This window comes from Phaenicophaeus curvirostris, chromosome Z, assembly GCF_032191515.1.
Source record: "Phaenicophaeus curvirostris isolate KB17595 chromosome Z, BPBGC_Pcur_1.0, whole genome shotgun sequence".
In the NCBI taxonomy this organism is placed as follows: domain Eukaryota; kingdom Metazoa; phylum Chordata; class Aves; order Cuculiformes; family Cuculidae; genus Phaenicophaeus; species Phaenicophaeus curvirostris.
The window spans coordinates 35,914,548-36,202,905 of NC_091431.1; the positions used below are offsets into that span (position 1 = coordinate 35,914,548).

A 288,358-nucleotide genomic window follows, 5' to 3' on the forward strand; every position below is an offset into this window, starting at 1 on the left:
AATCAAACACAAAGACTAAGGAGGTGTAATAAGAGACTACTCGCCAAAAGAACTGAAAGCACTGTTCACCAAAAAGAGCTCATCTTACAATGCCCTCTCTAAATGCACAAACTCAGATGAGACTTTACTTCTGTTTTTCAACAACTTTAAATGCCTCAGGATATCATCACAAAAAGCCCTACTTCCAAACATGGTAATTACTGACCCAGCTTGGAAGTGTTGACACAAGAGAAAGAGACCAGGACACTGAGCAAGCCCTTGATGAAATTCAGTGGAATTTCTCTGTCCACCATGACTCAATACCCTGATTACATCTCCCTGGGATGTAGCCTGGAAGGATAGAACTGTTGCATGGATGAGTCTGAAAGCAATTTCAAGTAACTAATTAATTCAGAACATGCTCCAGTCTTCCCAGCATTCCTGCATTACTCACATGAAAGTCAGTCACTCACTGCCTGCTAATGTAATCTTCACTTTGTATTTCACTATTACATGATTTTTCCCTTCTGGGTAGGAATAAAAAAAAACAACCAAACAAAAAAAACCCCACACCTTTAACTGACAAGATATTAGGCACAATTGAGAAGTGGCAAAGAGATTCCCTGTTGGAATCATGAATCAGCTACATACGGCACTGCATGCTGTGATCAGGTGTTATTTTCTGCAACTACTTTGACTTACAAAGTTGACAAAAGTTGACAAAAATCTCAAAATGGTAGACATAAAATGATGACTTTTCAGACTGGAATGTAACTTATCCCTAGTAAAACTCCACTGACTTGCCATGTGGTTCCACTAAAAAAGGGGCAGTCCATCATTATCATTATTAAACTTTTGCCACTCTATTGGTGTTACATAAAAACCCCAAAATCCCAGTCCTGTACCAAAGAGTTTACAGTCTGAAACCAGCTGCAGTAATGCTAAACACTATGATACTATGACACTAGTGTTAATATATGGTCATCACCAGTAAATTTACAAGCTGGGAAGGAAAAGTAACTGAAGAGTACTACAACAGAAGATCTTCTGAAGATCTTTGCATAACCCCAGTTCCTTCTCTAGCCCATAGTATTAAAGTCTGGAATAAGCCAGAAGGATCTAGTGAGAAAATTCAACCAAATGTGTGATTTGGTGTCAGAAAAAGGCAGAAAAGTCAACACTTCTATCTACTGCAGCTAGGCAAATCCCCACATACAAAAGGTTACAGAATTGAAGCAATGAGAAAGGCAGAGAAAATTAAATTGAGCAATTAGAGAGGGAGGATGTTTAAGAAACACCAGACAACGAAGTTTGTGCACTTTGGCCTAGGAAGTCAGTGCAGAGAGAGTAACAGGATTCATTGAGTGGAATATAGCAATTCGGTTTGGCACATTAACAGATTAAAAACCTAGTTTTTGTCAGGAGCAAATATGCACATTTTAAAATAAGAATATAGAATTAATGACCTAGAAAAGTTTAATAGACAAAATGCCTAAAGAAATAAACATGTTATAAATTGATGTAATTACAGACTCATGTATCTTAGCTTTAAGCCAATAAATGATAATACCAAAAAAGGCCCAGTCCTACAGACTAACTACAATGCATATTCCTATGTAGAAGAGTTACAACAGTACTGCAAGAATGGGAGCAGAAGTCTGAAGGCAATGTCCTCAAGCTAGGAATGTAGATATTAACTCTCACATACTGCTGTTGGTATACTGTTTGAATATATATGATAAAACAACTAGGTATCCCCAAAGAACACTTGGCATTAGTTCTAGCTTTACTGTGCAGTCACAGAATATTAGAGAAAACTTATGACAAATTTTGCCTCCTGAAGTTTACTGAAAACAAGGCACTGCTGAAGTAATTTGTGAGTAAAATCAAGAAACACACTTTGATCAATAGCACCTTACAATGCTACTCAGGTTTTAACTATGCAATTAAGAATACTATTTTGCGAATTTTGGAACCAAATTTGATCAGTCTAGACATCCTCATATTCAGTGAAGCCAAGACTGCCAAGTCATTGCAAGATCAAGCCTCAATCCAATGCAGTTAACTAAAATAGCTACAGGACCTAAAAAAAATGTAATTTGTGCACTACAGCTGTGCACAAAAGCTGTGAAAGCCTTTTAGCTTTTATTTCACAGATGTGCAGCATGGCTCTAACTGATGGGCTTTTATGACTGACGACGCATCTGCATGAAGCTTCTCATGAATGCTGCAAGCTTCTGAACATCTTCTACAGTCACCGCATTATATAAAGAAGCACGGATTCCTCCCACAGATCTGCATTGAAAAGAAAAGGAGAGAAAAATAGATTTTTTTTGTATATTCTAAAAAATACATTAGTAACATTCACAGACATTCAGCTTACCACTACTCCAAACAGATAAAAACCATATTTTATGTGAATGAAAGGCAACATGTAATTCTTCACAGCATCTGCAATCTAGAGAAACTCGGTATTTATTAGTTATTTACAGCTCCAACACTGTACCCCTCTACTTGATGATCCGGTGGGTCTCTTCCAACCTCGTTATTCTGTGATTCTGTGTGACATCAAAAAGCTACGTTTTTTAATCCCACCTCACCACTGAACATGGGAAGAAACTCCTGCAACCAGGCAGACAAGCCATGTAATGGAAAGCTTTATACAATGACAGAATCTGACCTCAGGATTCATCTTTGCATTTCAAAAGAGTCAGATCTATCAAACTGGAGAAGATAGTAGAATTAAGGAGAATGCTCCCTGAGCCCCACCACACCTAAACAGCAGTTGAGCCAACAGCAGTCTGATTACAGCCTCAAGATTGCTATTGCCAAGTGATTCCAAATCAAGAACAACTTGTGAGTGAGAAAGGCTGGTAAGTCAATGGACAATGCCTGCTGCTATATCACAGGAAAGCAGTGTATTTAATACTTACCGATGGCCTTTCAGAGATATCATGTTAAGTTCCACAGCTTTCTCAAGAAACTTCTTTTCTAGTGCTTCATCACCCTTGACACTGCCAATACGGAAAGGGACATTCATTCTGCTTCGGTTTTTTTTCTCCACTGGACATCTAGAAAAGTTGCACAATTTAATTATTAACCCATTTTGTGCTAAATTTATATTTTCAGTTATATACAGTTTCAGAAACTGTCTAATTGCATCTGTTTAGCACCAAAGCCATTCCTCCATAATTCAAAAGATCATTACTTTCTGTGAAAGAAAGCATTTCCCACTGCATTTCCCACTCAGAGCCTGACAGACCAGCTTGGCAGAAACAGATTTCTGTTTGTCATAAAATGTTTTTTCAAGGCTTCATTTGTTTACCAAGGCTTATGAAAAACCCTCAGAACTTCAGTACAGTAGGATCACAATCGTGATCTTGACAATGCTAAAGACAATGTTCATTAAATAAATGGGTAGAGAATGTATTAAATATTACAATGAAACTATACCCCTGCCAATTAATGTTGTAGCCAGTTTAATTCAAAATCCAAATTTATTTAGACCTATTCTAACTTAGACATAAAAGTTAATTCAGTCCCAAAACTGTTGATTTTATACTGATGGTGAAAGAAAGTATTCTACAGTTTCATAATCACTTACTAGTTTTTGAGCTTGATGAGTATTAGAATTATTCCAAATTACAACATCAACTTTTAAATATACATATTTTTGGTCCTGTAAGCTCCAAAATACCTTCCAACAATACGTAAAAATCAGAGGGTTACACAAGCTTTGGAAAACCACCAAAAATAACTGAAGATAATAAACTGGTGATCACCAATGAAAGCAAGCTCATCATCCTAGCAGCTCAGGAGAAAGCCATCTCCATGTTCCAGAAAAAGAGCCAGCAGGGGAAAAAAACAGCTTCGTTGAGCAGGGAGATCTTGAGAGATATCAAAAAGAAGATAAATGCTTATGAGCTCTGGAAGAAGGGACAGGCGTCTTGGGTGGACTACAGGAGGGAAGTGAGATCATGCAGGGGAAAAAAATCAGGAGGGCTAAGGCCCAACTAGAAATCAGGTTGGTGAAGTCTGTGAAAGGTAATAAAAAATCTTTCTATAAATATATTAACAATAAAAGGAGGCCTAGGGAGAATATACAGTCCCCTATTGGATGCAGAAGGAACAACAGTGACAGGGGATGAGGAAAAGGCTGAGGTACTTAATGCCTTCTTTGCCTCAGTCTTTAATTGTAAAGAAACTTGTTCCCTCTGTGTACAAACCCAGGAGTTAAGAGGAGCAGAATCAGGCTCCCATGATCCAAGAGCAGGCAGTTAAGAGACTTACTTGCCCAGCTAGACACCCACAAGTCTATGGGGCCGGATGGGATCCACCCTAGGGTATTAGAGGAGCGGGCGGATATGCTGGCCAAACCCCTTTCCATCATCTTCCAACAGTCCTGGAAGACTGGGGAAGTTCCACTGGACTGGAGGCTGGGAGGATCCAGGAGGATACAGGGAACTACAGGCCTGTCAGTCTGACCTCAGTGCCAGGGAAAGTCATGGAACAGGTGATCTTGAGTGTTATCATGAAGCACATGCAAGAGAACCAGGTGATCAGGCCCAGTCAACATGGGTTCACAAAAGGCAGGACTTGCCAAACTAACCTGATCGCCTTCTATGACAAAGTGACTCGACCACTGGATGAGGGAAAGCCTGTGGATGTGGTCTTCCTGGACTTCAGTAAAGCCTTTGATGCAGTTTTCACAGCATTCTGCTTCAGAAACTGTCAGCCTCTGGACTGGACAGGCGCACACTCTCCTGAGTGGAAAACTGGTTGGATGGCCGGGCCCAGAGAGTGGTGATAAATGGAGTTAACTCCAGCTGGAGGCCAGTGACAAGTGGGGTTCCCCAGGGCTCAGTGCTGGGTCCAGCCCTGTTCAATGTCTTTATCAATGACCTGGATGAAAGCATTGAGGGCACCCTTAGCAAGTTTGCAGATGACACTAAGCTGGTTGGAAGTGTCGATCTGCTGGAGGGTAGGGAGGCTCTGCAAAGGGATCTGAACAGGCTGGACCGCTGGGCTGAGACCAACGGCATGAGGTTTAACAAGGCCAAACGCCGGGTCCTGCACTTGGGGCACAACAACCCTATGCAGTGCTACAGACTAGAAGTCTGTCTAGAAAGCTGCCTGGAGGAGAGGGACCTGGGGGTGTTGGTTGACAACCGACTGAACATGAGCCAGCAGTGTGCCCAGGTGGCCAAGAAGGCCAATGGCATCTTGGCTTGGATCAGAAATGGCGTGACCAGCAGGTCCAGGGAGGTTACTCTGCCCCGGTACTCAGCACTGGTGAGACCGCTCCTCGAATACTGTGTTCAGTCTGGGCCCCTCACCACAAGAAGGATTTTGAGGCTCTGGAGCGAGTCCAGAGAAAAGCAACGAAGCTGGTGAATTGGCTGGAGAACGGGCTTTACGAGGAGCGGCTGAGAGAGCTGGGGTTGTTTAGCCTGGAGAAGAGAAGGCTGAGAGGTGACCTCATTGCTCTCTGTAACTAACTAAAAGGAAGTTGTGGAGAGGAGGGTGCCGGCTTCTTCTCCCAAGTGACAGGGGACAGGACAAGAGCAAATGGCTTCAAGCTCCACCAGGGTAGGTTTAGGCTGAACATTAGGAAATTTTTTTTCACAGAAAGGGTCATTGGGCACTGGAACAGGCTGCACAAGGAGGTGGTTGAGTCACCTTCCCTGGAGGTGTTTAAGGGATGGGTGGACGAGGCGCTGAGGGGCATGGTGTAGTATTTGATAGGAATGGTGGGACTCGATGATCCGGTGGGTCTCTTCCAACCTGGTGATTCTATGATTCTATGACTGACATCAAGATTGAAGGCAGCCTGGGCTGCAGTGATCATGTGTTGGTGTAGTTCAAGGTCCTCAGAGATATGGGACAGGCGAGGAGTATAGTCATGACCCTAAATTTCAAGAAAACAAACTTCCAGCTCTTCAAGGAGTCAGTCAGTAGGACCCCCCTAGAAAGCTAGGAAATATTTAAGGATGCTTTCCATAAAGTGCAAGACCACTTAGTCCCCATACACAGGAAATCAGGCAGGGAAGGGAAGAGACCAGCATGGCTGAGTCATGACCTGCTGGTCAAACTAAAGAGCAGGAGGGCACTGCACAGGCAGTGCAAGCAGGCACAGGGAACCAGAGAAGAGCATAGGGACACTGCCTGGTTGCTTAGGGATGGGGTCAGGAAGGCCAAGGCACAGCTGAAGCTGAACTTGGCAAGAGAAGTGAAAAGTAACAAGAAGGGCTTCTACATGTACATCAATCAGAAAAGGAAGGTTAAAGAAAGCAGACCCCTACTGATGGATGAAAGTGGTTATATTCACTGACAACCACCCTCCTTGTACCACCCGGGTCAATGGACAACAAGAAGGGGACAGAAGGGTAAAGCCCCTCCCACCTCCCACTGTAGGGGAGAATGAGGTTCATGACCACCTGAGGAACTGAACATATCTAAGTCTATGGTACCTGATGAGATACATCCCAGAATCCTGAAGGAACTGGCTGATGTGGTTGCCAAGCCACTCTCTATGATATTTGAAAAGTTCCTGTTAACCGGAAGAACGGCAACATTGTGCCCATCTTTCAACAGCGTAGAAAAGATGACCCGGAAAACTACTGACCTGTCTGCCTCTCTTCTGTGCCTGGGAAGATCATGGAACAGATCCTCCTAGAAGCCATGCTAAAGCACACGAAGGACAGGGAAGTGATTAGAAACAGCTAGCATGGCTTCAAAGGGCAAGTCCTGCCTGACCAACCTAGTGGCTTTCTCTGATGGGGTAACCACAGTAGTACATATGGGAAAAACAATGAATGTGATCTATCTGGACTTCTGTAAAGCCTTTGACACGATCCCCCACAACGTTATTCTCTCTAAATTGGAAAGACATGGATTTGATAGGCTGACTGTTCAAAGGATAAGGAATTGGTTGGATGGTCTCATTCAGAGAGTACTGGTCAACTGCTCGATGTCCAGATGGAGATCCATGACAAGTGGTGTCCCTTAGGGGTCCATACCAGGACCAGTGCTGTTTAATACTTTCATTGATGATATCAACAGCAAGATGAAGTGCACCCTCAGCACATTTGCAGATGACACCAAACTGAGTGGTGCAGTTACCACACCGGAAGGACAACATGTCATCCAGAGAGACCTGAACAAGCTGAAGAAGTGGGCCTGTGTGAACCTCAGGAGATTCAACAAGGCCAAGTGCAAGGTCCTACACCTGGGTTGGGGCAATCTGTGGTTTCAATACAGGATGGGGAATGATGTGATTAAGACCAGCTCTGTGGAGAAGGACTTAGGGGTGCTGGTTAATGAGAAGCTCAACATGAGCCAGCAACGTGCACTTGCAGCCTGGAGGTCAACCCCATCCTGGGCTGCATCAAAAGAAGCATGGCCAAGAGGCTGAGGGAAGTGATTCTTCCCCTCAATTCCACTCTTGTGAGACACAATGCGGAGTATTGTGTCCAATTCTGGAATCCCAAGCATATGAAGAATATGGAGCTGTTGGAACAGGCCCAGGGGAGGGCTACAAAGATGATCAGAGGGCTAGAGCACCTCTGCTAGGAAGACAGGCTGAGAGAGTAGCGGTTGTTCAGCCTGGAGAAGAGAAGGCTCCAAGGAGACCTTTCAGCAGCCTTCCAGTACCTGAAGGGGGCCCACAGGAAAGCTGGGGAGGGACTTTTCACAAAGGAATGTAGTGAAAGGATGAGAGGGGATGGCTTTAAACTGAAGAGGGGAAGATTTAGATTAGACATTAGGAAGAAATACTTCGTGATGAGGGTGGTGAGGCACTGAAACAGGCTGCTAAGGGAAATTGTGGATGTTCCCTCCCTGGAAGTGTTGAAGGCCTGGTTGAATGGGACTTCAAGCAGCCTGGCCTAATCGGAGGTGTCCCTGCTCATGGCAGGGGGGTTGGAACTGGATGATCTTTAAGGTCCCTTCCAACCTAAACAAATCTAAGATTCTATGAAACCGTATATAAAAAAAAAAAATTACATTTTGACCACATCTTGGTCTGATCTTCCTCCTTCTGTTCCAGAAAGCGTTTAGAACTTATCACAATTAGCTAATACAAATGCTATGCTTGACAGAGATAAAGCATAGTCTTTGTCTACTGAAAGGGACGGTAGGAAAAATAAGATGCAGAAGTGGTCTTTTCAGCTTACTACAAGGCACTTTCTGTTTTGGCCTGTACTTCCCCAAACGGTTAGTAAGTATACCAATCACCTGCGTATCTGGTTCTTGTATACTCTTTTCCTAGGCTCCTCTTCTTCTAGGCTCCTGCACTTTATTATGTTTAGAACATATGTTACTAATATGCTTCATAACTGATCTATACAGGGTAACTTGAATTAACTTCCTCCTGGCATGAGAGTCATCTTTGGATAATTATCAAGCAAACGGTTTGCACATATAAGTCCTGTAAGACTGTATAGACTATATACTGAAAAAGTAAATTAAAAAATATGCTGCAATCAGAGTTTTAAGGGTTACTGAAGTTCAGCTCTGCAACAAATACTGAAACCAATGGGAAATGCTTAGCAACTTACACATAGAATCCATTAGAATTGTCTATAATATCATAAATCATTCGTGACTTGATTAAACTAAGCTTATCCATAGCTGCAGCTCCACCGTTATTCTTTATCCATTCCAGCACCAATCCCATGATATAAATACTGCAACAGGAAAGGAAATGTTTCAGTTAGGTTATTAAAAAAAAAAAACAAACCAAAAAACCAAAAAAAAAACCCCCAAAAAATAACAGTCCTGTTCAACAGTTCACAAAATGTTTCAGAAATATAATCTTATATTTGATTTTAGGGTACTCAAGATGAACAACTCAATCTGGACTATTTTACAAATTTCGAAAATTCTAGGCAGCTAATGATCTTTGGACACAGATGAAGTCTTCTGAAATTCAAATGCTACATAAATATGTTGGACCAAACTTAATCCTTTGCATCATAGAAGGACAAGTCCTGCATGTTTCTTGCAGCCCTACAGGGCTTCCAAGGACAACCCCATACATGCTGCACAGACTGACAGTTCATCAATCACACAACTGCCTGTCAAGTCCTAGAAAGAACCTGAGTTAGCGCAGAAGTTGGCAGTATCCACCCTGTCTGCTTTAGCAAAGATGCAGGGGTGAATCTCAAATGTACGCACATTAATAATGCTAGAAATCTAATCCCTTTTTCACGAATCTTAAAAACTATAATTCCCTTCCTGTATCTAAAAAGACCTTATTCCTAGTGAGGTCTGGCAAAACAAATAATTATGCATTTTACTTAATTATTCATTACCATTCAAGTGCTAAGTAGAGATCTGGAAGCTTGCTAGCATCATGTGGCATGGTACCAAGTATTTCAATGCTAGTTACCAAGTGCAACACAAAAAAATCCACCAGGCCTTTTGCCTTTGTGCTTTTGCTACAGAACTCTGCCTGTTCAAGTCTAGGTTATTCCCCACACTATAACACTTCACATAATAAACAGTTCACAATTTCTTATAGCATATTTCCATCATTTTGTTTTTATTAATCCTATCATTATAGTTTCCAAGGGAGTGCTCAGAGAGCATTAGCCTACTAGTTTCCCTAAAACAAGTCTAATGGGAGGTGTTGTAAATTTTGCTACTTTTAATTTCTCAGAGGATGCCAGCATCAAATCTTTGAACGCTGAAGAAAGACTGCAAAATAACTGAGGTTTCAGATTGCCTTTTATACAAAGCACCTTACAGCTTTTAGAGCACAACCTTGCCATGTTTATGACAGTGTAAAGGTTTTAAGTGAAATATGGCCCTTGCCAATTATACAGGGTCACATTCACCTCTTGCCCTCACTTTGGACAATTAATGTTTCAAGAAGACAGCCTTAGAGTCATTCACAAAATTGGCCAGCTAAAATCTTTTGTCCTTCTTTCATGTCAGTCAAAATAATGTTTCTGAAGCAATTTTAAAATGCAAGATAAACCTTTGGAGCTTGGAAATGAGATTTTTATAGCAAATTCACTGTTACTTATAGCAGCGCAGATTAGGGTCAAAAAGTCAAACTCTGTAGTGCCAAGGGGTTAAAATCATTAGCATCACCTTAATTTAATTTAACATCCTGCTGAAGTAGCTTTTGCAAATTCACTTAATATTTCCTGCCTGTTTGCCAGCAAACGATTAGAGACTACAAGGAAAAGAGCAGAGAAAGAACTAAGAAGCTTTGCCAGTTCCTTGCAAAAACCGGAACAGGCATTTAGAGCTGAGCCAAACAGATGTGCACCCTGTCAATATTCTGGTCTGTGTTACATACTGAATTCTGAAGTGTACTCCAATGTGGGTTTGTAGCGTGAAGTGAAACTTGGCAAGACAGTGACCAGAGAGAAGACTGCTAGTTCGACCTTATTTTCAGCTTCCTTAATCTCCCACTACCCTATTAACATTATTGACAAATACCAAGTTACAGCTAAAGCAGCACTTTCTTTTCAGAAGTTCTCCGTGGCTAAAATAAAACTGCAGAATTTGACCCATTTTGCTTTTCATACCAGAGAAGCAACACTGTTAAAGTGCTGAGACTAAGGAGAGCTCAGGTTTTCAAATGGAAATAGGCTTGTACTTGGAAAACATGAATAGTTGGATTTAAAATTTGGCACATGCAAGTACCCAGTAACCAAAACAATATGAGCGACTAGGCAGTTAGGAAAATAAACAGTCACAAAACAGAGGCTTTTATCAATCACTAGGAAAAAAAAAAAGACACATCTATCACCTCTTACAAAGCTACATCGAGAAAGAAGACAAAAAAGTCTGGAAACGCTGTAAGGTCAGTTCTTGTCTTTCAGACACCAGCCCTAAGACTACTGGTTGTACCCCACCTATAGGGAAGATGGGCTGACTGCAAGAGTACATCACTACAGCACAATGTACTTTAGAGAATGCACATTCCTCAGGAAAACAAGTTGTGTATGGTGAAGTCTGTAATAAACATAGTCACATGATTCACTGCTCTTTTGATAAATTAAGATAACTGCCTCTGTCATTGCAATAGTGCACTTTATACTGAAAATCAGCAGATTCAGAGATATAATTACATTCACTTAAAATTCTACTGAATTTAAGTAAGTAATTGCATTAAGGCAGGCTTTATACATGGGAATCACTGTGATTTATGCTAATACAGTGCATTTCATATCTGCTGGACATCATTAGGTAATTTAAGTTTGCAAAGTCTAGCATGTATGGAAATGGTAAAAGACTTGAGATTAAACAAGAATAATATAAGACAGCATTGTTAAATTATCTGAATCAAGAAGGAATCTTAGCTTTAAAAGTAGAAATCATTCTTTTCAAAGTAATTAAAAAAAACATTGGAGGAAAAAAAGGGTACCTGGTTTGAAGATTTTGTTTTTTCAAAATAATCATTTTATTGGATGTTGGTATGAAAATGCTCGAGATTAGGAATAGGTAGGTATTACTTGCTCAACATCTGAATACTCCAGTAGCAAAGCATCATTTCACTAGCTATCAGAAGCTAAGAGACGGTAATTTTCAAAAAAGCAAGCTGTAGTCTGTTTTGTTTCTTGCACACATGAAAACATCAGACATATGCCAATATTATGATGTTGATTGCTAGCAATCCTAATGAAGCTAGGCCAGCTTCATTTCTGGGTAACAAATTAAACACTGAGGCAGTAGATAAAGAAATATGGAAAACTGTACTAGAGAATAAAGGACAGCAATAACTGAAACACCTTTTAAAAGAAGCCCTTTCACAGGGGTAGGGATCTGGAGGTTCAAATGCTGAGAACAACCTCAAGAAGATATTAAATCAAATTTGTACTGAGTGGTCAAGAAGCAAGACTAAATGCTAAATTACCTACTTGCAATGGTGCAAGCATCACCACTGAATTGACTAAACTTATGTTCATGCAAATCAGAACTGGATCCTGAAACTTCTACAATGGAACCACAACATAAAATATTTACTTCTAAAAGTACTATGTCCGTGATGGCCAAGTTCTATTAGCAACATCACATGAGTGGACACTTCCCATGCTTTCATATGAATCCTGTGAATTACTCAAACATATCAGTGATTTGAAGGCAAATACTCAACTTCTGAAATTTTTCTCGATAAAAGCAGCAGATGGCAGTGCAGTAGCTTTCCAAGTAAGAGATACTGAACATGGCAGTAAGTTACCTATAGCATGGTGGAGTGTTATACAAAGAACCATTTGTTACTTGTGTTTTGTAATCCAGCACCACAGGGCATTCTTTCAGTGCAAATCCCAGCAAGTCCTCACGTACTATTACGACAGTAACTCCTGCACAGCCAACATTCTTCTGAGCACCAGCAAAAATCACACCAAACTAAGAGAAAGAAGAAAAGGACTTGCTTATATGCATTCACTAGTAGACCCTGTAACTGAGAAATAAAACATTGTTATACAAGAGGCATAAAACTTAGTTGAATAGCTTGGAGCATGTTTTCTAAAAGAGCAAGTTGCAGGTCAAACAAGAGTTAGCAGAAGTTCTGATTTCAAAGTGCACTTACAGCTACAGTTGTTATCCCATGCACGTCTATTATCAGAACTATGTATCTTCATTCATCTGAGGAAGTTCATCACAACAAATACACCAATGATTTGCTAAGTATTTATTTAGTTGCCACAAATAATTCTCAAGGCAGCCTCTCCCCATTTCACACTACTCCAAGCAAGCTTACCTTAAACTAATGCATAGATTGTAGTGTTTTCAACCAATCTGTATTTCAGAACAGGCATCATATAATCCACCAGTTCAAAGAGGCACATAAGCAAAGCCCAAGATGAATGCACTAGCAATTGCTCCTTCTTTATGCTACACTCAGATAGGAAAGGTCAAACATAACCAAATACTATGCTCTCCCTATGAAATATCTATGAAACAGACACAGTAATTGTGAGGCACAGGAAGTTTCAGCAGCTTAAAAATGGTTACAGATTATCCATGTAGGAGGCAGGATCAAAAACTCATAGTACTCTGCTCCAGCCATACACACTAGCTACAGACTAAGTAAGATTCGGAACATATCTTTTTCAGCTACAGCACCAGTTAAGAACAAATTAACAATTTTGACAACAGATAGACATTGAAATCTCAAATGCTAAATTTCAACATTTGATTCCACTACCAGATACACAGTTAACAAAATAAGATTTTCCTAATTTCACTGATCAGCATCTTCAGCCATCCTGACATTTCAAACTGCCTAAAATCTATGCATTCAAGTTTGAAAATGATTTGTGCAACCACTGTGTCCAATACTGTACCTTCGAAACATCCACAGGTCTAGACAGGAAGTTTGATGACATATCACAAACCAAGACTGCTCCTTTGACATCAGGTACAAAGTCAAACTCCACACCATGAACAGTCTCATTAGCACAGTAATAGACATAAGATGCATTTGGATTAAGATTCCAAGTGCTTGGGTCAGGAATGCCTGAGATAGAAAAAAAAAAAAAGGAAAACCAAAGGTCATTGGAGACGAGTCATTTCCCTGGTGTGCAATTTTACTTAGCATGGGACTTCAGTGCAAACCTGGAATGATTTTACAGTATGAAGTACTAATCATATAATTTTCTGCAAGGGAAATACACAGTGCATCCCCAACACTACGTGGTGAGCCATTATTGAGATGGCAAACACCCTTCTGTCTTTCATCCCATATTCCTCAAGGAATTTTCAGCAGGTTTGCAATCCCAGAATACAAACCACTGCACGAGAAGTCCAAAAAACCATTTCAGAGGAATTCAGGCACTGGATCCAAGAATCCTTCTGATGCCTTTAGAACCACTGAACCATCCAAATTCTCACAGGTAAAGCTCTGTAATGCTGTGTTTCTGTGCATCCCATGAAGTCTTGCCCAAGCTGAACACAATGTTACCCACCTACCTCCTCTTTAAACTTGGCAACTGACTTACAAAACTATGATCTCCTGTCAACAGGCATGCTCTGACAGCTCAGAACAGGTTTTGCCTAGAACAAGTGGTTGCTTTTCCTTTCTTCTCTCCTCCAAAACATGGGGGGAAAGAAGTGCTGCTACTGCCTCCACCATTATTTACTGCCTCTGCCCTGATCTATGGCTCCCCTAGACCAGGAGGTTATAGGTTCATTTCCTCGCTATGCCTCAGAGCATACAATTTATCTTCCAAGCTATAGTCCTAATGACCAGTTAATATACTAACTTGTATGGGGATATTCTTCATCTCTTCTGTCCCTACTCTCCTCAGTTCAAATGCTATAATTTGGACCAGAGGAAAGAAAAGTAAGCATGACTAGTAGGAACAGAAACCAGAACTCAGGTGTCCCTACACTTAAGAATTATTTATGTATATCTAGTGATCCAGTGACACTTAAAAAGTTCTTGAAACAGACTCCCTTGTAGAAATCCCTGATGCCTCAATCAAAGTTAATGTTCCTTCTGCATTGTGGTCATTCATATTATTTCATGAACAGTAACAGGCTTCAAGAGCAGGAGGTGAAAATGGCCATTTTATTTGAGAGCCAACTGCCTGTTATGACATGAGTGGCAAAGGTAAGTATTTGGGAACTCTTCAAAAAGAAGGTAACAGAATGCAGGTCTCCCAGCCCCTGGGCCAACAAGGTTAAGATTTCAGACATGCTTCTAAACTTCCGAGCAGACTCATTAAGTTTACCTGAAATTGAATTACCCTGTGATATCGCAGCAAATCACTTAAGAACTCGGTTCAACAACAAAAATAAATAAGTACATAAATAGAAATCAGACAGCCCAGACCATTTCCCTACCAATACATTTGCTTCTTGCCACTTTTTTTTCTGGGTATGCTCAGTCTAATTTCACAGTTCTCTCCTGGTGTAAACTTCTAAGCCATCTAACAGAACTCCCACTGACGAACACTGAGAGATGTGGCAGACAGTCTTTTAAGTGCTAGGCAGTCAACTAACCGGTTAAGCATTCACATGAGTAGATGTAATCATCAACTTACTCGTATAGGATCCTAGTTTTGGATGAACAATATTCACTTTGGCATACTTCTCTGCTTCTTTAGCTGCTTTTGCTGACCAAGCTCCGGTAACCACATAATCTGCATGTCTTCCCTCCTTTAAACCAATAAGATTAAGTGGGACTGCACTGAACTGACCAGACCCACCTCCTTGGAGGAAAATAACTTTGTAGTTTTCTGGTATATTTCTGCACAAAAGAAATAATAATTTAAGTTATTCTCAGAAGACACACGATGCATTCTACTGGCTGTTATACATTTAACAGCAACTCAGGAAGAACACTCTCAGTTTAGAAGACAAGTAGTTAGACCAAATCCCATTAACTTAGCTCAGCATGGGTCTTGAATAACAAGTTAAGCACTCAGAGTAATGCTGTACATTTAACCAATTAAAATTTCCTGAAAACAAACTTTTTTCTCCTCAGATAGCATTACACAATTTCAGCTTTTAGACTCTTCAATTTGCAACTGTATGGTAAGTTGTGCTTACAGAGCAAGTGCCACAATGAGTTGTTCAAACAGTTGCAAAAATTACTTCTTCCAATTTTTCATTAAAAACCCTCCGTCAATAATTCTAGCTGTAACTGAGAGTCAAGCCTTTATATGACGTGACTGTAATTAACTACAATAAGGACATTAGTTCTTATTCGTACACAATAAATATATTTTGAACATTTTTAAATGTGTCACACCAAAAACAGGAAAAGGGCTCCTGATCAGTGTTTCCAAAACACATTCATAGAGTTTATGGTAGTAAAACCAGATTTATAGGTAATGTACAGATCACCTCTTATGCCATTAGAGAAAGGATTTCTGTTCCTATTTATTTCTGCCCCTCGTGAATTCTATGAAGGTGACAAAAAAATAGAATTTCAGAAGAAAGTCAACTAGTCAGTGTGTGGTAGTCACATGAAAAGCATCTTAACCTAATAAAAGGCCTTAGTCACACTCAAATAAATCAGCATCAGACAAACAGAAGTCCAGTGTTCTCACCAAGATTATTATCCTATCAGGCATGGCATCTAAACAAAAATCCTCACACAATCAGCTGCTTTCAAGGAAAGGTCTCCACATCAGTCGTCATTAGTGCAACAAGCACAAACAAAAATAAGTAGGATGTAAATCACTTACACCAATTCACGCAAGAGATTTTCAGCTGTATTTAAAATTTTTGTGAAATCCGAGGTTCGATGGCTCATTTCTATGGTGGAAAGGAGAAATAAAGTGAAACAAAATGGTAATACATTAATGCAATTTAAAAATTGTGCTGAGCTTAAAATGTCTTACACCATAGGCCCCAAATGCCTGAAGGCTCCCATTCCCAGCTGCAACTCCCGTTTTTTTTGCTGAGCCTTCCTAAATACCCACACAAGACTTATACCTCCAGGTTTGTCCAGATCCAGGCAAATCCAGTCCATCCAGACTTGGTATCCACATGACCATACTACCTCCACAAATAACTACATCTCTGTGAAAAATACTCCCTAGAAAGGTGTAAGTTCTCTTCACTCTAAGAGTGTTCTCTGCTACTAATGCTGTAGCAAGTACAGAGTAATACAGAAGGCCTTGTTTTCTTTTAATTTTAGCGAGGCTTCTTCACGCAGTAATCCTAATTAAACGTTAAGGACACTTAATACTAATTCCTTTTATTATACCGCTATTCTCTCTTCCATCTGCAAAAGCGTACAACTTAAACATGAATCTCAATCCAGCAGAGACTGTGCGGCACAGTCTACTTTTAACAACCAACCAGTTTCACAGCACTAGTAAAACGGTGACCACCTTCTTGCATAAAAGTTCTCTGCAACTGGGGCTGAAAAGCCAGTTATTTATCCACATGGCACAGAAGACACCTCCTCTAAATGACTAGACAACGTTACATTCCCAGTGGGACGGATGCTGTATATCAAATACATCTGAAGGGTGTTGCCCGCAGTATGTAAGACACTACACGTAGTAGTATCAATATTCATATATACAGACATACACACAGAATGTGTGTATCTGTGTAGAGTAGGTGTATACCCTTTTTAATATTGCCTTTATACATATCTATGCGTATATATACATGCACACGCATCCCTGTCCAAAGACCCAAAAGTACTAATGCTTTACATATGATTAGTTATCTTTTTTGTCTCTAGACCTTTCAGCAAACACTATATACCATTTTATGGTCTCCTGATATATAGTAGAAAAGCAGCATGAAAAAGTATTCTTTGAACATACACGTTACCAGAATAAGGTATTAGACAAGAGGCTGAAATAACAAAATCAAAAACTCTTATTATAAAACAATCTAGTTAAACATCTAGATTGTGAAAAACCAAAGAATTTTCAAAGTCTTACCAAGAACACTTATACCAAGTCCTTTATAGTCCACCAATTCTTTCTGTGCTTCTAATAACACCTGATAAAAGAAAAAGTCCACAAATAAGGGAATTTTCCACTACTTGGAGCAACTGATGCATCACGTTTACGCCAGCTACCCTGTATTGTAGTAACATCGCACTTGTCGAGTGAGATTAAGAGAAGTATAGTCACCAATATAATATCATTGTACCCAGTAGCTCAAAGCTTTTCTTAAGACAGCATGAATAAGTCATATGCTTGCTGCCAAGACCAGATTTTAACTTATTATTTCAATAGTTACATTTCCCAGATTCTAGAATGATTTATAGGAGTAGGATCGAACTCCCAAACTTTTACAGAATACGTAATGTTTGCACGTGCACTCTTTCTAATCAAGCATCTTAAATCCTGACATCTGCAGCCTGGGTTCTTTCACTCGACTTGCACAAACAAGGCAACCAAGGAAAACAAATTTAAAACAAATCAGCCTGAAGCATTGGATACCTCAAACTGACTCAACAGGACAAGGCCTGGTTTTACAGAATGAAGTCCTGTACTTATTGAACATGAGCCTTTTCTATGTTATTGAAAGTTAAGAAAGAAATTAAGCAAAATTTGAGACGACTGAAAATTACAGGTCACTCCTAGGAGCTCTAGCAGAGTAATCTGTTGCTTCAGCCTTCCATTCTTCTTTCTTCTCCCACAGCTCTTGCATAACAACAAAGTGGAATTAGATTCTAACCCGGATCTGCAAATTCTGATTTCAGTTAATTCTTGTATGAGAGCAAGAAGATGGTCATTTCCTCCCAAAGGAAGGAGGAGGAGAGGGAACCCAGCAGGAAAGCCAGCCAAAGAAATACTGTATGCATGTGCTCCAGAATCTGCAAAGAAACCACAGCTGCAGGAACAAGAAACCTGCTTTGCTGACAGGGCATCTGCACGGCCTGTCAACTGCAACAGCCGTTCACAAAGAGGTCAACTAGAAGCAATTGTGCTGCTTCTGATGTTAGAGATCATGAAGTTTGAAAGACTGTGTTTCATATGCAAATGTATTCATGCTGGGGGGAGGGGAGTAGCGGGTATGACACAGATCTGAACACACAGATCCCTGGAAAGTGCTTGTTAAAGTGCTTGATAAAATCCAATCCTGGTAGTAAGTCTTTAGCTGACAGTGTGCACACAACAGTCATCTACAATAAGCCTTTTAACAGCTGTGAAGAGCTCTCTCTTCTTGCTTCAGTGAGCCAAAGTGCTTCATACCTAGCATCAGACCACAATCAAAGTGAAACAACCAAGTTGATATAGTGGTTCATTTAACAGTATCACATGTTCAGGAGAGGAAAACAGATTAATAGGAGAGCTCATCTACACCTCCTCAAGCCCTGCAGCCAGTTCTCAGCACTATGGGCTGGAGAGCCGGATCCTGCAGAAGTTCTGGAGGCTTCAAGACAGAACAAGTTTCTCTGCACGCAAGGTGCAAAGGGTACTTCCACGGGAAAGGGGAGGTGGGAAAGCTGCCGTGCAGTAAATCTGTTTACCTAAGAAAACTGAAATAACAGAGAAGATAATGGAGAAAACTAAAAAGGAAACTACCAAAAGAAAGAAAAAGAAAACGAAGTTTCCATAACGCACGAGCTGAAGGCCAGATGAGCGCGACCCGGCAGAACCAGTCCTCTCTCCATATATATCTGGACAATCCATGCCTGCTGATGCAACTTTCCAGAGGGCTGAGCCTACTCTGCTCCCACTGACACTGCTGACCTGAACCCCGGCCAGGGAACCAGCCCCGCGTTTATCCGCGGGCACGCACTCATCTCCGCCCGGGCTCCTTCTCCATCCCCAACCGTGACGTGAAGAACAACCACGCGGTCAGAACCGCGCGAAGGTGCCTTTCCAAAACAAACCGAACTGACGGGGCCATCTGACTGCATGGCCGGGGGAGCAGATGCGCAACGCCGCCGCTATGCGCGCGCTCGCTCGCCTTGAGGAGCTGTCACCCCCCGCCCCGGCGGCACAGCGCCCCCCGGCGGCCCCCAGCGGCGCATCGCCCTCCAGCCGCCCCCCGCAGCCACTCACGGAGCGCGGCAGCTTGGCCGGTCCGGCCCCGAAGTTGGCCACCTGCCGCCCGCCCTCCATGTCACCGGCAAAGGGCACCCCAGCTCCGCTCCCGCTGCGCGCCAGCCGCCCGCCGCCCATATAAGTCCCCCGCGCGTGTGCCGCCCATGGGCCGGAGGGGGCGGGGCCGGCGGCGGAGGCCGCGATTGGCGGGCAGGAGGCCAGCGGCGGCCCCGCCCCGGGAAACCCGCCCGGGGGGAGGCGGGCGGCGGGAACGACGTGGAAATCGGTTGTTTTCCTGGGATGGGCGGCAGCGGTGGGACTCGCTGTGAGGTCTGCTACATCCTAGGCTAATGTCATGGGATAGTTAGGCTTGGAAGGGACCTTAATGATCGTCTAATTCCAACCCCCTTGCGATTATATACCTAAACGTTAAACCGTTCTTTCGACAAATACCTTGCTGCCAGCTCACTGCAAACACAAAGTTAATTCAATTAAGCTGTTGTAACGGAAAGAAAGACTTCAGCTAATCCAATTTCTTTAACTGTTTCAGTGAGAGACGTAACTCTGTACAATCGGTTTTCAGAAGTTATTTTAAAGGCAGTAGCAGTAAACAGATTCGGACCAAACAAGCCATAGTACGTGACTGAAAACAGAAGGGCTTGAGTCCCTATGGAGTCCCATAACTCTCAGTATTCTTGGATAGATCCACATCCTTCTCCTCCAGGCAGCTCTCTAGCCACTCTTCCCCTAATCTGTAGCACTGCAGAGGGTTCTTGTGCCCCAGGCACAGGAGCTGGCGTTTGGCCTTGCTTTGGCCGTGATATGAACCATGATTCTCCCAGTCAGCTGGATAAAGTGCAGCTCCCGAATCCTGCAGCCTGCCCAGTGCTACCTCTAATGTTGGCCTTACTTTAGTCCCATGCGTGTTCACCAAATTCATCATCAACATTAATCGTCTGGATACCAAACCTGCATTTTTTTCAGAAACAAAAGTGTTTGATATCCATTACTTTGTCAATACTGAGATTTATATTAAAGGTCATTTTTAATTACAAATGATTTCACTGAAGAAATATTGATGACTCAGATTTGTTCCTTTTCTGGTCCAGCCAGATCAAATCTAGAACAATAAAAAGAATTTACAGGTTACAGCTTGGTCTGGTATTTAGTTAACGGAATTCATGTTATTTTGTTTAAAAAATTGCAAACAGACATATTGGGGTTAGATCATAGATAACCTTCATTTCAGGTTCATAAGGGCTATAGCTTCAGAAAAAGCTTTCAGAAGCTTTTCAGAAGCTTTTCAGAAACTCACTTTCAGGCACAGAACCCTCCTCAGCTCTAAAGAGATAATAGTGAATTTCACAGACCTCACAAGATGGATAAAATTTCTTCAAAACACCAAGGGTTTTTTTTTAAGTACGTCTCAGACCCCAACACCCAGAACAACTACATTACTTCTAAATATTAAAATTAGCTCTAATTAAATAGAAGACTAAATGCTCAGCAACACCACAGAGATGACTGCAATGTAACTGTTTTTACTGGAGTCTCAAATAGAACCAGGCTCCTCATAAGGACTTTTCCTAATATTAAACCGAGATGACCAACATCTGCCCAGAGAGACACCTTCAAACTCCAGTCTGTTAGGGAAAAGGTATTGTCGGTAGGAAAGGGCACTGGGAGCAGTCAGAAACAGTTTAGGTTGGTGGTTCAGGTGAGGAAGCCTGGCTATGACATTTTTTAGAAAATCAGTTTCACATTGTGCATTGATGGGTAATAAAGTTGGTAAGTATGCATATAAACAAGAAAGTTTCCTCAACACAGAGCAGTCAGCTTTTTTTACATGGAAAGGATTATTATGCTTTTGCGGTCAGAGTGAATGAAGAGGAATAATAAAGGTCATGTCAGAGTTTTGTTTCCATTGAACCGAGATTTTATTTTAATATTTTGCTACCAGCAACTGTAATTTTATTTCATAAAAACCCATAAATTCATTAAATCAACATTCATAGTCACCCTATAAAATACCCAATATAAAATAAAAGCTTTTGAAGCCATGGCCTCCAGAAATGCCTCTGATTTCCAGCTTTTTACAGAGAACCTGACCCTTCAAGTACCACAAATCCCAATAGGCAAAATGTGGATTTGTTTAATTTATATAAACCCAGAGAGAACTGCATTTAATACGATGCATAACAGGAAAGAGAAAACAAAAACCAGATGAAGTGTAATATTTAAATAAACTTCCTGAATGTTCAGTGAACTTTTATTAAGTTCATTGTGACTTGATGTTATGCTGAACAGAAAAACCTTCGACTACTACTGGAAAAAAATCAGCTCATTCAAGGAGACACAGTACACACGTGTTCTCTGTCTGGTACGATAACTGACCAACTGATGTCATTATTAAAAGACAAATAATGCTGACTGCGTAGCAAACTGGCAGCTGTTTCAAGAGGCAAACTATTGGTCCAGCAAACTATTGAGCAGCAAATTTTAGTAGGACTTAAATCCCACTGCAGGTAGTCCAGATAAGGGCTTGGAGTCATTTTGTTTTTCAGATATTTGGCTCCGATTATAGCAGTTACGACGTGTGAAAAGCAATTATTGAGAAGCCCAAATGAAAAGAGAAAAAGTGCTTGAGTTTTATAAGTAAATATTAACATGTTCTCTAACAAAGAGCTGGCCTATTGATTTCAGGCTTTTATGTCAAACAAGAACACAGACAAATGTGTAAAACATTAACTTATAGCAAGAGGTTCAAACAGGTTATACGCAAACTTAGGGTACAATCGTTTCATAATCATTTAAAATGTATGTATATATACACACAAAAATACTTTTTCAGACTTTATTAAACTACTTTAAATATACTTTTACGTACAAGATAATTTTTATTTATATACCCAAAATATTTTTTGGAAATATTTTCAACTATTAGTAAAAACCTTGACATTTCTGAAATATTCAGTGTAGTCTTAAAAAATACTTCTCCCTCAGGTAACTTACATCCATTGAATCTACTGACTTCAGGTCCAACATTCAACTATATATAAAGTATGCACTTACAGTAAGAGTGCTACACAACAGCACCAGTGAAGAGATTGAGAATCCTTCATATTTCTGATTTTAAAAAAATAAATAGATTTTTAAAAAGTTAAGTAATAATTACACTGAAAAAAATATTTTGGACATAATTCACACTTCAAAACCAAATACTAGCAGTATTTAGCATAAAAGGTATGCTCATAGGCATACAACACATAAACTGTTTTAAGTTCTTTAAGGTATTTTTAAGGACAAATAACAGATTTATAATTCCTAACCTCAGAAATCTGAACAATTTTGCATTTATAATTTTATCCACCACTTCACAGTGATAAGCTTAAGAGCTGTAGTTTAAAAAGTGAATACACAGCATTCTAGTGCTGGAGAAACTGATTGCATATAACTGTTCAATCAAACCAAAATCACAAGCAAAGAATCATGAATGAACTGTAAGACCTCAAATGTTTGAGAAATGTAAAAAATAACATGGACTAATATATTACCTGCTTTATTCCAAAGTGACAAAGTCTGTATAAATAGTGTACTTTCATTGTGCAATTACTTGTGCAGTATTGCAATAGTTAAGGTAATCTCATTCTCTTTGCTCAGTAGAAAATTTCCATTTGAGGATTCATGAGTTTCTTCATAATTGTCAGGCAATTGGAGTCAGCAATTTCTACAGGTTTTCTGTGTTCCAGAACTCTCATAACCAATAATGGAGTAAAAAGGTTGCAAAGGTAGTACCCAATCTCCTAGAGTTTGCTACTGCAATTTCAGAAAATTTCTTTCAAATCAGGACTGAGAAGCACATGGATATGAAAGTTAGAAGGAAGTTATTTGAAGGAAATAAAATTGACTTGTTCATTCAAAAGCAAAATTCACTCCCATTGTTGAACCAAATTACTTAAACTCTGAACTAGAACAGTTTAGGTGGTTTCATTCTTCCAAATACAAATTTTATGTTGTTTATAAAATTTGCTTAAATGTTTAACACATTCCTCAATCTCTACAACCCTTTCTAATAAGTTTAAATTGACAGAACTCCCATTTATATACAAACCAGTAGTTAGCGATAGAAGCATAATAATTATGTTAGGCTCTTCACTGATAGCCTTCTCACGGCACTCAGGCAAGGGTAAAAATGTAAAGATACTGTTTTATTTTTTAGGGCCACACTAAAGTGCATCGTGTCATTGTTCCTGCTGCAAAACAAAATTATTCTCTGTGCCATTATACAAATGAAAACTCATGTTACTCTGTGCTGTAGTCCAGAAGCTGCAGATCAGCTGCCTGTGTAAAACAACAGGAACAAGAAGCTGGGGGGGCCAATCCCATTTTTAAAATAACTATGTTCTTTTAGTTTTATGTTCTCACATTTCTCTAGGTCCTGAATGGAGCCCGAGTAGGGCTAGACAGCCTGTAGATGTCCCTTCCAATGTGTATTATTCTATGATCTGAAAATATAGCAAAAAGGAAGAATGGCCGTATTTAAGCATTTCTTTGAGAGATGTTTCTGGTTTCATTTTCTAATCTGAAAATTCCACTACTTTTGCAAATGTCAAACCTACACACTTCTAGGCATGAACTGATGTTTGCCATAAACCCATTATTTCCCCACTTCCATTGCAATACACTGGAAATAAACACTAGAAAAAAATTATACTAAAATTATTTATTTACTTTATTAACTCAAAAAGTTTACACTCTGTAATGAAATCTGTGATACACAATAAAACCCATACTCCAGGAATCCTTTTTATGCAGTACAAGCTGAAAGGTACCATTCTACCAGTACATCCTGTGTTTCCAAAAATAAAAATCTAGTGAGAAGGGATGCAAACATGAAACGGGCACATGAAGCAACATGCATGCAATGCTTTAAAACGCTACAAAGTCTACATTATTTTACAAAAAAATCAGAAACTCTACTAAGGCATCTAAAACTTATTTTTAATCTTGCAAGCATGGAGAACAGACTAAACATTTTAGAATCATTTCAAATGCTTGTAAGACTTTGGGTAATTTCTTGTATTTCTGAGTCAGTTCCTATAGTATCAGTTCCAGAGCCGTTTATTGCCTGCAGTATACGTTGGTCTCCTCTTGCTCCATCATTCAGAATTGCCATTTCATTTGCTTCAGGGGTGTAATTCTTTGAGGAACAATTTTTACTTTTTTCACTAGAAGCACTAGTGGATGTTCTGCTACCATTACTTTTAATATGTGCACTGGAATCAGAAAATGAATGCAGACTGCTAAACAACTGCCTTGCTGAGGGATGTCCTTTTGCCTGTTCATTATGTTTGACTCTCTTCTCAGAAAATGTTGGACTACTACTTCGAGGCTTATCCTCTTTATTTTGGTTAATTGTTTGAGCCTCATTTTCCTCCCATGAGCCTGGTCCATGCTGCTCCCCAGCAGTCTGAAGTTCCTTTATTTCTCTATGAGCAGAAAAGGTATTATTCGCAACCATCTGGGATTGAAACGTACCAGGAAAAGAAACTTGGATGTCCTCAGCTTTGTTCTGAAATAAGAGATTTCAATGCAGATACTGATGCAACTACAGAAAAAAAAAATCCTGTATATACTAAAAATACACTAAAAAAGTACTAGAATACTAAAAATACTAAAATCTGCATAGCAAAGTAAAGTCTTTATATAATATAGAAAAGATTCATAGATCACAGCAATCACACAACCTTTATTACTTTTCAAAGCAAGCAATTTTCAGAAGATTGTTAAGGTAATAATGACACAGAGTAGTCATCCTATGGTTTCATATCTAGCTTGAACATTGTACTACAGAAATGCACCAGTTATACTGAAGCAGTCAAAGCCCAATCATGTCTATCATTCTGAAATGCCTGCAATTTACACTTGCTCACAGTTAACAGTAGTGTGGTCCCAATACTCTATCTCACAATACGTAGCTGCTACAAGAATCCAAACTAACCAATACTAGGAGGCAAGTATGAGAGTAGTTTTAAGTGTTAGTTGAAGATTTTTGTAGTCAGCATTTTCCAGGTGTACTTAAATGACATTTTAAGCTCAGGCGTCTAAATGTAGTGAATTACAAAAACAAAGACTCAAACGAAGCGTCATAGTGCAGAAGACTGAAAACACTGTGGCAAGCCAAACTACAACACATGTTGAAGAACCTACAATAAGCATTGCTCTAGCACACCGAATAATTTTAGCGGATTCAAACCACAAAACTGTAAATGGCTTTTCACACCATTTAACCCCCTCATCCTTTTTAACATCTTGTTTTAGAAGCTCATATTGTTCTTGAGGAATTTGGAACACAATGTGGAAGACATTGGGTATAAGAAGTATATTGGACTGCAGAATGATTCTTAGCATGACAGTTTTACCCAATTTCAACAACAATTGCAGGCTGCCAGTATCTTCATTTTTAACTGCCGTAAAAACTGGTTGTTTGGTTGGGTTTTTTTTTCCCATTGAACCTTAGTCACCCTTGAAAAATCCGTGAGGTTTTCCATTTAATAACTTCAGAGTAGAAACTAAAACCTTGTGTTGATAATATTGCAGATTTGTAGCTGCCTGAAATTCATGGCACGGCCCATGTAGAAATCTAATATGATTGGATATGTACAGTGAAATTACTTAGAAGAAAATTTGTACTTTTCAATGGGCACCTTGTACTATCCTCTGCTATCAGACTAAGTTTATTTTAAATCATTATACACCATTATTAAATGGTTCTAAAAAACCTAGTCATTATATTTTCCATTTTTAATGGATGCATATCAGTGTTGGAACTTCATATTTCAGAATAAGAAACAACATTATTACTACCAATGCTTTCATAGTACAAAATACTATGGTTTCTGTTTCAAACGGTAATAACTTAAAAAGCTTACATTAACCATTTAATTATATGATCTGTATAAATACAGCTACAACAAAAGATTGCAATAACAACTTCATGGATCATTTGGTAATCATTACTTTCAGTCAAGAGGGGATAACAACTGAAAAATACATTAAATAGCATTAAGTACATTGCCACTAGCATTCCCTCTATTGACTTACTTTGCTATTCTGGGTATGCTCCTTTCTTTCTTCTTCAAACGAATTCCCCTTTAGCATGTTAGGAGGCTTACTGAGAGTAGAATTCATTGGTGGATGCCCCAAAAGACCAAAATCTGAGTGGTCTATCCCAGCTAATACAGCAAGTTGTCCAAGTCTGTAAAATAAATTTTAAGAGAAAATTACACTTCTTGCCCTTGTGAAAGACCTAAATGTTCAAAGCCATAAGAATAAACAGAATCTGTTTGAAACTTTGAAGACAGTTTTTCCATTATTTTAAGAGAAACAGAATAGTTTAATAAAGACAAAAACAAATAGCTAAAGGTATTTTCTTGTCTTTGCACAAATTAATCTGCAGGTTCAAAACTAACTGTCTTCACTCAGCATTATGAGGCTAAGGATTTAGTTCTCCCAGTTAGCATTGATCTCAGAGCAGGATGTTGGGAAGCAGACTCCCTGCCAGGCAGGGAATTAAAGATTAAAACAGAATGGCAGAAGAGCTGAATGGCAGGGGTTGGAAGGGACCTCTGGAGATCATCTAGTTCAATCCCACTGTTAAAGAAGGTTTACCTGGAGTAGATTGCACAGGATCACAAGAAGGCAATCCCACAACCTCTCTGGGCAGCCTGTTCCAGTGCTGTCACCCTCACAGTAAAGAACTTTCTCCTTATGTTAAGGTGGAACTCCCTGTTTCCAGTGTGTGCTCGCTGCCCTTTGCCCTGTCGCTGGGCACTGCTGAGAAGAGCCTGTCACCATCCTCTTGCCCACTAGATATTTATAAGCTTGTTGACAGAATCCCCTCTCAGTCTTCTCTTCTTCAGGCTTAAACAGACTCAGCTCACTCAGCCTCTCCTCATAAGAGATGCTCCAGTCCCCTAATCATCTTCGTGATCTTCCACTGGACTCTCTCCAGCAGTTCCTTGCCTTTCTTAAGCTGAGGAGCCCAGAACTGGACACAGTACTCCAGAAGGGGCCTCATTAGGGCAGAGTAGCTGGGGAGAATAACCTCTCTTGTTTTGCTAGCAGATCGTTCAAGCAGAAGACAGATGCACATCTCCCAATCTAGCATAACCTGTAACAGCCAAATCCAGCTACCTGCTTCTTGAAAGCCTTCCCTGGGGACAAATACCTGAATTCAGGTGGACAGTGCTGGATCATGTTTTTCTTTCCCCGATGAGAAAAGACTAAACAGTCAAGACATACTTATGCTCCTTCTAAGCAGAGTCCTAGAGAACTTGGGAGGAGAAGGCAGCATATTTCATTGGGAAGATAATTTTGGAAAGAGAACTCAGCAGAAGCAGTAAGACTTAAGTAAAGTGACAACCTACCCAGCATCTTTAAGGAAGTCTAAAAATGCATGAAACTTTTGGAAGGAATTCTCAATGCTGCCTAGAACACTTTCATCTTCCAAAATCATGTTGGTTACTGACTGTGCACGCAGAATCTCAGACAGGGAGATATTTAGATTCCTTAATCTTGCGTTTTCAGTTTCCAGCTGTGAGAGAGGGGAGGGGAAGGAGAGAAAGGTAAAAGTGATTTACATCATTGTCAGTTAAAAAAATCCTAAATACCCAACCCCACCTTTGCCTATACAACAGTATCTCAAAGAGAAACACCCAAGTAACTGACATAGAGCTTCCTGTACCATAAATATTCAGGGTACGGTTACATTGAGCTCTGTGCAGGTTTGTTCATTCATGGCTGCAATTCTATGCTGCCACAGTGAAATCGCTGCAGGCACTCAAAACTGCTGGCTCAGCACCATCTTCAGAACGTTCAGAATGTTGCTGGGCAAGTGCAAACAAAACATTAGCTTTCATATCACATTATTTTGCATGTTATTATATGACACAGTAATTGTTTTACTTGTAAAAAACCCTAATGAAGGCCAATGCTCTATTTATATTCACTCCTCTGTATCAGAGGGCATGCATACCACCGTATCTCCCCCCTGCACTGTGCACCACAAAATTGAAAGTTTAAGAAGATCTGATTTTTCTCCACATTGAACGTTAATGGAATTAATGACAAACTGAAAGCTTAATGGTAACTGTAGGATACACAGGGGGTTGTGTTTGATGGAAACATTAATTCAGACACACCTTTAAGATTACAGCTATGCAATCACTGCTATCACAGGCTTTCATTCTTTCATCTTTTGTGAGAGAAGGACAAAAAAGTATAGATCTGGCCAGGTAGTGCACTGTAGCTGTTAAACTGGCATCACAACGAACATTTTTGAAATTTACTGCTACTTAGTTTATCCCTTCTCCTCAGAAAAGCTGCTAAGTGCAAGGAGTCTAGCATGACAGAGAAAGATTTCTTGCCCTTGTACTTAGCCTAAAAAGCATTTAAGTATTCAAACAACAAATATCTGCAGCAGAGTCCACTGGTGCACTTCACTTCACAGGATGGGGATGGCTGCACCAGAGGACTACAATGAACCTTGTAGAGTGCAGAGTCCTCTGTGGGCACCACTCGTTGCTCAAGTTCCAAAGGGTACGACCACTTTCATTCCTCTCCAGATCACATCTAAGAACCAAGTCCATTCGTTCACACTATCTTACACTCAACTCTATTACATGAAATTCTGCTTATTGATGCAAAAGGTCAGCAACAACAGACGGAGGGGAAACAGGCCTCACAATTTAACTGTGAATGGTTGGTTGTTAGGTTCTGTCATAATTCAAAACTGTTTCTCAATAGCTGACAGCTGTGGCCAACATGCTATGCATACAACCATCCAACACTTTTATTGCCTGCAGAAACAAAACTTAGAAATCAAACGGACAGAATCAGGAAAATAAAACAACATTTGCAACAAGCAGCTTTTCAGTGCAAGTCATAATAAAGAAGGTGGGAAAACTCAAAGAACTACCCATTTGCTGCAAACTGCAAACAGATTTAATCATTTTCTCAAGAAAAACAAACATCAGGATACCCTGGATCATAAGTAATATGTAAATTCACCAAATGAATGAAGCACATTGAAACGGTAGCTTGACCTGGAGTTCAAGGCTCTGGAATAGTATCAGGAGAACAAACACACATTACTAAATGCAGATTTCATCATTGCCCTTAGGCTAGTAGATGATCCATGTGACTTTGAACTGAAACTCTAGAAGCTACCACTTTAGAGGTCATTGCTAATTACTCCTAATGAAGCAAGTAGATAGTTTGTTTGGTGCCTCCTTTAAAAAGTAAAGATGATTCACAGTTAAGTGTCATTACCTCCATTATTCGTTCCTCAGCCTTTACTCTGGCTCTTTGTTCTTCCTTAAATTTTTCAATACATTCTTCCAGCTCCAACTATTATAACATAGATAATTATCATGAAATTTATCTCAAAATGTCACATCAACAAGAAATATTATACAAAAACTCATAGGTCCAATTAACAAATACCACACAGCATTCCAAGCAATAACATATCTTCTGCAAAAACAGATCACAGGTATACCAGTACCTAACTCTTAACGTCAAAAATTAAGAAAGGCAAGTGCTACACAGCAATAGGTAACATGAGATTATAAAACAAGTCTCTTGGGCCTATGACATCAGCATCAGAAATGTACGTTCTTCTCTGTTTCCCCATCTTCCCCTTCACAAAATCAAACCTAATTTTTAACTAAATACAGCTAACTTTTTGTACACACTTTATCAATCAGTTCTACAGAGAAGCAAAGATCCAAATGGTACTGAAATTCTTTGTTTACTGTCAAAAGCTAATTCAAGAGCATACTACTGCACTTCATACAAGCAATCAACTGAGAAAACTGGTGTGCAATAAATGCATAGTAAAACTAATCTTTCTACAAATGCAAAATGGTCTTTACAGGTCTTGAAGGATGCAAGGGACTTCTACATCTGATTCTGAGACACTGGTTCTAAAATATTCTAGATAGCGCCCTTACAGTGCAAACCACTGAGGGTGAAGATGATGGGTTTGTTACTACTATCCGGTGAGGCCCACTCTTAAGATCCCTAGACTAGCCTCAACCAAGCTAACCCTGGTACTAGAAAGCTAGTCATATCTTTATTGTCTGAACACACAAGAAAGACTCTCAGATGCTAGGAGGAATAGGAAAAAACACACTTCTAAGACAGCATTTGGAAAAGGATTCAACAGCATCTAACTCCCATGATGTAACAAAATCACTTCCATGCATGGGATGTGGGGGGGAATCTCTAAGGAGATTCCTCATAAATTGGTAGTGCCAATTGTAGTCTACCTTAGAGGGCATGGAAACAATACAGTTAGAGACCCTTTTATAGATACAGAAGCACAGCACAGAAAAAAGCCACAATAATATTCTATAATCACAACTTGACATTTAAGCTGGAATCCTGTAACCTAGCTTTGAAGAGCAGTCACAAGTACTATATAGGCTTCAGAATTATTACGGTTCCATTTATAGTGTGCACATATGTACGTATATATATGTATTTTAAAGTTTCTATGGTGTAGGTTTTTTTGGCAAGCAACTACTTTAAAAATCTTAGTTCTGTAGTGTATTTGTTGTGAATGTATTTTGGACATAAAGGTGACAGGGGCTGACCTTTTTCTTCAAGTTGCTAGCTTGTATTTTCAAAGGGCAAAGACTTAGAAAATACTTAAAATATCAAGATTTTAAAGAGAAATTTGGAAGTTTTGTAGTTTTGTTTAAACTTGATTTATCACACTGAAGATGTACACAATATTTCATGGTTATGGACTGACATCACAAAAAAATGACAAAACCTACAGCTACATTTCCTCATAAGCAGTATAAGAAGCCTATATTTAAAGGCAGGTGCCTTGCATTTGTTACTATTAAATTCCAAGTGTATTTATGCTTTATTCTTTTATTTGCTTTTGAGAAATTAACTAGCTTACACAATCTTCTAGGCTGTCTGCGGAAAAAAATGATTAAAATGTACATCCAAGCTACAAACCTGAGCCCTCTAGTGCTGTAGTCCAGAAAGATAGCAAAGATAGCACTGACAGCCTTCAAGATTAAGTTGAATAGAAAATCTATCTGTAGTCCTCAATTATTGTATGCAATATCATAGATTTATATAATCATAGTATAGTTTGGGTTGGAAGGGACCTTAAAGATCATCTAGTTCCAACCCCCTTGCAATAGGCAGGGACGCATCCCACTAGATCAGGCTGCTCAAGGCCCCATCCAGCCTGGCCTTGAACGCCTTGAGGGATGGGGCAGCCGCAGCTTCCTTGTGCAACCTGTGCCAGCGCCTCACCTCTCTCATGATGAACAAATTCCTCCTTACGTCTCGTCTAATTCTGCCCCTCTCCAGTTTATACCCATTGCCCCTGGCCCTATCACCACAAGCCTTTGTAAACAGTCCCTCCCCAGCTTTCTCATACGCCCCCTTCAGGTATCGGAAGGTCACTATAACATCTCTTCAGAGCCTTCTCTTCTCCAGGCTGAACAACCCCAATGATAAGACAACTAAGCACTGGACAGAGGTGTAAAAGAGAAGTTTAAAAATAATAATATAAAAAAAGCTTTAGTAACTAATTAGCCATGTTCTTCTACATGGTTACATTACTGTCTTTATTTCTTAAAAAGTTATAGTGCCATGTCTGTTTCTATGTAATTCACATAGTAATAATGTGCAGAAAGAGCTACCCTGCTAAGTAAATCAAGGATGAAGTTCACCATTTATATCCTTAGTTAAAATATCAAAATCTGGGAGTTTCCAAAACTACATTCTTCGTCAGGCAATTCTGACATTTCTGATTCCCTCTAGTGGAGAGAAAGAATATTTATCAGTTCTTATTTTTCATTTAAGCAGAACTAAGCTTTTTGTTAGCCAAGGGATTTTTTAAAAAAACGAAAGCACAACTAATATTATTTTATCAAGTAGTACACCTAAAGCTCCTTTTTGAGCAGAAGAGTGCAGAAAATTCTTAAGGACTTGCATACTTTAGTTAAAGTCTGGTCATTTAGTGACATGAAGAGACGTTTGGAGAGCTTTTTTGGCACAGTGGCAGCTGAAGGAGTTCCCAACTCTTGCTGTTTATTCCCACTCTCCTATCCCATCATTGTTCTAGCACAGCTAGTTCTAACATTTACTGAAAGGCTGTGCCAAGATTTGCTACAGCCAAATATCCTGGATTACTTTTCAGCTAGATCAATTCCTCGAGTCAGCTCCCTACTCAGCAGTAAGAGCTGTCTAACAACTGTACCTAAGCCCAATTAACAGAGATAAATGTGTCCTCCACTCCTCATCTCCCAACACCAGCCATAGACTTCTGAAACTTACCCAATCACATCAGCCAATATGAGTCACTAAGATGGCTGAAAACTAACTTGGAAAAATACTGCATAATCACAGAATACTTGGGGTTGGAAGGGACCTCTTGGAGGTCACCTGATTGAAGCCCCTGCTCAAACAGGGCCACCTACAACAAGCTGCCCAGAACTGTATCTAGATGTTTGTTAAATATCTCTAAGGAAGGAGGCTCCAGAATCTCCTGGGGCAACCTGCGCCAGTGCTCAGTCACCCTCACAGTGAAAAGGTGTCTCCTGCAGTTCAGACGGAACCTTCTATGTTTCAGTTTGTGCCCACTGCCTCTTGTCCTGTCACAAGACATCAATGAAAAGAGATGGGCTCTGTCCTCTTTGCACCCTCCCTTCAGGTATTTATATACACTAATAAGATCACTCCCTAAGCCTTCTCTCCTTCAGGCTGAATAGTCCCAGCCCTCTTGGCCTTTCCTCATAGGAGAGATGCTCCAGTTCCTTAACCACTCTTGTGGCTCTTTCTTGGACCTCTGCCAGTGTGCCCATGTCTCTCATGAACTGGGGAGCCCTGAACTGGACACAGTACTCCAGGTGCTGACCCATCAGCAATGAATATAGCTTGTCGCCTCCCTAAGCCTGCTGGTAAAACTACCCCTAACGTAGCTCAGGACACCATCCACCTTCCTTGCGACAAAGGCACATTGTTAGCTTGTTCAGCACGGTGTCCACCAAGACCCCCAAGGCCTTTTTTGCAACACTGCTTACCAGATGGTCTGCCTTCAGCATATACTGGTGCATGGGATTGTTCTCCCCCAGATGCAGGACTTTGCACTTGTCCTTGTTGAACTACATGGGTTTGCTCCATATTGCCTTACAATCAGATAAACATGACAATAGACACAATAAAGAAAAAGACTGAAGCAAGAAGTGGGAAAGTACTAGTGCGAGTAGAGGAAATAGATCTCACAATTCAATGGTGGCAAGTTGTCCCCTCTGTTCTGACAAAATGTGAGAGTGTCCTTTGCATCAATGTAACAAAAAGGATGAGTGAGACACAGAAACAGTTCCCGGCTGCTTGAACAGTACTATGAGATATATAACCATGGCCTAAAAAAAATTTTTGTTTTAAAATTAAACAAAGCAAAACAAAATGAAGCAGCGACATCAGGACCTTTACAAGCATGGGAAATTCCACTTTTGGCATCAGGTCCTCAAATCTGTAGTTTTACCTCCCAGGAAGGTAAAATTAATCACAAATTACTCCCTTCTTACCGTTGCTCTGTATGTAATACTACAGGTAACACTGACCATACAGGTCAATATGACAATCTTTCCTCAAAGCACAAAACACTGCCTGCTTTTGTGGTGTGTCCTAAAAGTAATATTCTTCCCTCTCCAAACAGCAAGAAAAAAGATAGTGTTTCCTGAAAGCACCATACTTGCTGCACATTAGTTTTTGGCACAATACACACATGACACAGAATTCCATAATTCTAGACGCAATGCTCTTGATGAGACTATTGAAGCCACTGTACAGCACCATGCACAGGAACAGTAATAAAAATTCACCTACATAGAAGAAAGTTGCTATACAATATATCAAAACCTCAGAAATCTTCCTGAACAAAAGTTCTAGAGAGAAGAAGTGTAGACCTAAATAAAAAGTATATATCAGCTCAAAAAAAGCCAGGTAGTTCTTTATGCAATATTTGTACAATCCTCTTGCCCTTCAACAATAACTCTAAGCCACCTTAACTCTCCCATTACACCTAGAGCTGCAACAAGTGAAGTTTTGACTTAATTTTGCTTACACAAAGACACCTATGTGGTCTTAATATTTACACACATGAACAGTTCATTTACCCTGTGCGGTACTCTCACGACCACCACCAAAATCAGATTGACTAGAGGTCTTATTTTTAGCAATACTCATTTGGACACAGAGCAAATTGTCCAAACAAAATTCAAATTGCAACACTTCAGAAACAACTCAGCTATTCTGCCTGAGGGCCCAGTGCTAGATTACCTCAGCACTGTTACTGAGCCACCAAAACACACCCTTTGTTTTTCATGCCTTTTATAAGAACACTGGAAAATGTCTTGACAAGTAATCTCACCTCTGCTAGCATTTTGGAACTATCAAAAGTAGTAGAGGGAATAATAAAAAGCAAGTGAAAAAAGTTTGTTACCAAACTCAACTATAAAATGGAGCTTTAACACACTATCAGTTATTTTTAGAATTATTTTTATACAACAATCATTACAATATTTAAATTACATTTGTGAAGGAAATATTTGGAACAAAATACTACAGGCAATAACACTGATCATAAGATTTCTGAACCATGATTCAAGACAGGAACAGAAAAATTATGTAAATTGCAGCTGTGTGTATTAAGTAAATTTCTTCCTTATTATGGCCCTAATTCGACAGTATGCTTACAGTGTACACATCCTCTTTAGAAGTATTCAGAGACTGGAAATCCAGTGCGTATTTGACACACACCTTTTGAAACTGAAGCCTGTGTGACTTAATGGAGGATAATTATAAATTATTCAGAAGTCCTGCTCCATGACTGGTTATTAGCTTAACCATAGTTCTCCAAATGAAATGTGGTTTAATTGATTTGCCTTTATGAAGTTTAAAGCACAGAACAGGCTTCTTACCTGTAATTGTTTATTCCTTGTTACATTAATCTTATCTAATGATTTTGCCAAATCAGGACGATGGATAACATCATCTAAATTTTCTGTGTCTTCAGTTTCAGATGTAGAAGCACTTTCTACTGTCACTTTCATGGGAATATCTGTCTAATTACATCAGAAAAGAAAAACACACTCACTCACTGCATTACACTGTGCAATAAAAATCAAATATTAAATAGGACCAAAAGCTTAAATAAAATGTGATTGTTTCCTAGAGCCCCCTACAACGTATATGCACTGTCAAGCTATGCAATTTGCATAAAACAATATAAAACCCCACACATGTTCATATACTAGGTATATGTGGGAAGGATTTAGCAGCAGGGGGTAACATGTGAGGAGCAGCCAGGGCTGCCCAGTGCCAGACATGGCTGTTTCCAGCCAGCTTCAGCTTAGGCCCAGCAGCCAAGATGATGGAGCCTCAGGAGAAGCCCATTTAAAACAGAGCAAAAACCACAAGAAAGGCAGGAGGGAAAAAAAAAGAGAGAATGAGAAACAGCAGAGGGAACACCAGGCTCAGAGGAAGTGTTCCATGTTGGAGTCGATACCCACATTCAAGCCCAGAGAACACACAGTGCCAGAGCAGAAGGATGGGCCGAAGGAACTGTGGCCAGTGGACCACCTTTTCCCAAAGGACTGCTGCCCATGGGAAGTCTATGCCACACCAGGGTATAAACGTGCTGGCTCCAGCAACCATCAGACCCTTCTGTGAGCCAATTTAGTTCATTAGCACACACTAAAACAGTTTTACAGCTTTTCTCTGGTGGATGGGGTGGGGTGGGGGAGATGGAAATGAAATGTGGAAAAGAAGGAAGAAAGACAGCTTTTTTTTCCCCCCTGCTGGTACATTTACCACAGCAGTTCGCAGATGGGTGCAAACACAAGTATGTAGTCCAAAAGCAAAGGAGGAAAGAGAGACAGGGGGGAGCAGAACCTTTCAGAGAAAAAAATGCTGTAAATTCTCTTTATTGCCTCAGGAGGAATTGTGCCCATACTCAAACTCAGCTTGTTCCTAAACCTAAGAAACCAAAAGACAGGAATACAGAAATGCGAATAAACTAAATATCAAAAAAGTTTCAACCAAACGCTGAAGTAAACTACTATTTTGCACTTCTATGAGAGACAGCCTTCAAAAGTATGCTCCAGACTTAACCTTTAGGCAATAAGATTCTATAAGAATACTTTGATATTTTTTCAGGCATTCATCTACTAAATAAACCATCATATGAGAGAGGAGTACCTCAATCTTCACTGGTAATTCTTCAGTACTATCCACTGGCCTCCCTCTAAAGTATAAAAAAAGAAACAAACACTTTTGAGAAAATTAAGTTTATAATGTAACCACTGCTACTTCCATTTCCAAACACAGGATTCTAGGAGGGTTGAAGCAGTAAGAGTAAAAACAGCTGACACTGCACTGTATCCCTTTAACATTCCCTTTATGTCCTTATTACTAACAGAACAGGGGTTCTGTTAGTACCCCTACTTAATCATGAATTAGAGCATCACTACAGTATGTTAATTATTTCAATAGGAATCTTGCTTAGTTAATTATTATGAACTAAAATCAAGAGGAGAATATAGTGTTTAGCATTTTGAGAAACAAGTTTAATAAAAATAGTTACGATAAAAGTAATTGTTTGTTTGAAAGTTTATATAGCATCCATCTTAAAAAAAACCGCATTTATGGAATACACTAAAACAAAACCTGTTTCAAAAGGAAGCATGATAATAATAAAACACCTTACATATATAAGAACATTTTATTATTTTACATCAAAGGGGCTTAGATGATCACAATAATCCTGTTGGCATTAGGGGAAACAGCAGAAAGGAGATGTGGAAAAAATACCTAGGCATCTCAAACTGGATGCTAAATGAACTATACAACAAGCTTTGAAAACTAAACTGCATCTTCAGCTTTAAGTCTGATAAATCATTAATAAGAAAAGAACTAGCAAGCAAGACGGGTTTGGTTGTGGGGGGCTTTTTTGCTACACTTGGATATTCCTATCACCATCAAATTGTATCTTTTTGTGTATTTTAAAAACTTACTGGACTAGAATTTATGTAACATCCTCAAAATTTATAAAGCCAGAAAAAACTATGGATCCAATATGAAATTCTGTGTGTAACTTTACAATACCTGGTTTAAAAACACAAATGCTGCTCTCTGCTACATTCATCATGCACGATTTATTTTTCTTCATGCAAATTCCTTTATACACAAATTTGTAAACAAATTTCCTTTCATACACTATGAAAACCTCACCTGCATCTCTTTGCACGTTCTGCAGTCCGCCAAGGCAGGAAGCCTTTTGTGCCTGGTGGCAGTGGTTTTGGTGAGTAACTGTCTTTCACTGATGCCTGTTTTCTCCCAGGACTTACAGACTTTCCAGATGAAAATCCTGTATTGAACAGCAGGGAGAAAAGAGAATTCCTCATACCTAGTTATTTACATATAAATTAACAGCTTACTGTTCATAAGTAACATCTTGCATGTAATAAAAGGGACTGCATGAAATCTGTCTTTCAGTCTAATTTTGCTAAAGCGTTCAAAAGCTTTTGCTTCACTTCTCATAAAGACGGGTGAACAGTTTATCTTCTTGCAAGTATAAGCTGGTATACTTAACTGTTAGGTTGATCTAACTAAGCCACGATGTTATTCAAAAAAAGGAAAAAGTTTTCTAGATAAAGAGGTATATGCACATTAGTAATTTCAGATATCTAACTCTGTTGTCTCAAGTGGGAGCTTTGACAGTCCGCACAGACAAGGCTATCTATGTGCTTCAATTTGCCCTCTAGTGGCTTTAGCGTGAAGAACGTTGGTTTTGTAACTCAAAAGGAATACCAGCTCTACCTTCAATCGCAGATTGCTTCTACAGAACACCAGCAATATCTTCACTTAACAGGAAGAATAAAGAAAAGTTATGTTCGCTAATCCAGTCTCTTGTTGTTATTTAAATCATACACTAACACTTAACATAAATACATAATAAAAACCTAGTGTAAATGATCAATCTGCCCCAGGTTCTCTGAGTCATAAACAAGCCCAGAAAACTATTCACTTAGTATTCTATATAGTTAAACTAGTGAGAACTCAGGTTATTGTTTCTCTGAAATCAATAAAATAATTAATTTTGTAATGGCAAAAAAAAAAAGTATTACTGTGGTACTGGGATTCCAGATTTTGTTCTGTTTTCAACAAGTAAACAGGATATAGAATAGTTTTCCCCTCCTGATTCCCTACCTCTCTTAAAAAAAACAAACAAACAAAAAAAACCCCACCCCACACAGTATCACAAAAAAAAGCACCAAGAAACTCCCACAAAACCAGAAAACACTATAACTACACTTAAGTCAGACATTTTCTTCTTCTATCACCCTGATCGCAGCTTATTTGTATGAAGACTTCAATTTTACTTATGCTTACCTCTCTGCTTCCAGATAACTAGAGCAAAGATGAAAGACAGTGAAATGTATTACAGTGAAATTTTTAGGAACTTATTGAAAAATATAGTGTTTCACAGCTATCAGTACTCAATTACAAATATTTAAGATACCTGTGTTATTCCCAACATACTATTCATAATAGGTTTACATGAAGTAAAAAAGAAAAAACAAGGAACAACTTAGAACATTTCATACATAAGTAAAAAATGTTTCCTCAGGCAGAGGACAGTCTTGCTACAGAAAGGTTACAACATTAGAGCTAGACAACTTGCTACCACCAAGCTTTCTAGAAGTGAAAGCCCATAGAGAAGATGCACTTGGAATAAATACATGCCATGCTGCCATATATTTAAGTCAGCATATCCAACCATTTTTCCAGCCAAATATCTAGTAGCACTAAAAAGGCAAGTTTCTTAGAGACACTGCTGATGGTGGAAGACACTTCATTGAATTAAGAATAAATAAGATACTTTTAAGACAAGAATTCTGCAAAACACTGACATTCAGACACAGTATATTTTATAATCAAAGCTCTTACACATTTAAAAAGAATATTTTGTAGACAGAATTTACTACAGTCAGAGAAAATAAAAGACAGTATTACCAATACGAATAGTAGCTTTTCCTTTTTGACCACTTCCTAGGACAATAGTTCTTTTCTTTGGTCTAGTTTTCAAAGCATCTTTAGAAGATGGAGACATCAGCCACACATACTGGAGGTTTTTTTTAAAGAAAGACAAATTGGTTTAGTCACTATCACTTAAAGAGGAGTTCATTTAAGGTTAAAAGGGTTTTTATCAGCTATATGGAGAACACTGCTAGTTTCAGAAAGCTTAATAAAAACACGTAAAATTAATGAGAAACAAAAATCCCACAAAGCCCCAATTCAAACACAGATTCAATGAGAGGCTGAGTACTACGTTATCAGAAAACGTTCCCAGACCACCACTGTAATACCCCATCCAATACTTTCCTTTCTGCTGTGCAAAACAGTTCTCCTTTGTACAGTAAAAACAGGAAAGAAAAAAAAAAAAAAAAGAGGAACCAACCCTATAAAAAGGAAACTGGTTCTTGCTTTTCATTCTCAGGAAGCTGGCTTGCTAGGAATGACTGGCTCAGGCCAAAGTTCTCCAGAGTAATGAAAGCTTCCCTAAACATGACTTTGTATTACCAATAAAGCCCGTACTTTTTAAAAATACAGTTTAATTTTCACTGCCTGTAATGAGAATTCATCCTTACACAGCTGACACCTCCAAACTAAAATTAAGACATAGTGATAATCATGGGCAATTGCTGTGCTTCAAACTTCATTTCTTTACAGCAACAGTTCTATTTTTAAAGATTCCCCTTTCCTCAATAGAAGTTATATTCTTGCAGGCAGATATTCTTAAGTTACATTGTCACTTATTTTTCAGTGTGCATCAAGCTATAGTTAGCACTGAAGCAGCTGTTGAAGGGAATGCAGTCAATTTTAAGACAATGCTTATCTCAGACAGCCCTTAAACTCCACATCAGAGTACTAGGAAGAATATACTGAAGTTATTCACACCCAATGCACAGGGTAGGTTAAAATGCCACTGCTGTGCTCTAGGTAACCAAATTTAGTCCAAGTTTATCATTGACAAAAAAATGTGGGGTTTTTTCTTTTTTAAACTTTGGACTCAAATAATCCTTATGTAAGTTTTGCTGGGTCTCAGGAGCTAGATTCAGCTGTAGACAAGTGTAGACTTTAAACTACAAAAAAAAGAGAGAATAAAATTAAACTATCAACTTTAAAGAGCAGGAGTATCTTAATTTTGTTTTACTACACATCTAAAGGAGCAGCTGTACTAAGTAAGACCTAAAGTTTATCTAGCCCAGTAGCCTGCCTCTTGTATAGGTGCCTCCTTCTGTTCTACAACATCTAAGTGTGAATCACAGAATCACTTGGAGGAAAGAGACTTTTGAGATCGAGTCCAACCATACCTTTCCACTACTAAACCATATCCCTGAGCACTTCACCTACCTGCCTTTTAAACACCTTCAGGGATGGTGACTCAACCATCTCCTTGGGTAGCCTGTTGATTCCAGACTCTCTTAGTAAGGAAATTTTTCCTGATGTCTAATCTGAATCTCCCTTGGCACAACTTGAGGCTATTTCCTCTCATCCTATCGCTTGTTACTTGGTAGAACAGACCAACACCCACCTCACTAAAACCTCCTTTCAGGTAGTTGTAGAGAGTGACAAGGTCTCCCCTTTTCTCTAGGCTAAACAACCTCAGTTCCCTCAGCCGCTCCTTTCAAGGCTCTCTTCTCCAGCCCCTTCACCAGCTTCATTGCCCGTCTTTGGACATGCTCCAGCACCTCAATTCTTTCCTGTAGTAAGGGGCCCAAAACTCAACGCAGTATTCAACATGTGGCAGACATGAAGACAGCAAACATTAAGAGAGTTGAAAAATTACTAATTCCCAAGACCAAGATGAGACTATGAAACTAACTTGTTTCATAGACACCTCCAGTGGATTTTTCCCTTAAATTGTTCAGTCTCTCACAGAATCTACACAAACTTTCACCACCTACTACACCCAATAGTATCTGTAACTACAACCCACTATACTAGCTACACAGTGCTGCTACGGTAATACAACCTTCCTGTGTTTCAGCTGCCTATCACATTTAAAGACATCAGTTAGTAGTAGGCAGCTCTTCCTGCAAACCTGAAACACAACCCAAAAAGCAAGCACCTACACACTACTGAAAATCACAGAGAAACAACCAAGTTTTATGCAGAACAGAATGAAAGGGCTACTGTGACTTGTATCCAGTAAGTAAGTGGTGACAGTACATTACAGGCTATTTGTGGCAGCCAAGACATAATCTTCTGTAGTTATCGCTTATTATTATGAGGCTATTCAAAAGCCCACCAAACCTCTCTTTGTAAAACACCTTAACATATTTTCTGCATAAGCAAAACCATAGAGTTAACACAAGAGTTGCCATGATGAGATGGCACAGAATGTAGCTCTGCCACTTCTTAAACAAATTTGACAATTAGTATATTGAGTTTTAATGACAGTTAGCCTTTGGCAAGATAAAAATCTGAAATGAGAAGTAGATGAAACTGGAAGGAGTAGTAGGGATGATGACTCATGCAACTCCATTTATCTGTGGGTCAAATATGGCATTAACTAGGTCATTTGCTGCAAGAGTAAATTACAGATGAAAAATAATCCCTACTAAATCAAATAATTTCAAAGATACATATCCATGTTTTTCTCCACTACAAAAAATGGACCAGTCCATCCATTTAAAACCTCATAGGTTTGGAGGCAGTACACAGATGACAAAAGAAAGCAAGGTACATGCTAACTGAATGTATTCCGTTGACAAGCTTAAGCTAAGAATAATAAACATTTCTTCTTTAAATCAGTGAGCTTGGTCTATAATGGATACTCCATAAAAAAAAATATCACGGAAGATCTGAAAAAAACCCCACACTGATACTTTTTAACTATGCTAAAACTTGCTAAAAATAGAAAGAACCAATGTTAGTTACATCCATAATTTAGAATATGTCCTTAGGACTCTCACAAATACTCTTAAATTGTTTTTACTTGTAAGCTGTTTTTTTTTTAAATAGTACAGCTGAACTTTGACTAGTGACATAATAAGGCAACAGTCCTTGCAACAGAGCATAAAGCCCAACTGTTTGTCTTCATTAATTTGTCTTCATAATTTACTCTCCAATTTTCAGCTTCCTAAAAAAGCCAAGGAAAAACCCACACACAACACAACAAAACCCCACATGGCTTACTTTCACCACAGAGCACATCAAAACACTACCTCAAAGAAATTCAACCCAGGCTTTTGTAACTGGGCTCAAAAACCAACTCTAAATCCTAGATCAGGGGAGTAAATGTTTCAGTTTTAAAAGAATATTAACCGCAACATCGAATGTTAGCATTCATCTTGCTAAACAGGTGGATTATCCCTTTTTTGAGTGACTGCAGTTTTCCCATGATAAAAAAATGCTATTTACAACCTACTCATAGAGCTTATGAAATAATGTATCTAGGCTGTTCTAATTAATGGAAGAAGACCTGTCAGTCTGACCTCAGTGCTGGGGAAGGTCATGGAACAGGTGATCTTGAGTGCCATCACACAGCACATGCAGGAGAACTGGGTGATCAGGCCCAGTCAACACGGGTTCACAAAAGGCAGGACTTGCCAAACTAAACTGATCGCCTTCTATGACAAGGTGACCCGCTTACTGGATGAGGGAAAGGCTGTGGATGTGGTCTTCCTGGACTTCAGTAAAGCCTTTTACACAGTTTCTCACAGCATTCTGCTTTGGAAACTGTCAGCCTCTGGACTGGACAGGCGCACACTCTCCTGGGTGGAAAACTGGCCCAGAGAGTGGTGGTAAATGGAGTTAACTCCAGCTGGAGGCCAGTTACAAGTGGGGTTCCCCAGGGCTCAGTGCTGAGTCCAGCCCTGTTCAGTGTCTTTATCAATGACCTGGATGAAGGCATTGAGGGCAGCCTTAGCAAGTCTGCAGATGACGCTAAGCTGGGTGGAAGTGTCGATCTGCTGGAGGGTAGGGAGGCTCTGCAAAGGGATCTGAACAGCCTGGACCGCTGGGCAGAGTCCAATGGCATGAGGTTTAACAAGGCCAAATGCCAGGTCCTGCACTTGGGGCACAACAACCCCGTGCAGTGCTAGAAAGCTGCCTGGAAAAGAATGACCTAGGGGTGTTGGTTACAGCTGACTGAACATGAGCCAGCAGTGTGCCCAGGTGGCAAGAAGGCCAATGGCATCTTGGCTTGGATCAGAAATGGCATGGCCAGCTGGTCCAGGGAGGTTACTCCGTCCCTGTACTCAGCACTGGTGAGATTGCACCTCGAATACTGTGTTCAGTTCTAGGCCCCTCACCACAAGATGTTGAGGCTGAGATGTTGAGGCTCTAGAGTGTGTTCAGAGAAGAGCAACCAAGCTGGTGAAGGGGCTGGAGAACAGGCCTTACGAGGAGCGGCTGAGGGAACTGGGGTTGTTTAGCTTGGAGAAGAGGACGCTGAGGGGAGACCTTATTGCTCTCTACAATTACCTGAAAGGAGGTTGTAGAGAGGAGGGAGCTGGCCTCTTCTCCCAAGTGACAGGGGACAGGATAAGACAAAATGGCCTCAAACTCCGCCAGGAGAGGTTCAGACTGGATATCAGGAAAAAAACTTTCACGGAAAGGATCATTGGGCTGCCCAGGGAGGTTGTTGAGTCACTGTCCCTGGAGGAATTTAAAAGGCAAGTAGGTGAAGTGCTCAGGGATATGGTTTAGTAGTGGACAGTTATGGTTGGACTCTATGATCTATGAGGTCTATTCCAACCTAGTGATTCTATGATCTTGGGCAGATGTTATTTTCATGTGATCCCTGCAACACTTTGCAAGCATTGACCAAGTCTACAAAGGAGAAATGGTACTCCTTCATAACCAACCTCAACTTCTCCCAAAAAGCCTTTAAGAAACCGAAGTGGGGAAACTGAAGTGTATTAATCCTCAAGGAATTCTACACATATGCTTTCCAGTTTATTAGATACGCCCTACAGATCCACGGCTCCAACTTTTAAGCCTGTTCAAAACCAAAAGAGCAATCAATAAGTACTAGAACAAGAAATAGGATTGTCACAGCTCTGTACAAGCATGAACAAGAGTACGCTCATTTGTTTGCAGTCTCCTTTGGGAACCAAATCTGATTTCTGAGTTGTAAATAAAAGACTCAGTATTTAAATAGTGTATATAGTAATAAATGGAACAGATATTCAGCTTATGAACATTTCTGTAAACTCTACAGACAATTAGATAAAGATAGCAAGGAGTACTGTAACTAAACTCTGATTTCTTATATGTATAGTATCAGACAGGACAGTCTCAAGTAACTTAAAGAAAACAACATTATACATTATTGACAAAAAAATAAGTTTCAAAATAAATTAAGTTTAAAATTTTAAATTGTGATTTCCTTTGCTTTTTAATTAAATGTTATTACTGCCTTGATAACAAGAAAGTCAAGAGTAGTAGAAAGCTTTCCAGCAGTTAAGCAGCAATATTTACTCAGTTTTCTATGATAATGTCCAAGTATACACACATTTTTCTTTTCATTAAATGGATATCCTGATTTTATGATATGTTTCATCTTAAATTAAACAAAAAATCATACAAAATGTACAATACAATAACAGGTTGCTGCTGGTGTGTTTAGGTTTCCCCTTCACAGTGTTTGTTTTTTAAACTATTGAAGAGTCAGACTTCTGTTTATAACCAGAAAAGCTGTTATAGATTTATTCTAAACAAAACTGTCCTTTAAAAAAAAACCAAACAAACAAACAAAAAAAGGCAATGGCAGCTACAGAGAGAACCCTAAATTTGCTCCAAAATGCCTAAGAACATACCTCTGAATTAGAGCTACTTCCATTCATAAGAACCCTTCCGATAATGCTTTTCATCATAGCGTGATCTAGAATGAATTAAAATAGCTAATTAAGAATTTCCTGTATTAAACAAGTATTTATGCAAACAGACAGCTGAATAGGCATCACCCACCCTGCTCCCTTCCCCCTGTTTTTAAAGTATTTAGCAAAATACTGTTGTGGGTTGTTTTCCTTAAAAGCAGTTCATTTCCCCCCCCCCAGTTACTGAAAAAAAAAAAAAAGATCAAAAGATCACAAGGAGGACAAAGGTAGATAGAGATACATACCAACTAATGGGTTTTTTCTTATGTCAAGTACCACTAACGTTGTATTAGTTTGAAGTGCATCTAATAATGACCTTGCTCCTTCATTGGATATTCCACACTGCTGCAAATCAAGTGCTAAAATGTTTAAGGAGGTAAAAAAATAGTCAGTGGCACAATAGGCAGTCAATAACTAATACAATTAATCCACACTTGCTGAAAACATCCATTTTGTAGACCATGAAACATGAGAAAAGAGGACATGATGATAACAGCAATGTGTAAAGTCAAGAGTATTACTTTCAAAGAAGAAAACTAGAAATTTGTGTCAGTATTACAGATTAACATTAAGAAATAACTCTTAAACAACTGCAGAGGAATGAATATAAACATCACAGTTAAAGTCACTCTTATTGACAGCACTTAGTAGACATAATATTTCCAGACACCAATTAATTTAACTGCTCAAGGTAACATCATACATAAAACCACACAACTCCTGTCTAAGAAGTCCAAGTTAGTGCTTCTAGAAATTCATTGCTTGCACACATCAGTTAGTTACGTGGTCACCACGAAACAGTATTATTATGGCTTTGACATTTATTTCATGTTGTGCACGCATAGTGTCACAGAACAGTTGAGGTTGGAAAGGACTTCTGGAGGTCAACTTGCTGAATGTCGCTGCCCAAGCAGGCTCTCTTAAAGCCCACAGCCATGTCCAGACAGCTCTTAAAGACCTCCAAGGATGAAGACTTGACAACAACTTTGGGCAACCTCTGCCACTGTTCATCATCCTCACAGTTAAGAAAATGTTTCCTAAGGTTCAGGAGAAATCTTCAGTGTTTCAATCTGTGCCCTCTTCCTCTTGTCATGTTACCAGGCACTATGGGAACCAGGCTGGCTCCATCTTCTTTGCAGCCTTCAGGTATTTGTACTGCTTGATGAGACCCACCCTGAGCCTTCCCCAAGATAAACAGTTCCAGTTCCCTCAGCCTTTCCTGAAGTTCTCCAGTCCCTTTATCATATCAGAGGCCCTTTCTGGAACTCTCTGCAGTACCTCCAGGTCTCCTGTACAGGGGAGTCCAGGTGTGGCCTTGCCAGTGCCAAGCAGAGGGGAAGGATCACCTCCCTTCCTCCGTCTGTTTGCAAGTCTCTGCCTAATGCAGCCCAGGACACCATTAGCCTTCTTTGCCACAAAGACACTTTGCCAGCTAATGGTAAGATTGTTGCCCACCAGGACCCGCACTTCAAAATTGCTTTCCAACCACACAGCCCCCAGTGTGATCTGGTGCATATGGTTATTCCTGCCCAGGCGTAGAACTTTGCATTTCTTTTTGTTAAAATTCATGAGGTTCACATCAGCCCATTTCTCTAAGCCTGTTGAGGTCCCTCTGGATAGCAGCACCTTCCCAGGGATCCAAGTAAGACTGACTGGCCTGTAGTTCCCTGGGTCCTTCTTCCCAGTCTTCTTGAAGATAGGAGGGACACTTGCTACCCTCCAGTCCTCAGGCACCCCTCCCAGTCACCATGATCCTTCAAAGATTGCCAAGGGAAGCCTCAAAATTACATCAGTCAGCTCCCTCAGTACTCACTGATGCATCCCATCAGCGCCTGTGAACTTCTCCACATCCAGTTTGCTTAAGTATAGTCTACTCTCACCCGCATCCATCAATATGAATGTTATCTGTACACTTGGCTCAAACAGGTAAGTATTTGATTCCATGTACAGAATGCTATGACTTACATCACCACTGGTCATTTTGTACAGATACACTGTAGAACAAATTACTTCTCCAAAATACTAGTGGACAACACTACACTACACAATAGTATTCAGACAGTTCACAATTCCAAAGAGGAAGAGATTTTTTTTTTAAATAAGATTATACTTTTCTAGCTAAACAGTGAGTTACCCTTCTGGCCACATTTGCTATAACTGATGATTTTAAGTTTTCTGCCTCCCACTACTACTATCTTAAGAGTCAATATTTCACAATACCTTTAAGCCAAAGGTCCTCTCCTAGACAGTCTGCAAAGGCATTCGCTCCTCCATCTCCAACAAGCATATTGCAGTTGAAAGTAATCCGTCTCAAGCCAGCCATGTAGTCAAGGTCAGGTCTCCTGTAGCGGAGGCTTTCAGCCCAAGCTTCACCATGTCTTTTCATTGCCTGATGCTTTGCAAACAAAGAAGCTGTTAGGTAAGTGCAAAGGCAAAGCCATTATTGATGACAAGATCATAAGTTATTTTTGTTTGAAACTGACATTTAATAGCTTGAGTAATGATATAAGCAGTTATACCATTTCTGAGTTCAAGAAACACAAGTAATTTTTAAACATTACAGTTCAGTCATATTTCTTCTGATCATCCAATATGCAATGTAAATTAAATACATCTACAAAACATCTTGTTATCTTTTTTTGGCAAACAAGACACTTTGAATGCATCTCTAATAGGGAGCAGTCACTAGGACTTTGCTTTCATGCAAACCAATGTTAACATTAGAACATTGTACTAGTCACAATTTTATTGATCAGTTAATTAGGAGCTTCTAAATGGTAAACTCAAGTACTTTTAACCAATGCTTTAGAATACTTAAGACATTTTTTCAAAATCTGTGACAGTGAAAGAAGCCTTCTCCTAAACATGTCAGGCATTTACACACCTAATTCCCATTTACAGAAAAACATATTAATCCAAACTGTTATTTGTTTAACTGATGTTTACTAAGAAATACTGCGTTTAAATCCCACACCAGTAAACAAAGCTACTTTTGGCACACAAAGTCACACAATTTAGAAGGACTATTCACATACTTAACTTCAATATTCACATACGCGGCTCACAAAGTGCTTTGATGGATTTAAATCTTGAAAGCAGCAGAAAAAAAGTCAAATATTTTTGAGCTCTTGTTAGGATTGTTTATAAGAAAGCTGATTAAATTACCTTCAATACATTTGATATATGTTCTGCCCCTCGCCATGTGAGGTTGCACCCTGTGAAATTTACATATCTGATAGTAGCTGAATTCTTTACACTCTGACAGACTGCTGGAAAGAAAAGCATGCATGTTATTTACACACACCACAGCCAGACTATCAGAACACATTGTTTCACTGCCATATTAAGAAGCCGAACCAGCTTTAACAGGCAAAAGCCTCGACAAAGAAATACAAAGCATGTTTTAAATAAGGTTCTGTAAGCCCATATATTTCTAACACAAGAGTTCAGCAAACACTATCTGAACAAGCCTGATCATATTTTATTTCAATTTGTTGTTTTAAATAAAATATAAACATCATCATAGAATCATAGAATCACTAGGTTGGAAAAGACCCACTAGATCATCGAGTCTGTATGGCTATTTACTAGCATCAAGTGAGAAATCCAAGTCTTTATATGTAGTTAAGTCATGTACAATAAAGTGACGACTGCTATTTTAATCACAATACAAATTTTAAACAGGAATGGAAATACTGAAAAAATTAACTTACCTATCTAATAGACTAAAAAAGAGATAAGCATATTTACAAATTTTTGATTCTCAACTTACTTTCTAATCCTCCATCTCCAATTGGACAGTGGGCTAAAGAGAAACTCTCTAGAGATGAAGCTGTGGCCAAGCCCTTCAGAACAAAATAAATGTTTGTTAAGTGGCTTGAAAAGGAAAAAAAGAACCCAAACAAAACTTTGAACAAGTAATCAAAACTGTTCAGAACTCTCTATACTCCCCACAGGATGCTCTAGGAAGTCCAGAGAAAGGTCAAAACAAGCCGACCTTTCATTTCTTTGTCACAAGAAGAACCAATGCCTATGGGCAACAAGCGGCAACCTCCTTTACCAGAACCCCTTTAAAACTGAACCAGAGTCTTCCATTAACACATTTTTAAGACCCGTTTTTAACTCCTTGGTGTTTCAAAACATTCCTACTGTCATGTAAATGTACAGTAGCTTCAGTCACAAGTACAAGTTACACACCCCAAACACATGGCAGAAATGTTGCTAAGAGCCTGCTAATAACATTCTTCTTGCATCAGGACAAGGGAGGGTGTTGACAGGTTCAGCAAGACTAGGTTGTATTAGACTCCTCAACAGAATCATAGCACAAAGATATCTTAGTAGAGGAATATTCTCGTCTGTGAGAAATATTTATAAAATGTAGTTGCTACTTCTCTACATTCTAAGCATATTTTCCATTCATTTGTATACTAACATACTCTCACCTTTGTTAGAAGTACTAGATCTCTCTCCCTCAGAAGCAAACCCTGCAGTTCTAATTTCTTTAGTACATCTGATATACTAAGACAGCCTTTGATAGCTTTGCACAGTTGGCCAGTCAAGTCTTTTGATCCAATTGCTGGAATTCTTCTTCTAAAGTAATTTTTGTATTTTTCAACACCTAGTAAACAATAAAAATTAAGCATCAGTAAAATCCAGTCCCTATTGACTTAAAAGCCATCATAATCACACTTTGCTTTTTTACTGCTTTTCTTAAATAGAAATTTGTAATTCCTTAGGTAATACAATTCCTCCCTCCATGTATGCAATCACAGAAAACTTTTACGCAACAAATTGTGACATGCATACATCAATATGCATTATTTTGTAATTATTAATTGTATTTATAATTAATTATACTTTATAGCTGTGATCACAAACCTGATTCTCCAAGACCCTGTTGATGAAAACTTCTTATTCCAATAGAAGTCAGAGTCTTATTATGCTTGATAGCATTCAGAAGTGGCACCCAATCAGCAGCTTTGATGCGATCTACAATTATATCAAGAGCACCCTGAGTCACGTTAGCCTTCACAGTTTTCAGTGGGACAGAGCCTTCAAGAGCACAAAGATGTTCATAATGCGCGTAGAAATCCAGCATGCACTGTCTTCTTATTTTTACAGATTCAATCATTTCTTTTACGTGATGTCACTCTAAAATGAGGGGAAAAAAAACAGAGCTTTTCCAACGTAGAATTGATTTTGTAATATAGTCTCAATTCAACATGGATACCCAAAACACAAATACGTTCATGCATATTGTATAGCATTTGCACGTCTTCGATGTGACAGCTAAAACGTTGATGCCTTGTGATGCTTGCCACATGTGTAAATATAGCTGAATGAACAAGAGAGTGAAAGCCAACCAACACACCTGTATTTGTACTCTCCCACACAAATAAGTACACTCAAAACACAAAAGGCCCAACGTTCAAGCATTAACTGCTGTAAAGTTCTTGTTTTCCTCGTAAAACTTAATTTTGTAGTGTCAGGGTTTGCAAGCTCCTTAAAGCCTTGGACACTCCTTGATGCAACATCAAGGGATACAACAGACCATTCCATTCAGAATGAGTTGTAAGCTTCTCTGCTGCTTCAAGGTAATGTCTAAATACTCATACAGAATGAAATATGCATGTTTTCCTAAATATTTTTGGTATCTCATACCCTATATACTTATCCTAGGAAATTAAGAAAAGCACTTTTCAGGTATAAGTTTTTGTTACACATAAGTATCCACGTAGCAAAGCAGTACTAACACCCAATTACAATCTCTAAATATTGCTATGGCATAGCTATTAATAGTAAGTAATTCCATGGTCTCAATAGGAATATTCACCAGTATATTTAGAGGATCCATTTATTTATCTATTTATTTATTTACTGCTCAAAATAACAGGAAGTATCCCATAAGGGATATCAAATATTGTTCAGGTTGCAAACATTCTTTCACGTTGTTACAGCTTCAGTTGATCTTCTGAAATACTCTGTATGTCAACATGGGACAAGAATTACTGGACATGTGCAAATATGCGAGGATAGACATTGGTAAGAATTTAGAAAAAAAATCACGTTATTCATATTTGGATTACTGAAACTGTAATAAGAATAGGAATAGAAACTCTAAATAGTTCTACGCCCTTTTATTTCATCTATTCTGATTTACTAGCATTAGATAACAAACACACTGTGGCCACAGGAACAGAAATTACTAAATTAAAATTGAACACTATGATTGATGATCACTTTCTGAAGCTGCAAAGTGCCACTGACTTCAGGTGATGTATCAATGCACAACATATTACCCTTTTCTCTCCAGAGCTTAAGCAATATTCTTTCACAGTGGCTTTCACTGCATCACACAAATACCACACCTCCAACTAAAGTAACGAAAGCAGATCCTAGGCCTAGCACTTAGGTTTAACACACTTTACAGCTAGAAAGGAAAAGGGCCAAACTAATCAGACCCACAAAAACCTCCAGTTGAGAAACAGCTGTGTAAAGTAGAACTGTTCAGCATAGAAGTTAAATGCATCTGACACAACCTTAGAATACCCAGACTGGCTGTGTGAACATACACAGAGGACAATTTCTATCTCTTTCAATGCAGAAGGAAGGAGATATCAAATGATACTACCTGGTGACTAAACTATAAAAGAATAAAAAGAAACAGAGCACATAGCAAAACTGAGAAATCTAGTTCCATGCTAGGAGTTTTTTAGAAAGCTGTAAGTTTACAGTGATTCAAAATAAAAAAAAAAAAAACAAAACAAAACATCTGCTTGGCAAATTTATAGGGCAGCAATGGAATTCCATGCAAGTCCAAGACTGCTAATCACAGAAGAGCATCCTCACCAGAACAGCAAGACACATGCAGAAACCTTTTGTACGCGCCACTTGTACACTTTAAGTGTGGCCTGGTGGTCTGCTGGGGCCATACACAACGTCATTTGACCTGTTGGGCCACTGTATTTAATTGTATAACACAGGCAAATAAACAATTCTGGTTATAATGGTGGTAAAACAGGGTTTTTACATTTCACCCACTCTGTACTGCCACTAACTCAAGGAAGTACTTCAGTGCTCCACTTCCCCAACAACAGGCACCACTGAACTGGCATGAGCTGGGCACTGTTGACACTTGCCACCAGCCACCAGAGAACCTTGAATGACCTGAGCTGGAAGGGACCCACAAGGATCATCAAGTCCAACTTCTGTCCCCACACAGGACACTCCTAAACTTTACACCATGGGTCTGAGCGCACTGTCCAAATGCTTCCTGAACATTGTTACGCTTGGCAGCATGACTACTTCCCTGGGAAGCCTGTTCCAGGGCTCCACCACCCTCTAGGTGAAGAACCCTTTCCTGACCAACATAAAGCTCTCCTGGCACATTCCTGCCATTCTCTCAGGTCCTTTCACTTCCCACCAGAGATCACTGCCTGCTGCCCACCTTGTGAGGAAGCAGTAAAATGCTGAGGTGGCCCCCTGAGTCTCCTCCAGGCTGAACAGACCAACTGACTCCACTAGGCCACAAAGAAGTGTCCCGGGGGGAGGGAGCAGCCACACACAGTCACACAGAGTCACACACTCACGCACAGTCACTCACATACTCACTCACACACACAGAGAGACACACAGACACACAGTCACTCACACACTCAACACACACACACAGTCACACACACAGTTACAGTTACAGTCACACACACAGTCACTCACACACACAGTCACACAGTCACATACACACGCAGTTACACAGTTACACACAGTCACACACACAGTCACAGTCACACACTCAATCACACACACACTCTCATACACACACTCACAGTCACACACACACTCACTCTCACACGGTCACTCACTCACACCCCCCTCCCCCCCCGGTCCCATCTAACGGAGGAGGCTCCTTGCCCGCCACCCGCGCGCCTCCCCCGCCGCCGCGGTCACCCCGCACCCCTCACCGGCCGCTCACGCGCGCGGCCGCGGCTCCGGGCCCCCGCCCCCGGCCTCCTCCTGCCTTCCCACATTCAAAATGGACGCGCCAGCGGCAGGGCGGCCCCACTCCCCCGGCGGTCCCGCTGCGAGGCGGGGGGGCGAGGGGCGGAGCGTCCCCCCCACGGCGCGGCCTCCCTCCGCCCGTCCCTAAAGCGCGAAGGGAAAGGGGCCCCGCGTGGGGGTGAAGCACGTCCCCGCTCCCGCGCAGACGCCGCCAGATGTGCCGCTTCAGGCAGAACGGCACAAATGTCCGTAGGCTGATCCTAGAATCTGCGGATCGTCCGTGGGTAGGGGGGACGTCGGCTACTTAAGGAAGGGATGACCGCAAACGGATGAGCGATCTGATTATTTTAGAAGTTACGCTTTTAGCCTGCTAAGCCCAGAAGCTGAGCAAGCTCCAGGGACCTTGAGACAGGTGAAGGCCCCTGGGCCGCTGCGGGATGTCCCTGGCGACAGCTGAGGCGACTCGAGTGGCCGAAGTGCTATAATCAAGTGTGCTAGAACAAGAGCTATTTCAGCAAGTTTGAGGTCACCGTCGGTACAAGTAGTTTCGCCGTGACATTTTATGAATTGAACAAAAAGGACAAGGAGCACGGGGCCGAAATTGGTGAAATGGCCACAGCGGGTTTTCATTTCTTTTCTCTATGGGAAAATGTCTCTGAGTGCCACGCACTGAACACTCTAAAATAAACTTCAATATTCTTTAAAATCTTTACTTTTAAATTTGCTGCTTTCACTGCTTAGTTAAATCACTTCTCAGCAGGCAGGGAATTAATGAGTAGGAACTACTTCGCTGCTAGTGCACATGAAATTTCATCTTTGATTAGTGTATCTATACTCCTTTTTGTACTTCTTGTAGAAATGCCTTTACTCATCTTATTTTGCTGGTCATTCTTTCCATTCAGCCAGGATTTTGCTCTTGTATAGGGTAACATCTGCAAGCCACAGTTAATCTACACATCATAGGTGTGAGATGATAACCACATCTTCTAAAATTATTCAGGGGTGGAAGTCATAGGCACATCCCTATTTTAATTAGAAAATTAATCTAACATGCTTAATATGATATTTCAGAAGCAGTAATTTGGCTGTACCTTTAAAGCTATGAAAAGAAGGAAAGCATCTGCGAAGATCACAGGATGGACAGACCTGGTGTTTGCAGACATAGTATATTGGAGACTCTCCAGCCTTGCATTTTGTCAATTTCAATGTCCATTATGCTGTCCTCTGTAGAGACCAGGATTTCATGTTGAATTTTGAATTACAGCAGCACTATCACAGCCATGCAAATGAAACAAGAAGCTTATCTGTATGCAATTGATTGGTCATGTGCTGAGCACCAAGAATAAGCCTGAAATAAAAGCAAGATGAAGAGTGATTAGACTGTTAATATAACTTTTGTTATTTTGTGGCATGTCAGAACTATTATCTGTGTTCTTTATTGGATATAGCCTTGAAACAATCACACTAGTTCTCTAAAATGGCAGACTGCATAGATCACAATTACATTATAATTAAAGGAGAATTTGTCTTGCCAGTAAATGGACATCTCCAAAGCTGAAACTCATAATATTGTAGAGAACCCATGGCAAGTTGTTCCCTACTAGACTTTGTTTTCTTTGCAAAATAATGCTGAGTGCCCCTTTCCCCAGCATTTGATTCATTGGTTTTGCTTTGCATTCTATTTACTCCTCTAAAGTTTAAAATTCTTTTTTTTCTTAAATCAAATTTTCATACACATAACACAGATCTGCCAAAAGGCCTGGCTACTAAGGAAGTATAAAAAATGTTCTCTGTGTGCAAATCATAGTGTAAGCTATAAATTCAGGCTTTATGCAGCAGGCAGCTGTAATATGTGTAATGCCGAATGCATGGCTGATGTCTCATTCTGCATTCTAGTCTTTGTAGGGTAGTTTGTAGGCAGCTCTTTGCTTTGAAAATAACACATGTTCAGCTCTTTGATCACTTGCTAGAAAGTTTGATAAAATACTGTCATCCTAGAATTGTTCTAGATTTCAAAAAAAAAATAAAATAAAATGAGGAAGCTGTGACTACTTAAGCCTGAACCACAGTATTAGGTGAACAGGGTATGTGCTACTCTCTCTCTTATTTTGCAAATGATTAAAAAAAGCATATTGTCTTCCTCACCCTAACATTGAAAAGTATTCCATTGTCTTCTGTGGTGACAGGCTTCCAGATAGTTACACTAGTCTCAGATATTCAATGTAGAAAGAAGACAGAAAATAAATGTATTGGACAATCAACTGTTTGCCCCAGCTGAGACTTAACAATACTTACTCAGAACACTAGAAACTCAGAAACTTAACAATACTTACTCAGAACACTCAGAACACTAAGGGCTGATTTACACAAGTGACAGACAAGATAGAATACAATGCATTTTAATAGCCTTTCTTCATTTCTTGTTTCTATTAATTGCTCTATGTAGAAGCAACAATTAGAACTCTTTATTTCTTAATAACTATCTGTACAGTTAAAATAGTATTTAAATTTTTTAAGCATGTAATACGTATTACATGCTTGTAAAATTATATATTTTTTAGGGTATGTAGATCTTGGAATAAGCCATTTTGCTCTATTTCTTTTATTCATGTTAAGTCATTGTCTGCAGAGCACTTTTGACAGTATTCTGACATTTTGGAAGTTATTTACTTAAATTTGTCTCATTAAAGCCTTAAAAAATGAGACTTGTACTTTTTGACTGTAGTGTTTTATGTTTTCTCTTTAGCTAGATTTCTCATTTGTGTGTAAAACAGCCTATATTTTGTAATCATGACTATTTCTTGCTTTTCCAGTCAGAGGCAGTTGCCATTAGTATTTTACATCTTCAAAAATACGAAATGATTATGTGAGATACCACCTGTCTCTCCTTTAGAGAGCACTTCCAAACCAGACCTAATTCTGTCACTTTGGCAAATGCCATTTTCTTCACCAGTAATCATATTGCTGAATTTGTTAAACTAATTCTTGTTCTCACTGTTTTCTTCCTGTATCTTTCTAGGCCGTATGCTTTTTGGATTGTGTTTGTTTAATGTATACTAATTCTAAATTTTAATCTAATTTAACACTAGAAGCTTTTGTCAGTCTCACCGTAGCCAATGTTAGCTTTCTGAGAGGCATCAAGAAGAAGAAAAATAACAGGCTGTGCACTGTACCCTGTCAGTGAGCAGGCAGCAGATATTTTCTCTTTGCTTTATGAGGACGCCTAGCAGGCATCCTGCTTGGCTGGTGTTCTTCCACATTATCCCCTACTGCAAAGTATGTGTTAAAGGAACAGCTTAACATTTTGTCTTTTTTTTTTTCTTGGTTTTGTTTTGTTTGTTTGTTAAAAAATTTCTGTATTAGCCTTTTAAAGTCTGCTTCCAAGACTAAATAGCTAGCAATTTTGCTCTGTTATGCAGAATGCCAGCTGGCATTGAATGCTAAGTGGCAAAAGGACAAAACCAAAATTTCCAGAACTATTTGAAAAAAGCTTTAAGAGCTGCTGCTAAGGCAGTTCTTTATAGCTTTTGTCCAGAAGCCTGAGAGGATACTTTGTTGCTAGGTGGCAATGTTCCTCTAGCAAATATGTATTGGTAGAGCTGGTAAATCTTCTGCATAAGGCAAGGAGGAAATAATTATCTTATTGTGTCATCATTAGGCAGCTTTATCATATTTTTCTTGGAGGCTCATGATTATATAATGGCAAGCGCACAGTGTTATTTATAATTTGAATTATACTGTAACAGGACATGGCACTCTAACCCATATGAAACATGTAAAACAAACCACAAATTCTTAGTGTCTAACTTGGGGCACTCCAGAGGCATGTCAAGTTAAAAAAAAAAAAAGAGTCATTGTTTGTGAATTTTCACAGTAAGGCACACTAAGAGATCCAAAGAGGTATGAAGCTTTCTATAAAGAAAGAATTTCTTCTGATAACAAGCAATTGCAGAAAATCTCTTGAAACATGGAGTGGGCATTGAGGCTGAAGCAGTGTTACAGAAATACACTTTGGACAGCCTGAAAGCAAGGAGAAAGAGAAAGTTGGCTACAATGTAAGCATAAAATACTTACAGACTAAGAAAGGGAAAAGAAAAATGCTGAGAATGCAAGGGTAAATATTCTTTGGTTTAGAAATCTTGAGCTGGATATAGGCCAAATAGATTCAGTTCTTTTCCCTCTGCAATAGCCAGCCAGGCCATCCATTACATGGATTTGCACCCTTTTTTTAGTAGAGTGGGAGCTCCAAGTCCATGTGATGAAGTCTGAATGCAAAGCAGAAGCTGTTTAGTGGAAATGGGATTTTTATCTTTTTGCCTACCACTAGCCTTCTTTTGTGTTCTCAAAAGCTCAGTTTCTAGCCTGCAGTATAATTTTGTTATATTTTTCCCTCTCACTGTCAGATATGGGCAGAAAACCTTTTCTCTCTGTCTCTTCTTCTCATTCCTAGTCTCCTTTTTAATTTTTTTTCTTTTCTATTTTCAAAATTGCTTTTTACCTAAATCAACCATCTTGGTACAGAAGTCTTAAAAAATAAATCATTATTCCCCTCTAAGTTGAACTGACAACTATCTAAGATCAGTTAATCTTACATATTCTGAGAGTCTTATATTGTTATAACTTTAACAAGAAGCCACGATGAAAAAACACTTAAGAAAATTAAATGCCCCAAAGTTTGGAAATACTAAAAAATGAATGCGAAGGATATAAAAATTAAGTGTGAACAAAAATAGCAACATCATTTACTGTCTTTTTAAATATATGACATATTAAATAACACCTATTCCATATGTATATATAATATTGTATACAGGATAAAATGCATAAAATGTATAATGATATACAATTGTATCTATAAGAATATAGATAATTGTACGTATAAGAATATAAATTAAACATGTAAGACAATATATGTGAAATAACATCTTTTTTTCTGTTGAAACATAATTAACTAGGTAAAATTTATGATATAATGAATGTATAAGAAAATAACGCACTTCTAGCTAACTGTTATTGACCTTAGCTTCTCTCCCAGCCTGGAAACCATTAACTAGGCTTCATCGCACAGAGCCAGTCCTGCTGTTTTGATTCACTATAAAGACCTGCACAGACTGAGATGCCAGACCAGAGTACGTTATAGTAACAGCAGTAATTACTTTATACTAATTTTGAAATATACAGTAATTCTGAATGTCAGTGCTGAAAAAGAATGGAAAACATGGGTTTTCATTAGGGTAGTTTTCAGATATGCTTTCTATCTGCTGACGAAATGTGGTTTACAACAGACTCAATCACATAGAATTAAATGGTTGAAAGGAGGAATACTGTCTATCCTCATTCCAGCTTTGTAGTATTAATGCATGAGATAGTATTGCAAGGGGATCCTAATGCCTTAAGAACACAGAATTTTCCAGATAAAACATCTCCCAAGACGTATAGGTAGGAACTAAGACATCCAGGTAGCTAATGTACTTGACACTGTTTGGCACAGCCAGATATTCCCTCTGAATGCCTGTGCACCTTCACCCAAAGATCAGGCAGAAGCAGCTAGCAGCACAGGATGTAGCAGGATATGGTATTTCATTACCAGACCTGTACTAAGCTATACAGGGATTAAGCCAATTAAGTTGAATTAATGCATCAAATATTTACTGCGTAATTACAATAATAAATGTATTCTGTTCAGCTTTCCATCATTACTAGTTTAATCACTTCTGACATTTTACTCAAGAGGTAATGACTTCTTATTTTCCGCTAATGGCAAGTCTCTATGTGAAATTAAACAAAGCTTGCTCAGGCTCAGAATTTTTGCATATTTGCATAGTTCCTCTTTGAATATGACAGATTTTCTATCAGAGTAATCTACAAACTGTCTTATATTTCTAGATACAAGTTTCTTTCAAAAGGAGAGCTAAAGATCAACAAAGATATTTGGAACTGGATAAATGTACTCTTGGTTTTGATCTGAAGTTGTAACGTATATTTTATCAAATTGCAGAAGGCTTTTATTAAAAGTTTATAACAAAAAAATGAGTTCAGAACTTTTTTAGAAGATATTGCCTAATCGTCTGAAACTTCATGAAAACAGTTGGAAAGAGTATTTATTATTTTGTATTGAGGTAATAGTATCTACATATTTTACTAGATAATTCATGATTTCCCAAGGATGAATTAAAATTTCACCTTAGTAAGTTTTTGTGTAGTTTTGTGCATCTATAGTTGCACATAACTTTTAAAGTTTAGAGAAATGTATATTTATAGCTTTAGATCAGGATCTTTCGGGGCGATAACCCACTGTAAAACCTGTGTTATAATTTTTGCAACAGGATTACCTCACATAATCCCATGACACGAAAAGTTACGTTGGTTTAGTGAGCATTTTCTGTTATTTTTGTTTGGTTTTTTGTTCTTACATTTTCCTTGCAAATAGCTTTGTGTAAATAATTCAGCTAAATTGGAGGCCATTTTTTGAAAACGTTGGATGAAATTCAGTGAAAGGGAAGGAAGTTTTTCTTGTTTCAATCAAATTCTACTCTTTCTTAAAAGTACTGAAGTTGTCCTAAGCTAGACATTTCTATCAAACTGCTCTTTCAGGTGAAGCTTACCAATTTCCACAAGAAAGTAAATTCTCAATGTAAATTGCTCTTCTAAATTAAAGATGTTTGTGCTGTTTTTACTGGGCTTTTAAATTATACATTAAGATCTTAAGAAGCATGTATTTTATTTTGATTATTTTTAAAGGATATTCCTAAAGCAACTTTTGCACCTGTCATGTGAGAAAAATGCTTTGCTAGTACATTATACTTATAAATGGCTCCCCAAATGTGCATCCACTAGGCACCAAAAACATAGAAATTCACTCCACGTCGTGAATATCTAGCCAAGGCACTGAATCAGGCAATGAGTTTTCAAAAATGCAAATAAGAAATGGTTAACTTCCTAATACTTAGAAAAGCAAAAGAGAAAAGGAAAGGAAGCATGAAAATTTTGTAATGCCAAAGAGAAAAAAATCATAGAAATCATAGAATAACCAGGTTGGAAGAGAACCACCAGATCATCAAGTCCAACCATTCCTATCAAACACTAAACCATGGCCCTCAGCACCTCGTCCACCCATCCCTTAAACACCTCCAGGGAAGGTGACTCAACCACCTCCATGGGCAGCCTGTTCCAGTGCCCAAGGACCCTTTCTGTGAAAAAGTTTTTCCTAAGTCCAGCCTAAACCTCCCCTGGTGGAGCTTGAGGCCATTCCCTCTTGTCCTGTCCCCTGTCACTTGGGAGAAGAGGCCAGCACCCTCCTCTCTACAACCTCCTTTCAGGTAGTTGTAGAGAGCAATGAGGTCTCCCCTCAGCCTCCTCTTCTCCAGGCTAAACAACCCCAGCTCTCTCAGCCGTTCCTCATCAGGCCTGTTCTCCAGCCCCTTCACCAGCTTGGTTGCTCTTCTCTGGACTCGCTCCAGAGCCTCAACATCCTTCTTGTGGTGAGAGGCCCAGAACTGAACACAGTATTCAAGGAGTGGTCTCACCAGTGCCAAGTACAGAGGGAGGATAACCTCCCTGGACCTGCTGGTCACACCGTTTCTGATACAATCCAAGATGCCATTGGCCTTCTTGGCCACCTGGGCACACTGCTGGCTCATGTTCAGTCGGCTGTCAACCAACACACCCAGGTCCCTCTCCTCCAGGTAGCTTTCTAGACAGACTTCTCCTAGTCTGTAGCACTGCACAGGGTTGTTGTGCCCCAAGTGCAGGACCCAGCACTTGGCCTTGTTAAACCTCATGCCACTGGACTCTGCCCAGCAGTCCAGCCTGTTCACATCCCTTTGCAGAACCTCCCTACCCTCCAGCAGATCAACACTTCCAACCAGCTTAGTGTCATCTGCAAACTTGCTAAGGGTGTACTCAATGCCTTCATCCAGGTCATTGATAAAGACACTGAACAGGGCTGGACCCAGCACTGAGCCCTGGGAAACCCCACTTGTCACTGGCCTCAAGCTGGAGTTAACTCCATTTAGCACCACTCTCTGGGCCTGACCATCCAACCAGTTTTCCACCCAGGAGAGTGTGCGCCTGTCCAGTCCAGAGGCTGACAGTTTCCAAAGCAGAATGCTGTGAGAAACTGTGTCAAAGGCTTTACTGAAGTCCAGGAAGACCACATCCACAGCCTTTCCCTCATCCAGCAGCCGAGTCACTTTGTCATAGAAAGGGATCAGGTAAGTTTGGCAAGTCCTGCCTTTTGTGAACCCGTGTTGACTGGGCCTGATCCCCCGGTTCTCTTGCATGTGCTTCATGGTAGCACTCAAGATCACCTGCTCCATGACTTTCCCTGGCACTGAGGTCAGACTGACAGGCCTGTAGTTTCCTGGGTCCTCCCTGCGACCCTTCTTGTAGATGGGCACAACATCAGCCAGCCTCCAGTCCAGTGGGACTTCCCCAGTCAGCCAGGACTGTTGGAAGATGATGGAAAGGGGTTTGGCCAGCACATCCGCCAGCTCCTTCAATACCCTTGGATGAATCCCATCCGGCCCCATAGACTTGTGGGTGTCTAGCTGGGCTAGCAAGTCTCTGACCACCTCCTCTTGGATCACAGGAGCCTCATTTTGCTCCTCTAGCTCCTGGGTTTGTGCGCAGATGGAACAAGTTTCTTTACAATTAAAGACTGAGGCAAAGAAGGCATTAAGCACCTCAGCCTTTTCCTCATCCCCTGTCACTGTTGTTCCTTCTGTGTCCAATAGGGACTGTATGGTCTCCCTAGTCCTCCTTTTATTATTTATATATTTGTAGAAAGACTTTTTGTTATCTTTCACAGACTTTGCCAATCTGATTTCTAGTTGAGCCTTAGCCCTTCTGATTTTTTCTCTACACAATCTCACTTCCCTCCTGTAGTCCACCCAAGAGGCCTGTCCCCTCTTCCAGAGCCCATAAACATTTCTCCTCTTCTTGATATCACTCAAGATCTCTCTGTTCAACCAAGCTGGTTTTTTTTCCCGTGCCAGCTTTTTTTCCGGAACATGGGGATGGCTTTCTCCTGAGCTGCTAGGATTTCCTTTTTGAAGAGCGACCAGCCCTCATGGGCTCCCTTGCCCTTAAGTACTGCCTCCCATGAGACTTTGCCAACCAGCCTGCTGAAGAGTCCAAAGTCTGCCCTCTGGAAATTTAATGCTATCGTCCTGCTAACCACCCTCTTCACTTCACCTAGAACAGAAATCCCTATCACCTCATGATCACTTTGTCCTAGGCATCCACCTACTGCCACATCCCCCACAAGGCCTTCTCTGTTCACAAACAGCAGGTCCAGGAGGGCACCCTCCCTTGTTGGTTCATTCACCAGCTGTGCAAGGAAGTTGTCTTCCACACACTCCAGGAACCTCCTAGACTGCTTCCTTTCTGCTCTATTGTACTTCCAGCAGATATCAGGAAGATTGAAGTCTCCCACAAGAATGAGAGGCACTGATCTAGAGATTAACCCCTGCTGTTTATAGAAGAGCTCATCAGCTGCTTCTCCTTGGCTGGGTGGTCTGTAACAGACTCCCATCACAAAATCTACCTTCTGGTGGGCTCCTCTGATTTTAACCCACAGGCACTCAACCTCCTCATCGCCACAATCCATCTCAACAGTGTCCAAGCCCTCCCTTACAAAGAGGGCTACCCTGCCTCCTCTCTTACCCTTCCTATCCCGCCTGAAGAGTTTGTACCCCACCAAAGCTGCACTCCAACTATATGAGTCATCCCACCACGTTTCCGTGATGGCAATGACATCATAGGCTCCTTGCCCTATGACAGCTTTCAGCTTTTCCTTCTTACTCCCCATGCTGTGTGCATTGGTGTAAATGCACTTCAGCTGCGCTGCTGAGCCTTCAGTCCTCTTAGAGGGAACAGAGGTTCTTCCCAATTGCCTGGTAACTGGAGTAGCTAGTGCCAGGGTGCCCGTATCTCCCTTAGCACCCCCAGGTGTGTTCTCCCCCACTTTCTGTGTGGTGAGCTACTGGTGGTCCTCACCAGCACACCCTCTCCAAATCACCAGTGCCCCACGTCCAGGCTCATTCCTGTCTAGCCTGGGCTCAACCCCCTCCCCCTTCACATCTAGTTTAATGCTCTATTTATGAGCTTAGCTAGGTTTCTAGCAAGGGCTTTAGCCCCGCTAGGAGACACACATGTCCCATCCTTAGCAAGAAAGCCTGGGGGTGCGTGAGCCACCCCATGATCAAAGAAGCCAAAGCCCCTTTCCTCACACCAGGCTCGGAGCCAGGCATTAATTGAATTCTTCTTCCTGGCTTCCAGCTCCTCTCTATTTAGCATTGGGATGCAGCAGAATGCTATTTGTGCCCCAGAGCCCTCCATCATTTTCCCAATGGCCCTGAAGTCTTTCTTGATGGCTTTGGTCTTTCTGTTTACTAGACCATCGTTACCAGTTTGGACTACTATCAGAGGATAGTAGTCTGTCTCATGGACCAGGGAAGGAAGTTTTCTAGTTATCTCCTTCACTGATGCCCCTGGTAAGCAGCAGACCTCTCTGTGGAGAGGGTCCGGTCTGCAAATTGGTCCCTCCGTTCCTTTTAGGAGGGAGTCCCCTACAACAATCACCCTCCTCTTCTTCTTAATGCACGATTTTTTTATCTTTTTCTGAGGATGGTGCAGCCTAGGGAAAGATTCTAGGCTGTGGGAGCCATCATCCTCATCCTCAGGGTTGGATTCCACCTGCAGCACCTGGTACTTGTTCACCAGGGGGATCTGGGGCTTTGCTGTCTGGGTGAGGGGAGCAGGTTTCCTTCGTCTGGCAGGAACTTGCTGCCATTCCCCATCTCTTGTTCCCCCAACCTTGCAGTTTGCAGGTGGATGGTGTTTGGACGTACCAGCTCCAGCAGGCTGCTGAGTTAGTGAGAGGGCACTACTCCACTACACATTCCAAGGAACCTTTTATGTTTTGCAAAGCCAGTTTTCTTTCCTAATATAAAAGCAGTTTAACTTTTATGATGTGTCAGACATACAAGCAATGAAGAAGTGAACTTGCATCATTTTACCCAAAATATAATAAATTACAGACCATATTGTAATGACAGGGAGAGTATTACTTCCAAATATAATACTCAGAGAATGCTCAAATCTTCAGAACACAAAATTAATTTCGCTTCTTGAGAGAAATTGTTGGTTAACAAATCATAGCAAGGCTATCTAATTTAGAACTAGATTAATTTTTTCTGCACATTAAGCTCCAGCCAGAACTAGATATGGTTGGATAAGTAATGGAAGGATAATACTTTAAGATAGAATTTAAAGAACAATGCAGCACAAATAAAGCAAAACCTAACCCTATCTGAGACAGTCTACTTGAACTTCTAATATCTCCACCTGAGATTTCAGTGCTGTCAGGGATCAAATATTTTATTGCTAATAAATGAAATGAAAGTTCACTTCAGAAATTAATCAGAATCAATAAATGGTCGTCCCTCACACTGACAACACAATTGTGTAGGTACAAAAGCCTGGTGCTTTTCTGTGGTTTACTCCCTTTGTACTCTCCCGTCATCCACAGCTATTTTATTAGGCCCGTTGGGGAGGACATTCACACCTTGCCCTTTTGCTCTCCATTACTGACCTGTAGCACAGTACTTAGTGTAATCCATTTTCTGAAGTTGCTCATGTTGTCTGCCTCTGGGCAGCAAGTTCCACAAATTCAACACCTGCTATGTAAGAACTTTCATTTTATACACAAAATTTCCAGGTTTTTTTTCAAAAAATGTCGCTTAGTTCTGCAAATGTGGGATTTAGTACGCAACAGTTCTGCATGCAGTTGGGCAAACAACCTCATGGTTTTGTAAAATGCAATCATACCTTCCACCACGCCTATCTTCTTCAAACTGAAGTCCTCATCCTTCTAATTTGTTCTTGCAAAGAAGCTGTTCCATTGCATGGCTGTTCTAGTTGTCTTTCTCTGAGCTTTCTCTAACTCACTATATCCTTGAGATGCAGAAAAAAGAACTGGACATGGTGCACACAACCCACGGGCTTACCTAGGTTTCAACCGCAAGAAGATGCCTCTAATCTGTTTTCAGCACTTTTTGGTGATTACCAGCATCCTGTTGTACTTTCAGCTGCAAATGCGCTCTGGGCCAGTGATTTCAAAGAGATACCTGTGATGACTTTCAGAACTCCCTCCTGAGTTGTAAGTTTGAATTAAGCACTATAAAATCATTTAACTGTTTTCGTGTATCTCTCATTCTGAGCAGAATCATGTTTTAAGGACTGAATTTGATTATACTTCTGCAGTCAAACAGAATAAAAGTCCATGAGTACAAATTTTAAAGCAGAACACAGAATAGGAAATACCTCCTTTGTGGCAATCTGCATCCTTGGCCTACACTTCATGGAGAGTCATTTGTGTGAGTTCAGTGGTACTGGATTTGCAGAAGGTAAAAGACAAAATGATAACAGAAGAGATTTTACTGTAATATAGAATGAGTTTTTTTAATATAAAAAATATTTCTATTTGCCATGGATCTCTGACATTATGCTGGCTGCTGCCTCAGAGGCCAGACAGTACTACTCAGTGTATCAATCTAACGTGTAACTATTTAAAAGTGCCTGAAACAACACAGCCTTGGATTCTCTTGGCTAGATGAAGCAGTTTAGATGAAATAGAAAATGACAGAAGAATTTTAATATTGTTAATTTTTAAGAGCTTCAGAGGAATTAAGTTTTTCAGAAGCCAAAGCTGGTATTATTAGTAGTAGTACTACTATACATATATTCAATACAATCCAAACTGAAAAGCTGAACACGAAATAGATAAGGAGGCTTCATCTGTTGCAATAAGAAAAAAAAGTCTGCAATTCTGCTTGAACTTTCTCAAAATGACATATAGGAAACTGGAAGACTGAGACTTTAGCAATTAACTGCAGTGTATCTATGGTTGATGGCATTTAGAAAACACTAAGAGAAACATCCCATTTTCCCAAAACAGTAATATTTTTCAGAATTGTAGCCAAGGACAAACACATTTTCACAACAGTGGCATATAAAGGCAGAATAACATTTGCTTGATTCAGAAAAAAAAAAGTAGTCTGGTAGCCAGCCAATCTTAGGTTTATTGTTTGAAAAATGTTAAAGGACAAAATCTGGCATCGCAGTCAGTGCATGTGTAAGAAGGATGGGGCTGTAACAAAGGAGTGGGAGTACAGAAACATGGGTCTAGGAGTAAAGAAGTATAGGAGTAGGAGTATAGAATATGCTGTCCTAGTTTTGAGATGGTATTTGTTTGATGGTACCTAAGAATTGCCTATAAATATTTTTGATCAACAAGTAAATAATTTTTTTCCTGTTTTCACTGCTAATAATGTCTCAATTTGGAAGTAGATTGTTCTTTTCTCTCAGATTTTTCCACTGTTTTCCTCAACACCAATTCATGCCCTATTCTCCTGCTTGCAGCTCCAACGCTGTGTTTCACTTTTCTCTAGAGAAGTCATAAATAAATCATTGTACCGGCAGAAAAAATAATCTAACGCAAATGGTGTTTGAGTTCTCCAACATGCGTTATAAATTCACTATATAAACGTGTGCATTGACTGTTTTTTATGTTACTTTATTAACCGATCACTTTGTTTACACTATCGAGCACCAGCTTGTAGTCTGCAAGTTCAGATCCCCTACCCACAAGGAACACTGTAGATACAAACCATGCTGACACTATTTCTGATGCAGTTTGATCATATAGTGACACAGGAGGTTTTAGCCATTATTTAATTATTTAGTTGTTATATATAGTGCCTGCTTATTTTACATCATCACCAGAGGAGACTTAAGTTTTACTGTGGCATGTGCCCTAATGCACTACGCTGTATGCACTGGGTTGACCAAGGCTGGCTGCCAGATACCCACCCAGCTGCTCTTTCCTCCGCAATAGGACAACGGGAGACAAAATCAGAAGGAAAAGCTCATAGGTTGAGGTAAAGACAAGGCAATTGCTTACCAGTTACCATCATGGGTAAAACAGACCCAGTACAGCTAAGATTAATTTGCTGCCAATTAAAAAAAGCATGATAGTGAGAAACAAAGAAAAAAGCTAAAAAAACTTTCCTACCTGCCCGTCCTTCTCCCTGGGCTCAACTTCACTCCTTTATTCCCAGCTCTTCTACATCCTCCAACCTCAAGCAGCACAGAGGAATGAAGGTTCACGGTCAGTCCAGAACAACTCATCTCTGCCACTCCTTCCTCCACACAATGTCCCTCTGCTGTGGCAGAGGGTCCCTCCTACAGGACACAGTCCTTCATTACCTGTTCTAGTGTAGATCCTTCCACGTGGTACAGTCCTTCAGGGAAAGACTGCATCAGTGCGAGTCCCCCACATGCTGCAGCTCCTGCCAGAAGCTTGCTCCTCTGCGGGCTCTCCACAGGCTGCTGCATCCCTCGGAGCACAACCATGTGCTCTGGTGCAGGGTCCTCCACAGACTGCAGGTGAATCTCTGCTCCACTTCCATTACTGACAAACAGTGATGTTAGCTGCGCCCAGATGTGCCCTGCAGGGTCTCAGTTGGAGCCAGCTGGAACCAGTCATTTCTGGCACTGGGCCACACTGGGCAGCCCTTGCATCTCTTCACAGGAGCCCCACAGGTCCCTGCGGCCAGCACCTGGGCACTGAACCCTGTACACCATGACACAGCCCCTGCCTCAAGAAATGACGTGGCACAACACACATACAATTTGTGCCTGATGGATTTGGTGGCTTCTAAACTGAAGAGACATGGATTTGATGGACCTCTCGGTGGATACTGAATTGGCTGGATGGTCACGCTCCAAGAGTTGTTGTCAATGGCTCAGTGTCCAAGTGAAAGCTGGTGAGGTCAGTATTGGGACTGGTGTTGGTTAACATCCTTGTTGGAGACATGGACAGTGGATTGATGCACCCTTAGCAAGAGTCTGCCAGTGACATCAAGCTGTGTAGTGCAGTCAACACACTGGAGGGAAGGAATGCCATCCAGATAGACTTTGACAGACTTGAGAGATGGGCCTGTGCACACCTCATGAAGTCCAACAAGGCCAAGTACAAGGTCCTGCTCCTGGGTCAAGGCAATCAATCACAAATAGAGGAAAAAGGATCAAGAGCAGTCTCAAAGAGCAGAGCATGGGGTGCTGGTGGATGAGAAGCTGAATATGAGCCAGCAATGTGTGCCTTTAGCCCAGAAAGCCAACCATATCCTGGCCAGCATCAAAAGGAGCGTGACCACCAGGCCAAGGGGGTTGATTCTGTTCCTCTGCTCTGCTCTTGTGAGACCTCACCTGGAGTACTGCGTTCAGTTCTGGAGTCCTCAGCACAGAAATGACATGCATCTGTTGGAGAGGGTCCAGTGAAGGACCACGAAGATGACTGGAGGGTCACAAAGATGATCAGACGCCTGGAGCACCTCCCATATGAGGACAGCCCATGAGAGTTGGCCTTGTTTAGCCTAGAGAACGGAGGGGTCCAGGGAGAATTCATAGCAGCCTTCCAGTACTTCAAGGTGCCTATGGGAAAGCTGGGGAGGGGATCTTTGTCAGGGACTGCAGAGACAGGACAAGGGGTAATGGTTTTAAGCTGAAAGATGGGAGATTTAGATTAGATTTTAGGAAGAAATTTTTTACTGTGAGGGTGCTGAGGCACTGGAGCAGGTTGCCCAGAGAAGTCAGGGATGCTGCATCCCTGGAGGTGTTCAGAGCCAGGCCAGATGAGACTGAGCAGCCTGGTCTAGTGGAAGGTGTCCCTCCCCATGGCAGGGGGAGTTGGAACTGGATGATCTTTAAGGTCCCTTCCAACTCAAACTATAATAATTCTAATTATCAGGATAATATAAAGCACACAATGCTTCTGAATCTTTAATGGTTTTATTCTGAAAACAAAGCACAATTTTTTTTTAATGGCAATATATTCTTAAAGATAACTGTTATTACCTGAATAAAAATTAGCTTAACAATATTCAAGAAGCATTTGGACAATGCACTCAGACACATAGTGTAAATTTTTGGGTTGCCGTATTCAGGGACAGGAGATGGACTTGATGATCCTTGTGGGTCTCTTCCAACTCAGGTCATTCTGTGATTCTGTGAATAACAGAGACAAATAGAAGCAGGAACAGTGTTCCTGGAGACAATATACAGCAAGTGGTAATAATAATGTAATTCTCTCTGAAAGGAACAGGCTAATTGAGAAAACAGCTACTGAGCATTGTATTTCCAGCCAGGTGAGAAGAGCAAAGCAAACTCAGAAATACAATGAATGACCAATATATAAAGTAAATAGCAGTAACAGCCTGATTTTTTATATAAAATGCTCTTGACAACAAGGCACATACAGTTGCCATCACAGTTAGTTCTAAAAAATTGTACTGCTAATGACTCAGTGAGTGCATATCCAGAACAGTACAAGGTAAGGATATCCTGCACCAAGTACTAAATAGGAACCAGGATGTTTTTCAAGTGATGGTTTCATTTTTAAAAAAAAGCAGACAACACAAAGCAAAGATGGGAAACTGCATGTAGAGACAGCATGCAACCCTGAGAAGAGTGAGAGAGCAGGAATGCAGGAATGAATCAAAGCACCTGAAAAGTGGTTTGAGTGAGATGGCTCTTGTCCCAAATATGTAGCTAGCATGGCCTCTTGCACTGTGACAGCAGGACTTCCTTGAGACGACTACTTCCTACAGTCATTGATCCAGGATCAACTGCTCTAATCTGAGTGTTTTAGAAACTGTTGGGGAAACCCAAGAAAAGGCATGCCTGTTTCAAACCGCATTTGCTCAATACTTGTCTTTCAAATCTGTCTTTCATCCTGTTTCACTCTTCTTTTAGTGTTAAGTTTTCTTTCTAATCTTAGGCTTTAGTAATTGAGTTAATTGAGAAACTAGCATTTAATTTTGTGGGAAATCAAGAGCTTTAACCTGCAGGATGATGCTTATTTATCAGACTGGTGACAGTAACTCTTCAACTTTTTTTCCCCAAGGTCTGTTGATAAGAAATATTCCTCTTCTTTTCATGCAAATTGATCAAAGTTATTATTTGTTTTGGTGCTGCAACTGTGATTTACCATTTAAAAAATTGCCTTCTTCCACCACCAAAAAGGTAATGTAAGCAATATTGAAATCAGAGTGTTCACTGTGTTCACACATTTTCCTGAACAGCAGAAAGCTGGGGATTTGGTTAATATTTGTCCAATATTGGAGAGCTACATCTATTGACCCAAATAACTACCTTTCAAACAAGAAAATGTATTAGAAGAAAACAAATACAAATTAAAAGATATGAGAAAGTACCTTAAAAATGGATCTAAAAGAAGATTCTGGACAAGAACCTGGAGCAGAGTTCTGAGAAATCCCCATGTCCCCTGTGTGGTGAATAAGCAGCCAATGAACAAATACATTTAGGCTGGAATCTCAAGGGAATGGCCCCTGGCCATTCAAGCAGCCAGATACTGTAATTTGCTTCCAGCAGTGGAGGCAAAAATTATTTGTTACACATTGGAGCATCAAGTATTTATCAAAGGGGTTACCCTGAATCGCCAACAGCAACAGGAGCCTACACTGTGATCCAGTGAGTCATGATCCCAGGAAATAACCCAAATCTACATTCCTATCTTCATGTCCTTATATTCAGAATTAGCATAAGGAAAGAAAGGTATTTTCAGATGAAGATTTACTGTCTGCTTTTTAAACCATCCAACTAGCATTTTCTATAATTAGACTCCTCTTTTTCACAGTACAGCTAGATTTAAGACCGATGGTCGGGTATTTTATTTAAATTCTTCAATATCTACACATGGAAGGAGTTGTTTGGAAGACAAGCAAAGCTCTTTTGCTTTGGCTTTTGTCATTGGAGCTGTACTTCTTTAGCAAAACACTTAAAAAATCATTTCACTTTTATGCATGCATGTAGATCTATTTGAGCCAAGTGGAGTCCCCAGCTAAGTGCTTTGCAATTTTCACATTGTAGCTGATCCTTCATATTTTTATGAAGAGATAAAAAAAATAGAATAAGTGAGATTAAGCTTGTTGCTGTATCATATGTAATAAAATACTTTTTAAATACTCACATTTGCATATTAATATTTTAAAACAAGTTTGCAGTGCTATTCATTGCCACTTAAGGAACAGACAGTCGGGATTGCTGAACAGACATATTGATTAGTCCTTGTTCTTAGTGGGAGAAAAAAACACATTTGGTTATGGCCTGGATTAAAGTAGTTTATAAGAGGCTCCATTTTTGGGGGGTACAGAACATGTTCTGAAAATGTCTTAAATTCTGAAATCCTAAACTGTTAATGCTATTACATGTAACAGGAAAGACATTATTGGTTGAGCAACCTGTTTTCCCAAGTATCAAAATATTTTTTTTCCATTTCAAAGGTAAAACCTCTGTGAGTCTCTTTGAGACTTTAATCAGAAGGTAATTCATCACACTTGAATGCTTTTGTAATTTTGCTGAATTTTATATCCAAATACCACACTGACTAGTCAAAGACGTAAAAATTTTTTTGGTGGCATGTGGCCACAAAAGTCTGTGTGTAAAAGTAAGCTCATTGTTATGACCTTTATTGTAACTCTTGAATAATGAATTCAAATAAGCCTCTATATGGGCTTCTCATATGTACTTCTCTTTACAACTACTATCAATTAAGGCTGGAATCCCAACGTAGTAGACACTAAATACAATCACAGAAAAAAGGAAGTACACTCCTAAACTGTTCATTGCTGTCTATCCACATACATTATAAAGCAGATCTGGTACTAACACATGAAATGATGTAATATTAACAAAGCAGCCGAATGGGGTAATGAAGACAAAAATGGAATGTAACAGAGATTAAACAGACTGTACTAACTAGGGTCTACAGTTCATAACACAGAATTCTAGTAACAAACAGCACTCTCAACTCACAGATGTAACTGGCTGTTCTCAGCATGGTCAGCTGTTTAAGTGGTACATCAGATGTAAGCCCCAAGGAAAGACTTGATAAACTTTTTGTGGAGACTGCAGAGCTGTTTTTTTTTCCATTCATAAAAGGAAGAGAGAAAGGGAGAGCAATCATAAAGGTAAAAGAAAATGATTAAATATGTATGTTAGCAGCAGAAAAATGGAATTAAAACTGCAATTAAATTGTATTTTACATGATATAGGGGAACCAAAAAATTGTGACAGATCTGAGGTTAAAAATAAATGTCTTCATGAATTTTGGAGAGCTAGCTCTCCAATATTAAAGACCACAAACTGGGAGCAAAATCAACCACTTTGGTTTAGATGGCTTGTTTTTTCATTTAGTAGCACAAATGACTTGAAGGAGCAACATGATGGCTTTGAAAGGAGTGCAAGGAGATACTGCATTGGAGGCCTTGCAGAAGATATTGTACTTGACCAGCCAGTGATCTTGAACAGGCTGTGTCTGCTCTACTGCAAATTTTACTTGAGAAGCCCGTATGTTATCAATATCATCTCTAAGTTGTAATATATATTTGGGAAAGGTAAACTATACGTGGATCAAGAGGTGGAATATATAGATGCCAACTGGGAGATGACTGGGCCCTACAGCTACAATGGGCAGTCATTGCACAGCCAGCATGGCCTTCAGGCTGTGCTGTGCTGGGCCACGCTGCACGACTCCCTCGGCCACAGAACAGACCCAGCCCATGCATAGCACTGGAGCAACCTGCAGGCAGCTGCGGCTTGGCACCATGATTACACCCTGTGTGTGGCTCTTGCCCTCACCTAACAGCATACAAGTTGTCATAGGAACATCCTTTACGGACAGAGTTGTTTTCTTGTAAAGAAATTATACATAACCTTGAATGGCTGAAAGGGAGATTTTCTCCCCCCTGACAGGATTTGCTCTGTGCAGTATGCCATGTAAAAATCCATCGGGGCTTTCTCGGATGCTGAATAAACACAGAATGCCCATCACTTGAAAGAATGTAAGATGTTACTCACTATCTATACTCCTCTACTTTGTTGTTTTGAAGCAGTTCTCTTAAGTCATTTGATGTTGTGCCTTTCTTACTGAGATCCAGAAAGATCCCTGCACCAGCTCACTATCACCTCACCTCTCACTCCAGTGCAGAACAGATTGTATTTGGTGTTACGTACCGTTTGCTGAACTGTTTCTTGGAAGTCAGAATGGTACAAAAACAGGAAGGTGATTTCATCATAAGAATTTTGAACTCCACAGAGAAGCTTAAGCATAATTCCCAATATGTATAATATACTAGAGAATTTTACCTCACTTCTTTTGTGTACCCACTACCACCTCAAGGTCACCTATGAAGAGTACAGCAGAAACTTTATGAAGATGGCTATAGTAACAATGCTTGAGATAACCAGCATGTCAGTATTTGGCAGCTGTTAAAATCATGAAAGCACAGAAGCCCAAATAAAGCTCAGCCTATGCGATAAGTTAACCTGGTTTTGTGATGGAAAAATTACGTCTTATTTAATAAAGAACATTCTAATAACCAGATGAACGTGCTTTCTTCATGACTGCTGATGATGATTCTGAACTCAGAAATAATGTTGTAAACAAATCTGGCCAGTATGAGATGACAAACTTAGATGTAGTGAAATGTATTATATTTGTAATGTGAATAAGTATATGGATCAGACATCTAATTCTTACGAGTATTCTCGGTTACTTACCATGACAATAACATAAAGGATATCACAAAGTAGATATGTGAATGGTCATTTTATTAAAAATTGCAGTATGTAGAAGTTCCCCAGTCACTTGTCTGAAAACAAATATAATGCTTTTTCCTAGAAAGTGCCAATGAATGCTTGTTCATTTGTTCAGGTGTCTACTACTCTTTCAGTAAAAACCACAAAACTGTGAGTTTAAGTCTTGCAAATTAACAATTTTGAATATTTTATATTAAAATATTGAACATCATTCTTCTTATTCAATGACTAATCAGTCTTCATTCAAGAAAGTTTGATCCAGAAAACAATGTTTATGGTCATTCATGTATCAGGACAGACAGGTAAGTAATCCTCTGTTATTTGTCTCTATAGCTGTTTCTAATACCCTTTAACACATGCACAGACTGCCAATCATTTGTCTCTTTACATCCTTATTTGTTTTGTTTTGATTTAATTACATTAAATTGTTTATGTGGTTAAAGTTGGTTTTCAGGCAAGGGAGACAAAGTGTGACATTTTACAAAAGATTCAGTTGGGTCTGACCAAGCAGCTGATATTAAGTGAAAAAATGAGAAATAAAGTTTTGGCTTCAGGATTTTCCTTTGAAATATACAACAGATTCTTTTTTCTGAATGCTGCTGCCCTACTAAGCATTGTATACTGCTTGCTTATCATATTGGATGGCATGTTTTGTTTATGAAGTGAAAAAGAAAACTAAATGGCACTGTTAACATAAAAAAAACCCTTATTTTGATCTGGATTTATATTTCATAAATAATTTCTAATGGTAATGCTGATGTTTCTAATTAACCCCCTCTCCCTTCCCCTTCCCCCCACCTCGCAGCTAATCTTGTGATTTCACTGTACCTTAGAACAGAGTTTTCTCAGAATCTGGTGTTGCTGGAAGAAAAGGAATAATGACATGACGTTATATTCCTTGCATCTGCAAAGATGCAAAGTCTGTGGGAAGGGATAGCCTCTTTCATTAGAACATCTGATATGTGCAGTTGGAAAAAAGGTAAGTTTGGGGCTTAATTTGAGCACATTGAAGATTATACGGCTTTTTTAAAGACAACGTAATACAGGGCTTAACATATGCCAAATAAAGTTGTCAGTAGTTGTTCAGTAAAGCAAATACATACCATGATCTTCTTTACAACAGTTTAAAGAGAAAAAAAAAAGTTGATAGGCAACTTCACTACTGCTTGCATTACTTCCTGTTTTTACCCGTACTTTACACACTGAAGAGCTCAATTAATAAAAAGATAAACAGTCAAGAAATTAGTAAAAGCAAATTGAATAGAAAAAGTCAGTGTCTAAAGGGAAGAGTGCTATGCAGTACTACATTGTGTGTCCCCTCCCCTTTAAAGGTTCTGAATTTAAATTCCACTTGCATGTTATTTTGGTTAGATGATACATTTCCATTTTGATGCTCTACCATCCATTGTTTGGTTACTTCTAACAAAAAAAACAAAAAAACCAAACATGCCAAAACCTAGTCATGATGCATAAAATCATGAATTGGTATTGGTATCACTGGTATGCAAACCAGAACACATTTAGGATAATTTTAAGTCACACTTTGGCCCTTTTTCCATGTGCCAGATCATTTGAGGTCATGAAAACTGAATTTGACTCAAGAACTTCAGGAAGTAAAGGTAAGGGGGTAGCAGTTTATAATCATCTGAAACAGGATAATATTGACACCACCATTTCTGTGCAAAGAAATTAAGTATGATGTTTCTTTTGAATTAATTCTTACATATGTCTCTATCTTTTTGCAAGCAAGCTGCAAAACTGCAACACAAATGGTTGTTGAACCGCTGAACTAAACCTTAAAAGGCAAACATAAAGGCCACTGGTCTGATGCATTTAGATTTCCAGGCTCCTAAGGAATATTTTTCCCACAAAAAAGATTGCTTCTCAGTACATTGTGCAAGACATTACATCAGGAGCCAGATTATCTGTTTTTCAGCATATCCACAAGGCTTCTCTTTCACCAATATTAGCCATTTATTTATATTCTAGTTTAAAAACGAGCCCCCAGTAAATAGTTGTAGAGTTTAGTAGCCACCAACCAGCCAAGAAAAGAAAGCAAGGCTTTGTATGTTGGAAAAGATGTAGATGGATTATGTAACATTTTTTTGCATTTGGTAAGCAAACACGTGTTCAAACACACCTGCCTCAGTTCTCTTCTAGAGCTTTGGGAGGAATAAACCTTATCTTACCTTGAACTGAACCTAAAAGTTCATTCTGGTTGTCTTTATATCCACATTACACGTAGAAACAACAGTTGTCTCTGAGATAAACTCTTCAGCTTCCTTCTCATACCTGTGCACACATAGTTGTTGTGATTTATACCTATGAGCCATGAATTTGAAGGATCTGTTACATGAAAAGTGGCATGACAACATTCTAGTCTACCTTTTAGAAAGTGCAATTGCATTACAACCAAATAAACTGCATTTCACACTCCAGCAGTAAATCACTGGCTGACTTGTCTTTATGTCAACATTATGTTGGACTTCTAGACTGAGTTTCCAGCTATTCTGAAACACAAGGGACTCCTGCCTCCGCCCATAAAGTATCTTTTGACTGCTCAGACTGTGTACTCAGCAGTTACTTTGCTAATAAACTGACAAAACAACAGGGGGAGGAGGGAGGGACACACACCAAAAAGTCTTTGCCAAATTTGAGAAATATAACTAATAAAACAACAATTTAAATAATGGCAGAAGATTAAGAAGTCCCAGGAAAATGTCTTACCTGGAACCCTGTCTCAGGCTAACAGCTAATAAGGATTCAAATAAAAAATGCATAATTCTGCCAATGCCAGTTAATGCCCAAGCACAAGCTAATTCTGAAAATGTTTATGTAGATAATCAACTCTACAGAAACGCAACTCACATTGTTAAGAGTTTTTTCATAGACACACATGGTATCCCTGACATATGACAAAGCTTCGGAGTCTCTCTCTGATTTCAGTTGAGTGTGCATCTAAATAAAAACATGCAGGGGAATGAAGGGATGAGAAAGAGAGTACCTGCTTAGCAGTGTCCAGTGAAAGACGTACGCTCCCATGCACACAATTCAGCCGTGCCTTTTCCCTTCTTATCTGTATGTCTTTTGGGGTCTTCCATGCATCTGTGAAAAAAGAGATAAGTGCTGCACACACAGAGAAAAATACTGGCTTGCCTGAAGACGAAGTATCTATAGGTGTTTATTACTTAAATCTCTGTGGCTTTTTTTCTCTGATTTTCCACCTTGCAATACCAAAAATATATACCCATGTTACTTTCTTGTTGTTTGTTTAGCCACCTGGCATAGCTAAGTGTTGATTTTGGAGGAATAAACTCTACCTTGTTCTCAGTTGAACCCAGTAGCTCAGTCTATTTTATTTGATTTCTACCCAAAGCATCTGTAAAGAGAACAGCATTACTGATTTATTAAGTAATCAGTCTCCTTAAGGCATGCATGTGCACATATATGTTGTCAGGTTATTGTTGTAAACCAGAGCTTATCACAAACTTCAGAATTTATAATTATTAAAATGTTAATTCTTAGAATAATTATCTATTGCAAAACCAAAACTTCATAAGAAGATGCATCTTTTTCCTTTAGCATCTAGGAGTCTCTTCATGGACATGTAAATGGAATAAAATTAATAGTATGCATGCACAAACATTAAATTCTGTCTTTGCATAGAGAACTTGGAAAAATGTTAAATGCCAAAATATACGTGCTCATTCACATTATGCTATAAATGACAAAAATATAAGAACAGTAAATACCTGGAAAACAAATTAAATATTCTAGTTCTCTCCACTGTTAATAATAAGTTACCAGAAACTGAAAAATGATACTTCATTATTAATTTTTCTTTTACCTGACTGGTATTTTACCATCAGAACAAAATTAAAGTTTTCTGGTGACTTGTATGCAGTGGAACAGCAGAGGGAGCTCAACACTGTTTTCCTGATAAATATTACAGGATCATGACTAGTTTCCTAGCATAAGCAGGTATTAATGGCAAAACTTCCCCCCTCCGCATAAATACAAGAGGTTTGAATATGCACTGTAATTCAAAATATAGCTACAATTGTTCTTAATATTCAACCTAAATTTTAACCACTGATTCTTCTGAAAATTTCCCAGTCTCTTCAATGTTGTAGATCCATTAACCATTCTTTGAGGTAAAAAATTAACTTCTTGCAATCCCTTTAAATACATAACCACCAAAACAAAAACAAAATTTCAAAGTATTTTTGTTTAGGTTCTGTGTAAGGTAATGCAAAACAAGATTTCAAAATATAACTCTATTTGGAAGCAGACTAGTAGAAATAGAGTCCCCTTACATCCTGCATCATTATTATATTAATGCCACAGTAATACACATGCTTTCTGCAAATATGTATTTAAACTGTCTTAGCACTCTATTTGATTCTCTATGTATGTCCAAAGCAGCATAGCATTTTTAAGTGTTGAAAGGTCTCTTTCTCTTTTTCCCTACTGATTAATTTCCATAATCCCCCAAATATTATTATGGATTCACCAATCTTCATTAAACAAATAGAGCACTATCTAAATTCAATGTCAAGTGCAGGGTAATTTCACTAATATGTAGCAATCATTATGCTACTACCATTAGCTCTGCTTTTCTGGCATGTGAATTTTTTCCATTTCTGCCCATAATCAGATTCACAAATCACCCCATACTGGCTAGTGCAACATACTATCTGGCTATCCTGTAAAATGAGGTTTACAGTTATAACTAAAGTTATATAATTAAAGTTATAACTATATTTACAAACTGAGGCTTACAACACATTCCACAGTTTTAGTTCAGTATGTAACCGAGTGCCTCAATTCCCGCATACATATCAAATGGAAGCCAGTTATTTGCTACCTTCTAACTCGGTTTTCTCCACTATTTCAAATACATTTGCAGGAATGCTATTTTCCTCAAGTATCTGTGATGGCTTTACACAAGACTTACAGAGAACCATTTTTTGTCAGTACTACAAGCTTTTCTAATGGATTCTCACATACCTATAGAACAATACCCCCATTGTTACTGCACTTCCACTTAAAGGAAGACACCGATTAGTTGTTATCTTAAGATCCTTCTCTTCAATCACTTTGAAAACCATAAAGTCTGGAAACATTATCTTGATAGACTTTGGTTATTATTTCATAAAACTACATATATCAATAAAAATTACTTAATTGCTTATCCAAAAAGGCAATTGACTAGGTCATATTTTTAATCCTTATGTCGCTTATCACTTAGACTTTTCCCTCTGTTTTACATTAAGAGATTCGGTAATAACGTGCAAAAGATATTGATGCTCCTATTAATACAAGATATAAACCACATCAAAGTACAGGATTCATTACTGAAGCTTCCAGATTCTTGCAGTGAATTTGTGTTTGAATTGCGTATTGAAAAGATGACTTTAAGAAGTACATGAAAAGGAGTATTTATTTTCTGTTCATATTCACTAGAAAAATATCACAGATGTGTGATTTTGCATACTCTCACTATATGTGTAAATTCTGTGGAAAGAAGTATGTGTAGTTTTCTAGCTGTGAATTGTCAGTTTGCATTAGCATGCTAATTTTTACACTGAATTTTCTCCATTTATATTTGTTTGTTTCTATGTTACTATTTAAGACCACCAGGTGAAAAAAAAATTGAAAAAAAAAAAAATATATATATATATGTGAGAGAACTCTCCTGAAAACTTTCGATAATGCCAGACTCCCTTTGATTGTGGAATGATACCCAAAACTGTAATGATAGTGTGTGGTATCTACTGGAATGGTAACAAGAATATACAATTTTTAGTTACTTTGCTATAGAATTATTCAGGCAGAACAAAATACAAGTATTTTTACTTCCGGCCTTGCTGTAGTGGTGATCACTTTATATGCACAGTTACATAAAGTATCTTCCGCGCTATTAAGTACTCAATCCCAGCTGGACCTCTTTGCTTGCACTGAAAACCAAAATTACTTTTGAAACCCCCAAATCTTACTGCACACCCATCTTTTGAGTAGGCATTGCTCAAGTAATGCAACTGAGGGAACAACATAATGCAAGATGAAAATTTTTCACTTCACATACTGAATTTTGTGTAAGATTGTGAAAAATATTGTGGTGTGCTTTGGTTTTAGATTCATCTTCCATTATAAAATTACAGCCAAGGAGATAATTATCCATAGTTTTTCCAGTGACATACTTTGGACTGAAAAAAACCCAAACCTCTGTGGATACACTGTTTGTATGATGGAAAGAATTATGAATACTACTTTCCAATAAAACATTAGAACTACTTTTATCTGTGCATTGTGTAAGTCTTCTCTCCCTGTCTTGTGACACAGAAGGAAATAAAGTGGGAACAGTGGCCTATCAGACTATTCTAATGGTTAGGCTGTTTCTAAGGGTGTATGATGAAATATTTACTTTATTTTACTGGAGGGTTTGCCCCTTTACAGTGAGTATCTTAAAAATCTTAAAGGGAGCTCAGTCTGATACTACTGTGAGTGATGATGAAAAACAATGTAACTCCACTGGAGATGATGGAGAAGCATATACCCAAAAGCAGACTGTAGGTGAAGAGTAAGAGTCAGAATAGGAAAAGAATGCTTGAGGTCTAGATAGATAATCCAAGCATCTAACGTCATTAACATTTACAACCCAGAAAAGCATGAGATGCCCTCTTGACTGCAAATTAACTAGTCGTTATACCAAGTCTCTAGAGGTTATTAAGTATACATGATGAAATTGCTAAGAATAACTTATTTCATTGTTGCACAAAGAGAGAAACCCCATAAAGAATAAAAGCTGCCTTGAAAACAAAATAAAAGCGCTAATTCAAGAAGCTGAAAGAAAAGTGTGCTTGAATGTGAAGAATGCAAGAATTAAGCATAAAAGGTATCTTGACTGAAACAGCAGTAATTCCTGTGCTTCCAAAATATAGATTATTAATTTAGGCTACAGATAAGGCGTATCCCACAGACTGGAGCCTGGGAGGAAAACTTTACCACAGACTGCTGAAACTTTAGGGAGATTTTCATCTATGTGGTTAACAAATAATCAAAATACAAATACAATAGCCTGGATATATAACAGACATCCATTTCATGATACAAACAGGAAGCAAAGAGTAGGACAGAAGTCATCACAGAGCCAGCAGGTGCTGATATTGAACATTTAAAAGTCTGTTTTTACTGATCTGCTGTACTAACTCACGCTCTACCAAAGCAATGGTGTAAGTTGTGTCACACGGCTCTGTCAAGTGGGGTTGTTTTCTGGGCTGGAATTTACGACTCCAATCCCCAGACCTCTGAGGACCATACAGGAACAGCCGGCTCCTGCAGCTGATGGAGTGGATCACTGCCGCCACAAAGGTGGCCTGGACAACCCTGGCCATTCCCTTGGAGTAGGCTCCAAGTGTCACCTCAGCCTTTGGGAAGCCAGTGCAGGTTTTTAAACAAACAGCAAAATAATTCAGGGAGAAAAAAAGAAAAAAAAAACCCCAACAAACGCAACAAAACCAAAATTCAAAAAACCCAGGAAAGGGTTTTTGCTGGGATGCCAGCATTAAGAGCAGGAAAGGAAAATGGGAAACAACACTGATGCTTTTAACAGTGTCCTGAATTGTGCTGTAATTTCTTCACTGTGAGGGCGGTGAGGCGCTGGCACAGGTTGCCCAGGGAAGCTGTGGCTGCCCAATCCCTGGAGGCATTCAAAGCCAGACTGGATGGACCTTGGGCAGCCTGATCCGCTGGGAGGTGTCCCTGCCCATGGCAGGGGTGTGGTACTGGATGATTTTTAAGGTCCCTTCCAAACCAAACCATTCCATGATTCTATGACTCCGTGATAATGTGTACAGGGCACACGGCAGTGACGCTACAGGCATGGCATGTCTCTACAGAACGTCCCTCCACTGACGCTGAGAGAAAAAAATGGTAGGATCAAGAGAACATTCAAAGAAGAAAAGGATATAAAATAATCCTTGCACTTCTTCAGAAATAAATCATCATTAAGGACCTTGATATGAAAACATGTAAAAGGAAACAAATTTTTAAAATTTCACATAAAGCAAATGAACATATAGGCTTTTTTAATCCTTCCGTAGTCATTAGTTTACACCTTAGGACGTTGGCAAACAGCTTTTGCATTGAAATAAATAATATTGGGAAACTTTCAGAAGATGGTTTGTCGTAGTAACACATAGTGGAACAAACTGATTATATCAGTTGAAGAAAATTGCAGATACTGGGTGTTATTAATTTAACAGTAAGAGAACCAGCAGACAGAATTTGTTTGTTGTTTAAAAAAACCACAATCAAACCCCTGATTGGGATGGCATACCGGAATGATAATTTGCTCTATTCGGGCATACTGATGGCCTCTAAATTAACTGCAAGCACTCACACACAAGACTGAGATGTACTTGTGTATAGCACTGTGAAGACATCTTCCTAATGCACAATGGCAATCAAAAAGCACTTGCAAGGTACTCCCTTGCTTAAGACAGGGTGCTGACTAATTAAGAAAATCCTGTGATGCTATACATGACCTGCTGTTCTACTGCCACATCAGTACTGGCTCAGGCACTGTTTGGAACCTGTCAAAGCATCACAGAAAACATATCCTAAGCAAAAGAGACAGAGGAGAGTGACAATAAATATCTTTGGGCATATGGAAAGAAGAAATTAAAAACTGGGATAGATTAGTTCAAGGAATGATAGAAAGATGATAAAATTAGAGCAGTGGTTTCCCAATCTTTGCTGGCTTCCAAGGAAGAACACCAAAGATGCAGGGTGCTTAACGTCATACCTTGCTCCCTCTCTGAGTCTCGCTTCCAACTTCTAATTTCCTGTGGCAGTAAGCAATATTAAAACATCCCACAGGCAACAGGTTGCTATGAACCATGCACTGGTGACTACTTGGACAGAGGAATATGAGATTATTCATGCTACAGAGGAGGCTTATTGGGAAGTATCTGTCTAGGATTAGATAACAGTATGGCTAGTGCCTATGGATAATAATTATCTGTATGGGCAATAATGGTTTCTGTCATTTACTGGTAGTTATTAGGATAAAATATTCATATGGATGTTTAGTGTTTCAAAACAAAAACAAACCATTATGGAGATGAGGGCTGGAAAGTTATTATCATGTAATTGTCCATAATGGGGGTTCTTCTGAATTCCACTATGTCACAAAGCAAATGGGTAAAAGAGTGTGTAATGGCTATCTGCTGATACTAGATTCAGGACTAGCCGGCTCATGCATTAAAAATCTGAAGATATTTATTCAGTGGAGATTTAAAATCCAATGATGTCAATGGGAGCAGTACATACAGATTAAATTTACGGTCCCTGGAGTGTCTTTTCTTGTTGAAAATACAAAATTAAATGACAGTTCTGCATTTGAGGTGCACACTGTGTTCGTGTCTTCTACACTGAGTATATGAAAGAATTGGTTACGAAAGTTGAGTCAGATTTCATCTAGCGGGGAATGTTACAATGCTGTCTGAGGTATGCAGTTTTCAATAGACCACTGTGCCCTCAATTTGCAGGAGGACTTCAATCCAGTTTGCCCAAAGGTCATAAATTCATTGACCCATTCATCCCTTTTCATTAGATGTGATATGAGAAGTTGGTTGCTGCAGACTTGAACTCCATGTACCGGTGTTCTAGGCACAGAACAGTTGTACATCCATCGAACGTCTCTTGTGACCTGTACCGCATGTTCATCTTCACCCTTCTGGGCCTTTCTGGGCTCTTAGAAGAAAACTCTGGTAACTCTGGTACGCTGAGAATTAATTTCATGAAGAGGGTTTTCTTCCCCTCCCTTTCACTCATTCGCATTTTTACGTAAACCATCCCTTTAATTCAGTCCTTAGAAAACTTCATTGGATTTCATGTTAACGCATTAACCTGGGACAGAAGATGGATAGATAGATCAATACACAGATCCACCTACACACAAGTTTTAGAATAGAGGTCGGAACGAAATGGTTTTATTCTGTTAATAACAAGGGTTACATAATTTTGTCTAAAACTCAGGTATTGGTTTCTTGGAGTAAAGAAAAGTAATTATAAAAAAGATTCCAATTTCTAGTGACATTATTCATAAAAGTTGTCTGTAGATCTGTGTGGAAACCGTGCATTTTTTAAAGCAATGAAAAAAAATTTCCTGCTCTAAAACTTGAGAGACGGTATTATTCTTTCGATCATTTCATTCTCGTATTTCAGTTCCTCCCTAGCCTTACACCTAGCGCCGGAGGCTATTGTCAGACTGTCAGCACACACAAAGAGCTGTAAGAGCGAGGGGGTGAATTTCAGGACAGGTGCCCAGCGGTGCCGGGAGGGACCCTGCACCCGAGGCCAGGGGCGACGCCCCCCTCTCCGTGCTTCACCGGCGGGGACGTGTTTCCCAGCGGATCTCGCAGCGTTCCCAGACACGAAGCGCTTAGCATGGAGGCGGCCAGGTGCGGGGCCTCCGCTAGGAGCCCGCGAACCGCGGCGGAGGGCAGCGCGGGGACAGCGTTCCCGGCGCGGCCCGGCGAGGGTCGCGGCGCTCGGGCCCCGGCAGCGAGGCGTGTCCGGGCCGCGCCGCCGGAGCCGCCCCGGGGGCGCGGGGGCGCCGCTCCCCTCCCCGCGGCCGCCGCGTCTGCCCCTCGGCCCCGCCGGCCCCGCGCGCGCACGGCCGAAGACAAAGGGCGCGCGGCGTCGGGCGGGCTCCGCCCCGCACTTCCCGCGGCCGTTTAGCGCGGCCGCGCGCGGTCCCCGTGGGCGGGGGACGGGGTGGGGCGGCTCCCGGGCCGTTTGCCCCCGGCGCGCGGCGGCGCGGAGCTGGGGGGGGGGGGGGCGGGGGGCGGGCGGCGGCGGCAGCGCCGCGCCGCCATTTTTGCGCCTCACCACGCCCGCGGAGCCGAGCCATTGAAAAGCCGGGCGCTCCCGCTCCCTGCCCGCTCTGCGCCGCGGCGCCGCCGCCTTCTCTCTCCCTCTCGCTCTCCCTCTTTCTGTCCCCCTCTTTGTCCCCCGAAGGGGCGGCAGAGCTCCGGCAGCGGCGCCGGGAGACGGCTCTTTCCGCCGGGAGCGGGCGGCGGCCGAGCCCGCGGGCGATGCGGGGCGGCGCGGGGGCCGGCGCACGCTAGCGCCGGCGCGGGGCTGGGAGCGGTCGGGCTCGGGCGGCCGCGGATGCTCCCGCGCCGCTCGGCGCGCGACTGAGGCGGCGGGAGGGGGGCGGCGGCGGGGAGCGGGACCCGCGCGCCCGGCGGGGCGGGGGCTGAGCCGGAGCCGGCCGGGAAGAATGACTCTGGAGTCCATCATGGCGTGCTGCCTCAGCGAGGAGGCCAAGGAAGCGCGGCGCATCAACGACGAGATCGAGCGGCAGCTGCGCCGGGACAAGCGGGACGCGCGCCGGGAGCTCAAGCTGCTGCTGCTGGGTGAGTGCGGGACCCCGCGGGGAAGGGGCAGCGGGGCGAGGCGGCGCTCGGCCAGCCGCGGGACGGCGGCGGGCTGGCGGTTTTCCTGTGTTTTTCCTTCAGTAAGGTAAGCCGGGATAAGGGGCTTATGCTCGGATCGCCTTCGGGAGGAAAAGGGAACCGCGAAGCCGCAGATGCCGCTCCTCAGTTTCGCGTGTGTGTCGAGTGTGCGGGATAACTGGATCTCTGACACCTTTGGAATCCACCCGCTGGTCAGGAAATAAAACCTATTGTACCGTTCAGTTAAAACGGAGGTGGTTTTGGAGCCGCGATTATGCCGAGGCAGCGTTTATCTAATATAAATTCGGCTTGTGTTAAAATATGCCTTCTGAATAGAAGCGCGTCTGCTCCTGTCCGGTGCGCTCCTTGATGCCGGGTACCTCCCGCGGTAACAGGGTTTCTGCCGGGGACTTGCAGGCCGTGAAATATGTCTGCGCCGCTGTCTGTGGTGTGCGGAGGAGAGGGGATCTTACAAATGAATGTGGGATGTTTTGTGCTGAAGGTTTTTGTCTTGGGTCGTGTATATGAAAGGAGGGACTTCGGCTAGGAGGGTAATGATTAGGTAAGGAATGTTGAGAGGAAAAGCCATAGTACGTTTTAGTGCTTCCATAAGAATATGCCATTTCCTGCGAGTTGTATTCTGGGTATGGAGAAAGGTGCTGGGATCCTCAAGTGGTGTTGGAAAAGAGTAGTGCATACAGATGCAGTGATAACATTATATCTCGTCTTGGCCTTATTTTCGTTGATGGAAGTGCATGTTGTGACTATTTCAAGATTCACAAAGAAGATAAAATAGGGGGATAGATAGCTTGCCTTTGCTTAATTTTGTGGATGTTTTATTACTTAATGAAATGTATCTGCTTCGGCAGAGGCAGTTGACATGTTTGACTTCTTAGTCGGGTCCAAATATTTTTTGTATTTCTCTGATTTATCTAGCAATAGCACTCGATAGTTCTCCCAGATTTTCAAAAGTCTACGAAATTTACTCATTGAGACCAGTACACATTTCTTGGAGAATGAATTCAGAGATCCGACACTGCAGTCGGTGATGCACAGATTGTACTGCTTTGCAAGGTTCTCCCACTGGTAAGGTGAAGAGCAGGGGATAGTGGAGTGGGGACCAATTGTGGCATTACTTTGGATCAAATGGGGTATGGTAACTTGAGGTGGAGAACATGGGGAGATGCTGACCTGTAGAACTTATTTGGGGGAAAACCTTGGGTGCCTCTATGAAAGGTATATGCATTCAGCAGCAGCATCACTGCAAACCAAGAGTTTGGACATGCTTGTGAGGGCATAAGTATGATGTACCAGAGATCAAGAGGAGTGAATGTGCATAGTTGGGTAGAGAAACCAGTGCAGTGATTGTTACTGTGCACAATAACAATTGCCACTGGTCTTTTGCTTTGCAGCCTATGTCCTGTGTTTCTGTGTAGCTGTTTGGATTAACGCTTAAATTTTCTCATCTTGTAAATTGCAATGTAGTGGTGAACCACTGTTGAAGTTGTGGGATTAGGTGGTGAGTCAGGTTTCAAGTTTCAATTTGTTTATAAACAAATTTTGAGGGGAAAAAAGGTTTTATTAATGGGTTTACTTTAGGTATCTGACAACACTTTTCTTCCTTAGTCACTCTTGCTGCTTCCCCAGCTTATTGTTGCTCATTTATTAAATTTGTGTAGGTCATTCACATGAGACAATAAAAACCATTTTAGAGTAGAAAAGTAAGTAGTCATTAAAAACAGTGAGACTGCTAGCATGATAGCCATCTGATATTGCTTAAAATAATTTATTTTTAAAAAAAGAAAGAATAGGTCTTTACTGTCCCATTACGTGTCTTTCTCTTTCAAAACTTAAATTACTAGTGTTAAAAAAATAAAATTTGTTTTTGTGTAAATATGGGCAAACACTGTTTCGGTTTGGTGTTGGGTTTTTTCCCTTTTTTCCCAAGTGCCAACTTTTCAGTCCCACTTACTTGTGGGACTTAAAAGCTAAAGTGGACTAAAGGCTTTTGAATATGGAACTGAGGCACATCCTTCAGCTCATAAAGAGAATACTAACACAATTTAAGTTAAGCAGCTCTTAAGTGTTCTCCAGGTCTGTTGCAAATGCAAAGTGAAAGGTATTATTAACTCAAAGGGTCTTAAAGCACAAATAAGTGCATATCTATGCCAGATAGTTTTCTTATAGTTGTTTAAAAATTAGATGTGCATGCATATGCGATTATGTAGCAAATCTAAAAAAATTTTTTGTAAGAATTTTTTCATTAACCTGTGGAAAATGCTGTGCTCCGGTGCAAGGTGAGTTAACTTTCTCCTGTATTAACATGCACACGTGCAGTGTCTGATGCACCCATTTTGAGTATTAATTAATCTCTTTGTTTCTTCCTGGGATCAAAGAGTTTAAAATGGAAAAAGTTTTATGGGAAACTTTTACTACATGCTAAGATTATTTTTAAGTATTGATTTAAAAATAAACACTCTATGATTAAACATCGACGTGCCACGTTTAGGTACTCTTTTGGACATCATTGCTTTAATTTATGAAACGTGGTAGAACGATACAAAGTGTTTTTTTACAATTGTAATTCTGAAATGCCAGAATTTGGAAATGTGTACCAAAGCATATTACAGGCACCATAGACATAGTAGTAGTTTGGCTAGGACAACTTGACTATTAAGATATTTTGGAACAAATTCAGTCTTCCTCTGAATTTGGTTTTAATCTCATGTATTTTCCACATTCTTCCGGGTTTCATTACTGCTGAACACTTTGTAAAACTCTGCTCTGTAGAGCCTGCAGTTGCTAATATCCATCCATTGTTTTCTGTTAGTTGTAAAAAACACTTGAAATATTTTTATAAGACAACTTAAAAATACTAAAAAAGAGGCAGTTTAATGTTTTATATTCATATATGCCAAACAAAATATACTGCATGCTTGTGTTTTTTGTTAAGTAGTAGGATGTGCTCAATTTCTTATGTATTTCATTTTACCTGTCATCCGTGGAGTTTTTGCGTGGTTTTGGAAAGCGGCATTTGGCCCTGTGTGATAGATTGTAGCCATAAACCTTCAATCCTGGATGTCCTCTGCCCATGCACTCTAATCGTACTTAGTTTTCTCAGTGGGAAATGCCTTGAGTATCTTAAGAAAGTAGTCTAGCTTTCGTGCTACGTTGTTGACCTGTGCCTGCATATCTATAAAACCTGGCCAGATTAAATACTGGAGGTGTATGACAGTGTTTGCTGTTTTGTGGTGTGTTTATTGGTGTTGTCATGTGCAAAACACGTTTTAAAGAGGTAGGTATTTCTTACAGTTGAGATGATGGATGTGTCACCGAAGAGAGGTGCTCAGTGTAAGTGTCCTTTTACTGTCTTGTATGTTACTGAAGGAAACAAGTGGAAGATAAGACATTTGAATTAGCATGAATGGCAACCAGTCTTATGTAGAAAGATGGTTTTGAACATGGGGTAAATATCCAGCAAGCATGTAGCCTACATATGTGCTTTTATTTTCTTATATCTGTTAGCTGCATTGGAGATTTACATGCAGAACTTGGTGAATTAGCCAAGACTTAGACTTTTTGTAGATAAATTGAAGAGGAAGTGGATCCATTCACCCAGCAATGAAGCACATTGGTTTTATATAACTTTTTCTTCAACTAGAGAAACAAGCAAGCTTCTTTATTTTCTTGTGACTTGTATTTATATCAGTCTGTCCTACTCCCACTGAAGGATTTAAAACAATTTTAAGTAGCTACTACAGCACATATTTACAATTGTAAAATGAACAAATAGTTAATGTACACCTTGATGTGTATTGTAACTAGGTTGGTAAATATCTCTTATGTAGCAGAAGCTGTTTCTAGGGAAATATCATTTCTTTCAGAGTGCAAAACATCTTTCTATATTCTTCTCCAGACGTACTCTCCATATATAAAATTAATGTGTTTTGGAGGAAAGCACAAACAATCATATAGATATATTCTTCATGTTATCATACTTATATATTTAGAATATGTTTAACTACGTATTTATTTTTATTGCATCACAAAGGGATCTTTTGATTGCAGCCATTGTACAGAGTTTGTTGCTCTTTTGGTTTTACTACATTAGAAGTCATCTGCACCCACTGAAGTTAATAGGAATTAGGCGAGGGCTTGAATAGTGAAAGAATTCTGACTAATTTAATTTCATATATTGTAAGAGCCAAGTGACCTCAAATTTGGTGAACAATATTGGCTTAGTGCAGGAGAGAAATGTGTATGCTGAACAGAAGAATCTGTTGGGAATGAGCATTTGAGTGTATGTTTCAAATTATTTTTTTGTTTTGTAATGGCAATTTCACAGGGGAAAGCATTTCTTTTGAAAGAATATGACAATCTGTGCAAAATTATTCCAGGGGCTTGTGAACTAACATTATAAGATAGATGTGTGATTAATAGTAATTAGCTCTCTTGCAGTAATAAAATAGCTTAAATGCTGAGCGGTTTTTTTGTGCCCTACTGCATGGTATAAAACACAGGAAAAATCTGTTCATGCACGCAAAAGCTACTATGTGTGAACAGCTGTTTTTAATAAAATGATGGAAGTTTTTCAGTGTTCACTCTTTATTTACTTAAATTATTGAACATTTGACTGGCAAGAATGAGGAGCCGGGGGAGTACAAAACCAAGGAAGGGTTACAATGTAGGAAGTATTAAGAAGCCAAATATGTGACGTTCTTAGCGTCAAAGAAGGAAGAGTGCAGCAGGCTTTAAGTATTGCTAACTGTGCACAGAAGTTAGGCGTGTTAACACTGGAGGGCACAACTCTCAGATGCCGTGGTTTTTGAAGTTAAAAGCTTTGAAAGTTACTGGGAGAGTTCCAGGAACAGCACAAACATTTTTTTCAAGCTAGATTAAAGATACGTTAAATGTTCTGAAATCACGTTGTTGCCCCAAAAAGTAATAATGATACAGACACCAAACTGAAGGGTGGTTGTCTATAGATTTCTGTCCTCTGTGGCTTTTCGAAGGACAAATGGCATAGACTAGTCTAACTGCTTAATTTGTACGCTATGTTAGTGTCTAACGGTACTGTAGAGTTTTATCACAGAACCTCTGTGCAGGTGCAGTTGCCACCAGATAAGTGCTGTTGATTTCATTCTGTATTTGAGGAGGTGGTGTCACTACTCCAGAAATGGAAATAAAATCCATGAAACAAGATTCCTCCTTTGTTAATACATACAGGCAGCATCACCAGCAAACTACTGGTGTGCACAATACAGTTTAGGTGAGCTCCACCATGGTGGTTCAGTTTGTCTGTGAAGAGGAGGCCATGTGCAATATGTACATAGCTTAAATAAAGCAACTACACATCAGAAAGTTTCTGAAAGTGGAAACCCGTAGTGATTCAGTAAATTGAGAATATAAAAACTGAATCACAGTTGTCTTTGTATGGCTGAGCTGTGTATCAACATGTTCATCTTGGAGCTGTGTTTATAAGTTAGGTTGACCTGCCCTGTGTGTGGAAGAAGCATGTGTTAGGAATGGGACTAGACATTTCTGTTGAACTCCTGGGTCTGGTTTTATCTCAGAGCAAACAGATGGCTTAAATGTCTACCCAAGGTCTTGTCCTCATTTATTATCTGTGCGTTTTGTTTTGTATCTGGGAGAATGCTGAGGGGGTACTTGTTAAAATGCTTTGGGACTCAGCCCCAGCTGTTGAAAAACTGTTGAAGGAGGATTTTATTTTCCCTGACGGAAGTTGTGAAAAGAACAGTCAGCATTTGAAATATATTATGTTCACACCCCCCCCTTTCCTCTGAGGAAATCAGTGTAGTTTAGACCTTAACTATTTTGGAATTAACCGAAAATATGGCTCTAGTCAGAGTAAGTATAACTAAAGGTGGATCAGGGCACTGCTGGGTTTTAGGTTGTTTTTTTTCTGTATAGAGTTAGCCACTTTCAAGTTAAATCCAAGGTAACAGCTTAAGTTTACTGTTTTGTAGTAATTCTAGGTCTAAACAGGTGTGATGGAAACCTAGCCTGTTACAAGTTCTTTCAGTAAACAGGAATCTAGAGCTTAGGAATTACTGGTTTAGTTATGATATAGCTATGAAATGAACTAATCCTGATTGTAGCTTTATAAATTGAGGTATTATGTAACGAACACGTCTCTGATGGCTGTTGAAATTCTCTTAGGTAAAACTATCTTAGATATCACAGTATTTGCTGTTATGGCACATACTATGCATTACTGCCTGATAGGGTTAGTATGTCTGTCAGTTTGTCACTGTACCTGAGCTATGTGCTTACTGGCTGCTAATGTGCTGCTTCTTGGTCCTGGGTGAGTCCACTGCTCTACCAGCTGCAAACTCAAAAGAAATGAGATAATCTTTAGCAAGAATTGTTTTACTGCATAAGAACATTTATGTGAATTAAGGAAAGTTGTTTTTCTCTGCTTGTCTTGTAACGAGGGACATATAAGCATCACAGGAGACTTTTTAACCCTGAGATCTTCAATGTTAATGTTAATTGTCTTGCACATATTAGAGAATGTTGGAAAAGAATGCTGAATGTTATTTCAGCCCGTGTTTTGGGTGAATAGTCAGCCAGAGCCAGAAAGTCAAATGAAAGGTTTCTCAACAGCAACTGCTAACTTATAAGGCCAGAAAGACTTCAAACACATAGAAGTTGGGAAAGATGCCATCATTCCTTGTGCTTTTAGGAAGTGATTGGGTTTGGGGAACTGAGGATCAAGTATGGAACGTTTATTGTACTCTGATACTGGATTTACTAAGCACTCTATGTGCAACTTCATCTCATAGACCAGAGCAGTAAAAGGAATGGGAATAAAAAGCGAGAACTAAAGTCATCATTCATGTGCCTTTAACAGGTTCTTATATAGCTATCCAGGGTACTTCGATGGATAATTTCGCATTTGCCCTTTTGGACTGTGTTGCCTAGATGGCATTGAAATCAACATTTATGTTGATAGTGAAAACCTTTAAAAAGTTGTTTGGAAAAGGAGCAATTAAAAATAAAAACAAACTGAAAAATACTCGTTTGTTGGAAGCATAATTTGCTTTAGTACAGTTGATGTTCTAGGAGAGAAAACAATGATTCTTACAATACTACTTACTTTTTTTTTTCCTTGTTTGTTTGGAAAAAGGAAATAATGGTAGCCTAGAAACTGAGACACTGTATGCGCAGTCATGCTCGGGGCGGGGGAAGCCCCAATAATAAAACAGATGGGTTTACACATTTTTAAATAGCTCTGGTTAAATTCTCTTTTGTTTCTTTTCATTTCATGTTTGTTTGCTGATGGAACCTGCAACTTAAAAGAATTTTCAAAAAGAGTGGCAATGCCAATTTACTCTCCTGTCCTGAGGCTACCAGTTTGTTAGGAGTGGTTATGATATATGCACTCCATTATCATTAACAGTCTTGAGATTGGTAGCTTATCTCAGAGTGCAGGCCACTGATCAGCTGTCTGACTCTTGAAAACTGCTGAGGTGGCCCATTATTGAAAGATTTAGAGATCAGAGTCCCTTTATCTTATGATCGTTCCCCATATCCATTAACTTTCCTTTTAACTGATATTTTGGGGGTTGGGGGGTTCATCTGGGGAGTTGTAAGTGTTGGATGTCATGCCAAAAGAATTTAACGCAAGTCCCCCATGAGAAACATTTCTGATGTGTGAAACTTTTTAAGCCCCAAAGATGAAGAAACATCTTTGATAACACTGAAACTCAAGCCAAAGCTTAGACTGTGACTTAGCCTTAAGGTCATGGAACAGAACCTTTTGGAAGATATGTTGAAACATATGGAAGGCAGGAGATGATGAGAAACAGACAGCAGGCCCTCATCAAGGAAGAGTTGTGCCTAACTAATCTAATGGTCTTCTACAATGGAGTAGCTGCATCAGTGGACAAAGGAAGATCTGTGGCTGTCATCTATCTAGGCTTTTGTAAGACTTGATGTGGTCCTCCACAACATTCTTTCAGTTAAATTGGAGAGAGGTGGGTTTGATAGGTGGACCAGAAATTGGCTTGATAGCTGCATCCATGGACTAATGATCAATGGCTCAATGTTCAAGTGGAAATGAGTAATAGGTAGGGCCCTTCAGAGGACTGTAATATTTACTAACTTCATTATGACACAGACAATAGGAGTTGCACCGTCAGGAAGTTTCCAGATGTCACCAAGCTGAGTGGTGCAGTTGGTATGCTTGAGGGAAGGGATGCCATCCAGGGGGACCTTGATGAGCTTGAGAAGTGAGCCAGTGTGAACCCTGCGAAGTTCAGCAAGGTCTGGGTGCATCGCCCCTGGGTTGGGGCAATTCCCAACAACATTACAGACTGGAGGATGAATGGATTGAGAGCAGCCCTGTGGAGAAGGATTTGTAGGTCCTGGTAGGTGGAAAATAGTTCACGAGCCAGCAGTGTGCACTTGCAGCTCAGAAAGCCAACCATACCCTGGGCTGCGTCAAAAGAAATAGTGAGAATTGAACCCTAATATGTATATACTTGTACAAGTACAGGAATAAAATTTCCCTTCTGATAGCTGGGATACCACTGTTGAGGTGTGTTCAAGGAATGCAGTAGCTTTCTGAGCCATGACATTATATGTTTGTGTTCAGATGACTACCTACCCTAACTTAAATATTATTTTCAGAGTTGATTCAGTCATTGTTTGACAAGCTTACTTACATTTAATATTATTTAGATGCACAGTCTTTGCCTGTTTCTGGTCTGCAGGTTATAATTACTTCTCAGCATCACATCCTCCTCTTAATTTGTGAGCTGTTGTCACCTAGAAGTACTGTGAGTAATACTTTTATGGTTTTATGCTGTCTTATGGGTGAAGATAAATTTTAAGTATTACCACAATCTTAATATCACTGCCATCCTGTTTAGAGGGCAGCTGTCTATGGAGGACTTCTGCCTGTGTAATTTAATACTTACTGTTTAAACAACTGTTACTTAATGGGTGCTGTGTTGGTCTGTTGTGTGACACCAAACCAGTTGCTTACCAGATAACCTGGTTCCTGAAAACTACCTATTTCCACAGCAAGCCATCTGAAATATTGCAGTTGCATTGCTTTGGTATACACTCTATCCCTTGTCTCGCCCCACATCCCCCTCCCCCCTTTTTTTTATTTTTTGGAGTGCATTTCAACACTTACAAGGCAGGATAATGTCCTACCCAGTCCTTCTACCCCTTTGATAGGGAGTGTCTAGACCTGCTGAGTGACAATGTTCTAATTTTGTTAAATCCTTTGTAACATGTATCTTCAGTGGGTGCTACAGTGGAAACTCTGATTGTCATTGCAAATGTGATTTGTGTTTATACCAAGAGAGCTCAGAAATATTTACAGAATGTGTATGGTTTTTTGATGTTAATAACTGCTGTAGTAGAACACCTAGTATTTCAGCGAGAGACCAAGTGGAGCACTGGAGTTCTTAATTTGACTCTTTGTATTATTAATTTGTGACATTTCCCAAAATTTTGGCTGGCTTGTTCCAATTTTCTTTTCACCTCCCCTCCTATCCAGGCTGCTTTGGTAATTTTTTTGTTTCTCCTTGTTTTGTAGAATTGAGGTTCTCTAGGCTACTTCATAAAATGTTCTGAAATGAATCCTGGTTTTTCTTGCTTTAAGTCTAAATCTGGTTGTTTACAATTGTAATTCTGTCGTCTTTTGCTAAAGAAGCTCTTGTGAAACATGACACACCCACAGTATTCCTCTGCTACTGGTGTTGGACTTTTTTGTTTACACATTACAAATGGTACTGAGTTGTAATCACATGCTCCCACAGCTACTTTTGACTGTAGTGCTGTTGCCTTCTTCTCTTAAGTTCTGTGTGGTGGTTTTCTAGTTTAGAAATTACAATCTGTAAACTTACAGAAATAAACGTAATTTGCCTGAGGCCTTTAGCATCATACATGGCACTGGGAGATTATAACTCCTTCCCTTCTCATTATAGTCTCTAAGGTGCTCCATTTGATTGTCTGTCACATTAGCTGTGACTTAGTTGTCTGCTGTGGTGGCAGCTTTTCTATTTTTCTCAATTATAGTTTAAACAAAAAATATTAAGGAACTCTGGCTGCAAGCCAATTCTGAATTATAAAGAAACCTAATCACTGCATTTTCAGTTCTGTAAATCTGTACTTGAGTCATACCTACCTCTTCAAATCTACATCTGTACATTTGGAATTCTTTGGGTTTACCACTAAAGAATCGCTATCACTATGTGTCTAGGATGTTTGTACAAACAGTCTAATTCTCTATTTAATTAGATTAGCTGTTTAATCTTATTTTGATTTTTCTGCTAAATAAACGTACTTCCCTGCTCTTCACTTTCAATAATGCAACAATACTCTGACGTCTCTGGTCAGCCTGCCTGTCTGAATGTTTTTCCTCCTTTTATAACAAAGAAAACTGTCTGTAATTCTGTGGCTGCTTCTTCACAGAAATCTAGTGAAAAGTCCCCAGAAGGAAACTGTCATGAGTTCTTTACCTGTCTAGGTTGTTCTGTTTTGTTCTAGCATGGAACAGAAATGTTCAGACTGGGTGTCAGGGTAATAAATGTGGGGTGTTCAGTTATTTATAATTTAGAAGATTAAATGTAATTTGTCTCATGGAGTGTACTTTAGACAAATGTACAATGTTACTGTCGTTACAAGTGCAGTCGAGCTATACCCCTTCATCTATACACAGGAACTTGTTTGTATCCAAATAGAGTGCACTCCAGTGGAATAGCTGCCGATGCTGTCTATGCCTCAGGGTACCTGCAGGTTTTCCCTGTGTACTGTATGCACAGTGGTCATGGCTCATACACCTTTTGAACTCTCTATGGCTGCATGCCAGTGCAGTAAGGTTTAATGCTTGGTGAATGCTGGCAGCAGCTGCTTAGCACTTCTGTAAAACAGCTTCAGGTTGCACCCTGAGAAACGGTGCTTTTAGAGCCCTGCTGTAAGGAGTTCTGCATCTTCTGCAGAGGTACCGGGTCAATCCTTAGAAGCTTTCTGTTCCTCATGATCAATAAGGAAGTGGAGATTACAAGACTGAACTGCAACTGGAAGAATCAGGAATGCTTACAGGGTACATTCTCCCATTTATCATCATCTAAGTTTCAGGCTTTCATGGACAAGCCTAATCTTACCAAGGTGAAGATCTGGGGCACATGGGACTACTACTTACTTGTGGGCTGCATTGTCTTATGTAATTGTGGAGACCAGCAGGTCTTGGCATAATTTTCACTAACACAGCTGAAGCATGGTCAGGGCTTGACTTTGTGCAAACACAAATGCAGCCTGAGCTCTACTATGCCCTGGAAAAAGTTTCTTTATTAAGTAGAGCACTTAGACCTCTTCTCATTCTGCATGGTCTGCAATAAGTTTAAGATTAGGCTTCCCAGTACAACAGAGAGAGGCATGGTGCTTGTGGAGAGAGTACAGCAGAAGTTACCTAAGATTGTGAAAGGACTTGAATATGTCTTCTATGAGGAAAGGCTGAGAGAGCTGGGACTCTTCGGCCTGAAGGAGAGAAGGCTCAGGGAGTGATCTTATTAGTGTATATAAATACCTGAAGGGGGGTGCAAATAGGACAGAGCCCATCTCTTTTAATTGGTGCCCTGTGACAGGACAAGAGGCAGTGGACACAAGCTGAAACACAGAAGATTCCCTCTGAACAGCAGGAAATACTTTTTCACTGTGCCCTGAGCACTGGCACAGGTTGCCTCAAGAAGTTGTGGAGTCTCTTTCCTTGGAGAAATCAAAAAAAAATATCTAGACATGGTCATGGTCTCCATAATCCTCAGTATGTGATTATGTGAGGTGCAGTGATTGTGCTGCAGCGTCATCTCGCAGATGCGCATCTGCTATGTCTCCGGTTTGCCCAAGCCTTTAATAAGTGTGTGGGGAATCTGTGGGATTCACACTGCACTGTGCTGCCACTCACTTATCAGTTCCTTGTATGGGTGTACAAAGAATTGTTTTGTAGACACTCCAGGCCACTGTGACCAGATACCTGAGCAGAAATCAGTGAAAACCTTAATACAGTCCAGAGTGCTTCCAGCAGCAATATGGCAGCATGCTTCTTGAGATTAGCTGCCTTTGCTGTCTTAAGTCTAGTGGGGAAGACAGCAGGGTAGCTTGTTGCCCTGGGGTGTGGGCTTTGTAGGGTAGTATAGGGCTGTCTTTTAGCTGATGCTCAAGCATCTACAGGATTGAGGTAGGTTGTAGCTTTAAGCAGCTGGTTGTAGGCTAAGGGCCTTCCAGGCCTGATTCAGTATCAGTACCCCCTGAGATGTCAGCATCCTTATGCCAAGTAGGGCAGTTGTAGTTTCAGGGGGTTGGCAAATGGTTATAAACTGAGTAGACACAGCAGTATTGAAACTCCAACCTGAGTATGCACTCTGGCATTGCACTAACACTGTGTGATGTAGGTGTATGGTGCTTGCAGGGCATGTAATCCCAGACTAGAAACAAAACATCGTCGGAAGTGACACCTGTGTTTGGTCAGAAACTCAGTTGTTTTTCCCAGTGCTCAAATGCCCCATCTAGTGCCAGCAAATTCCTTCTGCAAAACACAAATTATTTATAGATTGGAAAAAATATTCTGCTCCCTCTTCTTAGTGCTTGTCACAAACAAGTGTGCTGCAAAATCAGATTATTTGCAAAGATGAGGGTTAATCCTCACTGTGTACGCTGTGAAACAAAGATGTAAAAGACCAATGGCTCTCTTCAAAGGTACTGCGCACCAGGGTAAAATACGTAAAAATAACTTTTTAAAACAGCCAGTTTGTCTAATTGAGGCTCGTCTGAGGTCAGGTGAAAAGGGTGGGAGCAAAGAAGTAGTGCACAGACTGCTGGTCTGTAGCCTTGTCATGCTCAAGCAAAGTGCTGGAGTGGCAGAGAAGCTGAATCCTGCCTTGAATCCTGGGAGTAGACCAAAGCTGGCAGGACTTCAGTGTGGAGTAAGCAGATGCCTGCTAGAGGGCTTGGTGGCTTCTAAAGAACCTGTGGGGAGATGCACAGGCTCAGGTGCAGATAGACACACACTTCCAAAGCAACAGGAAGTCCTAGTCCCACTGCTTTATTGCTGTTGTTGGGAACGCCCTTCTTGGCTACTGTTTCAGCATAAGCCTGTAGCTGACTGGTGTGGATCACTGCATTTCCAGTGTCCTGTTTTAGTGTACCCTAAACCATCTGCTGCTTTGGTGTCCACTGATGACCATGGTACTTGGGAGAGTGAAACATGACGCTGTGATGCACAGTGTAGCTCCGGCCGTTGTTTGCTGTGCTACAAGAAGAATGAAGGTATTGCTGTGGTCTTATGGTAAAACATCTTATGCACTTAATTTTCAGATAGATGGGGAGCTTGTCAAGGTGCAGTGGAATGGAAACCCTGGCCCATCGGTAGTTCTCTATTGTAATGTAAAACTGCAGCTCAGTGCTCCCATGGTAACTGTGCAGTGAAATCCTTGAAGAGGGCTGGACCCGAGAAGTGAGAGCTGGTTGTTTTCTAAGAATAGACTTCCACTTTTTCGTATTTTCATAATCCTTTGTGGGTTTTTTCTTTTATTCCTTTATGTTTTTTTGTTTTGTTTTGTTTTTAATGTAGTCTTCTGAGCCCTCAACTTGTAGAATTTTTTTGCATCTTGACCTGAAAAAGGAAAGGATGGCAAGTTGTTTCCTAAAGATAATTCCAGTAACGGCTGTTAGTTGAGTCAACTGTTCGGGGCTATACTGTTTTCTTTCCTTTTTTTTTTTTTTTTTTGGGTGAAAACCAGTAACTGAAAGGAAGGCAAAAGGCATTTGAATGCTTTTTATCTTTTTATTACCTTTTGGACTGTCCTTTCTTAGTAGCCTGCTTTAAATCTATTAAGGCCTTTGCTTTCTACAAAGATTTATCTTTCGACCTTCCCCTGGAGAAATAAGGTACATTTGAGAAAAAAAACCCAAACAAACCAACAACAAACAAAACAGTTAAACCAGAACACCCCCTCTACCCCAGAAAAAGAACTGAAAACAAAACAAAATGAGCTGTCTTTCATGCTACAGAGTAGAACTGGAGAAAGCCTTTGAGCTTTGATGTGCAGTCTTCCTACAGCCAAATATAGTGAGCTTTTTAGTTTTCCACTGTATCTTGCTTTGTGATTAAGTACCTTGGAATATCTTCATTTCCTTCATTGAGAAGACTGTAATGAGAAAGTTTAGAAGTGTGCTTTTATGTTCAGGTTTGCAGTTATAAAGGAAGTTTTTACTTTCCTGCCAGTCTCCTTTCTGATTCAGTTGCCTTACAAATGGGTCTGATTTCAGAGGGGGAAAATTATTCTCTCCCTGAGTCTTTTTGGAGCAGAAGACCTTCTTGACCAATTGAAAATGCAAATTCTTAAGCTTATTGCTTTGACAATAATCTTGTTCTGCATTTCAGGCAGCTCTTTATGTCCATCAGCAAGCAGACAGATTTTGTGATAATGCAGATTATTGCAATTTTATGTTGTGACATAAATGTCACCCAGGAGTCTTTCCTTTTTCTTTACCTAATGGCATCTCTGTAACAATAAGTATCATGAACTGCCTTCTCTTCCAGGTAATCTCACTATAATTATAGTTCTATGAGTTACATTTCAGAGGAATCCTGGAAATAACTGATCCAGGAGTAAAGTCTGGTGTCAGTGAATCCACACTCGCCATAATTTCTAAAACAAAACGGTGATTTAGACTGATCTAGGTTTGGTTTTGTTTTTCATCTGTGTTTTAGTGCTTGTGATCCTGCAAATTAGTGGGAAATGACTGCATCTTGCCAACTTTGCTGTTTTTTTCTGTGATTAACTTATAACAATAAGCATTACAGCTTGGATTGTGCTGCATGATTCTGTTTCTAAATGATAAAGAGTTCACCTTCAGCTGAGGTTGGATCATTATTTTACCTTTGTGCAGCAGCTTTTCTGTCTGGAAAAGAGTCACGCTGAAGCTAAGTTTTCAAGTAGGGGAAGGAGAGACAAGAGCTGTTACTCCTGTATGTGATGCTGTTCCCCCCTCTAGTGCATCACCCTGTTTATAGACTGAGATGGGAAAGACTGAGGCACTAAAGAGGCAGGTTTTGGTTTACACTGGACTGGAAATGCTTGTCTAGGAGTAGTAAGGTTTTCATGTATTATCTAATAATATCTGAACAATGCTTCATGTTTAAATATCAAGGGAACATCATCTTGTTATAATTCCATAAAAGATTAACTATTTATAGAAGTTCCTTTGCAGTCTTTTCTATCATGTACTGGTATTTTTGGTGACACCAGTAATTTTTTTGTTCTGAAAAGCCTTACTCTGATATATATTTGAATGTGCTGTTACATTTAGTCTAAACTATGCAGTCATAGTATTTGGAAGTAATTTTGACTTAGATTTTTGAATGTGTATACGAAAAATCCTGCCATTCTGTCCCCTAAATGTCTCTTTAAAGGCACTGAAATTCAGTAACTTATCTGTAGTACATCTAGTTTCTTTAGTTATTGGCTTTTCACACTGCAGCTCTCAGCTGTGTATTGTCCACCCACCTCATGCCACATTGTGTAGATGAAGGGTCTGTTCAGAGAGATTTCAGGATTCCTGAGATAACTGAGTCCTCCTCCAGTGAGCGTTTCAGTGCCAAACTTATTTGCCCATTGACCTGACTTAGAAGCCCAGGCAGAACAGAGTGAGTGAGTAAGCACATGTGTAAATAGGCAGAACTGGCAGGATTTGGAGCAGAGACTACATTTTGAATGAGGTTAAGAGTGTGATCACTTGTGTTCCCCTTATCTGATGATGCTTTCTGCTTTTCAGTGCATGGGTGGGAGATAATGGCAGAATTGGCTGACAATGGGTTATCTTTCTTGAGAGATTGAAGTTGAGAGTTTAAACTGAGCTGGCCAAAGAACAGAAATCAAAGTTTTTCCATGTCCTGCCTTACTTTCAAAACAGGAAGCTGTTTTAAGTAGAAGGGACTATTTCCTCCTTTATATTTTGAAGCTGAGAAAAGATCCATGTATCTTATGCTAGGCTTGCTTTAGTAGGTTAACTTGTCAGATGGACTCCTCTGGGAGGTAAGGAGGTGTTTGGTTTATAGACTGCACTGGCACTGATGTACTGTGGTAACCGTTCCTTGGTTTTGCCAACAGCAGGGTGCTTTTGAGTAGGTCAGAAGCAAAATCCTAAACAACTAGGGACCTTAATATCAGAGACTGAGGGACTGCAGCTTTTGCTCAGTAGAAATATAGGGCAACAGAGCATAGATGTAAAATGTTTGCAGTTGTGGAGTTGGGCCTAAATTCAAAGTCGATTTTTTTGTCTGTTTTTGATGTGAGAGGAACATGTCTCAACCATCCGTGAAAGCTGTGCTGAGGACAATTAGTGAAATTCTTACAAAGAGTAGTGGAGTGCACATTGACAGCCTGAGTCAAAGCTGTAGGTCAGAGCCCTAGTTTCCAGGTAGGTTCTCATCACATATGTGACAGGTGAGCTATTGTAATAGCTTGTGCATTGGCCTGGTGTTCTGACTGTTTCTGTATTGCTAAGCTTGACAGGTAAGGAACTTTGGAAGCTTAATTATGGTGCCGAAAGGATACATCGAAGATAGTAATTAGCAAAGTGGCTATCTCAAAAAGTAAATATCCAGGAATTCCTTACATTATCTTTGGTTCTGTTTAAACAAGGATAAATAAGTAGGAGATGCACAAAAATAATGGCAGATACTTGTTGCTCCTGTTGTGTATAGCAGTGCCATTGAGGATTCAGTTAATTTTTCATGGTTTTTGTTGTTTGTTTTTTATCCTGATTTAATAAATATTGAATAGCCTCTTAAGTCCTATAAAAGCTTTTACTGTAGAAAAGGGCAGCAACCTACCTAAAATCAATGCATGTACTTTAAGAAGGCGTGTCAAATTATTACTAACTTTTATGAAATAAACCTGCTATGATTAGAGTGCCTTAATTAGAGCAAAGTTTTACTGCAGAGAAGCCTAGGATGTTCAGGATTTGATTCTTGTTCATGCAGTGCTCTTTTTGGATAACAGCACGAGAGTATTTGTAATAAGAGGGAATAGTCACATAGCACTGCACATTTTCAGATTGCTGCACACTCACTAACAAATAGGTCATTCTGTCACTTCTGTGAGGAAGTAGTTAATAATAATTTTCTCTGTGATTATAGTTGGGGAATGGAGGCAGAGGCTGTATCAAAGTTAGGGAATAGTGTGAACAGGAAAGTAGGCTGAGAACCTGATGTTAGTGTTCTAGGGTATTTTTTGCTTTAAACAAGGTCTAGGCTGGTCCTGGATACTAAATGTCTGGTTGTGGCTAGAATGCATTAGGTATGGTCCTTAACTTCTGGTTTTGCTGGTTTCATTCTACAACCAGCTTCTTACTTGCAGACACTTCTATGTTAATGAAGGAGAGTACAGTGAGCAACGTAGATGAGAGTTGATTTTGAAAGTGTTCTCCTGAACCTAGTTTAAAGACTAATTTATATGTAACTAGAGGGATGCTCTGGTGAGTGGTTTAAGGTGGGAATTTTGCCATGCCTACAGGTTAGTTGTTCAGTCTGCAGAAAAGAAGGCTGAGGGAAGATCTTATCACTCAATACAACTATCTGAAAGGAGGTTGTAGTGAGATGGGTTTCTCCCAAGTAACAAGTGACAGGACGAGAGGCAACAGCCTGAAGTTACACCAGGAAAGATTTCATCATGTAAAAGGGTTATCAAGCATTGGAAGGTCTGCCCAGGGAAGCTGGTTGGGTGACCATCCCTGGAGAAATCTGAAAGATGTGTAGCTGTGGTACTTAGGGATATGATTTAGTGGTGGACTTGGCAGTGCTAGTTTAACAGTTGGAGTGATGACCTTAAAGGTCTTTTCCCACCTAAGTGATTCTGTGACGATTTTTTTCAGAGCCACTAGCCACAGCTAAATTAAGAAAATGGCTGATGTTTTCAGGCATCTCCGGATTTGGCCCTGATGGGTGGCTGCTGCTTTGCGCAAGAGTGTTGGAAATGGCATTTCACTTCAAATCTTCCCTCCTTCTTAGTTTTGAGTGATAATGGAATATGAATCTTTTTGAAATAGCTTGATTTAGGTTTAGAAGTAGCCTCTAATTAAGTCTGATTTTCATGATGGGTATGAGCTACTTACTCTATTTCTGCACGTCAGTGCAGTAGTAGTTTAAAGTCAGTAGTCCATTATGTGAAAAAAAATTTGAATATGTTGCCCACTGTCTAGTAGTTTTTATTTTAAATTGTCTGAACTATTAATGATATTTCACTTATCCTTTGCTTTGCTTTCCATTTTGAACCCTGCAGGAAGTTCGTATTTCAACATAGTTAATTTATTAGGGAAGTGTTTATTCTTTGGTTGGGCATTGTCAAAACTCTTACTTGTCTTTGTTGACGTCTAAATCAACAGTCTTTTTTTGTTTGATTTAACTTTTTCTTTCAGTTAGTGGTTACAGCTACTGTCAATTCACATCGATGTTCTTCAACAGAAGTATCAGGAAAACCAGGAGATAATGATAATAAATGTTTCTAGAAGTAAGGAATTGAGCTGGGAAAATGCAGTCAACCTTTCAGGCTGTCCTTTTGCCAGGAAGAGATGAAAGACAGATCTTCCTTCTGCCTCTTTTTGCATGTGCAGGTTTATTCATACAGCCTTTAAAACAACTGATGATGTGTGTAGCTGCACAATAGTTGTTAGAATGAGAGATTTGATGCTGGCTTTCTCATTTGTCCCTTCTGTGTCTACCAAAATGACTGTGATTTCATCTTTTTTAATGCTTACAGCAAAGCCAGATGCCTCTTACTTCATGTACAATTATCCCCGGCAGAAGATTAAAGCTGCTCCGGGTGCTGCAGCAGGCTGGATGGATGCTGCCACCCAGACAGAGCCACAGTGGGTGCGTGCAGCTACCCAGACCCTGGGCTGCAGGCAGAGCCCCTCTCCCACACCAGCTCGTGCCTCTGTTACTGGCTTCACTTGTGAAAGTTGCGCTCGAGTGGCGGAACTCCTTCACATGGTGGAGGAGTTAAGGGAGGAGGTAAAGAGGCTGAGGACCATCAGGGAGTGTGAGAGGGAGACAGACCAGTGGAGTAGTGCCCTCTCACTAACTCAGGAGCCTGCTGGAGCTGGTGTGTCCAAACACCATCCACCTGCAGACTGCAAGGTTGGGGTTACAAGAGACGGGGAATGGCAGCAAGTTCCTGCCAGATGAAGGAAACCTGCTCCCCTCACCCAGACACCAAAACCCCAGATCCCCCTGGCGAACAAGTACCAGGTGCTGCAGGTGGAATCCAACCCTGAGGATGAGGATGATGGTTCCCACAGCCTAGAATCCTTCCCTAGGCTGCACCATCCTCAGAAAAAGATAAAAAAATCGTGCATTAAGAAGAAGAGGAGGGTGATTGTTGTAGGGGACTCCCTCCTAAAAGGAACGGAGGGACCCCTTTGCAGACCGGACCCTCTCCACAGAGAGGTCTGCTGCTTACCGGGGGCATCAGTGAAGGAGGTAGCTAGAAACCTTCCTTCCCTGGTCCATGAGACAGACTACTATCCTCTGATAGTAGTCCAAACTGGTAATGATAATCTAGTAAACAAGAAGACCAAAACCATCAAGAATGACTTCAGGGCCATTGGGAAAATGATGGAGGGCTCTGGGGCACAAGTAGTATTCTGCTCCATCCCAAGGCTAAATAGAGAGGAGCTGGAAGCCAGGAAGAAGAGTTCAATTAATACCTGGCTCTGAGCCTGGTGTGAGGAGAGGGGCTTTGGCTTCTTTGATCATGGGGTGGCTCACGCACCCCCAGACTTTGTTGCTAAGGATGGGACACGTGTCTCCTAGCGGGGCTAAAGACCTTGCTAGAAACCTAGCTAAGCTCATAAATCGAGCTTTAAACTAGATGTGAAGAGGGTGGGGGTTGAGCTCAGGCTAGACAGGAGTGAGCCTGGATGTGGGGCAATGGTGATTGGGAGAAGGTGTGCTGGTGAGGACCACCAGTAGCTCACCACACAGAAAGTGGGGGAGAACACACCTGGGGGTGCTAAGGGAGATGCAGGCACTCTGGTGCTAGCTACTCCAGTTACCAGGCAATTGGGAACGAACTCTGTTCCCTCTAAGAGGACTGAAGGCTCAGCAGCGCAGCTGAAGTGCATTTACACCAATGCATGCAGCATGGGGAATAAGAAGGAAGAGCTGGAAGCTGTTGTAGGGCAAGGAGCCTATGATGTCATTGCCATCACGGAAATGTGTTGGGACGACTCATATAACTGGAGTGCAGCTATGGTGGGTTACAAACTCTTCAGGCGGGATAGGAAGGGTAAGAGAGGAGGCAGGGTAGCCCTCTTTGTAAGGGAGGGCTTGGACACCGTTGAGATGGATTGTGGTGATGAGGAGATTGAGTGCCTGTGGGTTAAAATCAGAGGAGCCCACTAGAAGGTAGATTTTGTGATGGGAGTCTGTTACAGACCACCCAGCCAAGGAGAAGCAGCTGATGAGCTCTTCTGTAAACAGCTGGGGTTAATCTCTAGATCAATGCCTCTCATTCTTGTGGGAGACTTCAATCTTCCTGATATCTGCTGGAAGTACAATAGAGCAGAAAGGAAGCAGTCTAGGAGGTTCCTGGAGTGCATGGAAGACAACTTCCTTGCACAGCTGGTGAATGAACCAACAAGGGAGGGTGCCCTCCTGGACCTGCTGTTTGTGAACAGAGAAGGCCTTGTGGGGGATGTGGCAGTAGGTGGATGCCTAGGACTAAGTGATCATGAGATGATAGGGTTTTCTGTTCTAGGTGAAGAGGGTGGTTAGCAGGACGATAGCATTAAATTTCCAGAGGGCAGACTTTGGACTCTTCAGCAGGCTGGTTGGCAAAGTCTCATGGGAGGCAGTACTTAAGGGCAAGGGAGCCCATGAGGGCTGGTCGCTCTTCAAAAAGGAAATCCTAGCAGCTCAGGAGAAAGCCATCCCCATGTTCTGGAAAAAAAGCTGGCACAGGAAAAAAAACCAGCTTGGTTGAACAGAGAGATCTTGAGTGATATCAAGAAGAAGAGAAACGTTTATGGGCTCTGGAAGAGGGGACAGGCCTCTTGGGTGGACTACAGGAGGGAAGTGAGATTGTGTAGGGAAAAAATCAGAAGGGCTAAGGCTCAACTAGAAATCAGATTGGCAAAGTCTGTGAAAGATAACAAAAAGTCTTTCTACAAATATATAAATAATAAAAGGAGGACTAGGGAGACCATACAGTCCCTATTGGACACAGAAGGAACAACAGTGACAGGGGATGAGGAAAAGGCTGAGGTGCTTAATGCCTTCTTTGCCTCAGTCTTTAATTGTAAAGAAACTTGTTCCGTCTGCGCACAAACCCAGGAGCTAGAGGAGCAAAATGAGGCTCCTGTGATCCAAGAGGAGGTGGTCAGAGACTTGCTAGCCCAGCTAGACACCCACAAGTCTATGGGGCCGGATGGGATTCATCCAAGGGTATTGAAGGAGCTGGCGGATGTGCTGGCCAAACCCCTTTCCATCATCTTCCAACAGTCCTGGCTGACTGGGGAAGTCCCACTGGACTGGAGGCTGGCTGATGTTGTGCCCATCTACAAGAAGGGTCGCAGGGAGGACCCAGGAAACTACAGGCCTGTCAGTCTGACCTCAGTGCCAGGGAAAGTCATGGAACAGGTGATCTTGAGTGCCATCATGAAGCACATGCAAGAGAACTGGTTGATCAGGCCCAGTCAACACAGGTTCACAAAAGGCAGGTATTGCCAAACTAACCTGATCGCCTTCTATGACAAAGTGACTTGGCTACTGGATGAGGGAAAGGCTGTGGATGTGGTCTTCCTGGACTTCAGTAAAGCCTTTGACACAGTTTCTCACAGCATTCTGCTTCAGAAACTGTCAGCCTCTGGCCTGGACAAGCGCACACTCTCCTGGGTGGAAAACTGGTTGGATGGCTGGGCCCAGAGAGTGGTGGTAAACGGTGTGAAATCCAGCTGGAGGCCAGTGACAAGTGGGGTTCCCCAGGGCTCAGTGCTGGGTCCAGCCCTGTTCAATGTCTTTATCAATGACCTGGATGAAGGCATTGAGGGCACCCTTAGCAAGTTTGCAGGTGACACTAAGCTGGTTGGAAGTGTTGATCTGCTGGAGGATAGGGAGGTTCTGCAAAGGGATCTGAACAGGCTGGACCGCTGGGCTGAGACCAATGGCATGAGGTTTAACAAGGCCAAGTGCCAGGTCCTGCACTTGGGGCACAACAACCCTTTGCAGTGCTACAGACTAGGAGAAGTCTGTCTAGAAACCTGCCTGGAGGATTAGGAACTGGGTATGTTGATTGACAACCGACTGAATATGAGCCAGCAGTGTGCCCAGGTGGCCAAGAAGGCCAATGGCATCTTGGCTTGTATCAGAAACGGTGTGACCAGCAGGTCCAGGGAGGTTATTCTCCCTCTGTACTCAACAGTGGTGAGACCGTTCCTCGAATACTGTTTTCAGTTCTGGGCCCCTCACCATAAGAAGGATGTTGAGGTTCTGGAGCGAGTCCAGAGAAGAGCAATGAAGCTGGTGAAGGGGCTGGAGAACAGGCCTTATAAGGAGCGGCTGAGAGAGCTGGGGTTGTTTAGCCTGGAGTAGAAGAGGCTGAGGGGAGACCTCATTGCTCTCTATAACTGCCTGAAAGGAGGTTGTAGAGAGGAGGGTGCTGGCCTCTTCTCCCAAGTGACATGGGACAGGACAAGAGGGAATGGCCTCAAGCTCACCCAGGGAAGATTTAGGCTGGACATTTGGAAAAAATTCTTTACGGAAAGGGTCATTGGGCACTGGAACAGGCTGTCCAGGGAGGTGGTTGAGTCACCTTCCCTGGAGGTGTTTAAGGGATGGGTGGACGAGGTGCTGAGGGCCATGGTTTAGTGTTTGATAGGAATGGTTGGACTCAGTGATCCAGTGGGCCTCCTCCAACCTGGTTATTGTATGATTCTATGATTTTATCTTTTACACATTCATTGAAGGTTTTTGGCCACCAATGAAAGCAGAAAAGAAAATTTTAATTTAAGAAAGTCATTGGAAGCTTTTGGTCCAGGTGGTTGATAAAGTACACTTAAACTGTTGCAGTGATACTTCTTGGGAATTCTCCTACACTAACTAGGAGGAAAAAAAAGTCTTATTCCATCAGTTGAGTTTTTAAGGGAACAAACCATTGCACTGCGATGTTACAGGGGTTGAAAAATTGCCCTTATTGTATCTTAAGCGTTATAGACAGTAAAAAGCTTCTGACCTTATCTCTAGGATGTAGTTCATCATCATGGATCTTGTATTGTTCTTGGTAAGAAGAAAAATAGTTGGTAAGGTAATAGTTGAGTAAGGTAAATAGTTAAGTAAGATAAAGACAAGGGCGCTAACCTTGAGAGAGCTCTTGAGATGTGGTTGGACTTGGAGCTAGATAGACTGCTAACTGAATTCACAGTACTTTGAAAAACATAAAACATTAACTTCACTGTTCAACTTCACAGACAAAGAATCAAACTTTGTCTCTCATGGCCTCATGGAAAAGTAATAGAACTCATAAATTTGATTAGAAAGATGATGAGTTTAAGTAAACAAATCTTAGCATAGTTTATGATGCATTAGCCTGTAAGATTGCTGGTAAAATACATGAAAAGACACATCTGTTCATGTGGTGTTGTTAGCAATCCTTCCTTGCAAAAGCCGAGATGACATTTTTGTTTAATTACAGTCTGTTTTGTGGCTGTACAGTTTCAAATCAAATCATGTGTGTAGTATTGCTGTGGGATGCACGTGAACCAACTGTGCTGCACTAGTGGTTGCCATAAAGGGATTAGGTCTGCTCTGGGAGGTCTTGTTGGTGATTTTAGTAGCTGTCAGTAACAAACTGCTGTTGCAGTATCTAAATAGGCAGGGCTATAGGTGTGATTTGACATGAAAATGAGTGTGTTACAATGTGTCAATGTGTTATGTACTTAGTTTCATTGATACTGATGTTCTGATGAGGTTCCAGCTGAGGTGGTTCAGCCATTTGCTCTTCTGGAGATTGCTGGCTGGGTAGGTTTTAAAATGCTTTATATGTGGTTATTTGTTATGGGAAATGGTGCAGTAAATAAAGATGGAAAACTTAAGCAAACTTACTTAAGTAAGTTTTGTTTGCCAAAACTTACTTACCAAGACAAAAGAGGTGCCAGAAGTGGAACACATTACATGGGTCTGAGTCCAGTTCCTTTTTGAGTGAATGAGTCCTTGTGGTTCACAAATCAAAGTAAGTAATTTATGGCTAATTAGTTGCAGGTGCTTTATCATAGCTCCAAGCTGCCTAACCACTGGCTACAGGAAAGCTCCAGGACATCTCCTTCCCTAAATATCTGATAAAGATGGTATTTCACAGTGTGAGATACATTACTGTTTAGTAGTGCAAAAACTTAGGAAACCACTGTCCATTTCTTTTAAGCTGTAGAGATTCAGTAGTGGTCAATGTTTGTATTTGCCTTTTATGCTTATTCAGAATATGAGCACATTTCAGCAGTAATGAGATTCAGTGTAGGGTTATGTCTGCAAAAAGCCTTTGGGTGACCTATGAAAAAACCTCATATTTTCTCATTGGTAATTTTCTCATTGTAATCATTCTGGCTGGAATAGCCAGAAGTGAATATAGCTTTGAACCACTCAGTGCGTGCTGAATATTATTTTTTTCCTTTTCAAAAGTGCAGGTACTTCAACATGTTAGGGCATATTAATCTGAACTCTTGCAGAGGCAGCCCAGGAATAACTGGTGGCCAGTTAATTGCAGTGCAAGTGGGTGCAGCCCACAAATGTCCCTACAGGGCCTGCTCACGTTTTCAGAATAGAAGTAGTGGATACACGTATTGTAGTCACTGTGCCCGTAACTAGTAAAGCCAGTGCTTTCAGAGAGTGCCAGGCTTACTGCATGCATGTCAGCAGGGCAGTTGCATTGTGATTGTAGAGAAAGCCTAATGGTTTTTTTAAAGTCTCAGATGTAGGGGGCACCTGGGGTATACAGACCTGGTAAATTACAGCCTCTGGGAAGTTTGGCTTTTACTGTTTGGGTCCTTCCCTGCAGGAGGGAAATGTAGCTGGCAGCTCTGTACCACCAGTTAGTAGATGGCCCTCCATCCTAAGCTGAACTTATGCTCATCTATAGAAATAAGGATGGTTGTTGCATTTCTGTCTTGCTAATTCAGGAAACTTGTTAATTCCCTGTGCAAGGGAAGTGAAGAATCCAAGATGCTTACCTTGGTCTTTGGACTGCAGTATTTAGGGCTTCAGAAATGCAGACCTTTCTCAAATTTCATGTACTTTCCAGAGTTCATAAAATACTATATTGCCTGCAGTTATCTATTGTGTGAAGGTGTGTAATTGGGAGTTTAGAGCACAAATCACCGCATCTGCATTATTTTGTCCCATTATTCTCACAGCCTCTGTGTTTTACTGCAGGCAGCTGATGCACCTTCTAGTGGAGGGTGTGTAGTTAAAAGAGAGTACGTATGGTTGTGGAGCACTGGTAAGCAGAGTTTTAAATAAAGCCAAATGGCACTCTCTGGAGATGTAGTGTGAATAGAGTAGCTTGGCTGCCCAGAGACTATCCTTGATAGAGATTTCTGTTTTTAAAAAAATCGTAAAGATACAAAGCAGCAATACATAGGTAACATTTTATTGGCTGTGATTTGAAATGGATTGCTCATGTAGAAAAAGCTTTTTTTATTTCGTTTTTTTTAGAAAGATCTCATTAAAATCTGGCATGCAACTTACATAGACTTATATAGTGTACTTGGCCGGTTGACACAGTTTCTCACAGCATTCTGCTTGAGAAACTGTCAGCCTCTGGCCTGGACAGGTGCACACTCCCCTGGGTGGAAAACTAGTTGGATGTCCAGGCCCAGAGAGCGGTGGTAAATGGTGTGAAATCCAGCTGGAGGCCAGTGACAAGTGGGGTTCCCCAGGGCTCAGTGCTGGGTCCAGCCCTGTTCAATGTCTTTTCATCCAAGTCATTGAGAGGCATTGAGGGCACCCTTCACAAGTTTGCAGGTGACACTAAGCTGGTTGGAAGTGTCGATCTGCTGGAGGGTAGGGAGGCTCTGCAAAGGGATCTGAACAGGCTGGACCGCTGGGCTGAGACCAATGGCATGAGGTTTAACAAGGCCAAGTGCCGGGTCCTGCACTTGGGGCACAACAACCCTATGCAGTGCTACAGACTAGGAGAAGTCTGTCTAGAAAGCTGCCTGGAGGAGAGGGACCTGGGTGTGTTGGTTGACAGCCGACTGAACATGAGCCAGTAGTGTGCCCAGGTGGCCAAGAAGGCCAATGGCGTCTTGGCTGGTATCAGAAACGGCGTGACCAGCAGGTCCAGGGAGGTTATTCTCCCTCTGTATTCAACACTGGTGAGACCGTTCCTCGAATACTGTTTTCAGTTCTGGGCTCCTCACCACAAGAAGAATGTTGAGGTTCTGGAGTGTGTCCAGAGAAGAGCAACAAAGCTGGTGAAGGGGCTGGAGAACAGGCCTTATGAGGAACGGCTGAGAGAGCTGGGGTTGTTTAGCCTGGAGATGAGGAGACTGAGGGGAGACCTTATTGCTCTCTACAACTGTCTAAAAGGAGGTTGTGGAGAGGAGGGTGCTGGCCTCTTCTCCCAAATGACAGGGGACAGGACAAGAGGGAATGGCCTCAAGCTCACCCAGGGAAGGTTTAGGCTGGACATTAGGAAAAAAATTCTTCACAGAAAGGGTCATTGGGCACTGGAACAAGCTGCCCAGGGTGGTGGTTGATTCACCTTCCCTGGAGGTGTTTAAGGGATGGGTGGACGAGGACGCTGAGGGCCATGGTTTAGTGATTGATGGGAATGGTTGGACTCGATGATCCAATGGGTCTCTTCCAGCCTGGTGATCCTATGATTCTATGAAGTAAAGATACATGATACCTGACAGAAGCACTTGTCTTTGAAAACTTGTGCAGAAGCCTGTAAAACGTGTTCTTCATCTTTAGAAAACAAGTGAAACTGAAGTACAGAGTGCTGTGAAGATGTCACAAGAATATTTGATAATCACATTTTAAGGCTTATCTCAGGTGACATTCAAAAAGGACAGATGTTTATTTGAATAGAAACATTAATTGTCAATTTTTTTATTTTGGGAATAATGTGGGGCATCTGGGATCCACTTGTCTGTTGTCTTCTGCCACAGTGAGGATGAAGTCCTTAATGGAATGGTTTGGTCAACTGAGTTGTTCTGCCCAAGTTGACAAACCTACTGTTGTTTACTAGGTAACATTTTTCTGAACAGTTACAAATTTACCAAATGCTTCAGCTCTCTTTTATGGGACTGTTCCCATGTGCCAGGCATTAGAGGAACAGTCTGGCCATAAATATCAGAATGTAAATTGTGTTAAAAGACAAAATCAGCTGCAGCTTTTTCATGGCAAATGTTTTTGAAGAGGTAACTGCTAACTAGTGTGAGGTGTTGATTATACTGGCTGTGCACACATGATTCAGCAGCTTCTGTATACTTGCCTGGAAGGGTGCAGTGGTTAATTTTTACTAACACACAAAGGCTTCCGGCAGTGTTTGGATCTGTAAGACAGTAGTGTTGGAGCAGCTGGACTTAATCTTCCTTTTTTCCTATGACAAATGAGACAGCTGGGGTCAGTAAAATATCCCAAAAACTGGCAGCTGACAAGAGGAAAAGGGAGGATAGTGCAGAACTACCTGGCTATAGCAGCATCTTCTGCTTCCCGGTCACTCTTGAACACAAAGGTGTAGCAAAGCATGGCATAGGGTTGGCCACCACTGCTGCTGAGTGGCGTCCTAATCCATTTGCAGTCACTTCTTGTTCACCCGTGTGAAGGCAGCTGAATGGCTCCATATTGTTTATGCTTGAAGGCTTGGGGTAGAGTTTAAAATGCTCCAGAAATCAATTCTCTGTCATGAGCTTCATAGAGAATTGTCTTGCCTGCTTCTTTTCTGTAGAAGAGGAGATCCTTCCTCACACTCCCTTGCCAAGGGCCAAGCCATGCCCATGCCAGGGGAGCTGACTGGCAGCTCACACTGAGATGTCACAGGTGGACATGTTTTCTTCTACATGCAGCTTTCCTCTCCTAGCTTGCGCAGTGCAGAGACCTGCAGGGAAAGGCTGGACAGCTGCTGGTGGGTTCATGAGAAGTCCTGTCCAATAGCCACAGCAACACCCCTGTCTTCTGCTGCAGAATGATATTGAAAGCCACATGGAGGGGTCTGTTGGTAAGAAATTGTGAAGTTAATGGATGAAACGATGTTTATCTCCATAAGTTTCCTTGTACCGGGACATGTTAGTGTTTTCAATGTTTGTGCTTTCCATAAAAGGAACTTCTGTTTTACAAGATTTAAGACCTTTAGCACAGTAGTGTTGTGCTGAGTTTTTATACACCTGAATGGTCTGGGATATATTTTAATCATTGTAAGCTATTATCTGTAATTTCTTTCTTTATTTCTTCCTTAATTCCTCCTGGAGCAACCATGAGAACAAAGAAAACATTTTTAGTAAATTCTGTTGCATTTTCCAGGGGTTTTTTTGGTACATTTTTGGACAGTCCAATCCTGCATAAAAGGGAGTTGGAGACTACAGTGTATTGAAAGAAGTGTTTTAATTTTTAAGTTGAAGGTGGTTGAAATTTCAGATCAGACGTTTCCTCCAAGATATTCATGCACAGGGGCCTCCTTACAGTTGCAGGCCTAGTGTACCTCTAAATAAACCAGGCTTTTTTCCTTTGTTTCTGTGTTTTCACTGCAAGGGTATAAAAAGAGCAACACAAATCTTTCACTCTCATGCCACTGCGGTTGTTGGAATCAAGTCTTTGTGAGCTTTGGACAGTTAACTGTGATTTGTACTGACAGTTGGATGTGCACTTGGCTTTTTGATTGGTTTTGGGTTTTGTTTGTTTGTTTTTTCTTAACTGAAATTCTGTATAAATTTTTTGCATTATCATGTTGACTTGTGTGGATAACATTTTAATAGCGTAAAACATAAACTAAACTTCTGGACTGGAACACTTTCATTTGACTGCTCTGCAAAGGAATGACTTGTAAAATACTGTTTATTTCCTGGAATTAAATGTTTCCTCTAGAAAAAAAAAGGCTAACAAACTAGTTTTCCCCACTACCAACTTGCCGCTGTGTGAGCTGCAATTGTGTTAGGGTTCTTCTCCCTGGCAGTTGAATTTGTATATATTGTACAGAATAAAGAATAGGAATAGATTCTCAACATAAGCATGCTCTTGGCTGTCTTGCTCCATAGCGCTGAAAATGGCTAGAAATATATCCAGTGTGAACTCAATGGAACTGTATGCAAGTATTGCTTGTGAAAATCAGAATTATGTGAATGCCTGCACAACAAAAACCCAGGACCAAACAAAACTTAATTACACAGGGTCTTAAGTGAATTTAGAAATTTCTCCCAGATCTGGAGGTAAACCAGAATTAATAGTGCCAATAATTTATATGTTGATGAACAGCATGTGGACTTTCACTAAACAGAAAGCCACGTGTCATTTCAAGAGAGATCAGAACTACGAAGAGGCTTTAGGAGGGAAAGGAAGTACCTTAGAAAAAGGTTAATGGCTGGAGTTGATGTTTGAGTATAACAGTGTCTGTTACTCAAAAGGCATCTATTCATGCATCTCAGTATTTCTTCTAATACTGTAAAACTGCCGAGCAAACCTTATCTGTAATTTTAGTTGTCCTCATTGATGTTGTCATTTGTTTTTCATTAGATATTATCTTAAGGTTTTTATTACCTTTACAAATAAAGGTAATTAAAGCTTAAAGCTGCGCTGTGTGCTGCAGCAGGCAGGGTGGATGCTGCCACCCAGACGGAGCCACAGTGGGTGCATGCAGCTACCCAGACCCTGGGCTGCAGGCAGTGCCCCCCTCCCACACCGGCTCGTGCCTCTGGTACTGGCTTCACTTGTGAAAGCTGCACTCGAGTGGGGGAACTCCTTCATATGGTGAAGGAGCTAAGAGAGGAGGTGAAGAGGCTGAGGACCATCAGGGAGTGTGAGAGGGAGATTGACCAGTGGAGCAGGGCCCTCTCACTGACTCAGCAGCCTGCTCGAGCTAGTGTGTCTGAACATCATCCACCTGCAAACTGCACGGTTGGGGGAACAAGAGATGGGGAATGGCAGCAAGTTCCTGCCAGATGAAGGAAACCTGCTCCCCTCACCCAGACAGCAAAGCCCCAGATCCCCCTGGCGAACAAGTACCAGGTGCTGCAGGTGGAATCCAGCCCTGAGGATGAGGATGGTGGCTCCCACAGCCTAGAATCCTTCCCTAGGCTGCACCATTCTCAGAAAAAGATAAAAACATCCTCCATCAAGAAGAAGAGGAGGGTGATTGTTGTAGGGGACTCCCTCCTAAAAGGAACAGAGGGACCCCTTTGCAGACCGGACCCTCTCCACAGAGAGGTCTGCTGCTTACTGGGGGTATCAGTGAAGGAGGTAGCTAGAAAACTTCCTTCCCTGGTCCACGAGACAGACTACTATCCTCTGATAGTATTCCAAACTGGTAATGACGACCTAACAAACAAAAAGGCCAAAGCCATCAAGAATGGCTTCAGGGCAGTTGGGAGAATGATGGAGGGCTCTGGGGCACAAGTAGTATTCTGCTCCTTCCCAATGCAAAATAGAGAGGAGCTGGAAGCCAGGATGAAGAATTCGATTAATACCTGGCTCCGAGCCTGGTGCGAGGAGAGGGGCTTTGGCTTTTTTAAACATGGGGTGGCTCACGCACCCCCAGGCTTTCTCGCTAAGGGCGGGACACATGGATCTCCTAGGGGGGCTAAAGCCCTTGCTAGAAACCTAGCCAAGCTCATAAATCGAGCTTTAAACTAGATGTGAAGGGGGAGGGTGTTGAGCCCAGGCTAGACATGAACGAGCCTGGATGTGGGGAATTGGTGATTGGGAGAGGGTGCGCGGGTGAGGACCACCAGTACCTCACCACACAAAAAGTGGGGGAGAACACACCTCGGGGTGTTAAGGGAGATGCAGGCACTCTGGTGTTAACTACTCCAGTTACTAGGCAGTTGGGAACGAACCCTGTTCCCTCTAGGAGGGCTGAAGGCTCGGCAGCTCAGCTGAAGTGCATTTACACCAATGCATGCAGCATGGGGAATAAGAAGGAAGAGCTGGAAGCTGTTGTAGGGCAAGGGGCCTATGATGTCGTTGCCATCATGGAAACGTGGTGGGACGACTCATATAACTGGAGTACGGATATGGTGGGGTATAAACTTTTCAGGCGGGACAGGAAGGGTAGGAGAGGAGGCGGGGTAGCTCTCTTTGTAAGGGAGGACTTGGACTCCATTGAGATGGATTGTGGCCATCAGGAGGTTGAGTGCCTGTGGGTCAAAATCAGAGGAGCCCACTAGAAGGTAGATTTTGTGATGGGAGTCTGTTACAGACCACCCAGCCAAGGAGAAGCAGCTGATGAGCTCTTCTATAAACAGCTGCGGTCAATCTCTAGATCAATGCCTCTCGTTCTTGTGGGAGACTTCAATCTTCCTGATATCTGCTGGGTGTACAACACAGCAGAAAGGAAGCAGTCTAGGAGGTTCCTGGAGTGCATGGGAGACAACTTCCTCGCACAGCTGGTGAATGAACCAACAAGGGAGGGTGCCCTCCTGGACCTGCTGTTTGTGAACAGAGAAGGCCTTGTAGGGGATGTGGCGGTAGGTGGACGCCTAGGACTAAGCGACCATGAGATGATAAAATTTTCTGTTCTAGGTGAAGTGAAGAGGGTGGTTAGCAGGACGGTAGCATTAAATTTCCAGAGGGCAGACTTTGGACTCTTCAGAAGGCTGGTTGGTGAAGTCTCATGGGAGGCAGTACTTAAGGGCAAGGGAGCCCAGGAGGGCTGGGAGCTCTTCAAAAGGGTCGTCCTAGCAGCTCAGGAGAAAGCCATCCCCGTGGTCCGGAAAAAAAAGCCGGCAGGGGAGAAAACCAGCTTGGTTGAACAGAGAGATCTTGAGGGATATCAAGAAGAAGAGAAATGTTTATGGGCTCTGGAAGAAGGGACAGGCCTCTTGGGTGGACTACAGGAGGGAAGTGAGATTGTGTAGAGAAAAAATCAGAAGGGCTAAGGCTCAGCTAGAAATAGGATTGGCCAAGTCAGTGAAAGATAACAAAAAATCTTTCTACAAATATATAAATAATAAAAGGCGGACTAGGGAGACCATACAGTCCCTATTGGACACAGAAGGAACAACAGTAACAGGGGATGAGGAAAAGGCTGAGGTACTTAATGCCTTCTTTGCCTCAGTCTTTACTTGTAAGGAGGGTTGTTCCATCTGTGTACTAACCCAGGAGCCAGAGGAGCATAATGAGGCTCCCGTGATCCAAGAGGAGGTGGTCAGAGCCTTGCTAGCCCAGCTAGACACCCACAAGTCTATGGGGCCGGACGGGATTCACCCTAGGGTACTGAAGGAGCTGGCAGATGTGCTGGCCAAACCCCTTTCCATCATCTTCCAACAGTCCTGGAAGACTGGGGAAGTCCCACTGGACTGGAGGCTGGCTGATGTTGTGCCCATCTACAAGAAGGGTCGCAGGGAGGATCCAGGGAACTACAGGCCTGTCAGTCTGACCTCAGTGCCAGGGAAAGTCATGGAACAGGTGATCTTGAGTGCTAGCATGAAGCACATGCAAGAGAACTGGTTGATCAGGCCCAGTCAACACAGGTTTACAAAAGGCAGGTCTTGCCAGACTAACCTGATCGCCTTCTATGACAAAGTGACTCGGCTGCTGGATGAGGGAAGGGCTGTGGATGTGGTCTTGCTGGACTTCAGTAAAGCCTTTGACACAGTTTCTCACAGCATTCTGCTTGAGAAACTGTCAGCCTCTGGATTGTACAGGTGCACACTCTCCTGGGTGGAAAACTGGTTGGATGGCTGGGCCCAGAGAGTGGTGGTAAATGGTGTGAAATCCAGCTGGAGGCCAGTGACAAGTGGGGATCCCCAGGGCTCAGTGCTGGGTCCAGCCCTGTTCAATGTCTTCATCAATGACCTGGATGAAGGCATTGAGGGCACCCTTAGCAAGTTTGCAGGTGACGCTAAGCTGGTTGGAAGTGTTGATCTGCTGGAGGGTAGGGAGGCTCTGCAAAGGGATCTGAACAGCCTGGACCGCTGGGCTGTGACCAGTGGCATGAGGTTTAACAAGGCCAAATGCCAGGTCCTGCACTTGGGGCACAACAACCCTATGCAGTGCTACAGACTAGGAGAAGTCTGTCTAGAAAGTTGCCTGGAGGAGAGGGACCTGGGGGTGTTGGTTGACAACCGACTGAATATGAGCTAGCAGTGTGCCCAGGTGGCCAAGAAGGCCAATGGCATCTTGGCTTGTATCGGAAACGGTGTGACCAGCAGGTCCAGGGAGGTTGTTCTCCCTCTGTACTCGGCACTGGTGAGACCGCTCCTCGAATACTGTGTTCAGTTCTGGGCCCCTCACCACAAGAAGGATGTTGAGGCTCTGGAGCGAGTCCAGAGAAGAGCAATGAAGCTGGTGAAGGGGCTGGAGAACAGGCCTTATGAGGAATGGCTGAGAGAGCTGGGGTTGTTTAGCCTGGTGAAGAGGAGGCTGAGGGGAGACCTCATTGCTCTCTACAACTACCTGAAAGGAGGTTGTAGAGAGGAGGGTGCTGGCCTCTTCTCCCAAGTGACATGGGACAGGACAAGAGGGAATGGCCTCAAGCTCCGCCAGGGGAGGTTTACGCTAGACGTTAGGAAAAAATTCTTTACAGAAAGGGTCATTGGGCAGTGGAATAGGCTGCCCAGGGAGGTGGTTGAGTCACCTTCCCTGGAGGTGTTTATGGCACGAGTGGATGAGGTGCTGAGGGATATGGTTTAGTGTTTGATGGGAACGGTTGGACTCGATGATCCGGTGGGTCTCTTCCAACCTGGTTATTCTGTGATTCTGTGGTTCTGTGATTCTGTGAAATAGAAAGCAGTTATTTATTAATCTAGCTATTCTTGGTAGCTATTTTGGGTATGTATGTAAAGTAAATAACATCAAAAAATACTAAAAAACTTTCAGAGGAGGTAATAATCTGGTGTATACTAAGTAATGCAGTCAGGTCTAAACAAATATGAACCTTAGCCTAGAACAAGGGAATTACAAAGAGCAGAAGCAATTTCTCTGGAAGACAACACAGATGTTCTGGTACTTTTGGGTTTGACTTGTCCGAGATGTGTGTGTAAACTGTTTTCCTTGGACCTTCTGTAGTAGCTCTGCTGAGGTGAGTGGCATCAGAGCTGGACTGAAGCTGGCCCTCCCTGAAGGTGCAGTAGTGGTGGTTGCTGTCCACGCGGCAGTATGGTGCTCCCACTGTGCTGCCTCCCAATGTCTTTCCTGGAGAAGTAGGATATTAAAATGTTAACGCTCTTCAGCCATAGGAAAGTGATGCTCTAAGTGGTGTGGCATGCTAGTACACTGTGCAAAATGATGTGACTTGATGCACTGACCAGTAAAATCCGTCTTGTGTATCCTCGATATCTCCTCATATTGTGTTCTTAGTGACCAGGTAGTAGCTTTCATCCTTCACTTCTCCAAGCTTGAAATTGCGCAACTTTGCAGTTATTTTCATGAGCAAATGCTGCATCTAAAAAGAATGTTGTATTTCTGTAATAGTGTACTTAGTATGAAAATACTTACATGTTGTGGTGTGTAAGACTAGCAAGGATGTCCTCATAGAACTTTGCTATTCAGTCTACTTTCTGGTTTTTTTCTTAATAAAAACCAGAGTTGTGATTTTTTTTTGTGTGTGTGGAGAATCTAATTACATTTTTTTTAATTATGAAATAGTTCTATGGTAATATTAACCTTGACCTGATTTCTTAAACTCTGAGAATGCCCATAGTGTAGTGGCATCTGTACAGTCTTCTTCATTCTGGGTGTATGCGTGCATATATGTGAATGTATGCACAAAGGTATATTTACATTACAAGGAATGGAATTAAAACATTAATTTGTTCAGTCTTTTACTAATAATATTCAAGTCTTGCTAGGTTTAAAGTGATTGTAATTAGATGTGGTCTTTCCTGAGATATGATAATATAATGGTTGTGTTGCTCCTCTCCAGCTAATGAGCTGGCTGGCCTTTGTTCCCTCTGCTTCCAGGGGAAGAAGTTGCGCAGAGCAGCTAGCTTCATTTTGGAGGAGCTGCCTGATTACTGTACTTGTAATGGCTGAAAAGATGTAAATTGCAAGAGGATGGCAAAAAAATAAACAGTGACTCCAGGCAAAGTAGCAGTGAAAAAGCACTCTGAAGTTAATAACGATCTGCCATAAGCAGCAGGAAACGTGCCACAGTGTCTGGAACTGTGCTCCCCTCTGGGTGGATTTAAAATGCTCTCAGTCTTGGAGCCAGCCTGTGTTTTGTTGTGTTCACCGCCCCTCCCCCCCCCGCCCCTCCCGTGCCCGTGTGTATGTGCCCAGAAACATATAAAGATGTGACACTGTAAATGTTGGAAGAAGGGGAGCACAGATTCCACACTCGAACCTCTTGGATTATGCAAAGGATGAAAATAAAAATGGAGTAATGTGTTTTTATTGTATTGCTGCTGTGCCAGAGCTCCTTATCACAGGCTGCCAGCTATGCTGAGCTCAGTGTGTCCTGGGAGAGAAGGGATGAAGAAACGCTGCTTATTGCAAGGGACAGGTCTGTTGAGGACAGAGTGCCTCTCTTGCTTTGAGAAGCTTCCACATTGAAGGCTGATTAGAAAGTGATGTCTGTGTTGGCCATGCCCTCCCACCGCCCAGCCTTTGCTTCTCTGGCAGCAGTTCTGTCTGCTGAAACTCCATGCCCTGTTCCGTTTTCTCATAGGAGGTTTATTCTTTGGTTTTTATAAAATGCTGAAACCACCCCTCTTCCTTCTTTGTCATTGTAGATTTTTATAACGTATTGATAATACCTCATTATTCACCATCAAATCACCCTAATGCTTTTGATAATGTTATTTTGGAATAAGTCTTAAGTCAATCACATGGTGATTTCTTTCTCTGCCCTGCTTCTTTAAGGAAACCTTATTTGAGGTTGTAAACACTTTTTTAGACATGGTCTCATTTTTTTCCCTGAACTTTATTTTAAAACTTCTTAGTTGGCTTAATGATTCTCTTACTTTTTTTATAACTATCTTCCTTAATGAAGTTGAGAGCTAAGTTAAGACTTATCCTACAATGCAGGAAACTAAGGTCTCATACCAAAATTCAGCTACTGAAGACCTGCAGGAGCTGGCCTCTCAGGATTTTCAGTCCAATTTACACTTACAGGTGAAGGACCATGGGGGAATATCATAAAGTTAAGAGGTTTAACCCAAATTCCAGTTCTTGTCCAAGAGTTAAGTCAGTTGTCACAGGAAAGCAGGTGGTGGTGAGCATTTTACTGTGATTTTGTAGTAATGAAGAACTTTCAAACCTCATTCAATTTAGCTTACAGGTAAATGTGTATGGTACTGATCTCCTCAAAGAAGGTATATATTAAAATAAGAAGATAAGAGAAAACAAAAGGTTGGATGAAGAGAATATTGGTTTATCTATGTGAATTTCTATATGGGGTTTGTCACTGATGAAAATCAGGCACCTTTGGGAACACTGACAAACATTTGTGCCATGGAGTCTACTAAAGAAAGTCTGCTTCCCAGCACTGTATTCTGCCCTCAGATGTGTGTATAAAAACCAATTTGATATTAATCACACACACATTTTTAAAGACAGATTTGGCCTTTCCTGTGTGCAGGGAAGGTAATAACTTAAAGTACTGTCTTTTGCTAATGCTGGTATTTGCTTCTGGTTTTGTTCACACTTCTTTTCTATGGAAGAACAGCATGCAATGCACTGAGTTTCCACATATTGCTGTCATGTAGAGTTGTGAATAGCATAAAGGAAGTATTTCTTAGGGTGAAACTTCATTTGTGACGCTTTCTCTGCACAGATGAGCTCTTTAGGCAGAATTTCTTGAAGTTGCTCCAAACCATAGAAAACAGATAGTTAAGCACATCGTGTGGAGTTCTTGCTCTTCAGTGGGCCCCTAGTTTTTGATAGAATCACTAGGTTGGAAAGGACCCACTGGATCATCGAGTCCAACCATTCCTATCAATCACTAAACCATGCCCCTCAGCGCCTCGTCCACCCATCCCTTAAACACCTCCAGGGAAGGGGACTCAACTACCTCCCTGGGCAGCCTGTTCCAGTGCCCAATGACCCTTTCTGCGAAATTTTTTTTCCCGATGTCAAGCCTGAACCTCCCCTGGCAGAGCTTGAGGCCATTCCCTCTCATTCTGTCCCCTGTCACTGGGGAGAAGAGGCCAGCACCCTCCTCTCCACAACCTCCTTTTAGGTAGTTGTAGAGAGCAATAAGGTCTCCCCTCAGTCTCCTCTTCTCCAGGCTAAACAACCCCAGCTCTCTCAACCTCTCCTCATAAGACTTGTTCTCCGGCCCCTTCACCAGCTTCGTTGCTTTTCTCTGGATTCGCTCCAGAGCCTCAACATCCTTCTTGTGGTGAGGGGCCCAGAACGGAACACAGTATTCAAGGTGCAGTCTCACCAGCGTTGAGTACAGAGGGAGAATAACCTCCCTGGACCTGTTAGTCACACTGTCTCTGATACAAGCCAAGACGCCACTGGCCTTCTTGGCCACCTGGGCACACTGCTGGCTCATGTTCAGTCGACTGTCAACCAGCACCCCCAGGTCCTTCTCCTCCAGGCGTCTTTCTAGACAGACTTCTCCTAGTCTTAGGGTTGTTGCGCCCCAAGTGCAGGACCCAGCACTGGGCCTTGTTAAACTTCATGCCATTGGTCACAGCCCAGCAGTCCAGCCTGTTCAGATCCCTTTGCAGAGCCTCCCTACCCTCCAGCAGATCAACACTTCCAACCAGCTTAGTGTTGCCCGCAAACTTGCTAAGGGTGCCCTGAATGCCTTCATCCACGTCATTGATAAAGACATTGAACAGGGCTGGACCCAGCACTGAGTCCTGAGGAACCCCACTTGTCACTGGCCTCCAGTCCATTTACCACCACTCTCTGGGCCCAGCCATCCAACCAGTTTTCCACCCAGGAGAGTGTGCACCTGTCCAGGCCAGAGGCTGACAGTTTCTGAAGCAGAATGCTGTGAGAAACTGTGTCAAAGGCTTTAGTGAAGTCCAGGAAGACCACATCCACAGCCTTTCCCTCATCCAGCAGCCGAGTCACTTTGTCATAGAAGGCGATCAGGTTAGTTTGGCAAGACCTGCCTTTTGTGAACCTATGTTGACTGGGCCTGATCAACCAGTTCTCTTGCATGTGCTTCATGGTAGCACTCAAGATCACCTGTTCCATGACTTTCCCTGGCACTGAGGTCAGACTGACAGGCCTGTAGTTTCCTGGATCCTCCCTGCGACCCTTCTTGTAGATGGGCACAACATCAGCCAGCCTCCAGTCCAGTGGGACTTCCCCAGTCAGCCAGGACCGCTGGAAGATCATAGAATCAGTAGGTTGGAAAGGACCCACTGGGTCATCATTTTGCAACACATCTGCCAGCTCCTTCATATACACTTGAGTGGATCTCATCGGGCCCCATAGATTTGTGTGTGTCAAGCTGGGCGAGCAAGGCTCTGACCACCTCCTCTTGGATCATGGGAGCCTCATTCTGCTCCTCTTAACTTGTGGGTGTGTACACAACGGGAACAACTTTCCTTACCACTAAAGACTGCGGCAAAGAAGGCATTAAGTACGTAAGCCTTTTCCTCATCCCCTGTCACTGTTGTTACTTCTGCATCCAGTATCACAGAATCACAGAATAACCAGGTTGGAAGAGACCCACTGGATCATCGAGTCCAACCGTTCCCATCAAACACTAAACCATATCCCTCAGCACCTCATCCACCCGTGCCTTAAACACCTCCAGGGAAGGTGACTCAACCACCTCCCTGGGCAGCCTGTTCCAGTGCCCAATGACCCCTTCTGTAAAGAATTTTTTCCTAACGTCTAGCGTAAACCTCCCCTGGCGGAGCTTGAGGCCATTCCCTCTTGTCCTGTCCCATGTCACTTGGGAGAAGAGGCCAGCACCCTCCTCTCTACAACGTCCTTTCAGGTAGTTGTAGAGAGCAATGAGGTCTCCCCTCAGCCTCCTCTTCACCAGGCTAAACAACCCCAGCTCTCTCAGCCGCTCCTCATAAGGCCTGTTCTCCGGCCCTTTCACCAGCTTTGTTGCTCTTCTCTGGACTCTCTCCAGAGCCTCAACATCCTTCTTATGGTGAGGGGCCCAGAACTGAACACAGTATTCGAGGAGCGGTCTCACCAGTGCCGAGTACAGAGGGAGGATAACCTCCCTGGACCTGCTGGTCACACCGTTTCTGATACAAGCCAAGATGCCATTGGCCTTCTTGGCCACCTGGGCACACTGCTGGCTCATATTCAGTCGGTTGTCAACCAACACGCCCAGGTCCCTCTCCTCCAGGCAGCTTTCTAGGCAGACTTCTCCTAGTCTGTAGCACTGCTTAGGATTGTTGTGCCCCAAGTGCAGGACCCGGCATTTGGCCTTGTTAAACCTCATGCCATTGGACTCTGCCCAGCGGTCCAGCCTGTTCAGATTCAGTAGGGACTGAATATTCTCCCTAGTCCTCCTTTTATTGTTAATGTATTTATAGAAAGGTTTTTCTATTATCTTTCACAGACTTAGCAAATCTGATTTCTAGTTGGACCTTAGCCATCCTGATTTTTTTCTCTGCATGATCTCGCTTCCTTCCTGTAGTCCACTGAAGACGGCTGTCCCTTCTTCAAAGGTCGTAGACATTGCTCTTTTTTGGTGTGTCTCTAGATCTCCCTACTCAATCAAACTGTTTATTTTCCCCCACCAGCTCCTTTTCCGGAACATGTCTCCTATAAGATTTTGCCAGCCAGCCTTCTGAACAGTCCAAAGTCTGCCCTCTGGAAGTTTAATGCGACTGTCCTGCTAACCCCCCTCTTCATCTCACCTAGCAGTGAAAACCCTATCATCTCGTGGTGGCTTTGTCCCAGGTATCCTCCAACCATCACATCCCCCACAAGGCCTTCTCTGTTCACTAACAGCAGGTCCAGGAGGGCACCTTCCCTAGTTGGTTCGCTCACTGGTTGTGTGAGGAAGTTGTCTTCCATGCACTCCAGGAATCTGCGAGACTGCTTCCTTTCTGTTGTATTGTACTTCCAGCAGATACCTGGAAGATTGAAGTCTCCCGCGAGGCCACGAGGTAGAGATCTTGAGACTACCCCCGGCTGTTTATAGAAGAGCTCATCAGCTGCTTCTTCTTGGCTGGGTGGTCTATAACAGACTCCCATCACAATATCTGCCTTCTTGTGGGCTCCTGATTTTAACCCACAGGCACTCAGTCCCATCATCACCATAATCGAGCTTGAGGATATCAAGGCGCTCTCTAACATAGAGGGCTACTCCGCCTCCTCTCCTACCCATCTTGTCCTGCCTGAAGAGTTGATACCCCACCGTAGCTGCACTCTGGTTATACGAGTCATCCCACCACGTTTCCATGATGGCAACGACATCGTAGTCTCCTTGCCCTACAACAGCTTCCAACTCCTCCTGCTTATTGCCTATGTTGCATGCATTGCTGTAAATGCACTTTCAGAGGGATCCTTTCACGAGGAGGGAGGAAAGGTCACACAGGGTGGGACCCTGTCCTCCTCTAAACAGAGTTCGGTAAAGTCTTGGAGTTAACTTTTCCTCTGTGAAGGCAGCCAGTTTATCTCTTCTCTTGCTCCCTTGCCTCTGTATTGTACCCAAACCATAAGAAGATTGCTCTAGGATTGTGGAATTTATCTGATTTCAGCTTGAAAGGATTGCGCTTTTATTGGGTAAGGGTGTGGAGGAGGAGGGGTGAGTTTGATTTGGTGTTTGGGTTTTAGGATTTTTGTTTGTTTGTTTGTTTTTCCAGAACTAAAGGTAAAGGAAGGAAGATGCTGACTTACAGTAACGGGTTGTGCCTGGCTGCGTGATAGTAGTACACTGTGGTTTTGATTATATCGCACAAAGCAATATTAGATTAACTAGGTTTCTGGTGAGGGAGTTTGAGAGGTTCTGTTTCAGTGAAACCTTGATTTAATATTCATTTAAGAAGCTGCAGAACATCAACTGAATTTTAACTTTTTATTCTATCTTCCTAATTATCAGTGATTTGGTGTGTTATTTAGGCTTTATTATAGTAGTCACTTGGACTGTTTTAATTGTGTTACTACTACAGTGAGGATGAGTATTAGTTTTATGTCTCAGTTTAGTGGCTGTACTAGAGTAATAAGCAAGTTTATCTGCTGAAACACAAACAGATTAAATTTGCTTTAGAAAACATTCAAACTCTTCATAATGGGAGGTTTTCTTTCCCTTTTATAAGGAAGTGAGAGAATTCAGCTCCTGTACTCTGCTGTTGAGAAGTTAATTAGTACAATATCATATTTATAGATATCATAATTGAAAAGAGGGAAATATCATTCTTACATAAAGATGATTGTTACAATTTTTATAGTCTAGCTAAGGAAAAGATGCAACAGATTTAGTAATATTTTGTCATGGATAACATTTGCATAGTTTTTCACAAACATTTAAGGCATTCAGTACTATTCTTGAAGGAGTTAACTCTAGATGTAGATGTCCTGAACTATATTCATAAAATTCTGCCTGTTCAGTCTTTGGAAGGAATCTTTACTTATCTTACCAGGCTCTCTTTTGCTGTTGCACGAGTCATTAATGAAATTATATTTTGTTTTCTTTCATAGAATATTGATAATCATCTTAAATAAATGTTTATAAATTACTAAAATGACACGGGAGGCAATTTAGTGAATGGCAAAATGATTATATGCTTCCTTTTTTGAAACAAAGTGAAATACGCAGATGTGGATTGTGAACAGAATAATTATGATGATTATGTAATGGTTTAAATTAAAGAGACTCTGTCAGTGGAACAAACACTTGACAATAGAATAGTATATATAAGTCGCCCAGGTTTTTTGTCAGTGCTTCTTAAATTAAACCTCTGCTTCCTTAAATCTCAAAGTCTATCACTGGAGTTCTCTCCTAACTTAGCCTTTTGGGGTTATTCCATTTAGTTTTTAACATGAATACAAAATGGTGTGCTGTTGATGTAGGAACAGACATCAGGCGACCTTAGATCCCTTTTTGGCTTGTTTTATAGCCTTGCTTGAAACTTGAGATGTGTTCCTGTTCCATAGGGTTTTTTTATTAGTCCAAGTGATATACCATTTAAAATTTTTGCTAAGTGACTTTTTTGAGGTATAATCTATTAATATTAAGGATTTTGATAATCACAGAAGGAAGATACTACAGTACCACTGTTGATTTTATGGAAAATATAAGTATGCATACTATATTCATTATTAGACCTCATAATATTTCCTCATAGGAATTCTACTCATGTCTCTATTTGAGTTGCCATTTAAATTCTTTGGTGTTATACTTCAGTTTTTATGATGAAGATGAGAACAGTCAATTCTAAGAACTAATTTATAAATGCATTGAATGGTTGGAAGTACAGATTGGTATTTAAATATCTTTCAAGAAGTATGATAGAGATACAGTGTGTAGTAGAGAATATTTTTTTAAGCCATGGATAAAGAAATGAATAGAATACTCGGAGTCGTTTTTTAGAAAGGAGTGCTAGGTATTAGCTGTACCAGTTTGAAGCTGATAGACAGCTCTCCAGTTGTAGCCGCTATGACAGAGGTGATGGTCAAGGCTGTAGAAGTAAGGATTCATTCATAAGGCATTGAGATGAGGAGTCTGTCTGCATAGGTGCTGGACTACGTCAGATGGATGGTTGTTTGTATAGGAGCCTGCTTGCTTCACGAACCTGCCCTTCTTTTGATGGGGAAAAGATACTCTAGTTCCACTCCAGAACTTGCCTGAAAGTGTTACAGGATGATCTTGGGAAGCTTCGTCTTCACCTCAGAGTTCCTCTGCAGTCTTTACCTGCCCGACAACTGTTCTGAGTGGTTGGACAGACTGATTCCTTTGCTTCAGCGCCTGGGATAATCTCATGCATTCTGTAATATGCTTCAGATATTTTGATACCTAAGTGCCAGGCTGTGCTCAGTCTGCGCTAGATGTTGATTTTACTCTACCCATGAATCTTCACTCTCCCTATACATCTGGGCTTCTTTCTGCCACAAAGTCCCAAGATAAAAGCCAGTCTTCTGCAACCTTACACATTTTTGGTTTAATGATTCTTAGTAAATGTGTGTAGATAGTGACTAACAAGGCAGTGGATTTAGATGACATTTTTTTCCTTATGTATTAAGAACATAATTTTCTGTCTATTGTAAATATCAAATCTACAATATTAAAACGTGGTCTTTTTCTCTCTTTCCTTTTTATAGATCAGACTTAACAATAAACACAAACTCAGGCGTAGTTTAGCAGCATTTCTTTTCTTATCAGTATGGATTCTGCTTAGAGGACGGCATCTTTGTTGTTTTACTTTAAGAACAGCCTTGTATTTGGTCATTCAAGGTATTGTGCTTCAGACATATTTAAGTTACAATGCAGAGAAATGTAGAAACAAGCGTAGGTATGTTTTACACACCCTTATGAAAGAAAAGCTTGTCAGCCTAGGCTTCTATTCTTGAATTATTTTAAAATTACTCTCCTGCATCTTCCTTGTCAGCTGCCCTGTGAGTTTTGAAACCAGTAGCTACATTGTTACTTAAAGTTAGCCATGTTTTAAGTTTTTTCATGAAGTTTCACAGAGTCTTGTTTCAATGCTTAGTAGTTTCTTTTTTGCAGGATGTGTACCAGGTGTAATAGTAATTATATATAAAGGGGGGTGTGTGTGTGCGCGTGCAAGCATATATGTAAGGAGTAACTGCTGTATTTAAGCAACCTGACTTCCTTCCTGGTTCTGCTTTTGGAGGTACAACTGATGGTGGGACTTTAAGATCTCTGGCTGTAAAATTCTTGATGTAGTAATACTTGTTGTTATTCCCATTGAAAGAAAAAAATCTGGGGAAATCTTCAAAGATTTGCTGGGTTGTAAGATGCTAAGATCTTTCTTAGAAGTTCTGAAGTTCTTAGAAGTTCTCTATGTCATGCTTGAATGAGAGTTCATGATTATGATACATTACTGCTTTTAGAAGGCAGTTAATTCTTTTCATTCACTTGGTTTTGTTTCTTTATATTAAAATAATTTTTTCAGAAGTCGAATGACCAGCCATACTGTGCTCTTGAATCAGGAAGTTCTTGTTTGGTTGGTTTTTTTTTTCCAGTCATGCCATTGATCTTGTGCTACAGTAATGCTATTATGGTGGTGGTTGGTGGTGTTGTTTTGGAGATTCAGGTATGTTGTGTTATCTTCAACTGTCTCCTGACAGGCAAGGAGTTATTACTCATCTGGCTTCAGAGAACTGATTCAAGTCTTGATTAATTTACATATGCGGTGGCAGCCAACAGAAAAATGATCTCACTATCCCCACCAAGTTGGGATAACACCTTGGTCCATTCTGCTGATTTGCTTTTCCATTTCACCTTTGCTCTCTCCTTGTATCAGCTGGAGGAATTCCTGGGATGCTGGCAGTAGAAGCAATGGTTAGAAACCATTAGGCGTTCATATCCTCTCAGGACATGTAGATGTTTTTATCCACTTTCAAGTTTTGTGTTTCTCACATGCTGAAACAGACCCACTCAGGAGGTTGTGCTGTCTGTTACCCGGTGATGATTGTGTATTATGGCAGTAGGTAGGATTTGAGGCATGTGTCGACAAGCTTTGTTTCTTAACTCTCTTGTTATAGATGGCGCTGTAGAAAGCTAGGTGGTGCTGTGTCAGTGAAGGTCTTTATCTTCTTAAAATGCCAGTCATGGGATTTTAAAAGAAAAAAATGTATAAAAATATGAGATTTAGATTTGACTCAGTGCTATAATTGTGAGAGTTTAAAATCCCAGTCCCCACCAGGGATAATCCTGTAACGACTGCAGCTTTGCTTAGCTAACCCTGGGAATTCATTATGCCCATTTTCCCCTGTATCTCTGTTAGTAATTAACATTGCTTGTTTCCTTTCCAATTATTTTAGTTTAGGGAGAGGTATCTAAGCAAATCCGTAGTGACATGCTTGTAAATGGTGTTCTGTCACTGTTAAGTAGTTTTCACTTAAAAGGGGGTTTCTGTTAAAAGAAAGATGTGATGCCGCTGTTTAAAAATAAAAAAAGCCATACTTGAAATCATCTTTGTATGCTTTTCTTGTCAGCAACAATATGAAAACACTTAATTTCTACCCTTGATCGTAACAAGCTTAAGAGGAGCCATCAACCTGAAGCTTTTGTGAGTTCCTGTATATTGTGCTGAAAATTAACTTCTTCACTTCTTTGTAGTTTTGGGGCAATACTTTGAATTTTATTATTATCTGTCAGTTATATTCTTTCATCCCCTTTTCATGCACTCTGTGCTGGAAATTATTCATTGTTTAAGTTTTCACGAGGACATTTGACACACATTGCTGCTGCACTTGTGACACTAGGAGGACAAGAAACATTCTCATTGGTGCTGCTGGCTTTAACCAGAAAATGAGTCTGTGAGCAGGCACAGAAAAGTGGTTTTAAGCATTGATCTGGGTGGAACAGACTTGAAGAAACTTTGAGATGGCCTTCAAAAAGAGAGAGAGATAGATAGCATTTTCATGTATATAGGGGTAGTTGTATATGTATTTGCAATACATATTTTTCATACACATACAAATTATGAAGGAATATGTAAAAATACATACAGTGTGTTAGTGTGCATCTGTGTCTTTAGATCTCCAAGAATGATTTGTTATTGGTCTTTGGCTGGCAAAGTCTTAGGCAGTGACACCAAAATACAAAACTAAAAGCTGAATAAGATACAGACTTAAACTTTAGATTTTTCTTTGGATTTTAATTTTGTTTCCTGACATGTTGTGGTTTTTGTGCTCACTTTCAAGGTGTAAATAATGTAAAATACTGTCTTCTCTAATGTGCTTAGAGAAGGATCTTCTCAAAGATTGCGTTAGCAACGTGTTTTCTTGTATATGATTATCATGTGTAATATTAATTGCTACCTATTTCCCAATAAAGAATTAAAAGAACTGGAAGCTTCTGTTTTAAAACAAAATGGATAATATTAGCACACTCTCCATGTTCCTATGCTAAATTGCATTTCATGATTCAGAATGAATCTAGGTTCCCGTATAGGGGAAGTCCCACTGGACTGGAGGCTGGCTGATGTTGTGCCCATCTACAAGAAGGGTCGCAGGGAGGACCCAGGAAACTACAGGCCTGTCAGTCTGACCTCAGTGCCAGGGAAAGTCATGGAACAGGTGATCTTGAGTGCCATCATGAAGCACATGCAAGAGAACTGGTTGATCAGGCCCAGTCAACACAGGTTCACAAAAGGCAGGTCTTGCCAGACTAACCTGATCGCCTTCTATGACAAAGTGACTCGGCTGCTGGATGAGGGAAAGGCTGTGGATGTGGTCTTCCTGGACTTCACTAAAGCCTTTGACACAGTTTCTCACAGCATTCTGCTTCAGAAACTGTCAGCCTCTGGCCTGGACAGGCGCACACTCTCCTGGGTGGAAAACTGGTTGGATGGCTGGGCCCAGAGAGTGGTGGTAAACGGTGTGAACTCCAGCTGGAGGCCAGTGACAAGTGGGGTTCCTCAGGACTCAGTGCTGGGTCCAGCCCTGTTCAATGTCTTTATCAATGACGTGGATGAAGGCATTGAGGGCACCCTTAGCAAGTTTGCGGGCAACACTAGGCTGGTTGGAAGTGTTGATCTGCTGGAGGGTAGGGAGGTTCTGCAAAGGGATCTGAACAGGCTGGACTGATGGGCTGTGACCAATGGCATGAGGTTTAACAAGGCCAAAGGCCAGGTCCTGCACTTGGGGCACAACAACCCTGTGCAGTTGGATACAGACTAGGAGAAGTCTGTCTAGAAAGCTGCCTGGAGGAGAAAGACCTGGGGATGTTGGTTGACAGTCGACTGAACATGAGCCAGCAGTGTGCCCAGGTGGCCAAGAAGGCCAATGGCATCTTGGCTTGTATCAGAACTGGCGTGACCAGCAGGTCCAGGGAGGTTATTCTCCCTCTGTACTCAACACTGGTGAGACCGTTCCTCGAATACTGTTTTCAGTTCTGGGCCCCTCACCACAAGAAGGATGTTGAGGTTCTGGAGTGAGTCCAGAGAAGAGCAATGAAGCTGGTGAAGGGGCTGGAGAACAGGCCTTATGAGGAGCAGCTGAGAGAGCTTGGGGTTGTTTAGCCTGGAGAAGAGGAGACTGAGGGGAGACCTCATTGCTCTCTACAACTACCTGAAAGGAGGTTGTAGAGAGGAGGGTGCTGGCCTCTTCTCCCAAGTGACATGGGACAGGACAAGAGGGAATGGCCTCAAGCTCACCCAGGGAAGATTTAGGCTGGGCATTAGGAAAAACTTTTTCACAGAAGGGGTCATTGGGCACTGGAACAGGCTGCCCAGGGAGGTGGTTGAGTCACCTTCCCTGGAGGTGTTTAAGGGATGGGTGGACGAGGTGCTGAGGGCCATGGTTTAGTGTTTGATAGGAATGGTTGGACTCGATGATCCGGTGGGTCTCTTCCAACCTTGTTATTGTATGATTCTATGATCAGGACCAAAATTGGAAGTCATTTTTTATTCCACTGCTTCAGAAGTGTTTGAAGTGTTTAAAGAAAATTATTTTCTTACGTGCTATTAAAGCAGAATCTTTAGTAAATATTAATTTTGTGAAAAAGGCATCTCAAATTATTGTATGACCTGTAGGTTCGTGTTGAAGAGATCTTTGTACTAAATGTATAACATCTTCAGAGAAGCTGGACAGCATTACAGAATTAATAAAAATGTGCAGTATGTTAGTTTTCACTTTATATAAGGACATGACTGTTTCATAGGTTTCAGAAGAAGAGAAACTGCGGTGGTCTTAAGGGCAGCGTAATTTATTACTGTGCAATAGCTCTGTTTTGTTTAGGTTTGTTATTTTATAAGGCCTTAAAGAAGATAATATCCCCTAGGGGTAAATTACAGAAGTGTAAAGATCTCGCATCTGATTGATCTGGAAGACAGGCAGATGTCATCAGGATGGCCTGTACTATGTTACCCTTTCAACAAAAAACAGTGCCTGGCCAGCAGGAATTGGTTAGATTGTGTGGCAGATTCTACATGGCTAGGGTGTGCCCTGCAGAGGTAGCCTGTGCATCTGGTGGCACGCTCCTGACCACAACACAGACTAAGGATCCCTGTTGAGGCTGAGGAGTTGGTCTCGGTTTTCAGCTTCTGAGCATTCTCTTCTTTATTACAGTAATAACCACTTTCTCCTCAGAAAAAGTAAAATTGGTTGGTATGTTACTGTGCTTGATTTTCTGGGATTGTGTGTTTAAGGAAGACTTGTCTTGGAATATGTGTATGGGAAATGGGAGGAAAGGTTTCAATATGATGCTCATGGTAAAGGCAAAGGTTTCGGAGGCTTTCAAAGTTTTGTAGTGTGTTCTCAGAAACACTTAAGGGTTGCTCTTTGAACCTTTCAGTGCACTGCTGTGAAACACATTTCTGACAGGACACCTAAGATGTTATGCGAGGGGCGTAAAGGCTGCCTTTGTCCTGCAAGATAGGTATTATGGTATAAGGTGTCAAAGCTTTACAGAGAGGATGGAAGTAAAAACCCAGGCTGAAAAGCACAGCACTGAGCCATGTGCTCACATGCGTGTCTTTTGTTTTCAGCAGGGCTGAGTAGCTGGGTGAACACAGGTTTTATATGGCTGTGCAACTGCTTGTTCTGTATATCAACTCCTCCTTTTAAGCAAACACAGGAATAAGGTAGACAAGTTCGGCTTATCACTGAGGATGAGCTCACTGAATTGGAATAAAGGAAAAATGTGTGATAAGTCCTGTATGAAATTTCCAACAAACAGATCTTCACTTTAAATTGACAGATAGTCAGAAAAGTTTATTCACAAACTGCTTGTGGTACAAAGTAGAAAGATACAAAGAAATTTAAAGGAAGGAATGAAAGACTGCCTATTAATGAGTATGAGCCATGTTTTAAATAACACTGATATTACATTTTTAAGGTTAAAATTTGCAGGGCTGTAATAGTTACAGTACTTGCAACAAAAAGCTACTACTAGTAACAAAAAACAAACCCCAAAGAACCAACCGAACAAGACACCCTCTCACCCCACCCCCCCGCAAAACCATCAACCAAACAAAAATACGAATATATCTAGTGGTTGTACGTGGCCTGCTATAACATCCTGAAAGATGGCCAAGGAAGATTATTTTTTTTTCTTACTTCCTGAGTTTTCATGATATAATGGCTTGTAGTAGTTATGTGAAATTAGACGTTTCAGACAATTTTATCTTCAAGAGCAGAATATTTTTTTTTTTAAATATGCTGTCATACGTCTGTGGTTTGGAGTTTTGTTCATTCAGTTTAGTTGCTAAACCAAAACGCAAGTTTTAATTCGGTAGTACTTCAGTTGCTGCTGATGCTGCTATTCAACGCTGAACTAGTCCTTGTAGTTACCTTGCCAGCACTACTTGATGCTGTTCAGCCCTGCACTAAGTAAGGTGTCCACATTTTGCAACAAGTCATGTTTGTATCCAGTTGCTAAAGCATATCCTTCTTATTTGTCTTGCAGGCACAGGAGAGAGTGGCAAAAGCACGTTTATCAAGCAGATGAGAATCATTCATGGATCAGGTTACTCTGATGAAGACAAAAGGGGCTTTACAAAACTGGTGTACCAGAATATTTTTACAGCAATGCAGGCCATGATCAGAGCCATGGATACCCTCAAAATCCCATACAAGTATGAACATAATAAGGTGAGATTTTTTGTTTATTTCTGTAGCAGAAGCTTTTTACTTCTTTTTGTTTTAGAAATATACTGAGTATATAAAAAAAAACTGTCACACAGTCATGCCTTTAGTTCTCTGCCATTTTGCTGCTTTGACAACACAAAAGTGCCACTTCCAACAAGAGAGCTGCTCTTAACAAGACTGCCTGGAGGGTTTGTCACAGGGCATAGGTTTAATGGCAAGCTGCTGTTCGTAACTTCAGTTACCCCTGGTCTTTTCCTCCCAGGCTATTCTCTGGCTGTGCACAGTAAAGGCATTCTTCCAGTCTGTAGCAGAACATGACCTTTTAAGGTTTGCCATTAACTACTACCTGTGGGGAAAAAATTATTAGAAAAAGAGGTGAGGGTATCTCTTTGTGTGTGAATGTATTGTGAAATAAAATTTTCGATACAAGGCCTGATTACTGATACTCAAAAGGGCAAAATACATTTGAAAAGATTGGAAGATTAATCTCTGAGTAGCTTGACTTCTTTGCAATTTTTTTTTAGTATTTAAGTTTTAAAAGAAAGATAAGCAAAAATAATTCAAGCACTCCATGAAGGAGAGTGAATTACTTAGTGTTTACTTTAATACATGGTAAGGCAAAGGCTAACATGGCTCTATCTCCCACTTCTTGTCACAGGAGCAGTATGACTTTGATAACATTTCCTGAGAACTTGTCCTGATTTTTAACATTGAGCCTCTACCAGGAATGTTATCAGACAAAGAGTTTAAAATCTATCACAAGTGGAGGGCTTTCCTTTCTTGCCATCTTGTGAAAGATTATTTAATGGTAGTGTAGTAATCCTGGATAAATACAATTATTTACTAATCCTGGATGAAAAGAATACTCTGAATTACTCAAAAGTTCTTTTATTCTAATATTTCTTAAATATAAGAAGCTATTGAAGAGCAGGGACATTTGCAATAAAAATGTAAGTTTCTGTTAATTGAGGGAGGCAGGGCAAAATAAACTTAAGACGAGAATTTTTTGTCTGCATATATGAAGTTCCATTATTAAAAGTCAACTGCTGTATTCTAAGACATCTAATTTAGAAATAGGAAAGAGAAAGCTTATTTACCAGGTTAAAGAAGCATTGTTTCTTCAGGGTTATTGCAGATGGTAATCACTTTGTTGGTCACATAGTATTGCAATAGCAAGAGTCTTGCAGAAGCCGGTGTTTGTGCAGTTGGGAAGTCAAGAGGATCCTGTCTGTCAAAATCCATATTGTTTTCCTCCTTTAATTGTGGGTGGGGGATTTTGTCCACTAGAAAAGTTTGAAAAACTTGTCCTGATTGGTAAAAGAGACTATTGAACTTCCTAATCTGACTGCATGCCCTCATCCTTCACGAATCAAAATCAAATGTGCAATTAGTATTGAAGAGAGCTGCATTTGCATGTGTATCTCAGCCTTTTGGCTGATTTTGCTGTTTGCAAAGCATAGAGCATACTGCCTAGAAAAGTTAGTTAGTTGTGAAGCGCAATGATTTTTTCTTCAAACATGATATTGATTGTCATCTTGGCTTAGTATCTGAAAGTTAGGAATTTTTTTTCCTTATGTTATAGTATGGAGTATATGCTGTCTAGTTATTGCTTAAGATTATAGGATTTATATAATGTTGTTATATAGTTGGAGTGAGTTGGTTAGGTTGGTTTGGTATAGCTGTGTATGCGTGGCCTAAGCTTGTTCACTTTCTGTATGTAAAACTAACTTCCCTGAAAGTGGGAGTGTATCTTTGGGCTCACCTCCTTCATAAGCATTCTTATTGATTTCTAAGAGGGCTACACACAGAGTGAAGCAGAACTTACCAACTGACAGGGGCTGAAAGCAATTCCTGTATACATTCATTTGGAAATACAGGGAAAACCAAACCTGCTACAGCATTGTGCCAGAGCAGAGAAGACTGCAGTCTTCTATGCTTATGCTTTGTATGCAGCTGCTTCACTTTAAGGTAGTCAACGTCAATTCATTGGTTGATCTCTATTTTTTAAAAGACTGTTGAAAACTAACTCATTAGCCTAGCAGCCTAGAAAACACAGGAAGGGCACTTCCTATTAATTTCAATCTCCTATCAGGTAGTGTTATCTCTGGAGTGAATATCTCAAAGTTTGTGTAACAGCTTATTTTTCCTAATAGCTAATCTAAATCTTCCTTGTTCCAATTTAAAACCATTTCCCCTCAATCGTCACTACTTGCCCTTGTAAAAAGTTCCTCCCCAGCTTTCTGGTAGGCCCCCTTTTCTTGTAGGTACTGTAAAGCTTCTGTAAGGTCTTCCTGGAGCCTTCAGTTCTCCAGACTAAACAACCCCAGTGCTCTCAGGCTGAGAGAGTTACCAAGTGCTCTTGTGTCAAAAAGTAAAGTAAGCAGTTGCGATCTTTTTTTGTTATACTATGTCATAATAGCATTTAGGTTGTATTATTTTAAATATAATCAGTGTAGCAGGGGGCAAGTTTTAGGTTTAGCAGGTTAGTTCTTGTGGAGTAGCATTGGCTTCATAGTCACCAGTGTAACTGGAGAGGCAGAAACTGAAATGTATGATCCTAATATTGTAGTAATCTAGGCTGTTTTGAAAGATTTATCACCTGAGTATTGAAAGTCAATTGAGAAATGTGACTGTTAGTGTCCAGAATGTAGCATCTCAGAACTCATGGCAGGGCATTATAACATGAAAGACATTTCTTTTTCATGTTAAACTTTGGAATATGAGCTCTGCTGAGGTTTAAGATAATGAGTGAAGGTGATATCTCCTCTTAGGAATTTCTCTGTCTTAGGAAATGGTTTATGGACCGGTTTTTAGTTTCCTTTGGAGTAAATGTTATTGTGCTTCTGTTACATAATTTTTAACTAGAAGTTGTGAAGTTTTTTATGGCTCCTGAATTTTATGTGATAAAATAAGAAGTATTTTATGTGATAAAGGAAAAGCTTAGTTGTTGGGTTTTTTTTTTAAATAGAAATGTTTATAAGCAATTCTCAAGATTGCTAAATTTTGTGGGTGTACTACACAAACTTATATTCAATCACAGATGTTCAAACACGCATTTTTAAAAAATTAAGTACGAGTTTGTTTTCTACAATTTGTTGTTTAGAAAGCTGACCTGTGTAGCCTTTCGTCTGTCCTTCTTTTCAAATACTGAAATAAGAAGGACATTTAAATTAAGTCTTCTAAATTCCCATATTCCAGATATTTGTCACAATGACTTTGAAGCCTTTTCTTCAGATAATGTAGTATCCACTTGTCTTTTTCCATCCTTTTAATTGTTGTGGGTTTTTTTTAACATGTGTTACTATACTAAATACCATCTTCCACTGTTACCCTGTGCTATTGCCTTTTAGTGTAACCTGAAAAGACAAGTTGCCTCTCTGCCCTAGCAGACTGTATCAGGAAGGTGTCGCTCCATGGTGATGCAACAGGCAGGAAATCTTACGAGCGATTCCATGCCTAAGTCTTCATGTAAGACTCCTTAAATATTCATAAAAAGGTAACTAATGTGAGTAGCAGAACAGACTATGAAGTTTTTAAAGAGGCAGAAAAATAAAAAGCAAGTTTTGTTGTAGACCTAGGCATTTGCTGTTAAGTTTCTGAAAGTATTTTCTGCTGAAGTTGTTTCTGTTTATGCCTGTTGCCTTTTGTGAATGTTTTGTAGTAAAAATAAGCAGGTAGTAGGAGATGTTTTTGAAGTTCAAAATCTTACTAGCATTAATTATCTTCAAGTCTCTATTAACCTTGTTAGCTCAGTTCTAAGTCGGACAAATCCACTGGAGCAAGCAAACGGAACTACAGACAAATGTGACAGCAGGAGTTGGTATGGAGTAATTTTTTTACTCCATTTATTGCATAAATTTTTCTCTTTGGTAAACGTTGAAGATGTTAAGTCTCCTAGATCTGTTTTTGATACTGAACTACTGAACTAAGTTGGACAAAAGGGCCTGCTGCACATACTTAACCTGATACATAAGGAGTGTGAAGGACAATCTGGAGCAGTAGTGTACAAACACTGGGAGGGTTATTGACTATCAGATGATACAGAACATGGGATTTTTTGCCTTTTGCAAGGTATGCATTTTGGAGTTTTGGTGCTTTGTTTGTTTGCTTTTGGTTTTGGGTTTTTTTGTTGTTTTTTTTTTTCCTTAAAGCAAGTATGTTCTTGGGATGGTGATATGGTTTTGGCTTATTGGTTTGGAACAGGGATAATCAAGTGGCTATTCATGCAGATGGAGAAACCTGAACGAACAGTGTTGTGAGTCTGCACAAACACTATTCTACAGTATCTTAAACCTGGAGCAGTAGGCTTAAAGCAGGTTAGAATCAAAAGATATATGCTAATGGTGTCAGTATTTAATGTATCAGGGTGCTCAGTTTGTAAAGTACCCTGAGATGATGTTCTGTAGCCACACAAAACCAAAGAAGTTATGCAATAAGTAGGAGCCTTGCAGAAGATTTTGGTGTTTCTAGTACTGGGAAGTGCCAGAAGCATTATTTTGGCAAGAAATAAATTGATGCAGAACTGGCCAACATGAAAGAGAATGTAGCTAGATTTAAAGTTTCATGGTCCTTTAACAACATGTATTCAGATACAGGAAGTGAATATAGCTTTTTTTTTCCTGGAGCAGTAACGTGAGGCAAATTCCATCTCCCTGCAAGCTGTCTTTCCTCCCATGATGACATTGATCTGGAAGCTTTAGGGACTTAAGAAAAGCCGGGAACAAGTTCACAGAATCACTAAGTTGGCAAAGACCCCAGGATCATCATTCCTATAAACTGTTGAACTGTGCCCCACAGGACTACATCCACCTGTCTTTTAAACACCACCAGGGAAGGTAACTCAACCACCTCCTTGGGCAGCCTGTTCCAGTGCCCAAGCACTGAGTCCTGAGGGACACCATTTGTTACTGGCTAGTAAAAACAAAAAAAAAGCCCCCAAACAGAAACTCTCTACATGTAGTAATTTACATTGTGTCCTCTTTCTACCAGTTCACTTCACTTATTGGCTTGTTCTCTGTTCATAGCAGAGCTCTCTTACGTTTGTCCGTGTTGCTAGAATGGATTTTTAAGTTGCTCGTTTCCTCTGTTACATTCTGCTTAACTGTTTTCATACTGTTTCATACTTGAAAAAGAAATGAGGGCTTTAGATATTTTTCCAAGTGTGGGGGGAGAAAAAGGATTGTATATCAGAAATAAGATAGACAAGCAGGGTTAACTATTCCCATGAAGAGCTGAGAATATCTTTATTTAAAATAAACATTAAGGCATGCTCTTCCTTTCCCCAGGAGAATAATAGGGAATTTCAGTGATATGAAATGAAGAAACTGTCTTAGCCTGCAGTTCAACATAGATTTGAAAACTAAATGTTAGGTACTGTTTCTGAAGAGCAGTAAGATTTCTTCCTTCCTCCTTTTACATTTCATTTTAAGTGAAGCTCTTTATTTTTTTAAATACGACATTTTAAGTGATTAACTGCCTTTTGCTAAGAGGAAGTGATAAGTCATATACGAAAACACAAGACATCACACCCCACCGGAGTGTTTTATATTTACAGTTCCATTGTCTTACTGTTCCTGCTAGTGTGGAGAACAAATGGTTGATAATAATGCTGACAGATTCATGTAGATTTTTGTGATCAGTTATGCACTGGATAAAGGAACATAAATATAGGAAAATAGGCTTCTAGCATTTTTTTTGTTTTCTTTCTTCCCGACTATTTTACCTTAGGAGTATTTGATGCTTAGCTACTTCACTTGCAGAGCATATTGTGTGTGTGAATGGAAGAAATTATGTGAGCGCTTTCTCTGACAAAGAAAATGTGAAATATTCAGGGCGACTTTTGTATGTAATACTAGTTTGGTGTTTAATTTAAGGTAATGAGATTCTATACTCGTATTTCATTCATTTCTGCAGAAGAAATGCTTAAGTCATCCAGCATTTGTTTCTGAAGACATTTCAGATTGAAATAGTTTTATTGAGTTTTCTTCTGAAACTGTCTGGAAATATTTGCTTCCTGCAGTAAACTTTTCTGGGGAACTTGGATCCAGTTATTTTGCAGTTGCATTATAAAGAATGATTAAAAATTGTTGAAATCTCATGTTTTCCTTACTCATTTCTGGTAACACAGACGTTGCTTGAAATTGGGTTTACTGCAATGGATTAAGAAATCTTCACCTAAAATGCACCATATTTTCCTGCAGGTTTTGTTAGTCTCTTGTTCAGTTAGCACTTCTGACTTGGTAGAATGTACAATGTCTGAGGTGCAAGAAGGCTTTGTGTTATAATAAAATTCACCTGCAAAAGATTAAAAAACCAAACAAACAAACACAACAAAATTATGTTATGGGATGTGTTATTATGTTATCGATGTGTTGCCTGGTAGAGGTATTCACACAGAATCACACAGAATCACACAGAATAACCAGGTTGGAAGAGACCCACCGGATCACCGAGTCCAACCGTTCCTACCAAACACTAAACCATATCCCTCAGCACCTCGTCCACCCGTGCCTTAAACGCCTCCAGGGAAGGTGACTCAACCACCTCCCTGGGCAGCCTGTTCCAGTGCCCAATGACCCTTTCTGTAAAGAATTTTTTCCTAACGTCTAGCCTAAACCTCCCCTGGCGGAGCTTGAAGCCATTCCCTCTTGTCCTGTCCCCTGTCACTTGGGAGAAGAGGCCAGCACCCTCCTCTCTACAACCTCCTTTCAGGTAGTTGTAGAGAGCAATGAGGTCACCCCTCAGCCCTCTCTTCTCCAGGCTAAACAACCCCAGCTCTCTCAGCCGCTCCTCATAAGGCCTGTATTCACAGCATTCCTTTGGTTCTCTGCTTTTTCTGAAAGACTGCTTTGCTCTTTTTTTCTCTCTGATTAAAGTAAGCATAAAGTCTGCACATGAAGAGGTGATTGCGTATCCACGCTTTATCAACCCAGTCTCATTTCAGACTATGGGCCCATGTGGCTACAGTTTTAGATGTTGTATTCACTTCAATTAATTGCATGTAGGTGAGGCACAAGACAAAATTCCAATGTTTTGTTTCTGGAGGAGGATGTTGGCAGAGGGATATCTAAGCATGATATTACTTGTGTTATGTTTTAATTTTTTTTTTCCTAATAGCTTTTATAACAATCAAAACCAAGGCTGTGGCTGCATGCTTCAACTTTGGCAAGGAAGTGCACAGACCTTGCCTGTACATTGTTTAGTGTTATGGTGGATCTAAAATACTGGGTAGGTAGGAGGATCGTTTATCATGAGCAAGTCACTTCTGTGAACAGTCTCAAGCATGACGGGGGTGGTAAAACTCTGGAACATGTTGCCAGGAGAGGAGGTAGATACCCTATCCTTGGAAACATACAAGGTCAGGCTGGATGAAGTTCTGAGCAACTTGATCTAGTTGGAGATGTCTGTGCTCACTGTAGAGGAGTTGGACTAGGTGACCTTCATGGTCCATTCTAAGAGAGCTTAATACTGAGTTGGAGGGGTAGTAACTACCAAGAGCTGCTTTTAATCCTTGCTGACAGTTCTCTAACATCTCTTTCCATTTCCTTAGTCTCTATCTTATATAAGAGTTGTGGGCACTTGGCTAGAGCAAGTGATACTGTGGAAAAGCTGTAACAATTAAGGTTTTTTGTTCTTGTGAAGTAAGCTTGTTTTCTGTTTTATGGCTATACAAGAGCTCATGATGTGTGAAGACATTCTTTGCATCTGGTCTCCAGTCTTTATCTGGCTATTTTTTCAACTGTAAATTAAATACTACCAATTGTACAAACTAGATGAAAAGGTATGTCTCTGTATGCCTATCACTAGAGCATATAGAAGCCTTGGGCACACTGGCCTCTCTCCTGAACTTGAGCACAGTCATATACTGGGTGGTGGAATAGTGAGGATTTGCCACCGAGGAATAATCATTGACATAGTCATTATCTAAGCTTCATAAATCCTATTATGATGTTCAGGGTTAATTTCACCACTTCATGGCTATTTTGATGTTTGATTCTGTTTATCTAGGGAATAGAAAAACACAGGGATAGGATTTAATGTTGAGTCATTACCTAGTATCTGTAATCTACAGAGCTTTAACTCATGTTGTAGAAAAGCATCGTCCTGACTTAGAAAAACAAGTCTGCAGTTGGACTTTCCACAATCTACCATTTGTAGAAACATTCTATGTCACTTTGTGTTTGTGAAGAGCTTTAGGACATAATGGAAATTAGATTTTTATGTATGCCTTGTATTAATGCCTATTTAGTCAATTTTGATTATTTTTGAGGTAGCCCAGTAATTTCTTCTTTGCTACTGATTTGACTCAGCAGTGTGCTTGGAACTTGAGAAACATGGTAGCACCTACTACTTGGGGCTCCTTCAAGGATCATTTCAAGCAGAAATCTCCAGAGTATGAAACAGACATTCAAAAGTTTTCAGACCCACAAAATTCAGAGTATTTTCTCAGACTAGTGACATGTAGTTGTGCAGAAACAGGACTTGTGCCCAGTTTAAGAATATTGGGAGTTCTTCTGACACAATGGACTTTATGCCATTTACTAAAATATTGCTTCTGAACCGAGTGTAGATGCAAAGGTAGTATCAGTTACCAGTCGACTTTTTCAGTTACAGAAAAAAAATATGTAGTTTGGATTGAAAGAGAGGGCATTTGTTCCTTTTTTTTTTTGACTGTTCATGTATGTTTTTTAAGGGTACAAGTCAAGGTGATATTCTATTAAGAAGAACATTTCTGTGTCTTAGGCCAAAACAGCATGTATACAAATATCACTTGAGTTGAAGCTAGACTAATTAATTGCACCAGCCTCTGAAAGCTAAACTCAGTTCTAATAGGCACCCATCACCGATTTCTGGGACAAAATATTTTTGAGAAACTTTTAATGCACATTTTCATGATTTCTTTGACCCTGTGCAGTTTATAAAGCTACATTCATTCAGGCTTTGGACATCTTTTCCAGTCAAAATTTACTCTTATAAACCTAGATCTTCTGTGTTTTTGAGGTTCTATATTAGTGACTGAAAGAAGCTGTAGCTCCATAGTTTCCTGATTCCAGTGGGGCGTGTATGTTCTCTTGCTGTATGTTTTTGCCTATCTGTCCCTTTTTGGATGCTCATCATTTTCTGTGGTCTTCCTGTAGAGCTTCCTGTGCACTGCTGTCTGATGATACTGTATGAATCAGCAGTGTCTGTGGTGTTTTGCCCATCTGACAAATACGACAATTGCAACAACTGTATTTTTAATTTTTCTTCACTGAAGTCAGTGAACATTTACTGTTTTAATTCTTATTTGGATGCATTTCTGTGATCTAGTAGGTGTTCTTGGATTTATCATCTGCTGGCTAGAATATGCAGTAGAAAACTACCTTTTATGAACATATCACAAGTAGGTATTATAACCATCTGGGTGTACTGAGATAGATGCCATCTATAGAAACCTTGCTGACATAAATTGCAATCAAATTCTGGCATTTTAATGCAGTTTTTCATTGTGCCCTGCATTACTGGTCCAAACTACATGAGAGTTAGATTTTAAAAATTCTTTCTTCTTGGGAATAGAATGAAAAATAGATTCCTCATATGAAGCTACCACAATGAGAGGAAATCTAAATAAATATGCATTGGAAGAGGAGAGTTGGTAGAAACATTTTTGAAGGCAGTGATATAATTGGTATTTAGTTGTCGTATTGTCTGAGTTGTCAAGAACCTGCTTTTAAAGTAAGGGTTGATCCCTGAAGGTAGTTTTATTTAGGCTCAGAATGGTAACTTTAAGTCATTATTCTTTCAATATGACTTATTTTTTTCTCAATAGGTGTTGTTCATTTTTTTCTTTATTCTAGGTGTAGCGGTTAGATCTCTTTATTTGTGCTGTCTTTTTTTTCTTTCACCTTGAGTATTCTTCCTGTCAAGTCTTGTGCAATTGTGTTCTGCTGAGGAGTGCAAGAGGAGGATAATAAACGAACTGTCATATGGCTGTGTTTTTCACGTTTCCTATATTCATGTCAAACTTCTAAACTTTTTGAAATTTGGTGAATTTCTCTGGTGAGTGTCAGTCTTCTCTAGCAATATGGATCATGGAATTATGATAGGATCATTATTTGACATAGCTTTATATGGCTGCACAAAATGTGGTTTAGATAGCTGTGGAGTTTAGGCTTCCTGGTTTAGTTACATTTTCTTGCATCCACTTCACAGAGATAGGGTTATACCCACTGTGGAGTTCCAGGGAATTTTACTACACTGTTTCTTAAAAATAATTATTCCAAGCAGTACAGAACAGAAAACAATGCTGTAATTTTGTGTCTCTAGTTGGTGACATTGCACAAAATACAAAACATATCTTCCAAAAGAAAGAAGGAAGAAGGAACATTAACTATCTCTTCCTTACAATGAGCAACACTGTAGTACATGCTGTTAGTATGAAATAGTTTTGCCTTAGAAGCTGGCATTCATGGATACTTTGAAAGGCAGAATAAAAATGTGCTTAACAAGAACCGCACCACACCCAAAATTCAGACATCCCCTAATTATGCCTCACTGCATCAGCAGATGAATGTTATAAAAGTAATAAGGATAAATCTTCACTATTATGTTAAGGATGCTAGTTAGCACTGTTAGTTTATAAATAAAATGAGTAACTAAGCAAAGAATTTTCCTCTGCAGTTCATAGAATTTTTTTCCTCAGCATAGCCAATTATAGAATAAGGGAAAGGCTCCCGCCCTTTAGGATGTTACTTCTGTTTCCAGGCAGTCTTGCCATTCTAAGCATTATTAGTCTGTATTGTGTTTCATCTTCCAGTGTCCCTCTGTGCGGAGACCCGTGCTGTTAAGAGACCAGTGGGTAGGTCTGCATTGTTATTAACTAGACTTTTATCTGGGGAACAGTGCAGGAAAAGTCCTCAAAGCTGTTATTGGGAGACTGTTCAAAGGTAGAACTTCTCTTGCCTACTTTCCAGCGTGCTGGACTGTGGCTCCATCCAGTGCCCCAGTCTCTGCACCCTTTGCCGCACGTACAGTAGCCCTCTTATCATAAACTGTCCTGGGATGACCCCACAGCTGATTTACAGCACAGAGTCATGAATGGAGGGAGATCAGTGGTAGCAAGCCCAGCATGTGCCACTGTGGGTCACCATGAGCTACACAGTCCTTGATCTAGGTTCTCCTGCTTGTGTGGATGAGCTGCAGTAGGCTATAGGGATCCTGTCTTCAATCCCTCTAATTTACACTGGCTCATGTGGCCAACTGTAAGTCAGTTTTACCAGAAGTGTTGAATGTGCCTACTGAATCTGGGTAATTTGATCTAAATATCCTATAGGAATGTGTTAATTTGTTTTACTTGCTTAATTTACTTGTTTTTAATAGCTAGCATAGCTGGTAATAATTAAATTGGAGCAGCACATCTAAGAAACTTAATGTGGACTTTAGATAGGACAACACAGCATTTAAATTAACATTAATGTAATTTACTTTAAAGGTAGAAATTTTTAAGCAAATTAGTTTGAATATGCTGATTGTATCTCTCTTTTTTTTTTTGACATCTGTATGAAGCAAACGTTTTTCCTCCCTTTATAACATCATTCTGCAAAAGTGTTAATCATATTAGTTTGGGGTTGCTTCAAAACCTGTAGGATTGCAGAAGTGAATACTGGAATCATGTTTGCAGCTCACTGCTTTGTGCCACTGTGCAGGCTTGGAGAAATACTTGCTCTGCATGCATGGCAACTGGTTTAGATAATCAGCCATGTGGACTTGGGTTATGTTACACATGCCCAAACTCAGGATCTCTATGCACGCCTCCAGGCCAGTGCAGTATTCATGCTGTTAGTGTACAGAGATGTGATTAGGCCACTGTGGGCTTTGATGAAAAAGGGAAATCGGAGCAGTATCCGCCAGATCCATTAGCAGCTGATAAAAGTTAGGTCAGGCCAATAGATGTTCTAGCTTAACTTGGAACAGTGCCTGACACTAAAAGCTCCAACAGCCCAGAAGTTTGAAAGATGATACATCACCACCTTATGCTTAACTTTTTGGGGTTTAGTTGTTTGTTTTTTCCCTGTCTTTTCCTTTCCCCCTACTCCACGCTTTATTAATTGTCAAGTGTGTATTTCTGTATTGCTTGATTAGCTCTCTGGGTTTGACCTCAGACCTTACATGCAGCAATAAAACATTCTAGAAGATGTCAGTATGTCAGTACCAGATACTTGGGAGCTAATTTTTAATGTACATTTATTCAGTGGCTTCTCAGATATCCACTGATTAAAACAAGTAACAAGTGATTTCCCTAAGTGAAATCAGAAAGTGGCTTACCTTAAGCAAAAGTAAGCAGCTGAAGTTTTGCTACCAGGTCTCATTTTGATGAGACATGTTTTTTTTTTTGTTGAAGGCTTCTTTTCTTTTTAATTTAGAGGTTGATGTTACTTATTTATCAACAAAGCCAGACTAGAAAAATCCTATTTTTTTCCTGATAAAAAGTTACATATATTTTCATCTCTGTACTGAGATTGAAGGTATAAGCTGTTGCAAGTTCAGAAGTTTTCTCTGCTCACTAGTCTCTGAAGAGGAACTTCATACGTTATCAGGGGTTTCATTGGTTGAGGTTTTTTTTACAGTGGCAAGGTTACTTTGAAGAAGTGAAATTGCATATTGTGGATATGAAACAGCAGTGATTTAACTGCAGTTCAACTTGTAAGGCAATTTATAAAGAAGTGTGCTTCAAAAATAGTTTTGTTGTAGTATTGACTGTATAAAAAGCAGAAGATTTGCTAGCTTTAACAAATACAGTTTTTCTGTGAATAATTGAAAGACAAGCTGCTCTAAATTTACTTTAAGCTGATGCAATGAATCTGATGATCTTTAATCTGATGTTTCTTCTAGCATCACTTCTAAATATTTAAAATGAAAATCTCCAGTCTGCTAAAATGTCTGATGACATTTTAAAGCCTTTTTTTTAATATAGGTTGCCAACTGTATGGCAGTAGCAGTTTCTAGACACAGGGAAAGGCTTTTAATGTCAATGTTTTTATTCCTTCGTCTGGATTCAACAAGAGAACACACCAGCTAATTCCTCTTTCAGTGACTCTTTCACCCCCTTTTTTTTGTTTGTTTCTTTCTCTTTTAGGATTAGCAGCTCTGTCTTCAGTGAAGTTGTTACAAATGAGTCCTACTTTTGGAAACTGCAGAATTGTGCACAGTTCAGCTTGTAATAAATAAAAGCTAATGCTTTCCATCATCATCCTGTTTTTTCTCTGCCTTACCACCGCTTCTTCTCTTACTTAATGCACTTTTTTGTTTTTAACCTTCCACTATCACTGTTTCAATTATAAAAACCAGAAGGTTAGGGTTTTGCAGTTTAATAGAAGTCAGACAACAATTAGGAAGGCAAAGCTTATTTGCCTCATCTTCCAGCTATTCTAATTGAATGCTGTTAACAGAAGTGGATTTGTGTCTGATAAATGGACAGTGAAAATGCAATGTGACTTCTGGGACGATATCCCTTTTTAATTGCACCGCCAAGCTCACTTCAGGAAGAATCTGACTCAGCTAACCAGTGTTTTCCTCCACGCCCTCTGTCTTGACAGTGTTATATGCAAGGATGTATTGATAGAGCATGTGACTTCCATACAACTAGTACACTCACACAAGCATTTGTAGTCCATAGGTCAGCTAAGTTGGTTATGCTGACAGTGGGGTGCACAAAGCAAGCAGACTAGGCTGCTTGTGACAGGAAAAAACTCTGCTCAAAAACCACCCATTTTTTCTGCCTTTAATCTGCAGCTATGTACTTGTCATTTATGGGCCTCTTTAACCAATATGCAGCTGCAATCCCAGACCAGCAGCCTGTGTTTCAGCTGCCATGTGATTTCTGTTTAGTGAACAGGAATGGGCAGTTTACTCCACAGCTTGCTCTCATGAAAACCCCTTTTCCTCTGATTTTATACAGATAGTCTGCTGTAGGAGTTACTCGTGGCAATTAAGTAGTATTTAGTCACTTATCCAGGAGCTACAGTACCTGAATTTCAAGTTAGACAGATTGCAAAAGGCTTTCATACTCCTTTTCCTGAACAAAGCAAGGAAAATGAAAGATTTAGTTGAAACTGTAACCAAAGATTTGAGTGTTCTTCCCATTTATTTTGCCAGCATCTTGAGATCAGTCATCCTTCCAAGCATGCTTTACGAGTCTAGTGGAAGTCGTCATGAAAAACATGTTTTTAAAAAAACACATTAAACAAGTATTTAAAGAAATCTTTAAAATTTGCAGTATTGAATTACATCTGGTCCATAATTATTTTTGTGTTTCTTCATGAAGTGTATTTTTATGACTCATGAGTAATTATGTGAGTCCAGTGGCTCTCTTCTTAATCATGTTGATGAGCAAGCACTTCCTCAAACTGATACCAGATTATTCATGTAAGAATTCATCAGCATAAATGAGGGCTGCATAATTTGGCTCAGTATATTTGAAATGCTTAAAAGGTCACTAGCTGATTGTCTTCTGCTCCCAAAGTATGGGACTTGTTAAAGCCCTCTTTACAGGACTAGTGCATCTTTTTTAAGCTTAGTGTCACTGCCTGAGTCTCAGTCCATGATATGCAGAATACTGTCAGTAGTAAAATCTTTGTTCAAAAAACTTGTAGATTTTTTTATTTCTATAATCCACTTTTGTTATATAGAGGCGAATTAAAATTAAGCTTCAGACTGCTTCAGTAAGTCTTTTGGTGAGCTGCATGAAAACAGTTTTTGTAATACACAATTTGCCCAGTTTCTGAGGCTTTTCTTTGTGAAGCTCATGAGGAAGAATTGTTAAATAAGGGGAAAAGAAATATCCAGAGAAAGGTTGCGGGTAATAAGCAGCTGAAATTGTTAGTTTTAGTCTTTGACAGTGGAATATTTTGTGACATTGGTTTGACTTGGCATACTTAAAGCTTTATTTCCTTAATCGTATAAATCCATGGCATAATCCTTATATTTGTGCTACCGTACTCCCTCTTTTCCCTTGTTTCTGCTGTGCTCTTAGAGAGGGGAAAAAATTAGCATCTCAAATCATGTTGCCTGAGCCGGTAAATTTTAGTCTTCTTCCAAGGATGTAACTGCTGAATTATTGTTTGCCTTTCAATTAAGGAGTAAAACAAAGTTGATTTTTACAAATATGGTGGGGTATTTTTGCTTAAAATCGGAATAGACAGGAATGTTTTATGGGGATTCTTCTCTAGAAATACATTGCATCAGGAACAATATTGTTGCTTCAGGAACAATACTCATATCCTTGAGTTTAGATTTGGATACTTGATGGCAAGCAAACTAGGAATAATGTTACTTAATGCATAGTTGTTTAACTGATGAGTCACTGTCTACTTAATTGCCTTGGGATTTTAAGGTTTTATTCATTACTTTTCCATCTCCTAACTATGAAATTAGAACTTATTGTTGACCTTGATTGAAATAAATATTATAATGATGCGTAAATTATATAATTTCAGAACATTGATATTTCTTTTGTTGTTTCTGGTTTTGCTTCTGAGGATCAAAAATAGTGGTGTATCTGTGCACCCAGTAGCTGAAGTAAGCAGGCAGGATTTGCTGGTTACATGGCCTAGTCATGCAGTTCCTGGTAGTTGATATAACTTCCATGTTACAGTTGTTCCCTTATCAGGTCATTTTGACTATTGTCTTTGAGACTCTTCAGCACCTATTCCAATTAGCAGAGAGACTCAATTTAATGTGTCAGAATTATACTGAATAATAATTACAACAGGAAAAAAAAAAACCAAGCACAAAACCAAACACTTACCTAACTTATCTACAGTAGGCAGTACTTTTTAAAGTCTTGCAACAGCACTGAACAGCTGATGGAGAAGGAAGGGTGGTGTTCTTTTAATTACTTGTGTCTCCTAAAGGCGCTGAACTGCAGTTTCTGGGACTGACCTTTATATTAAGAGGTGATGACCTCCTCAGTCCTGCTCAGTGTAGGAAGACAAGAAAGACCGCTTATTTCTAAAAGCCGCTGTCTGTTTGCATCTGTTTATGGCTTTTTCAAGCTGTGTTTTAGATTTTCCTCCTCCTTAAGAACCCAGGTCCAGAACAACAATTCTGCATTTCATAACTTCCTTGAATCATTACCAGTAGAATAAAATCAGTGTAGTATTTTAATTGTATAACTGTTACTGAAAAAATAATGATTGTGCTGATAGTAAATTTGTTAATTCCTTCTGTTGGTGTTTGACAGAGCTAGGAACAGCAGCACAAGCGACTCAGCTTTCTGGCCATTAACTCAGGAAGACAGTGCTGTTTTAATATGTATGTGAGTCATGAGTGGTACCTCTGTACAAACAAAAGGAGGAGGCAAGCAAAGTAATAGTACTTAACTTATAGTTCAAGCTATTAATAAAATAGGTGTGAATACTGAAGTAAAACAAGCAGCTTAAGGCAGTTACAGAAGTGGCTGTTCTTTGTTATGAACCAAGCAGGTGTTCTCTGTAGTACCTGGGCACTGTTATGCAAGCTGTGAGATAAAATCAGGATGGGGTCGGGGATGGTGAGGGGAAGACCTTTTCAGTGTTCCTCTAGCAAATTGCTTTTACAACAGAATAAATCAGTGCAACTGTCTCTGCCTAATATGTTGCTAGTGTTAATGAAGAGCTTCTCTTCTTGACCGCTTCCCATTCACTGTAAATGCAGCAAGCAGAAGATGCTTCGTCAAGAATGCTTCATCAGTTACCTCCTTAGTTCACAAGTTCCATCTGCCTTTCTATAAACTCTACTTGCTCAGTGTTTTAAATTCAAATAAGTCTTTAGGTGCTAGGCTCTCCTTATTTCAGTGAGAAGCAAGAAACCGTATATAGGTCAGAAGCAGGATGTTTTGAATATTGCCTCTGATATTTGTGATGTGAGAGGCAGTAATGTGGAGGCTGCAGTGAGCTGTATGATGATTAGGTGTGACACAGGACTGAAGGGATTCATTGCAGTGGTCGGTAATGTTTTACTTCTTCGCTTGACAACATTATAGTAAATCATTGCAATCAGTTATGCAGAGGTAAGAAAACTCTCCATACAAGCAGTCATTAGGCTATAATAATATCACTGTTCTCATGACTGGAATGGATTATAATGGTCACCTATTAGGGTAAGGCCTGCCTCAGTGAGTCTGGAAAACTATACTGTTTTTTGATTATCCTGGTTTGCTAACACAGATTAGTACTAGTCTTGAAGTCTTATAATGTTTGGCTTTGTTAGTATAGACTAACATGCACGTTCATTTTCGAAAAAGGATGTGATACTGCAGTGTTTGCAGTTCACAGAATCACTAGGTTGGAAAACACCCACAGGATCATCATGTCCAACCATTCCTATCAATCACTAAACCATGCCCCTTAGCACCTCATCCACCCGTCCCATAAACACCTCCAGGGAAGATGACTCAACCACCTCCCTGGGCAGCCTGTTCCGGTGCCCAATGACCCTTTCCATGAAAATCTTTTTCTTATGTCAAGCCTGAACCTCCCCTGGTGGAGCTTGAGGCCATTCCCTCTTGTCCTGTCCCTTGTCACTTGGGAGAAGAGGCCAGCACCCTACTCTCCACAACTTCCTTATAGGTAGTTGTAGAGAGCAATGAGGTCTCCCCTCAGCTTTCTCTTCTCCAGGCTAAACAACCTCAGCTGCTCCTTGTAAGACTTGTTCTCCAGCCGCTTCACCAGCTTTGTTGCTCTTCTCTGGACTTGCTCCAGAGCCTCAACATCCTTCTTGTGATGAGGGGCTCAGAACTGAAAACAGTATTCAAGGAGCGGTCTCACCAGTGCCGAGTATAGAGGGAGAATAACCTCCCTGGACCTGCTGGTCATGCCATTTCTGATCCAAGCCAAGATGCCATTGGCCTTCTTGGCCACCTGGGCACACTGCTGGCTCATGTTCAGTCGGCTGTCAACCAAAATCCCCAGTTCCTTCTCCTCCAGGCGTCTTTCTAGACAGACTTCTCCTAGTCTGTAGCACTGCACGGGGTTGTTGTACCCCAAGTGCAGGACCCGGCATTTGGTCTTGTTAAACCTCATACCATTGGTCACAGCCCAGCGGTCCAGGCTGTTCAGATCCCTTTGCAGAGCCTCCCAACCCTCCAGCAGATCCACGCTTCCAACCAGCTTAGTGTCACCCGCAAACTTGCTCAGGGTGCCCTGAATGCCTTCATCCACGTCATTGATAAAGACATTGAACAGGGCTGGACCCAGCACTGAGTCCTGGGGAACCCCACTTGTTACTGGCCTCCAGCTGGAGTTAACTCCATTTAGCACCACTCTCTGGGCCTGGCCATCCAACCAGTTTTCCACCCAGGAGAATGTGCGCCTGTCCAATCCAGAGGCTGACAGTTTCTGAAGCAGAATGCTGTGAGAAACTGTGTAAAAGGCTTTGCTGAAGTCCAGGAAGACCACATCCACAGCCTTTCCCTCATCCAGTAGTCGAGTCACTTTGTCATAGAAGGCGATCAGGTTAGTTTGGCAAGTCCTGCCTTTTGTGAACCTATGTTGACTGGGCCTGATCACCTGGTTCTCTTGCATGTGCTTCATGATGGCACTCAAGATCACCTGTTCCATGACTTTCCCTGGCACTGAGGTCAGACTGACAGGCCTGTAGTTTCCTGGGTCCTCCCTGCGACCCTTCTTGTAGATGGGCACAACATCAGCCAGCCTCCAGTCCAGTGGAACTTCCCCAGTCTTCCAGGACTGTTGGAAGATGATGGAAAGGGGTTTGGCCAGCACATCCACCCACTCCTTCAATACTCTTGGGTGGATCCCATCTGGCGCCATAGACTTGTGGGTGTCTAGTTGGGCTAGCAAGGCTCTGACCACCTCCTCATGGATCACGGGAGCTTTGTTCTGCTCCTCTAACTCCTGGGTGTGTACACAGAGGGAACAAATTGCCTTACTAGTAAAGACTGAGGCAAAGAAGGCATGAAGTACGTCAGCCTTTTCCTCATCCTTCGTCACAATTGTTCCATTTGCATCCAGTAGGGACTGAATATTCCCCTGATCCTACTTCTTTCATAAAAAGTTCTTTCATGAAAAGTTACATGCTATTTTAAAAAGTTGTTTTAAAAATATGTGTGAATGATTGATGGTGTATCTTCAGGCAAACATTTTTATGGGAATATTTTTTTCCATACTGCTTTATGTATTTGTGGTTAAAGTAATTTTGGGGCAGACTAGATAACACCATGCCAGTCCTAAATTGTCTTTGCTAAAATAATCTTATGGTAACATGTTTCTAAATGTGTCACTATTGTAATAAAAAAGTCAACATCTTAGATGATATCAGTTAAAAGCGTAGAGAAGGCTTTCAGCACCATATGCTATATGAGAAAGACTATAATGAAAGTAAAGTTGGGCACAAATATCCAGTTGATGTAAAAAAAACCTGTATGTTGGGCTACGCAGGAAAACTATATACCAGTGTCTTCATATCTTAGAGCATGCGTGATTTGTATCTGATAGTGCTTAGGGAATTTGAGTAAATGTTAAGAAACAAGAAAAAAAGACTCATTAGTTCATATAAATTAAGGCCTAAAATTCAGGAGAAAATTTCAAATTTTGCTAACTTTCACACATTTCAGCAGCTGTGTGCACTCACTTTTTTCAGACTATCATGAAAATAAGCCTAGTGTGTTATTGTATCTTTTGAAATGCTAACTAAAGAGACAAAAAATAGTGATGGTTATAATTAGAAGTATTATAGAAATTTCTGGGTTTGTACTATACAATACCATATAGCGAGAAGCTGTCTCGCATGTCCCATTCCTGTGTTGTCTCATCCCCATTCACTACCCCATAGTGGAGTAGAAATACGTACAGTAAATAAATAGGGCTAATCTTGTCCTCACACTGATCTGCAGCCAAATAGCAGACTCTATATACTTAGCAAAGCAAAAATGAAGTTTATCTGCAATTCTCCATAATGTAAATATAGAAGGAGTGGAGGTGAGAAAGCAAGGGAAAAAATGGGGATTTATTTATTTGTTTCTTACAAATGGCCTTCAGTTTTTATTCAAACATATTGCAAACTGACCCAAACTGTGTATACAGATCAAAAAGATAGTACAGCTTGACAACGCTTATAAAATTTCCATTTGATTTTATAGTATCATAGAATAACCAGGTTGGAAGAGACCCACTGGATCATCGAGTCCAATTATCATTGGTCTTGTGTTGTTTAATCATATGGAAGTATGCACACTGGTTGGTATGCACAGGAGGCAGTCTGGGGAAGAACTAGAAAATTGCAGCCTTGCACTGTTTGGTGCAGTCTTTTTTTTTAAATCAAAACCAACACAGCCAGTGCGCTGTCCCACTCAGAAGTGTCCTCCCTGGAGCAAGGGGCCCTCTTGGCATCTATTAGTCTTCTGACATTTGAAGCTTCTGTGGATGATGATCTGCTGCTCTGAGAGGCAAGGAAGATCCTTGTTCCTATGCTTTAGCTTTACCGTGATACAAGACGTGAATAAGTGCTTAGTTGATTTAAAACACAGATGTATTGAACTACATTTTGTTAATTTCCAGTGTATTCAGAACTACTCCCATATAACTTATATTTAGTAGTTATATGAAATGTATTTGAAAAATCTGTGAAACTTCACATTTACCATCAGCCTGCCTAAATAGGATCTTACTGAATGTATAAGCTAATAAATCTTAATATGCCTCCTGAGGCAAAAAGACATAGTTCCAAATATGGAGGCTTTTTCTGGTTATATGTATGCTCAAATGTTAGGTTAAGTTGAACTATAGATGGGTTAAAATATGTGTGAAATTATAATGTTTTTTTAAAAAAAATGTTTTTTAAAAAAAAAGTCTTTAAAAGGTACTTGAGAAGTATAGGGGTTTTTTTTGTTTTATTAGGTTTTGTATGCAAAAGTCTGAATCAACCTGGGTAGTGTTAGAATCCTCTTGTTTCTAAGGTTCAAATATACAAAGAGTTGGAAAACAGCAATAATGAACATAGACATAGATAAGTTTCTTGTGCTTCCGAATTTGCTCTTTCATTTTCAGTGATAAAGACTTAAGATTTTATGATATCACTTTTGGAACCTGGAATGTTTGTGGGTAGTATGGGGACTACGCAAACTGTTAAGCAAGTTTGCGCAGCACCTTGCAAGAACATTGAAGGCAACAGGAGTAGAGAGAGAGAATGCAAGAGGAAATGCTTGCAGCAATGGAACATACATGAAACAATAAAGAATAATAGAGAGGAAAAGTAAAGGTTGCAAAAGTATGGTTATTGCAATTTGTGTTACAGCAGCATCTGACCCAGTATATAATGCTACTTAGTTTGTTCTGCTCACTGATTTGAGTAAGACTTTTGTATTAAAAATGGGGGGGTTTTTTGTAAGTAGATTTAAAAGCGGATCGCAATAACTTCATCAGTGTTTATGTAGAGTTTGTCAGTTGTAGAATTCAATTACTAATAGCGTTCTGAAAAGGATAATAAAAAACCAAAGGAAATATTATCAGATAAGGAATGCAGTTCTCAACTTTCCTTCAGTTTTGTTCGTTTGTTTCAGCATTCACTGTCTCCTAGTTCTTCTTCACGACTTTTAATGATCTGCTTTCCACCAAGGTGTTACTATTGTTTGTTTCTTTTTTTGTTGACAGCAGACTTCATGTGTCTCCAGAGACTTTAAAACAAGAACAGTTAGCCTATACATAGTGTAGGCATCAGGACATTTCTGTTATTTTTCTCATACTGTCAGAAGATATCTTCCCACAGCAAGGAAAGATCCTAATAGAAAATAAAATTAAAAAATTAAAGAAAATAATTCTGTACCTGCCTCCAGAATTAGTTCTGGCTTGTTCTAACATATTCTTCTGTGTCTTTTCATCTGCCAAATTACAAAAAGTTGGGTAGGACTTGCTTTAGTTTCTTTTTTTTCTTCTGCTCTTCCACGCAGGATTTCATTTCAATGAGGAATTTATACCTGGTTTTATTGTTCCGTTGATGCTTCTGAAAACTAAATCTCAGGAAAAAAACCAAAACCCACAGCATTTCAGACAATTTAATTTAGGATTGTAAAACTGTTGCAGTTTTTTAATGTTGTATTCAGAAATTGCTTAGATCATACCTAATATCCTAAATAAGCTTATCTCTGTGCTACTGCACATACCTGTGTAGGTTTAATGTCTTGTCATCATTAGGATTAACAAGTGACTGGAATTGTAAAAACTCTTCATAGTTTATTTGTCCAATCTGGAGATTTGCCCAAATGCTTACTGTCCAGGAAGACTAATTTATTTATTATTGACATTTAGCAACTGTGATAAGCACTAAGATCATAGAGGCATAGCACTCTTTTCTAGTTTCTGAAGTTGTGATACAGTGCAATAAAGGCTAAGGAGTGATATTCTGTTATACATGCTCTGTTTTTTTCACTTACTGAAATTAACTAAAATTAAGTTAAATTTAAGATACTTACAAGTGCAAAACCCTGCAGTGTTCATCATGAGTCTGAAAACAGGGAAGTAATTAAATCACAAATAATGAAGATAATTTGAAATAAAACATTGTTTTAAATGGTCACTGCTTGCAGAAGCAAAAAAAAAATATTGTCTCTTCTGGGGAATATAAATTCAGTAGGAAAGAAACAACAGGAACTTCCAGTTTCAAGAACAGGTCATGTTCAGCCAAGAAATGTAATGTAGGAAACCAAATGTAGCAGTATTTGTGCCAGTGAATCGTGTTGCCTTTATCTGAATTTTATGTATATGCACACACACCCGTTTTTGCTGAGCTTTAGTTAAGCTTTGAGTAATTAAAGAAAAACCTGTAAATAGAGAAACTGCATGCTAGTTTTGTTGTTACATTCTCATTAAACAGGACTATTGGCCAGGGTATTACACGAGGAACCTTTTTCCCCTTCTCTCTGAAGAAGTTAACATCTCTAGCACAGTTTAGAGTTTGCAGCTTTTTTCCCTGCAAGAGAGCTAATTTCGTAACAGCACCTGTAGCAGTACTTATGAATGGTGAAATTGTGCTGAACATATTTTTATAGTTGTGCTCTATTCATTCTTGAGTACTACTAGTTAGTTCCGTTTCTGAAGATTTGCAGTGGATGAACAATACTTCTGCAGCTTCGTATGTTTGGGAAAATGAGTCTGTTGGCTGTTTTGATACCTGTTTGGTGAAGACGTTGAGATAAATAAGCCTTTTTTTCCCAGATTGTATTGTCTGTTTTGGCATGATTTTTTGTAGGATGAGATTGCTTTGATGTAATTTGACTGTGTTACAGATCACTAACAACTTTAATTTTGCTCAGATCATTTGCCTAATCTCAGAATCTTGGTGGGATGAAGATAGCTTTGTGTTTGTTGCATTTACTTGGGGTACTGGCACCATTGTATCATATTTCAATATCACTATTTTTGGAACATATTAGAATCATAGAATCGTAGAATCACTAGGTTGGAAAGGACCCACTGGATCATCACGTCCAGCCATTCCTATCAGTCATTAAACTATGCCCCTCAGCACCTCATCCATCTGTCTTTTAAACATCTCCAGGGAAGGTAACACAACCACCTCCCTGGGCAGCCTGTTCTGGTGCCCAGTGACCCTTTCCATGAACTTTTTCTGTTGTCAAGCCTGAACCTCCCCTGGTGGAGCTTGAGACCATTCCCCCTTGTCCTGTCCCCTGTCACTTGGGAGAAGAAGCCAGCTCCGTGCTCTCCACAACCTCCTTTCAGGTAGTTGTAGAGAGCAATAAGATCACCCCTCAGCCCTCTCTTCTCCAGGCTAAACAATCCCAGCTCTCTCAGCCGCTCCTCATAAGACTTGTTCTCCAGCCCCTTCACCAGCTTCATTGCTCTTCTCTGGACACACTCCAGAGTCTCAACATATATTTATTTTTAAATATGTTTTTAACAAATAGGAGAACACATCTGAATTGCAAAGTTCTCTTGTTGTTCAGGAAAAATCATAGGTATTTTCTCCATTAGGTAATTTATATATACTGGAAAGAAATCAGATTTTTTAAAAAATCCATGTATTTTGCATGCTGTGAAGACCCTGTACCCTAACTGACAGAGAAATATCTAACAACCCTCATGGATTATGAGCCCATTTTGAGACTGTCACCTGGTAATTCTCAGCCCCATTTACCCTCCTGACCCAAAAGTCCCTTTGATTGCCTTTCTTACTGAAGGTCTCTAGTGCTTCATGGTTATACTTTGCTTTGTTTGCTTTTCCTCTCATTTTGTTTTTGGTTCACATGTGACTGCACTTTGTCCATCAGAGGTTTTCCATCGGGTGTGGTTGAAATTAAGAAGGTCCTCTGTGGGGCTGTTCAGGTAATGTCATGTCAGATGTAGGACCCCTACCTCACCAGGAACTCTATGGAAATCATAATTTATACGGAAACTCCGTTTCAGGAAAAGAAGTCCTCTCTTCCCAATCCTAACTAAGGCATTATGGCTGAAAGTTCTTTGGGTGTGCATTCCTGAATGGATTGTCCTAAGGGGAGGAACTGGGGGAAATTAAATGGATTAATTTTTCTTAGTGAGTAGAAGCAAGAAAGCAATCCATGGGAATCCTAAGAAACCGTAGTTACTACTCTTCCCATTTTTTCACAAGCTTTGTATTCTGGTTGCATTAGCTAGCTGAGTACAGTTTTTTATAAAGGAGAACAAGAGACAACTTATTAAGTTATCTCAATCTTACAGAGATTTTGCATGACTTCTCATTTGTGTTGATGAAGCTAGTGAACAGTGTATTTCAGTCTTAATTACAATTAAGATCACCGTCCTTGTCTGGTTCTTTCTTTAATTCTGTTCCCCACCTTTCCTGATTGTTTTGGGGGTTTTTTATTTGATTCTTTATGCCCCTCATCCAACAGATTTATTTTGCGTTATTTGCCAGTACATTTGGAGGGGCAATGAGGAGGAAATATTTGTAAATCACAGATTAATGTAGAACAAATTCAAATGGAAATGCATGTCATCATATATAATGCTAGCCTGAACTGTCTCCTTTTTATGCTCTATATTTTCAAGCAGCTCCTTTGAAGACATCTCTTTAGCTTCCCCACACCCTTGCTTTCTCTTCCCTTAAAACATAAAATCTATCAAACTTGTCCTCCCAAGTGTTACCAGTCCAGGCTTGATATGCATGCAAGAACATCCAAACTCAGAAGATGAAATAAAACTTGTTCTCTGAAAAATTATTTTTCTTTTCTCATAATCTCGCTTATTATCTAGCTTGGAACCAGAAAATAGTTCATTGGGAGCACTTTTCTTACTAGGTTGCAGAGAAGTAAGGGAACAGTTTAGCTCCTTGAATGGGACTTCTTAATGGAGCTTCTCCATAGTGTTGTGTATAGACTAGGAGAGCAAAACTCGTTTCCTTTGTTTCTCATTTTAATTGCGTCTTTTATGTAAGAATTCTTCAAAGTGAGTAGATGAGCTCTGCTAGAGCACAAAACTACTGATAGAATAAACTGAGAAGTATGCAGAGAGTTATGTAAGGAAGTCCAAAAAGACTATTTCACTGAGTAAAACACTGGCTGGAAGGCCAGGCACGAAGGGTTGTGGTGAAGGGAGTTAAATCAAACAAGTGGCCAGTCACAAGTGGTGTTCACCAGGGCTCAGTACTGGGACCAGTTCTGTTTAATATCTTTATCAATGATGTGGATAAGGGAATAGAGTGGACCCTCAGTAAGTTTGCAGATGATACTAAGTTGGGTGAGAGTGTTGGTCTGCTAGTGAGTAGGGAGGCTCTACAGAAGGACCTGGCCAGGCTGGATCAGTGAGCCAAGGTCAAATGCATGAGTGTCAACAAGGCCAAGCGCCAGTTCCTCCACTTGGATCACAACAACCCCACGTGCTGTAGGCTTGGAGAGGAGCACCTGGAGAGCTACGTGGCAGAGAAGGACCTCAGGGTGTTGATTGATAGTCAGCAGTATGATCCTAGCAGTATGCCCAGATGACCAAAACCAACAGCAGCCTGGTCTGCATCAGGAATAGTGTGACCAGAAGGAACAGGGAAGCGACCCTTCCCCTGTACTTGGCGCTGGTGAGGCTGCACCTCAAATGCTTGTGTTTAGTTTGGGTCCCCTCACTGCAGGAAGAACATAGAGATGCTGCAGTGTGTCCAGAGAAGGGCAATAATGCTGGTGAAGGGGCTGGGGTTGTTTAGTCTGCAGTGGGAGAGACTGAAGGGGAGAGCCTATCACTGTGTCTACAACTACCTAAAACGAGGTTGTAGTGAGGTGGGTGTTGTTCTCTTCTCCCTGGTAACTAGTGACAGGACAGGGGGAAATGGCCTCAAGATGCCATGGGGAGATTTATGTTGGGTATTGGGAGAAATTTCTTTACTGAAAGGATTGTCAAGTATTAGAACAGGCTGCCCGGGGAGGTGGTTGAGTCACCATCCCTGGAGGTGTTTAAAAGTAGATGTCATACTTGGGGATGTGGCCTAGTGGCAGAATTAGCAGGGCTGGATTGATGGTTGGACTTGATGATCTTAAAGGTCTTTTCCAGCTGAAACCATTCTATTCTATGATTCTGTGTTGTTACAGAGTAAATCTGGGACATAAGCACGCTATGTCTGTATATGTTGACCATACTGTGTTTAGTACAGTTACAAGGACCAGATGTAAATATAGCCTGCAGCTTATTGGAACTGGAAAAGTTGAACACTATTTCGAAACAAAGTAAATTCATTCTAATTACATGTCAGTGTTATTTTGCAGGGCTGCAATACAGCAGTAAGGATTTAAAAATGTATTTTTCTATGCCCTATTTTAGTTTCGTTGTCAGAATATATGTCATATTAACAGTGTTTCCTATGTAACAGATGCGGTAATGCATAAAAACAGTATAGCGCTATTTCTTCCAGCCAAACTAGGCAACAGTGACTTAAGTTTTATGTAATTGGTAATATGATGAAAGAAATCACTGTTGAAAGCAAATGATCACTTTCTAGGAAGGTAGTTCCAGAGTTAATTTTACTTCTGTTTTGTAGTTTTATTAAGGGGCTAGTACACTGCGTCTTGAAAATATTTTGTGATTTATTTGGAACTCACAAAATGAGCTATCTTGGAAGGAAAGAAGCAGTGTCAGAAGAATGAAACTAGGTTGGAGAGGATCCTCAACTCATCCAGCAGTTTCTGCATTTTTGAGATGGTTTTCAACTGTGTTTTAGTAATATATGTATATATGGTCATATCTAAATACTGCTGAATGATTACAGGAAGCTACAAATAACTTAATCTCCCTCTTTATTGTATAATGCACTGTAAAGCATTTATGGCATATAGGGGCAGGATCTGTTTCAATTGCAGAATTTTTTAAGAGATCCTACTAACTGCTATGAACACCTTCATTTCCTTCTAGAAATAATAACTGGAGGAGAGATTTAGAATTCCTTAGGCTCTTACTGGTTTAAAAAAAGTTAAAAGTTTGTCTTAAATAAGTATATTTTGCTTCTAACCAAACCCGTTCTATTGAACTATAATTTGCACTGTTATGTTCTAATACAATAAACAATAAATCTCCATTTAAAATTTTCTGTTTTAAAAAAATTGATACTCAGATTTTAGGAGGCGAGTAAATATGTAGCTGTTCTTTGTTTAGTGAAGTAACAATATTGGCGTAACAGTGGATCTCACTTAAAAAACTGCAGGCAGAATAACTTGAGATTGATTTATACAGCAGGTCTTTAGTCCCAATCAGCTTTAGAAAGGGGTTTTATATTGTGCGTAAAAAAAGGTTATGTGGTATATCTCTTCATTCAGATATTGCAGCTTAGATGTTGGAAAGCAGAATGCCAATGGAATTTGGCTGAGGATTGTGCATTTAGAATACATATCAGTCAGTCCTACTTTTAAAAAATATTTTACAACACAAGCAGTCTAATTGCATTTCTAGAATAAATCTGTGGGATTTTCGTAGACATTTGAAGGCAGGATTTCTAGCAGATATTTAATGAATGAAGCATGTAGACACCACACAAGCTTGTTGGTCTTTGGCTCATTAATGATCTGTACAGTCATTTTTGCATCTTTCTTTTTGCTTATCATTGGGCAAGCAAGGATTACCGCTGTAGAGGTGACTGGGAGGACTCACAGTGCACCAAATATTCCTGGTTGCTTGTTCTTTCCATGATTTCCCACCGTGAAACGGAGTTTGGAGTGTGTTTTGCTGTTGGCCTCCTCTGCTTGCAAACGACCTACCTGTGGTCTCCTGTCTGGTTGATTCTCCTTGGGGAGACTCTTAACTCAGGACTATATATAGTCCTGTGAGTGATAAATCTAAATTACCTAGTTTAGCTACAGACTCATGAACATTTATTGTAATGTGCTTCTCTAGAGAAATAAATCTAGCACCTTGAAAATTGCAATAGTCCATCTTATTCTTAAGAGGCCAAAAACCACCCAGAAGGCTTTTCCAATCTCATTCCAAGGCTGAGTAATTGAGAAAATTATAACTTCACAGATGACATGTGTTGGTGGGGACTGTTAACATCTCAAATGCCACACAGTCAGGGTTCACACTAGGGCAGAGCTCACAGATGAGCTTGGGGGTGGGAGGTCTGGGTACAAGCTAAGTACCCATTCTAATACAGCTTTTTTTTATTTCCCCTCCTTTTTCTTTTTTTTTTTTTTACCTTTCCCTAATGTTAAAGAGCAGACCTACTTTCCAAAGTGAACTAGGCTGATCTTGGTGAAGGACCATGTTACTTAATGAATATGTCTACATTTAAGTTAATTCCGGTTAATCCTGCTGCGTGTTTATGTGTTTACATATGGAGAAGCCATTGGGTTTGGTAGTTTAAGGTGGAAGAAAAGCATAGTAACCACTTAGTTCATTCTTAAAAATAGGTTTATTAAATATTATGACCTAGTGCTTTATTTCTCGCTGTTCACAAAAGCATGCACAGAAATAGAAAAAAAACCATAATAATAAGGTGTTCCATGAGCAATAGCCTAAATTCGTATAAAAATTAATCAGCGAGTATAACTGGATCAAGCATAACACTTAACTGGTACTATGGCTGTGTTATAAAACAGGCTGTATAATGTTTTGGAGAGAAACTAAAAGCAAATATTTCAAACCCAGTTCCTCAAGAACTGTGTAAGTGCATGCAGCTTTGGAGTCCAGCAAAGCTTGTGAGTCAGTAAAAGCCCTCATACTACCAAAGAGTGAGCTCAATTTAAATTTGTTTCTTATGCCCAGAAAAGAAAGCATCTATTCCCATATAAGTTTGGGGTGGTTTTTTTTAATTTTATTTTCTCATTTTGGTATTACAAACCTATGTTCAGGACCATAAAAGCTAGCTAGCTTCCAAGCTTTCTGAACGAACCCAGAACAGATTAACATCTTGAAAGGAAACAAAGGCTTAAATGTCTGGCTCTTAAACTGTCTTCCAACAGAAAGTGAAAGAGTCTTAATTTTGCAGTGCATTAACAAGTGTAGATTTTATTTGTTGTTGGTTTTGGTTTGTGGGTTGTTTTTTTTTATTTTACAAAATGGGACAGATTTATCAACCTATTCACAAGGCCTTCAGCAAACAAAACAGTTAAAAAATTAAGAGTTAATCAGAGCTATTCATATAGAGTTGTTAATGTATATCATGATACATTTTAAGTGTAATAGAAATAAAGAATTAATGACTAGTAGAAAGTTGTCTTGAGAAAAAAATAAGAGGAGCATGTTGTGTGTGAAAGAAAAACAATACTGGTAAGGATTCAGTGGTGAAAGTTGTATGAATGAGAAGTTCACGGGAGTTTTCTACAGCTTTCAGTTTTGGTGATATGTCTGTTTAGTAGTTATGATTCCAGAAGGTTTCTGACTAGCTCCGAAGTAGCCAGAATGTTGTCTTCCTCCAGCAGCCTACCACTACATTAGCAGAATTACATATGTTTTCTTGGTTATTTTTCATGGCTAAGTTTTCTTTTCAACAGCTGAGCAGTATTAATGATAGCTTAGGCATTAATTTACACAGTAGTTGAGATAGGAGCGATGTGATATGTTTTGAATAAGTGATCATTTTTCAGATTTTAATTAAGGACATGATTTACGTAATCAGAATAGTGAAATAATCTGTTCTGCTTACAAGATGGAGAATGCCCTTTAACCCATTTCGCATGATACCAAAGAAGAAAGCTTATCTCAGAGGTTTTTGCTTGGCTCTTCTTTCCCCTTTATATACTTTTTTTTTTTCCCAGTCATCCTCTTCAGACTGTAAAAATGCATGTTTCTGATAAATCAATAAATACAGTTCACTTACAGGTCCTGCTTCAAGTCACTGTAGCTTCTCTCTTCCTTTTGGCCTGTTGGATATACTCTAGTGCAGATACTGAGATGTGTGATGTACTGTGTGTCTTAGGTCATCTTGCACATCGTTTCCTCTTGTTGTTTTCTAGCATAGCTACATGTTTTTGTGTGAGCTAGGAGTTTTTCCAGCTACACCATTTTAAAGTAGTGAAGCACATAAGCTGCGTCTGGCATTTATTCAGTGTTATATCTTTCTCTTTTGCTTTTCCTTATGTCTGTTCTCTTCCTCTATGTTCAGCACTTCAAAAACTCTTGCTTTTAACTCTGTAGTCACTGGTGCAGTACTGACTTTTCTGATGATGTTACCAAAAAGGCTAGCAAACCTTAGCCAGATAAATGATGTTCAGAGCAAGTGATGTCCATGACATAGGACTTCTGAAAATGAAAGTATTTGTAGAAACATAGAATTACAGTCTGTTTTTACATTTGGAGAGCAGTCCACGATGTTACGGTTTAAACAGGGGTAAGAACTGTTTTGTTTACATTTTGTAATGTAATTAATACAATGACTCATTAGAATTGGTGTATAGCTGAATTACCTTTTAGTAAGATATATTCGTATAGTAATTTTACTTTAAAATATTTCTGAAATTACATTTAGGTCATACTGACTTGATTCTTTCTCATTTAGTCGTGTTTCTGTGTGTGGAGTCAGCATGTGACTGTGTAGCCAAATAGATGATGCCTGTCTTGAAGGTCAGCTGAACGTAATACTTGTCATCAAAGGCAAACAGCCTTGTGTTTTTTATTTAGAATTAAGTAAATCTGTTTGTTAGCATAAAAAGTAAAACTTTGACAATGATATTGCACACATCAAATCTTTAAGTAACTTTTAAGATAAGAACTGTAGTGGTGAATTTGGTTTTGGTTTAGGATTGGCTTCAGACTTCTTAGAAAGGCAATCCAAAGACAATGAAAGCAGGAATGGTAAAAGGAAGGTTGATTCTCATTCATCAATTATCTTTTCATTTGTCAGCCTGCTCACTGGTTTCTCTACTGTGGTTACTAACCTCACCAGATTCTTCAGTTTCAGCTTTTCTTTTGCAGCTTGACTCAGTGCTTCAGGGATTATCAAATATAGTCGACAGTCAAATTCAGTCACCAGTGTTCTACAAAAGCAAGTCAGAACTTAATTATGAAAGCATAGACACGCCCAGCTTCTTATGTTGTCTAGAAATCATTAAGCATCTCCACCATCATTATGCAGGTTATGAAGAGCAGCTGTCTCTTGCTTTGTTTGATGCCATTTTTGTATGGTAAGCTGCCGCTATGACACTCAGATGAGTAATTTGGTTTCTCCCAGAGTACTTGTTCTCCTTGTTGCTTGTTCCAACATTTTTGTTTACTCCTGTTGGAAGAAAAGACCAGCATTAATCTGGCCAAGGCCCTGTGATGAAAAGGGCTATTTATGCCATCTATCTTCAATTTTTTTCAGGGGTATGAACCTCTAGCAGTCTTTAGGGTTCTGCAGTCACATTTCTGTGTTGATGTGGGTGCTCTTAGTACCTCATCTGAACATTTAGTACTGAAACTGGACTTAACTGTAATGTGGTGCTGAGAGGGTTGTTCAGGAGAACAGTCAGTATGGTGGTGCCGTTACCATAAAAAATAATAATAAAAACTCTGTAGCCATATAGCTAGAGCTGTGTTTCTCAGTTATTTTTATTAAATAGTAAGTTTTTTACCTCACCCACTGAATCTCTGGATAAAAGCGTGGAGACTGATATAGCTGCTTCAATTTGAATACAGTTTTAAAACACTCTTTCAGAAATGTTTTTAATTCTTCCCTTAACTTCTGGGTATACAGCCTTCCTTTTATAATTGTAAACCTAGGAGATGGCACCTCCATAGAATACAGTCTTTGAACTTGTCTTTTCCTTTTCCATCTTTTCCTTCTTGTTGCCATCCCTTTTTGGGTTTTTCTGTTGGTGACACATGCAACAGGGAAATGCTCGCAGTAGCTGTACTTTGTACTAACAAAAATAGATTTGTTGTAAATTAAGCCCACTGAATTCACAGTTATCCTCGCAGAAGAATTACAGGTCACTTTTAACTTAAAAAACCTACAATCAAGCAACAGAGCCTTTGAACCACTTATCATCTATCATCAAATATATACAGTGGATAGATTTCCAGCCTGGTCTGAGATCAGGAGGACAAGACAGGGAGAACAATTCAACTTTCAGGTCGTAGTAAGACCCTGGTGGAGTTTACCCAATTTACTCTGGTTTGTGTCCAGAGTAGAGTGGCAAAGCTGGTGAAGGGGCTGGAGAATAAGTCTTATGAGGACCGGGTGAGGGAACTGGGGTTGTTTAGCCTTGAGAAGAGGAGGCTGAGGGGAGACCTTATTGCTCTCTACAACTACCTGAAAGGAGGTTGTAGAGAGGAGGGAGCTGGCCTGTTCTCCCAAGTGACAGGTGACAGGACAAGAGGGAATGGCCTCAAGCTCTGCTGGGGGGCGTTCAGGCTTGAATCAGAAAAAAAAAAATTCATGGAAAGGGTCATTGGGCTGTCCATAGGGGTGATTGAGTCACCATCCCTGGAGGTACTTAAAAGACGGGTGGATGAGGTGCTGAGAGTCATGATTTCGTGGTTGATAGGAATGGTTGGACATGATGATCCTGTGGGTCTTTTCCGACCTAGTGATTCTGTGAAGGTATAGCGACTTCTGAAGTCTTCATTCCATACAGACTGCAGGATTTATTATCCTTTAGATTTCAGTAGAGAGAAGATGAGACTGATAAATACTTCAAAAGTTAGGGAGTACTTTTTTGTTGTTTATTCCCTGTGTTTGTAGATCCTGTCACTTGCAGAGATGGAGAAAGTTGGGTATATTTCAAGGTTGATGCTTAAAATTACAGCAGTGGAGTTACAGTGACTTATGGTGCATAGGATGATGTATCAAGACTTAGCTGCAGAGTTGTGCACAGGCACAGCCTTCTGTTCTTATTCAAACTGTTCTGATCTTTATGTGGTTTTTTTCCAACATTATACTTTAGTCATGTGCTGATTCTCGGGAGGAAACACTGAAAACATGTCTGGCTTTTCACTGCTTAAATTGAAAAGAGGGTGACCTACAAAGAGCAAAAGACTTGCTGACCTCAAACTGGTATCTTACTTTTTTCCTGGTAGAGTGGAATGATTTTGCTGCTCCGTGATTAGCAGTTTGTGAAAGGTAAATTTGATTGCTGATCCAAATTTGCCATTAGATGAATATGTCTTCTGGTGGTGAATTACTGAGGCCTCTGGATGTACTGGTAGCTTTCTCTGTCAGATTCCCTAACTAAGGAAGATTTTTCTGGATTGTGAAAGCTGGATTCTGAATAATAGTGACTTAAGATAAGACTATTTGCAGTTTGTGGTGAAAGAAAAAAAGGACCGATTACTTCACAGAAAAATCTCACAGTAGAATTTGATATCCTATTTTCTAAGTTTTATTTTTTTAAAAAAAGAGCTGTATTCTAAAATTTAAAGCAGTTAATGCAGTATTTTAACAGTTACAGCATCTAGTATGCTATAGAGGGAAATTACTGAAAGAAAGATGATGCCAAGGAAATGTCACTAAAATCTACAGGAAATCATGGATTCTGGGATTCATTTGTCCTGTAGCACAAATAAGAGAAAGTTTAGTATTCTTTTTGAGCTGTACTGTGAATTTTATAGCTTTCCATTAAGTGATTTTTATTATTTTATTATACAAGTAAAAGTAATTCACCAATGTGACACCAGTGCAGTGAATTACTCAGCTACTGTAAATCTGTTATAATCCACAGCCACTGGATTTTTGGTTCAAATGAATTTTGACTGCATGACAAAGATTGCAACTGAGAGTACTTCTCTAGAATAGGAAGTGCTCCAACATATTTTTTTTGATGTCTGAACCAATATATGATTCTGTTTTAATCATAATATTCAGACTCTATTATAAGGGACATTCCATGCTACATCCTATAACCACATGATTGGCATGCATTGTTAAAGGACCTCTCTGTCTGCTCAGTGTTGACTTTTTTTAACTAAATCTGTCATTTAAATCATTTAAATAATTTTTATGTTAGTTATAGCATCAAACTAATGTCGTGAAGAACAGTGCACCAACATACAAGGGAGGTGGCGGAGTCATGTCCTTAACACATCTTCTGATAACATGTGTGAGTAGAATTTGTGATCATGCTGATGAAGGAAGAGTGTCTTGTCCAATGTAAGTCTCCTACTGTTTTATATGCTTTGTATGACTACAGAAGTTGTTTAAGGACAGCAGCGGTCACATACCTGAATGAGCAGACTGCCAGATGGTGACTGTGTCATGGGCTTTCAGGTCACTAACCGTTGTAGTCCATTCAAGTAACTGGGGAGCTGTGGTGCTTTTGCAGTAGAGTTGGTGATCAGCACTTCCAAAAAGAGTAACAAATACTCTGGTACTACTTGTGAATTCGGCAGATAAGGCCTATTTATAAGTGTTTTTTTCTGAGTAGCAGAATGTAGCACAACCAACCTGTCTTTCTTACTCTGACAGCTTCCCAAAATTAACGTGTTAAATTTGTCTTGAAGTTTTTCTCGGAAACTACCTTGGGCATTACTGAAATAAAGTATTAAGGAAGTAGATTTGGAAATCTGTGGCTAAGTAGAAACTGTTGATTGCAAGAGACTTGATATGATACATCATTATACAGCTGTTGACTTTTTTTCCTAGTTTGTCATCTCCTTGCTGTGTCCTGGAATATATTGCACAGTGGGATTAGGTGACTGAGTATGGAAACATTGCTGTACTACTAAGAAGGGTACCCAGTTTTTCTCAATAGACTGTACTGTCACTTTCCTGCTTGTCTTACTCAGTTCCTTGAAGCTTCTTCCATAAACATGTTAATCAAAATTAATCTTTAACACCCCCTCGGTTTTGCTTTCTTTCACATAGACCTAGCTCGTAATGAAAATGTGAGCTTCTATAAACCATTTAGATTACTAAAAAGATACTACAAGCAAACAAACAAACCTCTCAAAAACTAGTTCCCCTCATTTGATGACTAGTTGTACGTTTATAAGGACCATGTCTTATTTTGGCTAATGTCTTTGGAGGGTGCTCTGTTTTGTGCTTTGGCAGATAAATAAGCCTTCACAAATAATTGTTTAAAAAGCCTACTGTGATATCTCCCTGTAACTACTGCATAGCTACTAAGCAAAATTAATCATTTATAAATATGTATCAATTAGGTTGTCAGACTATGAATCAATTTTACACACACCAGGTAGCAAAGGAATAGGCTTTTAAAGCTCTTATTTGATGAAACTTGATTCTATGGTTTCTTATAGGAAAGATGTTGTGTTTTGTTGCTTTTTCATCCTCCTTCTTAATGATAGAAGTTGGCAGTGTGTTTCACGAGATTTGTATTTTGCCTGAAGCCTCAGAAGAGGAGTCAGCAGTGCTTTGCCGTACTTCTTTAAATATGCTCTTCTTGGCATCTGATTCAAACCAGCAGAAATATGGCATATTTCCAGGAATGAGAAGATTGTACCTTATTTATAAAGAATCACTTTTTTAGGTCACTCATGGCATAAAGCTTTTTTTAATTCTCCTTCAAGGCATGTTTCAAATAGTTACTTATCAGCGTGCTATAATGTCTGTGGTTTCTCTAGAGAAAATGATGTTGGGTTGCTATCTTTAACATCTGGGGACTAAATTAATTCTTTTGTGACCCTATCCTAAACAACAGCTTTTCATCTGATATTATGTTTTGCCCCCTAACTCATTATTCTAGACATGACAGGATTAACAAAGGCACCCAAAAAAAGTAGGTGATAGGGTATCAAGTAGCTTTGCGTGCCTAGGGTAAAGTCTGAAGTTTTTTTTCAGAGTTCACTTCCGAGAAATGAGGTAATTGTTTAGAAAGACAATTTTTTTGGTTGGACAACACACAAATGCAACCACTTAAGTTAGTTGCATTTTTTGCAGAGAAAAATTCCTGCTGGAAACATTATTTTGAAAGGAACCCTCCCAGTCCTCTGATATTTATAGAAATACTGGTTTGAAAAAAATGTCTTTGCTGTTGTGTGTTAGTCAGCAGAGGGCACTCTACTCCCTTAAAAATTATAGAAAATGTGGCTTAAAAGTACAGAAGTGAAATGCTTTTTTTTGCAGTGCCTTTTTTTTTTAAAAAAAAAGGTTTCAAATTATAATTTTGAAAATGGATCTGATATAATTCTGTACAGTTTTTTTTTTTCATGTACTACTTCCTGTTGCATGAGGTATAAAATTACATAGGGTAACATTTTCATGTGTCCATCCTGTGTTCACAAGAGGTTCTTCTCTAGATCATAAATGCACTGGAACTGCTGCAGTTCCTCTGTGTAGGCAAATGGATGGCTGATTTCTAACCTGCCTGAGTCAACTGGCTGTAACCTCTACTGTGTGGCAGGGTTTACAGTCTTTTCAGTTCTAGCTATTTCAATCTCTGACGCCAAGCAGAGCTGTTTTTACTCTGATCCTTAAAACATCTGTAGTGCAAGACTTGCTAAGACTCAGCAGGAGTTCTGTGCATTTTTAAGTGCCTTAAGTGAGAATTCACATACTGAAACATGGTACTTTGTGTTTTTTTTTAAATGCACTTATCCTAGTATTGCTCAGGTAGTGCATTCTTGTGGGTTTGTGAAATACAGCCAGTTATTCTGCTTGTAGAGAGGAGGGTGCTGGCCTCTTCTCCCAAGTGACAGGGGACAGGACAAGAGGGAATGGCCTCAAGCTCCGCCAGGGGAGGTTTAGGCTGGACATTAGGAAAAAATTTTTCACAGAAAGGGTCATTGGGCACTGGAACAGGCTGCCCAGGGAGGTGGTTGATTCACCTTCCCTGGAGGTGTTTAAGGCACGGGTGGACGAGGTGCTGAGGGGCATGGTTTAGTATTTGATAGGAATGGTTGGACTCGATGATCCAGTGGGTCTCTTCCAACCTGGTTATTCTATGATTCTATGAAATGGAATGAACATGTCTGCGTGTCCATGTATGCATAACATTCTTTTACATAAATTCACTGTACTGAGGTACAAAAATATTATCATATAAGAATTTGCTATTTGCAGTGCTTCTCTTGAGCACCATTCTTCAAAAACAGCCATTAGGGCATAGACCCTGCTATAAAGGTCTTAATGCATGTTAAGTAAGAGAAGAACTAGTTAAAAAATTATGATATTTCCAGATCCTTTTTTTACAAAAACCTGTTTGCCTGCAGGTAAAGCGAGTGGAAGATGCTTTTCAGGAAAGACTGTGAGAGGGAATGTTTGGGTTGTTACCGTGTGGTCCGATACCCTGAATAATGTTCTCTAATGACAAGGTTGTCAAATACCTGCTCTTGAACCCTGTGCTTGACGAGGAGCTGTGGTGAAATGGCAGATGCATCCCAGATTGTGGGGTTGGCATTGTTGCTCACTCACTGCTGTTAAAAACAGTTTTGAGTTTGTCCCAGTTTATACCAGCTGAACAGAGAGTTGTTTCAAGTTTGTCAGATGCAAGTACACCCTCTCCTGCCTCTGTATTTACTGCATCTGAGTTCAGTGCAGCAGTTACAGTGCCATTGACCTCGAGTTCCAAATGGAGTAAAGTTAAGAAGTAATCCAGTAGTTCACATTTTTGCTGTGTGGATGTGAACTGGTTTAGCTAGCTCAAGAAACAATGGTGTATTTTTCTTACGTGTGTGTACAATAATTGAGTGATTACTGTGCAACATTCATTTGAAGCTCTTGATTTAAAAGTGGTTCTCAAGGAAGGAAAAAGGAAATTAAAAAAGCTTGGGATGTGAGTATTTTTCTGAAAGCATGGGTTTATATCATGATTGAAAGTGGTTTTAGAAGCATTTATTGATAATACTGATGTTACATAGGTAGAGCAGTCATTGGAATAGTTCATTTTAGCTACAAAAACTGTAGTGAGGGGAGATCTTGTTGCAAGTTCTTGTTTAGGCTGATTCAAACCTGAAATGTTTTTGTTACTTTCTGTCATTGCAGATTTTAGTTATGTTTGAAAATAAATTTTATCTCTAGAAAAGTTTTACCCACTTGGCTTCTCAATTATTAATTGTGAGGACTTAATGAGGATGTAAATTGTTGCTAGCAACTCGATCCAAGAGAAAGCTTTTGGATTCAGGTTTCTATTCAGAGTAACAGTGTTAACTCAAATACTACAATCCATTTTGATGTATTTCAGTGCTTCAGTAGGTATCTTCCACTACTGCCTTGCAAATGTTAAGGATTTATCTGAATTAAGTTGTGAATCCCAGAATTACAACACCCACTGCAAAGCTTTGAAAACTTGACTTTGTTAGAAAACATTTGGAAAACTAGTCAAAAATGATGTTTTGGGACTATTTCATTTTTAAACCTAGTAGAAAGGTAGTTTTGCAGTCTGCTGCCCTGGATCTCTCTTTACTTATATGGCCGTTATTTTACTTGCTGCTCTGTTTCCTTCAAAGCAAAACTAGGCAAAACCTGGAAAACAAACTGGACTTGCTCAATTAACGTAACTCAGTCCTAAGCAGTTAAGCATACACAAAAATTCTCCAAAGAAGTGGAAGCTATTGTTCACAAGTAGAATATGCTTAATGTAAAATTTAAAAAAGGTATTATAGCAGAAATGAATGCATCCAAGCAGGATGTTTAGTCAGATTGTCTTGAGCAATTTCAGGACAGAATTTCTAGCCTTCCGAAAAGATAAACAATTATTTCAAGATGAATTGCTGTAACAATTGGAAACGATGTGGTAAATGGCTGATCTGTAAGGAGATTGCTGGATAAAAGTGTTATCCAGAGCGTAAAGCGGTTTCTGGGATCCTCAACAGCAAAATTGACAGATTTTTACAGCAGGTGTCACAAAAGTATTTGCTAGCTACACATTTTCAGGACCAGTGTGTAAAAATATTGGCTAAATTGTTACATTTGCTACAGCAGGAAGTGTAAAAGTGTCTAATTTATAACCCATTGCAAATATGACATGCCACATCTCAAGGCAATGAATATTAAGTATGATATTTTTTTGCAATATGTCTCTGCAGCCCTCTGCTCAGGCTTTGGACACATAATGTGTCTTTCGGCTGTTTTATCCTTCCATTTTCTATGGGGTCATGAGAAGACCACAGGCAAATCTTCTAACTTCCAAGATTTTGCTTCATGGGCATTCTTGATCTATACATAGGCTACAGAAAAGAGAAAACTGCATTACTTTTTTGTGCCTTTTTGGTTGGTGAAACCTGGCTAACGTTTCATTCTGAAGACTGATGCTGCCTTACAGAAAAAAAAGATGACTTATTTACTAATGGGAAAGATGAGATGGATATTTGACATCAGGTGGTTCTTTTCCTGAGTTTATTCAGCTAATGGATATTGTTCTCATGGATACCAGCTCTAGTAATTCAGTAAAATACTACTTTGAGTAAATTAGCAAAACCCAGATACACTTGAATGTACAAAAATAGCTAAAGAAAGCAAGTACTTTGTAGTAGCTCATAAGGGAAGCTTCCTGGGTCTTGCAACAAAACAATCTTTTATTTTTCCTTCAGACCCTTTTAAGGACAAATTGTACATTAGGAGACCAGGCCTGAATCATTTGCCTGTAGAAAACCATGCTACATCTGTGAAGCCTGTTATTTAAAGGAAAACTTTCTTCATATAGCAGAGGCATTTCACTACGTTGAAGTGATATTTTAGATCTTTTACATTTTTAAAAATTTTTTTTACATAGGGATGTGTAAAGTACATGTGAAAGTGTGTCTGTTTGTGGGCACCTGGGAAATATGGTATGATGTGCCATTTAGTGCACAGGTGACTTGTGATGTAGACACATCAGGTTTTATACTTACAGAAGGGTTGTTACCGTTTGTGGGTAACAGTTACTTTGTCCTACAGGACTTAATCTTAGTCCCACATGTAATCATGATGTGGCGGTCAATGCTGTTAATTGAGCACTAATATGATTATGCTTTAACTGTTGGAAGTTATTGGCCTCTGTGTTGTGACAATTTTATGTTGCTGTATGTAGAGGTACTTATGACCTTTGTGAAGTGTTTTGAAATCTTTAAGTTAAAATACTATGTTACATAATAGAAAAATCTAGAAGTCAAGATTTGTTTTTTAGAGATCCAAATTTAGGAAAAAAATTATCTTATTAAATCTGGAGTTATCAGTTCTTTTAACAGAGTTTTCTTCCAAGTTACTTTGTTTGGCATTACTATGAACAAAATCAGGATGAACATCCAAAATCTAGCTTTCTTCATAGAGGAAGTAATGTCCGACTCTTTTAAGAGTTGAATTTACCTAAGATCCCTGCAAGACTGATTCATTTCTTTTTATCTGCCTCTTCGTTCTTTTTCTCAGAGAGTGAATGGCTTCATTTCTCTTCTCTCTATGTTTCTCTATTTTCTTCTTTGTTTTGGAAGTCTGGTTTGTTTTGGAGAGGTTGATTGATAGAAGTGTCTCCTGGAGAAGTTGCTTTAGTTGATGGAAGTACTGCAGTAGTTATGGGGTTTTGTGAGGGAAGGGGTACAGAGTGGTAAGTGGCAATTCAGGCCATTACGTGGAATTATTACATGTTCTATCAAAGTAACAGTAATGTTAATGTTTATGTACTTATGTTGATTTTATTTGTTAGGCAAAAGCTTAACAGTGATAGCCAGATAGATTTTGTATATGCAAATAGGTCAGCTGGACAGTAAACAGAAAAATGATCACACCCTATGATTTGCCATAGTAGAACTAGTCTGTTTGCTGGGCTCATTACATCTACTTACTTCTAAACAGTATCTGCACTGTGCTGCTGTAATTACACTTTCCCATAGCTTTCCTTTCCCTAAGTAAAAAATGTGAATGCTCTATTTCATAGGAGGGCATCTCATGTTTCATGAAGTGAAGCTGTATTTTTATATACTTAATTTTCTAACTTGGCTGACCTTCTAACAGTTATTCGCACTAGGTGAATTAGGTGTCAGAGAGGAAGGTAACTTCTTACTCTTCTGTTTGACATCAGAAAAAAATTTATCTTTTTGCTATCAAAACTTCTTGTTTGTAAAGAGAAGGTTGGGAACTTCAGGATGAAGTAGTAGGAAAACTGTAACAACATATGTTTATGAAGATCTGGAGTCTGTATTTAAATTACACCTAACTTCCCGTTGTCTTTGGCATAACTCAAGTGTCTCTAACGTTTGCAAGAGAACCTGTTAGGATGACAAGAAGTTGTTTCAGCCTGTTTCTTTTCCTGTGTTCTTAAAAGAGGGGTTCTTTGTTTCAGGAAGGGACTGTTATCATAACATGGCCTTTAAAATGTGAGTTTCAGAAGACATTTTTATGATCTATATAGACATTTTTATACAATCCTCAGTAAAAGCTTGTTTGAGTATTCTGAATGTTCTCTTGGAACTATAACACATAGATTAGAATTAATAAAGACTTGAAATCTCTGTGAAGGGTTATTACTTTTAAAAAAAGAAGCAGTGCTGATATCAAGTCCTGTATGTCAGTAGGATGCAAGCTGTCATGACCTATAATTTTGCCCAGGCAAACTCGAAGGAAGCAGAAGCAGTGTTCACTGAGACACGTTCACTGTCTCATTAAAAAGTTTAATCAAATTTTTGATGGATGTAACTTACTGGGTTATATCATGGTTTATTTTATAAGTTCTGTCACGTAGTGTAAAGTTGTGTTAATTGTATGGCAGACCATAATACGAGGTCTTGGACAACTTTGTAGGAATTAGTCTAGATATGTAACTGAACAAATAATTAGCTTTTAATATTTTGTCTTCTACCAATATGGAATACTTGAGCACCTTTTAAAGAATGTTTAGGGAACTGAGAAATACTTCTATTATGATGGATTTCAAATGAAAGATGTTGAATAGTAAATTAATCTTTTGGCTCTTAGTGTTTTTGATATAAGTTGCCTGTAATTTCAGAGCTCAAGTACAAAAAAAATTAATCCCTGAATATAATCTTTTATTAGATTGTCACAACTTGTGGTAAAATATTCAGGGCATAATTCTTTCAGAAGTACACAAAGGGAATAGAATACAGAACCGAGCTTGATAATATATACAACAGTTTAAAAAAAAATTCAGTTTTACAAGAACCTTGGCTTGTGTTTAGTTAAGTACCATTTCTTGTTGTTTGCTTTGTTATTTGATATTAGTCTTCATGATTTGTCCTGACGTTTTGGGGGTGCATGAGTATGATCAAGAAAAAAATGCCACTAGTTAAAACTTCGGAGATTTTGATTCCCATATCAGAGAATATATGTCCTCCTTAGCTGTAAGATATGCATTTTTCACACTGAACTTGGAGTTTTTTATTTCCTCTTGAGTAAATGACAGTTGCAGGTTAAGTAAAGGCAGTAGCATCATTCTCCTGGACTATCTAAAATGGGAGTGGGGAATGTGTATGTGTAAGGAGGATAAATTTATTAAAAAATACAAGAACTCCCCTTTCAATATACCTTCACCTAAATTAAAATGGAAAGATGTTTCTGTCCTCACCTCAGATGCTGACTGGAAGTGAGAACTGAGTCCCCCAGTTTTTTAGCTTGACCAAATTTTCATCTGTTTTCTCCTCTGCGTATGTGTGTATGTTTGTCTGTGTATGTATCTCCACACAGATATATATACACTCATGTATTTCTTACTGAAATGTATGCATAATACTTGCAGGGGAAAAAAATTGAAAACATTCTGCTCTACTTATTTGGTAGTTCTGACTCTACAGATACTGATGAAATTTTAAACATTTAGCAACTCACACTTTTAGATGCTACTTTTTAAGAATATCCATAATTTATAGTACAACTTGAAACTAGAGACTATTTCTGATAAGTCTTGCTTTTCTTTTCTGGAAGCAAATTCTGTTGCATTTGTGGTAACATTAAGAACTTTTTTATCAATCTCTGAAAAGCCAATTCCTTTCCCTCATTTCCATTCTTTCAGTTACCATCAGAGTCTAAATCTGTCAGTTTGGTTAACTAGTCATCATTTAAAAAGCAAGTTTTATGTACTGTTGATTGTAGCTGAAGAATTAAAAATAAAAGCTTTCTTTAAAATAAGCTTAATTAAATGAAAATATTACTTCATAAGTTTCATATAAATAATACTGGATTGGAGTAAGCATAGTGTGATATAATGACCTATATGTATGTTTATTAATTCACTTTCCGTCATAACATATTTAGCACTATTTATTTGAACACACTGCATCATCACTCATTTATAAATTACTTAGTGCTCTTACTTATTCTCACTAATTCAGCATTTACTTTTAGGTCTTCTCCAGTAAATAAAGATTATAGTTTCCTTCTTACATCATTACTAAGTTCATTCACGTGAATACAAGTCTTGGTAAAATACTAATTTTTTAATATTTTGGGGTGTTACTGTCTTTACTGTCTTTGCTTTCCCATTGTCCTGGGTTCAGTTGTTAATGAGGGATTCACTTGGAAATGTGAATGGTAGGTGTTCTGTTTTACTGTGTCTTTTAGCCTGAAGGGTAAAAAAAATGCTGATTCATGTTGAGATCTATATACTTTCCATAAAAAAAGGAAAGTTTTTTTATGTTGTTCCTCCTTTCTGGAACTCCCTATAATGAGTGTCTCCTTTTTACGTCTTCATGACTTTCTTTGTTGTACTTGATTTTTCAAATTGTATATACATAGTGATATAACCAATGTGAAAAGCTGTTCCTGTTAATCATCTTCACTGTATATAAGCTATCTGCAAAAATAGAAAATTAAGTAAATTTTACTGTTTTGTTTGTTTTTAATTAGGCTCATGCACAGTTGGTTCGAGAAGTCGACGTGGAGAAGGTGTCAACTTTTGAGAACCCATATGTAGATGCAATAAGAAGCTTATGGAATGACCCTGGAATTCAGGAGTGTTACGACAGACGACGGGAGTACCAGTTATCAGATTCAACTAAATAGTAAGTGTGGCTACATTGTGGCTACAAATAATTATATATAAAATTCTATTTGTAACAGAACTATTCTTACTTTTTTACTTTCTTATACTATGTGTCTATGTATATGTTTGTATGCATATGCAGCACAAACATACCTGCATGTAAACTTACTAAATTGAATTCAAAGGGTAGTTAAAGGACTGGAGTAGATGTAGTTTATGGTTGTATTTGTGTCTGTTTCACAGAATGACAATCTGTCATCATTTGAAGTCTTAAAGTAAGGGTCTAATTAGGGATAGTTAACAACCGATGTTTTTCTTCTCTTCTGTTATCCCTGTCCAAGCCCTTACTCTCCGCTGTCATGCTCATAAATGCCAGCTGGACAAAAATACTTTAACGCACAACAGTCATGAGCACTGGAGAGTAAAAGTAATATAGACCTCCAAACAATTAATAAAAATTAATAAAAATTGTAATGCCCCAGAACTCCTGTTTTCCCGCATAGATTGCTTTTGCAGTCTTGGTAGTGAGGTAAATAGCACTTAGCAAGTGTTCTTGTGTTTTGAGCTGCATCTCTTTAATAGAAACAAAGCCTAAAATCTAAAGAACCTGGTTGCCAGGAAAACAACAGAGAAAGGCTTAAGGTAAACCCTGTTTGTTATTGATCAACAATAATAAAAATCCCAATGTGACATAACTATGTCTGAAATGTTATGCTTTTGGATTCTTGGGGCAGGAATCTGATAAAATAGCACTGTGAAATTTAATATTGGACTCTTAGGACTGCCTGAAGATTGACTCCATGAAATTCAGTTACTTGTGACTAATGTAGCATATAGCCCAGTTAAAATTTCTCATCTGTTTTCAAAGAAATGGATGATGGTAAAGCATGCTGACCTTTTGATGTTGACCAATATAAAAAAATTTAATTATTAAAGCTTTACAAAACCCTTTAGGGTCTCCAAATGAATTTTTGTATTAGCTATGAAGATTATTCTGATGTCATTCCAGTCTTCATTTGTCAGGCATACATGAATGGAAGCCTCTCATTGAGGAAAGCACAGAACAGAAGGGCACCATGAAACTCCTGTTAAGCTCATTGGAACTGGACTATAGACATGAGAGGTCTGGGATGACATTAATCTGCACAGTATTCTGAGGACTCTTACCTAGCACAACACTTCGTGATTTAGTCAAGACAAACTTATTAGTATCTTCCTGCTGCAATTTAGTCAGCTGAAGCACTACAGGTGCATGACATAGGTCTCCTCATTTCTCCTCCAATGCTACAACCACACCATGGTCTTCAGCTGTGTTTGCCCCATGCATATAGTTCCTGTTGTCCCGTGCAGTTTGCTGTCTTGTAGAGCTGGTTGCCTTGCCAACCTATCAGTTCTATCATTTCTGTATTTGTATTTTGGTGCAGAGGGGTGCAAAGCACAGTGGTATCCCTCTTGTGTTGTTTGAATTCTCACTGTCCACAAAGGTGTCATATGGTGTTTTGGTTTTTAATGGTAAGAAAACAAATCAAATAGTATGTAAAGTGAAAAACACTTAGAGTGTATAAACTGTGAAAAGAAAATTTCAGAGATGGCTTTCTGATGATAAACTTGTGTATTGTTTGTATACAAAGCAAGTGTATGCAGAAGGGGCTGCAGAGTTTGTCTCATACTTTGAATTTCTCATATTTGTAGGTCCTGACTGTTTCCACAGCAGTGGAAACAACCAGTGATACTGGTTTTAAAGATTAGATAAATGTATGTATTTCACGTGCTTGCCTTAAAGGATAAAAATAGAATTGCTTGCTCTCCGAAGTAGAAAATAATAATCTGATGCTACTTAAGATCAAATTGTGCTGAATACCATAGTTTTGACCTAGTTCTAATGAAATTGTCACCGTGGATCTTTTGAGTAGAATTAAAAATAGTAGGGAACAGTTCATTAAGTAGCTATAGAAGCTAATTGCCAGTACACTGCCTTGCATGAGGTAGGTGTACTAGTTCCTTGGTTATTTTCAAGCAATGTAACATGAGTTTTTGCAGATTTGATGATTTTATTATAGTTCATACTATGGATTTCTGGAAAATCTGGTGTAAATTAGAATTGTGGATCACTGTATATGAGTCTTCAAAAGAAACTCTTGTCCATTTATGCTTGCAAGTAGAGATTTTCCAGGTAAGTACAGTGAAAGCAATTAGCAGAAACAAAAAAAAAAAAAACCCATTGTTTACAAAATCCAGTGATTATGTTTAGCAATAAAATGCCCAAAGAGAATTTGCTACCTTTAAATCCCTGTCACAAAGCAAGAAAATAAAATTATTAAAAGTTACTACTGAGATTCACAAGGCAGTAAGACAGAAATAAGCATCTAGTGCCCATTGACTTGGTGAGTCTTAGTAATTTCTTCTGAGTTGCTGTATAAATTAAAATGATTTGCTGTCCACCACTGCTTTATTTTTTGCCTGTCAGTGTTACTACACATTGTATTCCTAATGGTCTTCCTCCATACTTTCAGTTTCTTATATTGTTTCTGGATTCTGTTTCTAGTTTCTAATATATGTCCCGTATGTTTCTGCACTTCCACTTTCTGTCATCTTTTAACCTGCTTTGCCATTGTTATGTTTTTATATCCACTGCTGGTAAGCCTGGAAGAATACACCAGACTTGTGTTTACCAGAAGGAGTGATGATAGAATCTCAGAAAATTTTCTGCGTTGTAGTAGTTAATTTGAACCTTTTAGAGGCTCAGCAAATAAATTCCGTTCTCTTCCCTTGTTATTGGATGCTCCAAAGTTTGGTTGTTCGTGTTGTTCTTAAAAGAAATCTCTAGACATCTCTGTGGTAAAGTCAGGAGCATATCAAGTAAATAGAGATTATTCATTTCCCAAATATGTTACAGGGTGACTTAGCCACTTGCTTGCCACTAAACCACTTCCCTTCAAGATACTGTTCACGCTGTGAGACAGATGTAAACCAAGCCACACTGTGGATTGCCCTAAGAATGTGTGAGATGAGATCATTCACTATGTAGTGTATAGGCTGTCAAGACCTTAACCCAAATGTAAATAGTTTAATAGTCAACAGCCTGATGTGTATCACAGCTTTTCAAAGCTTAAAGAAAGGAGAGGTGAGTAAGAGGGAAGGTTGCTGTAACGTTCCACATTTACATGACAACCTACAGAATTTGAGTTGCAACTAGAATTTGTGGAGATTAATTGCTATTTTCACCACAATATGACACTATGAACTTTCCCTTCATGATGAAAAGGTAGGAAGTGTTTAGAATTGGAAAGTGTCCATGAGACTTTCTGAAACACTTAGTCTTTCTCTAGGCATGTGTAGTGAGAGTATTATGTCATTGCATGCTTTCAACCAGGACTTTATAGTTACTTCACAAACACTGAGGATATCTGTTTTATTTCCCTTCCATGGCTCTGGTTTCTAACACTTCAGATAATTAGGTATAATTTTCCCTCAAGTTCCTAGGTAGGATGTGCTTAGGGGCATATAAGGAGAAAGATCTACATACGAATCTTACGATTAACAGCACTTACTCTTGTTTGCTGGTATTGCCTCTAGCAATTAGAGCATTCATTCTTTTATTTCATAAAGCTGTAGGGAATTCTTAGAGCATCATAGGTGTGCGTGAAGGATTAATATTGTCCTAAATTGAGACTTGCTGTGTGGCTATGCTATATATGAGACTATATATGCTATATATGAGACTTGCTATGTGATAACTGTGTAGCAGTCACTTGTTGGGGGTGAGAACATAATATACTTGTAATTTATAAGATACATAAGCACATTATTACTTAATAAACTTTTTAATACTGTTCATGGATTCTTTGTTGCCTTCATTTGTAAAAATGTACTCAAAGGTTCTAAAACTATATTTTCTGCAATTTATGTAACACAGGCTTCCTTCTTTGAGGTTTACAGTAAGATAAAAACAGCAAGTAAAAATGAGAGTCTGAAGATTAAGCACTAGCAGCAGAACCATGCTAACTCTATATTATGCCTCAGATATAGTCCCCAAATATAAAAGGAAGTTCTGAAAAAAATGACATGAAATCTGCATAGCAAAGCACTGCATCCTATTGAAAAATGGGAGATTATTCAACAGAACTAGGGAAATTCAGGAAGGAATGTGGGATTATATAAAACAGTATACAGTATGTATTTCTTTCAGGATCTTTTTTTTTCTTGCAGTACTGAAAAAGTTTTTAATATATGTATAATTTTAAATTTCCTAATAAGAAAATTTTGCACAAACATTTTTTATTTGATTACCTATTTTTTTAGCCTTTGCTAAGGTTAGGTTTTAGCCATGTAGGAAATTGAGGGAGACAGCTAGGTAGGATAACGACAAAAAGAACAGTGCAGACTCCCTTCCTCCCTTCCTCCCTTCCTCCCTTCCTCCCTTCCTCCCTTCCTCCCTTCCTCCCTTCCTCCCTTCCTCCCTTCCTCCCTTCCTCCCTTCCTCCCTTCCTCCCTTCCTCCCTTCCTCCCTTCCTCCCTTCCTCCCTTCCTCCCTTCCTCCCTTCCTCCCTTCCTCCCTTCCTCCCTTCCTCCCTTCCTCCCTTCCTCCCTTCCTCCCTTCCTCCCTTCCTCCCTTCCTCCCTTCCTCCCTTCCTCCCTTCCTCCCTTCCTCCCTTCCTCCCTTCCTCCCTTCCTCCCTTCCTCCCTTCCTCCCTTCCTCCCTTCCTCCCTTCCTCCCTTCCTCCCTTCCTCCCTTCCTCCCTTCCTCCCTTCCTCCCTTCCTCCCCTCCCTTTAGATTAAGATTTGTTAGTTCTGGAAGCTGGTATGCCTCAACTTTTCACCAGTAGTGCGCAGACCTCTACAGAAATTGTGAAAACATGGCCAGTACATGTTTGCACTTAGCTTTCTTCACAGCTTGTGTTTGTGCACTGAAAATTTATTCCATTTACTGTGCTTTTGCTTGCTAGCAAAGAGAACACTTATGCCATTTATTTTGGCAGTTCTGTGATGTAGGAAGAATCTTGCTGCAGCAGCTTTAATGTTTTGCATATGTGGAGTTGAAAGACGAGTAAGTTATATTTGTTTTCAAAAAAGCAGAAAAAGATTTCTTCCTTTCAATGCTTGTTTTTCAGTGCATGGTCAGAATAGTGGTAGATTGGGCTTGTATCATCACCCAGTTCATAGTTTTGCAAAACAAACTACCCCCCCTCCCAAAACCACACCAAACCCCACCAGCAGTATGGAGGGTGGCACTATCCAATTCCACCCAATATCTGCGCTCCAGAGGACAGAGAAAAAATTCTTACTAGTTTGCCTAATTAGACTTTGTCATGGATTTCGGATGAGGTTTTATTTTCACTTTTACTGCTGTTGCATGTGTATGAGAGAACATTTTGTAGATGGTCATACCCATGAACTATCCTAACTTTGAGGAAAATACAGCTTTTTTTTGTTCTTGTTTTAAACGTGGGCTTTAAGATTGAAAAAGATGTAAATGCTGATGGTTACTATCGTACCTCAATCTGTGTTACATGTGGTTGAACACAGTGAAAGTATTTGCATATAAAATGTTGCTGGTAAGCCTTGCATTTACATCTGTGGTTACACTGAAATCACCCAATGAACATTCAACAACCAGCTTTGTAGATTTTTCTTGAGGTTTTTCTCTTCCGTCTTCCCATGTTTTCCATATATAGATTAAAAAGCAGCCGTGTTGTTTGCTGGCTGGGTGATAACAAGTCATCTTTACTGCCAGTAATTACCTCTGTCTCAACACATGTGATTTTGTTTTAGGAATTTCTCTTGGAGTGTTTCGGGTGTGGTAAGTGCATTTCAGAGGCACGCTGCTCCCCAGGGATTTTCACTGTGCTCTTGAGGTCTCATGGGCAGACTCCTGTGTATGGGGTTTATTAGTGTGCTAGTGAATATTAATTGAGCGTCTTGCTACATAAGTTTTGCCTGCTGAGTTTGGGAAGATTATTAAGCAGTACTGATAAATAGAGCAGTCTCATTTTTTAACCTCAGAAAGGGAAACAAGTATTCTGGATGTATGAAGGCTGTAGCTTTTCTACCTTTAGGCTGCCCATGCCTGAATACCTTCTGTTCATTAATTAGGTTGTACACTAAACTTAGTTTAAAGTTACAGAAATTAATCTTAAGGAATTATTCCTGAAAAAATTCTTACCTTATCACCTAATTACTTGCAACAAAAATCCAGCCTCAAAGGTGCTGGAAAATTGTAGCTCATGGCTGGAGATTGGTGTTTGAAGTATGTGCTACGTGTTTCTTCATGTTGAAGGTGCTTCAAGACCTCATTCACTGAAAGTAGATTCAAATAAGTTTTGATAGTTTGTCTTCATTAGGTAACATAGCTCTGACAAATTAGTTAAGGCTGAAATTTAAGCTAACTGTTCATGGTCATGGAGGTTATATTTAACTTCCTGAAGAAGGTAATTGGTTACAATAAATTGGAGTATTATGTTGAGGTCTGGAATCCTCAGAAAAAGCGTGGAACTGTTGGAACGGGCTACAAAGATCAGAGGAATGGAGCACTTGTGCTGCAAGGACAGGCTGAGAGAGTAGGGCTTATTCAGCCTGGAGAAGAGAAGGCTCTGGGGAGATCTTACAGAAGCCTTCCAGTACCCTAAGGGGAGCCTACAGCAAAGCTGGGGAGCGGCCCTTTATCAAGGAGGGTAGTGATGGGACAAGGGGGAAAGAAAGGTTTTAAGTTTTAAGAACGGAAGTTTGCAATGGAGGGACCCATTTGCAGACCGCACCCTCTCCACAGAGAGGTCTGCTGATTACTGGGGGCATCAGTGAAGGAGGTAGCTAGAAAACTTCCTTCCCTGGTCCACGAGACAGACTACTATCCTCTGATAGTAGTCCAAACTGGTAACAATGATCTAGTAAACAGAAAGACCAAAACCATCAAGAATGACTTCAGGGCCATTGGGAAAATGATGGAGGGCTCTGGGGCACAAATAGTATTCTGCTCCATCCCAAGGCTAAATAGAGAGGAGCGGGAAGTCAGGAAGAAGAATTCAATTAATGTCTGGCTCCGAGCCTGGTGTGAGGAGAGGGGCTTTGGCTTCTTTGATCATGGGATGGTTCACGCACCCCCAGGCTTTCTTGCTAAGGATGGGACACGTGTGTCTCCTAGGGGGACTAAAGCCCTTGCTAGAAACCTAGCTAAGCTCATAAATCGAGCTTTAAACTAGATGTGAAGGGGGAGGGGGTTGAGCCCAGGCTAGACAGGAGCAAGCCTGGACGTGGGGCACTGGTGATTTGGAGAGGGTGTGCTGGTGAGGACCACCAGTAGCTCACCACACAGAAAGTGGGGGAGAACACACCTCGGGGTGCTAAGGGAGATACGGGCACTCTGGTGCTAGCTACTCCAGTTACCAGGCAGTTGGGAATGAACTCTGTTCCCTCTAAGAGGCCTGAAGGCTCAGCAGCTCAGCTGAAGTGCATTTACACTAATGCATGCAGCATGGGGAATAAGAAGGAAGAGCTGGAAGCTGTTGTAGGGCAAGGAGCCTGTGATGTCGTTGCCATCATGGAAACGTGGTGGGACAACTCATATAACTGGAGCGCAGCTATGGTGGGTTACAAACTCTTCAGGTGGGATAGGAAGGGCAGGAGAGTAGGCAGGGTAGCCCTGTTTGTAAGGGAGGACTTGGACACTGTTGAGATGGATTGTGGGGATGAGGAGATGGAGTGCCTGTGGGTTAAAATCAGAGGAGCCCACCAGAAGGTAGATTTTGTGATGGGGGTCTGTTACAGACCACCCAGCCAAGGAGAAGCAGCTGATGAGCTCTTCTATAAACAGCTGGGGTTAATCTCTAGATCAATGCCCCTCATTCTTGTGGGAAACTTCAATCTTCCTGATATCTGCTGGGTGTACAATAGGGCAGAAAGGAAGCAGTCTAGGAGGTTCCTGGAGTGTGTGGAAGACAACTTCCTTGCACAGCTGGTGAATGAACCAACAAGGGAGGGTGCCCTCCTGGACCTGCTGTTTGTGAACAGAGAAGGCCTTGTGGGGGATGTGGCAGTAGGTGGATGCCTAGGACTAAGTGATCATGAGATGATAGGGTTTTCTGTTCTAGGTGAAGTGAAGAGGGTGGTTAGCAGGACGGTAGCATTAAATTTCCGAAGGGCAGACTTTGAACTCTTCAGAAGGCTGGTTGGCAAAGTCTCATGGGAGACTATACTTAAGGGCAAGGGAGCCCATGAGGGCTGGGAGCTCTTCAAAAAGGAAATCCTAGCAGCTCAGGAGAAAGCCATCCCCATGTTCTGGAAAAAAAGCCGGCAGGGGAGAAAACCAGCTTGGTTAAACAGAGAGATCTTGAGTGATATCAAGATGAAGAGAAACGTTTATGGGCTCTGGAAGAGGGGACAGGCCTCTTGGGTAGACTACAGGAGGGAAGTGAGATTGTGTAGAGAAAAAATCAGAAGGGCTAAGGCTCAACTAGAAATCAGATTGGCAAAGTCTATGAAAGATAACAAAAAATCCTTCTATAAATAATAAAAGGCGGACTAGGGAGACCATACAGTCCCTATTGGACGCAGAAGGAACAACAGTGACAGGGGATGAGGAAAAGGCTGAGGTACTTAATGCCTTCTTTGCCTCAGTCTTTAATTGTAAAGAAAGTCGTTCCGTCTGTGTACAAACCCAGGAGCTAGAGGAGCAAAATGAGGCTCCCGTGATCCAGGAGGAGGTGGTCAGGGCCTTGCTAGCTCAACTAGACATCCACAAATCTATGGGGCCGGATGGGATTCACCCAAGGGTATTGAAGGAGCTGGCAGATGTGCTGGCCAAACCCCTTTCCATCATCTTCCAACAGTCCTGGCTGACTGGGGAAGTCCCACTGGACTGGAGGCTGGCTGATGTTGTGCCCATCTACAAGAAGGGTCGCAGGGAGGACCCAGGAAACTACAGGCCTGTCAGTCTGACCTCAGTGCCAGGGAAAGTCATGGAACAGGTGATCTTGAGTGCTACCATGAAGCACATGCAAGAGAACCGGGTGATCAGGCCCAGTCAACACAGGTTCACAAAAGGCAGGTATTGCCAGACTAACCTGATCGCCTTCTATGACAAAGTGACTCGGCTGCTGGATGAGGGAAGGGCTGTGGATGTGGTCTTCCTGGACTTCAGTAAAGCCTTTGACACAGTTTCTCACAGCATTCTGCTTGAGAAACTGTCAGCCTCTGGATTGTACAGGTGCACACTCTCCTGGGTGGAAAACTGGTTGTATGGCCGGGCCCAGAGAGTGGTGGTAAATGGTGTGAAATCCAGCTGGAGGCCAGTGACAAGTGGGGTTCCCCAGGGCTCAGTGCTGGGTCCAGCCCTGTTCAATGTCTTTATCAATGACCTGGATGAAGGCATTGAGGGCACCCTGAGCAAGTTTGCGGGTGACACTGAGCTGGTTGAAAGTGTCAATCTGCTGGAGGGTCGGGAGGCTCTACAAAGGGATCTGAACAGGCTGGACTGCTGGGCTGAGACCAATGGCACGAGGTTTAACACGGCCAAATGCCGGGTCCTGCACTTGGCACGCAACAACCCTATGCAGTGCTACAGACTAGGAGAAGTCTGTCTAGAAAGCTGCCTGGAGGAGAGGGACCTGGGGGTGTTGGTTGACAGCCGACTGAACATGAGCCAGCAGTGTGCCCAGGTGGCCAAGAAGGCCAATGGCATCTTGGCTTGTATCAGAAACGGCGTGACCAGCAGGTCCAGGGAGGTTATTCTCCCTCTGTACTCAACACTGGTGAGACTGGTCCTTGAATACTGTGTTCAGTTCTGGGCCCCTCACCACAAGAAGGATGTTGAGGCTCTGGAGCGAGTCCAGAGAAGAACAACCAAGCTGGTGAAGGGGGCTGGAGAGTAGGTCTTACGAGGGGCGGCTGAGAGAGCTGGGGTTGTTTAGCCTGGTGAAGAGGAGGCTGAGGGGAGACCTCATTGCTCTCTACAACTACCTGAAAGGAGGTTGTAGAGAGGGGGGTGGTGGCCTCTTCTATCAAGGGGACAGGACAAGAGGGAATGGCCTCAAGCTCCGCCATGGGAGATTTGTGGAAGTTCATGTCTCGTAGTTTGTTTGCGAGAGTGCATGTATAGCCATTCCTAGTGTACACTGATCAGTTAGTTACATTGCAAAAGCTGATTACAGTATATTTGCGTAAGTATTTGTGCATAAGGGGGAAGATCTAGACTAGACATTAGGAAGAAATTCTTCATAATGGTGGTTGGATCAGGTTGCCCAGGGAAGCTGTGGTTATCTCTTCCCTGGGGGTGTTCAGGGCTGGGTTGGATGGGGCCTTGAGCAGCCTGATCTAGTGGGAGGTGTCCCTGCCCGTGGCAGTGTGGTTGGAACTGGATGATCTTTAAGGTCCCTTCCAACCCAAACCATTCTATGATTTTGAGTTAGGCTCTTATCGTAAAGTACCTTGTGTGTATTTCTCATGTGCTGAAATGTTTTGTGTTTGCAGAGGGTTTGCTTGCCCGGGTGAATAATGTATCTGTTGGTATGCTGTTTAGGGCTATATTAGACAAACTCTTTAAAGCCTTGATGAATTGTTTTTTTAATGAACAGCTATAGAAAAAAGTAAAAATCTTAATTTTCTTTCACTCTTCGCCCATCTGAATTCAGAGACTCGAGAGATTTCACATAGCCCTGGCTTGGTAAGTCCTCTTCAGATAAGCCAGTGGAGGAAGTAACTCCACCCTGTTTCCTGCTGAAGCTTATGGACTTCCCACAGCCTACACTGTATCCGTCAAGTAAACTAGATTAATTCAAACCATTTCAATAGTGTTTCTTCACTATTTTAAATAATTTTGACATAAATGTATTATTGAGCCATCACACAAATGAAAGAGCTGGCAGCTGTGCATGGGCAGAGATGCGGCTAGACTGGGGCTTGAGCCAGCACAGTTGAAGGTAGAAAAGAATTGTCATTAGCTAGTATATTTTGATGTTTTTATTTAAAGTTGCTGCTTGCTAAATTAATTTAGAATTAAATGAATTGTTAGTTTAATAGGCTGTAAGATGCTTAAAACCTATGCATACAGTGCTGCGTTCCCCTGGTGGTTGGAGAATTTCAGTAAGCCCCAGCTTTCATGTGCAGGAAAAAAAAAGTTAAAAAACTTTATTTTGACAGTGCATTAAACTGTTAAACAAAATAAACTACATTCTAGATTTTCAGTGATGCAAGAACAGCTGTAATACTAAGATGTGAGTTTGTTTTGTGCTGGTGGTGTCTTTAAATACTAATGGTAGTCCAGTCATCTTTTATATAAATAGTGAGCTGTAATTATTTACACACACCCTCTCAGCATTTTGAAATAGTGTAAAAAACATCAAATCAGTTATTCAGAGAAATCAGACTGTCATCCCATACTTCCTAATGCAATGCAAAAATGTATACTTGTGCTTCAAGAAAGTGTCTTCGGTTTTGTCTGTGTAGAACTGTGGATGTAGCTGTGTGTTGTTATGTAATTAATACAAAAGTCATGAGAATGTGTTCAGTATGTGTCTTCTTATCCAAAGATAAAGTAGTAGAATGAATGTAAAATACCTGCTGTTTCAGCGGTTACATGAGTCTTGAGAGACACTTAAGGAATTTTTAGTGGTTTTAAGAGTATTTTGAAGGGAACTTCATGTTGCTGCTGCAGGTAAAGCTTTCAGTGTGATTTTCTGAAATGTGTTTAGTTCAGATGAGGTTCATAGCAGAATGTGATGTTACATATCCTCATATGGTAGCAGGAAGAACAGCTGATCTGCATAACTGTTAAAGTCAGTAGCAGAAAATACCTGATCCTTTGCTTCAGAGCAACAGTGCACAAAATTCATTAAAATCTGATTTCCAGAACAAATTTCATATGTAAAAAGAATTTAATTGACTATTTAGTGTATGCTTTCAGCATGAAAATAGCAGTAATTAAAGATTTAAAAGTAAGGTTGTGAGACAAAGAACAGGACATTTTTGTTAAAATGAATGGATACAATACTATATTTGATTAAATTAGAAGAAAAAGTACGGGCTACTTGTCATTCAAAACCAAAAAATGCAGGATGTACTTTTTGGTTATGATTTGTGTATCACAAATTTTGTTTTTAAAGTATTTTGTGCAAGATAAGTGTTTTTTAAGGTTAAATTGATGCTTCTTTAACTAAATTATTTTAGCGATTTGTATTATGACAGAAAAAATACTCATCTGTTGATTTAAAGGTTTCCAGTAACACATGAGATTTAATTATTTAGTAGAATCATAGAATGGTTTGAGTTGGGGGGGACTTTAAAGATTATCCAGTTCCAACATGTCCCTGGTCTTGAACACTTTCATGGATCGGACATCCACAACTTCCCTGGGCAACCTGTTCCAGTGCCTCACCACCCTCATAGTGAAGGAAAATATGGAAATTCTTCCGTATGTCTAGTCTAAATCTGCCCCTGTCCATTTTATACCCATTGCCCTTAGTCCTATCACTACAAGCCTTTGTTAACAGTCCCTCCCCAGCTTTCTTGTAGCCCCCTTCAGGTGCTGGAAGGTTGCTGTAAGATCTCCTTGGAGCCTTCTCATCTCCAGGCTGAACAACTCCAACTCAATAATAATAATGTTCCTTTGCATTAATACCTTTCTAAAATCAGCCAGACATGCATTACAGTATAACTTAGTAACATGTTCACTGTGCTGATGGTGCAGAGGTGAAGTAACAGGCTAGTGTTGGAGACCACAGCCAAAGATTGCCAAAGGAATGCTACACACAGTTCTATAAATGGGCTGCCTAGCAATTTGTTCAGCTAAATAAATTTTAACTTGTGAATACCACTGTAGCATGTAATGACCTACCTAATCCTTGCTTTTACCCTTCTAAAGTACAGTCACAAAACCAAACCAAACCATGTTGAGGGTGGCTGGGGCGGGGAAGAAAAAGCTAGTTCACAGTGTCTGTCAGTTTCTTTTTGTGGTGGATTTCATACACGTATACTTTTTTTTTTTTGTTTCACCAACAAACTGATGATGTGCTTGTCCATTCTGCTTTTTGTATGAAACAGCGTGGACTCTCAAGCCTTTTTCTTATTCATAGAAACTAATTGGTGTTCTCAGAAAGTATTTTCAGAGTAGTAGCTTCTGCATGATCTGGGATATGTGGTTCAATATATTTTTCTAACTGTAATTTTCTCACATTCAGTGTTTACTATCAGATTAATATTTCATGAATAAAATCATAGTGAAGAAGATTTGATAATATTTTTGGCTTCCTCCCAGCCATAAGAAATGAATTCTTATGTATTTTTACTGTAAGGTAGAAATGAAACTGTTTTCTTTCTGTCATTTTCCAGGATAGCTTGTTCTCATTATTTCATTAAGAAATCATGCAGAGCATCTATAAGTTTATTCTAATCTCTTCTTTCACTAATAGCTATGTTCAGAGCTTAGTGATACTTCATCATCATCCAATAAATTGCAAGACTATTGCTCTCCTCGCTTGGAATGAATTATGTAATCCATAGGTTAATTTATCTTCTCAGTGGCTCTAGGTCATTCTTGTACTGGAAAGTAACCAAATGCTCAAGAACTTCAGTTCCTACATCAGTCTTTCTCCCAGACTACCATTGGGAAAGCCCAAGCCAAAACAATTATGCTACCTTTTTTTGCAATTCACTTGAAGTTATGGAAGTGTACAGGAAAGAGGGATGGGAGCACATATAAATATTTTGTCGCCTCTTTTATGCCGATAACGCTTTTTTCTGTTGTGCTTCTTCCTACCCCACAGTCCATTTCCATTCCCAAGTCTTCCTTTCTCTTTTCCTCAGTGGGATGATGGTGTCACTGTCTTGCATTCCTGTTGTTTCTCCCTGTCTATAGTTACCTTAACGACTTGGACCGCATAGCAGATTCCACCTATCTGCCAACTCAGCAAGATGTGCTCAGAGTTCGAGTCCCAACAACAGGGATCATTGAATATCCATTTGACTTACAAAGTGTCATTTTCAGGTAGGGAAAAAGTTCTAACACCCACTTGGTTTGTTTTTTCTGTTTCCATTTACATTAGTAAATGTGCATCCATATATAGGATATTGGTTAAAAGTGCATGAGAAGTAATTATCCTTTGGTTTTAAAATTTGTGGTTGGTTATTATATTTTCGTGCAATTGTCCATATATAAGAAGGATGTCTGAAAGATGAAAGACAATTAGGTTTGTCTTTTTCTGAAGGTATTTATTACTGATAGAAATGCTTCAATGCATCTTTTCAATAATATATATCGAAGTTTCACTACTAATATCAGTCTGAAAATGCAATCACGTGACCTTGTAATTCATGTAAATTGTAGAATATCATGTTACCATTTACAAGGTTGATTTTTGGAGGGAAATGCTCTCCTTTAGAGATAAATCACCTTACTTGAATGCAAATACAGTTCTTTAAAAAAAAAAAGAATGCAGTTGCAGTTACAGGATAGACACCTGTGTTTAATTACACTGAGACATAGGATGAAGTGGGAATACACTGAGCAAATTTGAGTTTTAATTTTGGCTATTAAAAATTGTAGTAGGTACATATTATATTGTATTTTTCCTCTTAAAATGTGGCAGCTTTAACAATTTGGGAATTTTGGCTGGCAGTTTTGGGCGAAAAAAGCAGGCTACCAAGTCTATTCTGTTCGGATCTCTTTCTGCTGAATACACAGGGCATACATATATTGCCAAATCATGGCTCATGAGACCTTTGTATCAGAAATCCAAGGGGTTTGAGACCCACAATAATTTAAATATAGAAAACACATCAGACTTGAAAGTGAATATGATTAACTTACAACAGAATCCTTTAAATATACATGGAAAAAGTAATTAAGAAAAACAGACTGCGTTTTCAGCTTATTTCTTGAATTTTGTTATTGTGTGTGTGCTTGTGTGTTTATCTGTTAAAGTGTTCATGGAGTTGATGTGGATGTTAATTTTGCAGAATGGTGGATGTAGGAGGCCAACGATCAGAAAGAAGAAAATGGATACATTGCTTTGAAAATGTGACATCTATCATGTTCCTAGTAGCTCTTAGTGAATATGATCAAGTGCTTGTGGAGTCAGACAATGAGGTAAGCAAGCATCAGCAAAAAGCACCAATTTTAAAGAAATAGCTTCATTTGTCTATCCCTAGGTGTTTTGCAAACGCATCTACCAGCAGTCCTACGCAACGCCACCTGATGAATTGAGAAGCACTACAGGGACTGAGAAGGGAAGAGGGGGCTCATCTTCAAATATGGCTAATTTGATCTCCTTCATGGAGGGTTCTGGGAACCCTGTCTGTTTGCTAAAGGGGAATACAGTTGTATATAGAGGAATATTCTTAGCGTATTTATTTGTGCAGTTACTGTTAACACAGCTAAGCCATAAAATTGGAGGTGGAAATGAAGATAAAATGAATAGATTTTTTGCTAGAACAGACCCTAACGTAGTAAACTTCATGCCTTTGACTTAAAGCATAGGATGTACAATGTATTTTTATTTTAAAAAATAACAGAAGTAAGAAAGTGGTTGAGCTGAGGGGGCAAAGCCCGCTAGTATCCAGATTTTCAGTGCATTCTACAGACAGGGAGACTGTTCAGTGTTTAGGTATTTTTGTCTTTCCTGAGGACTACTTTAAGTTATTTGCCAAACTTTTGAGTTGCTCAGTGGCACTGTTCCTATGCAAGTCTTTTAAGACGTACTTACAAAAGTTTGGTGAAAAAAAGAAACCATTTGAATGTTCTTCATAGCTGCATACATGTTGATTTCACTGTTTAAGATAATGGTTGACATGAAGTAAAGCAGGTGTCCCAGGACATTCATGTGTATATACCGAATTTTCTTCACAATTAACTTTTTGATAAAGTCTGGAAGCTCAGAAAGCTTTTATATTTATAGTCATTCTGTAAAAGAAGACTATGATTGTGCTTAATTACATAATCAGTTAAATCATTCAAAGCTGAATTTACAAAAATGGTGATGTAATTTGCACCATCTTAATCTCTTGCAATTATCAAAGCTAGACACGTGTAGATAAAAAGAGAATTCAGTCAGACTTGTCTCATTTTAGTCCAAGCCAGAAGTGTCTGGTTCTATCTTTTTCTGTTTGTGTTTTTCTTTTATAGCCATAAAGTCAACACAGAAATATTACACATTTGAATTATATAAGTGAAAAAAAAATACATCAGAAATCACGAAAAGAAAAATTATTTGTGATATTTCTCAAATGCTATTCTAACCATCAGAAATGAACTTCGAAACTTACTATTTATCACCAGGCTCTCAAATGACTGTAGTGATGCCTGAAGTTGTGTAACTACTTTTTCATTATAAAAATCACTTTACTCATAAAACTGTTTTGATTTTTCAAGTTTTCACTTTGAAAATAGTTCACGGAGCCAAAAGCAGTAAAACTTGCATGGCTCTTCAACCTCACTGCTGAACTACTTACGTTTCTTATTATCAACAGTAGAAAATGTCTAAACCGTTTTGTATTTCAGTTAAAAATATGTTCATAACTTTGATTCAAAACACTTTCAAGCAGTCTTAAGCCTGTGTTATTGTAGCTCTGGATGGATCCAGGCTGCCTTAGAGCTAAGCACCAATATAGGCAGCTTATTTCTGGATTTCAGAAAGCTGTCGCCTGCCTGCCTAGATTTTGTTGGTATACCACAGCAGTGCCTTTCCCTCTTCCTTTTCTCTCCCCTGTATCTCTGAACATTGAAGCCGCAGAATGTATAGGAGAAGAATAGGTTTAATTTTTCTGTATGAAGCAAAGTATAGTTTGTCTGAATGTAGATATGGCAGAAATGTGGGAAAATATTTGAAATATGTTAGTTGATTCTGTAACTTAAGAAATCTACACACACACATAGACACACAAAATTTTTGTCCTTCGCTGGGATGTGACAAGCTCAGTAGGTAAGATAGTAATTTAATTTGGAAACTTTGATAATCATCCAAGAGGAAGTTTTCTCACTTAGCTTTTAATTGTGAAACAGTATTAAAGTTTTAGCACCAAAGTATGTGCAAATGTTGTAGTTTCTTCGTATGCATGCACCACTGTGGTACTATGATAAAATCGTATCCTTCTTTGATTTGTGTGCCTCTTACTGAAATTAAGCAATCTGACTCAACTTGCAGTGTTCTGCTACTCCCTTTGTATTGCTTTCATGGCCTGATTAAACAGAATGATTTTTGTAAGATGGCCTACTTTCTTTTTCTAATTAGTCCACTGCATGTTATTGCCAGAAATCTTTTTCCTCATTGTTTGTTTTTACAAAGAAAACTATACTTCTAAATGATCTGTGGCATTCTTTGTAGTTAATACTTCTTTTCATTAATCTTATCTTTGTAAGTAAACATAAAACGCTAAGAATTATTATTTTCCATTCAGTGCGTGTGTGTTTATATGACCCCTTATTATGGAACTGCTTTAGAGCCATTATGACTCTTCATTTGTATTTCAAATTGTGGTGCCTGATAGACTGTCTATAAATCCATTTTGTCCATTGTTTAGCTTGTTCAAGAAAAATACATTTGACTCATAAATCAGATGAGGCTATACTGAGTTTAGAGGTTTGCTAATATCTCTCAAGGGCTTCTACCTCTGTGTATGTGTGGGGTTGGGCTGGGAGCTGTCTTATGCCCTTGGATAAGTATTAAAAGAATAATATTCAGTATTAACTAGTCTTTAAGGGCACATCACACACATAAAATAAGATGCCTGTAATTCAGAGTCCTGTGTAGGATGACTCTTAAATAATGAATCAATGAAACTGCACTCCCATGACAAAGTTCTGCGGCTAAAGATTTGAGGGTTTCAAACCTGAAGAAAAGCACACATGGCTGCCCAATTGTATTTTAATGATGATTGCTCTGACAGGCAATACTCAGTGTTTGATAGGAATGGTTGGACTCGATGATCCGGTGGGTCTCTTCCAACCTGGTTATTATATGATTCTATGATTCTATGAAATAATGTCATCTCTTTTATGTATGTGTATAGACTGTGCATAACTAAGCATCTTGTTTAGGTGCATAAATAAAAAATGAGAAGAATTGATAAGGGCTGTATATTTAAAAACGTCTTTCGAGGTTTCAGATGATGTACCATTTTTGATGCCTTTCTCTTTTTAAATACATGTAAAAGAAGAGATAGCTAACTGTTCCAAATTCCACCCTTAACAGTATGTCTGTGTAGATTCATTGGCAGAAATGAGGATAAAATTTGATCCAGAGGACATAATATACTAATTACACTAGTAGTACTGTAAATTAAGTAAATCATCCCTCAGTCTCAAATGATGTGATGGGAGTGTGTTGTAAATTAAATTATCAGATGTTTGACCTTTTTACTTTTTCAGAAAAGTCTAACAGAAATAGAGGTGAGATAAAAAAAATGGAGTCATTTCTTTGGGAAATTAATTTATAATGTAATATGTCCTCTAGATCGGGATTTTGCAGCAGCAGATCTGTAGAAATGTGCAGTTTAAATTTAAAAAAGCACAGCTTAGAACCTTTCCATTTTCAAACTGATTTTCATAAATAAAGGATGGAATATTAATCCATATTCCAGGATAATCTGCCTTTAAATATGTATCGCAGGCAGCTCTTCTAAAGTTATAAAATCTTGTGGTCCCAGTGCAACAAATACAAAAAATGAAGTTCCAGCTTTGCAAGTGGTTCTGGTTCTCTTACAATTACGGAAGGACTAGAGACAACACATTATACCCATGAAATACAGTTTCATAAAAAGTGGTTTTCATTATCTTTGCAGAGCTTGTTAAGTGCTTAGAAATGGCAGGAAAAAGGACAGTGTTTATTGGTGCTTGTACATACTTTTCTTCTGCATTAGCACACTAAAATTCTTCAGGCATATGCAGGTTTCATATAGCTTATATAGATCTCTGGTGGTTATAAAAGTGTGGGCTTTTTTTAGGTAGAGGTCTTTTTTTTTCTGTGTTCCCAGAGGAAAAACAGAAAAGACAGTACACTCTTCAGCTAAATTAATGGATTAATAGGCAAATACTGTCTTTCCTTAAGTGTTGTCAGAGGCAGCAAAGCTACAGAGGCATTGGGCCACATAAGTATACATTGGTAAAAGTTAATGTTTAGAAGTAAATGTCTAATGCACAAAATGAACTAGGTGGGAAGTGCCAATTTAGATTATTTTGGTCAGAGCTGATACATTTTAGTTTTTAAAAAAATGGAACTGCCGTCATAGAATATGGTGGTTTAACAGGATTGGAGACAGATATTGCTAATATTTACAACTAATATTCTTTCCACTTTTATGTAAGGAATTTCAGTAATGCATGACATTGTTAATACATACTATATATCCTATATATGTACAAATATCTTACATCGGCATCTCTGTGCCTTAGGACAACAAAGTTGTTTTTATTATTTTACTTATTAAGCTATTTCTTTTCATTGATGAATGAAACCATGTATAAAAGAGTCATTGAAGTGTCTCTTCCTTTATTAAAATTGCAACATTAATATAACTTTAAATACACATATTTCATAGGGGGTTTATTTGCTGGGTTTTCACTGACTTTGGACAACAAAGCTAGAAGAACCAATTTTACTCTTAAGGTCTAATTCATTCATATAGCCTATCCAGGTAGGTAACTTGCAACTGTTTGAAGGAGTTTATTAAGAGCCATTGCTAGTTCTTCATAAGCAGAAAAAGGAGGAGATTCTTGTCAAGTAGAGTACTGCTCTTTTTTAAAAATACTTTTAAGGCTGCTTTTTTTTAAGCCTTTGTTTGCCTTTTTTAAAGCTTTTTAAATAAAAAAAGGTTTTAAGTTTGCTTCCACCTCTCTACCAACACTTTGTGTTCCTTATTCACAGGCTAGTCCTACATGGCATAGCATGAAGGCTGAAGGAAAACAATGTTGTTATCAGAGCACTTTTTCTGCATTGTGAATAAACATAATACTTCAGTTGTCAGGTGAACAGTTGAGCATAGTGCAGAGAGGTAATATGAACTCCCACATGGAATTAAAATCCTCACATGGTCTTCACGGTTATTCAACAATGTTATTCCAATGGAAATAAAATCTATAGAACTCATTGTTTATTTTAAACTGGAGAACTTATTAACCTCTCGTGCCAGACCTTATTGCTGTATGTATTATATCTGTTCAAACCTGTTCACACGTATATGTATGTATTTTCTTTTTAGTTTGTGGATAAAGAACCTTTTGGATGTACCATATGGCCATTTCCATAGGGAAGAGCTAGAACTTTCTTTTTTTAAAGTGGGTGGGTCATAGTGGAAATGGGAGGTTGAATGATTGTAGACCTGCTTGCTGGGGCTGCCAGAAATGCTGCTGATAAATGTTGATATTGGCAGCAGTTGCTAGCAAAACCTGATATTTAATTTTTTCAATAACCAATGTCAAAAATCTCCAGAAAAGGGCTTTTTTGCCTGTCAATTTAATTTTAAAATTATGTCACCAATTTTTCTCAAAATTATATAGGTATTAATGGAAAAATAATTATTCTGGAATTCGTATTATTTTTTCAGAGTTAACTTATTAACAGCCATTTTTTAATTAAAAAAAAATTTGACTACTCTATTTGGACATTGGGTTTGACCCAATCCTTTTTTGGATGTTATTTTTGTGCTTTGGTTGTTAAGCAGCTTGATTTGATGGATTTCAGCTGAAACTTGGTTCATCCATCCCTCTGCTGTGCACATAAAATTGCCCTGTATTTGCAAGTGCACTTTTGCAAATTTGGGTTATTGGAGAGGTAAGAGTTCTTCTCCCAGGTGATTTAAAAATACAGTTCTCATCTACAGAGATGTCTTCCCAGTACTCTGTTACCAGCTTTTATTTGTCAGGCTAGTTTGCAGAGAGTCAAGACCAGTGAAGAAAATAACGGAACCATTCCTGAGCTCTGCATTTGAAGTTGTCTGTTACTGCATTTGAGTTATTCATCAAAATATGTGTACAACTGCTGCAGTTTTTTCTTACATGGCTAGTTACAGCAGTATTGCTTCAAGATTTTACTTCGCACTGGTGGCAAAAATCTGAAGCGCTTCCACTTTTGATACTGTATTTACATTTTTTTTATGCAGTGGTGAACTCCGCACTTACCAACTACTTCTTCATTTCTTCTGTTATTTTCCAGTTTTCATGTAGCAGCTCTATTAAATTTCTAGCCACGGAATACACTGTAGGTTTTTCTGTGCAGCCAGTCAGCGTTTCTATCTAAATGATCACTAGAAGTCATATTTGGAGAATACAGACTTTTGCACAAAAAACATTCACGTGCAGAGTATTTTGTCAGGTATAATGAGAGTCCATTACTGTGATACTAAACAACTTCTGAAATATTTACCCCTGTTTTTTTTCTGAAGCTGTCTTGCATGAGTAACTTCTCTTCTACAATTACCATTTCTGAATGCCTTCTCACTCAAAAATGTTACCAGCATTAATTTAATTATATACACAGTGCAAGTTGTTGACTGAAAAATTTATTGTTTATCTCCTTACCGCCTTCTCTTTCATCATTTCAACAAATTTCAGTCCCTCAGAATTTATGAAATCCTGATTTTAACTGACACTATTTAAATTCTTAACAATTTTTAAGACAAAAATTAACTCCTATGTTTTATGTTTGATATGTAAGTTAGAGTATATCTACTAGATGCCACTCTAGACAATCGTAAAGACAGCAATGAGTGAAACTGTACTACTGCTTCTGATTAATATTGTACTTGAGTTTTTTCTGTCAGTGACCTATGTATATTAACTGAGCAATACCGCTTTTACTTCACTGGCTAACAGCTTTGAAATGCCATTTTGGTGCTTTTTGGGTATTTTTCAGGATTTGCCTTCTTAAGAGTCAAACGCTTATAAATTATACCAATTCTATCATTTCTGTATTGCAGGAATATTTGCACATTTTTTCCAGTGCAACAGACAGTGAAAAGAATTTCAATACATAAATCCAAATTAGAAGTCTGTCATTTTAACATGAAAAATGAAAGTATAGGATTAAAAAAAGTGGAATTTTTTTTAAAGTCTATTAAGATTGAGGAAGAGTGATAGTTTGCATTTGGATAAAAATGTGAGAAAATATGGTTTGTATGTCCTACCTATCTTAATGTTTAACTGCCATACAAAAATTTACCAGGATAAAATCCTTTATGTAGCAAGAGATACGTCGTAGGAAGAAACTGCATTTTATTTTTGTTTCTTAAAAACATGTTTCTAGTTATAAAACAGGAAAAATCTCATGATTTATTAATAAGTACGATCGTTTTTTTCTTGGTGTTTAGTAGGTTAGAATAATCTTGTCCAAGGTTAAATGATCTGTTTATAGTTAACAAACTTATCGTTACTTGTGGAATTTGTCAGTATTTTTTATTCATGTGTTTTGTTCATGATGGTATTTTTATATCAGACTGGTGGCTGTGTCAGTCTGTGGAGAGGATGGGAGAATCTGTACATCATAACAAGATGAAATGAGTAATGGCTGGCGATATCAGGATGTCTTTGTACAATTCAGGCGTGACTGCAGTTGTAAGCAGAACAGGAAGGTTGCCCAGGGGATGGTGGAAACAGTGATACCACTGCTCATTTTCCTTGTGCCAGCTGCCTGCCAAGCAAGGGAGGCCATGATGAGCTTTTGCTGCTTTGAAGGGGATTGCTGTGAACGCTGGCATCTCTGCAGAGAATGGCTATCAGCTACTGAGAAGACCTTGAGCCAGCTCCAGCTGCACATTTTTGTACATTGATTATTCACAAGTTTCTTTCTGCAGCCTTTTCCATTGAAGCTGAAATAAGATTTTTCTGGAAGCAATTTGGTGAAGTAGAACTGGCTCAGAAAATCAAACCACATGCATAAACAAATTATTAAATGCTGCCTGCTTCCTGCTATGCTCTTTTCAAAGATCCATACTGTCTTGGTTTGGCAAGGCTTCCTTCACATTGCACCTGAAATAAGGTCAGATCCTCCATCCTGGCCTTTTTTAATACTTTTATTTCCAGTAAAAATACTGTAGCATGAAGCTGTTTCTTCCATAAGAAAAAGTGCATCTTGTTAATGACAAGTGTTTTTCAGAACAGTGAGTAATTCAACAATTTCATCTTGTCAAACATTCTTAAGTAAACATTAAAAATATGACAGTAATATTGCATGTATGTTTAATTAAGGAAAATGGTGAGCGTGCAATGGTACAAGCTTTCATTAGCAACAGAAAACCTGTGTAAGGCAAATATTAGAGAATAATAAGCAATATTTCTGGATAACTTCTGAAACAAAAATAGTTTTATCTGCCATGACCTCCATAAAAGCTGGTTTGGTCTTAGACATTAGATAAACAGAGATGAAAGACTGCAGAGGTTAATCGGATTGATCAGTCAAAAAATGAATTACTTTATGTTTTTATTAATCCTTGAATCTTTCTAAAACAAAATACTAAAGCCATGTTAGAATGTTTACTCTGTTATTCTAAGCTCAGGACCTGTATTGGTTTACCTACTCTTCTTACAGCGAGGACGTATTTTGTTCTTTATTATGTATGTCTATTATGTATGTCTCTTTATTATATATTTTCATGATACACAGTATTTAAAGAATTAATTTTTTAGATAACAGGATGCCAGAGATTTTTAGGCATGGTATTCAGTGTCGGTTTAGTCTGCATGCCTTTTCTGCTTCATCTTGTTTGGTATCCCTTTCAAACAGGAAATGAAAATGTATTCTGTGTCAGATAGCAGTGTTTGCAAAACACAATTTCCTTGAGCTTCCCTGAAAGAAGGGTCATAAATTGACCCAAAACAATTCATGTATTTTGTCTTTGCAGTATGTATGTTTAAAAATTACCAGTATTAAAGATTAACATATTGCAGCCCTCTTGAAGGGTTTTTATGAAAAGCAGGAACACTTACTCTGGATACGTAATTTGTCTTTTCTGTGCACTCTTCTTACTGAGAAGTTTTCAATAGCTTATAAATTTACTGTGAAAGAACACTGCTGATCGAGTCTTGACAGTCTTTTGCCTTCTGAGTGTGATATTAGAAGGCACCTATTGTTAATGAGTTTAGGTAAAAAATAAACAGTAGTTTGTAAGCTTATGTCAGTTTCTTTTTTTCATCAGCCTGTAAAAGAGAAAACTACATTTCCCATTACCTTTCTGTAAGGCTTTGTTTGGAGAAAAAGTCTATATAGAATGTTGAGAAGAAAACATTCTGATTAATAGTTGGTCTGAGAACTTGGGTTTTATGCTCAGCTCTGTTGACTTTTCAGGTTTTTTTTACTTTCTGTATGAAATTCTGGCACCATTGAAATCAATGTGAGTCATAAAATCTGACTGCAAGAAAGCAGGGGTTTACTTCTCTGCATTAGTTTCTCAATCTATAAATTCAGTTATTTATCTTCAGCTATCACTCCAGCATACAGTAAATCTTTAGAAATTGCTTGATGATTCTGTGGTGACATAAGGATCAAACCATAAACTTTTACAAAATAGAATTATGGATTTATTTATTTTTTAAGATTTATTTGGTGGAGGAGGGAGGTTGTAATTCTGGAGGGGGTGCATGTGTGTTTTTAAAAAGTTCCTATTCTTCATACTTACATTAGATTCTTCAAAATGCAAATTAAGCCAGGTAAAGATACTCTTACTGTGAAACTATCTGAGTTAGCTGACAGATTGTTTTGTGGGTCAGCAATACCAGAGTGCAGATTCTGCTCCTTGCTGTTGTCCTCTGAAGCCCCATTTTGGGGTGAAAGGTGTTTTCTGGGGGCTGAAGAGTAAGTTAATTCCTTTGTTTTGAACTCAGTTTGTTCTGATTCAGTATTAACCACATCATGTTAATGGCTGGACTCAATGATCCAGTGAGTCTTTTCCAACCTGATGATTCTATGATTCTATGTGTTAGCCTAACAGTTATTCAGAACTGTATCAAATCATGACATGATTTTACAATGACAGGGAAGTGTTGCAAATAGAACTGTAGGCTTCACTTACATTTTAGCTATAAGGCAAAGTGGTTTCAGGAGCAGTTAAGCAATTAAAGTAAAGGCTAAGCCAGTGACAGTAGAAACAAATTTAGCAGTTTACAGATTTTTATGATTTTATGTCATAAATCTTTGGTGTTGATGAAACGTTCTCAGGCTCCAAATGTACTTGCAACTATTTTAAAGCTTCTCTCTAAGAATAATCTACCTTTAGCATTAAAGTTGAGGAAAGGCCTGAAAAATAATACTCTTAACCCTTGAATTGGCTAGTATGTTATGGTGTATTTGTCCCTGCCATGAATCACATGCATTTCAATAGCCACCGGTTCATTGACTGATTGTAACTGTGTGTACTCAGACTTTAAAAATGTAGCTGCTACAGGTTCCTTGTTCGTGAGCTGTGTTTTAAAGAGTACCTATGCTTGAGCAGTTGAATTTGCAAAACGAAAATGGCTGTGTACTTAATTAACTGCTTGCTTATTAATTGTTACAAAGTTACTTGAGCCTTACATATTGCTAAGAAGGTGCAAAAGATTAAACGAATCAGTTTACCACATAAAATGAAGTCGCATGAATTTATTTCAAAAAACTAAAAATTATTTTCATGACCACCTAAATTCTGCTGTCTTTCTTTATTCCAGAATCGAATGGAAGAAAGCAAAGCACTCTTTCGGACAATTATCACTTATCCATGGTTTCAGAACTCTTCAGTCATTCTGTTCTTAAATAAAAAAGATCTCTTGGAGGAGAAAATCATGTACTCCCATCTAGTTGATTATTTTCCGGAGTATGATGGTAGGTATATGACAGCAGAGCTCATACTGTATGTACACAGTAGTAATGACAAATTTTAATAGCCTTGTCCAAATGCTAGACAGATCCTTTGATATATTTTGCTCTTTTTTTAAAAAACAAGTGCTTCACAATTTTTTATGATCTCCACTTTTAAAATATAATTGAACTCTTGTGGGATTTCTTAGATTGCTAGGATTTTGTGTAATACTTTTAATTTAAACAGTGGGCAGCATGTCAGAACCCTTCATGGGAAATGGTTTACACTTAGATGAGTATTGTCCTGTTAACAGTGGAACACATTCTGTCCTTCTCCATAAATCGAGGCGAGGGCTTAAACACAAATATAAAAGCTAAAAAGAAATAAAAATGCATCCTGCACTTTTAGACATTGTCTAATATACTCTTTTTTTTTTTTTGAGGTTTGTTTTTGTGTAAGGCAGAGTATCTAAAGGAAAGTGTCATAAACTCTCAGAGGCACTCAAAGAAAGCAATAATAGTCCTTCCACTCTTTTATTGTACAAGTTTTTTTCCTTTATTTAATTCACATTATTTTATGTGAAGCTTAAAGCACATATCCATAAAAATACAATGTGGAATGTACAGCTGTTTCTACTAAAGCTTTACTTTTAGAAAGTTTGACTTACATAAAAAGCTAAGCATTTTAAAGTAACTGGGTGGAGTCCTTGGTAACATAGACAAATCAAACTCATACATTAAGAGGTATAAAGAAAAGAATTCTCAAGAAAATGCTGTTTTTAAGAAAATCTGTCCTGCCAGGGAGTGAATAGGTGATTTGAAAGCTAAATAAAAGATTAAATCACTTATGTTCAAATATGGGAAGTAATAATAGGAAAAATGTGTATTTTGTTTCCTGTTTAAGAGGAAGGAAATACTGAACAGCCTGCAGAACATATTATTTATATTTATGGAAGTCTTCTGTCATTACTGTGGACCAAATGAAAAGAGGTTATGAACAAGTTTACTGTGAAATCCCAGATAGGAATAGTTGGACTCGATGATCCAGTGGGTCTCTTCCAACCTGGTTATTCTATGATTCTTAGATTTATAAGTCAGTATAAATTTAGTTTTGTAGTTCTGTACAGAAGAACTGACAGTTAGATAGAAATATTCTCATTCTTTCGAGTTTAATTTATATGACAAGTTCCCAAGGTGACATCCTGAAGGTGAAAAGATACTATAGTCTGCTCTGTTACCACCACTCATATGACAAGGTGGCCTGTGCTGAATGCTCATTCAATTAAAAAAACAGACGAAAATGAACCGCTTAGCTTTGAGGAGCCCTATTTTTCGAGACTTTGCCACTACTGAGGGAAAAACAATTACGCACTGGTTGGGCTCTTGGAGCCAAGACATACAAGTCTTGAAGAGTCTGTCTCCTCATTCTTTAGACCTTGCTGGACAAGGCTATGTAGACATGTGTTGCATAGACAAGGTCATGGCTTGATTTTATTTCTTCTGGTGGCAGGAGGAGGTCTGTGGCTTGCATGGGTCACCACATGGTCCTGTCTTCTGTGCCAGCACACTGAGGATGTGGGAAGTGGGAAAATCTGGGGAAAGGGTCAGAATTAGGGTTTTTTCAGCTGTATCAATTCTCCAAGGCATTTTCTGTATGAGTGAGGAAGTAGCATAGGGATGAACTCTACTAGCCAGGATGGCAAATTGGACTCATTAAGTTAGGCAGTTCTGCGTGGTATGTATTGTAGCAGTGTTGGAGGAGGACTGAGGCATGCTTTGCATATCACATGAAGACATCCTTGTATGGATGCTACTAGAAGGCTGACTCTGAGACTGGAATGAGGAGCTGGGAGAGGGAGAGAGGATGAAGACAAAAGGGGCCATAGTAGAGACAAAGAGTACAGCATTGCTGTAGTACTCCTTATGTTGCTTTTGTGTGTATTGTTTAAAGACACTCTTCAAAAACTGCTGGTAAGGGAGCAGTGGACAAGAAATTATTTTTATGGCAATTCTTTTCCGAGTTTCTGTATTATTTAGATCACAACCACTTTGCAGTCTAACTTTAACTGACTCATTTTCCTCAGGTTATAAACACACTTTCTAACTTCAATGTTCAATATTTGAACCTAAGTCAAATGAAAATTTAAATTACACAATAAACAGTAGAGAAGTGATGAGGTAGGCAGATTTGGATACAGGCTTTGAGTAGTGCACTAGATTATGAGAGCATGCTGTGTCTGGCTAATACAAAACTTCAACAAAATTATAAGAAGTTGTTTAAAACAGTAGGTGGTTTATTTTAAAGAAATTAATTTCTCTGAAAGTCTAAATATTTTTCACAAGTATTGCAAATTTATTTGTGCTAGTGTGCGACTCGTTGCTGCTGTTTCTATAGAGTTTAGGCGATCAAGCCAAAGGCTAGAGCTTGTTGTGTTTCAGAAGCTGTAGAAAAGTTCAGCAGTCCTTTGTCCTGCTTCTGAGAGCTTATGAACTATTTCCATCCTTAAGTCTCAGGACATATGTCATCTCTATATATGTGTGTGTGTGTGTGTATATATATATATTTAGGTATGTGTATATATTTATGCACATACACCCATGTGCAGAATCTTACTCCTTCTCCACATAGATTTGCAGCACTCCAGAAAGTGTTTGTTCTTTTCCATGCGTTTCCTACCTATGACTTCTAGAGTTCGAACACAGTATCAAATTAGAAATGTTAACAGTTGTAAGCGTTAAGGTTTATTGTCTAATTGTTAAAAAATATGTGGGCATGTGCTAACCCTAAAGTTCAGATTTCATAACTCCCGAAGGACAGAACTAGATGTAGCAGCTGAGAATGCTGGTATTTATAGTGCCATGTGACAACAGGACTAATGAATAGAATAGGAGGAGGAGGAGGCAGCACAGGAAACGTGCACATTCTATAGAAAACCATGTTCCAGAAACAGGAGAGCAAGGGAATAACAGCCTTCAGAAAGGGCACTGGCATAATGGAACAGAATTCAGCAGTTTGTGGCTAATGTTTTTGCTTCTGCACTGCTCTTAGGACCGTGAATGTGAATGAGTCCTCAGTGTTCCAGGCAGAAATTCATCACTTTATCTCCTGTCTTCTGTAAAGCTGAACATGTGGTTTTAGACTCTCTGCTTTTCTGAGAATTACAATCTTAATTTAGACCTGTTAGTATCATTTTCGTACATAATTTAGATAACAGGCATTGTGTTAGAAGACAAGCCTTTTTCAATCAAACAGCTTCAGCTGGAGAGCACGTGTATTTTATTATCACTAAAATAAATGATGTTATTTTGGTGACAGGGTCAGGCCAGTTCAGGATACAGCTTCAATATGCTACGTATTAAAATCCTCATGAAACTAGTAAATATTGCAGTGTTAAAAGAACTTGAGTATCATTTAAATGTAGTAGGGGTAGACTGAATATTCATCAATTCTAGTGAAATTTTAAAAAATTTATTAATATGGCTGATTTTTCATTTTTCATTCTGTGCAGGTATAAATCACCTGTTTTAAACATTGTCTTACAGAGAAAGGGGACAGTCAGCTGGAAAAGTGCGGCTTTAATATGATAACTGCGCCTTGATGAACTTCTGAAATTTCCTTTTATCTTTTTCATAGTTCCTGCCAGGACAGAAGTAGCCAGTATTTAATATAGATTAGTAAAAAGTTCCTTGTCTTCTCTTACAAGAGGACCACAAACTGAGGCTTTCTTATATTCTGTTAAAGAAGTTCTACGAGTGAATCAATTTTAATAAAATTGACTTTCTCTTCTTAATTATCAGGACCACAACGGGATGCACAAGCGGCACGAGAGTTCATCTTGAAGATGTTTGTAGACCTGAATCCAGACAGTGACAAAATTATCTATTCCCACTTCACATGTGCTACAGACACAGAGAACATCCGTTTTGTCTTTGCTGCTGTCAAGGACACAATCCTACAGTTAAACCTGAAGGAATACAACCTGGTCTAACTGTGCCTAGGAGGCCCTCCAAAACCAACTTTACATGATTGAAGATGTACAAGAGGGACTGTATTATCTGTGAAAACAATTTGCATAATACTAATTTATTGCCGGCCTGGACTCTGTGAATGTCCACAGAGTTTGTAGTTAATATTATGATTTTATTTAAACTGTATGGAGGAAAACCAAAAGATGCTGAAGCACATTCACAGCACATTTCCTCATTTTTTTAGGCAAAACCTTGTAACTCAATGTGTTTTAAATTCTCAGTCGTGCGTTTGCAAAGGATAGCAGTTTTTTGCTATTGAAGCAAAATCAAACTGTTTTCCTCTTTCTCTGACCTTCTCTTTCCCTTCATCCTCTCTTAACTTTTCCAAGGAACAATGGCCTTTTTTTTTCCCCAGTTGCATTCGTGGGTTAATTATTTTCTCTTCAGTTATTTAGTCAGGCAAATACTACCACCAGAATTTAAGTCATCAGTCATTCTAATTTTATAGTATGTACTTCTCTGAAGGTTCAAAAGTATTGATACTGTGATTTTTAAATTCTTGGGTGTCTTCATTCTGTCTTCGCTTTGGAACTAGAACATTTGGATTGCAAAATACAATTACAGTTGTCTAAAGATGTTAATATTTAACCATATTTTCACAGTTTGGAAAGGTGCATGGGAGACAGTAATGAAATAATTAAGACACAGCCTGAGATGTACGTGGAATATGTTAGGATCTCTTTTTAATTGTCATGTGCCATTTTTTTCTTTCTTCATTTATTCACAAATGCCAAATAGAAATGTCATAGACACTACATTTCCCCCAGTGGCTAGGGCCTTAAACAGTGTGGGTTTTTTCAGTTATGTGGGTTTTTTTTCTTTAGATAGAGCTTTTTAAATGTCCTTTTTCCAATGTAGAACAGTTATTTTTATTGTATAAAATTAATTTTGCCAAATCTGGCTTTTTACAAAACCAGTGCTCTTGAAACATAAGATACTGATTGAAATGCCAAACTGATGGGTTGAGAACTGACCTGTTTGAGTCAACTGCCAAATGATAAACAGTTTCAGCTCATATGTTCCCCTTTTTTTAGAAAGCGTTCCATTTCTGATGCCAAAACCAACAGTCTGAGTGAATAGGCTGTGGGGTGCACCATGCACACACATGTGGTCTACTAATTTAAAGACAGTTTAAATCTCTGCTTATGTCAGATATAGTGTGAGATTGTTTTCTGTAATAATATCAAGGCACCTTTAGTTGTGTAACAAGAAATTTTTGATGAAGAATCATGTTCAGGAACCTTTCTTGATGAGATTGTTTGTTAACTAACTGATTCACAAACATTTGATAGGCTTTCTTGTAAAATAGCCTCTCAGTTTTCTTCAGAAAAGATATATTAATGTAAATGAAATGGAAAAACCTTCTTTAAATTTAATCGTGCAATTTTTTAACAACAAAAACGCAGCACACATTGATGAGCCTTTATTCTGCAGCTTAGGTTGGAAGGTGTTTTTTGACCAGGTGCGTGATTGCTAGCAAGCTATAGAAAAGTCGAAGTTCAGACATGTAATTGGATTGATTATGTGCAATGCCAAGTAGCACTAGAGTGCACTTAACACAGAATTGCTGCTCCATAGCAGCGAATGGGAGGTGAAGAAAGAATGGCTTATTAGTTGATTACCAAAGTTAACAGTAAGTACTAATGAGGCATTTTTCATCCTTAAACCTCCCAACTCTAAAACAACAACAATAAGAACAGTTGCTATTTTTGCTCCCTCTTAAAACACTTCGTAATTTAAAACTGGTTGTAGGTATAGTGCAATTATAAATTCTATAATCATTGTACATACATCTATCTATATATATGGCAGCATCCATATTGGCTTTGTAATCATTAATTTTTGGCAAATTGAATGTGCTGTATTGATATGTATCTATGTAATTGTATTGTATGTCTTATGGCTAATTCACATTTTAAATAATGTTACTTTATTTACTTTTTTAAGAGAGAGAAGAATGTAAATTTTGTCAGTTTATTTCTGACTAGGGATTTGTTTTTTATTTACAAAACAAAAAGAAATTACTATAGTACAGAGCGGTACTAGCATCGTGCTGTATAAAATCATTTGCACATTCCTGAGTAGAAGTAAATTGAAGATGCCCAGACAGAGGCCGTTCATGTTCAAAATAATGCTTAAATCTTGTCAGGGATTTATACAGGTGTAGAAACTAGACTTACTAGAACTTGCACCACTATATCTATAATTGGAACATAAGCTTTTAAATGTAATTTTAATTTATATTTGGCAGATTCATGTTAGATTGCTTTTACTTTTCTAACAGGCTTCATTAGAAAAGTAAATTTAGAGATACTTCAAACCATTTTAGCTAAGTAGTAATGAGTATATGCTGTTGCCCTAAAAATACCATGAAGAAATATGGAACATCAGATCAATCAAACAGTCATACAGAAACTGCAGTAACTTTAGATATAACAACAACCACAAAGAAAATCACTATTGTTTAATTATTTTTAATAAGTTAAAGTATTTTATTTAATAAAGCTGAAGCAGGTAGATCTAGGTATAAAAAGCAACACTGACATTCTGAATTGGGGATCAGCGTAGCAGCTCTTACATGCAACATAACAAAATTGGTCCTGGTTTTGCTGTAAAAGCAGCAGAGCTTCTGTTTTCACAATTCCACTGCTGATAACAGTCCTTCCTTTAACCTGGGAATACATTGCCTGGATCTGTATCGAAAAAAGAAAAAAAAAAAAAAGCCCAAGAAAAAATGCCACCAGGCAGTGGTGTCTTAACAAAGGTTTGGGTTTGTTTGGATTTTTTTTCATTTGGTTTGTATTTTCATAGGATATTGGGTGTCAAAGAAAGAAATGTGTGATTATGAGTTTTGTATAAAACCGAAACAAAAGTTTACTCATGCTTTATAGTTCTATTGTGATTGCAAAATTTTCAAGACTGTGTGCCGCTGGGCTATGTCTGCTGTATTTTAGGTAAGTTGAACCTGTGGCAATATTTAGACCAGTTGAGCATGTTCTGAAAAAAAAAAATATTCAGCATGCCAAGGCAAGCTTTACATTAATCACTTAACACAACATTGCAGTGTGACAGTTTACAAAACATTTCCTTTTAAAGTGACACAGCTGTTCCCACTTGCCATATATTCCATTGTGGTGGTGATGTCACTGTCGTTTTAATTGGTGGTTTCTACTATGCCTTGTAGCACTTGAGTCCAGAAGTTTGTGCCTCTAATGTGAAGCTGAAGGCAAAAACATTAAGACAGAAATCCTTTTAACTTTGCCAAATTTATATTATTTTTTTGAATGTCAGAAGTGGGAGAGGTGGGGAGGAAAATGTCAGGGGAACCTGTGTATTCTAGATGTTCACTAGCACAAGAAAACTGTACTATGTGTTTTACAGAAACCTTAAACTTGCCTTTTTCACAAATTAACTGGCATTATCCTGACATATATAGGATGATGCAGCTATAAGGGCAGTTACTTTTTGTAATCCAGACTCTTGATTGTCAAGGTGGATAGACTAATTTTTAATCATACTGCCACAAGATTGTGAATCACTTTAAGTTTGAAAGTGAAGTGATGAGACTTCTGATGCTGGGTGTCAGTCAGAATTGACTGTATGATTTGCAAAAACTCTACATGGGGAGAAAAGGGCTGCATATAAAAGATACTGCTAGACTCCCAGCCTTTGATTGTAAGGTGCAGAAGACTTTCAGATTACTCAACCTCATGACCCTTTCCTTGTTACACATTCTTCATAGAAGACTGAAGTACCAAGAGAAAACAAAGATATCTTAACCCACATAAAAAAAAAAGCAATTTAGTCAAATAATTTCTGTGTGCTGCTGTTCTTGGAGCGCTGTGCATGGTTATCCTGCAGAATATTATGGTAGTGAACTAATGAAGACTGCACAGCATATTAACAAAGCCTACAAATCGCCTACCTCTAGCTAAGAGACCAGTAAAGTAAATACATTTTGGAGAGACCATCATAACTTGGGAAACTGAAATGTCATGGTGTAGGTAATTAACTATGGTATTTTAGAAATTCACCTCTGTAAATATGGTGCATCTTTTTGACATAAACCATAAATTCTAAAATTTAGTACACATTAAACAACTAAATCCATCTGTCCCTGTCCAGTTTGTTAGTTTAGTGGAGATCTTGCAAAACTACATGTTTAGTTTGAGAAGAGGAGCTACTGGTATTTCCTCTTTTTTGGCTTTTGGTTATCCACAACATTTTGAGATTTATCAGTCAAACCAGAAACATTTCTATGTAGTCATCAATATGTTGAGAGTCAGTATTTAGATACTTAAAGGGATTTTACTGTTAAATTTCACTCAAGCTTTTTCACAGTAGCCATGCTGTGGTGGAGAAAGGAAGAAAGAGGGGTTTTGAAGAGGGTTTGAAAAATATAAAGTTAGCCAGATCGATCCTACTGTAAGTCTGTTGGTTTGGGTTTTTTTCCTCTCAAAGTATAGTCTAAGCTGAAATCTGTTGGGGATTTTTTTGATGGGAAGGGTGGGGGGGGTGTCAGATACATTTTTAAACTTGGCAGTATTTAAAAATAAAGATCATATTTGATGTTCTTAAAGTGTCATTTAAATGCATGTATTGTATGTTGTTTGAGGGACAGGTACAGTTCTTTGGGGAAAAAACCCTAATATTGTACAGTTACTGCCCCTCAGAAATGTTGCTGGTTAAAAATACAATATTTTTGGCCATAACTTTGTCCTGTAGTATCTTCATTCCTTGAAATTTAGCTTTTCTGAAATACTACTTGGGCCTAATTGTGTTCCCAAAATGCTTCTTGTTATGATATATGTTGGATAGATGTATTATTCCATTATTACTTTTTAATGTTCTGCCATCATTGCCTAAATATTAAAATTTCCCAAATATCTTTGTTACAGCCAGAGCATTCAAAACATTTAAGTTTTGTTACAGTAGAGACAGTCATTTGACACCGTTATTAGAAGGTTTCTTTGGCTTGTGTACAATGGAAACTCGGAAGCTTGGAGGAAAAGATAGTCTATATCTTAGTAACAAAAATCTTCAGAATCTGCAGATGGTGAGGTGCATTTCTTAAATATAGCTGATTGCTATAGTGCTGCAAGAGCAGATTGTTTCTTTGACATTTTTGTTCGCCTATGAGATTATAGGAATAATAGAAAGATGTCTACATGTTGCTTTTCCTGAGTCTGGCTCATGTCTGAACAACACTTTTCAGTGTTGATTTCTTCACTTCACAGTGATTTCATCACTGAAGAAATAAAATTTCAGGCCAGTTGAAAACGTGGGTTTTCTCTATTATGGAATTGGAATAGTTTAAGTAGGATTTCTGAAATCCTGAGCAAAGAGTGAATGGTTCCTGATTTTTCTTTACTGTTGCAGTATGTAAGGGAGAGAGATCTGTGGGGATGGATTTTTTATCTTTATGTCTCAGTGAAGATAACGTCAACAAAAATAGAGTGAAGTGGTGATACTTAGATACATGGAATAGATGTAGAAATTACCTGTGTGATAAATCCTGTGTAGTTGTGATAAACCCATGCATTACATACTATGATCATATCACCCAATTGCCAACCACTTTTGTAGAATACTGTCCCAAAACCACAGAAGTTCCAGAGTATTCACAGATTGCCACAAAATGCATACTTGCCAGCTCCTCAGTAGCACATCTGCTGTCTATGTCTGGTATCAAGGCAGCTGACCCCTTACCAAAAGGAAATACCTTCCAAGATCATCTAAGTTCCCATTTCTCAGCTACAAGGGGTTTTCCTTCTCCCCTGTGTCAGCCTTACCACTTAGGCAGCCAATACAATGGAAAAGAGCCCCATATATTTTTGCTTTTCTTGATCAGCTAGTTTGGTAGTCTTAAGTTTCAGGGGTTTCACCAATTTGGATAAACAATGATTTAGACAATTGCTAAGCTGACTAAATAGGAGACTGTAGAACCTTGTGGCCAAAAGGCACAGAATTTTGGTAAAAACGGCGTAACTCCCCTCCTATTTCAAACCTAGTCCTGAACAGTGTAACGTCCAAAATCTTAATCTTAGGCACTTCATGAGCTATTAGGTATTCTGGCTTGAAAGGACTGCTCTTTTTACTTTAAGTCTTGATTTCATTTTTATCCCAGATCCTCTTTTCTGCTCATCTTTAAAAATAGCAAATTTGTATATATGTATACTAAACCCAGCTGCAGTCAGACTGAAGCCATCAAGTCACACTTGGTGTTAGGGATGGAAAAATACAAGAGTTGGGCTTGCTTTCATCTTACAGAAGACAAAAGGAAAAATAGTCCTTGTTCACTTCCTGTATGATCTTTAAAAAAAATGTGTTCCTTCTTAGGGATAATTTAAAATGCCATGTCACTGTGCATGATAGTCGAGGTTAACTGTGTCCTTTTCCAAGACGCTCCTTCCTTCTCCATTCACACACATGTATCACACTAATTGCTTCCTGCCATCTAAAGAAAATATTTTTACAGTGCTGCTTTATGTATGTACATTCTGGAAGGCTTTCTGATCCTTGTGAATTAAATGTAAATCTACTAAGACCGAACAATTGATGAAGTGTAATACAGCTGAAAAAGACTGCACTTTTTGTCTAATCTTATTTAACCTCCTGCTGGCTTATTCTGATCATTTTTCTCATATTTTTTTCTTTATCGTGTTTGTCATAAAGAGAAGGTTGCTTGGTGTATCAGGTTCAGTTGTGGTAATCATTACGAAATTGATTATACTGGCTGAATTAAAAACAAATAATGAAGGAGAATAGCTTCAGAAACTTCCTGTAATTGGGGGCAGATCTAATGAGTCCTGTGGACAGGCATTTCAGAAAGCAGAACTGACATTATAGGTGTTAATACAGTTGAATGAAGGATATAGTAGGCTAACATGGGGCAAATTGGGCTAGAATACCCATATTGATGACATTTTGCATTGTTAATAGTGAAATGTGGTTGTCAAGATGTTACTGAAAATTTGCTTTATCTATAGGCCTGTATGAGGTGGTAATGCAATGATCGGACTGGCACTCAAGAGATGTATTGATTTGACATTAAGTTCAGATGTATTCTTGCAGAGATAAGTTATTGCATAAGATTACTTTATATGATGCTAACAAAAAAAAGATTAATTGCATGCAGTAAATATTTAAGATATTGCACTTTTATACATTTATTATAAAGAGGACTCACTCTCCCTAGAAATAAAATTTCATTTATCTTAAGATGAAGCATCTGGAGTTTCTTAATAACTGTTAGTTACCTGTGCATATAAGTGTGATTGTATGTTAGGGCTTAACTAATTTGTGATTACGTACTGTAGAATATTTGGTTTATTCTAAATGCTGATTTTGGAAAGGCAGAACAACATTTTGTATCTTGTTTGCTCCTTTCCTTGGCATGTCTTAGGAGAACCTTCACAGTGACTGACAGGACCTGATTTATTTTAATTCAAGAAATTAACTGCCATTTAAATCCATTATTAAGGTTTTTCTTCAGGTACTTTAGAACTTCACTGTTTTATCTGTATTTACCTGAGGTAAGCAAACTGAGTGTAATTGAGAGGCAACAGGCCAGATAGATAGAAATATAATTGGATACATCCCTTACATAAAAAAATCCTTTTTTTAACACATAAATGAATAATATTATTACAATTCAGGTGATGGAGCTGTCCTTCTTGAATTGCCACAGGCTGTTGTGGTACTAAGACAGAAGAAATCAGTTTTCCTCATGTATGTAATTACATGATTTAGATTCTTTACCAGATGTCAGAATGCTCAAATGATGTTATGACTAATATTTGTAAGAAGAGCTTACTTGATTTTCAGTATTATTTCACATAGTCTAGATATTGTTTGCATCTCTTATAGTAAAGAATAGAAATGGTGGCACAAGTAGAAGATTTCTATGGTTATGGATTAAATTATTCTCTTGATATATTTTCACTCATGCTGATTTCATTTCTGCTAATATGAAACAAAAGCAACTCTCCTGAACATAGCAAAATGCAATTCTCTCACAGTTCTAGGATTAGTGGTGATGCTCAGAAGAGCATCTGTTGTCCTTGGACCTTTGCTTCCCTCTTTGTTCATGTAAAAATCTAAACATCTAGTCATAAATCCAGGATTTAAGGGCTGCAGTTCTTTATAATGATCCAATTACTTTGGAGACAATATTTGCCACTCTCAGTGAACCAGTAAGCAGATACCTTTACAGAAGTGAGGTCAATTTTGTTTGCAGAGAGAGCTCGTTTTAAAGAATAAATAGCCAATGCACCAGTTAATGAGTCATCTACAGAACCCCCTGACCAACATGGTAGATAACAGGGTCCACATAAGATTCTTGCAAATTCACATTTATTGAATTCCTGTGCAAAATTTATTTTCTAAATTCTGCTGGAACTGTATGGACTGCTTTGTTGTGAGTGATTGTCCCTGAAAGTATCAAACAAACTGAACGCCTATGGAAATTAAATATAACATGCTGTTATGGAGGCTGTTTTGGGCCTTGCCTTCACCTCTGGTACGTTTTTTTCCACAAATTTTCCCTGTATATATTTTGATCAAACTGGGTATTTAAAAAGAATATACCTAATTTATGTGTTATTTTAGGGACAGAATATTGAAAGTCTATAACTTTTACTAGATCCAGAGTGTCATTCATGTCAGAGAACCTGTCCTGCGCACCCTTGCAGGCTCTTCTGATATCTGCATGAGTCTTATGAAGATGATTCATAAACACTTCAATAGAGACTGACCGTTTAAATTCATTACTTTAAGACAATTCTTGTTTCCTCAGTTCCTAAAACCTGTTAATTCCTTATGTTGTCCCACTTTAAGGCTGCATAGACTGCAGGAGTATCTTACCTGTACAGCACATGTATTGGTGCAGTGATTCTGTGCCATATGCTTGTTAAAGGATGTAATTGGACTGGCTAACTAACTATCCAACTACACCTTCCTCTTGAAGCATAGCCAGCAGGTTGAGGGAAGTGATTCTGCCCCTCTACTACACACTTATGGGTCCCCACCTGGTGTATTGTGTCCAGTTCTGAAATCTTCAATATAAGAAGGATATGGAGCTGATGGAACAGGTGCAGAGGACGGCTATACAGATGATCAGAGGGCTGGAGAACCTCTGCTATGAAGACGGGCTGAGAGAGTCTGATCTGTTCAGCCTGGAGAAAAGAAGGCTCTGGGGAGAATTTATAGCAACCTGCCAGTACCTGAAGGGGCTACAGGAAAGCTGGGGAGGGGCTTTTTACAAAGGCTTGTAGTGACAGGACCAGGGGCAATGGCTACAAATTGGAGAGGGGAAGATTTAGACTGGACATTAGGAAGAAATTCTTCAAGATGAGAGTGGTGACGCCCTGGCACAGGTTGCCCAGGGAAGTTGTGGATGCCCCATCCCTGGAATCATTCAGTGCTAAGTTGGATGGGGCCTTGAGCAGCCAGGTCTGATGGAAGGTGCCCCCATGGCAGGGGGCTGGAACTGGATGATCTCTAATGTCCCTTCCAACAAAAACCATTTTATGATTCTATGATCTTCTGAAAGACTTTCTCCACTTGTTAGTAGAACCATGTAATTTCTCAGTGAATTCTGGAGGAAAAATACTGAAGGCAATTGGAAACCAAGAAGCAAGCCTCCTTGACATCATGGTGCACACCACTTTGTTGTCAGAATTGCCACAGCTAGTAAGAATTAGCTGTCAAAGCCTGAAACTTTGTGCTCTCAGAGGTATAAAATTCAACTGACATCCTGAAACTCTGACATGGTAAATACAATCTGGTGAATGCCATACAAATCATTAGTTTATCAGCTGTCCCTAAGTTAATACTCTTAATTATCCTAAACTGCTGCCATTTTACTCAAAAGGATTATGCTTTTCAGCCACTGTAGCTTGATAAGTCACTGTAGTTGCTTTTCCAGTGAGGAGTGGCTCAGTTACTGAAAAAGGGTTCTGATAGGCAGACCAGCCTGGGCAAGTGGACTTAATGTATTTCTTATACCATCCCTTCCAGAGGTTTCAACTTCAGTGACCTTAGGGCATGTTTTGACCTTGAAAGTGCAATTATCTAACTAAGGCACACCTGGCAGACAGAAAAGTGATATTCTAAATTGTGTAACATTAAGTTTCCTTCCTGAAGAAAGATTGGATTTCTCTTTTCCCTCTCCCTATAAGCCTTGCTCACCATGATTAATCACACATTGAAAGGTTAAAATTCCAATGCTTTCAATGTTTTGGGGGTGGGGGGTTGTTCGGTTTGTTTTATTTTTTTTCCTCTCCTGTTTTTTATATGGCTAGGGAAACCAGATAGCCGTTCCCCTTTTGGAAACATCTTTATCTTTAAAAGTTTAGCAAATTGACCTGAACAGCCATAGAGAATAATTTGGTAACTGGTATCACAATAACTAGACTTTTAGAGTAGTTTTATGACAGTAATTATAGTTTCCACTCTAGAGAGCTTCAGGTGAGAACAGTAACCCTCCTGAGGAATACTTTAGTTTTCAACACCTGTGCATCATCTGCCCCTAACACCGCTCTCACATATACAAGTTGATGCAGCATTGGGGAGGTTCTGTCTGTTGCAAGGAGTACAAAGTTGACATCCAGTCTGAGGGACACTTAAAATCTATCTTCAAGTCATTATTATCATGGGAGAAGTGATTTCTTGGAGTTTCCCAATATGACTGTATGTGTGACTACTCCACAAGAAAAGTGGTACTTCCTCAGTAGCCAGAGATATTCAGGTAATGAAGAACATACATGAATGTTCACCCCTTCCTCCATCGAAGTATGATGGGTGCCATCCTTTGCATAAGGCAGATGGCATACGAGGTATGGTGGGATGTGTGTATGGCCTGCAGATATTGTTTCAGCCAAAACTTCTCTACTTGTGTTGATAAGTTTGTGGACAAGACATTGCAAACTACAATTTCCTCACAGCAAAACAGTTGGGCCACTGAACTAATTTTTCACATTCTGTATAACTTAGCAAAATAAAATTGTCTGTGTTCCAGGTTCATGCATTTCTACTTGGATTCAGAGCTTTTAAATGAATGTTTAAAGTTTGTAAGCAGAAGGCATAATGAGAAGTAGCGTCAAGTTTTTTGCTCTAACATCACTATTTGTGTGAAATATAAATGAATTCTACAAGTTAATAAGAGAAGGTTTCTTGTCCATGATAGCTCAAGACTTTGACCTTTAATGCAGGTCTTTTTTTCAGTAAAGTATTTAGTTTATGTGCAGTACTTGAAAAGTCACACTCACAAGGAAACGTTTCAGAGAACGATAAGGGAAAGAGCTATGAGAATAAATGAATCTCACAGGGAAGTTCATTATGTAAAATATAGGCGGAGTGCCAGTGATTTCCTAGTTCTAGCCCTGCCACACCAAATTGATTTATACCCCAAGCCTTTGTGCAGCTTTAATAAATACTGTGATAAAATACTACTTCAGACTTTTCACACATCTGTGTCTCATTCTGACTTGTTCCTTCACCACTTAATGGGTCTTCTGTCAGACCTGGATACGTCTTCTGATCATCCATCCATCTCAATTCTTCCAGCCCTCTGAAAACAAATCTTAAGTTTCTGAATGCCACTATGTCAACATACTTTGCTTACAGAGATTAGCAGAAAGCAATAGGTGCAGAATTAGAATGAGTGAAGAGCATGCATACAAACGCTAGGAGAATGCCATAAACTGCATTCACAATGGTTTGATTTGGTGACTTCATAGATTTTAAGACTGCTGTTGGACAGAGAGTTAATGAAAGGCTCACTGGAATGAAAAATTTCCAGAAACTGATAGCCTGCAATTCTGAATACAAAAAGTAACAGACTTACTTACAGCTAAACTTACATTCCTTCTAAGGAACAGGAAAAAAAACCCACTTTTATATACAAGTGTATAATTTTTATAGTTTCTCTTTAATTTGCAGAATAAATAATTCCAGAAAGCCACTTGCATCCTAGGCTGCATCAAAAGAAGTTTGGCCAAGAGGTCAAGGGATGTGATTCTCCATATCCACTCCACTGTTATGAGATCTTACCTGGAGTACTGTGCCCAGTTCTGTGGCTCCCAGCATAAGAAAGACATTAACTTGGAGTCCATGAAGATGGAGGGCCACAAAGACAATCAGAAGGCCATGAAGATGATTAGAGGGAGCAATCCATGCCTGTGAGGACAGGCTGAGAGAGCTGGGCTTGTTTATCCCAGAGGACACAAGGTTTTGGTGAAACCTTGTAGCAGCCTTCCACTACTAAAAGGGGGCCTACAGGAAACCTGGGGAGGGGCTTTTTATCAGTAGTGACAGGACAAGGGGGAATGGTTTTAAGCTGAAAGAGTTGAGGTTTAGATTAGATAGCAGAATTTTTTTTTACTGTGAGGGTGGTGAGGCCCCGGAACAGGCTATCCAAAGAAGCTGTGGATGCCACATCCCAGGAGGTGTTCAAGGCCAGGTTGGATGAGCCTTTGAGCAACCTGATCTAGTGGAAGGTGTCGCTGCCATCGTAGAGTAGTTGGAACTAGGTGATCTTTAAGGTCCCTTCCAACTCAAACAATTCAGTAATTCTACTATTCTATGACAAGTGAACAGTAGGAACAGGTTTAACTTCAGAAGTGGTAGGTCAACACAAGAAAAGCAAAACAGTAGCAGTAATTCTGAAATGGCATTGTTAAAATACATACAGTACTATAGGATGACAGGTCTCTTTCCTCCATGTTTTCCTCCATGATTCTGTATTAAAATTAGTCTTTCCATTTCAGAGCCCTTTTAGTAAAAGGGCTAAATTATAGGATCAAAATTACGTTAATGATACTTATGGTAGATATATACAAACTGGAGTATAGAGTTCATTAGTGGGAATGTAATTATGATAAAGCCTACTGAACAGTGCCTTTGAGCTTCTAGATGGAGACGCAGGCAAAAGAGACAGCATGTTCTTATGGCTAGACAAGAAACTATCTTTGGTAATTACGTCCTTGATGTTTCCTGTAACTAACTTCTTTGTAATATTGAAAATATTTAACTTTTGTCTGGATGGACACTCATGCTGACTGGCACAAAGACATTAAGGAGACACTAGCATGTTCTCCTAATTATATTGTAATTATGCATTTCTTTTTTTTATATTATGTTTTATTTGTATCCTGGCTTTATATAATTCTAGAAAATGAACTTTCCCACAATACATATAAATACATACAGCTCACTATAAAAAATATCTGTCCATTATTGGTCTGAGAGTCTCAAAGGACTGCTCTGGATCTTCCTTGTGTCACTTCCCAGACAAAATGGTGATTCATAACACCAGCTTTTGTGTCATCAAGGTGAAAATGTGAAGGAAGAGCAAAGAGCATTGTGCATATTACTCTATTCTTTTATGAAACACGCTGATCACAATCAGGTGTAGTTTAAAAGTAATTTTCACTTGAGAGAAAGCAATTTAAATATGACTTGCATTTATTTAATTACTCATTTATTAGCCATAGTATTTAGAAATTGTAAAATGTTATGGGCAGAACTTAGAATCATTTGGCATTTCTGTTTTTTTACCAGTCATCACTCAGTCTGATAAGACACATTTCTCCAGCTTTGGCTGCTATTTTGATAATCCAGTTACCCCCTGGCAGAACATATTTTTTTTACCTAGAGGCAAATCAGCCTTTTTTTCCCCTGAAATAAACAACAAGGAGAGGATTTGGAATTGCTGCTGACTTTATCAGTAGCTCTAATGTTTCCCATAGTACAAAACAATCACTATGTATTTAAATCACTTTTATCTGTCTGCAAAGTCTTACCTTCTTGCATATATCATGTCTAATACTTGTTGAATACTTACTTCAAATATTTTCAGAAATTTTGTTACTAATTTCCCACAGTAGTTGTTTTCTTTACTTATTTCAATTGAAGGAATCTAAAAGCTTGTCTCCATTAATGTTTTGCAGCCTTGTGATAATTAAGATGGGTAGGCGATTATCTGAACGATTTCCATTGTCTGGTTTGCAGAAGTTCATATACTGAAGGTTTCCTTTTAAGTGCATCAATAGTCTTTTAGAGACAAGTCTGTATGCTCACAAAATGCAGCATTCATTTTTGACAGAACCTGTTCACAGCTGTTGAACAGTATTGTAAGCACATAGATTCATGCTTACTGATTTTCATATAAGTAATGTAATTAAAAACAGAATTTAAATTCTTTTCCACACATATTATGTAGTTCTGATTCAATACATGCAGACATTCATTTCGGTTGTGCAAAGAAGGGCAACGAAGATGATGAAAAGTCTGGAACACAAGTGTTATGAAGAACAGCTGAGCGCACAGGGGTTGTTTAGTCTGGAGAAAAGAAGGCTGAGGGGAGACCTTATCTCTCTCTACGACTACCTGAAAGGAGGTTGTATTGAGGTGGGTGTTTGTCTCTTCTCCCAAGTAACAAGCAACAGGATGAGAGGAAACAGCCTTAAGTGCCAGAGGAGGTTTAGACTGGATATTAAGAAAAATTTCTTCACCAAAAGGGTAGTCAAGTACTGGAACAGGCTGCCCAGGGAAGTGTTTAAGTCTCCATTCCTGGAGGTATTTAGAAGAGGTATAAAGGTAGTGCTTAGGGACATGGGTTAGTGGTGGACTTGCAGAGTTAGCTTAAGGGCTGGACCCTTTGATATTCAGGTACTTTTCTCACCTAAAAAGTTCTGTGATTCTTTGACATGATCTTGTTTTGTTCCTTCTGACTCCTTGAAGATTCTGTTGGGATGGAATTTCAATCCTACTGTGCTATGAAATTTCAGTATTTCCTTTGACTCCAATTGTAGCTTAGACTTCGCCAAAAACTCAGTCACTCAACAATTCAGACTCTATTTCTGCTATCCTTGTTTGATTGGAGTGTTCTTCTTCACCCTTATCCACGAATTCAATTTTATAATTAACAGAGTAGCTTTCAGAGCTCTTAATTTAATGTGGTTTACAACATATATGTTCATTTTTTTTCAGCTCGGCTTAGATGTGTCTTTGTGATTTACAGGAATGGGGCAGATATATCTGATTACAACTTTTGCACTTAAAAGGACACATTGAACAAGCTGCTTGGCATTCTCAAACAGACATTTCCTCTGTCTTTGGTACCTGATAACTCAAAGCTTCAAGGATCTTAAGTGAACCAATGTACTAAATAAAAGAAAACCCAAAGCTGGCAGAATTAGAAAGAGAGGGAAGAAGGATATTATAAACCAAATAATTACTCCTAAATCTCCTCGCTGTAATGCGGTAGAAGGTTGTATTCTGAGCATATGAACCTAGCCAGCAAGAAAATATAATTTCTTTTTCTGTAAATTATATGCAGGAACATTTAAAACACAAAATCTTTGTGCATAATGTAAACTGGCCTTTTTAAAAACTGTATTATGATGAAGAAAATTAGTTATCACACCAGAAGTCAGTTACTGCGAAGTAGCTTGTAATAAAAATCTGATTAGAAGTATAGAATCATTTAGGTTGGAAAAGACCCTAAAGATCATTGAGTCTAACCCTTAACCTAGCGCTGCCAAGTCCACCACTGAAACTTGTCCCTAACCACCACACCTACACCTCTTTTAAATACCTCCAGGAATGGAGACTTAACCACTTCCCTGGGCAGCCTGCTCCAATGCTTGAGAGCCCTTTCTGTGAAGAAATTTTTCCTTATATCCAATCTGAACCTCCCCTGGCATAACTTGAGGTCATTTCCTTTCATCCTTGCTTGTTACTTGGGGGAAGAGATCAACGCCACCTCACTGCAACCTCCTTTCAGGTAGTTGTAGAGATCGATAAGGTCTCCCCTCAGCCTTCTTTTCTCCAGACTAAACAACCCCTGTTCACTGCATTTATTGTGGGTAAAAAAGGAGAGTTCCTGGAAGTAATCTATGTACATGATACTTCAAAAATACAGCTCTACAAAAGCTTTGGAAAATTAGAGGTGAAATGTGGAATAAAAATAAACACAGCGTACTGCAAAGAAAAACAACAAATTAAGAAGTTATTAGATCAAGAAAAAAGATTTGATAACAAAAAAGATTCGATAACAAAAAAGATTTTGCTTAAGTTCATCTTGATTCAATAGCAAAGGGAAGGGAAAGGATACAGAATAAATTTAAAGGCTAGTCATAAATCATAGGAATACAAAGGTAGGAAGTACAGAAAGTGTTAAAGGGAAGTTTAAATACCAACAGCTCTTGAGGATAAGGTGACACTAAGAAGTTAGGTATGTTAAAGTGTACTAGAATATATTAACAATGTTCTAAGTCTTATGAGGTTTTACTGAAATGATAAAATGTGAGAATGAAGAAATTATGAAGCAGTCATAGCAGACACAGATATCTGATGTATGTCTGAAGGGAACATAGTGAGGTGCTGCCGTATGCGCGTGATTAAATACTTTTTAATCCATTAGTAACTGGGGCTAATTGTGAATAATACTAAGCAGGAATTAAGACAGGCTCAGATAACTTGCAGCCAAAAATTCTGAGGATGTCTTGCTCTGTTTGATGTGAAACTTTAATAAATCATGAACTCCAAGAGAAATACCAGAAGACTGGAACAGTGCTGCCATTGTGCTACTATCAGCTGTGGTTTAATTAATTAAACACTGCCATCAGTCAGCACAAGTAAACATCCTGATAAATTTTCAAAAGCATTTGCCTGAATGTTACTGCATAGTTTATGATAAATTGAAGAATAAGACAAGAAGTGATGTAATCAAGCTTCCTGTTCCAGTTCTGCCACGGTCATGGTGTGGTCCAGTGGAAGTGAATTGATTGTTCTCTTGCCTTTCAGGTAGGAGTGGTGAAGTGCAGTGGGTAAAAACAGTCCCAACACTCTTTTGTTGGGAGGTAATGCATCCTTTTTAGTTAGGCTTATACTACATGATAAAAAGATAATATAAAAATGCAAAACTGTTTATTTGCCAGCAAGAAAAACACATATTTTTTCAAAACATCTTTTAATCCAATGTATTTCTAAGTCCCTCATTAAACTTGCAGTTATTTAATGTGTTTTTATCAGCACCATAAAATACTGGAACCTGATAGAATTGAAAGACTTCTGTTGGGGCTCATTACTGTAACAGGAGATGGTGGTTTAATTCCTCCACAGATATTGAAACATTTACGTAATATTAATTATAATTAGTTGCTTTCATAGTAAAAATATGAGATTTCTCTCCTCATACAACAGGATTGTAGGTTTGTAGTTAGCTGTGCATTAGCTCCTTTATCCCCGCACACCATAAGACTTCACAAAACACAATGTTAGTAAATATTGAGGGCAGCATGCATGCATGGAGTCATTCAAGGAAATTCTCCTATGCAGTCAAACCTTTAGGATGTAAGAGGATTCTTCCTCCTATCCTTCCATTTAGGATAATGATAATCTGAAAATTCCTTTGCTTCCTCACTTGCTCGTCTTCCTTAATGTCTTTTTTATTTCTGTCATGAGATAAGGTACACCAGCAGTTTTATTTTACTATCATATTTTTTTGTTTGTTTGCAGTGTTAGGGTAGCGGGTAACATCACATTGCAAAGATGAGATTAGCCTACCATGCAATTAAATCAGTAAAATCTAGCTCAGCTAAGTCTCAGACATCTGTCAGAAAGAAACCCGAGCTGCTGCTGCTGCTTGTTTTCAAAGTATTCCTACTGAAAGGACCAGTTTTGCCTTTTGAGAATTAGAATGGTTTGTGATTTTTATCCAATTAATGGTTCACTTTCTAAGTGCTGCTTTAATTGGTACTCTTTAATCCAGGCATTTCTGTTGAAGGCTAAGAGTATATTAAATAACGTGGTTGGAAGTTGGTTGTATCAGGGATATTTTTCACTGCACCAGTATTTGGGGTCATTGAACCTGTCAGACTTGTTTGGGCCAGTAAGAAAGTTTCTCTGAGCCTATTCCTTTTAAGGAGTGCAGCTACTGTGAGTTACTGAGCAATGACATGCATTAAGTATACAGAGTGCCAAAGAAAATAAACAAGTCAGCTGGAGTGCAACTTTATCACTGTGTAAAATAACAAAACAAACAGAAACTAAACCACTCACCCTAAAGAGAAAGCCACACATGATTGTTAGTGCAAAACTGAATTTATTTTAATCTCCCAATTTTGAAATGTGCATAAGATTTGAGGTCTGTTTCTCTTTGACTCTCTGTGTCCTACATAGCTGTTTACTCCTAAGGAAAGTGGATATGTACCGCAGCCAAATAAAAATCTGGCATCCATTTTTCACAGGTTAAAATGACCATGTTTAAGAAGGCCCCAAAGCCCCAGATTTCTCTTTTCAGTACTTCTTGAGTGACTGACAGCAAGATTACCATTGCTCTTCAACCACTGCTCTTGCTCACAGTCAGTGAAAACATAGCGTTAGCTAGAAATAGTTAAGAAAATGTGTCTCCGTAATTTAAGAGTAAAATTGAAATATTATTGGTAACAAGTGTTCTGCCTTGAAGTTCTCTCTTTACATTAACAATACTCAAAAAGCCACTGTGAGCCACTGAACACCCCACCCCCTGACTTTTTAATGCAACAAAACTAAAATTACTTCCCCCACTGAACCTACACTGATACATTTTCACTCATGTTCTTTCTATAGCATGGCCTCCCCCACCTCTATATCGATTACCTTTTTTATTCAACCAACTACTTCCACGTAAAGCACGTCACAAAATATGAGGTTATGAAACATCTCAGTGTTTCTTCTACTGTAGATACTTTTCAGCTTCCTACCTCTACCCAAGCCCACACTATCTACTCTCTTTCTGGTTTTTACAGAGCACCGTTTCTCAGTCTTTTTTGTCAGTACCCTCCTGATCTGAAGATGTTATTGACTCTTAAGGAAGTATAACAACGAGGAAAACGTAATTATCAGAACAGAGCAGTATGCAATTTTGTGTGCCTTTGCTCTTGCAGAATAACAATGTGCAAGCGGAACGTAGCTGTCTCATGATTTTGTTATGAGGTATTCAGTTTTGACTGTTCTCCATGAGATCAAACATAAGTACTTCCAACCCAAATCATTTTGTGATTCTGTGATAGCTGAATTCAGCATTTGACTTACTGGCTTTTAGTTTGTAAGGAACACAGTTTGGGAAAATCACATCTAAGTCATGCCTGCAGTGGTAAAACTAGTATCCTTAAGAGGAGCTGAGACTTACAGAATCAGAGAATCATAAAATGGTTTGAGTTGGAAGGGACCTTAAAGATCATCTAGTTCAACCCCTTGCTATGTGCAGGGGAACCTTATTCTAAATCAGGTTGCTCAAAGCCTCATCCAGCCCTGCCTTGAACACTTCAAGGGATGGGGCATTCATGACTTCCCTAGGCAACATGTTCCAGTGCCTCACTACCCTCACAATAAAAAAATTTCTTTCTACTAGCTAAACTAAATCTCCACTCTTTCAGCTTAAAACTATTTCCTCTTGTCTATCACTACAATCCCTCATAAAGAGCCCCTCCCCAACTTTCCTGTAGCCGCGTTTTTGGTACTGGAAGGCTGCTATGAGTCCTCCATGCAGCCTTCCCTTCTCTAGACTGAACAAGGCCAACTCTTTCAGCCTGTCCTCATACGGGAGGTGCTCCAGCTCTCTGATTATCTCTGTGGCCCTCCTCTGGACTCGCTTTAACTGTTCCATATGCTTCTTATGTTGGGGATTCCAGAGCTGGACACAATGGTCTGTGTGGGGTCTCATTAAAGACCCCGTTAAAAACTCATTAAATAACAGAGATTCTTTTCTGGTGGAAGTGGGTATTTTCTTAAAAAAAACAGAACTAAATAAATTTAAAATCTAAGAGGACTCATGCTATATTCTTTTCCTGGTAGCTAATTGTTAGAGGACATAATAATTGATAAATAAATAAATTGTGAATAAAACTTCAATGTAAATCCTCAAAGTATGGGGAAGATAATACTGCTTATGAACACACATGTGAACTATGGGGGTAGCCTCAGGTGGTCCTGCTGGAGGTCCAGTGAGGCAATCACAGGTGGACTTTCTTCCAGCCTCCATCATTGCAGCGGCTGGTATGGAGACGGTCATGTTTGACAGAAAGAGTCAATTCTCTGTGATAAGCCATGTCATGATAGAACAGGTCCTCTTTCTAGGGCTGATATAATGCAGAAATGATATAAAGAAGATAGACTGGCAGTACATTGACTCCTGATGGGAAGCAGGAAGATCTCCAACCAGACATTTTGATAGACATGCTGTCATAGGCCTTCATCTTCTTTTAAGCACCTGGAAAAGTTTACATTGCTCGTATCCCATGGGGGCTGTTTATGAACCATTGGGGTTTTTCCTTCTCTCTAATTTTAGCCCACACTTTGGCAAGGAAAAAGAGTAGAAAACAGAATCAGGCTTTACTGAAATCTTCACTATCATGCGAAGACAACACCGTGGTCACTTAACAATTTTCCCATTTAAAACATAAGGTTAACAGAAGAAATCCCAAAGCTGTAAGACTGAACCATGAGATGCCATCACTGACTTCAGCATTTCTAAGGTAGCAAAGGAGTTGACCAGCACTGCTTTTTGCATTTCTCAGAGAAGTGTTCTGTATTTAGAGAAAGGGTGAGCATGAGTGTGCAGATTTTGATTGGCTTCTAATAGCAGCAGGAAGTCCTGCAGAGGCTTACCTGATTCTGCAAATTGGACAATGGTCTGAAATACATGATGAGGTCCTGTGAGATCTGTCTCCCCAGCTATGCCAAAACAGAATGAGTTTTGAAACATATTCAGCTACAATCTAGCATGAAACAGTCCAGTTTTATGTTTCACTTATGTTTGGGCATGTGTATAGAAGACTGTATTGAACAAGGAACTTCCATACAGGTAGATTAAATGGTTTCTGGCATTCACTGCAGTAGCAAGACCTCTCTTTTGACTTTTTACTTCCTTAGAAGAAGTAATTACATTTCTACAGGAAGCACATATTAATCACCACTGTCTCAGCCTATCCAAGTCTTCCTGTAGTGTGCCACTCCCTTCCAAAGTGTCCACTTCCCCACTCAGTTTGGTATCATCAGCAAGCTTCATCAGTGTATACTTGATCCCATCTTCCAGCTCATTTACAGAGATAAACAGTGCTGCGCCCAGTGTTGATTCCTGAGGAACCCCACTTGTAACTGACTGCCAGTTTGAAAATGAGCTGTTCACCACCAGCCTCCAGGTGCCCCTTGCCAGCCAGCTCCCCACCCACTGCACAGGCCACTTGTGTAGCCCATAATGCATCAGTTTCTCTAGGAGGAGGCTGTGGAAAACTGTATCAAAATCCTTGGAGAAATCCAGGTAGTAGATGTCCACCGCTTGCCTCACATCAACCCAGCAGGTTACTTTGTCACAGAAGGGCAACCAGGTTTGTCAAAAAATATTTCCTTGTGATGAATCCGTGCTGGCTTTTCCTCACCCCATGCTTCATTTGACTTGCCACTGCTCCCAGATGATTCATTCCATAGATTTCTCAAGGGATAAAGTAAGACTGATGAGCTTATATTTTCTTGGCTTCTCCTTTAAGCCCTTCTTGTAGGTAGAGGTGACATTAACCTTCTTCCAGTCTTCTGAGATGTCCCCTGGTCTGCACGATTCTCAAAGATTACAGACAGCAGCCTCACAATAATGTCAGCCAGCTCTCCTAACACACTCAGGTTAATATTGTCAGGGCCCACTGATTTGCAGAGGTCAAGCTCATACAACAGTTCATATTGAATATTGAAGGCATTTGAACATTTTTTTTGTTTCATTCCATCTGGCCTTGTTTCCCAAGGTAATAATATCATTATAGGGAAGGAAAAATTAGAAATTCTGAAATTATTTTTTTAATTAAGAGGGACTTTAGTGAGTAGTGTAATGTAATCATCCTTACCCTTCTGAAAAAGAATGAAGAAATGAACAATTATATTTTTTGCAACTATTGAATCTTCTGTTAAATAAGTGATTCTTTTTAAGATTGCCCTCAGTTTACTTTCTTTTACTGCATTTGCTTCATTGTTCTTTGTATGTTACTTTACTTACTATTAATGGAAAGAAGTATATTGAGTAGTGTATCTTTCTCCTTTAAAACTAAAATATGAGGACTAGTTTGAAATAAGTGCTCAGGGTTCCACAGCTGCCCTGTTATGTAGGAACACCATGTGTGAACTACTGGGCACTGAGATAATGTAAATGAATGCAGGAGCTTAAACATTGCAAGCTTTGATTTTGAAGTACTGAGGGATTCCAGCTTAAAACCAAAGCCCGACTCTTGGCTGAATTTGTCTCTGCACAGTACTAGCTGGGTAAGCTAAGCAATAAATTGTCTGGTTTGTTTCTCTAAGAGCACACATCTTGGAAGGAATAAGACATAAAAATCTAAATATTGTCCTGGGAAATAGGTTAGTTCTAGGTATGCAGTGAAATATGAAATACAGGCTTTGGTTATTGTGTTTTCCTTTTCCCTTTTTCCTTTCTCCACATCAGTTCGAGGTCTAATGATTTCCTTCACTGTGGAAAGCAATTCTGATATTTCTTTTACTAGTAGTAGTATACAAATTGTTGCCTCAAGAACTGTTTGTTTAAAACATACCTTCAAAGCCCTTGAGATTGATTTCATCACTTCTTAATGTTGTAAATATACTGTTTGATTTAATCTCCTTAGTTTGTAGTCATCTGAGCATGTAATTTGTGAAAATGAAAAAGGAGTCAGAACTAGTTTGAAATTTATTTTCCAAAAGATGTAGATACAGACTTCTTTGCATGCAGAATGCATGTTGCATTGCCCAGCATGGAAATTTACCTTAACTATGCCACTTTTCTCTGGCTTCAATTTGTCTTAATGTTCATTAAGAGACATTAAGAGACATTGCTCTTTTTTCAATCTTACATTTTCTTTTGTTTAATAATTTACCTCCTTTAAACTTCATTTAAAAACTCTTGCATGTAGCAGCTTTTGGAAAGTACTTGGGTCAATACCATTGAAGGAGAAAAATTCTGGAAGTTTTTAAACTCCCTTGGCTTGGGCACCGAATATTTCTATAATATTATTATAATATAATATTATTACATAATAATATATATATTATATATATAATATATATACATATATAATATTATTACAGTATTTTGCAAATGCATGTGGGTATTTTCCACTTAAGTGGTGTTGAGAGTTACTTCTACGCTCGTTTTGGAGGGAGCGATCAATTTGCTGATATGTCCTGAAGACTCTTGTTACTCCAATTATTTAACAACCTGAACACTGAGAAAGCTTATCTGTAGTTATTACTCTTTGCCTCACATCTGTTGAAGGTATAAAATTCTGTGTAAATTTAGGTGAAGATTTTGTAGATATAATTTTATTTGGAGTGTTTCTTGAAAGAGTAATCTAACTTTTCAGTGTGCATAGTAATGTGGTTTTCTACTCTTGCCCTTTTCCTGTTATCAGACATATTGCTTGATGTTTGAATGTTACTAGATCTCTTTGTTTATTCCTTGAATAGAAACAGTATGCTGCTTTTATTTATCCAGAATATTGTGTCTTACGAAGCCTTCTGCCAGTTCCTATGGAAAACAGTTTGCAATATCAGTGCTAAAAGTACTTTACGATATAGTTGAAAAATGAACTTGCCAACTTATAATAGCCTGTTACAAAAAAAAAAAAAAAAAGCTGTAGAATCTTAGTTTACTTATTTCAGAATAACAGAATGATATAATTTCTTGGATGTCCCAGTTCCCAGAGTTATGTAGTTAAGCCAGGGTGATAATTGCAGCACAGGAAACTTTGAAATTATTTTTCTATCACTTCTATTTACAAACATTTCACTGATACAAGTTGAAAACAAAGCATGCAAAGGGAGCATTTCCCACGTTAAACACATACACTTAGAGTAAGTATTATCAAAAATAGTGTGAAAAAATGTTAAATGATAAAAAGATACTGATATATTTTTTCCAATCTGTGCATAACACAGCACTCTTAATGTTTTAGCTATGTTAATATTACAAATTTTAATAATTAAAGACGGGAAGTGGAACAAGATTTGATAGTGCATTTAGCATTGTGTTTCTTTTAAGTTTTATTTTAGGAAAACTAAATTTCAGGCCTCTTTAAATCAAGTAGTACAAATCAAGTATACATGCTCTTAAATAAAACTCAAAACATAAAGACCAACCTCATTTACTGCGATTTTGCTTCTGATTTCTCAATTGCCTTTTTAATAATAAGGTGTCCTTTCCCAGTTGATTGAATAATTACTATATTGTGCATTTCTTTTAATATTCATACTCTCCTAATGGACTCATCATATGAAAAAACACAGGAATGAGTAGCTTTCTCTACATAGCATTCTGAAATGTAACTAGGAATGTAACCCTTGATTGAAAATGGATTGCTGTTTTCTTTCTTGGTGGTTGAAAGACTAGGCCTTGCTATCTGAACATAGAACATTCTGCTGGTAGGAGGAGTGACAGTATATGTATTCTAAAGTAAAGTAAAATTCTTTTTTTTTAAAAATGTACTTACACCTGCTATATTTAATATGCAATTTTATGGGCCAAAGCCCATAGTTAGGAATAAAATTGTAATAGGAATGAAGTTCTGTAGCTTTGGTAGGGATCATTTCCTTTGAAAACACTTTCTGTGTTTTTTATTTCAGTAGAGGCAAAACTGTGTGAATGATAATGTGGGAGATCATGTTATCATATTGCATGTTCACTTTTTTCCTCAGATTCTCATACACTGATATTCTTTCTGCCTGCAGAGCTTTCAACAGATAGTGCAAGATTCTTTCTTGAAAACTGTCTTTGCCAAATGGTTAGGATTAGAGGATGTTTTCCATAACAGTCGTGTGGGTAAGCAGATCTTTGCAAAAACCTTGTGCACACTGACACTGGCTGTTCTTTATGAATCCCTTCTCTCATCATTCTGAACCTTCAATGTGATTAAGTTAGGAAATTGGATTTAGTTTAGGGAATTACTTTTTGAAACAGTATTCCAACTTTTAAAGAGAAAATAGAGTGGGCTTGTAAAGAACATTAAATATGAGTTAATAAAACTTCATTAAAATTCAGGAATACATTGAGGTATTTAATTATTGAAGTTCTATTGGGTTCCTCAGCAGTGATGCTCCTCAGTATGAAAATAACTATTTCTATTATGAAAGTATTAGTTTAACACCTTTTTATCTCTGTGCTGAGCTGGAGCTGAAGTAGCTTATTGGAGATATCTTCATTTGCTCTCTTCAAACTGAAGGTATTCCATAGAAGAAAAGCCTTGTAAAATAATATCTAAATAAAGAGGAAGAATGGGTTTCTAGATGTTTTATGTACTTGTAGTGTTTTGGGTTCCACTGCTTGTCCCAAGTCTCTTGTAGTCATTGTCTCTTAAATATGATTACTTTCCTAGTGCTTGTAATTGTGCCCCTCTTTTGCTGAAAAAGCACTGGAACTTTACACAGAGCATCTTGGATATATCTGTAGTTAGCTAGTGCTTAGCAATTGCATGGAACACTGACTGGAAAGTAAAACATTTTAAGTAAAAAAAACTGTGTAATAAAACACTCCCCTTCTCCACCCTTTTTTTTAAACTTACAAGTGAGTATTCTTTGGTGCTGAATATTACCAAGGTAACTATGCCAAGTGCTTATCCAAAATAATAATCTATATTTTAAAAAGCAAATAAGTTCCTAACTCAATCTGTTTGGTTTCGTAGGAAAGGCCAAGCAATTAATTTTAGCCCTTAGGAGATATCCATTTAAATTCCTCGCTTTGTGTTTGAAATGAAAATGTGTTTTGCGTAAAAACCTGGCATTCATGATCCAAGGAGGAATCTTTTATGCTTAATCTTTTTTTATTGTTACTTCACAACCCAAAAGACACTGGTCAGCCTGTGTTTTTTCTGAGGCAGCACCTTCTGTGACAGTGTGCAATGTAACCTCTGAGAAGGAGCTGTTAAGTCTTACTAGAAATACACATAGAAGTCCTAATTTTCATCTGAAATTCTTAAATGCTAGATAACAGATGTTAAGACAAGGAGTTTGCAAACTTATGTTTGGGACAAGTTAGTAATTTATTTTTTTTAGAATCCCTTTGGTAACTTATGCAGCGTCAGGCCTTTTAAAATATTTCCCAGTGCTTTACCTGTGAGTTCTTGGCATATGCATATGTACAGTCACCACCCAGCAGAGCTGTATGGGCAGGTTTCTTTAAAATGGCACCTGAAAGGTCTGGCTCTTATTGCCAAGAGAAAAAAGAAAGGGAGCAAATGTGTTGCTTAGAATTATGAGCTGACCTGAGCAGTGGCAGTCCGTCCTCAAGATTAAATTTCCCATGCAAAAGAATTGAGGCTCTATAAAATGTCAGGATTGCAATTAATTTAGGATAGAGCTGCCTACCATCCTGTTACTCCATAAGACAGAGAGACTTCAAACCCCTGTTCCTGTTCTGAACTTTTTCACATTCTGAAACTCCAGGTAGGTGCATTTAAGTCAGTTCTAACAGCTTTAGGTATATGTCTTCTATATAATGCCAGAAGACCCAGTAAAACTTAAGGTAATTTATATATTCAGGTAATGTAAGAGCTTTTTTTAATTCAGGGTACATTTTTTGACCAATGGCATGAGGTATAACAAGGCCAAATGCCAGGTCCTGCACTTGGGGCACAACAACCCTATGCAGTGCTACAGACTAGGAGAAGTCTGTCTAGAAAGCTGCCTGGAGGAGAGGGACCTGGGGGTGTTGGTTGACAGCGACTGAACATGAGCCAGCAGTGTGCCCAGGTGGCCAAGAAGGCCAATGGCATCTTGGCTTGTATCAGAAACGGTGTGACCAGCAGGTCCAGGGAGGTTATTCTCCTTCTGTACTCAGCACTGGTGAGACCACTCCTTGAATACTGTGTTCAGTTCTGGGCCCCTCACCACAAGAAGGATGTTGAGGCTCTGGAGCGAGTCCAGAGAAGAGCAACGAAGCTGGTGAAGGGGCTGGAGAACAGGCCTTATGAGGAGTGGCTGAGGGAACTGGGGTTGTTTAGCCTGGAGAAGAGGAGGCTGAGGGGAGACCTTATTGCTCTCTACAACTACCTGAAAGGAGGTTGTAGAGAGGAGGGAGCTGGCTTCTTCTCCCAAGTGACGGGGGACAGGACAAGAGGGTATGGCCTCAAGCTCCACCAGGGGAGGTTTAGGCTAGACGTTAGGAAAAGATTCTTCACAGAAAGGGTCATTGGGCCCTGGAACAGGCCGCCCAGGGAAATGGATGAGTCACCTTCCCTGGAGGTGTTCAAGGGATGGGTGGACGAGGCGCTGAGGGGCATAGTTTAGTGATTGATAGGAATGGTTGGACTCAATGATTCAGTGGGTCTTTTCCAACCTAGTGATTCTATGATTCTATGATTGTATGATGTTAAAGTTTGAAGTTATGTAAGATGGCTTTTCAGATTAGTATGTGGGGGTTTCTTGTTTACTTGGGGTTTTTTTGACTAACCATAATATTTGTTTCTGGCAGACACCAAAATACATATCTGCTGTCTTTTCTGATATAAATTCAATGCCTCTAGTCTTCTGATAAACAGTAACTAAATAATACTGCTAATTAAACTAATCTGCAGGAAAATAATAGTTTGTGGGCTCTCTGTAGTCCAAAACTCTACATCAGATTTAGGTGGTACCTAGAAATGGATGGACAGCAGCTGTGCTTTGATCCTACTCAGCCTCTGAGGAAGCTGTTCATGTTTAGTCACTTCAGTAAGTTTGTTCTATAGTTAGGATAATATTCAGCATAATTTTCTATAGTTAGACTACTTTCTGTTAATTTGTTTTCCTGTTCTGCTTTGAAACTGTGTATGACCAGGAAACATCTTAATCTATCACAGCCATCTTTTTCATATTAAACTTCTTTATGAACATAAGAAGTTTCTATAGTTCTTTAAATACTTCTTGTGTCCTGGAACATGAAAGGCAATCAGATATATCTAACCTTTGGTTATATAAGTGGAGTTGTAGTGTTGTTTCTTATGGGATACTGTGATATTTTGGGTACTGGGAGAGCATGAGATTGAAAAAATATAATTGAAATATCAGACATAAGCCCACAAAACCAAAATTTCCTCACCAAGTGGGTTTCTTAGCTCACAATTCAATACTATGTTATTCAATGACAGGAGGAAAACTTGCGTGAATCGTCAAAAAATTAGACCCAGTCTATCAGCAGATCAGAGTGTGTTTTTATGGTTTTCTATAATTTATTCTGCTTCAGTAGTTGGATCCTGGCACAACCTAGGCAAAAACAGGTTTTATATTTTTTTAAGAAAAGTTTATTTTACAAACTAGTCCATCAATAATTCTATTTTTTTTAAATAAACCCAATTTGATAATCCCCATCACAAATTATTATTAATTTGTTTAGCACCCTTGTGACTGTAGATGAGACTTGAGTATCGTTAACTTCTCTTTCACATTTCTGCAATGTAAGGGATTTCCTACTCTTACTAGTTTACACTTTGATAAAACATACCTTTTTAGCACATACTATTGCCAAATACCGTATAGGAGATGCCTGTTTCAAGGTGTTCGCAGATCCTATAGACTTAAGGAGCTGCTGCATACTTGACACTTCCCCAACAGTGGAGATGTCTTAAAGGATTTGGAGGTATTTTGGCCCTAGGATGTGAAAGAAGAGGAGAGAATGGCTGGAATGGGATTTTGTCTTTGGAGATGCTGTATAAATTTAAAAAAAATGGCAACTTAAGACTGAAGGACTGAAATTCAGCTGATGTTTGCATTCCTTATTCAAAGACTTTATCAATAAGCCTTGCTCAGCTGCAGTATAATTTCATGATTCAAAGCTATGGGAAATCCAAAAGTGGCTAAGATGACTATGGGATGGACTTTCAGAAAGGTATTTCACAGCCAGTAGTGTTTGTCTGCTTTGTATCTGTGTATACAAGGTGGCAGAGTTAGAAGAAACCTGTTGAGGACAGTTCTGTCAGTATTTTAAAGATTATTTGTGTTCAGATTAACGTTTTCATAGGAAATTAATTGTTTACCAGCAGCTTGATAAAAAAACTACTAAAGTTCTTTGGCTTTTGAAAATACTTAAGATCTCTCTTTCTGAAATGGGACTTTGTATCTTTTCTTAGGGTTATATTAAACTACCCATAACAGTCTCCTGTGTTACCTGTGTGAAGGAGTTGGAATTGGTGTTCCTTCTTTGTGGAAGTGAAATAAAGCTAGGGCAACATCAAATTAGCCTGTTTATATTCAGCAGCACAAAGTGCTAATGCAAGGTCCAACTAATAAAGGATAATATCAGAAAATATTTTAGAAAAACATTTCCAACTTCTGTATTTGAACAATGTATTTTTGGATCATACAGTGTGGGAAACTACTTGTGCTTTACAGGTAAGTCGTGAGTAATTGATGATAGATTTTTCTTTTCCTAAAAGGCAAGTGTCTAAATCTCATGTAAAGTCAAGAGGACTTAGGAGTGCTAAATTGCTGAGATCCTTCTGAAGCAGTTAGGTTCCATCCTCCATGGGTTAAAAAAAAAAAAAAGAAAGTGATTCCAGTAGGTAGACTGTTAAACTTCGGTGGGGAAACTTCTATTTTAATCAAGTGCTTACTTTTGCAGTCTGTATGTGTTTATAAGATGACCTGGAAAAACTTCTTTGTAGTTCTGAGGAAGTGCTGATAGATCAGTGTTTAGACTAGGACTCAAACTGATCTTTTGATAAAGTTCAAAGTGTGTGAATGTCTTAGTGCATTGGCAGTTTTATTCTCACAGATTCCATTCTCACACGAGAGATGTTGTTACAACGTACTTTATTATGGAAGAGGAGAACATCCGCGCTTTGCAAGAAGTGCCCAAAATCCCAAGTGTGGAGGAAGGAATTGCTTAGTATTGGACCTGTCAGAAAATAAAGTAATAGCAAAGCTGTCCTGTTAGATATTCAGATATATTGTGATGTATATTAATTAAAGCAGTTTGCTTTCATCACGTTATCTTGGCATACCTTGGTTTTCAATGTGTTATTACAGCAGTTTTATTTGGTGTCTTTTACATGACAGTTTTATTTCTTGGGATTTGTTGTAGTTAGTAATGTGTATTTGCCTGAAGGATTGCACAGAAATGTAGCTAGAAAGCTATGGGTCAAAAAGAATATACAGTCTCAATAAAGAAGAATGAGGAGTGGGGAGAAAAGAATATAACACGGAAATATCTGTTGGGTCTTCAATATTTATTTGTTGCCTGCTTGGATTTTTGTGAAGATTGTGTTTCCAAAAGTGCTAGCTAAACTGAGGAAAAAAAAGGAAGAGGTGTATGGAGTAGACTACAAGGGGTCAGGAGGGAACATTTGAGAGAGAGAAATAAGAATGGGAAGTGACAGACAAAACATGGAGAGAAAGGGAATCTAAAAGACTGCAAATGGAGGGAGAAAGTGGGCCCAGGAAGAGCACTTTGTCAGTTACTCTGTACACTATTTACTGTTTCTCCTTCACATTTAGAGAGACAGATCTTTCTCTTCCAATTCACATCACAGTATAGTGGAGCCTTATTGATTGTAGTTTTTTCAGCTGCTTGATTTCATTTGATATACAATGCTAAAACAAGGCTTCTTTCTCAGCATTGAAATAAATCTCTCTGGATCCTTGTATTACACTTATTTTCAGGTCTCTGCCACAAGAAGTTTAGAATTGTTACTTTCGAATTTGGTGGTGAGACAAGTTAACAGCAGTATCAGCCATTTTATATGATATGAAAGAACCTTCCTATTAAACATTGTTAGTTATAATAAAAACCTACATAGCACTAGCATATATGCATTACCTTTTAAATAATTGTTTGACAGATTCTGCATCTCTCTATGATACTCTAGTCAAGTCAGTTGCAACGTGCTTGAAGTGGAAACTCCCTGTTATTTATTTGCCAGTATCTGCAGGACTAGTCTGGGATGAGTGTCAAGCAAACTAGACATTCTTATATTGCCCTTCCTTAGCACCAATGTTCCTTAGCCAGTGATGAGTTTTCAAAGTACTATTTTCTTAAAATACTTACAGACATTGAGGTCTATATCCTGCCCATCACTAGATAGACTAAATTTCCTTTGAAGTAAGTTGGAGGCATGCATGTGCGCCAAAGACAGGATGTGGCCTTTTATGGAGTGAGGTTGCTGTAGAGGGTCATGAACACCCCAGGTTTAGTTATGAAAGGACATCTCATGCCTAAGCATGTTTTGCAGTCCATGACAGCTAAAAATAACTGTATGCCCTAGCTTCCATTACTGGGAATTTTAATGCAATTCTAAGTTTGATCATAGAGTGGGTACACTTTTAAGGAGTTAATAGCAAAATTGCTCTCTTTTTCCAATGTGCCAAGACTCTCAAATACACTTTTTTTTCCGTTCATTGTTTTTTTTCTAACCTAGGCACGTGATAGTTATTAATGAACGTCTCTTTAGGCTTGGTACATTAAGGTTGTAAAGTTGCCTCGGCTGAAGTCAGTCATTCGCAATGTGTCAGTCACTTGTGATGTGCTTGGGAATTGTAGCCACACCCATAAAAGCTGTTAGCAACAAGCACTGAGGAAGTGTTACAGAAAGTCTGTGTTTGTTTTGTGTGTATGTTGCAGTCAGTTTTAAGTCAGTGGTTGGAGTGTATAAATGCAATCTGAACAGGACCACAAGTGTCACAATATTTGACTCTCTATTTTGAGTTTAAACTGAGATTTTCATGGCATCAATACTTTGGCCTCTACAGCGATCTGCTTGAAAGAGTGACATGGGATAAGGCCTTGAAGGGAAGAGGGATTCAAGAAAATCAATTTATACTCAAGTATCATATCCTTCAAGGTCAAAAGTGGTTCATTCCAACAAGCAGGAGTTCAAGCAACAAGCTAGGCAGCCTGCATGAAAGCTGCAAGAAGCTCCTGGCGAAACTCAGATGTAAAAAGAGTCTGTATAGAAGCTGGAAGCAGGAAGAGGTAACTGTGAAAGTATGTAGAGAAGCTGTCTGAGAATGCAGGGATGATGTTAGGAAAACCAAAGCTCAAGTGGCATTGGCTCCAATGATAGATGTCAAAGGCAACAATTATGGTTTCTGTAAGTACTTAAGTAGCAAAAGGAAGACTAGAGAAAATGTGGGCCCATTGCTGAATGGGGCAGGGGTTCGGGTGACATGGGACATGGAAAAGGCTAAGGTATTGAATGCTTTCTTTGCCTTAGTATTTATTAGTAAAGACATTAGAAAATTTAGAATTCTAGGGACCAAAATATCAGGCAGAAAATGTGGAGCAAGAAAGATATACCCTTGGTGGAAGAGGATCAGATTAGAGAATAATTAAGCAAACAGCACATATGTTAAGTTTAGGGGCCCTGCTGGGGCACACACAAGTACTGAGGAAGCTGGTTGATGTCACTGTGAGGCCACTCTCAATAATCTTTGATGAGACATGATGACTGGGAGAAATGCCTGAGAACTAAAGGAAAGTAAATGTCACCCCCATCTTCAAGAATGTCAGGGACCCAGAGAACTGCAGGACAGTCAGCCTCCCCATTTGCACATTAAGGTCAAGAAGACCAAGCAAGGTGAGGTCATGCTCAACCAATGTAATAACCTTCTACAATGAAATTACTGGCTTGGAAGGTGAAGTATGAGCAGTGGTTATTTTCTACTTAGAGTTCAGTTAGATTTTTTTAAACTGTCTGCTGTAAGTTACTCATAGAGAAGTTGAAAAAGTATGGACTGGAGGAACAGGCAGTCAGGTGGATGGAAAACTGACTGAATGGCCAGGTTCATCAGTGGCACAAAGTCTAGTTGGAGGCCAGTAAGTATCAGAGTGTGCCAGGGGTCAATACTGGGTCCAATCTTGTTTAACACATTTCTAATGATCTGGATGATGGGGCAGAGTATTTCCTCAGCAAGTTTACTGATTACACCAAACTGGGAGCAGTGGCTGATAAGAGGGTTGTGCTGCCATCCAGACACCCAGGACCTCAACAGAAATTGGCAGACAGGAACCTCATGCAATTAAACAAGGGGAAGTGCAAAATCTTGTACCCAGGGAGGAACAATCTTAGACACACGTTACTGTGGCCTGACTGACTGGAAAGCAGCTTTGCAGAAAGGACCTGGGATTCTTGGAGAACACCAAGTTGAACATGAACTAGCAATAGACCATTGCAGCAACAAAGGTTAATCGTACACTGGCTGCACTAGGAGGAGTGCTGCCAGCAGGTGAACATGTGTGCCTCTACCCTACTTTCCTCTTTGTTTTAATATTTTTTTTTAACTATACCTCTAGTATTAATATTTTGAACAGTAGCAGATTTTATTTTTGGTGGGGTGGTAGCTTTTGCATGTTAAACATGTGAACTCTTTTACAAAGCCTCATATTCTATGTGCAAAACTGTTGAGAGTTTGACCAGTTAGCAGAGTGGGTGCAGCAGAAGGTGCTCCCCAAAGACTGATCTTAGGATGTGCCTGACAGGCTCGTCTGAGGTGCAGACTTCAATGGGAGAGGAGGTGCAGGAATAAGCACTGCTACCCTTTGCCTGGGTGTGCTCAAGGTCCTGAGCCGGCTAATATAGTGGGAGGAGATGCAGTGGCGGCCGCTGCCCCCCTTTTCCTTATGCCCACCAGACTGCCCTGGCTGGACCCTCCCAAAGAAGCTTCTACACACAAGTGATGAGACTACCCTCCCCCACCCCATGCTGATGTGGCATGGACTGGGCTTATAACAGAACTTGCAAGGAGCCATGCTGCACGTATACGTTCATCGCTGCAATAGGACCAGCCTGGGCCACGCGGCCTGGAAGAAGCTGCTGCTGTGACCATGTGTTCCAGAGGAATTGCTGTTGCTCATTGATGTGGTGGTTCTTTCTTTTTCCCTTCGATGCCATGAAATGCTGAAATCAAACTCAATAGTCAATTAAACTGTTTAGCAGGTGTTCTTTTTTTGCAGCACTGGGCACACAGGGGATAACTCCACCTAATGCGTGCACCATTTGGTTCACTTCACAGAACTTATATACAGTCAAAATGTGAATATTCATTACTTTTGCTGGAATAGGAGTAATTATTATAATTAACTATCATAATTAATTTACATTAATTAATTCCTTCCTCTTGGTGTACAAGAATGCCAGTTCAAATATTTCAAATTAGCCTCAAGGAAATGCCAACTTTTAACACTCTAAAGCTACTGACGTCAGTTTGTTCCTTTTTTTTTTTTTCTGATAGTAAGTCACGCTTCAAACTTTAGCATGATTTTCTAACCAGACAGAAAAAAATTTTCACAGAAAGGGTCATTGGGCACTGGCAGAGGCTGCCCAGGGAGGGGGTTGATTCACCTTCCCTGGAGGGGTTTAAGGGATGGGTGGACGAGGTGCTGAGGGACATGGGTTAGTGTTTGATAGGAATGGTTGGACTCGATGATCCGGTGGGTCTCTTCCAACCTGGTTATTCTATGATTCTATGATTCTATGATTCTACATGCACTGCCCTCTGGTGGACTTCCTCTGGGGTGTTAAGACAAAGGCTCTGAGTCTTCCTAGGTGAACTTTTTACCTTTTCCAGCTACACATGCTTTTTGGGCTCTTCTTCAAGGCCACCATCTAGTTCCAACGAGTTCTCTTCCTCTTTATGTGGTTCTTTTACTGTTATCTGCTTAGTTAGGTACAGTCGCATTCTTTCTATCTGCAAGCTGGCTAAGATTTATTCCTTAAGGTAATTAATTTCCTTCACTCATCCAACATAATGACTTCTTTCTTCCTCCACCTTCTCTCTTTCTTTCTCTCCCCAGCCTCTATTTATATATATCATTTACCTTACTGGTTTTTGACTGGTATAGAGGTGTGTGTCGGGTCAAATCTGGGTGACCTTGGCTGTGCCCAGGGATCACATCATGATCTGAACAAATTGAAATCTGATTTTCTGCAAATTCGGGAAGTTTTACCCCCATATCTCGTCTGTGCATCCGAGTTTTTGGTGTGGTTTTTTTTGGTCGAAGCCAGAATAAATTTTGCGTTTGATTTTCACCCTGAGAACGACCTTATCAGCCTCCAGATTGCCACACAGATGAATGAACTACCTTCTTTCAACTGTGCAGATCGACAGAAGGCCGGGCACAAGTGTGTAGCCCATGGATCTGGGATATGACAGGTTCCAGTGCTGATTTTGCTCTGATACTTTCCTTCAAGGCATTTAGAATGACTTAGAATAATGAAGTGAAGACTACCACTAAAAATTTATGTATTTAAGCTTTCTTTGGTTTTCTAAGAACCTTGTAACTGAATGGCTTATTTTCAGATATATTGTCACTTCCTCCTTTATACTCAGTAGCAGATATAACATTGAAATTGTGACTTATGTAGGCGCCAAACATGTGGTGCTTGTGCGGAAGCAAACGTTCAGCTGTATGCATAGCACTAGTCCATATGGACTTATAAGTAATGTAAAAAAAAAATTTTTTTTTGCTCTACAGATCTTTTGATGGTGATTATTAAATGTGGAGCCTCTCTGTTAATTTAACTTCAGAAATTGCAAAACTCTTGTTCTTAATCATGCTACCTGTCATCAGCAGGGGAAATGTCAGGAGAATGTGCTTTTAACATGTGGGATTTTAGAATGAATGAGAGATGTTTCCCTGGTAACAGGAATGGAAGATGGTTCTGAGACCTACAGAATATGAATTGAGTATCTGAAATAGCTGCTGGATTTTGGAGGGTTGTTTATTTGGTTGTTCCTCCCTTCCACTCCTGCTAAATTTGTTTCTTTACACATTTATGTAAAGATAATATGTAACAGATAATAGTTCAAAATATTGCTTTGCACAGATGTCAGGAATGTTCATTAGTAAACAAACAAGAGAAGTGAAAACACTTTATTTTGGGTTACATCCCTGTTGGGAAACAAAAACTTAAGTGTGTATGAGTTGTAGAGATGAAATCTGCTTTGGCTTTTCCCCAGGCTGTTAAAAATACTGTCTTATCCCTTCCTTGTAGTAGTGGAAACAGTTGAGGCTTTGTTTTTGGCTAACTATGTACATTACATTCTAAAGCTTCTTTCAGCATTTCATATGATATGTCCATGATAGTAGTTAACAGAATGTTAACAGAGTAATCCTCCAAGATTGCTGAATGACTCTACTTTCTGATAAGCCTAAAAATTTTCCTTTCTCCTGCTTTAGGTCTCCACCTTGAAATAAACAGTATTTTGTTTTGTATAATTTTTCTGCCTGTGCTGTTTTAAAAACAGAAGTTTTTATTGCTCTAAACATATAAATTTTCATCAAGTTAGACTTATTAACTTGAAAGCCATTTTTGTTATGCTCACATTTGTGCGCAAGCACCATTTAGTTTTGTATTTCAAACTATTAATCCTACAGTTATAGAAACATGTTTCCTTCTGTCAGTTAAAAAAACCTAACAACTGCAATACAAAATACTGCAGATCCTGCTTAAATATAGTTTAGTTTTTAATGCAAGCACGAGATTTCCTAATTTAATTGTTAAATGTTGGTATCTTTCTTCTCATAATTATTTCTGCACATATTTTTCCAAAAAAAGAGTCAGAAATTTGGCCCGTTGCAAAGTCTTGAGAGCAAAGTCTTGAGGCTACTGAGTTTTGCAGAGCTGGTAAGTCAGCTGCAGCTATAAACACAATTGTGTCAGTAAGAATTTTCTAGCAGCCACTCGTAACTGGAGAACATGTTGAATACTATTAAATCTCTAGTTGCACACACAAAGGCCTTAGGAGAATGATAGAATAGGGCTGAGTTTTTTGGGTTTTTTGTTTGTTTGTTTTAACAACTTGCCCTTTTTCTCCCTAAAACTGAGATATTAGACTTGGAAAATAAAGCTGACATGCAAAGGAGTAGTTAAGGACAAAGGAGATAAGGACCAAAATAGATACAGTGTTTTATTCCTTGAATTAACTGGCAAAATTCCAATATTTCCATTAATTGACGAAGTGGATTTGAGTAGGTAGCAATTACCTATGTGGCAGTCAGTAGCTGGAAGCAGAAGGGAAAAAATGAATTGTTTAAGTGACTGTAAGGACTGTAAATATGTAACATTAACTAATGTATTTACATCTCACCGTTTGAGAATGTTCTATCTCCTTACCTAGTTGGTAGAACATGCATTCCAGCTTTTGGCAGTAATGATTCAACAGATCATTTCCTAAAGGTAAATACACTAAACATATTCTGGTCAAGCGCTTACCACAAATGTTGCTGAGAAGTAAAATGTGCTTTGCCTGGGTTTTTGAAGAGCTTTTTGGGGGCTTTGTGTTTTTACACAGATCACCTTTTTAAACTTGCTCATAATAACAGAATTCCAACACTTTGAAGGTATATAGCCACATTGTAAAGCCCCTCATTCTCTAATGCTTCTAGAATAGATGATATTATGATGTGATTATGTACCTCCAAGGTACACTACATCAATATTTTATTGTTCTATTATCTACACTTTCTGTACTACCTGCTTTTTATTACCCTATTAACATTGTTATTATTTCTGTTGTAAAAACTGTACTCCATTTTCTTAAGCCTGAAGTCTTAAAATACAAGTTCCAATTTGTGTGCCTCCATTTGTTTTCCAACTATTTTAATTAAAAAGATACTCAACCCAAATGTGATTTCTGTATGAAGTTCCATCCCAAAAGGCAATTATCTTTAGCTTAGTATCTCACAAGTATTCACAAGTATGCACAGCTACTCCGTATTCAAGCTCTTTTTGAAAGCCCTGCCACTTCTAACATGCTCCATCAAGAGCTTTGTTTCATTTTAAGCTAATGAGCCCTGAAGATTTTTTTAGATAGCTTATGGGAATGGAGAAACAAAGAATGTGTATTGCTGGATTTGCAGAGACTCTGTATTCTGGGTTTACGATGAGAGGCACAGCTAGGCTTGCTGGAAGGAAGAGTACAAAAGGCAGACTGTACTCTCTACTTAAGGGCAGGGCAGGGAGCGCAAAGCTTTTAAATGATCTTGTGTTCAGTATTATGAGAGGTCAGGGGGTAAAGCAGGATAGCCCTGCTTATCACCCATGTATTTTATACCACTTTATAAATCACTTGAATAGACAATTTTTTCTGCTGTATGTTGACACAGATTGGATCAAATTAGATAATAATAAAATATTAACCTTAATTTCAAAAATAAATTAGAACTCTGTCTCAGATTACAGATGATGATCTTTTCAAACCTGGCTCAATCTACCTTTGGTGTTTGTGGGATTTGGAAAAAAAGTATCTTTCTTTAAAAGTTGAAATCAGATTTTTTTAACTTATTTTCATAGCATTGTTATATATCCCTGACAATGAAGTTAACAGCTGCATAATTTTTTCTCTTTAACTCAAACATTAGTAGAAGGAATGTTTATTCTGAGTTATATACAAAATTAGGCCAGCAATTAAGCCTGGATTAATCAGAATGTTTTCACCTGAAATATGAGTTCCACTGGCAGTGAAAAAAGTTGATGCTGGGGCTTTGTTTTGTTTCATTTTGGTTTTAAACTAAATTGTATTTTAGTTGTATTTAGATTGACTTCTTAAAGCTGACATACCTTTCTAAGAGCTGTGACATATGATGTATCATGAGCATTTTACTTAAACAAATTTGTCCAGCAATTTGTATCATGTGTTCCACCTACGTTCCATCTCTCTCAAGTAAACCAGTACAATGCCAATATTAAAGAAATCCTGAATGCTTTATGATAGAACAGCTATATTAATCTTCTTCTTAAAGGCAAAAATATTTGACTTCTTATTGCTTCACTCTTCTTCTGATGAGTGCTATGGATTCTGTTACCTGGAGAGCAGAGCTGTGCTACCAATACCCTGGAGAAGAGCTGTTGTACAGCATGGGGTTGAATAAGAGACAGCTACAGCTTTGAAAGGAGGTCCACAATGGCTGATGCAAAATATGAAGGAAGGTCGTAGAGTAAGAATTGATGACACTAGTAAATGTTTCCAAAAAATGGCTATGATAGATGAGTCGTACATTACTTTTTACACTTTGCTAGGTTGCCTGGGTTTTGTTTGCTATTACTGTTAATGGTTGGAGCTCTGCAGTTGAATGATCTTTCATTGAAGTAATTCTGTGGTCTGTTACAGTACTGAGATATAGTATGATGAGATGAGCACTCACAGTATTTTCCTGCTTTGCTAGACCTGAACATGTAATGTTTAGAGAAACTTTCTTCTTTGTGCTGATACATTTTCGACACCTAGTGGTATTAAGTGTAAATTACTGAAAGCTTGTTAATGGGAATACTATTTTACCAGCAGTAAATTCTTAGTGGTGAATATACTACAGTTCAGCCAGAATGGAGTTAATTGTTAATGTTCTGAAAAATTACAGTGAAGATTTTAAGAAGAAAGTATAACAGGTATTTTTGTGCTTCTGTACTATCCTTTAGTTGGGGAAGAACGAGAAAAGGATGTCCATGACCCTCATATAAAAGCTCTAGAGGACAGGAATGGATTTGTTCAGCCAGACCATGCTGATGCTGAATAACAGGAAAATGAAAGATACGACGGGAAAGAGGCTGAGCAATTAAAACATAAATTCTTCTACTCACTGTTAGCTGAGTTTGTAAGGATGACTGAACATTGCAGAAGGGTACTGTGAAAGTAGGCAGTAAAATGGCAGGTACAGTCAGTTTAGATCAATATAAGGTAATGCAGATGGAAAACAACTGTACAGCACATGCATTCACTCCCCCTTTTAATTGCTTGTAGTACAGGTGACAAAATGATGCCACTTCATAAATCTAAGTTCTGGTAATACCTTCGTATCTGAAGATTTACTACTCTAGGTATATCTCAGAGGTAAACAGAACTAAGACAGTTTCAACAAGGGTCAGAGGGATGATCAGGCTATGAAGTATATTCCTCCTGAGAATTGAACTGACCTGGTTAAAACTCTTCAACCTAGAAAAAGTACAGCTGAAAGTGAGTATATGTGGTAGGTTGACCTGGCTGACCTCCAATTTATCAAACTACTCCATCACTCCCCCTTCTCAATATGACAGAAGAGAAAATATGATGAAAAATATCATGGGTCAAAATAAGGACAAAGGCTTCAGTTAACCATTACCATCACAGCCAAAACAGACTTTATTTGGGGTCCATTAATTTAACTAATTGCTGATTAATAACATGACTGGTGACATCAGGAGCGTCTTGGCCTTTCTCAAAATGGGATGTTCTTACAATGGGACATTCTTCAATGAATATAGCCTGCTATGGAGGGCTGGGATCCACTTGTCTTGAAAGGGCATGGGAATCTTTTACATCACATCCAACTGGGAAATAAGACAGGCTGACCAGGGCAGTGAAAAATGTCCCTTACTTGCCTCCCACAACAAGAATCAGAACACAAACCATCTCAAGTGCATGCATGGCTGTGATGGATCCTCCTCCACCCCTCCAGGGAAACTTGCATGGTCAAGTACTTCTCTGAAATGTTTGTACAACAATGTATGGAGCATAGGTAACAAACAGGAACAACTGGAGATCTGTGTTAGTTGCAGACCTACAACCTCATTATGATCACAGAGATGTGGCAAGATAGCTTGCTGTCATGAACAGCTATGTGCTTTTTGGAAAAGACAAGGTGAGGTGGTAAGGTTGCTCTTTGTGGAGGGAGCAAGTGGAATGTATCGAGCTTGGCCTAGGTGTGGATGAGGAATGAGTCAAGAGCTTATGGGTAAGAATCAAGGGGTAGGCTAATGTCTAGGAGACTGCTGTGGGTGGCTGCTACAAGCCACCTGATCAGGAAGAGAAAGTCAATGAGACCTGCTACAGAGAGCTGGAGGTAGCATCACAATCACAGGCCCTAGTTCTCATGGGGAACTTCAGCCACCTGGATATTTGCTGGAAAGAGCACAGCTAAACCCACACAGCCCAAGAGATTCCTACATAGCAGGGATGACAACTTCTTGACACAGGTGGTGGTGGAGTCGGTAAGAAGAGGAGTGTTGCTGGACTTTATACTAAGAAACAAAGAAGGTCTGGCTGGTGATGTGAAAGCTGGGGGCAGCCTTGGCTCCAGTAATCACAAGGTGGTGGAGTTCAAGATCCTGCATGGAAGAAGCAGGGCAATAAGCCGGATTGTAAAACTGGACTTCAGGACAGTTAACTAGCCTCTGCAAAGACTTAATTGGAGGAATCCAATGGGGTAGGGCTCTAGAAGGTAGGAAGGGGTCCAAGAAAGCTGGGCAATATTTAAGCACTTCTTCTTCCAGGCTCAAGATTGGTGCATCCCTAGGACTAAGAAACTGAGTGAAAGCGGCAGGAGGCCTGCATGGATGAATAAGGAGCTTCTGGAAAATGCTAACTGGAAGAAAGAAGTTTATGGAGGGTGCAAAAAAATGACTGGGCACTTGGGAGGAATGTTGGAATGCTGTCAGAGAATGTAGGGATGCAACAAGGAAGGTTAAGGCCCGCTTGGAATTAAATCTGGCAAAGGACATCAAGGATGACAAGAAGTTCTTCAAGTACATCAGTAGCAACAGGAAGACTAGGGAAAATATGAGCCAGCTGCTGAATGAGGTGGGTGCCCTTGTGACAGAGGATGCAGAGACATCGGAGTTTGCTGAATGCCTTCTTTGCTTCAGCCTTTACTGCTAAGGCCAGCTGTCATGAGTTCTAAACCCTGGATGAAAGAGAGAAAGTCTGGAAAAAGGAAGACTCTGTCTTGGTCAAGGAGGATCGGGTTAGAGATCATTTAGGCAAACAGGACACTCAGGAATCCACAGATCCTAAAGGGATGCACCCACAAGTGGTGAGAGTGCTGTTAGATGCTAAACTGCTCTGCAACATATTTGAAAGTTCATGGAGAACATGACAGGTGTCCAAGCACTGGAGAAACACTATAATCTTCAAAAAGGGCAAGAAGGGATACATCCTTCACCTACATCCCCGGGAAGGTGATGAAACACGTCATCCTGGGTGTAACCTCTGAGCATCTGCAAGAAAAGGAAGTTACTGGGAGTGGTTATCACGGGATCACCAGGGGGAAATCATGCTTGGCTAACCTGATAATCTTCTATGATAAGTGGCTGGGTAGATGAGGGGAGAGCAGTGGATGTTGTCTGTGTCAACTTTAGCAAGGCTTTTAACACTGTCTCCCACAATGTCCTCATAGGTAAGCGTAGGAAGTACGCATTAGGTGACTGGGTGGTGAGATGGATTGAGAACCGGCTGGATAGTACCTCAGAGGGTTATGATCAGTGGCATAGAGTCTAGTTGGAAGCCTGTAGCTAGCCATGTTCCCCAGCGGTCAGTACTGGGCCCAGTCTTGTTCAACATTAATCAATGACTTGGATGAAGGGACAGAGAGTAGCCTCAGAAAGTTTGCTGAGGACACAGAAGTGTGTGGAGTGGCTGATAAACCAGAAGGCTGTGCTGCCATTCAGTGAGACCTAGACAGGCTGGAAAGTTAGGCAGAGAGGAACCTAATGAAGTTCAACAAAGGCAAGTGTAGAGCCCTATACCTAGGGAGGAACACCAAGCAACAGTGCAGAGTTGACCTGCTGGCAAGAAACTCTGTGGAGAAGGACCTTGGAGTCCTGATAAGTAATAAGTTGATGATGAGCCATCAATGTGCCCTTGTGGCTAAGAAGGCCAATGATGTCCCGGGATGTCCACTCAAGAAGGGTGTAACAAGTAGGTCAAGGGAGGTTATCTTCCCCCTCTACTCTGCCCTAGTGAGGCTGCATCTGGGGTACCGTGTCCAGTTCTAGACTGTTGAGTTCAAGAAATTCAAGGAACAGCTGGAGACAGTCCAGCAGAGGGCTATGAAGATAATTAAGGGATTGGGGATTCTCTCATGAGGAGAGGCTGTGAGCTGGGTCTGTTCAGCCTGAAAACAAGAAGACTGTGAGGGGACCTTATCAATGCTTATAAATATCTACAGGACGGTTGTGAAGAGGATGGGGCCAGACTCTTCTCAACAGTGCCCAGTGACAGGGTAAGGGGGAAACAAGTACAAACTGGAACAGAGGAAGTTCCACCTTAACAAGAGGAAAAACTTCTTTGCTGAGAGAGTGAGAGAACACTGGAACAGGCTGCCCAGAGATGTTGTTGAGTCTCCTGTGGAGATACTCAAAACCTGCCTGGATATCTTCCTGTGCAAACTGCTGTAAGGGAACCTGCTTTAGCAGGGGTTTGCACTAGATAATCTCCAGATGTCCTTTCCAACTCCTACCATTCTCTGATTCTGTGATTCTGTAATAATAGGATAGTGAGAAATAAGAATAAATATTTAAATACCTTTCCACTCCCTTCCCCGCTTCGCTTCATCCCAGAAGCCCAGCTTCACTCCCAACTCTGCTACCCCCTCCAAATGAGCAGCACAGGGGCGTGGGGTATGGGAGTTGTGGTCAGATAGTGACAATTTGTCTCCACTGCTCCACCTGCCTCATGCTCTTCTCCTGCTCCACCCTGCAGACCTGCTCACAGGATTGTTCTTTACAAAATTCTCCAACATTGGTCCTTCCCATGGGCTGTTGTTCTTTAAAAAACTGCTCCAGCATGATTCCCTTTCACTGTGTGTAGGCCTTCGTAAAAAGTCTGCTCCAGCATGAGTACCCCATTGACCCCAGGTCCTGCCAGGGCCCTGCTTCTGCTTGAGCTCTCCATGGGCTGAAGCTTCTCTTAAGGAATGTCCACCTACGTTGTTAAGGAGTTTTCTGCAGGCTTCAGTGTTTGTGCCTGCTCTGCCATGGTCCTCTGTGGGCTGTGGGGAGACAACCTGCTCCACCGTGGTCTTCTCCACAGGCAGCCAGGGAATCTCTGCTCCAAAGTAGAGGGCACAGGTGCCTGGAGCACATTCTCCCCTCCTTCTTCACTGAACTTGGTGTCTGCAGGGCTGGTTTTTTCACACTTTCTCATTCTTTGCACAGCTTTTATTAGCCTTAAATATGGTATCACAGAGGTTCTATCAACACTGTTCATGTGCTGAGCTTTGGCCAGCAGCAGGGTCTCTCCTGGAGCTGGAGAAACTGGCGCTATCTGACATGGGGGAATGGTGGGACTCAATGATCTAAGAGGTCTTTTCCATCCTGGTGATTCTATGATTCTATGATTCTATGATCTTCTCACAGAGGCCACCTTTGCAGCCCCACCCTACTTACCAAAACCTCACCACAGAAACCAAGCACAATGTGATAGAGATGTGTGAAATCAGAGGTGTGTGGAGAAGGCAGTGGGGAAGATTTATTGAAGACAAGAAGCAGATATGAAGCTGGTGGATCTAAGCTCACCACAAATGATGTATCATGGGTGATAGAGCTCTGAAACTCCTAACTAAAATGTGTTAAGGCTGCAAAAAGTTTCCATGGCTTTAAGAAGAGACCGTCCCAAGTACTTGAGAGTATAGTAGGGCTACCAAATAGACAGCATTCAACTAATGAACTTCTAAGCAAAGTCCTAACTTTTAAGATGCAGGGAGTATTTTGTGGAGGAATTGTCATATACTCTGGCTCCGCTTTTTACTCTTTTCTTGGCCACTACTTACAAACTTGATTGGAGATGGGACACTGCCTGAATGGACACTTGACATGAGTGCAGACATTTTTCTGTTGTAAGGCAAATAGGAAAGAGTAGAGGAACATGGCTTATGTTCTGAAAGATTTTAGGAGATACATTGCTGTGTCCTATAAGTGAGCTCAAAGGAATACGTACATGCAAAATACTATATGTATTGTGTAAGCTTGTATATGACTTTATAATATCCGGTTTTAGGGTTTTTTTAAATGGAATCAGTAATTCCTAGAGTAGCTGGCAGTAATGAATGCATTTTTCATTAGCATGTTTTCAATCAATATTTACGTAAGAATCAGCAGAATTGTGAAACTAAGTAGTGGTGTGGCCTAATGGTAAAATTCTTTCCCAGATTCAGCATTAGTGTGGGCTTTATTCCTAAGGTCTATAAACTCTGTTCAAAGTTCTCAGTGTTAAGTTTGATCATTACACAAAGTTTATCTTTTCTATTCACAGTGTTTGTTTTGTAATCTGACTTATACCTACAGGATGCTTAGGTTAAACATTGTAGGATGTATTATGATAAGAGAGTTATATATATCCTTTATCAAAAAAGCCCCCTCAAACGTAGCAATGCAAATATTTTGACAAAAAGAATATAAATTATGGAGAACAGAAAATTCAGAATTGATGCTACAGTTAATGGTGATTCTTACGCATGCTCAGGTAAAGTGCATTTACAAATGTTCTAAATTGCCAGGATTTGCAATTACAGACATTTTTGTCTTTCCCCTTCCCCCAGGCACAGAAGAAAGTGGCAAGAGTACGTTCATTAAACAAATGAGGATTATTCCTGGATCAGGTTACACTGAAGAAGACAGAAAAGGCTTCACAAAAACATACTTACTGCTAGGTGATGATCAGAGCCATGGATGCTCTGAAGATACAGTACACATCCAAAGAGAATGAAGTTTGAGGCACGGGTGGATGAGGTGCTGAGGGGCATGGTTTAGTATTTGATAGGAATGGTTGGACTCGATGATCCAGTGGGTCTCTTCCAACCTGGTGATTCTATGATTCTAAGTTAGCCACTACAACGAAAATTTTAGTTTCAACCCCTGAAATTTCAGTTTGTGTGCAAATTATTTGAGTCATAACCTTCTACAGAATGTTAAAAATCTTAAAAATCCATGTGCCTTGGGAGTTTGGTGCGCCATCATCAGATTCTACAGAGCAACAGCGAGTTCCTGGAAGAAAGAGGGGCAGGGGGAGCAGGAATGGGTTGGAGCTGGCTAGAAAGGAAGACTTTTAGAAGTTGCAAGCTGGTAATAAGTACCAAAGGGGAAAAAAAGTTTTTTGGAATTTAAGTTGTAGACTTATACTTTCTTTGACAGGAATTTGCAGAGAGAGCCCAATTTGTCAACAGACCACCAGAACGAGCAATATTGGGTCTGTTGTAGGAAAACATCAGATTTGCTTGATGCTGGTATACTTTGAAACATACCACCTAGAGCCATTTTATGGATTTGGTAGCAGTCTTTATGTAGTTAAATAACTTGAAAATGTGGAATGTCCTCTCCAACTGTGTTTTAGTTTCCATGAATATTATACAATTACATTTTTGGTTTTAGTATTTAAAAAAATATTCTGCTTCAGTTAAACCAGTAGCATCCTCTGCATCCTTCTGTTGCCTCAGTTGCTCAAGTATGATGCAGAATGTGTAAGCAAATTATTGGATGAAATTTGTTTACATTAAGAGGAATTTCCAGTTGGCTTAATTTCAGTGTTGGAATAGAGAAGACTGTGTAGGAAGTATAAAGGCAGAAATAATTTGTAGAATTTATGGTTCATTACCTGAAGTATTCTATGAAGAAAACCAAATTGATAGCCTACTTCTAATGAAAAAGTATGATTGCATATGAACAATTAAAAAAAATACTATCAGATTTTCTGTTGTGATTTGTGGTAGTTATTCTCCTTAGTTTTTTAGAGAAGAGGAATAGAAAATATTGTTTTAAATGAAGGCCTGGGAAATGGAAATGTTTTCTTTTTTACTACAAAAGAACAGATGGTGTCAGTAAAGCCAAGTTTTGGACTTCACAGAGCTAGTAGGGTATTTTTTTTCCTACATAAGAAAAATATTGAGTTAATAAGTTGCCATCTGTAAAACATCTCTAGATCTTTAAGGTGGTAGTTACAGAGACAGCAAATGTGGTTATAAATATACTTCATCCTAATTCAGATATGTATGTTTTGATGAAAAACAATAATAATCAGAATCTATTTGAAGGAATACATGTGCACTGCTTCTTACTGAGTTTTTTTTTCTTTTCTTCCCATTAAGAACAAAATATGAAGACAATATTAACAGCAAAGTTTTTCTTATTCTGGGCTCTCAGAGATGATCTGGATACATTCCCATAACATTCTATTCTGGCTAAATTGTGTTCTTGATGATAGCTGTGCTGCCAGTGTCTTCAGGTTAGGAAGATAATAATGCTATTTTACAGTTGTTGGAGACAGGCATAATTTGGTCTTGTGTTTATTAAAGGTAAAAAGTGCTAAGCAGTAAGAACATGGTTTGGCAAGCGCAGCTTCAGTGGCATTTACAAAACATAGTCATTTTTGCTTACACATGCAGAAACTCTTAAGAGACAACGTGAAAATAACCACGCATCGCTCCAGTCACTTTGCAGGAAACAAGTGCATTTTAATCTTTCATTTAGGTGATGAATATAATGCTAACTTCTATAAATCTTATAATTGCCTTTCATTAAAGAATCTCAAGCCAGAAATACAGTTGATAAGAACTGGGATAAAGAGAAGAGTTTTGATTCTGCCATCCTAATTGTATTGCAAAGATGTGTCCAGTGATCATACAGAAATTGTCAAGTGTGCTTCTTTACATTTCAGTATGTTCATCTTAGATTTCCAAATAAAAGGACCCCCTGTCCTTCTATTAGTTTTTGTTTGTTTGTTTGTTTGTTTGTTTGTTTGTTTGTTTGTTTGTTTGTTTGTTTTTCTTGTATCCAGTTTGTGCTTTGACCAGGTCAGGTTTTTCTCCTCTGTGGGCTCTGGAATTCTCTGGCTGCTGAATATCATCATTTAATGTTTTTTGTAGCACAGAACAGATTGTTCTGTGCTGAGTGTTTCTTCCTTGTGTCATGTGTGTGAAAATCAATAACTCGTATGTGGACAGAATGTCCTAAAAGGCCCCTTAATCCTCTTAACATTTGTAGCTAAAAGCAAGTTTTATAGATGTTTAAAGAGGTTTCTTACTGCTGTTGTCAACTGCAAGTATTTCAGTAAATGGTCTGACTTTCTATAGATACTGCACTGAAATGGGAAGTGGGGTTTGTTTTGTATTCATTTAAACTTGCTTGGAAAAATTACTTACCTATTAGTCATGCTTGACCTTTAACTGTGCAGACAATATTTATCATAATTTCAGGTGGTATGTTCTTTGGTATATGTTGTTTCATCCTACATTTGAAGTTGTAAGGTATTGTAGCATGTGTGGGGTATATTAGAAGCATAAATCTGGCAGATGTTTAGCAACCTAGTAATTCAAGAAATTATTATAGTACTATTTGAACCCACAGTTCTGGAATGGATTGTTTGTTTTTTCTTCTTTTTTCCCTGTTATAACTAGTCTATAAAATTTGCTACAAAGAACGCACTAACTGGGGGTGGAAGTAATATTTATTATCTATATGCCACATTTTTCAATGTTGTAGAATGGAAATAGGTGAATTGAGTGTTGGTTGAGAAGTCAGTTACAGTACAACATGATTTACAGTGTTGCAGGATAGTCTTTTTGAGTGAAGGCCTGAATCAACTGTTATTACACTCTTTCTTTCATAAGTATGTGAAAGAAGGAATATACATATGAGGCACGGAGCAATGAAAAATCATCTAGTAGCTGAGAAGTAGTGAAATCTCTTTTTCACTGACCAGTTTTTTTTTTAATTACCTTAAAGTTAAAGAGTATAAAAAGAAAACTTCAGACAGGAGGAGGAAGAAATCAAGTTATGTTTGAGGAAAGGAAAATATAACATTCAGGATTTTCAATAATTTCTAGGTTACTTCACTGTGCCAGTCACATCTCATTGGGTTACATCAGCTTTTGGTGTATTACAAATATGCAGAAGAAACTTGTTGTTTAAGCCTATCTGAACTGAAGATGCAACAGAGATTTAAAACTATTAGTTTACCGAGACTTCTCCCTCATCTTCCAGACTAATACACCTTCACTCTCTCTCTTTCTCCACTTAAGGCAACATTAGAAATTTCAACTTATTTGCCTTTTTAAGAAAAAAAAGTATGCACTTATCCCTGAGGATCATAGAATAAGAATTCTATCCTTTTGTTGTGGCTTGGTTTGTTATTTTAGAATACCCTGTAAGATAACAGTATGTGTGTTTGCAATAAACAATGAATCTTTGTAGCAGTAAGAACAACTGTTTTTTTTCCTAAGGAGAAAAACAGAAGGCTGTGTAAAAATGCATTTCAGAAAGAAGTCATCACGTTGCAGCTCCAAAGTTTTTCTTGCTTTCAGTAAGAAGTAGTTAAGTGTCCTTCTGTCTTACAAAGTTGCCCCAGCATGGATGTGTGTCAGCAAAACTAGTATTTTTAAAACAGTACTAGTCAGCAAAACTATCTACTACCAAAAGAAGTAGTAGAATGCCAAATGTATTTTACAGGACAGGTAATTAACTTGTGTAAGAAAAAGGGGAATGCAAAATGACAAGCATAGTAAAATGAGATTTGGGAATTACTGAAGAAAGATATGTAGGTGAGACAAATGGAAAGCACAGTGAAGAGTAATTATTATTGATTTCATTGCATGTTTGCATTTGGAGATGTGGAAAATGGTATAACACGTTTCTTTTCTTCACTTCATTATTTTAAGCCTTAGCAGAAAAACCATTGCTCATAGCAGGTGCTTTATTTTAAGAGTAATCTGATGGTATTAGCATTACTTTATGCTTTTAAAGGTACTCTTTTGTTACAATCAAATTTCACTTTAAAGATGCAGTACTTTGATAAATGATTTTCATTGTGCTAGCATGAATGCAAATGATAAAAGGCTAGAATAATATAGATGGGGGTTTTTTTGCTGTTTATTTCATTGAATCATAAATTCAAAACATTCCAAAACATGTTGCATCCTTCAACATCTTTAATTATGAGACTCACGTTGAGACTTATGTGACAGACTAATTATAACTGTCTTTGGACCTTTTGTTTGATTTCAGGTGAATTCCACAAAGAGGTCATAGTTAAAAAACTAAAATTCTTGGCTTCAGAGAGTTTAGTGCTGCTAGGCAGTTAAAAATAGAGGAAGGAGAAATCTTCTCCAAGTAACCCAATTCAAATTAAACACAAAAAATCAGAAGAGGAGAGGCTCCTTTCAAGGTAACTCTGCGACAAACTAGCGTTCACTCAGTGACAAAATGTGATTTAGATAGCAGTGCAAGAACACGTAGCATCATGCACTTAGAGACTTGGGCACACGACATCAGACCTTCTGTTTCCTCCCTGGAAGGGTTTAAGTTTTTCTTCTTATTTTTTGGTTTGTAAGTTTTTTATTGAGAACATGGCCTCATTCTAAAGCAAGGAGATAAAGTATCCACTTCGGACAATTAAAGTTGTGTACTGCTTTACAGAAGCAAATATAAAATATGTTAATACTGAATTAACTTCTCTCCATGTAGAAGTCAGGAAGGAAATTTTCCACTTCTTAGACGACAACTTTCCCTGCCACACACTGGATGTCTGTGTGCTTGGTTGGGACTTGTGTATATTTGTTGACATTAGAATATGTGGGACTTAATGAGAGTTTTGGAGAAGTTTTTGTTTCCTTGTTTTGTGTTGGATTTGTTTTGGGTTTTTTGTGGTCACATTCATCAGAATGCCTTATTGTATTTAAAAACCGCCAGAGCACTTAAGGGTCTGTTTCCAGTAATACCACTGCCTTGAATAGTGGAGTTCTTATTCTGGTGCCTCATAGTAAAAGGTATGCTGATAATCAATAATGGTAGTTACTAATTATTAAGAGACCTATGGGAGTGCTGTACAGGCCCGTAAATATCTGGACCATAGCTTCCTTCTACTTCAAAAACTTTGGAGTTTTTTCTACTATGCAGTCTTGTTGATAAACTTGAATATTGCAGTCGATTTCATTTACTTAATTCTGCCAATACTAGAGAGCTTATTGGGGTAATTGTTCCATTGAATTTAAACAAAACCGCCTACCTAGGCCTAGAGTTGTTTTTTGTTCCTTCCTCTTCTTGTTTGGCAAATTCAGAATCACGGGCTGCTGGCAGACTTCCATCCAGAACAGTTTCTAGACAGACCTAGATCCAAAAGCAATATTGACAGAGTTTTACTTTTTCTCTTTGCATGCAAATGCCAACTACGCACTTACCTGTTTTCTACTGAAATTGCTGTATTCATTTGTTCTTCAAAGAAATTCGCTGTTGATTAGAAATCATTGTGTATTTCTTTTCCCTTCAAAGTCTCAGAGCTACCAGAAGTCAGAGTTTTCCTTCTAAATTATTCAGTAATTAATTCCAAGTTTTGTGTCAACTTCTTGTTATTTAGTTCAAGGTGGTTTTTTTTTTGCTTTGTTTTGTGGGTTTGGATTCTTTGGGTTATTTCTTTTTTTCCCTTTCTCTCAGTAAAATATTTCAGTTCTCTACATTCTCTGTATTTGCTTTTGGCCTTTTGCACTAGAAGATGCTTTAGCTTACCAGAAACAGAGATAAACTTTCCAATTTTTTCAACTAATTGTAACTGCCTTTTGGATGCTTTAAGAAAACAAATGTGGAACACTCAGCAATATCATAAGCAGAAGAACAGAAAGGAGAAAAAAGTATGTCTTAAAAAGCATATACACTTAAGGTTTCTGCCAGAGAGCTGAAGGATGGGAGAAAGACTCCCTGTATGTACTGGAGAGTTTGGTAAACTTATGTAAGTGTCTAAACTGAGCAGCATTTGTGGTGGTGATGATTTTTGATTTCTTAGGTCTCCTGATCTTAGAGGCAGGCATGTAATCACTTCGAAGGAATATATTTTCTCTTAAAACACTAGCAAGTGCACACGTACTTTAAATTCTCTTGTTTTTAAGAAAAGTAGATACTGGCAAATACTGGGTTCACAGTAACAAAAGATTTCTGATCAATAATAAGGCCTGTATTTTTATAAATATGGAAGTTTGGCCAACAGGACAGAAGTAGATCTACCAAAATCAGGTACTTCTAAGAACTGATACTTTATATGACCTTTTCCCAGAAAATATGTTATCTTTATGTCCTGGAATTCATTCTTTTTTTACACCTGACATGACCTTTCATCTAAAACACGGTAACTTCACAGTCACTATTTATATGCAGCATTTAATGTAACATACAAAAGTGCACAAGCACACAGCATGTAAGTAACTGGGCTTGATTTTAATGCATTATGAATGATCGAGTGGAAGCCCTTCAACTAGCAGCGAATTCATTGTACCTAGTTCTCCTCTTACTTTACAATGTTATAAGTCTTACTGGCGTAAATAATACATATAGATAAGAATCAGTGGGGTAGTGAAAAGAAAGGACAGTGGTGATGGGAGAAAATAATTAATGATGCAGAGATTGTGAGTGAAGGCTCCAGGCTTAGTTTTGTACTTGGAAGTGAAGGATTGCTTATAAGGGCAATTACTAGAAGGATATGTACATGTGGTTAAGATTTTTTTGGCTTTTTGGAGCAGAATTTAATGCTCCGCAGACCAAATATCCTTTCTGTTCCGCATACTCCTTCCTTCATGATAACTGAGTAATTCCATTGCCTCTGTGACTGCTAAAGCTGACACACTTTTTGTTGGGACCTGAAACTAAGGGAAGCTTGGTAAGCAGGTCTGCTATTGGTGCAGAAGATGGAGGAGTCCAGTTATTCTCTGTGCTGTGAGTTAGAGAAGATAAAAAGTGACAAACTTTGCCATAGAGGCTGAAGCAACATCACTGTACAAAGGCTGCTGTGGCTGAATACGTTTCCTCACCTGACTTCTCTGTCAGAACTTGTTGCTTCTGCACCAGGGTAAGGATAGAAGCACGTTCCTCTTTGAGGCATATTCACATTTGTACTCATCAGAACAAGTTCATCTCTCAGAGCCCTTGGTTAGCAGAGTAAGTTCTAAGATATTCTCAATGAGAAAGAAAAAATAAATTGTTAATTTTTAATAACTGATGTGTTGGAATCTATACAAAAATGATGTTTAAACAACACAAAAGTCTGCATTTTCAGTTGCGGTGTAAAGGAGCAGATGTTGCATCAGTCCTCAGAGGAAGATACTTAAAAATGTGTGTTGCAGCTGGAGGCTTCTGGTATCTGCACACAACTGTCTGTATATAAGACATGTTTTCTGAATTAAAGGCCGTGACTGTTTTTGTTGAAAACTTTGTTGAGTTCATGAATTTTTCTTGTGCAGTCTTCCTTGCACACTTTGCTTTTTATTAAGACAGAAATGATTGAGTGCATACAGTTGAAAGCTCCTAATTCTTACAAGAAAGACATACTATTTTGTAGAAATACTTACTGTAATATGGGACAAACTCCTTGTAATGGAAAATCTGAGGATTTTTTATAATGAAAAGTTCAGTGGGCATTTTTCTAAAGGAAAATAGCCAAATTTCTGTGTTGCTGCAATTATCTCTTAAGGATCAAGAGACAAACAAATAAATGGCAGATGAAGAGACCAGTTAGTAACAACCCAGTCAAAATCATTTAAATCAGCATTTGTTGTCACGTTAAAAATGAAAAAGCCACTTCAGAAATAGAAGCAGCTAGAATATTTCTCTACGACTCCTATTTCTTTAGTGCTAAAGCCTGTGACACATTTTGTGGATTTAAGATCTGCCAACAAAATTATTCTTTGAAATGAATTTTCCACAATGAATAAGAGTTTTTAGTGTTAGTCTGTTTCCTGTCAAACACCATGATGCCATTTTTTTACTTTTCTGTTTTTTTTAAATTTGCAAGTATTGAAACATGATGCATGTTGTTTTTTAATGAATTTAACTTATATATTCTTACACTGTATGGAATGTTCTGATGAGCATTATACTGATGCTGGTCAGCAAGCCTGTGTATCTGACCCTTTTGAAGGATACAGAGCATTTTCATGGGTTGAATATGTTATTCTGTTACTGAATGTCTCTTCATCCTGTCATTGTGTTTTTTATGGCAGGCTATTTCCACCTTTCCATGTTTAATAGGGAGACTAATTCAGAGAAATGCCTGTTGCTCTCTAGAGGCTCCCCAAATCTACTGAGGTTGGTGATGTGATTTATTTGCAAGGGCTGGACAACTTTGGATAGGTGTTGTGCTTAGTAGCTGTCAAGAAGAGTCTACAAAGGTCCTGTTTCTTCTGTAGAACAGGAATTTCAGTGTCTTTGACATTTAAACCCATGTTTATTTACTCATCCCTAGAGCAACAAGAATACTGTAAATTAAGGCCAGATGGATTTTTGTATGTGAACCTTGTTCACTCTTCTTCATCAAATTGTAATGGTAGCACTCACTGTGAGTTCAGCTTTCCTGAGAAGAATAGCGTGTAGTAACAGAGCAGGGGAAAAAGCTAGGGGAGCACACATCAGTGGCTTGTCATGGGAAAGGGAAACTTGGAACAAACGTTTGTACATTTTAAACTGAATGAACTTTAATTCTGTCATTTGATCCTCATCATCTTTATTGAGAATCTGCAGTAGTATAGACTATATAGTATTTGGATGCAAGATACAAACAAGAAATCCTGAATTATTTCTTTCAGTTCTTGCTGTACAATAAAATATTCTATTTCTTAGGAGAAAAATGCAGTATATTTTATACTGATATTTACTCACTAACTAAACTAGTGTGCCACTAAATATTATATCCCATGTTAAGGTATTTATAGATTACTAGATAAAACTGAGGTGAAAAATTGGCTAATTTTCCCTTAGGCTAGATTGTACAAAGATGCATCAGAAAAAATTGGCTATAGGCAATTCACATTTAAGAGGAAAAGTTTGAGGATGTATAAAGTTGCAATAACGTGTGCAACTAGTTAGGGGCTTTAAGGAACTGACTTCAGGTCAGATATCTTCTTTCTACTATACTAATTTGATCAAAGGTTTGTACTAGAAATTCTGAAGAATATTCATTCTTATTTGGGAACTAGAATTGTTCTTTTTCCACTTGGTTATTTGGCTTCTTAAATCTGCAGGTACATCCCTCTGAACCCCCCTCTAGATACTCTTCTCCGCCTTAGAACATACGTTCTTCTAAATGGGAAGATAGACTATTCTAAAGGAGGTCAGTATTCATTTACTTGGGAGTCTCTGTTTGAAGCTAAGACTATGTGGTAGGTAGTACAATCAAAAGCATAAGAGTAGTGGAATGCTTTATGGCTGCTGTATTTCTTTGTTGTTCCTGCTGTGTTTTTGTATGTGTTTATACTATTGGTATTTCTTCCCTTTTCCTCTTATCTCTTAGTCATTAGCAAAAATTAATCTTAGCTTTACAGCCAAGTAAAAGAATTTTTGTAATCTGCAGTAGTGTCTGAAAACGTTCGCTCAAATGTCTTGTGAAAACTCTTGGGAATTGGCAAGTGATTTTTAAAAACAGAAATCTAAGTGCAAGTGTTCAAGGAAACTAAAAAGACAGTATAAGTGATAGAATGGATTGATCAGTTGGGTACAGTGTATCAAATTGATTGTATGAACTATTAAAAAATAACCGTCAAAAACTGCATGCATTGCCAAAACTCTCCTGAGAGAGGAGCTCCAGTAGCATAAGCCATCAATAGTGTCAATGGCACTATTAATGGAAGAGTGTGGCTAACTTCTAAATGCTCACAGTACTTATTTGTCCACATTGTTGCAGCGAAAACAGTGTGACCATCTTGCAAGCCTTCTGCCCAAGTGCTAGATGGCAGCTATCCTGACAGAGATTTCACATGAATACTTGTATTTACACACCAGTGGCTGAGGTATTTCAGTGCTTCAGTTACGTATTCAAACTATGTGTGCTAAAGGTGGTCTTACGGAAAAAGTTGGATGGGTTGGGCAGCTGATGGCTAAAGGAACAATAGTCAGAAGAAGAGGAAGGTTTCTTAACTCCAGATGACATCCAGAGGTCTCTTCCAATGTCAACCATTCTGTGAACTCTACAGGGATGGTAGTGGATGGGTGGGGGGAGGGCATGGCTCTTTGAGCAATGTGGGAAGAGGTGGTATGGAAGCTAGGTAGTGAAAAAGTGGTCCAGAGGGGATCTACGTCAGCAGATACCTGAGAGATCCTTGTGGTATTTGCAGACCTGACTTCCATAGCTGTGAGCCACAATATCATGTCTGCTAAGTTAATTAAGTGAGTGACAAAGCCAGAATATCTAGCATTGAGTTTGTTAGTCTTTAAGAGACTCATCAAGAGATATACCAAAGTACTTGGTTCTTCTCCTTGCTTTTTGATTTGTTTCTTTTTCTTCTACTGAAAGGCACAGTTGTCTAATGAGCACAAGCAGGGAGAACATAGTTTTACAGGGCTACAGACACTGTGGTGTGTCATAAAAAGAAAAAGAAGGCTGTGAAAGGTGAAAACCTATTTCTGCTTTAGTAGTAGAAAAATTTAATTATTTGTAGAGAGATTCGACTGAAAAGACTTTGTTATTTCCTCTTTTCCCCACAAGTCAAGAAAAGTAGAAAAAGTAAGATATTTTTGAAGGATAATCTCCGTGACCACAGGGAAAGTTAAAATATTCCTGGACAAAAAGAAATTTTGGGGATAAAAGATCAGAAAGCAGTTGAGAAAGCTTTAAGATAGAGGTGTGGCAAACCCAGAGAGAACAAGAGCCAAAGAATGAACTAGAAAGAAGGGAAGGATTGCTAAAAGTAAATAAAGCATAATACTGTGTAAGTTGAAATTTTACTCCTAGCTGTCTTTTGTTAAATTCCGGTGTGTCTCCTTCTCCTTTTGATACAATATATGTGCTTGTTATTTCCCTCTCTGCTAGCTTCTGCTCTGTGTTCCTGCTAGGAACAAATTAAATTAAATACATGCGACATAATACACATTTTGCTGAATTCCAAGAGATAACATTTTTTCATAACTATCCCAAAAGCTGACTGATATTTTTCTGTTACGCCATGCAAATATGCCCCAAAAGTGCCTGGCACAAAGATGCATTATAGAATAACATAATGGAACAGAGAGATGATACTGTGATTATCTGTTCTGATTTCCTGTACAACACCGACCATAGGACATTCTTACATTCCAGACTGGCTGTTTTTCTAAAAGTTATGCTCTAATTCAAAATAAAATGAATCACTGTAATAGTAAATTTACTTAAATTCTTGGCAAAGTATTCCAGTGATAGGTTGTTCTCATAGGAGTGGATGGAAAAGGTGCCTTGCTCTGTTCTGTGACAAGCTTCCACTTTTGGCTTGAGAATATTGTCACATATTTTCTGGTTAAATTGAAAAGTCATCTGTTACCTTCTGTTCTGGACTTTAAGTGGTTAAGTTACTTCTGCTTATTCTCTTTGATCATTTAATAGTTCTAGTTTTCTCATGAAGACGCGTATTAAGTATGTCTCCCCTCATTTAATCAGAATCAGTTCCATGCTTTTTCATGATGTAGGCTAAAAAAATCAAGAGGCAAGGTGGCTAAGCTAGCTAGCTTTGATGCCTGGCTTGGAGAGCCACAAGCCAGTTGGGAGACTTTGCTCTCTGTTTTAGTTGGGAGTTCTACATTAAAATGAATACCGTGTAGTGTAGCGTAGACCAGTGATTTCTGCTGCTTCTGTTAGCTTAGTCTCCTAGGCAGCAGACTTCCCCATGTAAGCACAAATTGTCTTGAATGGTAAAAGAATGCCTTTCACCATTGTCACTGCTTTTATATGAGCACTCTCCTGTGTGATTAGGTAGTAAAGATAAGGGTCAACAATAAAGCATTGCATGAGATAAATAGTAAATAAAATGGCTGATGATAAGAAGTCCTGCGTGTAAGGAAAATTATAAAACACTCAATTATAAACTCCACTGATGCTTAAAAGTAATATTTTGGGGTCTTAATAGATCATTTCATGAAAATGTCAGTTCAGGACTCAGGAGCAGTCAAAAAAGACAGTTAAGAAAGAAATAGAGATCTCTGTGCCACTGTATAAATCTCTCCTTGCCCAAGCCTTGGTTATTGTGTGTGGTTCTGGTTCCCCATTGCTGAAAACATTGTAGGCCTGGAAAAGAATGAACAAAGTTATTAAGTAGTTACCATGAAGACAAGTCACTAAGGACTGGAAAAGAGACAGGAGACAGGTGGTTCTAGAGGTCTGTGAAACCTGGAGTAGCACAGAGGGAGTTAGAAGAGGTTGAGCTATTCTTCATTTCTTCATCAGGAGGTGCAGAACATCAGGTGAAGGCTGAAAGCAGATCAAGGTAGTTCTTCACAGAAAATTAGTGAAGCTTTGGAATTCCTTGCTGTGGGATTGCAGACAGCATGAGAACCTACTCACATAGGTTCAAGACCTCAATTTGTCATAGTCAAGTTTATTGAAAGTAGCACTCCTGAGGGTTTTTAAATACATAGAAACCATATATAGACCACAGCCTCACTGAACTGGAAGTGACTGAATGCTGGAAAATGCACATGAAGGGGAAATAATGTGTGTGCTTGTAGGCTTCCCTAGTTGTCCCCCATTTGGCCACAGCTGAAGAGTGGCATAGAGGGACATTTGGTCTGATTCAGCACTGACCATTGCTTTAGAACTCAAGAATGTATTTGGAATTCCTATAGTGGTGGCATCTCTGTCAAAAATGGAGCTAAAGTTCTCTGCTACTGTTGTGCTTTTTGATTTTACCACTTAAAGTCACTTTAGCCTTTGTTACCTCAATATGGCACTGGAAACATGTGCTTAACTGTCTATGTAATCTGATTTCCAAGTCTGTTTCAGTTGTTTCGCCCTAGAATAGAGTTCTCTGTCTTCCCACCACCTCCCAGATTGTTGAATTTTCATTTGTTTATGCTGAAGTGTACACTGTCTGCTTACATGCCATAGATGAATAAATCACACATTGGATACTATCTGTTTATTACTTTCTTAGGTTTTGTAGCATGTGCAAACTTTATTAGTTGTCCAAACAGAATGGAACTGTGGAAAGAAGAAAAAGAGCAGGAATGTTGAAGAATATATTGTCTTTTTAAATGTGATCAGGTTTCTTGCATCAAAATTAAAAACTTTTTTTAACTAGAGGTTTTAAGTAGGATGTTCTTTCAGAAGACTGTAAGTTACTATGCATACTAAATTGTAGGAGTTGATATGCTTCCATTAAAGATATGTATAGGATGAAATTTTGTCGATTTCTAATGAAAGCTTGCGTGAAACTTCTGTAGTACATCTGCAATTAAAGTAATCCACACAAACCTAATTTCATCGTCATATGGATTGCAGCAAAATCTAACACTGCACTAAGCCAACATGTATTTTTCCTTAACAATTCTTGTCATTCAAACTATATATGACTTCAGTTTTCCTTACTGATTGTGGAGTAATTTTTTTAACACTAGTTATAGGCATAGGTATTTGCCTGTATTATCTAAGAAAATATGGAAGAAAATTAATCCAAACCATAACAGGCAAACATTTGATTAAATATTCTAGGAATTTATTTACCTTCTATTTACCTTCTATTCTCGATAGACCATTTGGAGTATTTCTGCTGTGCTAAAGTGAGTTTGGGTTGGTAACTTAGTTAATAAGCTTAAGCAAGGCAGGGTTTTTTTACGTGTTAAGGTCTCATAAGACTCCTCATAAAGAACAGAGATTGCTGAAATATATGACCAGTATTTTGTTTTCCAAGAAAATCAGTTTTAGCTTGTAGTTATAATAGAGCTTTCATGGAATGACTGAAGCATGTATTGACACTACTGTTTTACTTTGGATGAGGAGTGGTTTTAGAAAAGAATGTCCTTATCATCCACAGTTGCTGTTCTTTGGTTTGATTGTTTGCTTGCATAATGTATTTCAGAACATCAGAAGAAACTAGTTCATAAACAGTGAAACAAAGGATTATTTTTTTCATTGCAGAGGAGGTTGTTGAGTGTGTTTAATCTCATGCTGCAGTCTCACAAAAAAGAACATCCGCAGAGGCCTTTTGACCCTCTCTGTCACAGAAGTATATTGACTGAACATGACTGTAAGGACACATTCAGGAGTACTTATAGCCACTTTGGAGAGAGAAACAAAAATTTGTCAGAGATTAAATTCAAGTTTGATACTGAGCACAGTCGGTTCCAAATGACCATAAGGCAAGATGCTGAACAGAATGGGTAAATTTAAAGTAACATACCTGATTCCTGAGGTTGCTGAGAATTCTTATTCCTTTGTAGAATAATCAGGATCCCACGGGAGTGCTCTTAATTGGTAGGAAGTAATGCTCAAGAATAGGTACTTCCTTCTTATCTCTATAAATTGACTAAGACAAGTGCCAAAACTGCATCCTCACTTTTAGAACAAATCCTTCACCTGAGTTATGGGATTTAGCTACTATTTGTATGCAGCTTTAAGCATCACACAGACATAGTTTTACATTCAAATTCTCAGATTATTCTCACAGAATAATTTAATTTTAATGGTTTTATGGTAGCATCATTATATTGCATTGATTCACTTATGTTGTCTAATAATACAATCTCCTGTCATTAAGTTTCTTGTTATGTATTGGATGTTGCAGAATAAGTTCAACAGTTGATGCAGTTGATGATGTTGTTTGTTAACAATAACATTAATAATGAATAGTGCTAGCATGCTCATGAACCAGCATCCTATTATACTGAACCTTATAAAAAAGCTAATTTAGAAGTCTGGGTTATGCCCACAGAATTTAGAATTGGCAACATAAAAGATGTAACGCAGACAATAGACCATTGTGATTAGCATGAGAAACAGTGGCCCTAAATCCAAACTGACATCCTAGCTTTGTGAGAAGAAAGATTTTCTTAAGAAATGGGAAACAAAAGAATGAAGTTGATTTATGGAGGTTTAGAGGGAGCTCTTTCTAAACTTGCAAGGGACTCCATAAGAGAAAAATATGAAGGGATTGGAGCAGGATGGTGCATGGGCACAGGAGAGAGCAAGATGGAGTATAGAACAGAGTCACTGATAAACCTGGACAGTACCAGTATCAGTGTCTGTGGCATAGAAGATAAAGCTAGCTCCAGGCTGGTTTATCATCTTGAGACAAATTGTAACATCAGACATGCTGGCATAGAATGTCAAGTGGTGTGTCCTGGCCTTCTAGGATGTCTGTTAAACTTTTCAAATATTTGGTAAACCCTTTACTGAACATTGTTTTCTTCCATGGGCAGTGATGCTGAAGTCATTAAAGTAGTGTTCTCTGTTAAGTGAGTGTTGCAAATATATATTTCCACTCACAAAAGATTATGCTGAATCAGAATCAAATAAAAATGTCCTTTGCTGTGGGGAATTAGAAACAAATATTTGACAAAGCAAGAACATAAAGCCAAGGAAAGAAATCACTGTTTTGAAAAAAACATGAAGGATGTCATTGGGCAATGGCATTCAGAGATGTCAGATGAATGTTGCCAATTTTTAAGGCCTATTTTCAATTGATTGAAAGAGAACTTAAATTGTGAGACTAAAGGTCTATTCTCTACTCAAGTGAAATTCATTGATGAGACCTGGTGGGATAGATGATCCATTCTCCTATCTGGTATAGTTTTGGGCTTGTTTCCATACCGTTGGGACAGGAAAATGAAATCTTGTGCCAAAAGCAGCAGTGAACACATGTCCGCACTTGCAGTTTTCTCAATGTTACAACAGAAAAAGTAAAACTCTTCTGCATTTCATAAGATGGCTGCTGGGTAGCAAGGCATCTTATGCTTTGTGCTATTAACAATCATCTCAATCATCTGCCTTAGGAGAAAGCTGATGTTACAAGTAATCGAAATGGCAATTCATGGGCTAGGCACTGGCAAAACACTGTTTAGTGTCTCATTTCTTTAACGTGAGATACCATATTATCTGTTTCCCTAATTTTCAGTTGTCTCTCTATTTCAATTCTCTCTGTCACCACAGTCTGCAAGGGAGGAAGTTTTCTCTGGGTATGTAGTGGGATTGCATGAAGGATCCCAATGTGAAAAGACAAGACTACAAGGACGCAATTTAGCACTCACAAATAGTACCCATTTTATTGGTTTTGCAGTATAAAAGTCAACTAAGCAAAGCAATTATGCTACGAGTTTCAAAACTATATTTCTACGTTTTTACTTTCTTACCAACTCCTGGATTGGTAGCTCTCTACCAAGCAGGAGAAGGAGATGGAGCATGGTGCTCAGATGATGGGGGTAGTAGGCGCTGCACCTTCAGGGCATCCCCTGGTAAAGAATGTGCATTTTGACCTTCTCTCTGATCATCTGGCAAACGTAGCTCTTTTATCCCCCTCACTGGGAGTGGAAAAACCCTAGTGACCTCACCCACCCACTATGTGGCCGTCCTGTGAGAGGCTGAGCACCAACACATTATTTTTTCCAGGCTAACAGTGGATGTTACATAGTATAACATTCTGAAAGGCACAGTACAAGCAGTTTCACTACAGTACAAACTTCTCTTTCCAACAAGGTCAGGGTCTCATGATGTTTGCCAACTTCCACGAGCAAAAGATCATGTTCTCATAGATATTGCTTCCCTAGATGTCCTGCAACAGACCAATACATCTATTACCTCTGATACAGAGTGGCACAGGTTGTTGAAGGTAGGAGGAGAATGAGAAAACTGAGAAGCAGAGTTACTTGGTTAGATATTGTTCACACCACAGTAAGACAGTAAACCAAGTGGCTGGTGAGGTATCTTCAGGACACATCTAATCTGGACTCCCTTGCTATTAGTTACCCTGGCTTGTGCTGGCAAGCACATTGTTTCTTGGGCAGCCAGGCACAGAACTTTTAGTCCACTTTGTGGTAATGCTTTCCACATGGAATGCTCAACTTCAAGGCAGCCTAGCAGAAATGTGAATGTGAACACTGACTAAAGTGTAGCTGAGCTCATGCTTTTGGACAGTTTTAATTCTCAGTCCTGGGAAGACGAAGTATTATATCATTCACAGGAAAAGAACAACAGGATCATTTATGCAGCACACTGGTTGAAGTGTCAGAACTGGCTGATCCTTATGTGGCTTGTCAGTGTTGATGTTCACATCACAGATCTGTTCATAAGCTCAAGAAATTTAGTTCAGAGAACAGAGCTGGAAGTTGAGTAACAGTATCTTCTCTTATTTCAGGAATAACAGGCCTGTTATTTCCTATGCAATTCAATTATAGATGTGTAGTGAATTTTATATTCTTAAAGGCCAAGAAGAACTCTGCTGTGGAAAAAGATCTGATTTTTTTGTGACATTTGAGTTACTGTTGCTACTACTTTTTTAATAATGTAAGGGAAAAGGACTTCTAATGACATTGTAAATTTGTAGATTTGTAATATATGCTTGTAATTTGGTACATTTGGTTTTAGTCTTTCCTAATGCAGAAAAGCTTATGATGCTACATTTATGAGACTTGTGACTAAAGTTGCATACATTTGGAATCCATGCTGGGGAGTACTGCTTTGTGGTGTTACTAGCATTTACATCACAGTTTTTTAAAAATAAATAAATTCACAAACCTTCGTGTTTTTTACATTGGTTGCTCCATATGTAGAGACCTACTAGTTTAGGGAATAAATTGATACATTACTTCTGCATGAAACAATATTTTACTATCTCTCAGTTTGATACCAGAAACATTTTCATGAGGTAAGCTGTACACAATAGCAAATCTATGCTGAAGATTCTTCTGTATTCACAGTTGTGTAGAAACAGGGATGGGCTTTCCATAGAAACAACGATAGGCAAAGAAAAAAGGGGCCTGATTTTGCTGTATGTAATTTTTAAGATGATTATCAATAAATACCCAGAACTGACTGTATCTGTGTAGAACTGGAGAGTAAATTCTCGGATAATAAGTACATCACACTACATTTTGTTAGTTTTGGTGTGCCTTTTGTGTCTGTCTGTAATTCTATTCTACTATCTACAGACCACTAATTACCTTTTTCCTTTTGCAACCTTCCATCATAGAGTATTTCTGTGATGAACCGAGAAAGAAAATTACAGGCTTACAATGTCTTAAATTAAGAATATAATGCCAGAAATATTTCATAGTTATTTAACATATGCCTGTGCCTTCTAACACTGAAATAGATCCCGTAACAGATTTTATGCCAAAGGCTGACGTTTGTTGAGATTCAAGAGTTTCATAGATATTCAATAACCTTGTTTTGAAACACTGCACAATAAATTGATTTTAAAATTGCTGTCTCTTTTATATTTCTTGATTTTGTTCATCTAACAACTGTATTATTCCTTTCATTCACCTTTAACTACATTACTCCACACCACAAAAAAACAGCAGGAACAAAACATATAAGAAAGATGTTGCATCTGAACAAACATGTCTGTCAGGGCTGTAAATCCTGCCAACCTTCAGTAAGTGTTATAGACAATTACCATTTGTCCTTGTAACATCTCCTGCAACATGCCTGTTTTAAATTATGTGAGGAAATTAGTATAAGAAAGTAAAAGCAGAAGATCCTGCACATATATACATATGCTTTTTGCTTCAGATATAAGTTCCTTTCAAATTTCTCAATAATTCTGAAGATGTTTCTTCGGGGTTGCTTTATTAACTGCTTCCTAGGTTTCTTGCCTCTGTCCTTAGTGTGAGTTGTGGAGATGCTTTCTGTGACGTTTTAAATTCCTTGAACTGTTATTTGGACAATCTCCATTAGTAGAAGTCAGTCCTCCTTCCTTGCTTCTGAAAGTCTCAATGATATTAGATGAAGGAATAGAAGAAAGTTAGTCCTTTTTTGAGCAGGGAGTAGAGCTGCAATTCCTTCCCACCTGCCTTATTCTATAACTGTATGTGCTGGTTTCTCTGTGAGATCAGGGTCCTTGATGCACAGGGACACATGGTGATAGAAACCATTTGACTTCTTCAGGTGTAGGCATTTTGTCTTCAGCTTCCACAAAAAATGTTAGAAGATTTGTCATTTCCTTTCGTAATCTTTGTAATGAATGTTGCCTACATAAAAACATAATCAAGAATGAATGAGAGCAGAGAAAGTAAGATTAAGACCTCTTGTTAAACAGATCCTATAATGGATGTAACATTTCTGTGGGATCTCTTTGATTAATGTTCTAATTTCTTAAAGTTACCTTTTTTACTCCTGTCTTCCTAGCTTACCTGTTCACTGCAAATACAGTCTTTTATATTACTGCTGTTCTTCTTGCATATCTTAGAGGTGAAATGCGTTGAACTTCATTCTCCATTTGCAAACTCAGAGGAAGAAAATGTAAGTTCAAACTGAAACAAATTTTGAGCTAAGAAATTCATTGTAAGCAGCATATTTACTACATTTTCCTACTAGAAAGCTCCTCGTTCAGAGATGAAGAGAATTTAAAAAAAAATATGTTTAGAGTGCTATAGCATCATTGTAATTTGAAGTACAAGCTTACTTTTGAGACTTAGTTTTGGAGCATAATTTTGCAAGCTAGAATTCTTAACTGAGGAAAATCCTACAATAATTTGTGGTAATGTGACACCATTATTCCATTAGATTTGTCAATTGGATTACAGACAAGTGCAGAGTGATCTAAAATTTGCAAGACAGTTGCACTTTATAAGTGATTTCTTTTGGAATTGTATGCATCAGAAAATTGTTTACACTTATTAATTTGAAAGGATTTCTCCTGAAAGGTTCCTGCCTTTCTTCCTTGTAAGTAAACTTCTGGGTGGTCTAGGAAAGCAGATCAAAATGTTACAATGTGTATTTCATTGGAGAAATGTTTGTGTAAGGAAAGTCTACTTTGAACGGTCATGACTAAGTGATTGGACATCAGAAAATAAAGGTCTTTAATCATTTGAATGTTTAAAAATTATTTTGTTTCAGAGACAATAAGGAACACTGAAGATAACGTGATAGTCACCATTATAACTTCATAGCTTTGCAGGAAATATTTTGAAATTTGTTTTCCACAGTGATCAATCAATCACAGCCATCCAAATTCTTCTGAAAATCATAAATCCTGTTCTTCCAAATAAAACTAAAAGTTAAGTCAGTCTTACCAGTGAGCCTTAGAAACCACTGGTGAGCTTTTAGAGAAAGTCTACAAGAAATAGGGTGTGATTATACTCATCCCTTACAATGATTCGTTCCAGTACCTGAATGTGGTATAAAATTAAAACCAGAATCAAGACATATGTAGTTCCACTAGTGAATGATCCTCTTGATTTTGTTTGTTTGTTTTGTTTGATATGTCAGTTCATTTTTCCAGTCACTCAGCACTGTGAAATTCTTCATTTACTCAGTGTCAGGTTTAGCTTTGCCTGTCCTGATTAATTTTAAGTTATCATTAGGCTCTGTAACCTCAGTAAAGGCGTAAGCTTTTGTGGATTATTTGTGGAATGGTGTTAACAGATACGTGATCAAATCTGCTGCTGAACCCTGTCCTTTGTGTGGATGGATCATCTCACTCTCCTGTTATTTCTTTGTCTTTTAGCTGCTTCTTTAGCTGCTTCTTAATCCACAGAATTACTCTCCTATACTCTGTGATAACTTTCTATCTCTAACAGTGTTTAGTTAAGGGTTTTGCTGAAATTGTATCCAGGTGTATTAATATTAGCTGTATCATGCTTCCTATTGTACTTGATAACTTTCTTAAAGAGGTCTGGTAAGTTTGTGTGCTAAGACTCCTACAACGAAACACTTTATCTGTGCTTTAGAGGATTCTAGAATACAACAAGGAAAAAATACCTGCTGAAAACTGTCATGGAAGCAGGTGCCAGTAAACAAAAGCTATCAAAAAACTAGTTCTTCCAGTTCTATCATATGCAGTCGGCCTTTTGTGCACGAAGGAGTGTCCTTCTTCTTATTGTATATAATTGTCATTTGGGCTGAAATCATTAATTCAGATTTAGGCATTGCTGTACCAAGCACTTCAGCACTCATCTGTTTTGACTTTTGTCTACTTTAGTAACAGGGACAGTTTAAACACATCATAATGAGCAAGGTATCCTAAACAATTGAGTCTTTCTTGGTGGTAATGTGGCACTTTGCATAGAGTAATATAAAACAGAGACATTCAGAAATCCTTAGTACACATCAGAGCAGAGGTTAAACTTCAGATCTCCACTCTTTAAGTGAGTGTTCTAACCTCTAAAGTGGGAAGTCAACAGAACATCTCTTTTTTATCTGTTGTTTCTACTTAAATACTTTGACCCTGAAAAACTCTTCATGTGCTTTTTAGACTGTCACCTGGAAAAGGCATATGTAGATTCCTAGGCTCCACTAAATATCTGCTGTTAAATAGTGTCTTTTGTAAGTACTGTTCCATTAGAATTTCTGTGGCTTCACGTATAATCTTTTCTAAACAGTTTGCTGGAAAAGTTTGTACCATCAGAATACAGACCTTCTGTTCCTTCCACAGAGCTAAGTCTTAACAAAATTAGAGCCCATACTGAAGATTCGGAAGACCTGTGACAAGACTGATTTGGGTGAGAAATAATTCACTTTTCATCTCCTGTCCCAATGTACGTAGAGCTCTTATAATAAATTAACAAGAGAAGTACAGCAGAACATATGATCTAAAATACCAGTTCGTTGTTTCTTCCTTTGTTTTTATTCTCTTTTAAAGTAACAGTCATTCAGGATAGAGAAAAGATAGATATGAGGGGGGAGGGGCATAACATCAAGCTATCCTGTAACAAGCAGTGGGAAGAAGAGCATCAGGGGTCAGGTATTAGGGAGATACTTCTCTAAAACACCTTGTAGGAAGGTGATGCAACCAGCAGCCCAGCTGAAGTGCTTTTACACTAACGCATGAAGCTTGGATAACAAGCAGGAGGAGCTGGAAGCTACCGTGCTACTGGAAAGCTATTATCTAGTTGCCATCACAGAAATGCGGTGGGATGAATCCCATGACTGGAGTGTGGCTATTGACGGCTACAGGCTGTTCAGAAGGAACAGAATGGGTAGGAGGGATGGAGATGTTGCCCTCTATCTCAGGAAAGGGATAGAATGTGAAGAGCTGTCGTTGAAGAGTGGCCACAAACATGTTGAGAGCTTGTGGGTCAAAATTAAGGACAGAAGAACCAACGGGAACCTTGTGGTTGGTGTATACTACAGGCCACCCAATTAAGGAGAAGCAACTGATGAAGTCTTCTTCCTCCAGCTACAGGAGGCTTCACGCTCGCAAGCTCTCACCCTACTGGGGGACTTCAACCACCTCAACATATGCTGGAAAAGTAGTACAGCAAGCTGTAGGCAATCCAGGAGACTCCTGCAGTGCATTGAGGATAAGTTCTTAGTCCAGCTGATAGAGACTCCCACCCGAGAAGATGCAATACTGGACCTCATGGTCACCAATACAAGTGAACTCATCAGTGACATAGAATCGGAGGCAGCCTGGGCTGCAGTAATCATGCACTGGTGGAGTTCAGTGTCCAGAAGGATACAGGACAGGTGAAGAGTATAGTTAGGACACTAAATTTCAGGAAAGCAGACTTCCAGCTCTTCAAGGAATTACTCAGTAGGACCCCCTGGGACATGGTCCTTGGGGACAAGAGAGTGGAACAGAGATGGAAAATATTCAAGGATGCTTTCCATAAAGCGCAAGTCCCCATATGCAGAAAATCAGGCAAGGAAGGGAAGAGACCTTGTGGTTGAGTTGACACCTGCTGGTTAAACTAAAGAAGAAGAGGGAACTACACAGGCTGTGCAAGCAGGGACAGGTAGCCTGGGACATGTATACGGATGCTCTTGGGTTGTATAGGGTTGAAGTCAGGAAGGCACAGCTGGAGCTAAACTTGGCAAGCGAAGTAAAAACTAACAAGAAGGGCTTCTACAGGTATGTCAATCAAAAGAGGTAGGTCAAAGAGAACTTACCCCTACAGATGGTTGGGAATGGTGATCGCGTATCAAGAGATGAGGAGAAGGCTGAGGTACTTAGCAACTTTTTTGCCTCAGTCTTCACCAATAACTGCTCCCCTCACCCCTCCTGGGTCATGGGACAGCAAGATGATGACCAGGGGGATAACCCCCCTCCCACTGTAGAGTAGGGCCAGGTTCGTGACACTTCAGGAACCTGAACATGTATAAGTCTATGGGACTTGATGAAATGCATCCCAGAGTCCTGAGGGAATTGGCAGATGTGGTTGTCAAGCCACTCTCCATGATATTTGAAAAGTCATGGCAATCAGGAGAAGTCCCTGGTGACTGGAAGAAGGGTAATCACAGAATCACAGAATAACCAGGTTGGAAGAGACCCACCGGATCATCGAGTCCAACCGTTCCTATCAAACACTAAACCATATCCCTCAGCACCTCGTCCACCCATGCCTTAAACACCTCCAGGGAAGGTGAATCAACCACCTCCCTGGGCAGCCTGTTCCAGTGCCCAATGACCCTTTCTGTAAAGAATTTTTTCCTAACGTAATGTTGTGCCATCTTAAAAAGGGCAGAAAAGATGACCATGAGAACTGCCAACCTATCAGCCTCACCTCTGTGCCTGGGAATATTGTGGAACAGATCCTCCTAGAAGCCATGCTAAAGCACATGGAGGACATGGAGGTGATTAATGGCAGCCAGCATGGCTTCACCAGGGCAAATCCTGTATGACCAGCTTAGTAGTGTACTATGATAGGGTAGCTGCAGCAGAGGACACAGCATCCTTCTCTCTAAGTTGGAGAGATATGGGTTTGATGAGTGGATAGTGTGGTGGATAAGAAACTGGTTGGATGGTCATATTCATAGAGTAGTAGTCAATGGCTCAAAGTCCAGATGGAGATCCATAACAAGTGGTGTCCCTCGGGGGTCTGTACTGGGACCGGTGCTGTTTAGTATCTTCATCAGTGATATTGACAGAGAGACTGAGTGCACCCTCAGCAAGTTTGCAGATGACACCAAGCTGAGTGGTGTAGTTGCGACACCAGAAGGACAGGATGTCACCCAGAGGGACCTGGACAGGCTGGGAAAGTGCATCTCTGAGAACCTCATGAGGTTCAACAGGGCCAAGTGCAAGGCCCTATACCTCGGTCAGGGCAATCCCTGTTTTCAGTCCGCGATGGGGGATGATGCAATTGAGAGCAGCCCTGCAGAGAAGGACTTGGGGGTGCTGGTGGATGAGAAGCTCAACATGAGCCAGCAATGAACACTCACAGCTCAGAAGGCCAACCGTGTCCTGGGCTGCATCAAAAGAAGCATGTCCAGCAGGTTGAGGGAGGGGATTCTGCCCCTCTATTCCTCTCTTGTGAGGCCTCACGTGGAGTACTGTGTCCAGTTCTGGAATCCTCAACATAAGAAGGATATGGAGCTGTTGGAACGGGTCCAGAGGAGGGCTATAAAGATGATCTGAGGGCTGGAGCACCTCCCATATGAGGACAGGCTGAGAGAGTTGGGGTTGTTCTGCCTGGAGAAGAGAAGGCTCTCCAATGAGATATTATGGTCACCTTCCAGTACTCAAAAGGGGCCTACAGGAAAGCTGGGGAGGGACTATTCACAAAGGCTTGAGGGGGAACAGGTATAAACTGGAGAAGGGCAGATTTAGACTAGACATAAGGAAGAAATTCCTCATCATGAGAGTGGTGAGACACTGGCACAGGTTGCCCAGGGAAGCTGTGGATGCCCCATCCCTGGAGGTGTTCAAGGCCAGGTTGGATGGGGCAGCCTGATCTAGTGGGATGTGTCCCTGCCCATGGCAGGGGGGTTGGAACTAGATGATCTTTAAGATCCCTTTCAATCCTAACTATTCTATGATTCTGTGATTCTATGAAAATTGGATTTTCCAACATCCCTTGGCAAAGTAGATCACTAACAAACTGGGCCGGCTTTTAAGATGCATCTTCTGTCTCGTCACATTTTTCTTCGCAGCCCGTATTTTTCAACCAGTATATCAATTTTGATGCTTGATTGACAGTGTTTTATAATATATAGTATTTTTCTCAAGAAATATAAAACCAGTAAGATGCCCAGATAAGGGTTTCTGTTTGCTTGAGGCTATACACTTGGGTTTGGTTTTGTTTTTTTTTTAAAAAAATGGTTTGTGATAAGAATTTAACTGACAGGAAAACTCAATTGTCCAGTGCTACCGCTGTTAAAGACAGCTACAAGAGTAATCAGTTGTGCAGCTGGAAGTTGTGCCGTAGCTTGAAGCCTCTTTGGGTAGGGAGCCTCGCTACTTAACAAGGAAATTATGTGAATCTCATTGTTTTACTACTGGCTTTCAAAATTCAAACCCAAAATGCAGAGTACTCTGCTTCCCCATATTTGAGCAGATTAGGGGAAAGAAAAGACTGGGCTTTTGTGTCTATGGATTTTAAAAAGCTCAGTGGAGAGTTACGAACAGGAAAGGGCTTTCATGAAAATGTGGAATTAATTTCTTAAATAAAGTTCTTTGAGTCTAATCATTATTTAAACCAATGTTTCAGTAAATTAAACAGAAGCTGAGAATGCAAAATCTTGAAAGCTTGAGGAGAGAAGTTGTATCAACAATCTAACATAAGATTCTCCACATCCCTCTTTGAGAGTGCAGGTATATTCTTGAATGTAGAAAAATAATAGTAAAATTTGCATTTTGCAGTTAACATTACTTACTCTTCTGCAGCATACTGGAATGAATAGTACATACAATGCCCTGCCTGAGTTGAAGGGGTTACGGAGGAAACATTTCAGACTGGTAGAAGTCTGAAGCTGTGCTCAGACTTGGGCTGTGGTATCTGAAGTGACTTTAGAATTTAATCTCTCTGGGCAGGGACAGGTTGTGTCTGATGGTGTTCACCTGCTATACAACATGTTGTACCCTGGTAATACTACAAAAGATAATATCCAAAGAATTCACTCAGCAAGGAAATTAGCCAAGCAGCCTGGCTTAGTGGGAAAGCATGTACATCCAAGGACATTGTCCTTAAAAGCAGTCCTTAGTAATGGGTGAACATCAAAAGACTTGGGAGTTCATTTTAGTTCAGATAGCAACAGCATCTAAACTAATTATTTCTACAAATATGCACTGGAAATCTGGTAAGCAGATTGTTAGATATTGTTAGTTATCTGGTACTTCCAGTGTTTAAAGTTTTTTTAGTAATTGAAGTGCTGCATTACTTTTCAGTGATGGCTGGTTTATTTTTTTCAGAAAAGAAGATTGGAGAAGTTTGGAAGAACCAGTCTACTATGTAATGCAGTACAACTAAAATGTTAATCCTAAAGACTGAAATGTTAAAGATAATCTTGTAAACTGAGATACATTTTGGGGAAACATCTAGCATATTTGGACTATCGCCAGTTGAGGCCTAAACGTACTTGAAAGAAAAAGATGCACTTTGACTTAAATAATTATTTTTTATTTTCCTGTGCAACAAGATTATTTAGCATCTGGTGTTTTCACTGAGAAGTGATAGCTTCATTTTAATGTCCCTCCTTAAAGGGATGCCCTTAGTCAGAATTTAGTTTAAAAGAAAAAAAACCAAACCCAACCCATCAAGACACTTTGTCTCTGAATATATTGAAAGCTAGACTCTGAGACAAAGAAACTGAAAACTCAGAGACATATTTTATTGTTTACAATGGCTATGTCATTCTTGTTCTCAGTAGTTTTCCTCCTATCATGCAAATAATTGCATTCAGCTCTATTTGACAAAGGTGTTACACATCTTAATGAAGCATAACTGTCCACAATTCAAACACATTTCTGCGAATAGTTTGTGTCCTGTAAGTATATTAATAACTCTGCAAGTGAGCGAATTCTTGAGGCATGATGTGGCCTGTCAAATACTTCAAATATGTCCAGCTGTTTTTAAAGAGAAGAAAAAATTATAGAGTGGTAGGTGAATGTTTTATGTCGTTAGTAAGTACAGAGTGACTATGGAGATCCAGTGTTGTGTTGTTAAAGGAACCAGGGGAACTGTACTATATTTGCCTCTTTTGTTCCTGTGACACATTGCAGAAAATTAAGGTGGTCAGAAATCTGATTTTCTTCAGATGCTTGTAAAATGGAGTCTCCAAGGGCGTAATATATTTCTTGTTATTTTTGAGTTTGACATTCATATTGTCGTAAGGATGAGACAGTAGGTGATTTCATTCAAGGTTCCTGCTGACAGCACATGATGTCACTTATTTTCTTCATTCAGGTCAGGATTTGTCGCATGAGAAGTTCACCAGGAATAGAAAACTGTTTATAGAGACAAGCTGACACAATGTAATTTCAGGAAAGCAATTTTCTTTCAAGAAGTCTTAATTTATTTGTAGTCTTCATACTTCAGATGTTCAGACACCAAGCTGCTGCTTTGTCTAGAGCTTTGAGAAAAGATATAATCGTTCTTGTTTTTCATTTATCTTATCTTTTTTTTCATTTCTTTTTTTCATTATTTATTTCATTCATTTTTTTCATTTTTTCTTTTTTTTTTTTTTTTTTTATGAGACAGTTCAGGGACAGGAGGCTCCTGATTCATCATAAAGTCTAAATCATCTGGATCTTGTCTCCAGCTGCCTGGGAGGCAGAACCTGTTATACACTAGTTTAAGAAGTTGGAGGTAGAATACAGGAACACTGAATTGCACAATTCTTGCAATACTGCCCTACTGTAAGCATCCAGAATTGTTAGTCATAATTGTTCACTGCCTAACTTCCTCTGCATAATGCAGTCTTATTCTCTATAATACAAGGATTATCTGTTTCCAAGACATTGAGATTTTTTTTTACCTCAGAAAGAAATGAGGGGAAATGAATCTTGCAGTATCAACGTTCACTCCCTCAGAACATTTTATCTTCCTAGATGGAAAGGTGTGTGACTTTAGTGTGGGCATGGATGTCTAGTGTATTTGCACCCAGCTGTAGAGGTTACACTTCCACAGTCTTGTATATTTTTCTTTTTTTTTTCATATATGTCCGTGTGTGTTTTATGCGTGTCCTTAGTTGGTTCGAAAACCTCTTTGTGACCCCCGTAGCTCTTACGTATATAAAGATCCCATTTTTAAAAACCTGTCACTTTTGTTCTACAACTGCCAGTTTCCACTGTGAAAATTCCATTTTCTTTTAATCTGTGCACATCAGAAGTAAGAAACCTTCATGTACGTTTTATCTGAAAACTTGTTTTCTTAGACTAATAGTTGAATATGTTGTTCTGCCAGGAGATCATTCTATTTCATCTTAATGCTTGCATTTTGATTTATTTTCTTTCCTGGCTTTGAATTCACTAATTGAGACTTTTCTTCAGCCTAGGAAATATCAAAGTAGTCTGTAACAACAAGAGTCACACCTCTCCTGCCACTTGAAAGATTTGGTCTACACACAGACAAAACAGAGGTGCAGGCTTTTGGATCTGTGAACTCCATTACATCCTATGAAGGAAATGAAGACATGGATGAATTTCCTATGAAGGAAATGAATGCATGGATGAATTTCCTATTGATTCATGCAGCTGCATTTTTATGTTTTGTTTTGATTTGAGATGAACGTTATCTATTCACAACATTTTTGCCCTGAATTTGCTTCCTTCCTTTCAGGAATCTACAAATATTGTACCTCCAGAGAACTTTATTCATGCCTTTCCTGACTCCCTGTAAATACGACAGGACCCCATTACAGTCACTGGGGGAATATGCGTACAAGCAAATCAAATAGCAAAATCCTCCAGTAACTCTCCCTCTAATTTGAACACAAGTAAACTTAATATTATTATTGGGAAACATATTTTTAAAGTATTGGGACTAATTTATAAAGGTTTTCTATTTTTTATAAGGCTGAAATAAATTTAAGAATATTGTCTCCCTTGTTCAGCAAGAAGAATTCTGTGATCATGCTGTATGTACAGCTGCCTTTCTTCACCCCTTGTAACTTTTAAACCCATTGACATGTGTCAACCAATGCTACAGAGGAGAGAGATCTCAAGAGTAATTAGGTTCTGGCAAGTTTTGTGGTAAAGGTGGCTGGATAAAGTAGAAAATTGTTGCAGGTATAATGGTGTAGGAAAAGGAGTTGGCAAGAAAGTATTGGACAGGAAAGTATATACAAGGATCATGTGCTTGTGCCTGACATTAAAGAAGTACGAATGCTGCATTGCTGCAAAACCCAAGGCACATTTTGTTAGCTTTTGTGCCCTTAGAGCTATTTCTCCGATTTAACCCTGGAAATAATCATAGAGATTAATTCACACCTTTACGCTAAACATTTCTTGTAATATACTGTGAGTAAATCAGAAGCTAGGTACAGGATTAGCTGGATTAAATTCTGTGGTACAATCCTCTTATATTCCAGAGTTAGATAATCAGAATTATTTATTCAGGAAAAGAGACAATTTCTGATATGGATACACATTCATGTATTCTTTGAAGAGGATAAAAATTCAGGGGTTTTTTGAGTTTTCAGATTTTTTTAAGCACTGCTGAGAAATGCAGATAAAAAAGCAAGGACATTAATTTATCATGCCAGTTGACAGTGGTATGCTACTGAATTACTGTATATGGTTGTTCTAGACTGTTATTTTTTATTAGTATTTGAAACAGCACTTATTGCAGTCTCTGTAACTGAAGGTCCCCTGTAAGTAGAAGAAAAGGGAGAAAAAGGAATATCAGAATGTGTTCACTTTTTAAAATGTCTTTCCTTTTCCAGTTTTCTGAAAGCCATACCTACACCAGCAAATACTGAAGCCAAACAAGATGAAGTTATTTCTAAATAACTCTAGTAAAAATAAGATTATTTTTATCATCATCTAGTATAAGTGACTTTGGCTTCACAGACAAGTAGATGCATTTTCCTGTTCCTCAGATAGCTGGCATCTCCTTGATGTAACCTCTGCATAAAATCACTGAAAAGGGAGTAATCGAACAACAGAAAAGAGACTGTTTGGTGATGTCAGAGAAGTTTGTACGGGTAAAAACTATGAAGCACACACGTAAAATATTTATGTGCAATATTAATAGATAATACTAATGTATTGCTACATGTGAAAATACAGTGGCATTGTATGGTGTGTTGTGATTTTTCAATAAAATTTACTCTTTTTGTCTTTTTCTCCTCTTCTTATAGAAGCTACATGCTCTTGAAAATGGCATTATCAAATTAATGGCTTCTGTCTTATGTCCACTTCTCTTTCCAATAACCTGGTAACATCACTACTTCTGATCACATCTGTACCAAACAGATGTGATCTTAACAAAATGGAGCAATTCTGCTAGACTGGATTATGATTAACTGAAGTGTAGTCAGATTGCAACTTGATGTCTTCAGATTTCTATTATTGCAACAACACATTAGCAGAAGCAGAAAAGTAGCCTGACTCAAGGAGAGTGTCCTGTGAGAATGCATTTGTGATTGACAGGAGTCACCTTTTTGCACTGTTTTTGTACTATTGCATGCAGTGCTGACTAGACCAGAAAATTATGAAAATTCAACAGAACTGAGATTCATCAAGGTAGGGTGAGGAACTGCATACTGTCAATTGTTACTTCTGAAACTTGCCAGGGGATTAAGAAATCCAAATTCTCCATAAACAAGAATGATAAGCAGTCTGGTAAATCTACTTAATGAATTGGAGAGACAAGCTGACTGAAAGAAAGGAGAAATGGGGTGATTATGCATGGGGTGTGTCAAAGCCTGAATGAATGGTGCAAAAATATGCTTAACATCTCAATGCTCAGATTTCTGAGGTCTCTGACAAAAAATTTATGTTGCCAGTTATGATCTGGGTGGTGTTTTGACCTGGTATTTCTGCAGTTGCACTCCTTAGCTTTGCTTTGCTTACTGCTGTGTCGTGTACTGTTACATTATTTCTGCTGTAGATGGGAGTGTAATAATGATTAACAACTTTGGAGGAAAAAATTTACTATAGACAGAATAGGCTCAGTAATAAAGCTACACTCAAAGTTTATGATAAATGGTTTGCATACAAACAGGATAGCATCAGCTATTTATTTTAATTTGTGAAAGTTTAATCTTCAGCTTAATTTGCTGATTCTATCCAGACTACGACCAGGTATGTTTTCATAACTATAGGACAATGCACTATTAAAGCTGAATAATGAGAGATTGCAAAATAAACAATATTTATTAATCTTTAGAATATAATGTCCTAATTCTACATGCTTGAATCATTTATTTCCCCTACCCTTTTAAACTTCCTTAATTTTCCTCTTCCAAAATATTCCTACACTTTGAAATTGAAACCAACCTTCATATACTTAATTTTTGCCTCTTCATCTGATGGTAATTAGTAGCAGCTTGTACATTTTACTGCTCAGCTAGTTGTTACCTTCCTCTTCCTTAGTATTAAGGTTGGTTTGTTCATGTTCAGTTCCTCCAGTACCCAAAACATATAAACAAAACAATCATATATGATTTTGTAGCTAATTTTAAAAGGCTCTCAGTGTGTACTTTACCTCAGTAAGATGGGCTGAGATTATGAAAAGTACTGTACCTCAGCCAGGGGAGCTGTTTGCAGTGCTTGCAATTCACTAAAAGTTGTTAGCCTTGCTGGTACTGACAAGAGATTGACTTAAGCATTTGGGTCTGTATTTGCGTCAAATTCAAAGAATTTTCAAGAGCAGCAACAACAAGCCAATAGATTTGAAATTCACAAAGCTTCTCAGTAAAACTTAAAATTTTATATCATAGAATTTTTTGGTTGGAAAAGACCTTTGACATCATGGAGTCCTACCGTACCTATTTGTTAGTAAGTAACTTCTACTAAAAGTGTGTATAGCCTGGGAACAGTTGTTTCCTATTCCTATTGCAGTTAATTACAAATCTTAGGAGTCTTTTTGGCGCTGCTGAGAAATGGAGATAAAAAAGTAATCACTTTTTTTGAAGTGTGGAGATTCAGACCTTCTAAGGAGAAGCTTTACTGAAATAATCAGTTCCTTGCATCTTAAAAAGAAAAATAAAATTGTAGTTTTTGCTTGTGGTGTTATACATGTCTTGTCTGGCAAAGATTTATCCTTACTACAAGTTGTTTTTAATATTATACTCTTTCAGCTGCATTTGTGCATGTTTCTTGGCACTTTGCAGAAAGTAAGAAAGCTGCTTTTACATAGTGGTATTACTGTGTGAAGTGAAAAAGGAATATGCAAATCTCCTCCTGATTATTTTGTTTCTTTGCAGTATTCAAGGCAGCTTAGGCACAGGTTTTGAATGTATTTGCCAAATGATTTTGCCACTGCCTCTGTTACATGATCAGTTTTCTTTCCAGAATCAAAAGGTTTCAGTTTTGGTTTTGTTTTGTGGTGTTTGGTTGGGTTGTTTTGTTTGTTGTTGTTGGGTTTTAATGGAACAGGTATATTCTCGTACTTTAGAATTACTTTCCCTCCTATTCAAATTACTTTCCCTTATTTTGTCATCTGTATTATTTTCTCTGCCTGCACCACGTCAACAAGAAGCAAAGGTCTACTTAAAAAAAAAATCAGCCTGAAGCAAAGTAACTTCAGAATAGCGATTTTGAGTATAAAAATGTTGCCACACTTCTAGTATAACTTTTACTGTTCCTGCTTATATTATATATAGAGAGAGAATAATGTGTATTTTAATGAAGAGTGAATTCTGGACCTCATTTGTTTCTTGTATTCAAGTTTTAAAAAAATTCTGCCCATAACTGACATTGTTAACATGTGCTTGTGCTGTTTTGTATTTCCTCTCTTTGTTCCTTGCTTTAGTCTGCAATGATTGTAGAATTGTTTCTTTATGTTTTCTTCTTATGTTAGTGAGCCCCTTGTATTCTATTATAAAGCACCTACTTGCTCACGTATTACAAAGCTGCCTGTAAATTCTGGAAAATTCCACTCTTTCTTTGAGGCAAATGAAAACTAGATTTCTGATGTTCTTCTGAGTTGCAGAGGAAAGTTTTAAAATATAACCCTGTCTACTTAAAACACTGAGGTCCACTTATTGCCAAAATCCTATTATAAAGTGTCAGTATATTTGAAATATTTTAATGGTATGATGTTGGCAGTGCTGAAAGTTTTTTGTTAAAATGTAAGTTTATATTATTACTAAGTGTTGACAAGATTTAATAATCCTTTTCTAGAATTCCTAAAGGTGGAATTCTTCAGCAAAGTAATAAAAGCCCTGTGAGCCTTGTATCATCCAGTTACCCTTAGAGTGTTTAACCAGAGGAAAAAAAAGGACATTTAAACATTTTATCAGATGTCAAATTAGTTTAAAGAGCTATTGACAGTTAGAAAATTTATTTAGATTTCACAGTTTCTAGCAGATTCAAAGGCCATTTATTTGCAATAATAAGCAAATAAATCCTTCTGTGGGCCAGATAAAAGAATTTAGAAAAAAGGAAGTCCTGAAGTGGTTCTTATTATGTAGTGTAGAGTTCAGAGACTTAAATAATTTTGCTGTAAGTGGCAAATTTTCAGTTCAGTTGTAATTAA

General features: G+C 39.3%; 3 protein-coding genes across 4 annotated transcripts; 1 reads left to right on the forward strand and 2 right to left on the reverse strand.

The window, feature by feature from the left end:
• Positions 1-1,359: 1,359 nt before the first annotated feature.
• On the reverse strand, positions 1,360-19,529 carry PSAT1 (phosphoserine aminotransferase 1). Its single transcript, XM_069880833.1, has 10 exons — positions 19,434-19,529; positions 17,355-17,415; positions 16,137-16,206; positions 14,988-15,193; positions 13,287-13,459; positions 12,176-12,345; positions 8,538-8,666; positions 2,913-3,050; positions 1,509-2,274; positions 1,360-1,471 (listed from the first exon to the last, which is right to left on the reverse strand). Exons 1-9 carry the CDS (start codon positions 19,491-19,493, stop codon positions 2,166-2,168), a joined length of 1,116 nt encoding a protein of 371 aa, XP_069736934.1. The 5' UTR covers positions 19,494-19,529; the 3' UTR covers positions 1,360-1,471; positions 1,509-2,165.
• A 4,619-nt stretch (positions 19,530-24,148) lies between these two features.
• CEP78 (centrosomal protein 78) lies at positions 24,149-53,390 on the reverse strand. Of its 2 annotated transcripts, XM_069880167.1 has the most exons (16): positions 53,368-53,390; positions 50,285-50,557; positions 49,849-50,024; positions 49,179-49,251; positions 48,572-48,675; positions 47,627-47,801; positions 45,652-45,765; positions 45,347-45,411; positions 39,531-39,639; positions 37,746-37,881; positions 36,714-36,759; positions 35,435-35,578; positions 29,748-29,825; positions 27,845-28,011; positions 26,520-26,673; positions 24,149-24,987 (listed from the first exon to the last, which is right to left on the reverse strand). In XM_069880167.1, exons 2-16 carry the CDS (start codon positions 50,535-50,537, stop codon positions 24,463-24,465), a joined length of 2,319 nt encoding a protein of 772 aa, XP_069736268.1. In that variant the 5' UTR covers positions 50,538-50,557; positions 53,368-53,390; the 3' UTR covers positions 24,149-24,462. The 2 variants fall into 2 exon arrangements, with proteins under 2 accessions (XP_069736268.1, XP_069736269.1); XM_069880168.1 differs by lacking the exon at positions 29,748-29,825.
• A 31,952-nt stretch (positions 53,391-85,342) lies between these two features.
• On the forward strand, positions 85,343-216,608 carry LOC138733553 (guanine nucleotide-binding protein G(q) subunit alpha). The gene is made up of 7 exons (XM_069880834.1): positions 85,343-85,518; positions 135,219-135,403; positions 179,480-179,634; positions 193,460-193,588; positions 194,560-194,689; positions 205,229-205,382; positions 209,157-216,608. Exons 1-7 carry the CDS (start codon positions 85,383-85,385, stop codon positions 209,345-209,347), a joined length of 1,080 nt encoding a protein of 359 aa, XP_069736935.1. The 5' UTR covers positions 85,343-85,382; the 3' UTR covers positions 209,348-216,608.
• Positions 216,609-288,358: the final 71,750 nt, after the last annotated feature.

Coding starts and splice junctions, on each gene's coding strand:
- PSAT1 (XM_069880833.1), bottom strand. CDS start 19,493: ATGGAGGGCGGGCGGCAGGTGGCCAACTTCGGGGCCGGACCGGCCAAG. Junction 17,416..19,433: donor CGGCCAAGCTGCCGCGCTCC/GTGAGTGGCTGC, acceptor TTCTTTTATCAG/GTGTTATTAGAAGCACAGAA. Junction 2,275..2,912: donor ATATCTCTGAAAGGCCATCG/GTAAGTATTAAA, acceptor TTTTCAATGCAG/ATCTGTGGGAGGAATCCGTG.
- CEP78 (XM_069880167.1), bottom strand. CDS start 50,537: ATGATTGAATCTGTAAAAATAAGAAGACAGTGCATGCTGGATTTCTAC. Junction 49,252..49,848: donor ATCTAGTACTTCTAACAAAG/GTGAGAGTATGT, acceptor TTTGTTCTGAAG/GGCTTGGCCACAGCTTCATC. Junction 36,760..37,745: donor GAACGTGCAAAGAGATGCAG/GTGAGGTTTTCA, acceptor TTTATACTTTAG/AGGGAGGCCAGTGGATAGTA.
- LOC138733553 (XM_069880834.1), top strand. CDS start 85,383: ATGACTCTGGAGTCCATCATGGCGTGCTGCCTCAGCGAGGAGGCCAAG. Junction 179,635..193,459: donor TTATCAGATTCAACTAAATA/GTAAGTGTGGCT, acceptor CCCTGTCTATAG/TTACCTTAACGACTTGGACC. Junction 205,383..209,156: donor TTATTTTCCGGAGTATGATG/GTAGGTATATGA, acceptor CTTAATTATCAG/GACCACAACGGGATGCACAA.